The sequence below is a fragment of the Semicossyphus pulcher genome, unplaced genomic scaffold (assembly GCF_022749685.1).
Source record: "Semicossyphus pulcher isolate SPU_LCO1_2020_fin unplaced genomic scaffold, fSemPul1.0.p SCAF_19, whole genome shotgun sequence".
In the NCBI taxonomy this organism is placed as follows: Eukaryota; Metazoa; Chordata; class Actinopteri; order Labriformes; family Labridae; genus Semicossyphus; species Semicossyphus pulcher.
The window spans coordinates 10455299-10743123 of NW_027211692.1; the positions used below are offsets into that span (position 1 = coordinate 10455299).

The 287825-nt window shown below is 40.5% G+C and overlaps 14 protein-coding genes across 24 annotated transcripts; 8 read left to right on the plus strand and 6 right to left on the minus strand.

Annotated features, from left to right (window-relative positions):
• Positions 1-256: 256 nt before the first annotated feature.
• jam3a (junctional adhesion molecule 3a) lies at positions 257-11074 on the plus strand. Its single transcript, XM_069668672.1, has 9 exons — positions 257-342; positions 5349-5420; positions 5534-5647; positions 5850-6002; positions 6849-7051; positions 7508-7607; positions 9574-9703; positions 9817-9868; positions 9984-11074. The coding sequence occupies exons 1-9, from the start codon at positions 294-296 to the stop codon at positions 10017-10019; spliced, it is 909 nt and encodes a 302-aa protein (XP_069524773.1). The 5' UTR covers positions 257-293; the 3' UTR covers positions 10020-11074.
• A 1504-nt stretch (positions 11075-12578) lies between these two features.
• LOC138597276 (vacuolar protein sorting-associated protein 26B-like) lies at positions 12579-19153 on the plus strand. Its single transcript, XM_069668856.1, has 6 exons — positions 12579-13251; positions 14605-14761; positions 14888-15052; positions 16063-16238; positions 16399-16541; positions 18034-19153. Exons 1-6 carry the CDS (start codon positions 13029-13031, stop codon positions 18169-18171), a joined length of 1002 nt encoding a protein of 333 aa, XP_069524957.1. The 5' UTR covers positions 12579-13028; the 3' UTR covers positions 18172-19153.
• A 1070-nt stretch (positions 19154-20223) lies between these two features.
• thyn1 (thymocyte nuclear protein 1) lies at positions 20224-22651 on the minus strand. 2 transcript variants are annotated; one of them, XM_069668857.1, is made up of 9 exons: positions 22607-22651; positions 22326-22439; positions 21426-21475; positions 21183-21340; positions 21039-21107; positions 20854-20946; positions 20664-20759; positions 20433-20583; positions 20224-20291 (listed from the first exon to the last, which is right to left on the minus strand). In XM_069668857.1, exons 3-9 carry the CDS (start codon positions 21463-21465, stop codon positions 20245-20247), a joined length of 654 nt encoding a protein of 217 aa, XP_069524958.1. In that variant the 5' UTR covers positions 21466-21475; positions 22326-22439; positions 22607-22651; the 3' UTR covers positions 20224-20244. The 2 variants fall into 2 exon arrangements, with proteins under 2 accessions (XP_069524958.1, XP_069524959.1); XM_069668858.1 differs by lacking the exons at positions 22326-22439; positions 22607-22651 and adding an exon at positions 22135-22243.
• Positions 22652-22888: 237 nt separating this feature from the next.
• Positions 22889-27152, plus strand: acad8 (acyl-CoA dehydrogenase family, member 8). Its single transcript, XM_069668879.1, has 11 exons — positions 22889-23013; positions 23541-23641; positions 23878-24047; positions 24234-24343; positions 24454-24530; positions 24625-24762; positions 24907-25042; positions 25976-26073; positions 26178-26330; positions 26431-26533; positions 26661-27152. Exons 1-11 carry the CDS (start codon positions 22896-22898, stop codon positions 26714-26716), a joined length of 1260 nt encoding a protein of 419 aa, XP_069524980.1. The 5' UTR covers positions 22889-22895; the 3' UTR covers positions 26717-27152.
• Positions 27153-29118: 1966 nt separating this feature from the next.
• On the minus strand, positions 29119-75790 carry esamb (endothelial cell adhesion molecule b). Its single transcript, XM_069669058.1, has 7 exons — positions 75725-75790; positions 39005-39150; positions 37619-37820; positions 37059-37214; positions 30619-30741; positions 30398-30527; positions 29119-29590 (listed from the first exon to the last, which is right to left on the minus strand). Exons 1-7 carry the CDS (start codon positions 75777-75779, stop codon positions 29119-29121), a joined length of 1284 nt encoding a protein of 427 aa, XP_069525159.1. The 5' UTR covers positions 75780-75790.
• A 19159-nt stretch (positions 75791-94949) lies between these two features.
• LOC138596792 (roundabout homolog 2) lies at positions 94950-159296 on the plus strand. Its single transcript, XM_069668151.1, has 26 exons — positions 94950-95229; positions 106663-106989; positions 118912-119069; positions 121265-121385; positions 121471-121609; positions 123859-123986; positions 128892-129016; positions 131154-131325; positions 131728-131933; positions 134949-135030; positions 135258-135426; positions 141677-141843; positions 142141-142262; positions 142494-142710; positions 143979-144097; positions 147712-147889; positions 149638-149856; positions 150516-150558; positions 150645-150778; positions 150859-151140; positions 152607-152745; positions 154536-154855; positions 155073-155189; positions 155901-156080; positions 156409-156530; positions 158646-159296. The coding sequence occupies exons 1-26, from the start codon at positions 95175-95177 to the stop codon at positions 158655-158657; spliced, it is 4053 nt and encodes a 1350-aa protein (XP_069524252.1). The 5' UTR covers positions 94950-95174; the 3' UTR covers positions 158658-159296.
• A 5303-nt stretch (positions 159297-164599) lies between these two features.
• LOC138597186 (lens fiber membrane intrinsic protein-like) lies at positions 164600-166703 on the plus strand. Of its 2 annotated transcripts, none has more exons than XM_069668750.1 (5): positions 164600-164799; positions 165366-165557; positions 166036-166185; positions 166274-166408; positions 166482-166703. In XM_069668750.1, the coding sequence occupies exons 2-5, from the start codon at positions 165383-165385 to the stop codon at positions 166541-166543; spliced, it is 522 nt and encodes a 173-aa protein (XP_069524851.1). In that variant the 5' UTR covers positions 164600-164799; positions 165366-165382; the 3' UTR covers positions 166544-166703. The 2 variants fall into 2 exon arrangements, with proteins under 2 accessions (XP_069524851.1, XP_069524852.1); XM_069668751.1 differs by having other exon boundaries at positions 165370-165557.
• Positions 166704-167733: 1030 nt separating this feature from the next.
• Positions 167734-172967, minus strand: LOC138596826 (heat shock cognate 71 kDa protein-like). The gene is made up of 9 exons (XM_069668243.1): positions 172799-172967; positions 170779-170988; positions 170486-170691; positions 170092-170244; positions 169311-169866; positions 168993-169195; positions 168684-168882; positions 168363-168595; positions 167734-168267 (listed from the first exon to the last, which is right to left on the minus strand). The coding sequence occupies exons 2-9, from the start codon at positions 170981-170983 to the stop codon at positions 168067-168069; spliced, it is 1956 nt and encodes a 651-aa protein (XP_069524344.1). The 5' UTR covers positions 170984-170988; positions 172799-172967; the 3' UTR covers positions 167734-168066.
• Positions 172968-179744: 6777 nt separating this feature from the next.
• Positions 179745-183579, plus strand: LOC138597408 (zona pellucida-like domain-containing protein 1). Its single transcript, XM_069669006.1, has 11 exons — positions 179745-179758; positions 180282-180400; positions 180496-180722; positions 180937-181121; positions 181203-181275; positions 181364-181461; positions 181543-181623; positions 181743-181914; positions 182009-182111; positions 183221-183250; positions 183443-183579. Exons 1-11 carry the CDS (start codon positions 179745-179747, stop codon positions 183577-183579), a joined length of 1239 nt encoding a protein of 412 aa, XP_069525107.1.
• A 2217-nt stretch (positions 183580-185796) lies between these two features.
• On the minus strand, positions 185797-195683 carry LOC138597299 (uncharacterized). Its single transcript, XM_069668883.1, has 15 exons — positions 195625-195683; positions 195429-195528; positions 194628-195350; positions 190939-193464; positions 189936-190049; positions 189797-189847; positions 189607-189707; positions 189406-189513; positions 188626-188795; positions 188165-188267; positions 187871-188032; positions 187574-187658; positions 187380-187482; positions 186793-186998; positions 185797-186441 (listed from the first exon to the last, which is right to left on the minus strand). The coding sequence occupies exons 1-15, from the start codon at positions 195625-195627 to the stop codon at positions 186293-186295; spliced, it is 4704 nt and encodes a 1567-aa protein (XP_069524984.1). The 5' UTR covers positions 195628-195683; the 3' UTR covers positions 185797-186292.
• Positions 195684-197013: 1330 nt separating this feature from the next.
• Positions 197014-202304, minus strand: LOC138597409 (synaptotagmin-like protein 2). The gene is made up of 4 exons (XM_069669007.1): positions 202243-202304; positions 199220-199381; positions 197708-197868; positions 197014-197144 (listed from the first exon to the last, which is right to left on the minus strand). The coding sequence occupies exons 2-4, from the start codon at positions 199318-199320 to the stop codon at positions 197014-197016; spliced, it is 393 nt and encodes a 130-aa protein (XP_069525108.1). The 5' UTR covers positions 199321-199381; positions 202243-202304.
• Positions 202305-203872: 1568 nt separating this feature from the next.
• picalmb (phosphatidylinositol binding clathrin assembly protein b) lies at positions 203873-226021 on the minus strand. Of its 9 annotated transcripts, none has more exons than XM_069668255.1 (23): positions 225473-226021; positions 219282-219424; positions 219114-219189; positions 218918-219020; positions 217338-217431; positions 217064-217175; positions 216855-216961; positions 216737-216778; positions 215609-215694; positions 215276-215399; positions 214258-214385; positions 213853-213953; positions 213521-213673; positions 213049-213132; positions 211161-211253; positions 210849-210959; positions 209137-209253; positions 209006-209036; positions 208821-208920; positions 208654-208713; positions 207294-207398; positions 206798-206903; positions 203873-205361 (listed from the first exon to the last, which is right to left on the minus strand). In XM_069668255.1, the coding sequence occupies exons 1-22, from the start codon at positions 225600-225602 to the stop codon at positions 206811-206813; spliced, it is 2193 nt and encodes a 730-aa protein (XP_069524356.1). In that variant the 5' UTR covers positions 225603-226021; the 3' UTR covers positions 203873-205361; positions 206798-206810. The 9 variants fall into 9 exon arrangements, with proteins under 9 accessions (XP_069524356.1, XP_069524355.1, XP_069524359.1 ...); XM_069668254.1 differs by having other exon boundaries at positions 214258-214391; XM_069668258.1 differs by lacking the exon at positions 213049-213132 and having other exon boundaries at positions 214258-214391.
• A 10240-nt stretch (positions 226022-236261) lies between these two features.
• Positions 236262-243478, plus strand: LOC138597297 (zona pellucida-like domain-containing protein 1). Its single transcript, XM_069668881.1, has 10 exons — positions 236262-236403; positions 238526-238746; positions 238865-239046; positions 239429-239501; positions 240628-240725; positions 241049-241129; positions 241340-241511; positions 241591-241696; positions 243033-243062; positions 243306-243478. Exons 1-10 carry the CDS (start codon positions 236262-236264, stop codon positions 243476-243478), a joined length of 1278 nt encoding a protein of 425 aa, XP_069524982.1.
• A 3704-nt stretch (positions 243479-247182) lies between these two features.
• On the plus strand, positions 247183-252169 carry LOC138597497 (zona pellucida-like domain-containing protein 1). Its single transcript, XM_069669101.1, has 10 exons — positions 247183-247285; positions 247755-247975; positions 248333-248517; positions 248606-248678; positions 248811-248908; positions 250275-250355; positions 250641-250809; positions 250900-251002; positions 251838-251858; positions 252033-252169. The coding sequence occupies exons 1-10, from the start codon at positions 247183-247185 to the stop codon at positions 252167-252169; spliced, it is 1191 nt and encodes a 396-aa protein (XP_069525202.1).
• Positions 252170-287825: the final 35656 nt, after the last annotated feature.

A 287825-nucleotide genomic window follows, 5' to 3' on the forward strand; every position in this document is an offset into this window, starting at 1 on the left:
TATGTAGAAAGAGAGATTGACACAGATTTAATAATAGCTGGGGGGGGGGTTACAGTGGGGTTCTACTATTCTTCTATTTTAATTTGTAAGCTTCACTTTACTTGTTTTGGAGGAGGAGTACAATTTGACACCGCCTTTCGCCTGTCAGTCCACGATGAGGGCTCGTGCGGTCAGCCCTTGTAGCTATGGAAACTCGTCGATGGCAACATCCACCAGTCTGTTCTGCCCCCATCCTCATACCTCTCTGAGGTGCTGAGTGTGAGCTACTGTAACCCATAAATTACAGCTGCAAGATGGCGATTGCGCGACTCATAGCTTGTTTCGTTCTTTACACCAGCTTGGGTGAGTTAATCTTTGTTCTTTTTTCCCTTAAATTCTGTTTTGAGCAGACCGTTTCTGCGCTCAACGAGGCGCGGTGACCATTAGTTACATCCACAGCTGTAACGGAGCCGTTAATGCTAACGTTCCACAGACGTTAGCTTGACAGAAACAGATTGAGAATAGTAAAGAAACCGTTATATATTGCAGCATTTTAACGGGCCGTTTTATTTCCATTTTAATACGGTTAACAATAATGTTAACATTACGTTGCTGTTCTGCGAGTGAAACCTGGAAAATGACGTAGTTGTAAGGGCATCCTTTACGTTTTAACGTTTGAATTTATGTCATCGTTTGCTAACGTTCATAACACCGTAGGAGAGCGCTGTTAACGTTAAGTGTCTCTCTACTACCTTAGAAACATTAAACCAATCCCCGACATTAGCTCGTGTGTTTATTAGTCGCTTACGAATAATAATGTCGAATTTTTCAGAATGAAAACAAATCAGTAAACGTTACTGTAGGGCGACATTAAAGGGCAACCACATGGAAGGGGGACCTGTCGTGTCAGCCCTGAGATGAAGGGTACCAGAAATCACAGGCCCGCACGAGATTCTCAAATAACATGCATGTGCTGTTTGTATTGCATTGAAAATGTATTGTGAGTTCAGACTAGTTAATTCAGATCCAGCTGGAGTCGTATCCAAGTGGTGGATTTGAGTGTGTGCTGACCTTTAGTGATCACATGCTGATGGATGGTGGTGGAGGAGTGTTATTACTGTGACAGGTCGAGGGCTTGTGCTGAAAATTAATTGACAGACATAGTGGAAAAGACATGCCTCATCTTCATCCACTGAGCAACAACAGCTGGAGCTTTTGTGCGGATCAATGCAGCGGATGCTGGGTTGTACATTGTTGCATCCACCCTGGTGTGCGCTCGGTGTGAGGTCACCCTGCTGCTGGGTGAAAACTGGCAGTGAAGTGGGTGATTTCCAAATGGCTTTTTGCATCAGTGAGTGATGGACTTTTCAACCATGTCCTCCCTGCAAGTGTGAATCAAATGGCTGACAGGCAAAGCTTCATTTGTAATGTTCGGGACAGTGTGTTTTGGCTCTAAAGCACAAGACTGAGAAACTACCACAGCGGCAGGAGAAATGATCTAAATTCAAGTTTTTAGACTAATAATGACATTACAGTAGTCTTAATTTCTGCCCGCAAGGTTTCTACTGCCCTAAGTTTCAAAATATGAATATTAATCAGTTGTTAAATTCATGCTCAGTATAACTTGGTGAATACATTTGAATTATTTAGCTTAAATTAAGAGAAAATTAATGTTTTTGCTTTTCTTCTTCTGTTTCAGTAGTAAGGTAATGTTGTTCCCTTTATATCTACGTTCCTCAACTTCCCCCTTTTATAGCTTTAAGGTTGGAAAAATCATTATCTGTAGTTTGTTATGTTTCTGCTTGTATCTGTAGCTATATGATGTTCACACTCGGGTTGCAACTACCAATTACGTATTCACATTTGCTTGATTGATTAATTTTTGGCCAATGAAATGTCAGAAAACAGAGGAAAATGCCTGTTTTAGAAAGGTAGGCTAATGCTTCTTTTATTCGACCAAACGCAAAAGATAGTAAGACTATACATAGAAGTATACAAAGAAATGGAACCAGTGAATTAATTGTATTTTGGTTTTTAAAAAATACTGATGTTTTGTACACATTACCTGAAAATGTATCCTGACACATTTTGTATCTCACATCCTAAGTATGTGATGTGTGGTGCTTCAGCGGGACATTGGGACCGCAGAGGTTAAACCTGCTGAAGCTACATCATCATGTGTCAGTGTTTATTCACTCCTGCAGTGTCGGGCAAAAACACAGTTCATGTGTCCCTTTTCTTAAATTTCCCTCAAGTCCTTCTGACAACAAGACTGTCTCTTACTTATCTAGTGACGTGATTAGTTGTTATTACACAGTCACTCCAGTATTCTGCGAGTCCCCGTGGTCCTCGGTCTCTCCATGTCGCTCGCAGCTAACTCTGCCTTCAGCATATTTGCAGTGGCTGCACTGGAATGTCTGGGAAAGGGGCTTTTTATAGATTCACTGGTTCTGTTTGTCGCAGGGATGGGGTAGTTGTTTTCATTTTTAGCGCATAAGAGGATTTTCAGAACGTTGCTATTGAGGAGCACGTTACTCTCGGAGCAGACTATAGACCTACTTTGTCTTTGCATTACAATAACACAGGGATTAAAAACCAGCCTGTGTTCGCTTTCCAGCAAGCGCTGAGATTATTTTCATCATTCAAAAAATATCGTCATCTCTTCAGCCTACATGTGAACTGGGGAGGGGGGCAGCCATTGTTTTGTGAATGCTTTTGTCCTAAGCTGGTATTAGTTATGAGTTAGACATTGTCTTGTTAATTGACTGTGGTTATTCTTTCCCACGGCCTACTTTTGTATATTAAGATGAATATCAACACTCTGCCTGTTGGTACACTAGTTTTTGATTTTGGTCACTCTAGTGTGCACTATACTGCGCCTTTATTTACTGTGAAAAACATGAACAGAAAGCATATTCATAGGAGCCTTTTTAGTTTATGTTTTATGATTCTCTGGAACATTTAACCACATAGGGAGGAGGGGGAGGGTGGCGCGCACAAAAGGTCACCCGGGAGGGCCTTTTATTAGTGTTACACAGTGGACTTCAGCAAAACTTGATTAAATTAACCATTAGAATAACAAAATCCACACTGTTATGTTGTAATCCTTGAAATGATAAGAGTTTTGAGTGTGCCTGTTTGTTGTTTTTTGTAATGGGATTTTTGCGGTGTGCTTATAGGCGATTCTATCAATGTCTAGCTTTTTGAAGTATTCAACGAGTCTCCTTTTCTTCATGTGAACACGCAGTATGTGGAAAACTCTCAGCACACAGCTCTACAATCCTCCATGCATTTCAAAGAAAGTTTTAAGCCTGGACACTCTGTACGTGCATATGCCGAGGGAGCATTAGTTGGGCGAGCTCCCTTGTGTCTCTCAGGATGTCCAGTCACAGCTGGGCTATAAATAGCTCCTGATGTACAGGGTGGGAAAGTCAGCAACAGGGACGGAAGCTGAGACCTGGGAGTCAGATCTCATCACTGTCCGCAGCTGTGCTTGTATGACCGGATGCTCGAGCAGGAGCCATGTTTTCATCACTCTCAGGCCGAGCGGCATCTATATGCTCGGGAGTCACACTGTACATCTCAGGGTCACTCGTGTGTAGAGGCCGCCGTGAATAAATATACGTCTGTCAGAGTGCACCGTGCCTCGGGCAAACAGGAGGGGAGGTCTTGCAGTATTCAAGGCCTGCTCAGATAATTGTTATTATCTCATTTCAACTCTTCGTACTGCCCCCACTGGGAGTGTTAATGCCTTCATTACTCAGCATGGGGGCTGTTAGTCGCACGTGTAACCTGCAATTATTGCATTTGGAGGTGGCACAGACACAATAGGTTGAGTATAGGGCACCAGTTGAAAGTGAAGCTTATTTGTACTCAGCATCTTAAATCAAACACACAATGGAATAACGTGCAGAGACTGAAATTGGGATTTTCACGCTTTCTTAATTTGTTGCAGTACACCCCCCGCTCTGCGCTCACTTATTTTCCGCTCAAAGTGACATTCTGCCGGCCCAAATCTGACTGAATTTGTGAATTATGCCTGTTGCCATTAAAATCTGACATTTACAAAATAACACTGATTGCTTAAAGGAGTGCACTCAAGCAAGAAAAGCTAAAATAAGTATATTTCATGTGCTTGTTGTGCCTGTGGGGAAACTAAGATGATGATTAAATATGCTTCGCATTTAAGCACATTCCCACTGCTAAGTTATTTCTGTGCTCCTGATTTGTTTTGTTCAGAGTTTCTGATAATTTATTCATTCTGTAAACCTCCGTGCAAATTAGTGTCACATTGTAGCGAAGAAGCCCTTTCAAAAAAAATTAAATAAAGTGATATCATGTAATGTTTAAGGGCATGTTAAATTATTTGTTAGAGACAAGAAATGGGGGCTTTAATGGGTGACAACATCATTGACCAACTTCCAAAAAAACAATGTCACCCAAACCCTTGTGAGGTTTAGTAAACCACTGATACAGAGGTCAGATTTGTTCTTGTGTCTGAAAGCATTGTCTCTGTTTTAACTTCTGAATGAACACGCTCAAATGAAGCCATCATAAATAATTAGGAAATCTTGTTTGACTGTGCTGCGGTCCCATCTTGAGATTTGACTTGTTTCAGGAGCTTTTTTTCCTCCGCTTTTTGGTCGTAAGTAATTAAAAACAAAATCTCAGTTGGACTTACTTCAGCTGATTGACTTTGGCCTTAAAAAAACTCCTCTGTTTCCTTGTTTGTATGCTTGTGATTATTGTCCTGCTGCTGCATTGTCCTAAAACTGGTGGGACTATCTATCAAAGTCTTCCTACAGTTGCTCTCCAGGGTATAAAAACACCCTCGCACAAAAAGCTGAAAGTCAGCACTTTTACCTCACGCGGAATCTCACTTAAAATGCAATACGATGGAGTAGAGCCAAAACTATAAAAATGTCTGACTCCTTATATTTACGACACTCCTCTGTCAATATTTTTATTGCAGCAGCTTAACATTTCAAACCTTTCTTTCCATGTGTCATCCCCAGCCACATTATTATCTAATTAACCCCCATTTAGGACGCAAATCAAATACCAAAGTCAGAATATCTCCTGTGAGGAGTTGTTTCATACTGTGCACGAGAAACGTTCATTACAAACTGCGTGTTAAAACGTACACATTTAGGCTCCAGGTGCTAATCTTCTCTACTCAGAAACGGGAAGCAATTAATAAGTCTAAATCAGATCCCAAGGCCCTCACACTCTCCATATTTAATCACTCTAATCCACTGTTTATTAGGCAACATGCCCAGCTGATAATGTCTGCTAATGAAAAAGCTTGTGTGTGCCATCAGGGTTACTCAGCATTTAGCGTCTTCCTGTTTTTTTTCTTCCCCCTGCAGGTCACATTCCATCATCACTCGGGGTAATCCTCAGAACCACGGACAAGATTGTTTGGGCAAATGAGTTTGAGCGTAAGTTGCTGAGAAAATAAAACCACTTCAACCTGTTTAAGCCAAAGTAGCTTTCCTTTTCCCTGATTTGGGACGCCTGCCTCCTGCTCTCATGCATTCTGTTTCCTTCACAGCCATCGAACTGACCTGCTTAATAGAGTCCATCTCCACAAACAACCCGAGGATTGAGTGGAAGAAGATTAAGAACGGTGTCCCCAGCTATGTGTACTTTCAAAACAAGATATCAGGTAAACGGCTTGGAAACTCTCTTTCTAAAAACCCCGTCAAGCAGTTAGAGCAAAGAATTTCAAAGTGAGGACTCAAAGCAGAGCTGAATGAATGCTACCTTGAAGGAACTTGGCATTGAATGCTGTTCTGAACTGTGAAGTCACGCTGTGTATGTGAATGAGCAATTGTAAAGTGTTTTTTTTCCCTCTTCTCTCTCAAAAGGGGACTTGGAGCACAGAGCTCAGCTCAGAGAGCCAGCCAACATCCTGATCTTCAACACCACCCGGTCAGACACAGCAGAGTACCGCTGCGAGGTGGCCGCCATCGATGATCAAAGGGACTTTGATGAGATACTTATTAGCCTTGCAGTAAGAGGTAAGAGGTATTGTGAGAGGGGGCTTTCCTAAGATACCCAATCACTGACCATCTGTGATTGGCTGACAGACGTACAGCACATCTACATGCATATTTACATTTTTGTGTTTACTTGTTTTTTATATTATTACATAATAATTATTTTAGGAACAGTTTGACGTTTCACATTTTTTGCTGGCTCAGAAGGGGCCTCTGGGGGATGACTACGCATGACAGAGTCATGAGTCTCTGTCACCTTATTTGTCAGAAATCTAAGCATTTCTGGTTACAGCTGACCATCTGAGAAACATACTAATAATGCTGAGATTAAGCCACATTATTAGGCAGTGTACTCCTCCCAAAACACATGTAGGCCTATATGTCATTTTTGTTCCAATACACATACTGTTCTTAAATATATTATTTCTGCCCTAGGATATGTTCCCTTATATTTCCCTTGTTTTCAGTATTGTTTTTAATTCTTTAAAGGTCATACCGCCCACCCCTAGTAACCACACTATTTAAAGTTTGCCCCATGCAGAGAGGGAGAGAGAACAGTGCTGGTTGAGCGAGCTAAAGAGTGAAAAACAAGAGGGAGCGGAATATCAAGACAGATCAGAAAATTAAAGAAATAAAAAATTGTGCTACAGCCAAACCTCCCCACAACCCTGCCACTGATCGTCACGTCTTATTGGTGCTATTTGAAACCTCTATAAGGAGTGTCAAAAATTCCCCTGTTCAGGAACATCCCTGTATTTTGGGGAATGCTCTTTTTTACTTTCTTGCTTGGACTTAGATGACAAAATCAAAAGCAAAGGAAAAAAGATGGTTAGTAGTTGCAGCGTTTTGATGTGTGTCTGTGTGTAGTGAAACCTGTCGTGCCACGGTGCAGCGTGCCAGAGGCTGTCACAGTTGGAACATCAACAGAGCTGCGATGTCTGGAGAATGAGGGCTTCCCCGCTCCTCTGTACCGCTGGTTCCATAACAGCGAGGAGCTTCCTCAGGACCCTAAAAACAGCCCCAAGCTGGTCAACTCTTCCTACAGCATCAACCCAGACACCGGAGGCCTGGTAAGACAGAAAGAAAGAATCCCCTGTATTATGATCTGCCTCAGAAGATCTGTTTATGGATGAGAGTCTTTAGCGTCATGATACAACATGAGAGCTTATCTGATGTAAATGTGAACGGCTTAATCTGAATAAAACCGTAGCCAGCATATGATTTATAGCTGGATTAAGCCATGCGTGCAAAGATGGCCAGCAAAGATGCTAAAAATAAAACATGAAAAGGAGGATCATTATGCATTGAGAGCCAGGGGGATGTATTTATGGTTTACTTCAGAGTAATAAAAATGGGTTCAAACTCATGCCAGAGTGTCAAACATGTCAGCAAACACAATTTAACTTCAGACTGCAGTTTTTTATGTAAATGTCAGAAGAATGTATCCTCAGCTATACATCCTTCAGCATTTTGTTGACAATGCAAAGTGTCATCCTATTGAAACGTTTCTAAAAATATCTACTCAGAAATTTCGACGAGTGAGGAAGGAGGACGCAGGGGAGTACTACTGCCAGGCAAAGAACGAAGCAGGACATGCGCAGTGCCCCTCGCAAATGATGGAAGTCTGTGAGTGACAAAACATCTTAGTCAGTCTTTATGAGAATTTTTAGAGAATAAATGTCTTTTTTTTCCTTTCTGTAATGTTTGTGGACAGTGCTACTAAACGAGTTTCAAAAGAAAGAAGCCTCCATAAAAAAAGGGGAACTTTAGTTCAAAGTCTGGTACACCCGTCAAACACTAAGGAAGAGTCAGTTACTGTACTACTTCTTATTTGTAAGCATGACTTTGACATACAAATGACTTAAAACTATATTAACTAAGATCAAAGCAATATCCTTTTTTTTGTTTTTACAACTTTCGGTTTGTGTTGATTTTGGCGCCCCCTGTGGACAAAGCCGTACCTCTTATCTCTCTGCGTATTTTGTCCTGTACATGCTTACAAAAAATCTCATTCTGCTTTCTTTAACAGTCATATGTATCAATCACTTAAAATTTTTGCCCTGGAAAATGTAAATGTCTGACACCTACCCCTCGCCAGCAGTTTCAGACTGAAAAAACAACTATGTAGAAATCATCAGTCTTGTCGTTGATGGTCTGGTTTGCTTTTGTAGGTCATAAAGAGAAATCAGAATTAATCTGTTTCATAACCAGCGAAAATCTCCTCACAGGAGCTTTGAACAACTTTGACGTTAACCTTATTGCCTATAGACTATGGCAGATATACATCCTCACAACTTACGTTGGAGGCTGCACACAGACAAATAATTTGCTTTATCAGCACGTCCACACAGAAGAGTCCCAGCTGGCCGCGTCAGATTTGAACCCAGGACCTTTCTGCTGTGAAGTGACAGTTTTAACCACTAAGCAACCTAACAGTTGACAGCGAGTAGAAGAGGGTAATTCATGCAGAAGATAAGAAAGAGAAGAGTGGAGCAGCTGTCCCAACAAAGTTTTTTATTCCATTATAGATACAGTTATTGAATTGAAGAGTTGCTTTCTGTTGAAAACATTAAATTAATTTAATAATCAGAATTTATTAAACGTTATAAGCTGCATAATACTTTTAACTTTTATCTCAAATTCCTATATTAATTAAGATCATTTTGATTTTAACAGTTTTGTAAACGTAGGCCTGCAGAGATACACAGTTTTCACTACTGGGCCCAGTTGTTCAAAGGTAATCGGATCGGATTAAAGCTATCGGATAGGATCACATCTTGAAAACTGGTTGTTAAAAGAAAAAAAGGATTACGTAATCGGATAAGATCAGGTAATCCAATCTTGGCTTTTATCCGGATAAAACCTCCAGTTTGGGTTGTTCAAAACTTTGGAGTAGGATTGGGATAACTTTAATCCAAAAAATCAGGATTACCCTGATCCAAGCAGAGGGGAGGATTCAGGCTGGATTACAGGGACAAAATGTAATACAACTTTCAGATTGGTCAAACAAAACAACATTTTTACAATGATGTTGATACTTTAGACATTTTGCTCTCGGATTACTGATTTGCTACCATGATACAGCAGATGTGGGAGACTTTGGGGTTGTGGAAAAAATAACGGATTTTGTCCCCTTAAAATATTTTGCCAAATATCTGTTAATATGAAACATAAAATATTAAAATACAAGTAACTGTAAGGATCTTTTATTTTGTGTGGATTTTGGCGCCCCCTGTGTACAAAGTATGAAGTCCCATTTTGAGCACTGGCAATCCAGATTTGGTAATCCTTAAAAGTCAGTATCTAGATCAGGTTGATCCTATCCAGTTTTCTTTGAACAACCAGGATAAAAGTAAGATGGATTACCTGATCATGGATAGAAAAAGAAATTGATTTCCAAATCTGGATGATTGTTATCCGGATCAAACCTTTTGAACAACCGGGATAGTTCTGTGTTTAACTGTATTGTATTTAGAATTTCAAAATTAGTTACTACTTACCATAACTCTATGATGTGAGTCACAATTCTAAGTATTGATATCTCCCAGGCCGTGTAAATCTGTTAAGATACAATCTCTGTGTCCTGTTGCAGATGATGTCGACATCCTTGGGATTTTCCTGAAGGGGTTTGGTGCAGTGGTTGTGTTTTTCTGTTTGGCTGCCTCCATTTGTCACTCTCTTAAACGAGGATGTTTTGACAAAAAAGGTCACAATGAAAATAAGTGAGTATAAAACTACAGCTCTGAGGAAGTAAAGAGACAATATGGTATTGTGGTATTAAATCCACACCACATTAAAGGATTATGAATTTCATTATTTTTTATGTTTATTTCAGCTACAATTGGCCAGCACAGAATGATGGGGTTGACTATGGCGATGCAGATGAGGTAAAAAAAAACATGCAAAATATTCACAGGCTTCATTTCCTGTCTCACTGTGAACAGAGGAAACTATTGAATGGGTTGTTCTGTAGTCTAATATTGTTATTGCTGTGTTTCACAGGGCCATTTTCGCCACAAGTCTTCATTCATCATTTGACAGCTGAGACAGAGGACGAGATGAAAGCGAGGCAAAAACAAAAACTGCTGAGGTTAACTTGCTACAATGATGCTCCAGATGGGAAAGTTTGAGGTGTAAACAAGGCACATTATTCTCTGATGCACATTAAAATCAAATCAACCAACTTGCCAAAGTAATTTTAATATCATTTTGTGGCACTGTTTCATGTTTTTATAGAGCAATCACATGTTTAATGTACTTCTCTGTTAATGTTAATTTCCATCTAAGACATTTTGTTTTTTTACTCCTAATCTTGACTCAGTTTTCCACCATGTTTTTATTGTAGAACAAAACCATTTCAAAGCTGTGGAATTTGATATTTGGCTCATAGTGTCGTTACAAAAGATGCTTGAAGCTACATTCCTTCACAGTTTTTTGGACAAATCCTCTTTTATAACTTTTTACTGAGTACACTGAAATTATTTTACAAAACTCCTTTACATTATCTACGTTCTTGAGATAAACATGTTCGGATTTTGTTTCATGTGGGAAGAGTTGAAACTTGTTTTTGTATATACTGTAGTTATGCAGGCAATAAGCAGCAGACTGTAGAAGGCTGATGAGCTCAGATTCCTAAGGCACAATTTATCAGCCTTTCTTATATTTAAGATGATAACAAGTATGTACGAGTACAGAGTAACCTGTGAATTTGAATACCTTATATCCAACTATGCTGCAAAGTCAATATGTACCATAAAGGTGGTGAAGTATGATTTTTAGAGTGCTGTTTCTGTGTATAAGTGACCTTCTGTGCTTTACTAATTATTTTCTGAGTATTGGACATATTGTCCTGTTTTCACTCAGTATTTAATGTACATAAATACATACATTTTTTGATCTTTTAATTTTCAGACATTACGCACCATACCTTAGTGTAAATACGCAATGAAACAGTTTGTTGTTCAGTGTGTTTCTGCAGTGTTGAGACTGTCATTTCAAACATTAGTGTCAATGATTTGTGTAACAACTCAGGAACTGTTGTAAATGTCCACTGTTTATTTGATATTAATGCTCTCTGTTCATGTTATTTTGTTACTATTAAAAACATTTGAACTGTAGATGTGGTGGAGTTTGTTCTTGTGTTTTATTATGCGAGTTTATTGTCAGATTGCTTTTGTAATATGATTTTGAGAAAGGACATAAAACAACCACTTAGCAGCAAGTGATTGTGTGAAACCACGTATTGAATAAAGAAACTTAAAACCATCTGTGCAAACGGTAATTGCACCCAAAAGCTTTTTTATAACCATGTGTTGAACACAGTGGTTAAAGGATAGTATGAGTGCATGATTATTTTTAGCAAATGTACTTCCAAGTTTCAAAGGTAAAAGCACCAATTAATCAGAGTATAAATTCTGAATTGCTATCAATACATTATTATACATAATGAAGTTGTGGTGTGTAAGTACTAACTTGTCAACATCCTTGGGGTCTAAACAGACACTTTTCCCTGTCACCATCATACAGTTGACCTACTAGATGTGTCTGACACTTTGGCACCAGTTTCCAGCAGCCAATTAAAACATTGTTAGTCCATTACTGCAATCAGAAACTACTGTTGCCATGTATGATGGATGGCACATAAGGGCTAACCTAGGTTTAGGTGCTGTACATGTGGAAACGTACCCTACATTTTCAACATAGAGGTAAAAAGAAGCTAAAAAATCCTCTCGTTATTCATACAAGTACACCTGGCAGGTTGTTTTATAAGCTGCAAATGCTAACTGGCCTTGCTCACTGAAATGGAGGCTTTAGTCTGAATCAACCAAAGACAACACGTTTTAGCTTAGCAGAGTGTAGCTGTGATCTTTCTTGTAGTGTTTGATATAAGGGGAATGGTAACGCATGAGCATCAGCTCCTGTATCTAGCATGAGGGAAAGACATCAGGGACTGTTACTGTAAGGCTCAATATGGTGACAGGAGGCTGAAGATATTTCAGTGAACATTACTGTTGGTGTCTCTTGTACATGAATGACTTTCATACAGTGGCAACAAAACATTACAAAACACTAATGCTAGATGATGTTGTACAATAGTAGTGTTAAAAGGAATGACTTTTCACTTAGCTCTTGAAAAGATAAGCTATTTCACAAAAAACAAACCTGACAAGTTTTGGAAAATCTGAAATGTTTTTTATAACTTGAGGTAAAATGAGGTTTTGATTGATGAACAGACCTGAGTGTTAATAGGGCTGCAGCGTCTTTTGGTTTTTGTTTTGTTTGTTTTTTACATGTAGGTGTTTATTGCAATCTCATGTAATGTACCTGCTTCGACTATTTATGTTTGTTCTCTCTAATAAAAGGCATTAAAGAGACGTTAAAAAACTACTATGTAAGTTTTCATGGCAGTTATTAGCTCCATATTAAGAGAGAAAAATGCAGAGAACAGAAACACTTGATGTATTTATTTGGTAAAATACTATAAAATACAAATGTAAAAGCCGTTACATCCGGTTTGGAGCGCCATCCCTAAGTACTTACTGGATTTTATTTTGAAAAGTGCCACCCGGAAGTAGTCAATGCGATGCAGGTGGCGTACATCCTGATCATTTGACAACATTCACCGTCTTTTCTTACTGAAAACAAACATGTAATATACATTTACACAGTGAGGATTGTGTCCATTAGAAAGCAGGGTAATTTCAGGCCGATGTAGACTGTTTATTGGAGACATTAAGGTGAAGAGAGGAAAAAAGAAGCGGCTAATTTTGCTGATGGACTTATTATCGTGCGTTTTCGTTGTGCCATCGTATCGCTATTTTGCTTCGTCGTTGGAAATGATTATGGACATGTAGCTAATATAGAGTTTTCTGTAACATAGCTTCGACTTTCCACGTTTAATAGTGTGTTGTATGCTCAGAGAAGGAACTGAGGACGCCCACCCTGCAGGCCTTATTGTGTGTTTGTTTTCTACTTTGAAACATCAGCAGGGTTTTTGGTTTAATTTGCTAACAAGTCAGTGTAAAACGGCACACACTTGACGTTACAATGAGTTTCTTTAGTTTTGGACAGAGTGCAGATATTGATGTGGTCTTGAATGACGCTGAAACGAGGAAGAAGGCTGAACACAAGACTGAGGATGGAAAGAAAGACAAATACTTTCTTTTCTATGATGGGGAAACAGTCAGCGGAAAGGTGAATGTCACACTGAAGAACCCCGGGAAGAGGCTGGAGCACCAGGGCATCAAAATTGAGTTTGTTGGCCAAATAGGTGGGTAAAAACTATAATAACGTTCATATTTTTACACGTTGTATAGCTAGCTTATAATAATACCCCCTTTTTACATTATTAAAGGATGGACCTCCATCAAACGGCATTTATACTAGGGACTTACTGAATTTATTGTGTTGGGAGTGATGCTACACATTTTACCTTAAAGCAACAGGAGTACACATCCTTATTCCCCCCCACATATATTTAATGATGGTAAATGAACTATACTATTTTAATATTGTTATATTACGTGTACACATTATCTTTGCCCAAAACATATTGTTTAATACTTGATTGGGCCTTTCATGTGTTATAATTACATACATTAGGTGCAATGTAATGAGACACACCTAGTGTTGTTTGAAAAGCCAAGAAAGTAGGGATGCACGATATTATCTGCACGTTATCGGTATATGGCTTGAAAATGACATATCGGCATCGGCAGATATGTCATTTTTCTGCCGATATTTTCCACCAGTAAAACAGCGCTTTAATTCTGCCTAAATGCTCGATGATTCCCTAAAAAAGCTTGACGTAATGCTACGACATTAACTTGGCCTGCACTACGTCACTTCCCTCAAGCGTGAAGAAGGGTGCAAGATGTCTGCGGTATGGCAGTTTTTGGCCACTACAATAAGAGTAGGCATGATATCAATTCCACTGCAGGGGAGACTTGATGTTCTCTGCAATTAGGTGGAAAAAAACATGCGCCTTATATATCGGTATAAAATCGGCAAAAAGGGTTGGAAAATATCGGCACATCGGATATCGGCAAAAAAATCCAATATCGTGCATCTCTACAAGAAAGTCTTTAAAAGCAATTACCAATCTTCTCAAGTTGTTTTCTACTTTTTTTAAGACTATTCAAACCATGTTAGAAGAAATAGTTAATGTATGATATAACATATTTCAAAATAACATCTAAATGTCTAAATATATATAATACAACAAATTATGAATATTGTATTCACATTATTGTCTTAGATCATTTTCAGTCACTAAAGAAGCTCACCTTACAGTCCAAAATACTGAAGCGAAAGAGTCCGGTATTTCCCTGAGGAGTAGGTAGATACAGAGACAAAAAATAGCTTAATGAAGAGCACATGGAGTTATATTCATTATCTGGACAGAAACAAGACAAGTGACTTAAAACTGTTGCTCAGTATCTGCTGGATGTGTAAATACAACTGTTAATGTTTCTGTTGCTATTAAGTGACCAAAAACGTTCATTATTGAAGGTTTAAAAAGTTAATTATGCATTACAATTTGTTTATAATTATTCCCTACAACTGGACCAAATGCACAGTCAAACCAAAATGTTGATTAAATCTTCCTTTTTTTGTTTACTAGAGCTGTATTACGACAGAGGAAACCATCATGAGTTTGTGTCCCTGGTGAAAGATCTCGCAAGACCGGGTGAGATGACTCAGTCGCAGACCTTCGACTTTGAGTTCACTCATGTTGAAAAACCCTACGAGTCCTACACAGGCCAGAATGTCAAGCTAAGGTAAGTGTGATCATTCACTTCACTTTAGGTGGCGCAATAAATGACTGCAAGTGTCACTCTTTAACCTGCCTGTTATGTGGTTGGATGTCTATATTTAACTGGCCTATGCTTTTTTTGTCTCTGCAGATATTTCCTTCGCGCCACAGTGATCAGAAGACTTAATGACATCAGTAAAGAGATGGACATTGTGGTCCACACCCTGAGCACTTACCCTGAACTCAACTCCTCCATTAAAATGGAAGTAGGCATTGAGGATTGTCTCCACATTGAGTTTGAGTACAACAAATCCAAGTAAGCAATAAACTATTGTTTGTCATTATAAAATAGTTGACAGTTTTGTTAATGAACTGGATGTTATTAATGTCAAGAAAAAATGAGTCTAAGGTGATGTCTGCAGTTTCTATGTTTAGCCTGATCAGTCCAAATGGTCCAAAGCAATAATAATTGCATATGTATCATTAAAATGATATAAAACAGGAAATATACAAAACCTCAATTTTGAGGAGTTCAAGCCAGATCCTGTTTTTGTCATTTTTGCTTTATAAATTACTTAAAAACGTAATCAACCATCAAATTTGTTGTGAGCTAAAATTCCCCAGATAAACCAGCTAATTGTTCCAGAGCTAAAAACATGACAACACTAATATTAATTTAACCAGTTATTTTAACAAGATCACACAAGTTATTAAAATTATTTTATGGCACTTGAGTTTAGAAAGTCATTTTTAAAGGAGGGAAACAATAAACGAAATGGAACGGAAGGAAATGTTAACAAATCCAGTTGCAGATCGAAGAACAAGGTTCTGCAAAGATCCAAAATCCAAACAGATACAGGGTCCCTAAATGCCTTTTGAAAATACCACTATTAGCAAGCAAAATTTCTGCAGCACATTCTGGTACAATGAGTGATTTATAAATAAGCAACCACAGTAGTTACAGCCACTTAAACTATGTGTATATTGTAAAGATAAAACAGTGGACATGAGTAAGCACAATTAAATCAGACAGAAATAATACAAGTGGGTTGTGTGGGAAGAAAGTAGGGATAAAAAAATACAATTCAAATGGATTATTTGGTCTGTATAATTTTTGAAAACTGCAAGTTCTGAGGCCCAGAGGTGTTAAAATTTTTTGTTTTGTGCAACTTAAAGTCCAAAACCCAAAAATATTCTGTTTAAAACGGATCCATCATTTATTAAATATTTGAGAAGTTATCAAAGCAGTTCTCTCATTCACTAAACTACTAGCTACTACAAGCCTTCAATCTCTTCCTTTGCTTGTGTCTCTGTTTCCTGTGACAGGTACCATCTTAAAGATGTAATCGTGGGAAAAATCTATTTCCTGCTGGTGAGGATTAAGATTAAGCACATGGAGATTGACATCATCAAACGTGAGACAACAGGCACCGGCCCGAGTGTGTACCATGAAAATGACACCATCGCCAAGTACGAGATCATGGACGGAGCTCCGGTCAGAGGTAAACCACACGCTTTCATAATTCCTGTCAATCATTCGGTTGTCCTCAGATGAGCCCTCCAGCAACATTTCCACTGCTCTTATATTTTAATCTGCAAGTGTCTCTTCATTTAGTCAAGACTGACATGATCCAACCTGTCACAATGTATTTCATAATCCAGGAGAGTCTATTCCTATCCGGTTATTTCTGGCTGGTTATGATCTGACTCCCACCATGAGAGACATCAACAAGAAGTTCTCCGTGCGTTACTACCTGAACCTGGTGCTGATCGACGAGGAGGAGAGACGCTACTTCAAACAGCAGGTGGGCTACTTGTAACAAATGCTGATCAACACTTACCGTACTGAATTCTAGCAGTATGTTGATAACTTGGCCATGTATAATACTGCTGGCAGAGTTTAACCCAGGTTCTCCCATGTAGGAAGATGTACGTTGAATAGGAGCAAAAAGTAACGTTGTTCGATTGCTCGAGTTTTTGGCTGTAATGCATCTGAGCAAAAGAAATATCTTGGATGCAAAAAAACTCTTTCTGTAAGACTTTTAGCTTTCTCTTTGTGAAGTTTAGTTAAAAGTGGAGTTCAAAAGTTGCAATTTAGCATCAATTGATGCAGCTTCTGTAACATTTACTGTGTGCTAATTTCGTCATACGCAAAAATTGTATTCGTTTTTAAGCAATTAGTAAATTTAATCGTTTGGCAAAAATACATTTACAACAATTTTGATATAATTAATTAATTGTTGAAGTCATTTTTAAGCAAAACTACCAGCAGCTGCAGCTGCTGCCACTAAAATGCTGATTTGATGCTTTTCTCAGTTTCTTATCTTTGGTACATTTCATAAACTAAAAAATACTAACAATACAAACTAAACAATCAACCAAAACAATAACATTGCCATTTAAGGTTCGGACAGCTCAGCTGCCAGTTCCTATTTTAGCCAACTAATTTAAATGCTACTTCCAGCCCTAGTACTGTGCTTATTATTGTATAGAGCACACTGCATACAGTTAGCATGACATATATAACTTGTTTCCTTTAGGAGTTTTTTAGCTGCACACATATCCTGCATATTGCATGAAGATCACAGGTTTAATGCATAACATTTAGATGCAGAGCATTTTCTGTTTAGGTTAGTGCTGGCTCACTGAGATACTTGATGGAACTGAGTTATTGTTTAATGCTATTAGTAACAGCTGTGCTTTACTAAAGAATAATAATAAAAGATGCTATGAGAAATAAATAACTGTGGTTGAAAGGGTAGTGATTCAAAAGAGAAACATCTCAAGAGAAATTAAAGCTGACTTGTTTCTTTCATATCCAAATGTAGTCAGTGTCACTGTTTGGATGTGCAGTATTATGTTGCATTTTAATATTAGGGAAAGCTTTCTGTTTATTTGTACAGCAAATCAAATGTTTCACTAAATAAATTAGATTTTAATGTGAAACAGTTTGTGGACCGACTGGACAAAAGATTACACTAATCCACTGTAGAGCATAAAGCATATTTGTTTTTCTTTCGCTATCGGCGAAGGAGAGCATTTTGCAAACCAAGAAGATGTTAGTGATAAAAGCTGATTTAAATGTTAGTAATATAATTGTAAGAACAATGGAATGGTCTTTAGCTTTCATGCATAAAGAGTCCATAAACTAGCTGCGGTTGCATGAATACTTGTTCTAACTGAAGGTTTTGGTGCTCGATAACAACAAGTAGTTGTCCTTATGCAAATGTGTTAGGACAGATTTTAGACTGATGTATAATTGTAATGTAAGTGCAATAAGTTCTGAATCCTTCACAGGAAATCACACTATGGAGGAAAGGGGACGTGGTGAGGAAGAGCATGTCCCACCAGGCCGCCATCGCCTCTCAGAGGTTCGAGGGCTCGGCTGCTTCGGAGAGCGCGCTGGAGCAGGCGGCGAAGGAGGAGAGCGGGTAAAAAAAAAATAACCCCACCACCCTGCAGTCTCTCCTCCCACCAGACTCATCATCAGCGTCTGTGGTGGAGGAACCTGTCGACTGTACAGCATCTGGTGCAGCAGCTGTTTTTATTTGCAGCCGCGGCTTGTAAAGGGAGGAAGAAGGGAGGCCGACATACAGCACTGCAGTATGGGAACAATGAAACAGTTTGCATGAGGCGTTCAGCGTGGCTTCAGGCTGCTGGTCTTGTCCTTCCTCATTAATGCATTTCTTTTCCTCTTTTCTTTATGGGAATCAAACTAATCACGTGTCGCCATGTCCACTGTGTAAAATCTTTCATGTGATATTCTTGAATTTTTAAGCTTTCTGTTTGTTACAGTCGGATTAACGCTTCTTTTGTTTGGATAATTTCTAATCTCCTAAATAACGCAACTAAATTGTCTTTCAACAAATTGTATCTCCAACATTCCACCTTAAAAGAGATCATTCCTAACACTGTTATAAGGTCAAGAAATGAGATAACTTTGCACTGCTATTTGCTGAACAATTTCTCTCTTTGTGTTTGTCCGTGTTTGCACAAAAAAAGCAGAAACTGGAATCTTTCCTTCATAAAAGTATTATCCCACTTTTTTTTTTATCTGTAAATAAGACCAGCTAAAACCTTTAACGATGTTTCCCGGTCCAGCTCGTGTACATTGATTATTCATACGTAATCATGGTGCCACAAAAACGACCTTCATGTTCATATGCTTTACCTCAGCATTGCAGTGGTGTTAGGGAAAAAGGTCTGATAGTATGAAGTCTTCTGTATCCTCTTGTATTAGGGACTCGAGAGTCGTGCCTAAGTGTATCAAGCAAATGAAATCCTCCTGCCTCTAACATAATTTTAGTCTTTTAACCAGAGAAAAAGTTACAGTAGAACTATCTATCTTTTGCAAAATGCTAATCGATTCTTCCTTGTCCCTCAAAGTCAAATAAATTGATGCCAAATGGAAAAAAAAGCTCTGACTCAGTGTGTTGCAGTAATTAGTGAAAGTATACGAGTGGGTGGACAAAGTACTTAAAACACGTCATTTAGAACCTGCATATCAAAATTCATACAACACACTGACACTGTCTGCTACATGATTTACATACGTGGAAGAGTTTTGCTAATTGAGAGTCATTTAAAAGGATGCGACAGTTTTAAACACATAATGTAATTTTCAAATAAATATGGATCCTTAATACAAAGAGCAACACAGAGGCTTAGTAATTGGTTCCTATATTGCCTTTGCATCATTACAAACTGCAAATTAATGCTGAAGCAATACAGTCGGTATAAAGCTACATTTATTCAATCAAAAGAAAGTTAATAGCCAGCTATCTAGAGTACTAAACACATGCTTTTTCCAGCTTCTTAAATACAGGAACTGCTGGTTCGTTTTAATTTATGATAATTAATGAGGAGTGAAGATTTTGGACTGATAGCTGAACACCATAGCAATTTGAAGACGTTACTTTAAGCTCTGGGAAAGTGCGATGAGCTTTTTTTTGTGTCTTTTTTTGACTAATTAATGAGATTATTCAATCATGAAAACAATTTCAGCCCAAAGTCAGTCGACAGAAGATCTGCAGCTATTTATATAATTAATCGTTTAAGTAATTCTGTATGTTTAATGGACTAAACCAATGGTTACTGAAGAATATGACAGATCAGATTAATCAGTAATATAAAGTATTGATTTCTGCATCCTTACTGCAATGAGTGTGTGAAATGTGTGTCTTATACTACCTTTGCAAAAAGGAGCAGCATCACCAACTCCAAGTAAAGATCAAACAGAGCAGCTGTTCAACTGAATGAAAACTGCCGCAATTAAAGATTCAGTCTGCAAAATCTACATGAAACTAAATGGGATTTATGTCAATTTCAGGTATCAAGGTTTTGAACACACTGGCTAAAGTTGTCCAACAAGAACAAACTCGCTCTGTACCATTCAGAGGTTTAGGTGAAAAAATTAGACGTAAGCCAAAGTTTGTCAAAAAACATAATTAATAAGATTTATTATAAACTATTATTATAAAGCTCATAAACTCTTGCTTCTTCATTGTCTCACAGAGGCTCTTCATCCTCCAAACCCAGGACGAACTCAAACTCCTCTGCAGAGAAAAAGCAGAAGAACTAGCCCGTCACTATGTGCTGAAAAAACACTGAAACTACACAGTAGAATAAATTATCAGTTACATTTTCCTGTGTTTAAAAACACTCTGGACTACTGCAGTGTGGACATCTTTACATACCAGTAGTTAGGGGCTGCACAGAGAGCCTGGCCCTCGTAAAAAGCGCCATGTCCTTTAGGGGCCCGTCTTTGGAGCGATGCTGCAGGTGATACTTCTTCAGCTCGGACAGAGGAAGAAAACGCTTCAGCATCCTCTGATACTGGACGTCCACCTGAGAAAAAACATAACTTTAACTTTCATGCATGATGATGATTATTAGTAATTGTACATTTAATTCCTGAATGTGTTTACCATGCTCCACTTTGGGTTGTTGGGTTTACTAGATGCATCAAAATGCGCGTCTTTCTTGTCAAACTGAGTGTGGTCCACATAAGCTTCCTTCACGATCTAGAGAAGGAAATACAGCAGAATGTCAAGTCTGTTTGCAGCTTTGTATAAAATAATAAAAATATTATCAGCAGGGTAAGAGGGACAGCTTTACTTTCATGACTCCTGCTATTCCAGGTTCCTTGCAGTTGCTGTGGTAGAAGAAAGCCAACTGCCCTTCTTTCATCTGCCTCATAAAATTGCGTGCCTGCAGAAGATGGAGAATTTAAAAGGAACATTCCAACAGAGAAAATAAGATAATTTGCACAAGGCTGGTTAGAATAAATAGTCTGGCTCTACTTGGTAATTGCTGACGCCGTCCCAGCAGTCGGTCTGATCGGGCAGAGCCTTCAGATCCTCGATCCCGAACTACAGAATGAACCAGAAGCATTAGACAAGTGCAGGAGAACAGACTGTGCTGAAGAGGCTGTCGATGCTCCTTACCTTCATATCGATGCCGTTCTCAAAGCGGCTCTCCGGCTCAGACTTCATCAGCCAGTGACTGTACTCTGGAGAAACAGGTGATTTTGAGCGGCCCTTTGCTGGTACTGATGCTTTCCTTTTAGTAGCAACCGTTTCGTTTGCACCATCGTCATCTTTGCCTGTGTTGTTGAGGGAACAATAATTAATAAGTCCTAAAAAACACAACAGAGAAACAGTTTGTACTCCATGATTTACTGTGCTTACCTGTTCTTTGACTCACGCTGGCTCTTTTCTTTGGTGGCATCTTTTAAAGTCTATAAAGAGACATTTTTTTTAAACTAGCTCCAAACAGATGAAGTGAATTTTTTTGTATTATATTGTGCACAGATATTGCTATGCGCACATAGTAAGAAGGCAGCTTTCGTAAACCAAAAAAAATCACATTATAATAAAGAATATGTTACATTATAATACATTATCTACTTATTCTAGTGCTGACAACCTTCTTCTCAGCTGTGATGCTCTTCTACATGAGCTGCAGACAGAGCTGAGAGTATTGTGAACAATGGAGTCTAGGTAATGACACAATTTTTCTGAATCATCCCCAGTTTTGTTTTCTTTATTACGTGTCTGAAAGAGGTTTCAGAACAGCGCATATCACAAAAAAATATGCCGATATCATCTTTGTGGTTACCTTGAAGGAGAAAGTTTCAAAACTGTGTCAAAGTGTCCAATTAGGCGGAATATGTTCAGTCTATAACGTTAGGGGTACACGAAACCATAATAAGGTGTAATTAAATGTTACCTGGTAAAAGCACATGGTAAACTTGCACTAAACGCTTAAAATTAGCAGTTTAAATTAGGAGAAACATGTTTCTACGAGCATTCAGACATAGGACAGTGATGTTAAGAGGAAAGAGAAATTCAGACTCCAAATAACCTTAGCGACACATTTAATGCAGAAATGACTTACGATTCAAAGAAATGCGGATTGAAATGCACCTTTGGTTAGAAGGTAACGTCTCTGAACGCTGATAAGTCGTACCTTTAGGGCTCAGGTGGATAGGCAACAGACCATCGACACAGCAAAAACCGCGGGAAAGCGAGAAAAAAAACCACAACACGTGACATACAAAATCATATTAGTGTACTTGATTTACTTACCAGCGACTCCCGTTCGTTTTGTAACCGCTATTTCTCGGTCTCTGTCAAGCAGTACTGCGTGGGTGCACAGGAAGTCCCACTGGGACAGTCTGCTCCACTGCAGGGGAGACAGCCCTGCAAGGTCCCATAGAAAAGCATGATACATTTATTTTTAACGGCGATGGGCTGGTTAACCAGACGTACATATACAAAAACAACAAGCAAGTAATCATAACTGAAGTATTGCTCTTGTTCAGCTAGGATATACTGTTTGAAAACTTCTGATAAAGCATAAACCTCACCTTTTAGTCGTCATGCCCAAGTAATCCCCAACAACATCATCTTCTTCGCCTTGTTATGATGCGAGGATAAGCCGTAAAGAGCTCTTTACTCCTCCATGAGGCCAGTGAAAAGAAAACACCATATTGTGAATGGTTGGTTAACTGAATTTAAAGTATGTTTTCCCGCCCACGGCCACAAGGGGCAACAGTTAATTCATTTCACACTCGACAACACATAAGAGACACTACACCAACTACATTTCCCAGCAGCAGTAGCGGCAGCGGCTCTCTGACACTCAACAAGGTAAACATGGCGGCTGTCGGACCTCTAGGAAGAATGATCAGATTGGGCTCCAGCATCTGCAGGAACCATCGTTTAATTTTTAACAGAAGCCCACAGAGACGAGGGATAGCTTCATGTATCGACCGTAAGTCCCGGTAAACGAGAACTGTTAGGTAATATGACAGCGGTGTTTTATGAACGAAATGTAACTTTGTGAGCTACCAGACTTGTATTGCTATTCTGTTTCATAACGTTAGCTCTCCAGCAACTAAGCAAGATATATTTTGAACGAAAAATACAGTTTTTGCTAATAATTCAAAATACACTCTTCCTAGTCAGGGATTTAAAACTAAATTTACTCAGCTAAGCTGCTATTGGTTCTTTTCGTTCCTCCTGGTCCTCCAGTCAGAAGGCAGAAGGAGCCACACACCCTCCTTAACGTCCCTCTACTTTAGCAGGTTACATGGGATTTTACTAAAAAAATCAGTAATCCCATAATTTATTTTTCACAGTCTAGAGACTTTCATCACGCTTGTTGCAGCACTTGTTTAAGAAGAATCGTGTCTCAAAACGTCCAATCATTTTTGAAATTTATGTAACCTGTAAAACATCTGTGTTCTTGATTATTTCATCCATGTGTCCCCTATGTTCTCTTTTTGTTGTTGTTGACAGCTGCTCATGGACTCACAGATGAACAGAAGGAGTTTCAAAAGGTGGCCTTTGACTTTGCAGCTAATGAAATGGCTCCATACATGGCAGAGTGGGACCAGAAGGTATGTTGAAGCAAGTATGAGGATGTCAGGGCAGCAGACTCAGGATCAGACTTTTGCTTGTTAGACTGTACTTATGCATCAACACTATCTTTAATTGTGAAGTCCAAGAAAAATGTAAAGCCTGAAATCTTTTATGTCTTACATTTTGCCTAAATATACCCTATGTCTAATATGTCCTGTGTATAGTTTAACATCATCATCATTTTTAAAGTACATATGTTCTTTATATTCTCCAGGAAATGTTTCCAGTAGACACAATGCGAAAGGCAGCCCAATTGGGGTTCGGTGGCATCTACGTTCAACCTGATGTCGGAGGATCGGGTCTCTCTCGACTGGACACGTCAGTCATCTTTGAGGCCTTGTCCACAGGATGTGTCAGCACCACAGCTTACATCAGTATCCACAAGTAAGAACCCACTTACATGGCAGTTACGGCATGTGCCTGCAGTTAAATCCAGATGAAAGATAGAGTAGATTTTTTTAATGAAAATTAACTTGAGGCTGGTTGTATAGGTTGAGTAAAAGTGGCTTAATTAATTAACGAACAGTTTTATTTTCCCTGCTTATTTGCATAACGCTCCTCTCCTTGCAGCATGTGTGCCTGGATGATTGACACTTTTGGCAACACAGAGCAGAGAGAGAAGTTCTGTCCTGATCTTTGTGCGATGGAAAAGTTTGCTTCCTATTGTCTCACTGAACCAGGTCAGTTTTAATATGTTCCAGAAAAAAAGATGGAAAAGAAAAGAAAAGAAATTAAGATTTTTCTGTGCAATATATATACAACAAAATAAAGCAGTGATCTTTGATTTCAGGCAGTGGCAGTGACGCCGCTTCTCTTCTGACCACTGCACAGCTGAAAGGTGACCATTACATCTTGAATGGTTCAAAGGTAATTTGAAACCTGTTTTTGCTCGTTAAATATATGCAAATATTATTTTCTTGAGACACAGGATCTTGAGTCAGAAACATGTGTTATCTTTCAGGCTTTCATCAGTGGAGGAGGAGACACCGACGTCTATGTTGTGATGTGCAGAACTGGAGGTAAAGGACCAAAAGGCATCTCGTGTTTGGTGATAGAAAAAGGGACCCCGGGCCTCAGTTTTGGCAAAAAAGAAAAGAAGGTAGAGTTCAATGGTGTTCAGAAAACATTATATGGCTTCAATGTACACTTAAATGTTGGATTACATTATTTTACTATATAGACGTTAACCACTAGATGGCAGGATTAAGTCATAGTCGGCTGTGTTTTTTAATCTGTCCTCCAGGTTGGGTGGAACTCCCAGCCGACCAGAGCGGTGATATTTGAGGATTGTGCCGTTCCAGTGACCAACCGGCTCGGTGAGGAGGGACAAGGATTCAGCATCGCCATGAGAGGCCTGAACGGAGGCAGGATTAATATCGGTGAGGAGGAAAAACACTGACCTAGCAGTTGACCCTCTGTTGTGCAAGAGAAAGAGGTTTATATCCATCGCCAAACAAAATGATGGAAATAACTTTATCAACATTAAATCAACATTATATTTTATTTACATTTAAGTGACAGAACTATTCTTTTGTAAATGGTTGTGAGACAGTCTTCTAAGCATGTGGGAATTAGCATTTTGTGCTTAAGATATGTGCATATTGCAAGTTTTTAAGTGGTTAAACATAAACTATGTAACTTTTTTATAGTGAATTCTTGCTTTTTATGAATGGAAAGTGTAATTTATAAGCAGAAACTAAGCCTTGCTAAAACCAATACATAAAGGGGTTTTTCTGCTACAGCCTTTCTCTGTCTTGTATGAGCGTTAGGTTATTGAATTAGCTTAGGTCAGCAAACTAAAATAGATTCTAAACAAAAATGTATAAAGTGGTTGTAGCCTCCAGGTTTTTGTCTCAATCGCTAGTTTGAAGTCTTCTATACAGCACGATGTTCTTATAAATTATGGTCTCATAATAACATAGATGATAGGGTGGGATATGCTTTAGAGCAATGCTACTTTAGTGTTAACAAATCCCTATTACAGCAACCTCTCATGGGAAGAGGTGTAGTAAAGCATATCAATCCTCCCATCAAAATGTGGTCACTTTTAACTGCAAAAAACGTAGATGGCGACAGCAGAAATGCAGAACTTCAGCTTCAAAAGAAAAGTCCACACACCAGTGGCTGTCATTATGGTGGCAACATTCACTTCTTATCTATAGTCTATGTTAGTGCTGCTGTTCTTCTACTGTTTTAACATTGGCTGGTGTTTCCAAAAACGAATCTTGCTTAAAGAGCGGTTAAAACAACTAGTTTTTCACTATTTGCTTGACATGAGGTCTGCTGCGTTTAAAACAACTCTCTGCCAACAGCCTCCTGTTCTCTCGGGGCGGCTCATGCTTCTGTGCAGCTAGCGAAGGATCATCTGTTGGTACGCAAGCAGTTTGGAGAGACGCTCTCCAACAACCAGGTCAGGAGCTCGCATTTTTGCAGTCTATTCATTCAAGAATCACAAATATCTAACCACTGCTACTGAAAAATCATGAATGAATGTCTCTGTCTGTGTGTGTGTAGTTTCTTCAGTTCAAACTGGCAGAAATGGCCACAAAGTTGGTTGCGTCTCGCCTTCTGGTGCGCGAAGCTGCGACGGCACTGCAGGAGAACCGGCCTGATGCCGTCTCCCTCTGCTCCATGGCCAAGCTCTTTGCTACAGACGAGTGCTTTGATGTGAGTGACGATTAAGTACAGGAAGATAATTTATTTTATAAAAGCAAACGTCAAATTTTGTTGCCGTTCTATCATCTTCTCTTCTGGTATTACTCAACAGATCTGCAACCAGGCTCTTCAGATGCACGGCGGGTACGGTTACCTCAAAGACTACGCAGTGCAGCAGTTTGTCCGTGACATTAGAGTTCATCAGATCCTCGAGGGTGAGCTTCTGCAACAGTGAAACTGCTCTGTTTGTCTCGTGTTGCAGATTAAATATTTCCCCTACATTAATGAGGGCTGTCATGTGTTTTGTGACCTTTTTATAATCTTTTTTTGTTTCCCCTGAAGGCACAAACGAGGTGATGAGGATGATCATTTCTCGTAATCTGCTCACAGAGTCCTGATGAGTCTTCTTCTCTGGATCTTCTGTAGTGACCATGTTGTTCTGGTCTTCTTCTCTGGTTTGTTACTGTGTGACTGGTTTCCAGAAGTGCCTGCTGCATTGTAGGTCTTCCAAAGGTGACAAAGGTCATGGTGGGATTTAGAGTAAATCACTCAGTAAACTGTTTTTTCCTGGTATACAAATGGGTATTTTGTTGATATTTTAGCTACACTGCTGTGCAATAATGTGAAACCATCGGTCTGTTGTGTTACACTGGACCAGAATGACATATATCAATCATCTATTCATTAGCGTAATACACTAACATTAGCATTAGCTCAAAGCACAAGTACAGAATGAAACTGATGAAGGCTGACGATGTCTATCAAAGGCTGCTGTTGTTGACAGTGACTCATATCTGAGCCACTGTGCCTTTGAACAATACTGTGAGTATACAGCCATGCTAACAGCTGTGTTGGATTTGAGCAAAATGCTAACTAGGCATGCTAGCATGATCACGATTACGGTGCTAACATTGTTAACCTTGTTTTCAGTGCTAACATTGTAAGCATGCTAACATGCGCATCTCAGTACTATAAACAGAGAACTCTTGAGGCTGAGAAGTACAGGACAACGTTAAAATTTGAGTTGATCGTGCTACATTAACTTTTTTAACGATCAGCAGTTCATCATGAGAAAGACATTAACATCATTTAATGCCGTTCCATATTATCCAAACTTATGGTTCTATTACTTAGTCTTGATCAAAGTAGTGTACCAAGTGGCCTACCAACATTTCCGTGCTGCTAGCATAACTAAAAATCCTATGTGATTGTTGGAAGTACATTTCCTCTGACACAGCCTCCAGTGGTAATAATACAAAAGTAGTTTTCTTTTGACTTTTCATTCAAAAAATGTTTCACATGAAGCTGCTAGTGTGGATGTAGAGTTTTAGTCTTGTTTTCTGTGAAAAGCAAACAGTTTCACTCAATTTGTGCAAAGAGGATTGGATTATTTCTTCCATTTTGTAAAAAGCATTCAACACCGACCTCAGTGTTAACACAGAATAGTTTTTCTACCCTTCATCACGCATCTATATCAAATGCAGTTCCCCCAACTCTTAAGTGGCCTTTCAGATCCTATATCCCAGAGTTACTGTATTGTTACTGTATTGTGTTCTGTAGTGTGAAAAATGGCTTCATGTTCTACCACAGATATAAATAGATTAAATGTTTTTGGGTTATTTGTTGTATTGTGACATTAAAAATGACACTTGCTGATCACACTCCAAATAAAATGACCTCGGCTTTCATAAAAGGAATCAGCCTTTTTATTAGCACCCTTGCTGCGACTTATTATTTACATGTTATGCTTTGTATGCATGAGTTATAATGTGTTTATAAGTGATGCAAAAATCAAACACTCCAGAACACTTTATTGAAAAATTGTCAAACAATCGAAACTGCATAAAAGTGCTACATTTAGCTTAACATCATCAACATATCTTTTCCAAATCTTTCAGTAGAGTTCACTTATAAAAAACAAACAAGACCGTCAGTAATCTCCTGAACTGACGGCCATGTTTGTTTACAGTAATTAAATCAAGTTATACCAAGCACTTTGAACAAAATAGTCAGAAACCATCAACAATGTCATACTCACTATTTTGGTTACATTCCATCTACCATAACAGGCAAAATACTCATGAAGTATGTTCTCTCTGTATATATCTATCAAATGAAACCATACTGACATCAATACAGTATGTTGAATTAATACAAAAAAAGCCGACATGAACAGAAGTAAAAGTTGGTTTAAAGAAAGAAAACGTTTGAATATAAAGTTGTAAATACCTGAATAGTGACTTTGCTGGGTCTGCTCGCTCTGAATAGTGCAGTTAGCCTGAGAGAAGTGACTGAAAAGTGATCCTTTAACACAGCCAGGAACTGCACAATAGAAATAAAATTATAAAAAATGTGTTTATATTCAGTTCTTTTGTATATTTTACAAATATAGCCAAAACATTATATTTGGCAAGAACTGCAAAACTCTAATCAAAATTTTAATATGGTATATTCAGACACGTTGCATTGAATTACCATAACTTTGATAAAAAATAATTGGCGTTTTTTATTTATACTGCCTAGAACACAATTGGAAACCATTTTTAAGACCTCTTCACAGGCGTGTAAATAAAAATATATATTTCTCTTGAGTGAGCCCAAGCGCAGCATACAAAAAGAAAATACAAATAAAAGAAGGGAGAGTTTGTGCAAAAGAAGCACAAACCACATGTGAGACATTTTCATCTCTCACAGCCGCTCAGGTCTTCATCGAGAAAGTGCTTTTCCATTTCAAGGCGAGCTTTCTCTCCATCCGCAACCACGCTGTCCTTTTATTTTCCAAATGGGATTCTCCTGTCAGCTACACCAGCGAGCCGGCTTGGCTCTGAGCGGGCACCATGACAGCGACAGCTCCCATGCGTGTCAGGGTGGAGGAGCGGACCTGCGGGGACACAGTGAGTGGAGGTGGCACCTGAGGCTGAGCCCCCTCAGTTCTGTTGGGGATGGCGACCGCGGGGCCCCTCAGAAGCTGCGGAGGGGCCCCGTTTGTCGTGGGCAGCCGCTTCTGTTTCTGCAAAGGCGTGCCGCCCATGTTGTAACCAGGAAGTCCCTGCAGCGTGTTTGCTTCTCCAGGTCGCAGCTGGTAGGCGTTGATCACCGAGCTCGCGTCCGAAGCGGACATGGGGGAGTACGGGTAGTGGAAGTTGGGCTTGTGGGGGTCTCGGGGTCGAGGACTGGTGGCTATGGAGGACAGCGTGCCGTTCTTAGATACAATATCTGAGCCGGTGTTACTCTTCGCCCATGACACCCGCTTTGGTGCCTGAGCGTCCTCCCTGAGAGAAGAGGTGGAGAGAGATGCAAAGAGAACAAGAAATCATGACTCACGAAAATGAAGAAAAAAAAAAGTGACCTTTTGAGTGGTTATAAAGTGTATTTTTAAAATGATCTCATTTACCATATTGTTGCTGTTTTAATCTCGAATGTATTTGAGATGTATTTATTTGTGCCTTGATCTTTGTATTATAAATTTTGCACGTTGTTTCATTTTTCTTGTCAAATCAATATCATATACAATTTGAGATGGACAAAAATGCAAGAGGAAAATGTGGCTGTGCTCTTCCTACTTAGCTGTAAATTTTACAGATCTGCTGGTGCTACCCCGAAGAAATTAAGAGATTTAATGCAAAAGCTACGAGTAGAAATGCGTGTTAAGAAAAGAAGAAATGCAATACTCCAGTAGAAATACCTCAAAACATCTGCTTCCAATCACATTACCAGCCAGATTCAGCATATAAACATATAGGACTAGTTAGACCATTTTAGGGAATGATTAGGCTAGCTTAGCTTAGCATAAGGTTAGCTTAGCATAGAATAAGGTAAGGAATAAGTACAGCACTTGTTTTAGGTGCAGATTATCCCTCAAAAGAAAGTTAATGGAAAATGCAAACTATTTAAATACCTCTCAGTGTGGTGTAATACAGTACAACAACTTGTTTAAACATGACCTATGTCATCATGTGGTTGAATTAATGTCACTATAAAGTGAACATTATAATCCCTGAGTTCATAAAATGTTTTTTGTACTGGATTGCATTAGACGCTACAGGTGTGTCTAATAAAGTGGCTGCTGTTTGTCTTACTTGATCTCGTTGGCTATCTCCTCCTCAGTGTCCCGCCTCCTCCTCAGTATGAATATGAGGAAGAGCACCATGGCCACCAGTCCCACTATCGAGCCCAGTGTAGCCGCCGCAACCACACCTGTATTGGAAGCTGGGAAACAGACCACAGCTCAGTATTTACACTTGATGAGAGCCATAACTCTGTGTGTGTGTGTGTGTTGGTCATTGTACTGTGTACGTACAGGTGATAACCTCCAGGTTAATGGAGCAGCTGTCGGAGCCGGCCGTGTTGCTGGCTCTGCAGATGTACTTCCCTGACATGCTTTTAGTGAGGTTGCTGAGCCTGAGGGTGCCGTGTCTCTCGTCTGCAGAAACAAACACATAGTTACACACGCGTCACAATCATATATTTATGGGCATGTCGGCTTTATACAACCAGAAAACTACACAGGTCCACATTAAATTATTAAACTACTATGGAACATCAGGGGAGCACAATATTGTTACAGTAACAAACACAACGCTACTGTTATACTGCAAGAATCAATTGTATCGAAATCTCTGTGTAGATAAATAATACCAACGTTTGACATGTAAAAACCATAACAAGTTCCTTCTGAATATAAGAGTGTTAATTTATTGTATATTTTCTCTTCATTTACTTATATACCATTTTACCATTATGTGCAACGACTGCCGGAGGGAGGGGCTAGCAGGGTCTTGAGCTGTAATTTTGTGGTGGTATGTACAATTGCGTGAATTGGATAGCATCAACGGCCTAGTCTTACAGTTTCTAGTCGAGCAGCAACAACAAATGTTTAATCAATTTGGTGGAATACATTAAGTCTGTGCTACTCGACTGATTATGGACCGCTTTACTTTGGTGAGAGTGGATGATGTCAGGGCCGACAAAGCCCGGACTGCTAATTCCAACAATTTGCTCATTGCTTACAAGGTTGAGGACCATGTGAGGCCAAACATGTGACAATAACAAGTTGAAAGGGACAATAAAAAAGAGGAATGTCTGACCGTGTTGCCTTCAAACTCTAAGTTAGCGTTGTGAGCTGAAAGTTTGCTACTTCTAGAATGTTAGCTACAGCTAGCAGGCTGCTGCTAGTTAGCTTAAGTTGTGTGTTGCTGTTTTCAAATAAACGTAAGATGAATCTGCTTAACCACAAGCAGTGCCACAGTCGTTTGTGCTCACAGCTTAAGTACTTCATGAATCCACGGATGATTTTTACGGTGACTTTGATTAGGATTGTAATTGTTGGTTGTTTTTCTATACTTGTGTTAATTTGATTTGTTTATTCCTAATGTACGGAGTAAATTGTGCTCGCATTTAACATTTCGTAGCATGCATTTCAATTATATACCTGTAATAATTGAATCTTTTTTTTCAGGTGTTATTGTTTGTTGTGTTAAAAATCATTAGCAGCTGCCATAAACAACCCGGCACCCCCAGAGCTTCCATAATCACAATTCCAATTGTTTGCACCATTCATGGTGTTTCTGAATCACTCGTCACTGATTCCAAACTGTTATCCAGAATTTAATCCACTATTGGGATACATCCAATACCTGCAGAATAGAGTTTGGCTTTAGTGCAATCCAGCAGACGATGACTCAGCAGTCTTGCGACACATTACAGCATAAACTGATGTAATATGTTCTCACACAAATGTCATGTGTGTGGAAATCCCTATTTCCCTTCCAAAGAGTCTCCTCATCTTTGGCACATCTGGCTTAAAAATGCGCTGTTGTTGCGAACATAGGCCGCAGAAAAAATAAACAAGCTTTATGGGGACTTATCACAACAAATCCTCTGAAATCCAATCTGAGACGTCACATTGCTGCATGTCTTCAACTGATGCGTTTCTGCTTTCGTGGGGAGGTAAGGAAATGTGAGAGGGTGTGTGTGCGTCTGCGCTGTGGAAACACCCTCTCTTAAAAGCGCTGTTCGGGTGGCTGACTGTCTTGTAAGTGTTCATGCATGCCTGTCACACTCTGCAGAGCCAATCCCTACAAAGAGAAAAGTAGTGCAACCCTGGGACTCATCCAAATCATCCCAGATGAAGAGTCAGGGTTCACATTATGCCAGTAAGCAACATATTGCCGCAAGGGACAAGAAAATCCCTAACAATCATTGTCTCAAAACAGCTGTCTTCATCCCAAAGTTTGGGTGGCTGTAGAGTGTTAGTGTTAGAGCTGTGAGTTTTTGTTTTTTTTAAGCACCATCTGCTCCTAGATGTTGCCACTACATTTAGATTTTAGTGAAGTAAAACAGGTGTACCTGGATGAGGAAGTCAGAACTTGTCTGTTGTAATTTGCTGTTGACGAGCATTACCTGTCAGGGTTGGTCTGCTAATACTCTGACTAATGTGATCACACAAGTATGAGCATGCATTTACACTAAGATAATTACATTTTAAGGTAAAATTGCAAGTTCATTAACAGTTCAGTGTTGTGAACCTTTCAACCAGAGTATTAAACTCCAAACAAAGCTCGATGCCAAATAAAAAAAGTAGCAGATGAGTGTGATATGCACCTGCCCCCTCTCTGATTATTTAATCCCCGGGCTTGAAAAACAGCTGTGAAGAACCAAACCCAATTGTGACAGATTAGCAGAACGTCAGCTGACTCTGAGCTTGGAGCGAGTTCAAGCCGGCACAGTGATCAGATCCCAGCGAAGCAGAGCTGGAGGAGATCTGACGGTAGAGTCAGCGCTGCCTGCCTCATATCAAGACAGGAGCATTACTCATATTACGCTGCCGTCGAAGCAAGGTCAATGAGCAGCATTTGTCAGAGCTTTGACACATGACACGTGATTAATGTAAATCAGCAGCTTTTCTATACGAACCTCATGGCATAGTTTGCCTCCTCCCATGACATTGCCAAAGCTACAGTGGATTAGTTTTCACATATTTATGTAAAAGGAACCCACGCACAAGACATCATTTTAAACAGAAAGGATTCAGAATTTTCTTTTCGCCATTACTTTCATCTTGCAGGACTAATGGGTGAAGAAAAACTACATTTCTACGAAAAGCTGCATTCTAACAGACACAACATGGACTTAAGAAACACAACTAAACAAGAGTTCACAGGATACATGAGTCTATTCGTTCACTATTATATTCATGTATTCAATTATTGCCTCTGTTTAAATAAGAATTTGGTCTGACCTAAAGGTTACACCATAAAATATGCCTTCTATTACTTGTTTTGTCGGATAAGTCGTCCAAAAAACAACAATGAACTGAGAAAGCAGCCAATTCTCAGAGGCATACTTATTTGTGCCATTTATTCATGAAAAATATGCTTAGACACTTTCTTGCTGAAGAATTAGACGAGAACATTGATAACTAATTTCTGTCGAGTAAATGAAGCTACAGCTAGCAGCTATTTTAGCTGACTAGCTTGATTCAGACTGACTAGCTAGACTCAGAGAAACAGATAGCTAGCTTACAAATTGGCCTAGTAGCGAACCTAAAGCGAACTAATTAACGTGTTTTGTGTCATGTTTTATCCATACAAAAAGTAATGTGTAAAAATGAAATGTTATATGTTTTAATTTATTAAAAGCAAGTTGAAAAAGCTAGCTATTTCTGTCTAACAGAATCCCTACAAGGACTTCAAGAGCTTAAGCTAGCTAGCTAGCTAAAACCCAATAAAACATCTTCAATTTGTTTGTACTAATTACACTTTTAGAAAATATAAAGTGTGTATTTGTGAGCTTTAGAGGTGCAGGAAGTCCTTAGTTAAAGGCAGGCTAACAGGCTAAGCTAACTGGCTCTTTGGATATGGCTCCTCATATCAGTAGCTATAGTTTGGACATACATAACAGAGGTATCAATATGTTCTCAAAGTATCTCGTTAACACTTGCAAGAAATTAGCATATTTCCAAAATGTCACTTTATTCCTTCTAGTTCTTATTTTTAGTGAACTGACTAATAATCAGTGGTTACTCTTTTACCTTCAGTTAAAAAAGATGGTCATTTTAAACTCACTAACAAGCTTTGAAGACGGGTTAGAAGATAACTGTATTTCTTAATACAGAACAGAATTAGGAGACTTTATAATGAGATAGGATGACGGCGAAATCTAACACAACACACATACACACAAAGATTTGAAGAAAAATTCAACCCTTAAAAAAAAATTAACATGTGCAATTTATGGTATTTATGGGCCAATTTAAGAAAATATGAAAATGTAAAACAGTAGTTCATTATTCCATATGATTACAATGGAGATAAACTACCAAGTGCAAACATTACTAACTTATTTAAAAATTTAAAGGAGAATGTGAATTTTTATTGCCAGGTTTGACAAGTAAGCTTTTCTTCTTTTTTAATGTAATAATTTCTGAAACATAAATCTATAGACATTATAATAAATAGGATAATTTTTCTTCCTTGGAAGCTTTTCCATAGCAGGTGAGGGTGGTATGGAGCTATCAGGAGCTATGGGGAAATGAATGGGAAACGTATGAGCGAAAACCCTTACCCATGTACCCAAGGATAAGCATGGGCTGGGGGCAAGATCTCCATTCTGTTTAGTTTTTTTTTGTCAGAAGCAAAGATGGCAGAGAGATAGAGAGAGAGTAAGAATGAATTAGGGATGGAGAGGTGCAGGCAGATTGGGAGCGGGTTGGATGAGCATGCTGCACTGTCAGTCCCAAATCCAACTTATGCCTCTTAGAGGGGTTGATCAAGTAATGACATGGGGCTTGTTAGATTAGGCACCAAGGTCAACAGGAAATGAGGAGTGCCGAGAGAGGATCAGCAGCGAGAGAAAACACAGAGAGAGAGGGATTGCTGAAAGAGATAAGCAGTGATAGCAGAGTATAGATCAAGTGTCATAGAGAACGAGCAGATAAACAGATGAGCACAGGGTTTCAGTATGTATATGAGAGGGCGCAGACACGCGATGTAGGTGTGAGGCCCTGGGTCAATGCACAATCAGACGGAGTACATTTTATTTTAATAGTCAGGGGACTTTTCTGCTATAAAGAGATGAGGGCAAAAGATCAAAGCAGTTAAGCCAATACTCCATCAATCAGTCTGAGTCCTGTTGTTCAGAAACAGATGGTGTTTACTGTGCAACATCATCTGGATACAAACATTGACAAAATAATTTGCAGCAGTAGAATACATGAATCTTTTTTCTCTCTTGCATGTGCAGTGCTGTGATAGGATCACAAGGATCTCCCTATGAGGTGCATCAGGAGCATCTAGCAGCAAAGTAAAGCCTGCAGGTGCTATCTGATTATGTGTGTGACTTAACAGCAGGTAATCTACTTCATCTGCATGTAAGGTGGACGGTTCAGGGCATTTAGAGCTGAACATAAACAGGCTTAGGGATGATTTTTCCAACATTGTTGCTTTCATATATATCTCAGGTAAGAGCAAAACAAGGCCGACTGACAGCCTTGGGAAAGTTTGCCTTTTCAGGATAGTGTAATTAAAAACGGCAGAGAGAGCGAGTGAATAATCCAGAAAAGTGCCCAGGTTGGAATCACACCCAAGCCGCTGCAATAAGGACTCAGCCTTTAAAATATGTATGTAGTATGTATCTGTGAAATTAATGTGAATGCTGTCATCAGTAGGAAAAAAACACATTTTCTCACTCATACCTTATGTCATGTAAAATTGTGCCTCCACCTTAATAAACTATCCTGTTGTTATTTGCTATTGTCTCATAGTAAACTGCCTCACATGAGTTCTTCTTTGCTATAGTTACACTGGCCCTTTAAACTCTTTGAAACACGCCGGTTTTGCTCCTGTCTCTTTAAGAACCCCCTCCCTAAAAGCCCACTCTCTTCTGATTGGCCAGCTTTCAGGAAGCCTGTGAGCACGACTTATTTGAAAGCAAACTGTGCTTCTAAAGAGATACTTATTTACTTATTCTTGACTGGAAATGGCGAATTCTTAAATGAATGCCTACATGAGCCCGAACCCGCTCGGAGTATGAGAGAGGACAGCACAACAAAGATCACCTTGCTTATTACCGAGCTGGATGTCACTGTTTGGTAAATACTACACTCATTAAGTTCTAATTGTGTGACAAAACTAGTCTTTCATTCACAAACTGTTTATAATTTGGCCTTGTTAATTTATGTTTGGTTGGAAATGCACGTAATGCTGTCGGTGGATAATGTCTGCTATCAGGAAATAACAAAGCTAAATGTAGCTATTGAAACTACTTAATGGTACTCTTGTTCTGGGTACTGGCGCCAAACGACTATATAGTATCTGCCTGCACAGTAGGTCATTAGTACACTTGAGTGCCGTGAATACTACTACCCAAGTAGATGACTTGCAGGTAGGCTCTGTGCACATACATTTACCGTCACCATAACAAAAGAAATACTGGAAAGTAGTACAGTACAGTGAGTTTTTGGAGCGGTTTCCATAGTGATTTTAGCACACAGGGATTCATTGTACATGCGTATATGCACATCTTACATTGTATAATAATATATATGAAAATACAGAAAAAGCATTGTAGGACTCTAGTGAGAAAGGCTTTATAATAATGTTTTTTATCCTGCATCCCTTGGCTAATAAGAGCAAACCTATCTGCGTGTATATATACTCCAGGTTAAGTGAGAAAATATGTCTTTTTCTGTTATTTGGATGAGCTGACAGTTTTAGGGTAACATCCCCTTTAAATACTCACTCTGCATTGGGGAGAAGAAGACCTCGGACACTGGTGCAGCCTTGGTCCACTTGTACTGGGGAACTGGTTTTCCATAACTGGACTGACAGCTCAGAGTCACGTTGCCCTCCACCACTGGGTTTCCTGTCATGGTGCATACTGGTGGAGACGGAGGGACTGCAGACACAGGCAGACACAGGCAGACAGTGTTAGTCAACACAAGGATAAGAAGATAGGATCATTGACCCTTTGAACCTTTGATTCCTCGGGGCAATAATGCAAACAAGTAAGAAAATGTTTTGACGCCCCCCGCCACCCGCCCCTCCCCCTCTGTATCCATCTGCTGCTGCAGAGTGACATAATGACCTCAGAGCGCACCCAATCCCTAGACAGCAGATGAGTTTTTTTGTGCTTAGCGCTAGCTCACATATGATTTTTAGCAGACTGGTCCAAATCCTTCAAAGAATATGTAGCATTTACTTTGGCCAAATGTCCAAATCCAAGGGAATGTGTCAGCCGTGTCGAGGGCTGTTCTGATTTAACCTAACCTTTAAAATGCCTCTGATGCCGTGATGCATTACCTTTGACATTAAGGCTCATCTCTCCTGAAATGCTAAGACCTTTAGGGACGATGACGCTGCAGAAGTAGCGTCCGGTGTCGGACTCCTGGGTGTTGTTGATGTAGATGGAGATGTTGGCCGAGGGCATGGCCACGCTGAAGCCCACTCTTTTAGTGAAATCGTTCTGGCTGTACCCGACCTCACCTGAGCTAAAGTTGATCACCTGGAAGAGGGGAAACACAGCGACATAGCAACATGAAACTGTTACTCAATAATACATGTAATTTAATGAGTTATAAAATCAAACATATTATGAAATAAAGATACTTTGTATTTAATTTTCTGTGCTGCAGCCATACTAAGATGTGTAGATTAACCATATAGCAGAAATCAATGTCCTTCATACGGATAATCCTGATGTGTACAGATGGTGGACGTTAAATTTAGGCTTATTCTCTGTTTGAGATAAGCTCGCAGGCACAGGACAGTTTAGATTATATTAATCATGCACAGACCCTACACACACACACACACACACACACACACACTGTACATGTACAGCAGCAGAGCGTGCTACATACAGTATAAGAAGTGCAGTAAAAAGCAGAGATGAAATTTCATTAATGGCGTCCTTCCGCTGTGAATTAGACATCAGCGGTGGTGTTGGAAATAATCCTAATCTCTGTAGATCATTTTTACCTTATATGTCATGAGATGGGTTTCTAGGGATGTTGTGTCATGCGATTAAAAAAAGCTCACTTAATCATGCATAGATTCAGACGGGAGGCAGGCCTTGTGTGTAAAAAGACTTGCCGGTTTAAAAATATGAATTCCCAGAACTCATTTAAATTCATGCGGTTTTGGTGGTTTATTTTCTTGGAAATGCAACTTTAAAATGGCAGAACATGCTGCTGAGTATTTGCTGAATCCTTCGTGGTGCATTCAAATGTCGTGTTTTGTCTAAGCAGCAGTTAGAGCTCAAAGACATTTCAAAATAAACTGATTTCAATCAGAAAAAAAACAAAATAAAAAAATCTTCACACTAGAAAATCTTGATTTTCACTCACATGTCTAAGTCTAAGTTTGGCCTTTCCTTGTGTAATATTTTAAAATAAAATAATTTATGACAGAGAAAAGCAGAAAATCTGAACCCAGAGATTTTTTTATATTTTTTAGCAAGAAAAACAACAAACTATTCATTGTTTGTAAAAATAAATAAATAAAAAGCGGCCTATTAATCGTCTCTACTCCAATATTGACCACTTTCCCCACAGTAGTAGGAGGATCAGCATGCACAGAGTACTTGACTTTAATCCCTTTAGGCCCTCCATTGTGTATACACTAGAGGTCAGAGCAGGGTCAAGCATACAGACCATCATTGCAGATTTCATGTTTCGACCTTCTCACCTGCTTGGATTCATTTCCCGTGAAGTGCCAAACCACGGTGTTCTTAGAAATGTCTGAGTTGGGGCTGTACCAGGCGTGTAACACCACCATCTGGCCCTTCACCACCTCCATCTCTCCTCTGGGGATCTCCACCTTATGGGTGTCACCTGAAACAGCAGAACAGACCAGCAGGGACGTGGTTAATAACAGGGAAATGTAGTTTGTTGTGGTCGTGATTCTGGGCAGGTTTATACGATACTTAGAGTTTGATTGATGATGATTGTTTTCGCTATAAATTAATCTGTGCATTACATGCTTGATGAATATAATGGTGGTCCACAAACTGTTAGAAAATAGTAAAGAAAAAGTTTGCTAATATATCCTACAGACAAATTTGACGTCCTGAAACATCTTTTTTTAACAAACTGTCAAACAGTCCAAAATATAAAAATATCTTGTTTGCTAAGATATGAAACAGAGAAAAGCTGAAAAACTTCATGTTTGAGGAGCTAAAACCTTCAAATGTTCGGCCATTTCACCAAAAAAAAACTACTTGCATGATCATTTCACTTTAATCTGTCAGTTTAATTATCAAATAATCAACTAATAGCTCTAGATTTGCATTTATTTAGAGATTTATTGTGTTTCCTATTTGTTTTGTTGAACGACTGAATAAAATCAAATGTTACAAAACCTGATCAAATTAAATGACACAGAAGTCGACGGCGCGGACGATACAAGTCTCTCGACTTAAGGAAAAACAATAACGCAGCAAACATCTGTCATGATTTAGAGTTTCATAACTGTGATATCATCCGATCTGTTATGCTGAAATTGTAATCGCAACAACCTCAGGATCATTCAATCTCACACATGCTCTGATGTCTGCTCCACATCTTGACCTTTGTACATGTGTATGTGTGTCGTGGTTTTGGGCTTTCATGTGCTCAGCTACCTAAACTAACACAAGTCAAACATGCATAACTATAGGTGAGTGTAAAACTGGATAGAGTTTAAAAAGGGAATGACACTCTGCTCCTGCGTTGTTTTGTGTCCATGCATGTTAAACATATCAAGAGGGGTTTTGAATGGTTAGTTTTGCTGCAGAAGTAGGGAAGGGTTAAACATAAATGAAAACCTAATGCTTCAGTTTAAGTTTTCAAAGTAACAATACAGGGAAACACAGTGACGAGTGGCAATTCTCTTATGATGATTTTTTTTCTTTTTCCTAAAGATAATTTTTTTGCCTTTATTAAATAGGACAGCTGAAGAGAGACAGGAAATATGGGGAGAGGAGAGTAAGGAATGACATGCAGCAAAGGGCCGAGGCCGTGAGTCAAACCTGCGGCCGCTGTGTAGAAGACATGCTAAACCAGCGCCCCAGAGAATTGACTTTTGTATATTTTGTGGGCCTCTAGACACAGCAGGGACCTGTATTTACTTTTGCAATGCCTTGAAAAATTGGCATTTTACACATTATGTGACATAATGTGAATGAGTATTTTAAGTTTTATATTGTAAAGAGTACTATAGAGGTCTGTCTAACACTAAATTACCACACTAACTTAATTCTGCATAATTTTTAGTAAAGCTAAAACCAACAAAAGAAGCATGTTTCATTAAGTAAAAGCTTCTGAGAAAATGACAAAAGCAAATGTTAAGAATTAAAAGGCAAAGAAAGATTTAGGCAAATGTCAAAGAGATTAAGGTGCGTGGATTATGAGAAAAATAAGAACCTTAATCATGCCGGGTTTAAGGACTGTGCTGCTCCTGTAGAACGTAAAGACGGAGTAAAGCTAAAACAAATGTCAAGAAAGTAAAAAACATCTGTCTGGAAGAAGCTGAATATCACTTTCACACAGGTAACATAAGCAGAAAAAGAAAAGTTATTAAAGAAAGTAATCTAACTCACAGGGTGCCCAGTCACCCGAACCGGACAGCTGCAGCTTGATCAACCGATCCAAGCAGTCGGTGTCCACTTGGGTCTCCAGTTTGAATATTGGTTAAACAACACTCATGCAAAGAAAAAAGTATTCCTGCCACTAAATCCCAGGACTGTCACAGGGAGAAGTATTCCTCGTATGCTCACGCGGACGGACAGCGTAGACAGAGAGAGAGTGTTGTGATCCATAGACAGGCAGCTGCAATCTCCACATCTGTTCACCGCGGCACGCCTTCCTTCTTTTACAGAGCGTGTAGAAGCGATTGGTGGTGGTGGGGCTGAGCCGTGGGGGGTGTACACGAGGAAGAGGACATGTGTGTGAGTGATAACGCTGACAGCAGAAGAGTAACTTGTGTTTTGACATTTTGTACTTCTCTCAGTGACTCAGTGCTTTTCTTATTTCTCCCGGGACCACATGACTCTCGCCGCTGTAGCGCTCCCATCCCTTAATTTCTGAATCTCTGGATCTGGTAAGTCCGGCTGAGTAATCCCTAAACAATCCGGGACGCAATCCTCTCACCTCACGTGAGCCAAAAGGGCTCAGCTGGACATGGATACGATGTGACACACATGGTTACTTCACTGGGCAACGCTGCTGTCACTGCCATCATGATCATCACAAACAGCATGGACATTCGCTAAATGACGATTAGCAGATCGCTTTGCTTTACATTTAATCATTCATGTCATGCAATCTCTGCTGAGCCGCTGTGCAGATGGAAACTAGGCAGCCAACGTAAGCCAAAGATGCACTGTGGAATATTAGATGGCACTTTTTAAAATGGAAACATATTAAGGACATTAAGCATCTTGACTTTACCAGAAAGTTGTATTATTTGATAAGCCTGAGAGCTTCATTTAAAGTACAGTTAGATTCGTCTTCCCTCCAACAAAACTGCTCAGCGCTCAGACCCAAAATGTCTCGATGATGTGGTTTCACCACCACATGTCTAATGTCATTATGTGGGAAACATAGTTTCTAATGAGCTAATTAGCTAGCTAACTAATGATCTTTAAGCATGGACTGAACTTTGTTATAACTGTCCAAACATTGTCACTTCTGGGCACAAAAAAACAAGATGGCGATGTGCTCACAATGAAAGTTTTAACATTTTTAGAAGGTGTAATGTTTGCTTTGTTTACTATCATAGCATTTGATTTACTTGTCAGCACTAAACGGAGGCTGATGGGAATGATGTTAGTTTTACAGGACTTTGGAGATTTTTTTAGGGTTATCTTAACAGTTCATAAGAAGCAGATGCAGTTTGGAATAATTTCAGCCAATGTGGGAATATTAAAATGAAGAAAACTCCGATCTGACCCCAGATCTGATCTGAGTTTTTCAGATATTCAAGTTTAAATCAAAGTAGTGGACAGATCGCCAACAGACAGTTATTGTCGCTAACATGTCTAAAAAACTTGCGGGACGTACATGAACCAATAGCAAAATCCATTACTAATATTCATATAGTGGCCATTTTACTCTGATTTCACACTCAGTGTGGGAAGCTCAATTGTTTTAATGTCACACCGCTGTGTTTAAGTTTTGCAAGTTATGTGTCAAATCGTGAACGTTTCAGTGTTTTTCAATTGATCAGTAACTGAGGAAACAATCTGAGGGACATCGGGCTATACCACAAGTAAAACTCAATATATGATAAATCATTAACTACCGTTAGAAAACAGCTAATGTTAGCATTGAAACGCTTCCTAGCTAACATTACCGAATGATAGGGTGACAGTTTGGACCGACTGCACATGACCAATTCGCATCCACCCAGCCTCGCTGGTCACTTATTGGCGTGAACTGAGGAGTCTTTTCAATCAATCCAACACGCCACAAGGTTTATTTGCTGAAAGTATATAACCTTTTTTTTTTTTTAAAGCATGATTATGACATAATGAGGGAGAAAAGCTGTTAAGAAATGGCGCTGCTTCCCTGTGCACAATGCTAGGTATCCCACAATGAATAAAACAACACACAATGAATGGGGGTCAGTCAGTTCGCGTTCAGTAGGTACGCACCGTTACACATTACAATAGGAAAGGTGTGAATTTCTAGCAGACTGTAATGTCAGCTAGCTAGCAGTTTTTTAAGCTAACAGCAACGTTAGCTGGGAATCGGTTGAATGCTAACATTAGCTGTTTGTTGTTGGTAGCTAACAAGTGATCAAATATGTTGTTTTATCATGAAATAAGGCCCAATGTTTTCTTTGTCTTTTCAGTTTCTGATCAATTAAGAAATAATGAAATGCTAACGATTGGTCAGATACTCTGTGTTTAGGATTTAAAATCCTGAAATGTAGCAGTACAACATTATAAAGGCGTTTAAAGACGATTATGGTGAACGACAGGCCTTTTATCCCAACACATGAAAAGATGTCACAACCCGAGATGTGTTTTGTGAGACATAAATGCAAAAATCTTTCCCCATTTTTCCATAAAGCATGTCTTTATATCCAGCCTGTGCAGTATAACCATCTATTTGGACAGGCATGCTTGAGATTTATGTCTACATCATCATCATCACTCCCGCAGCCTTCATCATATCTGCATGTTTTTGATTTACAATGCACAGCAGCCAGAGGAAGGAGAATTCATGTATTTATGATCTGAGACATAAACTTCCCCTCTCAAATCCTGTTAGTGCTACAATTTCATTTGTCCCAGCTATTAGCTTTGCTGACGGGCCAACCAATGAAGTGAACGTGTAAGTGCTGTAACATTATGTTACAACATAGAGAAAAAGGCCCCGTGTTAGATTGTGTGTACATTGGGGACGCTTGAAATCTCTCTCCTTAGATAATGCTATAAAGTTCTATGCAGGCGTTGCATGTTGATTAATACACATTGTATACGTGAGACAATCAGAGGGGATCAGGTTCTCTGTAGGTTGATGAGACTACATCGCATTCACGTGAATGCAGCGTCCAGTGATTCTGAATGATGCGCAGATGATGAAGTAGGATAATGCCCTCGTAGTCTCTTCACTCCAGACTATTCATGCGCTTCTTTGAGCAGGTTTATCCTCAGAACTATGTCATTCAATTGTTCATTAAATGAAGGAAAATCTTCACTAATCCACGGCTGTCTCCATCTGGGACGTGTGTGACTTTGGCTGCAGACCGATAGATAAAAACAGTTCAAGATTTGGATATTGGTTAAAGACAACCTAAATCCTCTCACAACAGGGGAGGGGAAAAAATCAGAAAGAGCTGCCAATAGAAGGGATGCAGATATGATACCATGCAGCCTCAGTAGACTCTGTCCTAATTACATTCTGCCAAAGGCGATCCTTCATCCTAGCCACGCTTTATATCTGCTAATTGGATTCTTCTCTTTAGAGTAAACAATGTTTTTTGTTTTCCCGCAGGGCTTTGAGATATTGGCAGAGTCGCAGCTGCAGCAGCAATTAAGACGGCAGCGAACGCCGGACTCGCAAACCTGCAGAGTGATCAGAGGAAAAAGTCAACACTGCCATGCATATGTGAACCGGGGCACAATTAAGAGATCTGAAGTGAGTTTATTGTAGTACTAAGAGCTGTCCAAAGGGGGCAGCAAATTCATATGAAAAATCATCTGATCATAGATATCACAGTGGAGATCATCATATCACCAAAGCAGCTAAAGCTCTGAGTGTGCGACTCGACGAATGAATACATTAAGTGCAAACTGAAGCAAAGCAAGTCAGCTGTAATTTAAAACCATGTGCATCTAAAAATAAACAAACAGGTGTCTAGTTTCTAACTAAAAATACTTGTAATTTGCATGTCTAACAAGGCATCCCGGCCTAATTACGCTGCGTATGATCAAAGGGAGGATAAGAAGTCGTCCCTCTCTCGCAGCCCTCGGGGAGTCATGTAGGCCTGTGTGAAGATAAACTGATCCTCTTTAACCAGCCACTCTCTTATCTCTCAGAGTAATCTCCGCTTCCACCCCTGTCTCTCTCTCTCATGTGAGTCCGTCTCTGGAGCTGGAGATTTAGCTGAGGCTCTGATTTACTCTCAATTGACACCTCTCTATCCCCCCTCTCCCTTGTCCCCCATCGTTACACGGGGGCGGTGGGCCTGTCGCCTTGAAATTAACTGATAATCTGATGTAAGTTAAAGCGGCAACAACAGGGTCTAAAGGTCAAAGGGCTTTACAACAGGCTGGAATTAAGGGGGGGGCACTTGTCAGTTTCCATTGATGCTGTAGATCTCAAACTATCACAACAGAGCTGCAACAATTAAACGATTCATCTATTTGTTGCTAATCATTGTAGGTGTTTTTTTAAAATGTTCAACATTTGCTAGTTCAATCTTCTTACAGCTGGAGTAGGCGACTTTTGAAGTAACCAGCAAAGTGAGCTTTATTCTAAAAGTTTGCAAATGAAAGAAGATGCCAAAGCCCGCCCCTGAATACGTGAACGTGCACTGCCTGCTCAGCCCATGCCGTCACGGCAGATGGCTGTCTGAGCCACCAGTCTGCTTCTGTTCAGGGTTTCTGCCAGTGGAAAGGAAGGCTCCTTGCTTCTGTGTCGAGTGGTTGCTCAATGTTTGGTCCTTGTAAATAATATGATACAGAGTGAGTGTCATGAGATAGCTTTTGTTGTGATTTGGTACGATATGAATAAAAATTGATTGATTCATTACTGGTGCAGGTAAAGTCCACAAGAGGTGGCAAATATCATTCTGCATATAGATTATACCATTGATTATTTTTTTTACCAGAACTTCAAAGAGCCAAAGATCTCTTAGTCAATTCTGTTTTTTTCAGACCAAAATGTTTGTAATAAGTAAAGAAGAAACAGGCGTAATATGGGCCTGAGCAGGCACTGCATGTACACAGTCCTCGTCGCACTGATCACAGACTCAACTCCCAGTCTGTGATCATTTGGTGCATGTCGCCCCCCCACTCTCTACTCTCCCACATTTCCTGTCTCTCTTCAGCTGTCCTTTCTAACAAAGGATAAAGTGGAGTCAATGTAAAAGTGCCTTAAAACTGCTTTCTTTTATATCGCCAGCAGGGGGCGGCTCCATGAACGGCAAAAAGAAGCGAGACATTCTAGTGACGCTGCATTTTTTGTTAAAAACCACTTAAGCATGAACAGGACAAAATCAGCAAAGAGATAAGAGGTACGGCTTTGTCCACAGGGGGCGCCAAAATCAACACAAACCAAAAGTTCCTCACAGCAGCTTTAAAACGGACAAGCAGATAAACTCAGTTGTGAAATCGAGCTTTTTCCACTTTTATCCAGGGTCAAGTCCTTTTTATCTTTCAATGATTTTCAAGATCAAGATCAAGATAAGATTTTGAAAAGGTAATACATGCTTTTATCACCACCTTTCTCGATGTCTGTCTCGCCTGCAGCTGGTTCAGAACGTTAACAGTCAACGTAAACGTGAGCACATCTCTCCTATTCTGGCCTCCCTTCACTGGCTCCCTGTGCGTTTCAGGAGTGATTTTAAGATTTTATTATTAACTTATAAATCTTTAAATGGGCTCTTTCAGACCTTTTAAAACCTCATTTTTTATCAAGGACACTCAGACCAGTTGCTTCTGGCTGTCCCAAGGTCAAAGTTCAAGCTCAGGGGCGACCTGAGCCTTTTCAGTCGCAGCTCCATAGCTCTGGAACGCTCTTCCTCCACATGTTCAGGCTGTTCCCCACACTGCCTGTTTTGAAATCAAACCTCAAAACGCACTTTTATTCCTTGGCAAGATATAAAGGAATCGCTACCTGGATATAAACAGTGAGGAAAAATCTGTACCAGTTTAATAATCGAACTGAGTTTACTGTGATGTCTTCCAATTCTACGCTAATCACTAATGAGAGAGTCGATCAGTTTTCTGCTTAGTAACACAGTGTTCGTGCATGAAATTAAGAGCTGCTCTCGTCTCTCTGCAAGTTTTGTCTGCGCTGAGCTTGAATCTGTGTCAGAGCGGTGATAACGAAGTTTCAGAATGACCCCACAAACTCCCAGCCACGCAAGAACAGACACCATCATATACATAATTTAAGCATCAGATTCCTTTTCCTCGTTATAATCATTCATTAGTCTGGCTGGTTAAGACGTCGGAATGACCTTGAGTTTTTAAACTAGGTGAAGAGCTGATGGCAGATTGTTGCAGAGGACGGAGATGATGACCGAGGCGGTGTTATCCTTTGACTTTCTGACAGACAGGACGGGGAGGAATGTGGGACAACAAAAGAGCCGTGTTGGTGTGAAACTGCATATTGGACCGATCCCACAGGCTTCAAACAGATGGCCTGTTAATAATAAATATTAGGGGAAAGGCTCCTTTAAATTGGATTACATTAGTGTAATCTTCGCAGCTATTTTAAAACCATTTTGAGTGTTGCTATCTTTTCACAGTAGCTTTAATCCCTCTTAACTTTTGATTGTGTTCAAATTGATTCTCCTCACACAAATGGCTCCGAACCATCAAAACCATCCTCTGGATCTAACGGCAGACTCACTCCCACGTACACAAAAGGGCACATGAGAAGACAGGAAAATATACAGACACACACCTAATTATGAATCTTACAGTATCACCTTAAGGAGCGAATTGTACCAGCCCGGTCATGGCAGCAAAGTGGCAGCTTAAACCAGAACAGAAACTACTGTATTTCTGTTAACAGTTATTTATTTAGGATTACATTTAAGACTGCATACGATTTTAAAACATTTGAATCTAGGTTGGTAAGAACTTCCGCACATAAAATTTACAAAGTTTTGTTTTGTTGTCTCTGAGAGACCTGAGGATGAACTGACAGCAAACTCTACGGGCTAATAACAAAGAAGGGCACAAAGAAATCCATAAAAGCCGGATAATCAGCAATAAAATGATTGCTAGCCTACTTCAAACGGCCTCGGCGTAGGAGGTCAAAACAACAGTCACATGCCCACACATTGAAACGGACTTTGCTCTAATTATTCCTCCTGTTTATTCTGGCCACTAAGAGATCCTTTCCAACTGATTTTACAATGTAAAAGGTGGATATGAAGCTCACAGCACATATTAGCACATTAGCTTATTCAAACACCCTGAGGACGCTGTGCAACATTATCATTCACTTGTAGCCTTCCGTTCTGGCCATCTCAAGACTACTAGTCCCATACTCTTGCTCCTTTTAGCTCTGATTTGGTCCCGTTTGGTCACTTGAGGTAAATGTCAGAATTATAGGAATTTGTTAACATCTGAGAGCAGTAAATATTAACCATAACAGTTAGGTTGTTGCCATAAAACCTCAATAATTAGCAGCACTACACTACAAACAACCACCTTTCACATACAGGTGGTCCATGTGATCCATTGTTAAAGGTGGAGTATTATGCTAATTTCAAGCTTCATATTTCAGTCTATGATACCTGTGGAGTAGCTTAGCATCATTTACAGTTAAAACAACTCTCCATTTTTGGCTGACCGCTGGGGTCAGCCCTACTCGTGGGTCTGTATGTGACTGACTGAGTGACTAACTGAATGAGTGAGTGAGTGACGGTACTTTCACAGCCGTAGAGAGAGAGAGTTGCGACATCGCAATGGCGGATCATGGAGCATATTGGACCTCCACTGACGCGACTCTCTGTCTATACAGCTCTGGATACTTTGTTTGGAGAGTAGGCGGGGCTGCTCCTTCACTACTCCTCCGCTGTCCTCACGTATGTCCGCAGCACGCACCTGCTTTCAAACATGCTGTCATCGGCCTCATAAGGACAGTCCTTGTAACACACTGCCCACAAGAGCGCACATTGACCTGATGCGGTCAGCCACATACTAGGTTCTGACCTAGGCTTGTTCTCACACTGGTGCTCTGTGCAGGCCCTCATACAGCCTCTGCCTGAAACGACTCAGTCAGCTCTGTCCCTTTAAGAAACCCCGCCCCTACAAGCCCGCTTTCTTCTGATTGGCCAGCTCTCCGAAGCCTGCTGAGGCTGCACTTTGTGATGTCACAAAGTGCACCGCGTAGAAAAAAAACTGTGTGAAACCTGGCTTTCACAGCAGCCTGCAGACTGAGCTGAGAAGCCTGGGGATTACTCCAACATACTTTGACCTACAGATTTGAAACTTCACCCACGTTTAGTCTGGACATCCAACATTGTAACATTATAAAAATGTCTTAAAACATGAAACAGCATAATACCCCCTCTTTAATGTAAAACTACTGCTTGTGTTTAACTCGTCCTGCAAAAGGTAAACTAGTGCAGACTTCTGCACAAGAGAAAGTATAAATAGAAATAGAAACACAAAGCAGGAAAACAAAACAAAAGAAATCCCATTGACTATTAATTTTTTCCCTCCCTCTGAAAAAGCAGCAACATTTTTAACTCTTCATCGTCTCTGCCAACACCAGAGCAGAAAAGATGAGCCTCGGGGAACATTGCATGATATATTGTGAAGCTCCATCATGTCTTGGTAATTTTTCACACCAGATCCTATTTATAACTTTAATTTCCTGAACATTAAATCATCAGCCTCCGATAACACGTGTATTTATTGCACAGTGTCTTGTCTATGTCCATGTCTTCCGCGAGCCCACTACAGCTCAACGACCTTTTGACCCTTTCACACACTCCCCGTTTGTCCTCCCACTCTCATTGCAGTGTTTACTTACATGAATAATTGTGCAGTAAAAGCAGCAGAGGCATGCATGCTTGTGTTTACGCCGTATGCCTCACAAGTCTCCTTTCAGCTCTGACATTCAACACGTTTAACCACAATGCCCTCGGAGCTAAACAAAACACAAGACAGACGAGGGGGGAAACGGAGGAACAGGTTTCTATAGAGAGCGAGGGGGAAGGAGGGAGCGGTGGGCTGAGGCTTTGATCACATGCAAATACCTCACACACAGGGGATATAGGTGTTTATGTGGGTAAACAAAGGCTTTCATTGTAGCTAACTGTGAATTATGTAAGCAGGGGGAAAGGTTTACATCTGTACGTGTGGGTATTAATTCAATCTCTCTAGAAAAAGAGCTGCAGTTTGACTGGGAAGCGGCTTAACAACAAGTAGTCGATGTTTTCTTGTGGTTTTGTTGCGTCGGTTTGACTCTTGACTAGTGGAAAAAAGCGGCCTTATCAATCCAGCTGTCCATCACACTCCCTCAGTGCCCTCACAGCCAACATTTTGGTCCCAGTGGCGGGGAACTGCGAGCTAATATGGGTCTGCAATGTTGCGCCACAACAGAGAGCCATAACCACCCCGCCACCCCTCGCACCGTCTTCGCCTTTGAAGCAGATATTTATAAACCATTAGTGTGGCAGCAGGGCGAGGGTTGGCCGTTTCATCTCCCAGATCTGTCATGAGTTACCGTGCACGAGGCGAGCTGTGCCGACGGAGTGACAGAGTGAGGCCTGACATGGCCGCTGCCGCGCAACTCCAGGGTCGCACTCGTCTGCTGAGGCCCCACAACTTGCCTCCCCATGCCACTTCACCGCCTGTGGGTCCACAGGGGGAGGGCTTAATGCAGTGTGAACGTAATTAGGAGGTTGAGTGATCTGATTTCAGATTTCCACTGAGCTCCTCAGCTTAGAGAGGAATTACAGGATGAGGTTTATAATCTGTAAACAACATCAGATGCCTCCCAAGTTAATCATGGGAGAGGTGGAGGGGGGAACGAGGAATTTGGTGCCATGATTTAACATCTGGAGTGTGAAACTGCTTCATATGGGTTTATACCTTTCTGCTAATCGTCTGTTTAAAGGAATAGTTTGACATTTTGCGAAAGAAAGTTATCCACTTTTTTTTCTTAGAGTTCAATGAGAAGATCTGAACCACTCCGGTATCTGTCCAACAGATGTAAGGATAGGCCTTCGTCCAGCAATTAGCTAGCCTAGCTTAGCATTAAGACTGGAACAATACCAAAAACAATATTTGTAAGTTTGAATAGCGACAACAGTGTATTCCAAAAGTATTTTTTTTGTTTTATTTAGCAAGTTTGACCAAAATACACTCTCAAATGTTACTTTTTGAAAGTTAGTTTCTAAGTGCTCTTTGGTTGAGAATCTATGAAAAGGAGATAACGTGCAGCAATGTCTTAATTAATGGTTGACATACAGTATGCTTCAATACCAATATATCACTCTTAATTCTGAGGAATATATTGGTCTAATCCAAAGGTGTAAAACACCAGCAAACTATTTCTAGGTCAAGCACATTAACTTCGTGGATACTCTGCCTGTTGCCTAGCAGCTACTCGAAGTTAGTCTGCTTCATAAATTGTTGTCTTCAATTCAGTTAAGCCTAGAGCTTAAAAAAAACTAGACCCATAATGTTGATCAGCAAACTTTGGAGGGGCTGCTGGATTTTTTCTCTGAGACGAACCATTTCCAGTATTTATGCTAAGCTAAGATAGCGGGCTGTTAGCAGTAGCTTCATGTTGACTATGCAGACATGAGTGCTTATTTGACAGATTGTGAGATGAGAAGACTGATGCCAGTTTCATATCTTTGTGCTAAATTTGAAACGGCAGCCAATTAGCTTAGCTTAGCATAAAGACTGGAAAAAGAGTGAAACGGCTAGCCTGCAAAAACTGCTCGAGCTTACTGACTGTACTGATTAAACTTGTAAGACGTGGTTATAAACTTGTAAAAGGTAATTCTGTAATTTGACTGGCTAGTTGTTTCCCTCCTTTGTTCTAAGCTAAGATAATCAGCTGCTAGTTAAAGACAACATGGATAAACATAAACATAAACGTTTGCTCTTAGTCTCAGATGGCCCTGCCATTACCTGGAAAGAGAGGGTCTAAATTTAACGTTCTCCAGGTTCTCTAAGGTTAAGTCTTGTGCTCTGGTGTTAAATCAAAGCACAAAGAGTATCAACAGTTCCCACAGCCAGAGCGACTCCCAAAGCCCAGGTATAGATTTTACAAAGTGAAAACCAATCCATATAACTGACTTTGAGGTTTCTAATCAATATGATTGATCCTGGATTGAGCCATTTGTTTTATGGGAAAACACATTAAACCAAATCTGCTGCTTTACTGCTTCAAGAAAATGCATAAACAACCTCAAACCTGTCATGTTCTTTTACATGTTTATTGTTAACAGCATGAACCTGGGGGCAACTTTACAATATATTTGGCTCATGTTTTTGGTCACGGCAGGAATGTAAGTCCAATATTCACTCCCTTACGTAATCCACTCCAATACATGAGGTCTGGGTCTAATTTAAACTACATGTTCACATCACCTTACATCCAATCTATCTTTACCTTACGCCCAGGAATGAGGTGATTAATAATTGACATTACCTGGCACAGAAGCCATTACATAGGTGATATCAATATTTAAGAAATCCTAATTATAGCACGCCATTTTAACATGTATTTAGGACATGACAGAAATAATTCACTGGCTATATCCCAATAGGGCATCACGTCTACATTTCCTGGTCTACAATTTGGCGAAACGAAAACCCTGTTGGATATTTTCCATCTTTAGATAGAAGCTTTGCAGAACATGCGACCAATGAAAGAGACTCTGGTAAAACCTCTCATGCAGGAGAGTCGGGGCTCAGATGGTCAGCAGTGATGGTCAGTACCACCCTGCTGGCCTCTTATCTCCCCTCTACATTATATACAACATGTCTGACACATGAAGACGAACCTAACTGACCCCTTCATCCACCCACCAGCATGTCCACCTACAGCACAGCTACAGGGCCCTGGACAAAGGTGAGAGTGGCAGCTTAAAGCCTATAGAGACTAACTTAGTCTATACCTTAGCCTGGCGAGTCTCACACCTGAGCCCAGTTCAGTTACTGCACTTTCCTGCAAGGGCGAATTAAAGGGCCAGTACACCAAAAGCTAAGCACCAGTTCAAGTGAGAAATCTTATAGTTTTAATCATAGACTGTATAAAAAGATGGACGACATGACAGCTCCCTAAAAGTGAAGCCACAACATTTCGGGCGCCCCCTGCTGACTGGCTGCAGTATAGGTCATAAAGCCCGCCTCCTCCATGTTAACAGATGGGACATGAGTCAATCTATAAAATCAAAATACACGCCAAATACATTTTTATCAAACATGGTTTCTGTCATTATAGTTAGTTACTATCATGCTGATTTAGTTAGTTGATGCTGTCAAAAGGATGATTGACAGCTCTGCTGACAAATACGGCTCCTGCAGCCGATCAGTTCTGGATTAGCAGAGTAGACGACGAACGGCAAGAGGAGAAGCAACTAAAACAATCACTACAGTCATTGAAGTTTCATATCTGTGAACGTTAACCTCAGACCAACACAAAGAAGCTGTTCTTTTGTTAAACACGCCAACATGCAGGATCTTTGCTGTTGTTTTCGGTAAGTTAAGTGTGTGTTTATGTTAGCGGAAGTAATGTGCAACTCTGGCTCCAAATTACGTCACCATTGCAGGATGGCAGCACCTTTCACGGGGGCTATTTTGGCATCATTTTCGTACAATGAGAGCAGATGGAGACGCATCGTCCATCTTTATATATACATTGGTTTGAATGCCTTTCAGAGTTCACTGCACATTGGTGTCTAATCCTATGATGAATGATTTAAGACTGGAAGGTTATCAGTGTTAATCATTGTTTTTTTGTCAGTAAAAATACACTTTTCAAATTTGGCCAAAAACAAAGATTCCTTTTATGACGTGCTTTTGAGTGTCTGTCTGAATGTTCCTGACATCTGGTCATCTGAACAGTTTGGGTTTATATTGGTGGTGTTTTGAAATATTTGCTGTGAGACCCGACTCCCTGACACAAAGGATTTGTGGGGAATTTAAGTTTTTAGAGCTCAAACATTTAGAATATTACATCTAAAAACTCTCAACATCAACAACATTCCAGTTAAACTGTATAATGTGCGTGACTTTTGGCTGAACTGACCCTTGCAGTTTACTCTACTTTTGTCCCCATTTCACCCATCTGAACGTTGCAGCTCACCTGTTTCAGCTTAACAAATCGCACAGACAAAAAGACACACGCAACACTGCAGCTTAAACTGCAGCTGCACGATTAGACGACAAAACAGAGACATTACGTTTTTTAGATCACTGCAGATATATGTTTCTGTCTGACAAGCTTGGACTTTGATCTCGGAAACATCTAGTGTGGCAGCTCAGGATGTCGGATATAAAATGCATTTTCTATCCCATTATTATAATCCACAGGGTCTTCAGCTGTCAAGTCTGTGGATTTATACAACAGAAATGGTTGTTAAAAGTCACAAAAAATGTGTTCACTTTGTCCAAACACAACCCAGAAGAAGCTGCTTCACTGCACTTTAGTGGTTTAAAATCAGTGGAGTCCGCGAGCCGTGCAGATTCAGCTGCAGTTATTGCTGTTCAGTGCACCGCTCTGTGCCTCTGCAGCAGTTTCTCTGTAGCAGCCGGCAGTGTTCATGTGTGACATTTCACCGCTGACAGGAGTGAGTTGTAGTCGTCTGTTTGGCACGCTCGCAAATCACAGGCATGATTAATGTGGCGCGGTGATTTGTACAGGTAATTTCACTATTGCTTTACTTCCCTGCTATGCATTAACAGGCTAATGTGACACTTTATTGATCCCTGCAGGGCAAATTTTCTTTTTGCAGCGAGGTCTAAGTGCGGGGTCAGTAACAGGAGAGCAGCCCCCGCAGCCGGGGAAGATGCCGTGTCGCGTTGAAGGATGTTTCGCCGACATGGGGGCTTAAACTCATGGCTCGTGGTTGAAGGACGGTCACCAAACTCAATATGCCGACAATAGCTGCATGCTGTCAGAATAAGAGCACATAGTCATTTTGATGCTGGATTTATGCAGAGATTAGTCAAATTCTCAGAACCTTTATGCTCTTGGGTTGTCCTTCCCTGCAGCTTTTATTTAGTTTTTTTGACAATTTTTTTCTTAGATGGAAATCTACAGTGAAAAAAAGTAAAAGTTAAGCTGTTAAGTTAACATCCAAAAGGAACCACAAGCAGTCAAATAATCTGACAAACTGTTAAAATTAATAAAGATTATATAACTGCATAATCTGCCCCCTGTTAGTGTTGTAGATTCTGCTGACAGGTACCTGGACCCAGCAGGTAAATGTACTTACCTTATAACTGTTTCTTATGCAAGAAATAATTATAAATAATGTATGGAGTAATTATAATTAATGAGTAATTCAAGTGGACATTTCATGGTTACAATCTTTCACTTTCAAGTAAGTGCTTTAGACAAAGTCTTTAAAAGTGGATTTTGCCTCAGGGCCTGAAAAGTGAAGCCAATGTGGAAGTGCATTAAACCCGCATTATTTCCCATGGCCACCTTAGTTAAGATTTTCCTAATGAGTTTATGGTCTTAAACACAAGTTACAAGTCTTCTTTAATACAGATGTTTTGTTTTCATTCATGGTCCCTTTAAGAGAAACATAGACGTAAAAGTGGGGTGAAATTTAAGGCGTGGCTACCTTTTTGGCTAAATTCCAAATCTGTATATTACTTCACAAAAGGTAGGCCTCTACCCTCTTCTTAAGAAACTCTGAACTCCCTCTAAACTACACAAACAATGGAGGTGATTAACAATTAACCCTGCCGATCTTTATTACTAACTGATGCAGAAAGATGCAGTGATGTCTGAGTGCATGAGATTTCAAAGCCTTTAAAGATAGCATTATTGTTGACACATCACCGTAGTTCCACCTAAAAAAAAAAGCCTCTGATAATCTGCTGCTTCAGAATGTTTTGGGCTGTTTGTCAGACAAAACAAGCAACAAAATCAGCACGATTTCATCATGGCTTCAGGAGCTTGTGTTGGGCACTATTTTCTGACAAAACCAATCAGCACATTTATAAAACATCTAAATAATAATTAGCTGAAGCCCTACTTTAATGGTAGCAAATATTAGGCACATTAGATGATATAACAGCTGCACTCGGGGGGTTGTGTTCAACCTGTGCGACCCTTTCACAGCTCATGTTTCCTGCCCTGTTGAACGCCGTCACCTCGTCCACAGCTCTCAGAGATTACGTTTGCCGTTTCAAAATTGATTCTGAATTACGTCCCAAACTAGAAAAATACGACTAAAGATGTGAAAGAAATTGGACATTTTCTTTAAATGGACAGCAGACTGAAGAGCAGGTCGCTCTCTGACAATGATTTGCAGTGAGTGATCGACGGACAGATTGAGCGATTAAGTTAAAAGGCTTTTCTCTTTTTATTTTACAACCGCTGACAGATCCCCAATGAACAACAAATAGACTCATAAACACAGAATAAGGAGGCGTGATTGACCATATAATTTTGCAATAGAACCTTAAATCGTTCACACTTTCTATTTCCAGAAAGATTAAATACAATGGTGTGATGTAAACGCATGCACGCAGACAGTGAAAGAATCAGAGAGCTGGTGCACAACAGGGACTACTTTCTTTCTCCACAATTAGGAGCAGCAGTAATTTAAGCGAGGTGCGAGGAGTGTTATCAGCATGGATTATATCAAAGAGTAAAAGGATTCGATGGCTCCCACACCCTGACATGACAGATTAAGTGAGAGAGGCTTTTAAGGCCTCTCGAGGGTCTGCTCCTGAATGCATTATAAACTCCGCTTTTGTAAAAGTGCTCCTCCCGCGCGTGGATTAGACGGAGAACAGTTGCTCCCCTGAGACTGACCATGTGGTGTCCCTGTGTAGCCCGCTGGTCAAAGACAATATGAAAGAGATTTTTAGTGTTGTAATCCTCTTCAGCTACTTTACTTTCCTCCACAATAAGTTGATAAAACGCTGGAGTCTTAATGGCTTGTGAGAGACTTGGCAAATGGCTTTTCTTTAAGATGTCAGCCAGAAACAAATGCGTACAATAAGTGGATCAGGATCTGATTTGTTATATACAGTACATGTGAAATATCACTTGTTACAGGGCTTATTATCAAACCTGATATCATTTTATTACTGTGTGAAATGTCTCCAAGACAGAGTATAAAATGTGGCAACTATTATTCATCAATCAGCCTGCAACTCACCGCCCGTCAGTTTTCTAGAGCCCTCGGAAACGTTTTCAAAGTTGTGTTTTTGTCTGAGCAGAAGCTGCAGAAACATTACATTACAATTGTTTTGTTTTTTGTGATTTGGTGCCGCTGCAATTCACTTTAGTCAATCACCTAAAAGCCACTCAGAGATTTACTCCTGCCTGGCCTCCTGCTCTGTCCCTCTCTCTTTTCGCCTCTTAACTTGGTTTGTTATTGTCCTCTTTGGTCTTTTAGCCTCCGCCATGATTTCTGTAATGAGAGGACAGAGCGGTAACAGGAGGTGTTTGCCTTCAGGGTTTTCTGCTGTAAAGCTGTGCAATAAAGAGTTGTGTATTTGTTGCTGGATGATACCTCCCTGACACAGTTTACGTAATGCAACAGCAGCCGTTTGAAGCGCAGAGTGGGAATAAAAGAGGTGAAGTCAGAGTATCATCAAAAAGATGTAAAGCTTTGAATGACTTTTAATCTCTGAGATGCTGCGTTTAAATGTTATTAAAACAAGGTCATGGTGATGACTGAGCAAACCACGTTTATTTCTGTTGTGCATTTTATTTTGAAAGAACTTTGTGTGTATACGAATATAAACAATGAAACTAACTTTATTAGGACCTTGTTCTTTAATTATACTCGAGTGATCACAGAAGACTTGTATGTTTCTATATACTTCTTTTTGTTACCTGGCAGCTCTATACCTAATTAAAATGTTACTTTCTTGAAATTATGTTGTAGAATAAGAGTAGTAGGCATTAAGAGGGATTCGACTTAAACTGTCAAACCCCAATAATCTCACATTAAAAAGATGTGAAGTAGCCTCTTCCTCTCTTATCTGGTGTCATCGTCGTCATTACTTGAATTTCAAAGTAAACTTCATAATTAAATATTTTGTCTGTTTAATCTACGCTGATCACATAAATTAAGTGCCACAACATCTTGGAGCGATTCAGTGTGTTTACACTTGAAAGCTGTAATCTTGAAGATCTCAGTTTTGTTCTCTTTGGTGGCACCTGTGGCGATAAACGGTAATTAAGGGAGCACACTTCCCAGATATCCAGACAGTGCTGCATGTGTGACGTCCACGGTTGGCTCCGGTTGTGACTCTTGATTTTCAGCCGCTTTCCTTTTTAGACTGTTTGCCTTCATCTGAGCGTCGAGTTTGTTTCTTTTTCTTTGGATTTTCACTTATTTTTGAAGTGGTATCTGTAGTCATCTATCTTTTCTTTGTTTGTTCAGCCATAGTAGATTACTGTTTACTCGGAAGACCGGAAAAATAGCCGCTTTACACAGTGTGTTTGTTGCGTTAGCTCCGCCTACCCTCTCTGACAGACCAATCACTGCTGGGTGATGGTAAACACATCACTAACTGGGCGCCACTTGTGTTTTTTTCCGCGAATGTCGCCACAGACACCCAGTCTGTACTACTGCAAAGGCTTTCATCAGTGGGTCATAGGCTCAACCACCATTGTTTTAACTCATTCGGTGATAGATAGGGACTTAACAGACATTTATTGACATGAAAATCCTCAAGATTATAACTTCAATTTTACAACTTTATACGTGATAACATATTTAGTTGTATGTGTCTTACACTCTACAATATGTATCAGAGGAACCAGAGATTTACAGGAAGCACTCTAAGATCCGTGTGGACAATCGGCAACAAAGGGGTTAAGCCTTTAATCTGCCACCATTCAACAGAGCATTGATTAGTTTGGATGGACGAGGCCACTGATGGAGGTGAAAGTTGTGTTACGGATTGAGAGGTAATCAGAGTGTGTGTGTAAAACACTAAAACAAAACATAATTGTTTGCTGGGTTTCTAAGGATAATTGTTCGTACTCCTGAGTGGCGATTAACACCCGGCACTCTGCGATTCCACAGACACAAACGTGCAGGGACTGAACGGCGCCCGTTGCCCTTTGACCTCGGCAGCCACACACCCACTCTCTGCTCCTTTCCCCAATCATGTCTATCTGCAGCAGCCTGCCGGATAAACCATCGCTGTGTCTTAGGGCAGGTCGCTAAGCTGCCTCTGTGTGCTCTAATCTTATTATCAGCCCAAGCTGGCTTTAGCAGGGGGGGGACGGGATAGACAAAAGTCGTACACAAGAACAACATCATAATACTACTACTGTCCTTTGACTCCGGGGACAATCGTATTATAATACAAACCTGGGAGTTAGCATGGCCTGTCTGTGTCGATTTTCAGTAACTATTCAGGAAGAGTATGAGGTAGAACGATGTACACTTTGGGAAGTATAAGTAGTAAATATTCAACCTCAGTATCATCTACACATTTCAGGTGTTTTACTTTGAAAAAGGCAGCAAACACATCAATCCTTCACTTAATTCTTCGTTTCTGACCACCAAGACGGCATCGTCCGTTTGGATCTGAGGCGTAAAGCAGCCGTCAGTGTTTGGCTCTGTGCCATGAAACACTCAACTGGTGAAAACTGCCTGCTTAACCTTTATTCTGAAGCCATTTCAAAGGGTTTTCTAGGAAGAGAGGCGAGCTCCCGAGGGCACACAACCATTTTCCAGGCCTTCAGCTAAACCAATTAGGTCTACGTGTTTGTAAACTGCTGCCCCCTCACCCCACCCACTACACAGAAGAATAGGAATACACCTGTAGATGTACTCACGTTGACCCTGAACTTCAAAATAAAACCACTCTTCCGGTATTGCATTGAAGCTGCCGCTCTGTGAATTCTGTGACTGCAGCTGTTACACGACTTTCCCATCTGAAATCAGTGAGGTCGAACGAGTGCACTGATCAGAAGATGTAATTGCACAGCAGTCGCCTCCGCTCGAGGATTTTTTAGTGAAACTCCAGCAGACTATCTGTCCATACTTTGTTCTTCTTTCGGGTAATTAGTCCGCTTCAGCGTAGAGGAGAACAGATGAATAATTAATTACTTTCTTAAACGGTACAAAACCAGCAGATGTTTTAGTCTGAATCATTGATAAATCACAAACTGCAAAATGAAAATGGAGCACTGGTAATTATAAGGGCATAAGGAGCTATTTTTGCCTTAAACAGAATAATAATACATCTGTGTGATAAAGTTTTTGAAGCAACTGACAATTAAGTTTTACTCTTTTAAATTCTTAAAAGCAGCTGTTAACCTCTGATTTGTTGTCGGTCAATTTTGTGACTGAAAACTTTGAAAACTGTGACAATGAGACAGTGGTGAAAAATGTTTCACTTTCATCTTCTCTCATTTAAAGGCTTCTATAATAAATAAAAAATATGAAGTGACATCTATCATAATTAACGCAAACAAAACAGAGTTGGAAAGCCAAAGTCTTTCACCTCATTGTTTTGGTGCTCCACCCACAACATCACAGTTTTGGTTCACTGTCTTTTTCCAATGAGAAAGTTCTCACTAACTTTGTACGCTACCTGTCCTGCACAACACAGATGACAGTGACTAGCTTGTACACAGTGTTGCATTAAGCATCAAGTATTAAAAGATGGTGAATGTTTGGTTTGGTAATTGTTCGCAAATACATTTGACATACTTTAACTTAAAGATATAATAAGTAGCATGTTTCCTTGCATTTTGTCAACAACACATTCAAACTGGGCCCCTCCTCCTGGCTCTTCATCACCATAAGCTCACTCTCTCTCTCTCGCGCAAGAACACCCCGCTGAGCTAACACCGACAGCATCACGGTTACCTTTGCGCTAGCATGCTAACCGCCGGTTACCGTTGACAGAAAGAAGGCCAACTCTGCATCGCTCTTTCGCCATGTTCGCCGGTCTGAATGGGGCCCAGTTGCTAATTTGAACCGGTTCCACACTCACATATACGCTGTGATTGGCTCAGGGAACCACAACAGTGCCCCTCCTGAAAACGTCCCGTGCAAAGCAAAACAACAGAATAGATGCAGAGGGAAGGGTCACACAAGGGTCTGCACACAGACTCATCAACACAGGTATAGAGGCCCATAAGTGATGATTTATATTATATTATATCACAAGTAAATTGTGCTTTAATTGACAGCATTGTTGATTTATTGTTTCAGCACATTTTCATAAATCCTAAATAGTATTTTAGGGTGATTTTGAGAAGCCTCTTATCTTTGAAAGGTCATTATGTTAGCAGGTGCCTTTGCAGTCATTAACATTTCCTTTCCACCAGAATCTCACTTTAATTTGATAGAGATTTTATCTTTGACGGTAGAGGGCTTTAGCAAAGATCAAGAACATGTCCAGAATTCAACTAGGCAAACTAATCAGTACTCCCCTTCCTCATTTCACAGTACCTGTTGGATAATGTCAGAAACCAATGAAACCAGAGTAACTGACCTTCGTAACACAATGTTGTTTTAGAAGGGAGTTATTATTAACTGTCAGTAACCCACATATAGATGTGTTTATATCAGAGGAATTTGTCAAGGTAGACTTATTTTCCTGTGACTCAAAAGGGTGTTTAAAAAATCATTGAGCACAGTGATTGGTATCCTTCACAAATGCCTTTTGTTTTCTCCCATTTGCAACCTAACACATGCTGCATGCTTTAGCCCCGTCTTTGGGAAAATACCTACAAAATGATTGACTGTAGAGTATGGACAGGCTGAATTCAACAGTCGACAGCTACTGTACATGGCAAGGTGCAGTTTCCGGGCTGAATCTTTCCCCTGTCTTTCAAATTTCAGAATAAAATCTACATTTCAGTGGTAGTCTTCATACCAGGGAAAGTTTATGACTTCACGTTCCCGTCTGAAATGAAGCATACTTGATGTCTGAGCTGTGTCGGTACAGGTGCCATGGTTACTGTGCTTATCAGGTGTGAGCAGGTTTCTTAGAAGCTGCTGTGTTCGCATGATCAATTTAGAGAAGCAACTAACCTCTGGGCTGGAAATAGAAATGGGAAAATTGACTTCCTGAAAAAAGTATATAATGTTAGACCCACTAGATCTAATTTAGGTAACGTGATGCATGACTTCCTGCTGCCACTTTGCTGACAAAGATGCAAGTGAGGCTTCACAAAGCAGGTCATGTTTTTTGATACATGTCTCATGTCTCTCTACTTTTTTGCTTTCACATGACTGTTTTACTTTAAAACTGATGATTAAAACTGCTTTTACTACTAACTTGTTGTGTAAGCAAATTGTCTGTTATCACACTTTCAGATGATACCACAGGAAATGGCACCATGTGGAGATATAAACATGATGCATACTGATATATTTTTGTACCAAGGGACAGTAGATGTAAATGTGTTGTGCGTTGCCCCCATTAAATAAACTAATATACTAAGCAGTACTAAACAGAGCAGTGTTTGTCAAAGAATCACCTCCTGTACATGCAGATCCGTTGTTCACTCATTGACACTAAATAAGTCGTTATGAGTGGTATTTGGTTACTGAGTAGGGATGCACGATATTATCGGCACGTTATCGGTATCGGCCGATATTGGCTTAAAAATGAACTATCGGATATCATCAGCCGATATCCGCCGATATAATAATAACCAATACAAAAATGGGCTGCTGCACACTTGATTAAATGCCCGACCTCGGCGCAATGTCCCCGGCACGAAGAAGACCTGCGCGGCGCAGCGTGATGACGTCACATGTGTCTACCTGCAGCATGAGAGAGTTAGAAGCCAAAAGTTTTTCAAAGTGTCCGAAATAGATGCAAAACTGCTATTTGCAATGACTGCTCAGCTTCGGTGATGCGAGGACGAGCCAAGGCAAAGTCTTTCAGTACTACAAACTTGATTAACCATCTCAAGACCCGTCACCCCGACCATTGTAACAAATGTGATCACCATTATACTGTACGCTAATTCCAATACAGAAGAGAGTTGATGCTCTCTGCAATTAGGTGTGTGGGAAAAAAATATCGGTATCGGTAATCGGCTGAATGAGTTGTAAAATATCGGCATATCGGATATCGGCAAAAAATCCAATATCGGGCATCCCTATTACTGAGGTTGACATTTGGTTGATGTCAGAACCCGACGTTGGATAAACGTCAGAACCTGATGTGGGATTCATATCAAAAAACGGACGTTGGGTTGATGTCAGAACATGTCAGAACCTGACGTTGGATTCACGTCACTACCTGACGTTGGAATGACATCAAAAACTGATGTTGGGTTGACGTCAGAAAAAGACGTTGGAATGACGTCAAAAACATTGGGCTGATCAACAAAGCAATAACTGCTTTCTGGACGTATTCTTATTGTGGAGAGCAGGATCAATGCTCTACAAATATGTGTTAATGCACTGAAACCAAAACCAACGTCTGAAAAAAATGAGACAAATTAACAATTTGCAAATCCTTTAAATCTGCTTCATGTTTGAAGTCTTGCACAGCAGCCTTATTGTGATTTGTGTGTTTATATTATATTATATAAGTGAAAATGTGGGAAAGAAACCCCGACACAAGATAATTTTCTTAGTAAAGTAGAAAGAAAAAACTTAAATTGTCCTGTAAATGTGAATCTCACCTGGATACAGTCGATACAGTTGGTGCAGACATGCTTACAGTAGTGATGGTGCTGTGAAGGAATTTCTCTTATCAAAGCTCGCTGCTCATACTAATGACATGTGTGGAGGCTTACAGACAGGAGTGTCACTTCGTGTGATGGTAAGGTCATTACTCTACCCGGCTTCAATTCTCAGTTATCCCAAAGAGCCAATTACTCCCGGGTTTGACAGATCACTGAGATTATAAAATACAGTTTGGCCTCGTATTCTGCTCGGTAGGTTGTTTCTATTTTGAGGGTCAACACCCCTGAGGTATTAATTCTAATGGAAATTGCCTCACGACCAGAGGGACCGAACGGAGCGAAAATTTGATCCACAAACTAAATTGATGTTCCAGTTGAAATAAACACTTTGGGGCAGAAAAATGAAGCGAGGGAATTTATGGAGATGACAAAGACCAACGCTGGAGGATCTGGTGTAACATAATGTAGATGGTGAGCAGGTAATTTAAAGCACAGAAAATCGTTTTTAATATCAAACCTTGCTGCCCAAAATGTCTTTGCAATCTCATAGCTGTTCTGTATGGAAGCCCATGTATGCCAAAGTAATGAAAAAAAGATCCTCTAAGTCATTATGACAAACATCGTCAAAACTAGTTCGTAATTCATTACTAAAAAACATTATGAAATACATTAAAATAATGAGAAACGGAGATCTAATTTTGAGATTTTTAATCATCTATCATTGAAAGCTCATTCTGTGAAAATTTGGTCATTACTTTGAGATTTATTTTACTATTTTGAGAATGTACGTCATTTTTTTTAAGGATACTCTGTCTTTATTTTAAGAGTATCTCTTTCTTTTGAGACACCAAGTCATTATTGTGTGATACTAACCTGTTATTTTAAGATACTAACTCATTCTGTGAAAAAGTAGTCATCATTTTGAAAGTTGCTTCTGATTTTATAAAAGTTTCTCATCATTTTGAGATTTCATTAAAAGGACTTCTGGTATCACATTGGCAGGAATTTGTTTCCATATATCAGACCTTTGGTGTTGCTAGAGAAAGGTAACGGGATCACCGGTCATTAAAGTTTCACGAGGCTTTATATCTGTAGCGAGCTTCACAGCAGTCCATTCAATAGATACGCCGATTTTTTTTTTTACCCTGAACCACAAATGTCAACCTCATGGTGGCGCTAGAGGAAAGAATTGAATGAAAATTTCTATTGGGCGCTACAGAGCCATTTTGCCGATCTCATGCCAGAGGCACATAAATTATAACATTTTATAGACCTGACACGTGCACAGTTCCATGAGCAAGTTTTTAAGATTATATTTTTGGCTTTTTTTGGCTTTATTCATAGGACAGCTGAAGAGAGACAGGAAATGTGGGGAGCAGAGAGTGGGGGATGACATGCACCAAATGGATCGGCAGACCGGGAGTCGAACCTGCGATCAGTGCGACGAGGACTGTAGCCTCTATACATGGGGCACCTGCTCTACCAACCGAGCCAAACCAGCGCCCCCATGAGCAAGTTTAAACCTCCAAAAATGCGATTCTTATGGAAAAAGAAAGAAAGAAAGAAGAAGAATTCCTTGCATTACAAAAGGGTCGTCGCACCCGTCGGTGCTCGGGGCACTAATTAAGATTCATCCCCTGGGAACCATGAACGTCTCAATGTCTAATGTCAATGTACAAAATTGTATAGCAATCCCTCAAATAGTTGTTGAGATATTTTAGTCCGAACCAAACTAGTTCACCAACCATCTCGACCATCCAAAGAGCCTCCACCATAGATAAAATCTGTTTTTTATACACTCTGAGCACCTTTTAGATGCCTAATATTCTGACCGATAAAATATGACCATACAGTATATCAGTTTTGCTTTTTTATCTGAAACTATTGAGGAAAGACAGAAAAGGTTAAGCTTCCCCTGCAGAGTGCATTACATGCGAGTAACATGAGAGCGTAATGCAGTTTTAATCTGTCAGGAGGAATAACTGCAGCCTGTCAGTCCGAGTTGCTTCAAACGCAGGACTGACATGAAGGACCTTCTTTAGCCTCCCACAACCACGCCTGAATCCAGTAAGGCCAGGTTACACCTCAGATGACAGCATTAATCTGGCTGCAAAAACCCTCCCCTCCATCTGGCGAGACGGTCGAGCAACAGGAGAAAGGAGCAGGGATGCCTCTCGCTCCTCAATGAATACTAATCTCCTCTCGCTGCTCAGATGACTCCATCCTGCTTCCAAACAAACCAATACTACCCTTTACAGGCCCATCGCCCACCATTTTAAAACTAACCTATCACTAGTACAGAGCGGCAGGAAACCCATCCAACCCTACACACGGGGAAAAAAAATCCCATCTCCCATTTGAAGAGCCAGGCAGGACTATAATCTTCCAACGTCTTAGCGCAAAACTCATCTGCTGCCACAAGACAGCCCAGCTCCTACCTGCACTACAAAGTCGGGAGAATAAAGGCTTTTTTTTTACAGACCAGCAGTTTTCACGCATTTTACCCTTGAAAATCAATCTTCCTTTTGGGATAAAAGCAAACATTTTAAAATGCTGATGAAACAGCAGGAGCCAGGAGTAAAAAACCTCTTGCAGTTACACTTTTTGACGCTGCTTTTCAGGTAAAGGAGCGGCGTAATTGTGATGAATTGCAGAAGATGTCTTAAATTAATTTCCGCAGGTTGACACAGCTTTCTTTAAACACGAACACCAGCTTTAATAGGATTTCTTTGTCTCAAACCTCGGGATGAATGCCTCTCGCTAAATCAAATGTCACTGCAGACGATAGGTAGCGCGTCGCGTTGTGTTTGAATGCCTCGTCTCTGAAGTTCACACGCTGGTTTCAAACCCGGAGCAAAGGTCTCATTTAAAGAGGGATTGTTCCTCATTAGTGTGTGCCATTTTCCCAGGGTGCACCTGGTCCAAATGATCACGACCCTCGCCCACGCCTGGTGTGTAAATGACACACTCCTCCGAGATGCATCATTTATGGGCTACGATCAGCAGGCGAACCCACGGTTGGTAGGAATGCATGCAACACAGCTCATTTGGATGCTTTGCAGAGCGTCAGTGATTCAGAGGCTGTAGGTACGACTAAAGAGCGCAAGGACGAGCTAATTGGCAGAGTGGGAAGACTGAACTGTGTTCTGATGGTCTCATCTCCGTGGTGGACTGGTCACCAGTGGCCACATCATTAGATACAGAAGACGGAACATGGGATCAAGAGGTGACAACAGGTGCAACATGTCAGGCAGCAGTAACAGCAGCTTCACTGTGAGTCATTATGATTCACTGCACCGAATAGTTTAATTACTCTACAACATGAATTTGACTATATCACAACTTGCAGGTTTAAATCTGTCATTGACCAAAAAAGCAGAGTATACAACAGCAGATCTTATAGCCCCCACAGATATCAGTGCATTGTTTCCCTGCTGCTTTCGGTTTCCTCCCACCTGCAGGTTAACTGGTGGCTCTAAATTGCCCGTAGGTGTGAATGTGAGCGTAATTGGGCCGTCTGTCTTTATGTGTCAGCCCTGCGATTGGTAGGTGACACGTCCAGACTGTACAGAAGCTCTCGCCCAATTAAGCCCCCCAGTGACCCTTTAAAAGATTAGTGGGTGTAGCTAATGGACGGATAGGTGTGTGAGTCATGAGGACTGGAAAACGTAAACAAATACTGTAAATCGATTTGTTAGAATCCGACACGGTGGCAGCGTGCGACGGGTATTTAAAATAACTATATAGAAATATTCAGTTACCTCTCTGATGGTCTCGTTTGCTTTTGTAGCTCATATAGAGGCATGAGTATTACATTCAGTGTGTTTCATAACCAGTTAAAAACTCCTCACAGTACATTAAATATCAAAAAGTCAACATCATTACACGAGTGAGTCCATGTGGAAGGAAGTACTTCTGTCACAGGAAATATGTGCTTCAGCAATAAAGGCATAAAAAGGACACATTAAAGTCACATGTAAAAGTGTCCTTTGGTGTATGAATGTAGTTAGTCCTGATTGAGACCGGCACTTTGCACAGTAGCCTTTGCCATCAGGGTGTGTGTGTGAAGGGGTAATCTATGTTTACAGATTCTACATAGAAACGTATAACTTGTAGGGAGCGACGTGGATTTTAGGGACGGCAAGTGTTCTGGTTTCCGTTTGTACTACGCTTGTTAGTCCGAGTAATATTGACCTATCAGCAGGCTGCAGCGTATGCAAGAAAAACAGTCCGTATGGAGAGGAAAAGCAGCCGAAATAATGTGCCGTAATGACATCTCGTCTCCCTTCAGTGTGATCTGACAACGATTTAGTTTGTTAATAATCTCTATAAATGGAAGCATGCTAACAGCTAACAATCTGTTCTAGATCTAATATTCAACTAGAGATAAATTCCCTTGATGCCAATCAGTATTAAGATTTCCCGACTTTCCCAAATGCATCAGAAATGATCCGACCTCCGTTCAACAAACGAGCATCTTAAAAGTAGTTTTCTTCTCCTCTTGAGGACAGACCTGACAAAGCATCATTCTTACTTCTTACTAATCTGCATCATGATGTTAAAATGTCAGCAAAGGTAAGACCCGTTAATTAAAGTCAATAACAAGAAAAAGGGGTTCTTTTTCCGTAAACAATGCAGCACGTGGAAGAGGAAGTCTTGACTGGAAGTTGTTTATGCTAACCGCTGGCTATACGCCTGGCATGTTCACTGTTGTCCCCGGAGGCTGTATCGTCCTCAGACTGTTGCCGATGGGATCCGAGATTGGTGAAGGGCTGAATGTGACACGTAGGGTAAAAGTGCTTCGAGTTGTCAGAAGACTAAAAAAAGAGCTATATAAGTGCACTACCATTTTTAATGTCGTGAAATGTAACGAGTGATTTCTACTGACTACTTTGCAATTACATCATCTGTTTTCACAGACAATTAAACTCATTAGACTAGCTCTGTACGTATTGATTGGTTGGACTGGTTCAGTGATGGGATTGATAACTCATCTTCCCTAAGAAACCAAAGAGATGTAAGACTCATGATGTAGGCAGACGGTGCTTCTTTATACGTTTTACTTGTACTGTAGTGAGAGCTTCAAATGTTCAGAATTATTCCATCCTGAAAAAGCATGACGACTGCTGTTATTGGATTGTTAAAGTGTGCTGTGGATAGCAAACTGCTAAGTTCAAAACATCAAAGTGAGACGTTCAGCGGGAGGAACGCTGATTAGTTTTGGCGAACATAATGGTTCACAACGTGTGCTACATTTTTCTGTCTGAAGTCGGGGTGTTTCTTTTAATGGGCATCAGCTAAAACGTGCAATGCCTAAATGTAATTATGTTACCTTCGGAGCAGGGGAGAGAAAAAACAAGCTGCTGACGGTTTGAAAAGGTTGAAATGAATTAATTGTTGTTGTAGTAATGAGGGGAGAAGCAGGAGGCTGAGAAAGACAGTCCTCAGTACTGTGTCGGTGATAATGTAGTCGCCTTTCCTTTAAAGTTCAGTCAGCACATACACATTGTTTTGATCACCTGCGTCAAAGTAACATCAGCTTGATGAGATGGCATGCAAAGCTCCAATCGACACCTGTCACCCCCGCCGCTGTAACCGTCACTGACGCCGACTGAAGCTGGACATGCAGCAGCTGAGTACGAACATAAAAAAATCGGCGCACCGCTGTCCTCTTTATTGTGTGGCCAACGCGAGCCAATTAATTTGACCCAGTTTTACATGAGAGGATCTTTTAGGTAACACCGGCTCTGTCCGCCTCCGATCAGTGCGTGTCCCTCTACGGGGGTCTTCTGTGTGTTCGTGGCTCACACTGCAGACTGTGGTCAATTAGGCCCCGTTGTCAAACACCCACACGAAGGTATGCATCACACTAACAAATGTTCCGGGTCACGAAACTGGTGGCAAATCAGCAGTTTGAGTCACAGAAGATAAATTCAGTCTGATAGAGTGACTCAGAGGATGTTCAGCATCAGGTTGTTTTCTCTGCAGCAGATTGAGCTGGTGACAAGAAAGAGTGACGGCTTTTAGTGTTTTACAGCTAATTAGTCTGCAGGCGGAGAGAAACTGACCAGCTTTCTCTATGAGGAGATTCTGTCAACAACTAAAATTCCTAAACTTTACTTATTTAAAACACCAACAAAGTTAAATACATTTGTTTTGCACTATAACTGACTTATGACTCGAACAAATTAAGAGTGCCATTAAGTGTTTCATAACTGAAAACTATGAGAAAATATATATGTTGACCAACTGCTCAGGATAAAACCGAGACTGAAAAATGAACAATCAGGGCATTCAGAGAGCGCAGACCTCTGCCAAGGCGAGGAGTCAGGTCACCTATGTTATGCAAATCTGCAAATAAGACCACGTTATTTTAAATATTTAGAAATATTTTGCTTCACCCTTCCATCAAGTTTCATTTAAAGTTGAAAAGTGTTTTTTTTTCGTAATCCTTCTAAAAAAGAAACAGCACCGGGAACTAGGGATGCACGATATTATCAGCATGTTATCTGCCATCATTACAGAAAAATGACATATCTGCCCAATAGTTTTCCACAGATAACAGCTCTTTAATGACGCCTAAATGTTCGCTGATTCCCTAAAAGGCTTGATGTAATGCTACGACATTAACTGCGCACGAACTGCCTGCACTCCCTCTTCCATCAAGCGTGAGGAAGGGTGCAAGATGTCTGCAGTACGGCAGTTCTTCAAAGTCAGCATTTGTTCTGTGCAATAGGTGAAATCTGCCCTTGTTGTAGCTATCATCCAAGCCTGTCTACATTGTAGGAATATTACAGTTTTATTTGAAAGAAAATGTTACAAATAAATATGGCATTTTGTACATAACCTAAGTTTCAGTAGTTTTCTTATATTGCCCAGTGAATGTGTACATTTTAAAAATCAATTCCACAACAGGGGAGAAAAAACAAAACACGTCCCTAACATATCGGTATGGAAATCGGCAAAAAGGTTTGGAAAATATCCACATATCGGATATCGGCAAACAATCAAATACTGTGCTTCCCTACCAGAAACATAACCTCTTTGGCAGGGGTTGTGAAAAAATATAGGAGCGAAATATTAAAGAATAAATCTATTAAGTCCTATTGCCACATTTGACCTGTTGCGCTGCTGCTTTCAAGAAGTAAGGATGAACCGATCGCACCTTTTCAGTCCCAGTACCATGACCTTGACTTTGGGTGTCGGCCAAGTTCCAATCAGAGACCAGTCCTAAATTAATGAGCCTCACCGTGTGGAGGAAAAGAAGATATTCCTTTAATGAGCGAGTACCAAATAAGTTCTTCTCTTGTCTAGACTTGGGTACATGAAGAAATAGCTTTTCTTTTGTGCAGAAAAAGCCTAATGAATGAAAAATGCATGATACAAAGGGTTATTATGACCTTATTTGCAGATTAACAGACTTCTCTTTTAAATTTTTGATGATTGAACAGAACAGGGATGCACCGTTCACAAAACTCTGAGATTGGATTGTGCTGCCGTTTTGAACCACAGATCATTTTTGGGATCTGCAAAATATCTTTTACTGTCCATTTATAAATACTTAAAGCAAGGAACATTTGTCTATTGTTCTGGATTAAACAAAAGTCAAGTCCAATGTTTGAAGTGTCAAAATCAGCCTGTGTCTAAACCATATAGAAAGTAAAAAGGGAAAGAAATCAAAGCAGACCTGAGATTCTTTTTCAACCACATGAGGATGTCCACATTGTTTGGGGAGAGGGTAAGCCTCTTTGCAGTCACTCTCCCCTGCTGCACACAACTCTCTCTCGCTACAAACTCAAGTGCCAAGCGCAGCGAGGAAGCGTCCCACCGTTATGCCAGTGTGAGGAGTTTGTTCATTCATTGCTTTTTCACTATGCCAGTGGATCACCAGCCGCTGGCACGCAGCCGGCTGCCTTGTCGGCTTCAATGGTGTTGGCGAAAGTCTTGCCTGCGTCTTCGCTTGCAAAAGTTTTCCTGAAAAGCTCCTTCAAGGCCGACTTCTTTTGTAGAGGAGATGCCCCTGCTCCTTATTTGTGTTACTCAGTTTTTTTTTAACTCTTTGATGGCCACATTCTCAGTGGTTAGATTCAAGTTTTTCCTCTGGTGTACGGCTGGGTCTAGGTCGGACAGTGACCTGAACCTTGGATGAAGTTCAGTCGACCTATGGTTGTTCTGTAAGTTATGGGTGGCCAGTGTATTTAAGGCTCTCTAATGGCATGTGTGGTCGATGGATATGTCTCCCTCAGTTCGGGGCATGTACTGTATAACCCTTGTTTTTAGAGGTAAGATCATGGACACAGTAGTGCAGTTTCAGTGCTCCAACCATTTAGAGGATTTGGAGGACTTTCTCTGAAACGTCCACATCAACAACTGAAAAAGAGTATCATCTTGTTTTTTGCCGTTGTGTACTAAGTGTAAGTAGGTGTATAATTTCTTGCTTGGTCTTCAGCACGTGAGACAATCTTGCTTTTGTGAAAATGGGAAACCACCGTCCTTTCCCTGCCAAGGAGGTGGTCAATCTGGGTCATGAGATTCCACTTTGGGAGGCTTAATTGACCACATGAGTAAAGCAACCCATCTTTGGCAACAGTCCAGCCTTAACTCACTGCATGTACTTGGTTCTTGACTTTATCTTTGGTAGAGCTGTCACTTTTAATTTGAGATTCAGTCACTCGTTCAGTCATGTAGAAGAAAGTTCATATTTGAACTGTAATAACCCGTTCAGATTCAAGGGCACACAGACAGGCAGGCCTCCCATTTCATTCACATTTTTGGCATCATTTCTAATTTGTTCAAACTTGATTTTTGGGAAACACTGACTGCCCTAATCTGTGGTGACTCGGATAATGCTTCACAACTCTCTAGCTACCACTCAGCTACTTCTCCTCTAAGTAACTGTGCCAGATTTTTGCCTGTGTGACTCTCGCAGAGCGGGTGCGTCTGTTGCACGGGACTCTCCCACTCTGCTGTTCGGTAATGAGCTCTCAAAGTCACGTAACTTTCCGTTGCCTTGGAGGTCAACTCAGAAGATGCTTTGGATAATGCGTAGCCAATTCTGATCTCATCCTTTCATAAAAATCTTGCACTTCTAGACATGTCTGATTTAACCCTGTCTTATCAACGCCACAGTAAAAAGGTGTTGGTCAGCCTCACTCCTTACTGACACACCAGGTTGAAAATAGTTGGCAGTGCTTGATTTAATGCCTTTCTTAAATAGCTTTCTTGTGACAAACTACCAACACACTTCTTACATCAGCATCATATTTTACAGGGACGCCAAAGTGCTCCCATACTTGCAAATTAAATGATGCAGAAGGCTTCTCGAGCTCTTTAGCTCCTCTACGACCCCCGACTGTCAACTTTACAACACAAGCGCCCCTGACAGACCGGGATGAACACAACGGCTTGTTTTGTGCACAATCAACCCCTCATTTCGCTCCAGAATAAAACACAACCCTCATCCCTCTCGTCTGTCGTCTCACTAGATTAAGCGAGCTGTTGCTAAAAAAGTAACAGCCGCACTATTTCACACTACGACGGCTAAATTTTGCAATTAATCCACGGTTCACATGCGTATCAAATCGTGGGAGGGGATCTGTAAGGATCGGATCACAGAGCAGCTACGTCCCGCCACGCCACTGAACGAAAACACTTTTTAGTTCACATTAGATCACACTAGAATTAGCGTAAAAGTGACAGCCCTGTTGCATGCTGTTAGCAATGTTGCTTCAATGTTCAGCAGCAAAAAATGAACCATTTTAAGGACGACTGAGAAATCTGCTGACGGCCACCAGAAGGGGCTGAAAACTCAACAAGGCAGCAGACCTTGAGATGAGGTTGTTTCCCCAAGCAATAACATTTCCATTATGCTTTGAACTTATAAAACTCTCCACTGAATTTAACACACATCTTGTATCTAGAACCACAAACTAAAAGGCTCTTTGGTCCTCACTTGGACTTGTGATCTTCTGCGTATCTTCCGATCTCTCAATGAATGAGACTCTTTCTTGTCACACTCTTGAAGCTGCTGATGGCGGCCAAAGGAGGGCTTTGTACTCATATTTGATTTTTAGACCGTAGCCTGCTTTTATTTTTTTATTTTAAACTCTGACCGACTGATTTCTTGTTAAGTTAATCAGCGGTAAATGACCAGAATTACCCAAAGCTCTGAGTTGGCTCACAAACATCAGCTTACACCAGAGCCAAGAGGCCCCCCATCTCATTACAAACCAGCTGTCACTGAACACAATCATCTGAGGACAATATTTTAATAGCCCGGCCAAAAAGAGAGGCATTTTTACAAGAGGGGGGCATGTCAACCTAACAGTGCATTCAGTCTGCAGGGAGCAAAGTCACCTTTTCCCTGTCCTCAGGCCAGCTTGAGCTATCTGATGAACAGCAGTGATACGTCACAGCGCGGACACGCTGGATGGTGCAAATAGGAAATGATTTATCGCTGTCAGTGGTTGTAAAACTCCAGAAAATGTTCAGCATCTGTCCCAGATCATGAATAATGAAATGATCCTGAATGGAGCTAAGTATTCAGAGATGTATTAGCAGCAAATTAGCTACGGGTCTTCTCATGTAAAAGCCAATGAGCTGCTCTGTTTCATCAATACCAGCCGGATCTACTGTGCAGCAGCTGCAATAATTATAAAGTTTCTGACAGGCAGGATTGGGGTTCTTTCCTTTGAGAAGCTTAGCCGCTGTCAGAAATGTGAGAAGAAATCCATCATGCAAATTAAGAGATCCGTTCGATCAGAAGAACACAAAGCGACTGGAGTTGCTCGCCGGTGAGCCGCAAACTGAACTCATTCATTTGTTTCATTCCATTTAGCAGCCACACCAAATCAACGGCAGACATAAAGTCACGCCACAGTGCTTTCCACGCAGAAGCTCCCCCCCAAAAAAACACAGATTTTAAGCCAGATGTCCTCTGCATTGTTAAAGGACAGCATGCATACTTTCCAAGTCAGCATCCAAAAGTGAGCTCAAGATGGATCTAATGTCACATTTTTGTCTTTTCCAGCGCGGCTCCTCAGCCAACCCGAGTTTGAACCAAACATATCCTGACATAAAAGACACAAGCTGTAACAATCTCGGATTTCCACACTGGAGGAAAGCCAACATCTGGTAAGGAATGATGCTGCAGCTCAGTTGACAGGAACAAGAGTGGCCAAGTCAGAAGAGCCTAAAGGGCTTCTTTGAGTAGAGTCTGAATGATGGAGAGTACGCGCTGATATAAAGGGGCAAATTAACACGATTTAACGCGTCTTGTCAAGATTAATGTTTGTTTGTGATTCTGTGAAGTAATAGCATCATGCTGGAAAACTACTCTCAGTTTTGGCTGCAAATGAAACACTCATAGTCCAAAGTGATGATTGAAAGACAAACATGACAAAGACTCTTTATGTCTGATTATTGTTTAGTAAAAGCCGCGCAAAACATTTCATGAATGTGAAAGTTTGTGGGTTATTGATGTGTGATTCTGCCAAATTTGAAAGGTATATCCTCACATTTATACGTGCAAGCACCAGTAAAAAGCCAATTCTTGGTCGGGAACATTTTGCACATTGGATGTCACATCATAATAAGTAAAAAACATCCTGCTTTTTCAGGTAGCCTTTCTGTTTCTTTTAACCTCACAAGGGACAATAACCATAAAAAGAAATAATTTTAAAAAAGCAACATTTGACTTCCTTGAATTTCATTTCAAAGCATTCAACCATGCAGCAACATCATGCCCTCTTAAGACGAGGAGTACTCTGCTGTGTGCCTAAAAGGGGACCTCTGGTTTGAACACAGGACAAGCAGCAGCCACAGCAATAAAAATTAAATTTTTCATGATTCGTCAGCGTGCTGGATCCTGCATTTGAACTCAAATATTTACTGGAGATAAAAAAATAAGGTGGGGGGGCTTTTATTTTTGTATACTGACACATGAGCAGGCGATTAGCAGCTCATGAATGTGAATAGTTTGAATAGAAGTGATGCCTTTGAGTACGTTTGATATGAGCTAAGTTTTAACGCTTGTGTCAAAGGTCGCACAGTGCATAAAGTACTTTAATTATCGTATCTTTTTGCAACTTACTGCCTTAATCCATTGCATTAAAACATAAACCAGCTTTCCTACGTGGAATAAACAAGTAAAACGAAAAAGTGTTTGTTTTCTCGACTTAAATCAGTTAAAATTGGAGTTTGACGACAGGAAAAGCTTTTAAAATGAAGGTACTGTCTCTCTCAGGGGGAAACCACAGTTCTCCTGATAAATATCGTTTTAAATATGTATTGAGGCTATCACTTTCTCTAATGCTAACAAACTGCTACTGAACTCTGCTTTTGATCCACTTATGGCAGCACGCGACTTAATGCCCTGCTCGTGCATTAATTAGCTTACCTTGAGAGATCCATATTAACATCATTACGGCTCGAAGTCTTGTCTTTATCTCCATTGCGCAACATCCACCAGCTGCTCCGGCAGACAGGAGCTTCTTATAGGTTGACACCAAACACCGTCTTCGCTCCTCGACTGTTGCTTAATTGTCTTCAGGTAGCAATTAACAGGCACGAGCGAGGTAGCGTCTGTGAATATAGCCCCCTCTCCTCTTCCCATCCCGCCTACAAACAGAGGCTGACATCGCAGAGAGCAGCGCCGGCCCCGCGCGTCTTGACTTTATAAAGCACAGGAAGCAATAAAACAAAATAAAAGCATTCAGGTTTTTCTGTCTGTGTTGAATCCAACCCGCTTCACTTCTGCTGCCGGAGTGTGTGTCGCTGCCTCTCGTCCAGCTCACACAGAAGGAGTACAGTGAACTACAGGAGCTTATTCACCTGCCTGAGCTGCTCGGTGACGCCCCCTGGCAACAAAACCACAACTGCAGCTCGTCAATAAACATAGTCTGTCCCTTAGTAGGCAGATTGTCAGCAAACACAACGCATGTTTTTAGTCTTTTTTTCAGTTATCAGAGTCCTACTGTGATAGCAAGGGGTGGTTATAAGCATAAAGTTCTGACATTAGCACTTGGCTCTCTCTGGTAACTCTTCTTCTTTGACTATTTGGCTTGCTATTTCTTTCACACTGACAGCCATATTTTTATTGACTTTAAATGATGGATTTAAATGATTTCTTGTTTCTTATCTTGAATACAGGCTGACCCAGAGTTAAGCCCCTGCCTCACAGCAGTGAATATTGTAAGTACATAACAAGTACAGTCACATAAATCAGGATAAACCCATACTGTGTTCTTTGACACACACACGCTCTCTATTTTATATCCTTTAAAGTACAGCAACAAATAAAACAGATATCTTACATACTGTTGAATGAGTTCAACATTGCTTAGTTGCGTTGTACTTCTGAATATTGTGTATTTTATATGCTCCGTTTGCTCTTGCCATGGATAAAGTCGGTTTGTGCCAAACATTTAAGCTGGTTTGTTTAGGGTTTTTTTGTATTAATCCAATCATGCCTTGCCCAATCTGGTGTGATATCACTACAAGTAAACACAATGGTGGAAGAATAGTTAGGCCTAGCTGTATTAAAAAAAAATAAAAAAATAAAAAAACGCATAAAAAAGTCACACAGTGATGTTTCCTGTCTGAACAATTCGTTTACAGATGTAAAGTTAGCTTTACAGTATGAAAAAGCAATAACTTTACTTCAAGATTAGCTGGGACATTGCATGTCTTCCCTTGTCCGCACTGGTTTCTTCTGGTTTCCTCTGGTTTCCTCCCACTCATAAGTGTTTGTGAATAGCTGTTTGTCTCTGTGTTTGCCCTCTGATATGCTAGCTTTATTGCCTCTGGGGCAGCCCTTTTTAACTCAGAAGGGTGCTCTGCTCTGTCTTTAACCACACACAACTGTGATGTCCAAAGTGACTGCCACTGGAGTACATTTCTACACAAGAAAGTACTCAACTCATACAATATTCATTTGTTACTAACCTTTAATACAACAAACAGGAGCATTTCCTGAGTTAGCTGCTAATTTTAACGCCATGTCCACCAGCTAGTCGGTAACTTTGTGCACCAGAGAAATCAGTGAACAGCTGACAAACAGAGGAAAAAGTTCTGTTATTCAGTTGAATATTGTAAACACTAGATGACAGGTCAGACAGTGAGGAAGGATGTTGTGAGCTGTTTCTGTTAGCTAACGTTACAGCTATTTTCTAATACTGAAATTACATGACTAAACATGACATGAATCTAACATCATTGTTAACTCTCCAGACATTCTGCCTGGGGCATGCCAGTTAGACTAACAACCACCTTTGTGGATGAAAATCTATGACTGCAACTCCTAGGATCTCAAGCTATTTCATGACGTCATCATGCTGCGTCTTGTTATTGACCATATCAACATGGCGGCCAGTTTGCTCTGAAAAGCTCAAATTCTGTTATGTTGATTGCTTTGTTCAAGATGCAGATCATATACAGTAACTCTAGGGAATCTGACAAATAATTTTAGTGCTTAGCAATATTACAAAACCATTTGCTGGCTAACATTACCGTAAGCTAGCTAACAGTACCGTAAGCTAGCTAAATATTTCCGTTAGCTAGGAATTTACACCTTTCCTATCCTGTGAAACCTGCAACCTGTAATGTTAGCTAGGAGGCGATTGAATGCTAATGTTTGATAGCGTCAAGTGGCTGTTTGAAAGCATAAGCCTCAAACCAAGTAAAATATATTTCCTTCAATCTTTGTGCATCATGGTTTAATATGAGTATTTTTTGGGAAATACTACATCATATTTCCTCAATGATTAAAATGTATCTCAGGACAACTCTTAAATACACTTAGTGCTGAAAAAGTGAAACGTCAACTCGATCATCAGGCATTACCAGAAATATTACAAAGTCTAATCCAGAGCAGACTCCTGCGTCACAGGTAAGTCTCCCAGGAACACGGTCTGCAGCCACTTATACAAGAGAACAAGAGGTGCTGTGGGATTTTACATTGTAATGTAGGTCTGACTCACAATAAATGGGTCGTCAGGTGAAATATTAATGCAGGTGGGTCGCTGTGCTGTATTTTTAATGGAATATAATGGATTTATTAGATTGTATTAAGCTCAATGCGTTTTCGGAGAGCATTTCCTGCACCTCTGCGTGCACCGAGGTTCACAATTAAACACGCGTGAAGCTCTCATTCAGACACTTGAAAACAGACATGCAGGAGATGTGTTTTTGTGTCCTGTTTTCCCTCCTTCCATAGAGTTACAGTCTGACAGGCACTTACACTCCTGATTTATTTAGGTTGCTATTATGGAACCTGCAGGCCCCCATCTTTTTCTATTGATTTTTTTTTTACATTTTTTAATGATAAACCTCTTTAAGTTTATGTCTCACTCTAATGAGTCATTAAACCTCTTATGAAGTAAACAACACCTGAAATGTGCAGAAATATCAGTTTACGCAGGGGCAGACTGTGCATCATGTTATAGTCCGGAAATTACAGTGTATTAATTATTTAGCAGATGATACATATTGATAAAATACTAACTGTGTTCTCATCCATGTAAAGAAGACACGACCTTTGGGAATTAGGGAGTTACTACTTAGTGTTTACAGGACACTGATGGAAGTATTTTTCTTTTTAGATAACTACCTATTTAAGGGAGGAATAATCATTTAACATAAAGGGTGTAAAGTGTTATTATTGCTGCATCGTAAGGCACACAATTACAATGTAAAAGCTCAGTACACTTTGAGTAACTTAGTGTCCAGGTTATAAGGGACACCTATAGCTATATAACTAATTAACCCTACATTAATGGAGGTTAAAGTGTTCATGTTTTTGTTGACTCAACTGGTGTGTAGGCTGTGTAGTTTGTGGAGCTGTTGAGTTGTGTTGTTTTACACTGTTCAGTGCTTCTATTGTAATTATGGACTAACAGAAACACCTCTTGCAGTAGCGTTGCATGAGGCTGCATTACTTGTAGCATAATTTACCTCATTAACTGGCAACAAAGTGTAATCTTTAAAAACGTATGAATTCCATCATCATGCTCAACACCTGTTGTACATATTTTGTACTATATGTATTGCTTTTTATATTTTTATTCTTATTCCTATTTTTATCTTATTCTATTTAAATCTTTTATTTAATTTTATTCTAGTTCTGTGTTAATTGTTCTGCACCAAAATCACCAAAACAAATTCCTTGTATGTGTAAACCTACTTGGCAATAAACACCGATTCTGATTCTGATTCTGATTCTGATAGGAAAACAGGAGATTTGTAAGCATGGAAACCAATAAACCAACTTCATAATGGTCAACACAAGTCTAGTCCGAGCTCTGAGCAAATACCAAATGTAAAACAAAATGCACAAAAAGCATAAAAATGCTGATTACCATGGCCTGAATTAAGGAAGTTCATTCACTGAACTCTTAAAAAATGAAGACACTTGATTGTTCAAACTGTTGGGTTAATCGGGTTAAATTTTGGAGCTGTCTTTGTGTCTAGTTTTTCAACTAAAAGCTCTGTTACTGACATTACATAAAGCACTTAAAACGTACTCAACAAAACGCTACAAGTGGTCTATTGTAAATGTGGGCAAAAGGACATTCAATTCCCAACGTGGATGTATTCAGGCAGTCCGTCCTTGGCTGGAGGTCCCCTTTCTCCACTCTCACCTTTTTCAAATAATATGAGTTTTACATTAATGTAAGAGTGTGCTGTGAGAGGTGTGTAACTCTTGGAGACTTCTACATTAGAAATAAGATGTCACTGCTGTGTGTGAATAATTGATTCCTTAAGTGTGAAAGAAGCAGAGATATGAAACTGCACAGCGTGCATGTTCAGACCTTTTCCAGCCCTGAAATGAGCTGCATTTTCAGCAGGTCAGGTACGTTGCAGAAATTAAATCAGCAAAAATGTTACAGACGACTCCGCTAACACCTGTGCTTTCATGACAAAAATCTAATCTAGGCTGGAGAAATGTGTCTGTGTCTGATTTCTTCAGTATCTCTATGATTTGTGTCACTGTCAGTGGCTATCTTTATGCAGAAAGACACTCCCTGCTGTCCTTGTTCAATGCGTCCATTGTTAGAGTTGGCGAAGAAGCTGTTATCTCTCGGCCAACTGGTGGAAGATGGGCTTAGCCTTGACAGTCGTGCCTCCAGATAGCCTGACTGAACTTCGTTTGCACTTTGCTGCATTATAATTCACAAGGAAAAAAGACAGAAAATTATGGATTGCTGTTTTTCCTGCAAAAGTGCAGAGTTCAAATTAGTTGATTCTTTTGTGCCATCTAGTGGAGAACTCCTGAAGCGCCGGAGCAGTCCTCTGCCTCATCACCTCTACATGTTTCCTCCCTTTTTTGTACGCGTGTATGTGAGCAGTGTGTTTGTGCTGCAGGTTACAAACTGTAACAGGTCAGCAGTCCCTCGCAGGGCTAATTCAGATTGACAGACAATCATTCACGCTCATGCTTGTACCTGTTGGCAGCTTTAATCCTCACTCCTGACCTGGACAGAGGAGGGAAACACCCAGAGGAAACAACGTGAGAGCACAGTGGGAACATGCAGTGTCCTCTTAGGAAAGGCCACAGCGGAGCTAGCTCTAAGACACAGGTTCTTACTACTGGGGTACAATGTTTCCAAGAGGTACTTTTGTTTAAAATGAGAGTGTTCATAGTCTTACTCACAAAAGTATTTTGAATATTAACATAAGAAAATGAACAAAAGTATTGGGCTGAATGGCTGATTTCAAATATGCTGTATGCCTGTTACTGAATTGATGAATTGTTACTTAGATACTGAGGTGGTTCGATCTTTTATTTTCATTGAAAGTGATATATTAAAGCATTGATAGCTTAATTCCTGCTGCTTGTTGTATAATGCTGCTGTAACTCTATATTTTCCACATTGCCCACCGACCCCCAAGCCCATTTGTCCCTTACAGAGACCTAAACCAGAGGGTGTGTATGTTTAAAATCAGATGTAACGTTAAATACCCATTTTCTTACTTATAACAACAGGATCTAAATCACAACAATTAAGTCCAGAAACATTTGATCAACCTACACTTCAGTGCTATGGGCCAAAAGATAAAATTGCCAATATCAATTTAAACTGGGAAGGCTTATGTGATGCACTTAATGCAAATTGGTTGTACAAACTCAGGTGATTGGATCCCTTATCAATGGGAATAGTCTATTTTTAACTTGATACCAACAGATCTACCATCAGAAATTATAATGCAGTTCAAGTGTTTATAAAAATAAAAAAGGGGTCAAAATTTGGGCATGATGAAACAACATAGGTCACTATCTATGTGAATGAGGTAACATATTGGTGACTGAGCCTATGGCCCACTGATGAAAGCCTTTGCTTTTGCAGATCGACGGACTGGGTGTCTGTGGCGACATTCACGGAAAAAAATCACCAATTAGTGATGCGTTTTCCATCACCCAGCAGTGGTTGGTCTGCCAGAGAGGGTAGGCGGAGCTAAGCGGCTGCTTCTCCGTTCTCTGCAAGTGTTGCGTGTAAACAGTAATCTACTATGGCTGAACAAACAAAGAAAAGATCGATGACTACAGATACAACTTCAAGTGAAAATCCAAAGAAAAAGAAACACATTTGACGCACAGATGAAGGCAAATACCGTTTATCGCCATAAGTGCCACCAAATACAACAAAAAATTAAGATCTTCGAGATTATCACTTTAATTTAAACTGGAAAGGCTTCTTGTGACACACTAAATGCAAATTGGTAGTACAATTTTAGGTGATTGGATCCCTTATGTCTGCGAATAGTCCTTTTATTTGACATTAGGCTCTGTTTTGACTTGATACCGACCGACCTTTAAAGTACAATGCTGATAAAGTGTTTCTAAAACTAATGAAGAGGTCAAAATTCACCAAGGCGATCTACAATAAAAGTCATGCTGTACTTTTCGACAGTGGTGCTTTAAGCTAAATGTAAATGTCAGCATGCACCTCATTGTTATTTAGGTACCAAGTTCAACATCTTAATTAGCATTTTAGCATGCTAACGTTTGCTAATTGACACTTAACATTAAGTACAACTGATGCTGAGGCTGATTGCGATAGTACTTTGCCTTAAAGTATAATTAACATGTCCATCTGGATATGAATGTTTCTACAAAAATATGCAAAATACTGTCTTAACTCAAGATATTTCCCTTTGTGTATGTGAGGATTCAGTGACATAGGAAACGTAGTAGATAAGTATAGCAAATTGAAAGGGAAAGGTGTTTTTAAGATGCTCTATGTGAAATTCAAGGACAAATTTATGAGTCTAATATAGTCAAAGTCGTCAAATGAATAATCTGTAGAACATATTCAAAAGACATCACAGCAAATATGGTACCAGAAGTGCTCTCTGGATCCGTTCAAAATTAAATTTATGGCATAGTAAAGAGTCACTGATAAAAGATGTAATGTGGTTGACTTTTCTGGTATGCTGTGTCATATTATTTGTATATCACGCCTCAATTCTGCTGACGCCTAATGTAAGTTTGTTGGCAGAGAAGCCGGTTTCTATTGATAAGTGCTGACAAACTCCTCTCACCTTGCTGCCCTTTCATGGGAAAAGGCATGCAATTGTAACAATAATGTTTCTTTGATTAATGTGAAATACTGCGAAGGTTGACATTTAGATGACTGACATTAAAATCTACCTACACTGAATCCTAGCAATCTTAAACCACGATTACTTCAGTGACCTCTTCTGTAAATCTTGAAAGAAGCAGTAGTTAGGCCTGACACTTTTAATTTATCCTGCATGTGAAAACTTTGACGCCTACTCACATAAAAATTTCACAGGCAGGAAAGTAACAGCAAAGTTATGAGCCTACAGAAGACTTAATTAAAGAGATTTGCATTTTCGAAAGGCCAAACAAATAAAAGAACGGTTTCCATCCTCTTAAATTGAATGAAAACCAAATTTTACCTGCATATCTATCTACTGAATTATATTAAATTAAATCCTCTCTCTGCTACAAAGGCCGGAGTTTCTTAGCAAAAACGTGCTGGAAATTTTGATGCTTGTAGGTGACAGGAGCTTGAAGAATCCACTTTGTGAAATCGGAGCTATTACTTTGCTGTGGACATTGACTGCTTCCTCCCCACATTTCCATTAAAAATGTAGAAGTCACGCTGACACGCACATATTGTGCAGCCGGGGAAAACGCAGCAGAGCGCTGTGACAGCCGGGCCGGCGAATAATCTCTGAGGCTGTTTGTGTGTGAGGCTGGATGTCTGCCACATGTTTGGTGATATGAGCCCTCTGTGCAATGGGCCTTCTGTCATTTCTCACTCTTTACCGTCAATACAGTGGAGATCAGATTTGTGCCACTATAAGGAAAATGGAGATGACCTTGTCTGAGCTTGAGACATGTATCAAAGATTTTTTTGTCAGCTCAAGCTCAAAAGCTGTTATGATGTCGTACTGCTCTGTTTCAAGTTGCTAAACGCGCATAGTCTAAATAATTTCACTGCTTCCCAATTCATCAGCAATTTAAAAAACAATGTAAAGTAAAAATCAAGAGGGAAATTTGCCAATAATTTCAGTTAAAACAACATATTTGATACACATTAGCTACCGTAAGACACCAGCTAACGTTAGCATTCAACCACTTCCAAGCTAACATTAATGTTTGACCGTGTAACATGACAATGTGAAAAGCGTTCATAATAATATCGTTACCTACTGTATGGTCAGCCTACTTTAGGTGGCCTAGCTTAATATGCTAGATGATAGAAGGGGGTTAATTACAAGCTAACATTTCCATAAACTACTGCGAGGTTAGCGAGCCAGCCTGATCACTAGGTAGGTCATGCTAATTGAGATAATTAAGCTAGATGGTAGCAAAGGCATTAATTCCTAGCTAACTGCAGGGTTAGTGAGTCAGCCTGATAACTTGGTAGCTTATGCTAATAAGTAAGCACAATATGCTAGATGATGGCAAAGATGTTAATTTCTAGCTAACTGCAGGGTTAGTGGATCAGCCTGAGGTAGGTTTCACTAACAAGTAAGCTTAACATGCTAGATGATTGCATAGGCTTAAATTCCTAGCCAACATTACCATAATACTGCCAGGTTAGCGAGTCAGCCTGCTACCTAGTTAGGCTACGCTAACAAGCAACCTCAACCAGCTAGATGATTTCAAAGGCCAGCTGACATTGTCTTTCGCTACTGCAAGGTTAGTGAGTCAGCCGGCTACCTAGGTAAGCTACGCTAACAAGTGACCTCAAGCTAAGTGACACATCAAATGATAATGAAAGGTAGCAAATGGTTGACTGCTAACATACCGATAGCCTAGTTCACATTTGTGTTTACGTTCAAATAATAATGAAGTAGAAAAGGATTGGATGCTAACGTTAGCATGCAATATGGCCAGATGTCTCTGATTTTCACCATCCATTGTCTTCTTAGTTGCTAATCAAGCTGTTATAGATGGAATTATCGAAATTGTCCGATTTCCTACATTTATATGATTTGCAACCTGAAACACAGCAGAGCTTCCCACCCTGAGTGCGACGTCAGAGGAAAATGGCCGCCATGAGAATATAGTCATACTATAGCATAGTCTATTTTAGTCACAAGACAACATCTATCCTGGCTGCTGTAATGTGACTCATCAAGATGAGCGACACAGACTGAACACAGTATAATTCTCATTGAATCCTAATTGCCAATTTGCCTCATGCTAGCATTGCATCTGTTTTATGCTCTCCCCATGATACAGAATGTGACAGCTGTTCTGTAGCAGCACACAAGAGCCAGAAACAAAACAAAACGGTTTTCTGAGGATTTTTATTTTTGTAGATCTGAACCCAGGCTTCTCTTTGAGAACAAAACACATTCTCCTGCAGGATTAGGATTTACAGACAACAAAACGAGCATGAAAAGATGAAAGATGAAAATATGAGAAAGCGCAGCTGAGCCTCACCAGATGTCATTGTATATCTTAGATGAGACTGTGGCTGCATGTTTTTTTAATAACAGCAGCCTGGAGACGCTGCTCTGACTCGCCCTCTCATGATGAGATTCATTCAAAAGAAGCTGACGACAAGCTGAGAGAGATAATGAAGAAAATCTGATACATATACGATGAAAGATGTTTCCTGTTTGTGTTGATATAATCCTGAATAATATGATACAATGATGACAACACAGATGTAGCTCCAGTAACAGGACGGCTGACACAAGGCCGAGAAACACATTAAGGACTTATAACCGGAAGGATGCAGGGAATAGACAAAACTGTGTCCTTATCATCAAGTATGGGCAATATGTCAGTTAGGATGCAACAAACTATTATGTTCGCTTTTAAAGGACCAGTTTTAGGGGGATCTACTGGGAGTGCTTTATCACCTGAGAATAAGAATTGTCCTTTTGTTACCTTAAAAACAGCACTTTATACCCACAGAGGGATCAGTTCCTCTTCCATGGAGTCCACCATGTTGCACCCTCATGTGTCTATGGTAGCCCAAAATGGACAAACTAAACTCTTTGCATTTTCATGTTTTTGGCCACCATAGGTTCTCCTGCTTTAAAGGGGATGGTGAGGGTAGTCATACACACTGCTCCTTTAAGCTGCTGTGATTGATTAGACAACCACAGAAAACGTAAAATTATATTTATTTTTTAAAGTTTTTTTAATCTTTTTTATTGAGGATGAGACCTTAATATGAGAAATTTACAACCAGTATCCTGAACATTGTTAAAAACAAACAATTTATCTGTACATTTTTTTAAGTGCTAAAAAACAAAACATGTTCACACATAAGCTGCTTATACTGGAAATTTGTTGGCTAAAAAACATGCTAAAAACAATTAGCCCTTTTTTTTTGTTCTTCATGTTCCTATCCCAGCTGTCATTGGGCGAAAGGCAGGGTACACCCTGGACAGGGCTGACACATAGAGACAGACAACCTTCCGCACTCAGACCCACACCTATGAGTAATTTAGAGTCACCTATTAACTGTGGGAGGAAGCTGGAGACCCCGGAGGGAACCCACGCATACACGGGGAGAACATTCAAACTCCACACAGAAAGGCCAAACCGGGGTTTGAACCAACAACAGCGCTAACCACTGCACCACCATGCAGCCTTGTTCCTTATTATATACACAAATTCACATTTTTCAGAATTACACCTGACTAGGTAGAGTCCTTAGGCAAGACACTGAACCCCAAATTACTCCCGGTGGCTTTGCCAACGGGTATGTATGTGATATCTGATTGACAGTTTGGCACTTTACGTAGCAGCCTCTGCCATCAGTGTGTGAATAGGTGAATGTGACATGTAGTGTAAAAGCAGCTTTGAGTGGTCGCAAAGACTAGAAAAGCGCTATATAAGTACAGTCCATTTACCATTTACCATTAATGAAAAGAGTCGTTTGATCATCCCAGTTGCATTCGTTTTGTTCATGTTGCTCCTGACCTTGTGTATCAGATACTGTGTTTATTCCGACAGTTTTTTGGAGGAGACATTTAACATCTGGTGGCCGACCTACAAGCTTAAACTCAATTTAAAACCCCCAATCTGTGCCGGCACTTGTGCTGACTTGTGCAGCTCTGACATCTCCCAGGAAATATGTGCAGTTATGACTTCAGGCCAGCAGAGGACTCCCCTGAGCCTTCGCTGGAATCAGCCGCTGCCCTGACGGCTTTGTTCAATCTGAAATGATGCTGTTTTCTCTCTCCTTCATCGCCTCTTTTCAATACTCCTTTCTTTTAGCATTCTTGGATAAAGGTCACAGCAGATATCCATGTATTATTGTGCTGAGTACACCTTGTGCTGAACACATGTAACCAGAAACACAAGGACAGGATGTAACGGTGTAAGTACTTCATTAGATGACCTGTCAATGTGGAAGAATGTAGCAGATACAAAAGATGTCGAATATTTTAAGCGCTGAGACACAGAAGAGGCAAAGACTTGAGGCCGTGTGACGTAATGTTGCAGAAAAGATAAATGCGCTCTCAAGCACAAGTGGCAATTACACAAGAGATCTGTTTGTGCCGAGCAATCAGCGGCTGAAGATCTGGAAACTGAGAGGTCTTTTTTTTCTGTTCATTTCAGATGCACTGGTTTGTGGAGCTCATCTCATCCAATCTCAATGTTTCTAAGCCCACATAACAAGTTACACTTTAGTTATTTTTCCCATTTAATCTATTTTTTATCCCAAAAAAGCAGAAAACTCTCAAAGCAAAGTTCAGTAGGACTTACAACAACAAACAGGCAGAAAGTACACGTATCATCATTACATCAATTACAAAGACACGAGTCATAGCGTGATGTTGACAGATCAGCCTGATGTGACAGAGGCGAAATGTTCATAATTAATGAAGTTATAATTTACTCATGTATGCATGCATATTTACGAGTCACTGTGTTTGATTTCACAGCTTCTGCTCTCTGAATCATGAAAAGACACAATCAAAAGATATTCAACATTTCTCACTAAACTATGGAAGCCCGTTGTTGCCATAAAATGAGGAGGAAAAGAAAGTTCACTTACCACTGCTTTTTACTTTATCAGAACACATTTGTCAGAAAAACAAATGTCACAAATATGAGATAAAATATAAAAATTATGACTTGCTAAGTAATGTCTATTTACAGATTCTACATAGTGTACTATGTATATTGTACACAATAGTCTACATAGCAGAATCTATAGGCAGGGATGTGGATTTTTCCGGGAAGGCAAGTGTTCCATTTCCATTTGAACTACGCTTGTAGTCCGAGTAATATTAACCAATCACGTATCAGCAGGCAGAAAAACAGTCGTTGAGGAGAGCAAAAGCAGGCGGAACGTAATGCGCCGTAGTGACATCCCGGCTCCCATCAGCGTCATCTGACAATGATTTAGCTTCTTATTAATCTTTATAAACACACATCTGCATGCTAACAGCTAACAATCTGTTCTAGATTTGAAATTTAGCTTGAGAAACGAAAGCCGTTCAGCTTTCAGATTTCCCGACTTCCTCGAATGCATCAGATCGATCAGACCTCCGTTCAACAAACAAGCATTTTAAAAGTTTTCTTCTCCTCTTGAGGACAGACCTGACAAAGCTTGAATTTTTACTTCTTACTAATCTGCATCATGATGTTGAAATTTCGGCAAAGGTAAGACCTGTTAATTAAAGTAAATCACAAGAAAACGTTTTGTCTTTCTGCAACAATGCAGCACGCGGAAAAGGAAGTCCTGACGGGATGTCGTTTTATACCTCCCGGCACGTTCACCGCTGTCCCCAGAGGCTATCGTCTCAGACTGTGGACGATGGGATCCGAGATTGCTTGCTAAGTACAGTTTTTAGAATAAATATTCATAATTAAGAGCTAAAAAGTCAATTTGTTGTCATACTAATTTCAAATTAAAATATAAAGTAAAAAAAACTGTAACTTTGTTTTAAATTTTGAGATAATAAGTCAATTTTTACACCAAAAAAGTTTACAATTTTTTTTTTTTTTCATTTTTATCAAATAATTTTGACCATGGGTTTTTTTGTTCATGACTATCTTATCATTGTTTCTTTTCTGGCACCATTTGGCTTCCATACTACATGTAGCCTACAATTATCAGCACAGTGTTTCTTATTTTCTGAGAATTTAGATCCAAAAACTGTTCAAGAAAACATTTAGAATAAAAGCAGCACTTCTGAAACTCTTATAATAGAATCTGTCATGACAGAAACGCACTTTAAAAAAAAACCCTAAAGTGTTGAGGAGCTGTATCATTTATCACACAGTGAGCTGTACTGTAAGCAGCCTCTACATGCTCATTATATCTGTTCATCAGAAGCAGCAGGACTCCGGGCTCCTCCAGGGCTGCTCCAGTCCCACAAACAACTCTTAGACTATGTGACACGGCTGTTTAAGAGCATGACAGAAGAGGAGCCGTGTTGTCATGTACTGCTCCCTCTGCTGGCAACGATCCCAAAATATAAAAAAAAAAATAGCTGAGCCTTTAAGCCAAATGTTGCAGCGATAGTCTCGGCTGCTTACCTTGGCACTTTGGTGCATTGGATGTAAATGACTTGCTGCTGTTGGCCCTGCTCTGCTCTGACACCCGGCCTATAAATAAACTCTGGAGTCCTCCTGGCTATCTGAAGGTCCTTTGCACTTGCCAGCACACACATGCACATAAACACACACCCACGCACACACACACCACAGGGAAACAAAAGCCCTGTCTCTGTGTGACTAATGAAATCTGCTGACAAGGTATCTTAGCAGGTCAACAGCCAAGACCCTCGACCACCTAAAGAGCGATAACAAGAGCTTAATTAGTGACGAACGCAGGCCCTGAGAGGAGCTACCATCGCTGCTTTTTGAGACATTCAGGAGTTTTTTTTTGCTTGCTAATTGTTGCGGAGTGAAGCAATATGGAGTTTTTCATAATGAGATGGAGCCAGACGGTGATCAGAGACACATAAGGTCAGAGCCAGGGGGCGAGAGGCCGACAGCTGAATCTCACATTCTTCACCGCAGTCAGACAGACTGCCACATCCCACCATCTGTACCTCCCTGTACTGTCAACACACACACACTAACACACACCTACAGGGTGCAGAAAAAAAAACAGTGTCACCTTAAATCCTGTTGAATCCCAAAACTCAGGCACAAATTAAAAAGGGGGAAAGATCACAGAGAAGGGCAAAGAAATAATTGGATTGTTAAATAGTTGTTGGCATATAATGTTGGTTTAATGGCGAGAGACTCCAGGAAGTCACTGCTCCCGGCGACTAAATATTTCCACACATAACCTTCCTGCGAAGCTGCAAGTTGTTGTATCACTCTTTTACAATTTAAACAGATTTAACTTGTTGATTAAAGATGTTTAGAGATGTACTAAATTTTGGACAGAGTAAGGCTAGCTGTTTCCCCCCGTTTCCAGTCTTAAGCTGCTTTCCCACTGGTCAAAAAACCCACTTACACTTGACACAATAGGTCAAATGACTCTGCAGTAGACCCGGGTAATTATTGCCTCGGCTCCGATCGACATTGATGAGAACACAAAACCTGTGTCTCCGCCCCCTCTCCGGCGCGATGCTATGCTCCGTCGATAACTTCTGCAACTCCTCGTCATCTCAGCTACAAATTTTGCCTGTGTCCGTCCGGGCAGCGCTCGAACATTGTTCCAAATTTGTCGGAGCCGACTCTGATAACTAGACTGACCACCGTAACATCTTCACTGTTTACTAACCCTGTTTCGGGCGCGTTTGTGACGTCAGACGGTGACGCAGCAGAAAAGAGGAGAATACTCCACCGGCAATGGCAAAAGAGACAATCCGGATCTATAAGTGGGTCTTCCCGGGTCTGACAAACACGTGTCAACACGTTAAATTTAGGTGGGAAAGGGGTATTAATGCTAAGCTAGGCTAACTGTCTCTTGTCCTCAGTCTCATTATAAACCGACAGGTGCTCTTTCTTCTAGTCTAACTCTCTGTAGGAAAGGGAAAACAGGGGTTGTCTTTCCAAGAACATCATTTGTTTCATCAAGGCACCCAAACAACATCAGTTTAAATGTAAGTCACAATTAATAATGACAGGAGCAAAAGAGGAAGTCAGATGACGCTATTATAGAGCAACAACGTCGGTAGGAAGGAGGTCAGGGTGGAAGGATTGGTCAACGAAACAACTTTAACTCCGAAGGATGACGGATGGCCACTTCCTGTTTAATCAATAGACAATGTTTTGGTTCAAGCCACGACCACAAATGTTCCCGAACCTTCACCATTAGTTTATGAGTGTAACCACGACAACAAACCTTAACCATAGCAATTCCACACCATAGACCTGTTTTACTTTGTCTTTATTTGGAGGAAACATACAAATAAGGAGGCATCAGAAGAGAAAACATGTCCATGTGTCCTTCTAGAATACATGGCGTTTGTTGTGTTTGTTGATTTGATTTGATTTAATTTAATTTAATAAAAAGACTGGGCTCCTCATTGCATCATAGGCGGAATATAAGATTGTCGGACATCTGCTCCTTTAATCCAAATGCTGCAACCTGCTGGGTTTTCAAAAGAAGGGGGTTTCTATCCAAATGCTACCTACTCTTCTGCTTTTGAAGATTTTATTAATAATTTTTTCTCTTGGTGATATATAAAATAAAACAGGATAAAATGTTGCATGCTCTCTCACTTCAAAAATCTACTTTTTGAAAGAGAAACAAAACAGTTGAAACACGAAAGTTGAGCTATTATTTTGAAATATAAAAATGAATAGAGAACTGAAGCCCTCTAAAAAAAACAGTTGTGTTAAAATGCTTTAACAAATGGCATAAAAACACAAACAATGGGGGGGTGACACCCAAGCTTGACCTCTTCTACATCATAGTGGACTAGCGGAGCTACATGAAGAGATATCAGAGAATCTCCTGCTGATTTTTTTAAGGTGAAAATGAGACCACCACATTCATCTGACACCTCCAAGACTCCAACCACTCTCCTGTTGAGATTCCTCTATTTTATGCCCGTTTAGCCTTTGTAGCCCTTAATAGGCTACACACTTCCACTGAAGCCCAGATTGAAACCATTGTAGGCCCCTCTTTGTGTGACGCCTTGCAACAGACATCTGGACTCCTCTTCTGTTGCCCAATTTCCCAGTCCTATTCAGGAGGAACAAAGGAGAGCAGGCGTCTCACCGTCTAAAAGTCACTCTCCATCATGTCCTACTCTCACAGCACTGACACCGAGACAATGAGGTGGAGGGACGAGAGGCAACGGCACCGAGGAACTGGTCTGGTCTCTGCGGGAGGAGGGGGGAGAGAGTGAAACAGAGATCATACCCCCAAGGGAGCCGTGTGTGTCCACAAGTCCCCAAGAGGAAGAGCAGGCCAGCAGCGGGGCCAGATTGTGAAGGAGTGGGTGTGAAACAACAGCTGCTAAATAAATCAGTGAAGAGCAGGACTGCAACCACAGCCGTTAGCGTGCACAACACTCTGCATCATCCTCATCATCATTGGCAGCAGAAGCAGTGACCATGTCGACAAAACAGAGGAAGTGAGTGTTGCATTGAGGTGCCGATATTGCTTTGCAGTGTGATTGTTAATATACAAGCAACAGTCGTCTGCGAAGCGTGTTCACACAGCACACAGTCGCATATTTAAAAATCGTAACATATCGTCTTCCAATGTTTGATGCTTGATTCCAAGAAGGTAAAAAGCAACTCTGCAGACTAATCATCCCTTTTGTCCCGTAAGTTATTCCATGTTTAACAAATGTACCCACATAACCCAACAATCGTGCTGCAGACTGTGTGGAGAGAAGAGCTCACACTCATGTGCTCGGGCAGTGTTAGGAAGAGGGAGAATTTGGGGGATAATGTATGATGTATGAGCAGTGTTACTGGGTCATGAGGCACACGAGATACACTGTATAATATGATTTAAAACATGAGGAACAATATCTTGTTAGAGCAGCGACCAGGAAGGCGGTCACACCAGCTCCAAATAAAGATCACTACTACATGGTCTTACCTTTTACAATAAAGAGTTTAGTGTTTAAATGAAAGACAAAAACAAAATACTGCATACGAATTATAACTCACACTTACAATATATTTGGTCTGTCAGAATTGAAATTATGAAAAGCAAAAAGGATGATGGTAAAACAATGCTCCTAAAACTACAATTGTAGCTCCACAAATTAATCAATTATTAATAAATCCAGCTTCTTTAAGGAAAGCTAGCGGCCATTAGTTTGTGTGCCACACTTAAAGCTCCTGTGTTTTTCTCTGCTTATGAAACAGACTGTAATTTATTCTGATTACTCTATATGACCTACAAAAGCAAACCAGACCATCAGCGACAAGATTGATTATTTCTATGAAGTTATTTTTAATGCCTGAAGCTGCTGGTGGGAGGTAGATGTCAGACCAAGCGATTAACTGCACGCTGCCATTGTTTACATTTTCCAGGGCAGACATTTACAGTGAGTGATACATATGGCTGTTAAAGAAAGCAGGATGAGATTTTTTGTTAAAAACCACCACTTAAGCATGTACAGGACAGAATCAGAAGAGATAAGAGGTACGACTTTGTCCACAGGGGGCGCCTAAATCAACACAAACCAAAAGGGTAACACTTTCTTTGAAGGGGTGTGCATTAGACTGACATGACACCTTCATAACCATGACATGACTCTTTATGAACGTTCATGATGGTTGTCATTAAGTGTCATTCAGTCAATTATGTCATTTTTAATGCAAAGCTGACATTGTTTGAGATCAATTTGACATCAACTTTGCGTTTAAAATGACATAATTGACTGAATGACACTTAATAACAACCATCATGAACGTTCATGTCATGGTTATGAAGGTGTCATGTCAGTCTAATGCACACCCCTTCAAAGAAGTGTTACCACCGAAGGTTACTCACAGGAGCTTTAATAAAGCCTAATATAAGCACCTCTGTTTATGTAGTAGATAAGGCACGATGACGTGTTCAATAAAAAGGAGTTAATGAACAACATGGAGGTCAGTAATTCCTGATAATTGACACCTCAAAGGGCTTTACACACCGCTTATACAATGGTCACTTGCCAAAGGAAAATAATAACACTTTTAAATCTAAAGTTTTTTACTTGCCATAACGAGTTTCCCAGGTAACACCTGAGGATTTGACTAATACTTTTAATAATCATTACCATCCCGCAAGGTTCTTATGCGATGGCAACAAGTTGACTACTCCAGCTAAGACATAGTAACCAGAGTAATTTTTAGTCCACTCAACTCATATGAAGCTTTGGCCAAAAGCAAACGTCCACTGTCAGAAATTAACTGACACCGGCAGCCAATTAGAATCAACTATTCACCCAGGCCGTGGTATATAATGATATAATCAAGGGTAGGCGAAGACTCTGAATTCTGTCATTTGATTGGCTTTATTAGGTTGTGGTCTTTTTTTTTTTCTTTACACAAGATCCTTTTTTGATTTTGTCGATATAATCTTTGTCGACATTTTTTTGTCCTGCTCACACAAAGAATTGATTTTACCAGAAACGATACTGACTCGTATTTTTTCGTATTTTATTAAAACTGGATTTTTCTTTACTTAAAACAAGAACGCAAACCATAAAAACTATGTATTATTCATGACCTTAAATTCAACCTTTAACCCCGAACCCGAGGCTTATTTTAAGTCAGAAATAGAACTCAGAAATAGAAAAATGTGCTTTTGCGAGTTGTATGTCATGCTACTTTTGGGTCCTCATACAGCTAGAGAGATTACATACATGCACACACATAGGAGGAGGCAGATGTCGTGCCTGTCTCTTTAAAACACTGACTCCTGGAGGTTGGCGAGGATTCGGTGCGGATAGCAGGGAGTGCGGAGCTCTCAGCTCGGCATGTGCAGAGCCTCATCTTCGCTCAAACTGACGCTGCAACCTGCAACTACCCGGAGCAGAGCAGAGAGAGGGAGAGGAACAGGGAAGGGAATTATTTTATTTATGACCGGGCTAAATATAGTTAGACCTCTTTCTTTTTTGTTTTCAGTAGCAGCAGGAGATCTTAGAAAGAAGTCGCTGTGTGCGTGTGTGAGTGTGTGTGAGCATGCGGGGATGAAGAAGTGCTGCTGCTGAGTTTTGTTATTAGGTTTCTCCGGGGCGGTGCTGCTGCTGCTGCTGCTGATCCCCCTGCTGCTGTCATGGCTTTCTGGGAGTGACATCAAAGTTTTTTTGGGATGATTTTTACTCGCTTGAAATATTCCAGCTGAGGCTCAAGCTCCTACCCGATCCAGATTTACATGTTTTCAGTCAGATGTGCGCGTTTTAAGACTGGATGAGGTCTGATTTTAATTGATAATTTGAGCGGACTGTCAAGAGGCTGCAGACTCCAGGAGAGAGTGGAGATGAACTTTGGAAATTTACTCCTTGTGACTGTCTCATTCATCACCATCACATCAGGTAAAATATTTTTATAGCCTATCAAAGCAGAAATGTGTTTCTTTTACGCGCGCGTATGGCGTATTGGACTTGTATTCTCGTGTTTTCTGTCCCTTACAGATGGACGTAAATGTTTTCTAGCTGGATTTCTAACATGTTTCCCGGACAGCTGTGTTGACTAAACGCATCCATGTAGAAAGCTTAATTGTTAAGGGAAATATCACACACACGCGCTTTGATTTGTACTGTTTTAATATCACTGGTGAGTGCACATTTCCTCTTGAGTTTCCCCCTGAGCCCCGGGGTGCTCACGCAGGGGGCCATTACGCAGCAGGGGAGGTCAAAGGAGGCTCCACACAGTAGCCAAAGTGAAACCATTTAACTCTCACTTTTAGCACATGAACTCTCTGTGACAGTGGTATACTCTAACAGGCTCCCCCCACCCCCATCCACTACAAAAAACCCCGACATTTTATTAAAAATGCTTTTAAAGCTCATTTTGATTACCGTTCAGAAAGAGATTATTATTTAACCATTGCTCTTATAACAGCTTAATTTTATGGGCCTTAATCCAAAACCCCAAATTAAAGCAGGGCTCAGAATACAATTCGTGTGAGTGCAGATATTCTATCTTTTCTATTGTCAGACTAATAATTATGACAACAGACACACAAAAACGACAGCTGATCATGAATTAAATGTCTGAATGGTGTATTCCAGTTTTAATCTTCCAGCAAATCTAATTAAATTTTACTCTATGGACATGAAATTAAACCAAGAATTAAAGCTTTACTAATACTGCATTTTTGATATCACCGAAATTGCTATTTGAGAGTTTTCCCAATCTGAAAATATATTGGTTGATAATGATTTATTTGTGTGTACACATATTGTAAGTAAACATGTTTTAAAAGGTACCCTGTTGAGTTTTTGACCACTAGTAGCGCTATGGAGCAAAGGTCTTACAAGTAGGTTCCTGTTTTGTTTTGTTTTTTCATCGCGCAGGAGTACTTAACATATTTTGGCCACCTGGGGGCAGTGAAACAAGCTTCAAAACACAGCACATAGCCTGCCAGCTTTTAAGTTGATGTGGCTGACTTGTTAGCATAGTTGCCTGTCTACACATCCACCAGATACATGAGCTACATTAGCGTTCATTTGGAGTCGTGTCTCTGTGGTCTCCACCAACTCCTCTGTGCAATATTTGTCTCTGTAGTTGCTAAATGCTACACTTTTCACTAGCTTGTTGCTAACTTTGTTATGCTTTTTTTTGGTGATGGGAAGCTAGCGTACAGTGGATTTTTAAAGCCTTGTGTACACACCTGCTTAGTGGCTGCGGCTAGACTTCTCACCAGATCAAACAAACGGTCCCACATCACTCCCGTACTGAAACCTCTTCTCTGGCTCCCCGTTGCTTATAGGATCAAGTTTAAAATTCTCACCCTCGGCTATAGAGCCTTACACGACCAGGCCCCAGAATATTTGGCAGAACTCATCCACCCATACTCATCAGCCCGTTCCCTAAGGTCAAACACACTTCACTTGCTGTCCGTTACTAGGACACCCTTAAGACTCGTGGTGATCATGCTTTTGAGGCCTCCAAACCTCTGGAACGCCCTGCCTACATCGATACGTTGTGCTCACTCGGTCGAGTCTTTCAAAAACCAGTTAAAAACATATCTGTTTGTACAGGCATCCGGGCAACCATGTTTCACCCAGTTATCACACGGTGAACGCTCTGTACATTTATGTGCTGCCTATTGTACCTTGTTATTGCTATTGCTTGATATTGTCTGTCTGATATGATCTTTATCATGTGGCTGTGTGAGCCACCTTATTGTTAATGCTTTTCTTTCTGTCTTTTGTTGGTGTGAAGCACTTTGTGACTTCTGTCTGAGAAAAGTGCTATAGAAATAACATTGACTTACTTAGTGCTGCTGGTAAAAGGTACAGGGAAAAAAACAGTAGAAGCCAAAGTTTAACAAAGTTTTTCTCAACTACCTCCTAAGTAACATTTTTCTACCTTTAGCCGCTAAATGCTACACTGCTAGCTTGTTGCTAAATTTGTTTTGCTTTTGCTTGGTGCTGAAAAGGTAGCATACAGTGGATTTTTCAAGCTCTTCAGTTTAAACACCTTCCTACTGCCGCTGATAACAACAGATACGATGAACTTAAACAGCAGTTATAACCCATAACACCGAATCAATGCGCTAAAATGTCTGAAAATGCTTTGTCATGCTAAAGGGAATACAAGAGTCAGCTGATGTTGCCCTGTGAATTTGTCATTGTGAGCTCTGTCTTTCAAATTTAAGCTGTAATGTGATCCCTTGTTGATACATAAATATTGATTTCAGCAGCTTTAAACTGAGCTGGAAAATAAACTCAATCTAATTAGGCTACCTTGATATATCTGCTGTTTCTTGTCACTTTATTGGCTGTTATGAACGTTGAAACCATTACAGCTTCAATAAGTTAAAATGAGCTGATATATCAACATGACTGATTTGTGAGTTTAGCGCTTTATCACCTCTTTCTCAATGATATACTGTAACAAATTTACTATAAATCCTGAGCTCTATGGGCCCTTGTGACGCTTCCTTTCACTCGCTCCGTCTCAGCATTATAAACCGGTGCCACCTCTTGACATTAACGGCACTTTTCAACACCCACACCATCTGCCTACGTCTATTAATCTGGAGTAGGTATTTTCTCTTTTGTACTTCCTGGTCCTGAAGGGTGATGTGTATTTTAATAAAATATACTTGAGAGAAGAGGATTCAAAGTGGCTTCAGGAGCTCTGCGGGAGCTGTGTTGAGACAAATACCCTCCTTGTAGAATTATCTCTGTTTGTTTAGATAAAGGAAATAAGATATGTGAGAGTTACAGCGCTGTATGTTTTGTTTATGTTTGTGTAGTCCAGTCAATAACATCTTAATATGTGTGGTGGGGGTTTGCGTGTGCTTTGTCAATGCTCTGTGTGATTGTGAGCAATGAACGACAAGAGTCTCCTAAACAAATTGCTTTCGATTTCACACAGCAGCTCTTTCTCTCTCTCACACACACACACACGCACACACAAACAAAATCTCAATTAAGACGGCGTCAGTGTAGACCCTAATAGATCTCATTGAAATCTTAGTTATCCTGAGCTGCATTGAGACTCAGCTCAGCGTGGAACTAATCGATGCTAAACAACCGTTAGCTAGTGATTTGTGTCCACTCTGTCCTCCCGCTCATTACTTGGTGACAAACATGGCTGACGGCTGACTAAAGCCTCTCACAGTGCCTCTTGATGAAAGAACCGCGGATGATGAAGCCACTGCAGAAGCTGGTTAGCCTTGTTCTCATGTGCCACAGGCTTGAGTCATGTCGCCGGATGTTGATGATGTCCCACTTCTGGTACAGTCAGTGATGACATCATTCAGAGATGAGATTACGGGCGAGTTGCCAAACAAAGGCTCAAAAAGCCCAGACTGTTGCCAGAAGAAATTAAAACCTGACTCCTTCGCTTTGAAATGTAGTTTGTGAGGCACACTATCGCCCTCCCGCAGAGATTACTTGGCAATGTCACAACAACTCCTTGAATGTTTTTGGCCTTTTTAAGTATGTAAATGAATTGAAATTGAAAAAGACACGAGTAAATCTCAGCAGACAGCCACCAGCCCCTCAGACAAGCTGCCAGCCAGCTGCCTCTGTCTCACTTTGACTTGCACGCAAAGTTAGACTCCGAGCAGTCTGCCTAACAGGTAGATAGTTGTGTTTTTCAGCAGATATCAAGCTGGGAGCGGAGACAGGTCCAGCTTTTTTGTATGCTTTATTTCGCTCCGAGCCTGGCTGTCGCTAAAAGGCATCGGAATCTGAAGCCAAACAGAGACGTCCCCTCGGAGGCTTTGATGTTTTCACACATTAGTGTGACAGCAGTACACTTGTGCCCCCGGGGAGGATGCGAGGTTAATATTTAGATATACTAATTAATGGAAGCGCCCCTTGTTATGCAATGCAACAGCTAGGAGCCAAGACACGCCATATACAGCTTAGATCAACCGGGTTTTCAAGACGTGATCTTGATCACCCCGTCAGCTCTTAGCCTGCTAACTCTGTGTGCTCAATGAAGCAGAAATGTAGGAGACGCCACGAGCAAACATGTGGGCGTGTGTCTGAGTTTGCAATTAGCAACAATGCGATAGCTTGTCTATCAGAGCTGCGTGCGCCTCTAATAGGCTTTCATTTGACAGCGGCTGCCTGATTTCTCTGGATTTTTTCCTTTGCTTTGTGAATAAATAAATACATTAACGCAGATCAAATGCAATCTTGACAAATACCACAGCGAATCAGCCCGAAACACACGATCACATTACAATGAATTAAGTCAGAGCTCTAATTCCATTAATACCATTAAAAGGGCTACAGGAAATCACGCACACTGTTCATCACTTGTATTCACATTTTCAATGAGGTTTCTGTCCTCAGGCCTTCATAAGATCATCTAGATGACAACCCCGTGCATAACAGCCCATCAGCGCCACTTCCCAGTATGCGTATGCATAGGGCTGCTACAGTTGCTAGCTAGAGATGGTATAAATAAACTAGAAGATTATCACCACAATATCATCTTTCAAAGCTTTACACGCACTTTCAGCTCACTGTTAAGCTGTCCGTCCCACAATTTTGCTGTCTTAGTTTACTTTAGTTGATCTCATAGCATCATGTTTACAGCAAAGAATCTCTTTAGAACCCGCTGTACATCACCTACTCGGCTCCAAACAGCGGCCAGACACAGTTAGCATCTAGCTAGTGAACATAGCGGAGCATTTAGCTGCTAAAGTGTCAAATATTTCCTTCAGAAGTTGGTGGAGACCAAAAACAGAGCTAAAAGCGAGTTTATAATAAACTTATTTAGTTTAGTTATTTCAACACTATTGCATATTATTTTCATTTGAAACACGTTTAAAACACACACACAAATTACAGCCGACCATCTGTATTCACCATGTTGAGTTTGCAGTCCTGCTAGCTGCCGGTGCTGTAGCTAGCGGTAGCTGTCAGCCTACAGTAGCGTTGATTATTGTGAGGGTGGCGGCTGCAATGGCGATCATGGCGGTGCATGTCCGTGACGAAGCGTTTAAAACAGCAAGGAAAACACAAAACAACACTGCGGCATGTTGTAAATAAGAGACGTAGTGGCTCGGACGGGGAAACAGTTTAATGCGGAGATGTGACGTCACCACTTAAACGGATAGCGTCATCATCTGGGTAAAATACCGTAACACAATAACATATTTCTCTCTGCATTTTATACCGGTATATTGGTCGCACCGGTCTTTAGAAGGCAGCCCACTATTTCAATGAAAAAAAAAAGTATTAAAAGTGCATCTGATACACTGAATTTTATGGTACATCTGCCACAAACTTGACTCCTAATGAAATCTAATGTGTCTCCATGACTGCTGGGTGTGTAATTAGGAAGCTATTTGCTAACACATTCCCCATATGAATCTAAAATGACATGTCAGTGTTGTGTTCATGACTTTTTTTCTGCTGCATGCAGTTGAGGATATAAAGTCAATAAGCTCTTTAATTAGAAAAATAAATATGATAATGAGCTCATAATGTGGACAAACAGCTAATTTACTTTCATATTGGTAAAAGGGACATTAGATGTTTCCTTTAAGTCTATGTAGCCTAGTTGACACGAGGGAGGTGGAAGGACCAGAAGCAGACTTTGAGACACAGCAGGAGGAAAGGTGAAACTCTTTACTGAAGAATTCAAAAACTCAAGTACAACACAAAGTCACTCTTGATGCAAAGAAACTAAGAGGCGGAAAAATACTCTATGATCACTGGTCTAAGGTAAAGACAACAAACAGACTTCTGTCAAGGCAAAGAGCTCTGACGTGCAGCTCTCCACTTAAATAAACTCCTGATGAGAATCCTCCTCAGGTGTGCTCCCAGCAGTCCAATGGTCAGATTGCACTCAGGTGTGCTGCTCCCAAGGATGGCAGACAACTGGGAGAGAGCGAAACAAAGCAAAAGCACACCAGGCACACAACATTCACGCCAAATAAAGACTTCAAAATGAGGAGAACTCACACTCACACTGGACTCACGGGGGTGGGATTATGACAAAAGTCTTCGAAAGAATTCCCAAATCGATCAGATCAACAAGTAAAAAGTAGAGGAAAACATACGTACAAGAAAAATGACAGAAGATATTGAAATAGCAACATCAACAAGAGAAAAGTTAATGACCTGCAGTCCTAACAAAGGTCCCTCACTTATGAGACCATACTGGTAACAAACAAATCAAATTAAAAGCGCTGATGAAAGGACCGAAGTGTCTAATGAGGAAGATAAACAGAGAAAATATGTTTTTCTCAGTGAAAAGCACTCCCGCCTCTCGTCCCCACACATTCACTTGCACACAGTTGCAGCCTTGAGAGTGTACTACAGAGCGATAACCTTGCACGAGGCTGGCACGCTCTCATTCACAAAGCCCCCTCCATATTGGACGACAGCTCAAGGTTGACTGCCATTCACTCTTATGGATTATCTCGGCTCTCTCCTGCCCCTCGCGCTCAAGGTCTGCAAGGATCTGCGAAGTTAAGATGTGTTTAAAAGGCTTCTATTGATTTGTCAGCTCTGATGTGGCGTCGGCACAATGATGATGTGTGTTTTGTAACCGGCATGGGTAGTAACAATGCATTGTGACATTCAATTGAAGACTCTCGGATCAATACTCCTGGTGAATTGCCAATTTTTTGGTTGAGGAACTGCTCTGATCTCATGTTGTTTCACTTTTAAAGCTTTCTGTAATGCAATGATTTCGTGCTTCTGAGAAACCACTTTACGAAGGCAGATCTAACTCCGCTCTCCAATTTTAATGCCTCCAAAACGATGCTTTCATCAAGCTGAATGTGCAGCAAATTGAAATATACTTCCTATTGAAAATGTTGCAGCAACTTAATGATGAAAGCTGTGAATTTTAATGAGCTTAAATAACCTGAAGTAGAAGTTTAGAACATCTTTTTCGTGTGTTTTTCTTATTTGTTCTGAGACCCAACTACACGAAAAGCCGATGTCCTTCCCTTCATGTTCATCCCTTGTAAATTTAAAAGTGATTTCACACCAGAATGCCCCGGATTAATGCTTTTTCACACAAATCACGTCACACTCTAAATTCCCAACATGCACCCGGATATCTCTGAGAACCTACTGCCGGCTCTAATGGGCCGTGTTTATGATCCGATCCCCATTATCGCCCGTGACGTTTATTTTACCGTGTCACAGGTGTGGCTGACAAGAGTTTCTCTCTTCTGAAAGGTGCTTTCAACCTCGGCGCAACAATCTTCCTGTCATGGAGGAAACATTACTATGAAAATATCATTCTCCCCAGAAGAAAATGTGCTGCTGTCGAGCTCAAGGTGGCAAAGACTTTTCCCTGATTGCACAGGAGACGTTTTTTTTCTTGTCACTTTTGCCACATAAAAATGTTTGCAGTTCTTTTTTCCGAAGCCAATTTTGTCTGTGATACATCAGGATGGAGCCGCATTGATTCTTTTGTAGCAATAAAAGCACCCATTAAGCCTATCAATAATCTCATCACCTGATGTATCAGTGAAAATGTGAGTGTTTGGTTCTCAATTTGACAATGTCTGCATAGTTGCGGGTGTTAAAATCCCCTTTATATTTTTTCAAAGGCATCTCTTGTCTCATTCAAATAATTCACTCACCAAAATAAGAGAACAAAATAATTCGTCATGGTGACAAACCAACTGAAAGCAACGAGAAATTCACAATATGTGCGGACGCACCGAGTACAAGGACAGCTGTATCTCGTAAACACTGGAAAGGTTACATCACACGACAGAAAGCCTTGACTACAGCTGCAATAGGATAAAAATTACCCATTGTTAATGTTTAATGATGTTTAATGGCAGTTAACAATGGTAGTTTGTTTGTTGGAGCTGACAAAGAGCTTAGCCTGTATTTCTGTTGAAACTTGTGTTGGTATCACAGTTAAGCACCTTATTCCATTTTCCTTGGAAAGTTTGGAGACCATGAAAGGGAAGTGATGAAAAACTAGAAGAGCCACAGATCAGTTTAAAGCCATACTGATTGTATAAACACATTTGAAGTTAGTCGTCTCAAGAGAGGGACTTTGAGTGTACCAAGGATTACACGGTTATAATTAAAGAAAAATGAAATCTACAAATGATTGAACACTTTATTTATTCAGGAAATCTCTTTGAAATCAACAAACAAACACAGGCCCACTAATTAAAACAATCACATCTCTTATTAAAATCATGAGCTGGTAAAAGTTTAAAGCCCATTAGAGGACTGAGTGTAGCTCTTAAATTATATTAAAGCAAACATTAAAGCTGCACTTAAAATTTTCATGTTATCATTAGATGTGTAATGTGAAAGCAGTAGCTTGTCAATGTGTGTCCGCAGAGTGCTGCCACAGGTGTCTGCAGTTCTATACAGAGAGGTTAAGTGCCTTTTAGCTCATTGTTTTGGTCTTTTATGGCCCCCAATTTGTTCACTCGGTCAGCTAAAAAATCCCCCTAATGCCACTCTGTGCTTCCAGTGTAGCACCAAAATAGCAGACAGACAGAATCACAGACAAGCTGATGAACATAGAGTAGCTAAAGAAGTTGGTGGAGACCAAAAACAGAGTTAAAACGAGAGCAAATGTTGGATATAGATCTGTCAGGTGAACTTAAAGGGGTTGCATTATGTTAATTTCAAGCTTCATATTTTACTCTGTGATACTTGTGGAGTAGCTTAGCATAATTTACAGTAAAAACCTTTACTTTAAGAAACCCCGCCCCTACAAGCCTGCTTTCTTCTGATTGGCCAGCCTGCCGAGGGTGCACTTTGTGACTTCACAAAATGCAGCGTGTAGAAAAAAACTGTGTGAAACCTGGCGTTCACAGCGGCCTGCAGACTGAGCTGAGAAGCCTGGGGATTACTCCAACATACTTTGACCTACAGATCTGAAACTTCACCCAGGTTTAGTCTGGACATCAAACATTTTAACATTATATATATGTCTTAGGTGTGAAACAGCATAATACCACCTCTTTAATTAATTTGAATGTTGCTCTTTAACTGCTTGATGTATAGACAGCTATTTACAGCTTATTTTGTGGATCCCAAACAGCAAAAAATGTAATTTTATAGATTTAAATGGAAGATTTGTTCAAGATACATTTTGATGAACTTCAGGAGCGTCAAGTAAGACGTACAGCATGAAACTAAAAGCCAAAAACCCTGACCCAAAGGTAATTTTCCTTTTAACGGGTCCTTTTTTAAAAGTCAGAGTCAAACCATAAACACCAGAAGTTAAATTGAATTACCTTTTATGCTGAGATGTACCATCTTTGTAAAGTAAAGTCAGAGATTTAGATCTGGAGTTAAGGTTGCTGTTTTAGCAATATTTTTTAGCAGCCAGAAAATCCTAGGATGTCAAAAGACAGCATTATTATCCAGTCTGAAGGTTCTCAGTCATCCAGGTCATGGTAATAGTAAGATTAATCCAAAAGGCAACCGGACTTGAGCTGGACTTCAACCAAGGGCGGTTCAACATTGCTGTCTCCATTTTAACATGAGATATTTGGATCTTTTTTTCCAAGGATAAAAATGCCATTAAAATACAACATTAAACTGCCACAGTAATCTTGACAGGGGTCAACTCTCTCTCAGTATTTTTTGTTTTTGTGACGAAATCCAGTTATGCTGTTGATGTAAGAGTTCAGGGTTCAGAGTGATGTAACTGTATTACATGAGTTGGGATTTGAAACGGAAAGTGCGTGCTTTAAAAAACACAGTTCACCAGCAGGACATCATCGTAAAAATATGTCAGTTTATGCAACAGTTAGTGTCTACCAAATGATCTGATTGGACACGGGGCATTCCTTAAGCGCTGATATAGTGTATAACAGCACAAGGACTGTATGTATCAGCTATCAGTTGTTTTTATAATATACATCTTAGAACAACTGAGGCAGCATAAATAAACAAAAATAATAATGTGTTGTTGCTTATTACTGTTTAGTATTATATGCTGCTTGTTGAACTGTTTAATAAAAGCAACATCACGCTTGTATCAAAGCCGTGCTGATATCCGGGACAACAGCACTCCCTCTCGTGAGATATTGCTCAAATACACTCCTCACAGATGTCACACAGATTTGACTAAAAATAATCTAAAGAAAAGTGCATTTTAATACCTTCAAGGATTATCTCACAGGACCAGCATGAAATGATTCACGCTTGCTCTCCTATTGTAAACAAAGTGTGTTTTTGTGGGCGACTGACTGGAGGTGCTATGCCACATTTTAATGGCTCGATTAGTATTCATCCACATCCTGCATTAGTGTGTTGAGCTGTCCTGGTTTGTGACCCCGGGGTGTTAGCTGAGAGCGCTCAGATTGCTCTTTAGATGTTTACTTCAGGTTTGTGCCATGGTGGCGACTCCTGTCCCGCGCTGCATCAAATCAGTTCATGAAAAGACATAAATCTGCTTACGGCGGAAAAGTGCGCGTTTATCCCCGTGCCGCACATTTGAGTGTCATGTAACAGCAGCCGCAACATGTGTGTCATTGGGTTCCTCCTGACTGCTCCTCTCTAGTGATAATGGAGGATTTTCATGCTGTGTAGATTATTTGCTGAAAATAATGCCTCAGACAGGCAGCACAATAACCAGTGGCACACTGACCATTTCATTGTCTTTCTTCTTTTTATTTTTTTCAGAGTGAGGGAGAGACCATCTGTTCCCTAAGAACCAAACTAAAAGCAGCGGCAGTTTGAATTATTCATTTTTCTAACTGTAACACACTGTTAGAGACATTTGGTCGTGCTCTAAAAGCTTACCTCAGGACGCAAGGCAGTGTGCCTTCCCTCACAGCCAAGAGAAGATAGTAATGGATCCCGAGAGAGAAAAATATGGGCGTTATCTATATCTTGCTGCCTCACTCATTCCTTCCACCCGTGTCTTTCTCCCTTTAAATGCACGCTGTAGGTCTGCCTGTCTTACTCTCCGCTTTCCACCAGCTATCATCTCTACCTCTGCAACAATCCTGATTGACACAGAGATTGGCCATTACCATATCACATGGGTGATTGCATCCTCTGTACAGGTGGTCTTCCCTGAAAAGACACTATAGCCGAACAAATGGGTATCAAATTTAGTGATCTGAAAGGCACAGGTTGTTACAGGAAAACGTGATGTCTTACCCTGAATTCAGAGTCAACCTTCAAAGAGAGACGATTTGCTGCTTGGCTGAACGCACATTTATCCAACACACAAGCAGCAGCTCGAAAAGGAGACATCCCTGCCTTTCAAATGGCTTCTCTGCCGTCTGTCCTGTTACAAAGAGATTATACGTTTTCATGAATGGCAGGTGGTGAGATGAAACGCTAACATCTGTCCTCATCTGTGCTCCACAGGGTCCCGGACACGGTTTGAAGACAGCGCACCTCGGATTGTGGAAGACCCCTCGGATCTGATCGTCTCCAAGGGGGAGCCTGCCACCCTGAACTGCAAGGCAGAGGGCCGACCCTCTCCCAGTATAGAGTGGTACAAGGATGGCGAGCGAGTGGAGACCGACAAGGATGACCCCCGCTCTCATCGCATGCTCCTGCCCAGCGGCTCCCTCTTCTTTCTACGCATTGTACACGGACGACGCAGCAAACCAGACGAGGGCGTCTACACCTGTGTGGCCCGCAACTACCTGGGAGAGGCCATTAGTCGAAATGCTTCACTTGATGTTGCCAGTAAGGCTTTATGTCACTGATTATTGTTCTAAAAGTGTGTGTGCTTCTGCATTTCTTTGCCCTATATGTTCAGTGTGTGCGTGCACAGCATGCTGAGGCTTCACAGTTGTGTGCCAGATCTATTTGGAGCCGTCTGGCCGCTTTATGGAGCTCCACTGGAGAGTTGGCTGTGCTTAAGAATAATGATATGAAACGACCAGATTGCAGGAAGGAACCTCTAAAAACAGGTTGGTGTGGTGGGAGATAAGTGCAGTAATTAATGAAAGCCTGTGGACTTTTTCCCAGTTTAAGGCTTCTGTGACAATAATTTATTTTTTCTTAAGCCATTTGTTTATATATTTTATGTTGATTCATGACTACATAAAAGATGTGGCTGGAGCCTGCGGGTCTCAAAAGTGAAGCCAATGCCAAATGACTTTAATCTGCGTTCTTTCTAAAGGCAAGCAGGGGGCATCTCCTCTGGCGTCAAAAAGAGGTCTGATGGTGTACAAGTCTACAAGAAAATGACCCAACTTCTCACTTGTTATGAGTTTAACTTCAATTCGAAGGCTCCTTCAGATCGGGCCAACAGATGCGTCCTCCTTTTCCTGGGTCCAACGTATCCCAGATGCATTGCATGCCAATTCAAACAAGATGGCGGACTCTTATGTGGCCAAGTAATACACTTTGAAATGTAAAAGTTTTTGATTTTAACAATACATACATATTGTATACACATATTAAAATGACAAAAGAGGCCTTGAAAAAAAAAATATTTATAATAATAATCAACGTTAGTTATGCTAGCTAGTTAGCCCGCTAGATACCTGTTGCTACGCGACAGGAGCAGTGTTTGGTGATGCAAGGGTGCAGCCCCTGGATTGGGACACGGACAAAAAAAGATGTAAAGCAGGATGTTCTTTAGGGTGTGGCTACCCTGTAATTGACAAAAAGGCGAGTCAACATATACCCAAATATGGTCACCTCTGGGACCGAAAAAAAACCAAGATGGACACGGACAAAATGCCAAACTCATTGATGCAAAACAAAAGGGGGGTTTGTCGGAGTATGATACCTGTTTCCAAGTTACCAAATTGGGTGTCAACCATGTTGTGACAGATTCACATTAAACGGAAATTTTTCGTACTACAGTTTTTTAGACACCATGATATTCTCCATAAAGTTTCAATGACTTTGGACGTTTGGTAATAAATATCTTTATTGTTTTGGCCGACACCCTGATTTGACATTTAGGATTCAGTATCAGGAGAAAAAATATAAGATTGTTGCATCCCTAATGTAGAGCTTTGAAAAACATACGTCAAAAGGTAAATGTTTGCGAGCCTCCTACAGCTTTCAAAACACTTCGGTTTGATAGGAAAAACATTCCATCAAACACTTGTCTTTGTGTCAAAGATGATCAGTAATGCTATGCGGCTCATTACAGAAGCCGCAGGGGATTTCAAGGGGACGATTTTCCGTGTTTACTTTCGGTCAAACTCAATGACAAGTGTTTGAGATGATTTGTGTTCAACTGAAGTGTTTGGGAAATCTGTAGGAGGCTTGTGCTTCTTATCTCGAGTCTGAGCTTCTCAAATCATTTGATGCCAAATAGAGTTATATCTTGGCTAATGGACAGAAGTATGACACAAACAGGTTGAAATATCTAATAATTTTCTGTTTCTTGATTTCTGCATTTCTGGCTCTCATTTGAAGTAATATTCAGATTACCTGATACAGCTCAATGCTACACTCAACTTTTGAAGAGAGCTGCAACGAGTGGTTATCTTTTTTTTTATCAATTCAACTCTACAATTAGTCAGTAAGTAAGTTCTCATGATGATAGCTCACCAAGGATGCCTTCAGATTTCTTATTTCAATCTCCAAATATAGATATATATTTATATTGATAAACAAGTCAGGTCTACAGAGAACAAACCTTCACTGGTCCTTTGTATTGAGAAATGTAACACTGCAGCTGTTGCTGACCTGTGGAGACCTTTTCTATGGAAGCCACATTATTATTACATTACCTGTGCACCAACAACATCATGTTAGCAAGCACTCATAGCACTTTTCTTTTGGTAGACAATGTAACCTGACAGGAACAATGTCTTTTTACATTCAACACATTGATGTTTATGGCATAAATTTAGAGTAGCTTGCGTTTATGTTCTCAAATTTGTTGTATGAGAAGCTGAAACGTAGATTTTTTTTGCCGCCTGGTTCTGATCGACTCTACCGAAAATAAGCCGTTACTGGTAATTAATGTAGACGTAGCCATGTTAAATATTCGTAAATATAAGCTACATGCAGTTACTTAAACTGTTACTCACCTTAAGAAGACCACAAATTTAGGTTAGCTTGATTGTTGGTTGCAGCAACTTATGTCAAAAGTTTTCCCTAAACTCCATAGCATTTAAGCTAACGCTAAGCATTTAAGCTAACGCTACTAGTTTTGGGGACACTTATTTGTCCCTATTTTGTAGAAGGCAAGAAAAGGAAGACATTTGAGTTGGACCAAAAACTTATCACAGATACCTGTTAAGCGATTTTCACTCGTATTCATGAAGGGAATGCTAGCTGAGGGATTGTATGAATATAAATTTGTGTACACAGTTTATCAGAGCGTTGTGAGAAATTGTTATGAATTCCCTCCAAGCAGCGTTCTTCAAATGTTTTATTTAGTCCAAACCCCAAGGAGACCTATTTTACATTCATGTGTTGCGAACAACAGCAGCAAATCATCACATCTGAGATGCTGGAACCTGTGAAATGTTGGTATTTCTGCTCGATCAGGTCTCCAGAAAATAAACCTTCACTTGATTATTGTAACACAGCAGCTGTTGCTTGCCTGTGGAGACCTTCTCTATGGTATCCACATTATTATCACAACACCTGAGCGTCTTATCTGTGTGTACCAACAAGATCACGTTCGCAAGCTCGCCACTTGTAGCTGTGCTTCCTTTGTACAGACGTGATGTCTGCTGCTGCTGAAGAGTATACGGCAGGGGAGTGTGAGCTTTCTCCTATATCTTTGTGAAAGTGCAGTGAAGTAAAAAGCTCCCACTAGGAGCCGTGTCTATTATTTTCCCTCCTCGGTTCAGGACACGTGCCATTGTCTTCCCTCCCTCCTAATTGTGCCAGCGTGGCTCGGCCCTGGGCTGAACTGCGGCTCTCTTTGGCGTGGGGAAATGGATTAGTCTGTGGGTTGATTAGCGGAAGGAGCATAACAGATTAGCAAGGTCGAACTGTCCTTGTTAAAACACATAAAAACAGCAATTTGAGTACAGTCTTATCTCCCGCCATATTGAGGCTTCTTTACTGGCTGTGTAAGTGCAGCTCATGGCTGGATGAACTCATCTCCAGCTCGTGTCCAAAAATAGGGACGGACTCGTCAGATTATATATTGGGAACTATAGGCAGCTAACTAATGCAAACATGAGATATGAAGCGTGTACTATCATTCTGCGCTTTTTTAAATAGTTGATAATGGTGTTTGGCGTTGTGTGCAGCTGCAGATTACAGTACACTCATATTGGTAAAGGGATGAGTCACCTGCAGGCACTGAGTGACTAACTATATTAATAAGTGCCTGTTTTGCTCTAATCTCACTGCCTCCGGCCAGCGAGGGCATATGCTAAGACAGCATGGTGGTGGTCTTAGCCTCCCTCCTCCCCTCTGCGTGAGGTTGTGCTGACTGTGGGGTAAGTAGTGACCCAATTAGCTCTGGCAGGGACGGGAGAGGGGGCGTGGGGGGGTATGCAGTGTTAATGAGCGGCCAGTTTTAAGCTGGTGGTCTTGCAGAAATTTGCGCGTGTGTGTGTTAGTGGTGGCGGCTGTGTGTGAAGCAGGCGTCTGAGGGACAACAGGTGGAAGGAGGAAGAGCTTAAAACTCCCACAGAGCTGTAATTAATACGGATGCATCTGTTCAACTGTTAGTTTGGCTCAGAATAAGGAGTAGGAGTGCTGACACTAACCTGGCTTTAAACACATTAATTACACATTAATTGACAGTGAATTATGCAGAATGTATTGTGCTGCATGACTAAGGCATTTGCACTTAACTCACTTTAGCCGTGTATTTTTTAGAGCTTGAATAATTTGCGTAAATTATAGACAAAATTGCTTTTATTCTTTTCACCAATCTAGAATCTGAAAGAGCTAGCTGAATATGCTTCTGCTGGGATACATACTGTATAAGAGGCTGTTTTAGGTATCTGTAGACCGCAGTAAACATATCTTATTTCTTCTACATTTTCTCTACATCAGTGATTCCCAACCAGGGGTACGCGAGCACATTGCAGGGGGTACGTGGAAACATTTAATAATTTATTTCCAACTTTGAAGTACTGAGATAAGCCCGTCAATAAAATGGTACGTGTGCGCTACAACTAGTTTCCCCGGGTAGACAATAACCTGTGGCACAGCCGTGCCAAAATCAAAACAGCTGCTCACCTGCAGCCAGGCAAATATGGATAAATGGCTGAAACGTCCTGTTGCTCTGGATTCAGGAGAGAGTTCAGAGGAGCCCGCCGAGAAACGCAAGAAAGAGGCCAAACCTAAACCAAGGCTGTACAGTGAAAACTATATTTTATATGGATTCACTTCTACGTCTGCGGACCCACCGCAGCCTCCTGGCAAATAACTCAATGAAGCCAGCCCATTTAAAGCGACACCAGAGCACCAAACACTCGGGGAAGTGTTGGTAAAACTGAAGAATTTTACAAACGAAAGCTGTCGGAATTTAAGTCAGGTCAGACTGTAAAGATGAAAGCCACCGGTGTGTCAAGCAAAGCACTGGAGGCGTCTTACGCTGTATCTCTGCTTGTGGCTAAATCCAAAAAGCCTCACTCAATTGTTGAAGTGTTTTGTTCCTGATTTTTAAAGTTTAAATGTTTAATGTTTAAAGGGGACTTATTCAAAGGAGCTCCAGTTTTTTGTGGTAAATGTTACAAGAGTTATATATAACAAAGGCAGGTTGATTATTTTGATTTCGTGTTTATTTATTTATTTATTTTCAAGGCACATCTTGACACCTCTTGCTAGTGGACAGAAACGTTACACTTTGAATTAGTACATGTATATGCTACAGTAAAAGAGACACTCTTGTTTTGCACTTTCTCTGCCCAGCCGGACGTGACAGATGGCTGTCCACAAGTGAGCTTGTTTCTAGGTTTCCGACTGTCAAAAGGACATTTTCTTTGCCACTTTGTCAAGTGCCTGCTCATTGGTAGCTTAAGGGTATCAGTAATATAATAAAAAATTATTGATTGACTCGAGGACTGCACTGAAAGGTTCCGAGTTCAAATCCCAGGTTTGACAAAAGTGGGCCTTTTTGTGTGAAGTTTGCATGCGAGGGTTCCCTTCCACAGTCAAAAGACATGCTCGTTAGATTAATTGGTGACTCTACATTTGCCCGAAGGTTTGAATGTGAGTGTGAAAGATTGTTTGTCTTGGTGTGTCAGCACACTGTGATTGACTGGCGATCAGTCCAGGGTGTACTCTGTCTCTCACCCAATGACAGCTGGAATTGGCTCCACCCTGAACAGAAAAAGCGATAGATAGATAGATAATTGATGGATGATTGACTTGAATGACAAATACGAACGCCCGAACGACACCTAGGTATGTTTACATAAGCATAATTCCAGCTTTAGCCTTATGCTACGCGTCTCCCTTTTCTCAGAGCTTTTCCTTAATGAGGCGAGACACAACCGTGTGTATCGGTAAAAAGACATCTGTCCTTTTTATTTCGTCTTCTCTTGCTTGACGATGAAACCTGACAGAAACCATTTGGTTAACGCTCAAGACACTGACGTTTAAAGCATACTTTCAGTGTACTGTGTGTACTCAAATGTCTTGTAGCTTTGTTTAAGAACATTTATTTGGAGATATCACAGAGAAATGTTCATAAATGTAAGCTACATAAAGCTAATTAAACTGTTACTCACCTTTAGAAGAGCACACATTTAGTCTAGCTTGATTGTTGGCTGCCGCAGCAAACAGCAAAACCTGTCCCTAAACTACATAGCATTTAAGCTAACACCAAGCTAACAAAGTTTACCTGCCTGTTTAGGGTTGACTTACTCGTCCCTCTGTTGTAAAAGGCAGATTTATAATGACATTAACCAGTTGTTAGTGTGACAGGTCAAGTTCCCACTGCTTTTATTTCCCTTAAAGCTATAAGAAAAGGTAACACACCTGTAGCGTACTGAAAACTCTTAAATGAAAGGATTAACTGTCCATTGTTCTGCACGGTAGGCTATCAAAGAAGAGGAATTGTGTTTATCTGTATTCGTATGTCATTAAATAGAAGGCAATATAGCAGGAATGTATGCTGACTTCATCTCTGAGTCATTGTGGTGAAAAACATGAAGGAGTTTCAAGGACACACTTCTTTGTCCCGTACACTCAGTCCCTATTAGCCGCACAGCTGCAGTTGAGGAGATGTATTTTCTGCTCAAATGCATTTTGCGCCCTCAAAGTTCCACAAGTTGTGATGTTTTCTGAAGAGCCTCTGTCGCTCCCTTGTAGAGCACCTGACCGAAATACAAGCAGCAGTCATTTTTCAACTCCTTTTTTTTCTTCCCTTTAACAGTAAGCTGCGAGTCACCGGATGACTTGCCGGGCTGTTGGAAAAAAACGGAATAATGAGACAGAGGGAGGGGACTTAAATACAAACAGTGTTTTTTGGCGGCGTTAAAAGAAAGCAAGAAGGGGGAAACAGTAGTAGTCTCTATTTCAGAATCATGAATGTTAATGTCTGCCCGCCTCATTGAGGAGACGGTCACATGGTGCGGCTGGATTAGAATAAAGTAGGACAAATAAAAAATACAACTTGTATAAAAGGCTTTAGAGCCAGATGTTCCTCCTACTCCTGATGAGGGATTATGGAGGAATCAAACTTGTGGATGCAGCTTGTTCCTTGGCTTCCTCTGCTCTACGTTCTTATGTCACTATAGATATAGATCCTACGTGTTCAATACAATTATATGTGCAGTTAAGAAGTCAGTCCACGGGGGTTTCGCTCCCTTTTTGGGGATTATCTTGACGTAAGTACTGCAAAAATAGTTGCAACTGTGGTGAGTGTTCTTATAAACCGTACTAAAAGAGGCTCTGGATTACAAAACATGCCTAAATTTAAAAAAAGAAGTGCACCAGGAAGATATTCCTCAAAGCACCAAAATCCTCTTGAAGCTACAGATCAGTCAAAATAGTAAATATAACTGAATTATAAAGGTTTAGAGGACATTGATCAATGTCTGTAACAATGACATACCTTGGTATTGCAAGGCACTGTTGCAATCGTGACGTCACCACTTCCTGGAGGATTGATCTGACTGCTTCGGCTCATATGAGTGCCGTCAAACCTCGCTATGCTAAATGTGTTGCCTGTATGCCGTGTCTGTTTGTAATTGAAACATCAACACATTTCTCTAAAAGTGGAGGAATTCATATCCCCGGGCTTCTCATAAAGACTATTTGCCCCGGAGTCTCTCCTCATCCAGCATCAACAGAATCAGACAATGGGTGGATTAAAGCAATCTCTCTTCTCTGTAGGCAAAGCCTCCATTAGCCGTGACAGGGCAGTATCATGGCAATGGGATTAGACCTCCTCCCTAACGGGTTTACTGCTCTTTGAAATAAAAGAACAATAGGAGCCGGGCAGCGGGTTGTCCCTCGCTCTCCAAAAATGTGCACCTCTGCTGTCCTTTAACCTCTCTCTTTCCCTCCTCCGTGTCAGCCGTGAAAACACAAATCCTGGTAGCCATTAACACATCTGTCCGGCCCACGCTGTCTGCTCTGTCTGCTTCCTACACTCACTGTCACCTTGTGTTTCATACAAAAGCTTTTTTCCCCCCGCTGTCCTGCCTGTCAAACTAGCCCATCATGTTTCTTTCAACCTGCTGGGTATGCAAATGGTCTGTGAACTGTTCAGTAATTTGCCCCATGGCTGCTTTATTTTAGACGAAGTCACAATCAATTAACGCTAAAAAGCACTCAACAAACACTGCTCGCGCAACACAAAGAGCAAATGCTTTACATTTCAATTTTCTTGTGATTAATCCTCCTTCCTCCCTCTGTTCGTTTTTACAACAACACTAACAGATGGCCCTTCTGCAGTCCTACAGCTCCTCTCTGCTCAACACTCGGCTGTAATATAGAGATAAATGTCACTTAAAACTCGAGTGATGAATATTCTCCAGGGAGATTAAACTCCTAATCTGTATATCCCTGAAATATTAAAGTTATGAAAATGAATGGGTGCCTGCCCGGATAGCGCCCACAGATATAATGATGAAAGCGCTGAAAGTCATTTGGCCCTGCTTTGCCATTATTTAAGCTCACAGGAAGTGCCTTGGGAAATATTAGGATTTGTCTCTACAGAAGCAGGGTCAAGCCTCAGCTGGCCTGCAGTCACCAGGCTCCCTGTTTGAGCCGGCCATGGACGGACAGAGGCGAGAGTGCCGAGCCTGGTTTAGGAGATTATTTGGCCGACCAAGTTGTATTATGTCTGACGAGTTAGGGACAGTAGCCCCTCGGGAGTGGGGAGGGGGGGGAGGCATCTTTGTCTCTGTGTTTTCGAGGAGATTGCTCGATTCTGTGGTCGGATCATCATCATCGCCTACAAGCATCCGTGGGAAACTCTGTTTGGCGTGGCGGCACTTTAAAGTCAGAGCAAGGAAGGATCACATTAACTTGAACACTGCTTCAAAGAGAAATTTGAAGCTCGTGTTGCACAGTGTTTGGGGGTTGTAATGTCACGAATATATTCTGCTCTCTGGCGTGTGTTTCAACCCTGAAATGTCCCACTTTCTTTTCTGTATGTGCCCCAGGAACTCTGGGTTTCAGATGCTGTAGGTGCATGCGTGCATGTGTGGGTGTGTGTGTGTGTGCCGTTCAGGGATTAGCTTTTCGCCCATAACTTTTTCACTTCAGTCACCATGGCAGTGCAACAAAGGTCTCTGTGCACCCATCTAACCAGGCCTTACAGACGGAGGTCTAAAAATAATGCAGTGCTTTCAATTAGCCCTTCAGCTCTGCAAAGCGTTTGAAACAGGCAGCCAAGTGAACAGGGTTGAGGTTATTTGGTGAACAGACCTTTGGGAGGAGCTTGAGTGGCTATTGCCACCCTTGTCTTTGCTCTATAGCATCAAAGGCTCCTTAATAGTGCTCCTTTGTGAGGATACGAGGGTGTTTTACCTGACTGTGGCAGATGTCCGTGATATAACGACCTAAAAGCTTTCCCCAAACCTCTACTACGAGAACTTTCTCCTCCATTGAGACATAATCAACCGCTCTGAGATGTATTACAGTGTTTCACTATGAATAATAATTAAAGCATGACTCCACCCTAATGAGAATTTTAATAATGTCAATGAGGTTAGAAGTACTGATTAAGTCTTCTTTTTCGAAAGTCTTCTCACTTTCCGTAGTCAAAATGTCAGGGCATGAGAAAAAAAGGAAATGAGGAGCGAATGAAATGAAGCGAGAGAAAACTTTCACTTCATTTCAGTAAAGTAGAGATAAAGACGGCAGGTATGAGCGATCAATTCATTCATATCACTGAAGTAAAGTCAAACAGAAGGTCTTGTAATATTCGGATTGACCGATGTCAACTTCAGACCGGAGGGAAAACACTCTGCTGAATCAAGTTTGGGAATATTCATAACCGTTTACCAAAGACAATGATGTCCGGGGAAATACACTGAGGAATGATTTTCCATCTTTAAACAGCTGTGATAGACTCATTTAAGATCAGATTTTATTCAAGCCCACTGGCTCTGAATATTGATGCTGTATTAAAGGCCAGCGCTGCCATGTTGATACAGACCTGTCAGACGTACTGGTGGATAATTAATGTGGTATAGATTTAGTAATTGGCTTAGAATAAACCAAGCGCTTAGTGGAATTGATTAAAGGTGGATTACTATGTCACTAAATCCTAATCAGTAATGACTAACTGAGATTAAACCCATGGATTGTTTATTCAGTTTCTACGCCTGTTAAGCTTTCTGTTTTAGCACAAAAAATAAGCACTTCAATGACTGCAACGCTGGAAGATTTAACAATGTAGAGTCACTGCAATTTCTTAAACAAATGCTTTTAGGTGTTAAGTATTTAACAGAAATAAACAAAAGCACACTGATTTCAAAAGGCGGCAGGTTTTGCCGGCTAAAATGACAATTGCAAATCAACTGTAGCTAGCTAGCTTTAGCTAATGCTAACACTGCAACTTGGCGGGAAACTTCTCTTGTTTAGAGCTACTGTAAAGTCACTGCTATTTCTTAAATAATGGTCTTAGTTATTACATATTTAACAGAGATAAACAAAAGCACACAGATTTAAAAAGGCTGCGGATTTGGCCGGCTAAAAAGACAATTGCGTATCAACCGTTGCTAGCTTGGTTTAGCTAATGCTAACACTGCAAATTGGTGGGACACTTCGCTTGTCTACAGCTAGTACTATCATTAAAGCAATTTTAATGTAAATCTAAAGCACTTGGGTTGGCTATGCTTAAATTTTGCAGTAGTAATATAGTGGGAATGTCATACATACTTCTCCAAAGGCTAAACACCACTTCTGTGCTTTCCAGTGCCATAAGGTAACTTTGTGTAGTCATGGCTAACATTGGAAGTTACATATACACTTTTACAAGAGGAAGGATTTGTGTATAAAGTTTTGGCAACACAATATATCTAAAGCAAGTCTGACTGAAGTGTAATGTGAAACTAAATACAGTGCAAGACAGCGCCGCTAACGTGTAGCAACTTTCTACTTTCTTAACCCTTTCTTGCCCTTGCCTTTCGTAGGAATGCTACACTATTTGTTTAAAGGTTTTTGCTGGACATGCCAAGTGCTGAAGCCAAAGTTTAACCTTTGATTGACAGGCCTGCAGCGTTTAATTACAGCTACTAAGCTACAATAGCATAACAGCTTTTTCAGCGATGGGGTTTACTGATCACAAAATTGATGATTGTGTGGTTAAAGTTAGTCTGTTGCCATGGATTGACACAAAGGAGATGATCTCTACACTTTGTGAAATATTGCTAAAATATTAATGGAAGTGTAAGAGGAGCTTGTATTGATTGATTATGCTGAAATAATACACTTTAGGCTGTAGCTACAGGATGTGGTCCAACATGAAGAGAGAAGCCGTCTGAGAGTGTTTGAAAATGTGAGGCTGTCAGCATCAGAGTATGAGTTTCCATCGTACAGGACGTCTCATGAGAAGGCTCCAGTTCACAGTTCACGCTGTGGCTTTCATCTGTCAATCACAGCGGAAGATTAGAAGATATCAGAGGTGGCCGTGTCAAAGGCTCCTCAGCCGGTCGTCATCCACAGGGTGGCGGGAGTTCAGACTCCAGGGGTGACACGAGGAGAAGCTTTTCTGGTTTGAAGCTGATTTTATTCGATTCAGAGTGCTGCAGATTTGTCAGAAGTCGTTTGGAATCAGAGACACAATCCTTTTATTAATGCGGAGGCCATTTTCTCTCCCTCACACATGAGCTAAATTATGAATGCGCTGTTATTTGTTTACTTCATGTTGGACTGAGAGATGTGCATAATTCATCTGCTCTGACAGGAGAGACAGCAGAGTAGGACACAGGCCTAGAAAACATTAGAGTGCAGTCTAACAAGGACGTTGCCAGAGATTTGGGCAGTCATGCACATGCAAACACAATAATCGACTTTCTCCCAATAAGCTTGTTTTGAGGCAAACCTCAGCAGGAAGATGGTTTACTCAGGAAAGCAAGTCTGAATGATATCCAAGACAAATTGCTGTTTCTTTTGATGGTAGCCGTCATGTGTCTGTGCTGCTGCTGCTCGCCGATCTGTGGGTCTGATTTCCAGCCTGTGTTTTAAACACATCACACAGACAGACACACACACAGGGCTTCTGAAGCTAATTAGATTTCTTTGTGTTTTCTTCTTTAGTCCTGAGAGATGATTTCCGGCAGGCCCCGAGTGACGTGGTGGTAGCTGCGGGTGAGCCGGCAGTGTTGGAGTGTGTTCCTCCGCGTGGTCACCCTGAGCCCACTGTGTCCTGGAAACGCAACAACGTCCGAGTCAGCACGAAGGACGATCGCATCTCGGTGAGTTCATCAGAAACACCAAACAAGCACTTAACAAGCCAAGCATTTTAACCTCCTAAACTCTAATTGACCCTCCATGTGGTGCACCGAAGCAAATTTTGACAGAATTTCCACAAAATCAGTAAAAGAAAATGAGAACTGATGTAATTTATTCACACTAGAGCACCAAATGTTTATGCATCTGTGGTTGAAAAATCCCCTATTGCACAATGTACCAGCTGTTTTTCAATGAAAGTACTACTTATTACATATTACATTTACCTCTATGTCTTGATTAGGAACAAATGGCCTTGGGACTGAGAGTCATAAGCCCTTTTTGCATTGAGACAAAGCTCCACCGTTACGCCGCCTTTGCCATATTACATTGAACCAAGCATCGCTGGCGTAAGGCCATCCCAGTGTGTATCTCTCCACATAGCGTTCCAGGAGGAAGCACAAGGGGCACAACGTGTAAACAAACAGCGCCTGCTTCACATACACACACACGGTGCTGTTCCACCATGACGCTTTTCCGCCTCTGTTACTGCCTCCGATGCCGGCTCAGAAGCTGAAAGATTTCGCCCCACCATTCTGCCTCTGTGCGTTTAACATTAAACACGAGGCGTAACATATGACAAAGTGAGATGTTGACGATCTTTGGTAATAAAAGCTCTGACAACACGTATGTTTTGTTTTCGTTAACGAGATGAGACAGGACTAAAATGTTAGTGGTGGGCTGATATTTTTAAAGTTATAATCTCGAAGATCTCCTTTTCCTTTCCTTTTGGTGGCACCGATGGTGATAAACTGTAATTGCAGGAGAACACTTCACAGTTATCCAGACAATCTTACATGTGTGACGTCCACGGTCGGCTATGGTTTTAACTCTTGATTTTACTCGCTGACGGTCGCTTTCCTTTTCAGACTGGTTGCCTTCATATGAGCGTCAGTTTGTTTCTTATTCTTTGGATTTTCACTTATTTTTTAAGTTGTATCTGTAGTCATCGATCTTTTCTTTGTTTGTTCAGCCATAGTAGATTACTGTTTACTCGCAACACTTGCAGAGACCAGAAAAGCAGCCGCTTAGCTCCGCCTACCCTCTCTGGCAGACCAACCACTGCTGGCTGATGGAAAACGCGTCACTAACTGGGCGCCGCTTGTGATTCTTCCGTGAAAGTCGCCACAGACACCCAGTCCGTACTACTGCAAATGCAAAGGCTTTCATAAGTGGGCCATAGGCTCAAGCACCATTGTGTTACCTCATTCAGCGATAGATAGTGACTTAACAGACATTTATTTAAATGAAAATCTTCCAGATTATATCTTTAAAGTGGAGGCGTAACTAAGCATAACAATCCAGTGTTCATTTTGTTAATGAAAATTATGGCGATAAATGTTCGTCAACAACCATTTTTCCATGACAAAAACAAGACGTTGTCAAGCTTAAAATAGATCTTTGATAATAAAACCTCTGATGACATAAATGTTTTGTTTTCTCTAACGATATTATCCATGATATTTTTAAGCCTCAAGCACCAGTTAGAGATAACGGGTATCACAAAGGAGGTTATGAACGTTCTCTGTTAATCCAGGCTTTCTGCTTTAGGCTCTGTGTGCTTTCATTTTTGTTGATACATGGTCAGACGATAGCTAAAAGTACATATTAGTACACATTTTATCTAAAACATAAATTAAAAGTTTTTATAAACCTATAATTTATCACTGTTATTCAGCAGGAGAAAAGCAGAGGCACACGTTCACAACACTTTCAATAGTTCAATGCCGACATCTTCGGTTTTTCAAGGACTGGAAGATTTCTTGGATCTGATTTCTATTATGTTCTCTCTGCTTGTGTGTGAAATCAACAGCTGGACACAATCTCAAGTGGTTTCTGGCAGGCAGTTTTCCAAATGTAAAACATCTGAAGTTGAAGGACAGTATTTGTATAAGAATGGAGCCAGTGCTGCAGAAAGTATTGAGGTCCTTTACTTAAATAAAACACACCACAACATACTTACATTTACAATACTTGAGTAAATGTCCAGAGTGTTATTCCACAGTTAAACAGAAGAAAAATGTCTTTGAATGTGAAGGATTCATGTAACAAGAGTATCAACATGTGGATTATTTTTCCATTAAGGCTGTGATGATAAAAATCTAATGTCTTCACTCAGGGCTCCCTAATCTCTTGAGCCGTCACTTTGCTGTTTTTTCAGATGCGTGGGGGAAAACTGATGATCTCTCACACCAGGAAGAGCGATGCTGGCATGTACGTGTGCGTGGGCACAAATATGGTCGGAGAGAGGGACAGCGATCCTGCAGAGCTGGTGGTGTACGGTGGGTATTCGGGGTATTTCTGCCTTAAATGTTTGTGTGGTGTAATTAAATACTTTGAGAAATAAAGCCGCGCCTTTCCCTGCAGAACGTCCTGTGTTGGTCAGAAGGCCGGTGAACCAGGTGGTCATGGAGGAAGACACCGTCGACTTCCTGTGTGAGGTCCACGGAGATCCCGCCCCCACCGTCCGATGGCGCCGGGAGGAAGGAGAGCTTCCCCGCGGGAGGTGAGAGAGTTACGGCCGTGAGCACAGAGCAACAGAGAGTGACACCAGCGATGCATAAACATCATGCTGAATAAGAAATACAGAGCTACAAGAGACGAGTGGTGTATTGGATTAAAAACTCATGTGACCCAGAAAACATATGTGGAGTAATTGTTCATTAATTCATGCCTGTCTGTCAGTCTGCTAATATGAATTCATAAATGGAAAAGACCAAAGAGGATTCATTAGCGGGCAGAATCCTCCAGTGACCAGTTTCAACCTTTTTCCATCTTAACCCAGTATAATGTATATTTAGCTCAGCCTATTAAATAATTTTCTTCAATTCCCAACATGTTATTTTTCTCAAACTTAATGACATTATGTAGAAAGTACTTACATAAAACTAATCAATAATACAGCACAGCCAAGAACTATACAGTTGTATGTATGTAGGTTAAGAAACGCTGTATGTTGAACTGAAGTTATACATTATACTGTAGCTCTGCTATCATTTATTTAGTTATAGAATTAAAGCAGATGATATTCTTATATTCTCCTGCAGTGCTCTTTTATATAATGTCTTGGTTCTATTTTTTCAGTATGTAGCTAACATATACATCAGATTCAGTGTCAAAGAACTGCTGTAGTGATAATAAAAAAGTAAAGATGAAAAGTTACAGCATGTCTTTGCTTTCTCGGCCAGAGTTAGATGAGAAATAGTCTAATATATAACTACTAAATATGAAGCTGTACAACCAGCAGTTGGTTAGCTTAGCTTAGCATAATCACTGGAAACAAGGTCCTAAGAGGTAACACTTTATTGCTTTTAAAAGTGTTGGTTGGCTTGTTCCCTTTGCACGGAGCCAGGCTAGCTGCTTTCCCCCGGTTTGCTAGTCATTATGCTAGGCTAAGCTAACCTTCTGCTTGCAATAGCCCCACACTTAAAACAATTATTTGGTCTCTTGATGAGATTGACTGAAGAAAATGTATACCGCTCTCACTCAAGTGTGAGGCAGCAGCTTGTTAGCTTAGCATAAAGACTAGAGAGAGGAGGATTAGCTAGCTTGTCCAAAGGTTGAAATAAATGTGCCTACAAGCAAGGGTTCATATTTTATGCCATGATACCATGTATCTTGTTAGTATAATTTGTACAACAATTAAAGTGACAACTAAAAACAAGTTATGGATTTACTAGCTAGCTTGTACCCTGTTTCCAGTCTTAATGCTAACAATGCTAAGCTATTGTATTTTCTCTACGGATGTGAAAGTGGTATCAATCATCAGGCTCAGCAAAAAAGGCAGAAAGAGTTTTATCCAAAAGGATAGATATATTTGTGATCATTTTTCAAATGAATAAATGGATGATATAGATAGCAACAGCACTTAGCATCATATTATTGTGATAACACTGTGTAAGTGTGTATTGACCTTCAAATGATTGTATAATGTTCATTTGTAAGCAGTGCAAAGAGACTTTAGTCAAACCGAGATTCGATAAAGATTTTTATATTTGTATAATATTGAAGTGAAAGTCATTTTTTCCTGATAAAAGTGCCCAAATCAGGCAGTGATAAGAACAAGGTAGAAAGCTGTTTTCACAGTACTGTATCAACATAAACAGAAACACAGAGTCACGGTGACTCCAGTGTAAGAGTTTCTTTGTTCACTTTGAGAACAGGTAATTAATGGAATTGTTGCTTTTCATGTTTTTGTACGGCTATTATTTTCTATCTTTCATCTTTTTGTTATTTTGGATCTTTTATCTTTTTCTCTACGGTTAATAAGTCCGTGAAAAAAAGGAAATTACACTGGTTTAGTTCATAGAAACTCTTGCAACAAAGGCTTTGAGCACTGTGGTTGTAGTTAAAGTAATTTAAATAATTCTGCTCTGCAAAGTCCATTATAACTTTATATTTAATAGACTGTTAGGAGATAAAAATCAGTTTTACAAGTCTAGTGAAAAATCCTTCGATGGGTTGAAATAATCTCACTTGTTTCAAATTGATTTTCAACTGTTTCATGAATTTTTCCTGGAACCAGTAACAACATCTGAGGCTGATAAGGCACATTGTTCCACTCCTTTCAAGATGATGTAACCTGATTGGAGAGAAAAATAACCTTGCAACAGGCTGATTGACAAGGGAAAAAATGACATTATCTTGCACTACTGGCGGATTTTCTCCGCTTTATGTAGATTAGTATTGTCGTTTTCTTTTTGTGATGCTTCCCCGTTAGATCTTTTATTATCTCTCTTTTTTCTCATTGCAAAGGTTTGAAATCCGCAACGGCAATAGCTTGCGTTTGTTCCGCGTCAAAGAGCAGGATGAAGGGACGTATACCTGCACATCTGAGAACAGTGTGGGCAAGACAGAGGCCTCTGCCATGTTGCAGGTCCACGGTAAGAAACACATCATGCATATTGTATATGAGCGCGCACACACATACTTAGGCATGCATAAAAAAAGGCCCTCATATCTGGTGCCATGTTCATGCATAACATCCAGTCACATGGCAACAGTATCATGCAAAAGCCCGTTCCCATTTTCCGTCCAAAGCTCTGTGTTTTTAATATCAGTGTATCTTGTGTGAGCCCCCGTCCAGTGGTGCTGCCAGGAGCTTATGCTAAACCGTATGGATTACGCCATTTGACAGATGTTTGGTAGATGTGTGCTTTAACTCACTGCCAGAGAGCAGTCCCAGTATTAATAAGACATGACTCTCTCTCCCTCTCCCTTCCTGTCTCTTTATCTCCTTCTTCTCGCCTCCTCCCCACTCTATGTGCCCTTTTTTTCCTCTCTGTGTGTCTCGGTTTAAATAGTCTCAGACGACTTCATCCACTAATGCTTTTATCAGTGTAAATGAAATCCAAACCCAGCTTTCAGTCTGCTTCTTCTTCTGGTTTTTTTTGGCTCTTTTTCATGCTTTCACCCGTTTTGTTTTGTCGCTCAGCTTTTCATCCATCTCATTAATTTTCCATCTCTCTCCATCATGTTTCAAACCCTATCATCATTCCAGTCGGCCCGCTCCGTAAGTTCACTTTCCATCAAATTCTCCTCTAAATCGTGCATTTGTCTTATGCTCACTTATTTCATGCTCCATTCTGAATGACATTCTTAATGGCTTTTAACAATCAATGCCTAATGATGTAAATAAGTTCCTCCATTAGGCGCTGAGATGTTTACAACATGCCTGTTGCTGCAGTGGGGCATTAAGTAAGCCTCAGACATACTGACTTAATGTACAGAGATTAAGGGCTGCTATCAAACGCACATCTGCTGTGTAGAAGGGAGTGTGTCAGGATAGTGTGACTCTTAAATCCTTCCCTCATTTGCAGCTTCAGTTGTTCATAATGCATCTGCAAGATTTTATTTTGACACAGTGGGAGTCTGTGTCTTCATTTTTAAATTAGTACATGGTGCAGATTTATTATTAAAGTGGGACTCCAACCATTTAGAAATGTCTCTTATGAGTGCCTTAATGTTTTGGAAAAGCAGACTTGAAAGAAGAGAAGAGATAATGATCACAATAATTGCAATAAAAGCTAAAAGCTAAAAGATATCCTGACTTTGAATCTCTTTAATGGGTCAATATCCAAAAAACTGAATCCTACATTTTCTAAAAAAGCAACTCTACAGGATTGTTGTGTTGCCCCCTGCATTAACTATAAAATATGTCACATTTGTTCAAGCTCCTAGGTTGTAAAGTAAATTTCTATTTAATTTTTGTAGGTTCAAATAAAGGTCTAGTCAGTATGACCCTGATGACATATGATACTCTATGATACGATCCAATATGATACATTATGATGTGATACAATACGATGTGATACAATACAATGTGATACGATCGGTGTGATGCGATACAATGTGAAGTGATACAATACAATGTGAAGTGATACGATATGATGTGAAGTGATACGATATGATGTGATACGTTACGATGCGCTACGATACAATATGAAACAATGTGATACTATACAATGTGATGTGATACGATATGATACGATATGATACGATACGATACAATGTGATACGATACGATATGATACGATACAATGTGACACGATACGATATGATACGATACAATGTGATAGGATACGATATGATACGATACAATGTGATAGGATACGATATGATACGATGTGATGCGATACGATATATGATACGATGTGATGCGATACGATATATGATACGATGTGATACGATACAATGTGACACGATACGATATGATAAGATACAATGTGATAGGATACGATATGATACGATACAATGTGACACGATACGATATGATACGATGTGATACGATACGATATATGATACGATGTGATACGATACGATATGATATGATACGATATGATACGCTACGATATGATACGATACGATATGATACGATACGATGTGATACGATGTGATACGATGTGATACGATACGATATGATACGATACGATGTGATACGATGTGATACGATGTGATACGATACGATATGATACGATACGATATGATACGATACGATGTGATACGATGTGATACGATGTGATACGATACGATATGATACGATACGATATGATACGATACGATGTGATACGATACAATATAATACATTACGATACGATGTCATACGATGTCATACATATGATGCGATGTGATACAATACAATGTGATGCGATTCAATTTGATACGATGCAATTCGATTTGGTATGATACGATTTGATACATATCGATACGATACGTAATGATACGATGCAATATGATACAATGTGATACGATACGATACGATACGATACGATGTGATGTGATACGATACGATACGATACGATAATATGAGATATGATACGATAAACTTATTGTCCCCATAGGGAAATTTGTCTTGGACATGCATTGTGCATACATTTTGCTGCCTACACAGTACTTCTTATAAATAAAAATAAAACAAAAAAAATAAACAACAATCAACATGTAAACAAGTGGCATCACTATGACATCATAGTGATACTTTCTAACACTCAATAAAGCCTTCCAGAGACACAACCATTTCCAACAGGCTTATTACTCCTTATAGCTGTGCTAACTGAAATTAATGGAGTTTACTAGTAGTAGTATTAGGAGTAGTAGTGGGAGTAGTGGTAGTAGCATCTCTTGGGTTGAATTTACTCTATACTGTTAGATTTTCTCACATCCTTTGATGTAAATATATATTATTTTTATTTAAGCAGAAAGACCCCAGGCTAGAAAACTACAGGTGACTCATCTATGAAGGTGTCTTAAAAACATGCCAGAAAGTTTTATATTAAGATTGAACACAAGCCAAGCATGCAAATATGTTTAATCCGACGTGTAGGCGCGAAACAAACAAACCAAAATAAGTCTGTGAACAGACTCCCTAATGGAAAAAAGAGGAGAAAAATGTACACACTGCTGCTAGACTTACATGTTTTTATTAATGTTTTTGACCGATCAGTTTACGCTCTGTTTTTTTAAGCAAGCAATGACCCATATTGATTACACTTTAACACGACAAGCCTCTGTAACATTATATATATCCACGATAAACAAAATAACACAAGTTACATAACCAAAATCTACAATGAAGACAGCTGAGACAAAGAAATGCATTTCTTAATGCAATTAAGCCCCACTAATATGAGTCTAATGCTATAGGTCATAAGACTGGAGCTGTATGAGAATAACACATCAGACTTGTTTTAAGCCATTACAGCATCTCACAAACATAATTAAAACACTTAAATGTTAATGGCAGTGTGAGAGGTCTGCTGTGTTTGGGAACATGCTCTTAGTGGGAACATTACGACTCAACACAGATGACTCAGATCTCTTGTGTATTGAGCCAAAAATGTGTTTGCATGCTGTTGTGCGCGTGCGTGTATGTGTGTGTGTGAGATTTGTCGAGAGGATAAACCGATGCTGGAGAAGCCTCTCATCCTCCGGGAAGTGTGAGCCAATTATTCAGACGGGAGGTAGAGGGCGGTGGTCAGTGTAAATCTACAGAGGCCGGGATGATGTGGCTAACGCAATGATCTGACCCGAGCTGGAAATTGGCAGCTCATACCCAGACCTTTCCCAAAATAACTGAGTAAATGTCAGCAGAACAGCGCGGCCGTGCACTGTGATGATTTGTTATTTTCAGAGGACGGGGAGGTGATGCCTCTCATTAGACATAAGATGAGAGTGAAGTGATGGATCAAAACACTACAAAGGTTAAAGAGACAGCTCTTAAATCTCTCTTGTTAGGAGCTCATGAGTGTTTTATTGATACGGGTCAGGGCTAAAAGCAGCGATGCAAAGTAACCAAGTGCTTTATCTGGTTATGAAACAGACTGAAATTAATACTGATGCTTCTATATGACCTCCAAAAGCAAACGACACCATCAGCAAGAAGATTTTAATGTAGTTTTTTTTAATGCCTGCAGCGCTGCCACCGGGTCGGTGTCACAGGAGGAGATTAACAGCTCGCTGCGGAAACAGACTTTGTTTAGATTTTCCACCGCAAAGACTCACAGTGAGTGATGCATCCGGGAGCTAAAGAAAAGCAGGATGAGAAAAAATATTTAAGCGTGTCGAGGACAAGATCAGCAAAGAGATAAGACGTATAGCTTTGTCCATGGGTGTCGCCATGGTCAACACAAAATGAAAGTTCGACAAAGTAGCTTTAAATACGGTTTTAAGGTGTTTGTTCTGTACTCGATCAAGAATCAGTTCCTTTACACACATGTTTTACAGCTTAAAGTGCAAAAATTATACCTTTAGCAGAACTTTGTCTTGTTTTCTTTGTACTCATTAATCTGATTTCTTAAATCACCCTTTGGAGCTGATTTTTGGATAAAATACATAAAACTAGCTGCATCTCAACCAGCAGTTAAAAGCTGCTGACACTCTGAAGCATCAGTATTCATAAAGTGACATACAGTATATAATGATTTATCTGTCATTGGGGACATTTTGATGAAGAATAATACTTCTGCTGGGTGCCGGCTTGACGCAGCAGCCCCAGGCTCGACTATGGCCCTTGACCTTGTTGCATGTCAGCCCCACTCTCTCTTCCCCTATTAAAGGCAAAGGCCAAAAACACCACTAAAAGGAATAAAAATGATACTTATTTGCTTTTACAGGATGCTGATTGCAGGACTTTTGCTTGTAAGGAAATACTTTTACATTGCTGTATGATATTTTTACTAGGTAAAGGACATAAACACATCTTCCTCTGCCTAAAAGACTTGTAAAGTCAGTATTAAAGATAACATCCTTCAGGCTTTTAATGGGTATTCCCTCTTCTTTTTCTATGCCAGTTCCCCCTCAGATTGCCTCAAAGCCCCGTGATCAGATCGCCTCCCAGGGGAGGAGCGTCACCTTCCAATGCGGCACCACGGGAAACCCTCCACCTGCCATCTTCTGGCAGAAAGAGGGCAGCCAGGTAGGAAGCTGGAGCAGGGAAAAAGGGATCTTCTAATCCTTGGTATTGCAGCAACAGACACATCCGGTGCACTATAATCCTGTTTTTAAATCATTGTATGGGTACAATTGCTGTCCACCAGGCTCAGGTTTTCTCAACCGTACTCATACTGTTTTGTTTCACACCTTCTTTGTTCTGCAGGCGAGAAAAACTCAGTGCAACACGAACAGGTTTTGTCTGATTTAATCCTACTTTTTCTGACACCTTTTTTTTCCTTTTGGGTTGCCCACACTCTTCAAAACACATTTTTTCCAAGCGAATCGGGCGAGAGGCGAACAAGAGAGTGCAGCACATTTGCATTTGGCTCAAAGATATGAGAGGAGACAAAGAGTTGGAAGGCATTGCGGTACTGCGTTGGCGAGAAATGTTTCTCCTGCTTGCGACCGCAGAGTTACAGAGCAGTGATGGGGAGAAGGAGAAAGGAAGGAAGGTAGCGGCAGGCAGGAAGTAAACCAGGTGTGGAGCTGCCTCTTCAGGGCAAACCTCCAGACAAACTCTGTCCTCCTTCCTCACTGTAACCAACTATAAATACCCTGTTGCTCAACAGCAGCTGGGAGCACTGACTTGTAGAAGCAGCTTCAGATCTTTTTGGAAGCTAGTCTTGGAGCAAACAGGAAGTTCAGCCACAGATTCTGTGAATAAGCTTCAGTGTGCAGGATGGTTGAGGCATGGCTTGGCTGTTTGTCGAGCTTTTTGCTGTATTTGGGGGATTATCTGTAGCCTTATAACCTTGTCCCTACACTGAAGTCTAAGCCTCTTAGAGGAATGAAATGGATGGCTGAATGGATTGATGTGCATCCCTTCCCCCTTGTTCACATTCATCTCCGTTACAGAAAAACAGAATGGGCAAAGCTATAAAATCGTCTGTTAGCGCACATCATCAATAAACAAAACATCCTGACCATGCTAATATGTCTTTGTTCCAGTCTGAAATATCTTTTGGTTGAATTGGCATCAAATTTGGGGAAGACAATTTGTTCTAATGTGATTGTTCCCAATGACTTTCCACTAGAGCCACCAGAAGGCTGCCATTTGTTTTTGTTTATGCGTAAAATGTCTCCGCAACTGCTGGATGGACTGCCATGGAATTCGGTACCAATATCTATGTTTGTTTGCTTATCATTTAGCGCTATCATAAGGTCAAAACTTGTCCAAAACTTTTATGACTAAACAGCTACTAATTTTCCCATCAGCCTTGGCTGTACTTTTGGTCATAAATTAGCGATTGTTAGCAGGCTAAAAGGCTAAGAACTATGATGAGGAACTTGGTAAGTTGCTAAACATTAGCATAACGGATTGCATCAACACTGTAAGCATGTAAGCATGCTGAAGTTAGCATTTCATTTAGCTAGGACAAGGCTAGATTTAGCATTAGTATTGTCACTGTGTGCATGTTAGCAAACTGACGTTAGCATTTCATTTAGCTCAGTACAGCCTTGCAGAGCTGCTAAGCTGCTAAGCTGGCAGTGGTTGTGTAGCTGCGTTTAGAAGTGCACAGGGTGGTTTTTTAATCGTTTAAAGTTCAAGGAACTAAAACTTTTCATCAATTAATTGAAAACTTTTTGGCTCATTGTTCACATCTTAATTGCTTAAATACTTGTTGCTTTGCTCTGTTGTCTATGCTGGTAAATCGACCTTCAGACGTTGCAATTGGCGTTTTTATAATTTCTTTTTAACATTTTGTAGACAGAAAATAATGACTGCAAATATATTGACAGAGAAAACATCAGTGATTTAAATCAGTCTTAGTAGTAGCCAATATGTTTTGCCAATTTTTCTACCTACAAAACATAGCCAAAATGATTTTGACAATTGATTAATCGTCTTTTCAAGTCAAGTCGTTTCTCAAAAAATGCCAAAAATGTATTGGTTTGATCTTTCCAAATCTGAGGATTTTCTCTGTTTCATATCAGTGCAAAATTAATATTTGAGTTTCTGTTTGTTGTTCGTTCAAAACAAGGTTTTGAAGACACCACCTTGAAACAGTTTTTCAGTCTTTACATTCATAGACCAAATGATTTACTGGTCCATTTAAGAATTGACTCAATGTTTCCCCGGACTAACAAATATTTTCTGTTCTGGTTTGTTTTGTGTCTAGATGTTGTTGTTCCCCGGCCAGCCGCCATCACAGTCTGGCCGTTATTCTGTCTCCATGAGCGGAGAGCTGACCATCACAGACGTCCACCCCGAGGACTCCGGTTTCTACATCTGCCAGGCGATCAGCGTGGCAGGAAGTGTGCTGACCAAGGCGCTGTTGGAGGTAGAGGGCGGTGAGTCCACTCAGTCATGTTCGAACCTCGGGGAGGTTTATTCTTTATTCTGCACTAATGAGAAGAAAACATATTAATTACTAAGTAGGTGCAAAACAAAAAGCCTCATAAAGACCCAGAGAGAAGTCACTAAGAGACCCCATGCTGGATGAGCGATGAATTTCTGGCTTAATGTTCTTCCCCGGGCAGCTTGTAAGCTCCAGATTTAAGCTTTTTTCTCTTTGTGCAGCCTTTTGTTTTCTGCCTACTAAGCAGCTAAATTATTTCACCCTTTGCACTCTAGCTGGCAGCTTTATAATCGTATCTTCCATAGGCCTTTTGTAAGCAGTCCAAATATGTGTTTTTCTTCATTGTAAAGCTGATCAACATAATATTCTGCCTCCTCCGCCCTCAAACCGGCAGGTCCTTCAGGTCGCGTCCCGCCGATTATTCGCCAGGGCCCGGCCAATCAGACGGTGTCTCGGGGAGCAACGGTGCAGCTGCACTGCCGAGTGATCGGAGGGCCCGCAGTCATGATTTCATGGGAGAAGGAGGGAGAGAGACTTCAGGGAAATAAACCGCGGATGACCTTGATGGAGAACGGCACATTGCAAATCACAGACATAAAGGTGTGTGTGTGTTTACATTAAGTGAGGGTCATTTATCGGGAAGGGCAGGAACGGGAGGAGTTTTGACAGGTGTTTGTCCTTAAACTGAAGGAAAACCGACTCTGTGAGTGATGGAAATTACAAAAAGAAACTTCCCGTCTGATCTCCGTCACCTTCTTTGACTTTCTCTGCAGCCCATGTGCCGACATATCTCTTTCTGCTTTTCCATTATAAATTCCTTTTTTGTCTGTAAAATTAAGGTGAGGCCTGGTTTCAAAGCACAATCTCTCTAAGGCAGCCCATATCTCTCCAACGCAATTATGTGCTCATGCGGTGTGTAATTGTAATGTTAATGAAGGTGCTTGTTTATAAATGCTAATGTGCTCTGCTTTGATGGAAGAGCAGTCAGAAGCCCCTTTGTGCTATAACCCCACCTGGAGGTCGGCGAGTGCACGCAGGACGGAGCAAAAGCAGCATCATTTCCGTTAATTGACCGGCGATAGATGATTAATCATCTGACCGGCTTTTAATTAAATCTCCTGCCTGGGACTTTATGCTTATTCACTTCCTCCCTCGTCCTGTTTCTGCGGCTGTGGTGCTCAGCAAACTTGGAGAATTAAGGTTCGGTCCGCTGCACCGCTGAGGCGGGGGAAATCTGCCATGCCAATGTGCTCAATGGAACAGAAGAGATGCATTAGTGTGGCATCAAGGGGGATGACAAGGGAGGAAAAAGAAGAGGGGAAATGGAGATGACGAGTGAGCGACTAAAAATATTTACCCTGCCGATGCCCCTACCCTCCATCAATATTTCAGCGGTAGTTTGAGTCATCTAAAGAAGTTCACCTGCACCACACGCTGCGCTGTCTGTCTGTCAGCCAGAGGTCAACACTGCAGTGGATGATCTCATATGGGCTGATGATGGTTCCAGCAGACTGGCTCACAGCCGGGGCAGGGCAGAGCGTGAACACCGACCAGTGTCAGTGAAGCGTGCAGGCGTCTACTCTTTATAATGTAAACAGGAGGGCAGGTACAGTAGAGGGATGATGCTGCCTCATGCTTTGTGTCAGTGGAGCTTTTAGAGGCTAAGGTGGCAAACGCTAAGTGAATAGTTTATGTATGAATGCAATACTTATGGATTTAAGGATGATGGCGAACCAGCAGTGATGTATTCCTAAAAATAAACCTGCTATAACCCTTTTTTTTTTACTTATAATGAAGCAAATGTTTGAGTGTGATGTGAAATGGGAAAACTCTGAGAGAATAATCACCTGACTTAATTCTCCTCGCTCTGTGGAGCTTTTTGGTGTCTCTCAGCTCATTTTAATTTGTTTTATGTCCCACAATGTTCCTCATTTCTTCACTCTCATTAATCTTGACAGCTTTAGGGAGCTGTTTTCAGTCAAAAACACCAAACAGCAGACAAACAGAATTAGCAGCTAGCTGGAGGAGTTGGTGGAGACCAAAAACAGAGCTGAAATTGAGATGAGATTGTTATCCAGCTGTTTGGTGATTTTTGACTGAAAACTGTTGCCCTTTGCAAATACAAAAAAGCAACTAGCTGCTGAACATAAGTGAAGGATTAAGCAGCCAAAGAGCCAGATATTTCCATCAGGAGTGGGTTGAGACCAAAAACAGAGCTAAAAGGAAGTGACTAAAGACTTACAATCTCCTGTCTCTTAGAAACCCCACTCCTAATGAACATTTCACTTTAACGCTTTGATTTGTAAATAAGCAACAAATTCATCTGATCAACTTTATGAGGAGATAAGATATCAGCACTGTTAATAACTTTCATTTTCCTTCCAAGATGGCGGCGCACATGGATGCAGCGGTGTTGTTGTTTTTGTCAGTATAGTGACCATGAAGCTACGTATTTCTGCCTGCTCTAAGTTGCCACAAAAAATCAGTCAGTGCACTGTAAAGGATTTATTCTAATTCCAGGAAGTTTAATGAAAAGACTTATGTATGTAACTTGATACTTATTTTTATAAAAATAGAGATTGCCTTTCAGATTAGCATAAATAGTGTAACCCTAGTTAGATTTAATATCACACTGGGTTGCTCAGCGTTAAATATAAACTTGATAAACTTCATATGTTTAATTAAAGATGCCTAAGGGATGTGGGTAAAGCAAGAGCACTGTGTTTCACGGTGTGCCTTTAATGACCGTAGGAAAACTGAACACTCAGCACAACTGTGAACAAATATCACTCCGCCAATCTTAATTATCAGTAACCCTTATGGGCAGAGTGCGCCACGTCAAATAGTTACCTTTTAGGAATAAAATAACAGAATACCATGTAAGTATAAATGTTCACCCTTAAATTGAATTATCTTTATTACCTAAGAAGAGGAAATCTACAGCATAAACCTTGACAAAACAAATCTCATTTTACAATAGCATAGAGAATTTTTCAGTCAGTTCACAGCAGCACAGAAAGCATACCGAATATTGTATAGAAAATAAAGTTTCCAATTAAATTAATAAATAATAAAGTGGGTTTAAAAGCAACATGTCTCTCAGAGAAACTCATATTTTCTCTGTGATTGTTATAGTTCAGGAATTTGTACAATAAAGTTTATTGGCAAAATCTGAACTTTTAATGTTAGACATGTTATATTATGGTTGATGAACCAATGGGCTACATGTTCATTGTGTGGCTACATTATGATGTTTTATATACCTTTGTGTTATAAGGAGAAAAAGTTATGTAATCTGTAAAGTAACTACTTCATATACCTGTTAAATGTAGTGGAGTAAAAAATGCTGTATTTCTCACTGAATTGTAGAAGAGGAAATGTACAGAGAATGATATTATAGACGTAACTCAAACCATGGTACTTACAGTAAATTGAGCTAATGCTACGAATAAGTAAAGTCATGACTTTGCTGTCGACATTCTTGATGCAAACTTTCTCTAAGTCGTCCAAACAGATCAAACCTGTCGTTCAAAAATTAAAATCTTTCTCACAGCGTTTGTTCTCTTTGCGTTTCTTTTGGGCGCCATGTCTCAAACGTTGGCTTCTGCTTAACAGGACACCGACTCGGGGATGTACACGTGCGTGGCATCGAGCGCCACAGGGGAGTCGAGCTGGAGTGGGATGCTGACTGTCAGAGGTACTCACACCACTCACACTCACACTCTTGTCTCTCTGTTACACTTCACACTCCGTCACTCTCGCACTACACCTCCGTGCTCAAGAAACTACTTACTGTGCCAATGTTCTTCGCAAGAGTCTTCAGCCATAATGGGACAAAAATCCACCTCAGTTCGGCCCAAATGTTCATCAGAGTCCTCCTGCTCTTGTGATGTAATAGCGCTGTCGTCTCTGATTGTGTAACAGAGGACGGAGTCTCATCAGGATCAAGAGTGTCCGAGTTCATTCAGCTCCCGGGGCCTCCGCAGAAGCCTGTAGTGACAGAGGTGACCAAAAACACCGTCACCCTCACCTGGCAGTCCAACCCGCATGAGGGCGGGGCCGCTGTCACCTCCTACATCATCGAGGCCTTCAGGTACGCAATGACACTTCAGCAGTAAATTCAGATATGACCCTGGTGTTACAACAAAACATCAGCTGTTTCAGATTCAGAAAAACTTTATTGTCCGTCACAATGAAACAGAATCCTTGTTGTGGCTCCCTCGTAAAAACACTCAGAGATTAAAACATACATTGGTTTAAAAATAGAGTTGTGGATAAATGACTTTAAGTTGCAGAGTTCAAATACAGTATGTACTTATGTGGGAGTACAAGTCATTCACTGCTTGTTTTTCATCTTAATGACAGCTGGGATGCATAGAAATAGAAATAGTATACAGTCTTTATTTATATAGCACCCTTCTGTGCTGAGTGCTGTAGCAGTGAGAGCAATCACATTAAAACAAGCAGGAGTGAGTATAAGTTACGACATCAGATAACAGCAACAACGATCAAATCGCATCATAAGAGGAGAAAAAAGCACATTAAAGGTATAAAAGTAGCTTTTTTAAAATATATTTCCAAAACTTCACAAGGTCACTTTTTTATGATGAGAGCAAAAGACCATGAATGGTTTTTATAAGTTACATAACATTTTAGAATCAAGTAGCTAAATGGTTTGTACTTCCTGGATCGTGCTTCACTTTACTTCACGGCATGAAGGACAACGATGTCCTCTGGTCCTCACCGCGAACGCCACTTTGTCGTTTCCATGATATTGTATTTTCTTTAGTTTGTTGTCTCTTCTACAAACCGCTGACGCAAACAGCTGATCCGACACCGTACGCTGCAGGCGTAGTAACACGTATGTGTTGCGGTCCACACAAAGTAGTGCCAAATAAAGAGGCCTTCTTACTGAAAAGTGAACCACGGTGAATTATTCAAATAAAGCGTACAATCGATAGCACTATTGATTTTTAGGTGAGACTGTACGTGTGGGATTGACCCTCTCTGCAGCGGCATACAGCCTCGCTGCTACTATTAATAAGTATCTCACACAACCCCACTTCAAACAAACGGAACTATCCCTTTAATTCTACCTGTTGTTATTGGTGTAGGTTATTTTGGCTGACCTTAAATGTGGTGCAGGTAAACTTCTTTAGTTAAAAGACTTCTATTACCTCTTTAAAGTGAAGGGAAAGACTGTCCATTTGTTTAAAAGTGAAGGGGCGAGGGGCCTCATGTAAAGAGGCTACACACCTCGACGCACTGATTGCAGGCTCGACTCAAGGTTTGTCGATCATTTGGTGTCATTTTGATGTCACCTCCCTCTCTTTACTCCCCACATTTCCTGTCCCTCTACAGCTATCCAATTAAATAAAAGCAAAAAGCAAAAAAAATAAATAAAATGAACGGTTAAATTGATGTTGCCGAAGCCACAATATCCTGATTTTTTGTCCTAAAATTTTACAAGACACTATTGAATTTTGATTTGTTTATTAACATTATTATTTTGCTATGGAACATATGTATACTTATCAGTTATGATTTGAGTGATAATTAATGACTGCCGGCTGGTTGGAGTGGGAGGACGGTGCGTATTAACACCCCCGCCCCCGTGATAGACAGGTGACTGCAGCGCCTGCTGTGGCTCATTGGTCGCATCGAACACAAACACATGTCCTGTAGAACCACCCGGAAAGAGGAAAGAAATGCTCTTTTAGACACCTTATAAAATCTGTAATAAATAGACTGCACTTATACAGCACTTCTCTAGTCTTGCAACCACTTAAAGCGATTTTACACAACATGTCACATTCATCCTTTCACACACTGATGGCAGAGGCTTCTGTGCAAAGTGCCAATCTTCAATCATGTACATTCATACACAGATGGCTGTGCCTTTGGGAGCAACGTGGGGTTCAGTGTCTTGCTAATAGACACTTCAACATGTGGACTGTCAGACATCGAACCCCCACCCTTCCAACTGAGAAACGACCAACTCTCCCACACCCGCCCCTATGAGCTTAAATATCATGACTTCTTCTACTTCTATAATGTTGGGGACAAATTGTTCTTTTTTAAAGCTGCTGTGAGGAACCTTTGGTTCGTGTAGATTTTACATACTTTATTAATCCCTCAGGGGAAATCTCAGCTTTTACAAACATGCTACACACACATAAGCCCGAAATACACACATGCACAACAGGACTCTATGGACTATAATAACTGAGAGATGTCAGAGTGAGGGGGCTGCACATGGACGCCCCGAGCAGCTGGGGGATTCGGTGCCTTGCTCCGGTTCCTGAGCCAAGTCCCTGCAGACTGAGCTACCATCTACCCAAAAATGCTTCTATAACATCTGTCATTAGACCCTTTATGACTGATGAGGGCCCACATCTGTCTCTCTACTCCTCCTGAGCAACAGAACACACTCTATGTCCTTTAACTTAGTTTTCTTTACATGCTTTGGTAGATGTAGGAGAACCAACAGTGAAATATATATAAGTATTATTATAATTATGCAACCCCACTTTACTTCTGCCTCAGTTAAAGTTCAGCAAAGACAGTCTCCACTCGAGTATCATACTTTGGTGCACTTTCCGCCCCTAATTCAGGCCTCGCTATCTTAAAAAGCTCTCTCTGTTTGATAATATTCTGACTGTTCCCGGATAATGAAGTCCTCTTCATTTAGACTCATTAGAGTCTGAAATGTCTCATCTCTGCCTGAGGGAGAGACAGCCCTGTTAAGTGACGTCCTGAAGTGAAACCGTGACACTCCCTGCATCAGTATTTAGCCGAGGCGTCCCGAGGAGAGCCATAGCAGCTCCTAACAACCAACCAGAGGCTTCGGCGAGAGACAGTGAGTGAAGGAGGAGACAATTACTGCAGTGGTCAGCTCGGCAGCTCTGTCCTGTCCTGGGGCAACAAAAGAAGGGGGGGGATAGTTGCCCAGTTGGAGAGTTCACTCATTACAGGAGAAGTAGAGAGGGTACAGAACAAGTGTGCAGGCACAGGCACACACAAAACTCCTGTTAGTGGTGTGTGTATGTGGCTGCCTCGCACGCAGAGCTGGTGATAGAGAATCGCTCACTGTTGCACGCTCCAGAAACAACAAAATGCTCTGAAATGTTTGTTTTTAAGCATCAGCCGAACAAAGCAAGCATAAAAAATGATACTTTTGTGTTATATTATCCACACTTTTATACAGCACATTAAAATTCACACATTTCGGCTTTAAAAGAGACGAAATCTCGATGTATTTATGTAAAAGCAGCCGCTGTTGTTTCCACTCCAAACCCTTTAACAGCTTTCAAAAAGCGCTGGATGTCTTTATTTAAATGGCAAACAGTTTCTCTGGAGAACATTCGGTGAGAAAGGTGACACAGAAAAAACCACCGAGGATGGGAAAACGCTGTGGCATGCTTGTTGTAATTACATCGCCATTTTCTCCTCCACGGACTTGAGGAAAATGTTAAATCGTGCTCATGCTGTTTGATAGTCCCCGTCCCTGCAGCATCGGGCTGTTGTATCCTCGCTGGACCCATTCAGAGGCCGTCGTTATAACCTGCTGTAATAAAAAGAAGAAAGGAATAAAAGTTGTCATTGCTCCGTCCGCAAGCTGAGACCTGATATGTGCTTTTAGATGCTCACAATCTCATGGAACCAACAAGCAGCTGATACATTTATATATCTGCACACGTTCAATAATGGCTGATAAGAGTCATGGCAGTGTGAACAACTGGCTGTTTGGATTATTATATGTTTCTGACACCATCCTTATATCACCAGTCCAATATAAAGCTATAGCCAGGACATAGTTAGCCTAGTTTAGCATAAAGATACTAGAGGTAGTCATTTTTACACTTCAGTTTTGGTAGGGATTAAGCAATCATGCTAATTTGTGAGATCTTAAAGTGTTTAAAGATGGATTTTAACCCTGTTTTCCTATCTCTATGCTATGCTAAGCTAACTGCAGGTTGTAGCTCATATCTAACAGACATACATGAGTTTGGTATCAATCTTCTCATCTAACTCTCAGCAAGAATGTGAATATGTTAATTTCCCAAAATGTCAAACTTTAATTTAAGATCCCAAACAATGCTCAAAAGATAGTTGATTAATCAAATAGTGGGCTTATCGTAAAGTAGTTGCCAGCAACCTTAATGATTGATTAACTTTTTCAATTTGTAAAAGTCATAAAATGTTGCTGAATCCAATTTCGGGAGGTGATATGTTGTTTTGAGTGACAGTTCTCTTGCTTTAGGGCCTGTGTCCACTAATGCTGTTTTTTGCCCTGGCAGCACCCACAACCTCAAATTCAGAGCGCTTCTCACCGGCGCTTGCTGTTGCTAGGTTACAAAAGTTGACTCATGGCACTTCCACTTCCATTAGTGATCGTTTGTAGTGAAGTCTGTTTTAAATTGCTCTGTATGCTAAATATTTGTTTTTATTCAAATACATTTTACAAAGAAAACAAAAACAATGGAAAGGAATCGTGTCCTGGCTTTAGCAGCAGCTCTACACCTGGAAATTTTACCCTTAAAAAAAAAAAAAGAATTAACTTCTGCTCCGCCATTGTTGTTGACAAAGTTGAAATCAGAAGTCCCGCCCCTTCTTGATTTTGATTGGTCGGTGAGGGAGAAGTGACATTGACGACAAGCATGGTGGTGGAGCAAGAGTTGACCAAGTACACAGTTAGCGGACAGGACCAAGAAAATGTTTTTCTTCCACATTCTACTGTCACGTTATGACTTAAAAGTTTTGATTTGCACTGCAATAATTGCATTTTTCACCATTTTCTGACCAAAGTTTGTTATTAATTATACAAAATTATAACTGACAGATCAACTAATAGTTAAAACAGTCCTGAATTGAATCCCTAATCCTGCATATGATATTTAAATACCTTGAGATATCACACTAAAGGATTGCGCAGCTATTGCGTCCACAAAACCTCTGCAAATGACACCAAAAGACTCCGCCTCATTCTCGAAGCACATGCAGAGGGTTGAATGCACCCCCAAAGTGTGCTGCAGAGCAAACAGGGTCTCTGTGTTCCGGTGCCATTTGCGTGTATTTAAATGAGTCATGATGCAGACATTTGGGGAAAATTCTGCCCCTTTCTATGCAAATGAGCATCGTGGCAAAAAGCACCTATATCACTAACGCCAGTGCTAACAGCACCGCGCAGATAGAGTGACAATATTACTTTCTGCAGAGAAGTGGTGGTAGCTGTGGCGCAGTGTTATAGCGGCTGTCACGCTCTGAGTTTCCAGTTATCATGACACCAATTCCACCTCTTGTGTGATCAAAAATGTATTTGTCTGTTAATAATATTTTATCATTATTATTATAATCGGGAGATCAGTCTGGGGCTATGCAAGGCTCAACCCCGGCACATGGGCCCAGACACAAGCAGGCGGTCTGGAGCCGTTACGCATGACAAGGATTATTATATGGACGAGCTGCTATTGCGCGCTTGTTTACAAAAACGAAGCTGCGTTACAAAGAGTGAAACTAGTAAACACCCGTCGAGTCTGGGCTTCACAATAAACTGTTAAAGAGCTGCCCCCTCCTCTCCCTGCTCATCATCTATCTGTGCATGGAGTTGAGATCCGTCAGTGTGCGCTGAACTACTCCCTGAGAGCGCAGCACCGTGCAGCAGAGAGGTGCAGACAGCTCCTCTTCACAATCAGACAAAAAGCAAGAGCAAACAACTGCACGGATCTGCTAAACTTTATGTTTGGGCTTGAATATCATCTGCAATTTGCTTTGTGAATCTGACCTTGAGACGGAGCAGATAGCGGGTGCACATGATGGTGCTATCAGCGGTCGCAATTCATTCTTAGTGAAATCCTCCCTTAGTTTTCTCACAACCACAAGATGACATTTCCCATATCTCAAAAAAATAACCAACTACAGCTGCCATATTACACATGATTGACCAAATATGTCAGGTTTAGATTTCTCTCTTTGACATGGCCTGTTCCTCTTTTTTCCGTCCTTGCTATCAGGCCATCAGCAAAGGGTCAAGAGTTGTGATGAAGTCCAATGTTATCTCCAGATAACATGATAATGAAGCTGGGCTTTAAAGATAACAGGAGTGCAACAATGTGGACAGCACATTAGCACATTTGCCTATTTAAATTTTACTTATAGTCCCATAGAACGTCTTCCTGATTAAGATCTTCACCTTCATTATCATCTGACTTTCCCTTAAATCTATAAATCCTTGAATCACGAACAAATTCACTTGTTTTATCCAACAATATTGGTGTTCTTAAACCATGACCGCAAGAAGTAATTTCATGTTTGTAAGACTGAGTATCACCTTTTCCCTTCAGCCAATCAGTGGGCAGCACCTGGCAAACGGTGGCGGACCACGTGAGGCAGGAGCGGCACACGGTGGTCGGACTCTTCCCCAACACCGTTTATCTCTTTATTGTCCGAGCGGTGAACTCCTACGGCCTCAGCGATCCCAGCCCGATATCTGAGCCCGTCAGGACGCAGGGTGAGTTACATTAATGAAACCTTGTTCTTTTCATAATCAGAGTCCTCCTTTACAATCTTTACTTCTGTGTATATTTATAAAGCAGGAAATTAGAGCTACAGATTGTGCGGCTGGCACAAAGATAATGTGCTTCATGGTTTAGAAAAACTTTGCATATGAAGTCTAAAAACTAATTGCTTTCTCAGTGTGATGCTCTCCTGCCCTGAGCAATGTTTAATTATATCAAAAAGCTGCTCTTTTTTTAGCTGAATATCGGTTTTTTTGGCCTTTGCTGACTGTGTGTCTTTGTTGTTTCAGACGGGAGTCCTACAGAGCAGGGCGTGGACCACAGACAGGTGCAGAGAGAGCTCGGAGAGGTGTCTGTCTACCTGCAAAAGCCTGTCGTTCTGTCTCCCACCAGTGCCAGGATTTCTTGGACTGTGAGTTGGATTCTTGGCTGATGAAAACGTCTACTTTTCAAAGTCGGCTTTGGCTGTGCGGAGGACACGCTAATCTCTGAACATTAACTTCAAAACCTCCTCCAAAACATTACGTGACACAAACAGATTAACTTGAAGTTCAAACACAGCTGCGTCTGCTCCTGATTACTGATGTAAATATTGAACTCTGTGACTCTTTTTTTTTCTTTTTCTCTTTCTCATAATTTTCAGGTGGCTCTTCAGTCTCGCTACATTCAGGGTTACCGTGTGTTTTACCGAACCATCGGCAGCTCCTGGTTGGTGCAGGATGTGGAGGCCACGTCTGATCATAGCACCATCTTAGTGGATCTGCACAGCAATAAAGAGTACGAGATCAAGATACGGCCGTACTTCAATGAGTTACAGGGACACGACAGCCTCATGGTGCTGCTGCGGACGCCTGAGGAGGGTAAGAAATGCTTCTTAATGAATTTGTCAGCAGCATAAAACTTATTTTCATTATCAGTTAAGATGAGTAATTATTAGAGCCACAGTGATTATTATTGTCCTAACAGGTTATATAGTTCAGTATTCACAGACAATGACAGTTAGATAAGAAGACTGAATCAACTCTGATGCCTGTATGCTAAGTATGATACAGGGTTAGCTTAGCTTACCATAAAGACTGGAAATAATGGGAAAAAGCTAGCGTGATTCTGTCCAAATGTCCAAAAAGAAAAAACAGATCCCCTAAACTTTACAAATTAACACACGTTATTTGCGGGAACTATAAAAACACAGAAGTCTAACAACTTAAAGATGTTGTTTTTGGAGGTCACATGGAGGACTCTTTGTCAGCCTGGTCTAGTGACCTTCAAAGTCCTTCGAACTGCAAAATAATCAACTTCAGAAAACAACAGCTCAAATTTGTTTTCATTATGGCTTTGCCTTTATTACATAGGACAGCTGAAGAGAGACAAGACTGTGGGGAGTAGAGACTGCATGGGGCGCCTGCTCTACCAACTGAGCTACAGCCGCGCCCCGGAAAACAACTGTGATGAAATAGTCAAAAAACAAATTGACTTTGACATTTCAGTTTTTATGCTGATTAAAAACCTGAGATACAAAGGTGTTTTTGGTAAATGTTGTAACTTTTGGACAGAATGAAACTAGCTATTTCCTGTCCTGATGCTAAGCTAAGCTAACTGGCTGCTTGCTCCATTGTCATATTTACCACGTTCAGTCACATTTTGTTACACTGCCAAACCATGTTTGTGCGATAAACAATTCAAAAGAAAGTTAAATAAATTAAAGAAAGGGGATAAAATGATTAATACCCTAGTTTATAGTCCATCATTTCTTTAATTAATTAGAAAGTTGTTACCTGAAATTACGTAATTATGAAAGTAAAATAGAGACAGTGTTTAAGTGTTAAACTTAATTCTTAACATCTCAATCTGTGACACATATTGAGAATTACACTTAGTAATACATACATAAAGAATGAACTGTGATGCTAACTGAGCTTCTTTTAAGGACTTTAATATAAATAAATACATTTCTGTTAAAAAAGTACAAACTGACGTACTTCTTTCAAGGACTCTTCTCCGACATAATTAGGATATAATCTGGAATAATGGACCTCTAAAATAGAGTGTAACTCTTCTCTCAATAACATTGGTATCAGTTAATAATAATTCAAATAATTATAGTTTTCCTTCTTATCTCCGTGTGCAGTTCCGAGCGCGGCTCCACAGGCCGTGTCAGTGGTTCAGCTCACTAACAGCACCAGTATCAGCGTGTCCTGGGAGCCCCCGCCTCATAACACGCAGAGCGGGATCATCCGGGAGTACAAGGTGAGGCTGCAGCTATCAGAACCAGACTACAGCGACTCCTGAGATGAAACCTGATGACAAAACCTCGGCTGATGTTTGTTTCTAATTTTAAGCCTGTCAATCACAGACGCAGCTGTAGACCGCAGAAATAGAGTGGAACTAATTGTTCTTCTAATCCACCATGTTTGTATTTTTATGCCCCGAATTTGTTGTTTAGACACTCGTGAAAAACGCTGATTTTAATTAACCATTAGTAATTACCTCTTATCTGCTGCCAGAACAGAAAGAGACTCAATTTTGTCATCAGATTTTCAGTGGTACACTGACTGTCCTTGTCATCTGTTCTGCTCTGCGAAGAAACACTGAGTTCTGATTATCCGTCTCCAAGCATGAGCACAACGCTGATTACTAATCATCTGGCTGCTTTTCCAAGAAAAGAAAAAGAGGAGGAACGCACAGTTCTTTTGTTTAGATGTATTCTTTCCGTCAGCATGAAGAAAGTTATGAGAAGTCTGATCATGAAAAAGCAGATCCTTTGGTATGTAGAGGCTCAGCAGCCGCAGGCAAGGATCACACTTAATCCCCTTTAACATTCAATTTGCTGAAAACTTCACACTCGCAAAGCCGGCCGTGACTCAGATGTCAAACGTGTAATGTTGAAATGGTAGTTTGTAATATTTTCATCATAAAAACTTTATTAATAAAAAGTTTATTCATTGTAAATTATGCAGAGTCCACAAGGTGAGTATTTACATTTTAGTGCTTCACTGATTTACATTTATTTACAACAATAGTTGCTGCTGACCTCAAAGATGACTCGCTGCAGATTAAATATCCCATCAGTATGAATAGCAGCTGAAGTTTGCTCCATTATAATGCTAATTTTCTACATGAGTGCTTTTACTGTGGGAGCATATTGTGCTGTAAATTTTATGTTTAGAAAGAGGCTGTGCCGCGGTTGACAGAGGAAGGAACGCGCTCTTCGTCTCACAAATGCAAAGTTGAATTAATAAACAAGTCTTTTAGTATTGCTGCCGCAGCCTTACTCGGCTTGTGCCAAACTTTTAGAACAAACTAATGAGTAATCGACATTACCCCTGACAATTTCCCAGAAAATTTCAACACAGTCTGCCCCTGAAAGTTGCCCTCTCACACATGTCCCTCGCAGCAAGAGATTTTCCCTGTCAGACGGGGGAAGGAGCTCCCGAATCTCTTCATCGCTCCAATTTGCAGACATCTTTGCTACTGTCATCTTGTAAACGATCCCTCCTCTTCAACCTCGGATGTTTTTAATCATCCTGTTATGTGTCGCTCTTCTGGTTTCTCTGATAAAAACGTCATCAATCCGCCCACTCGCTCGCGGTAAATGTTGCTGACTATTACTTGCTTTTACACATCTGCTCACCCCGACTTCCTGCGGACATTTCACAAGGAGGCTGGCAGGAAAAAAGTCAGCACAAAGTATGAGTATGAACATTTTAATTCATTTTAATTTTAATTAATAAAACAAAACAAAACAAGACAATAACAAAAAAAATATTAACACTTAGGCAAACTTGTATGTAAATTCTATTCCAGTACATGGCATCATTTACATCCATAAAGATAAAGCATAAAGATGGGTCTTTTGATTACACCAAAGAACAGAGCGTCAAATTAGCTTTCAATTAAAATAAGGAAAAACAGGATGTATATCTGTCCACACACACACACACACACTTTCACACACACATTGTGAGGGGCACTCACACTTGCCATTCATTGAGTTTGGTGAGGAAATCATCATCAGGTGTGTGTGTCTGATCGCCCCTGATTCAGGTGTAGGAAGCCAATATATATATATGTACCCTTGGGTTCCAGTGCTCTGTGCTGACTCATTATCTCACCATCAGAGGTCGTGAGAGGTTCATTCAGTGTCTTTGGTTTGCTCACCATTTCTAGCTTCTTGGTGTGGGGGAGGTCTTTTCTGCCCCGGCCTTGTGTTTTGGTTCAGAAGTGTTTTCTTGGTCTCCCTGAAAGTTGAGTGTCTTGTCAGCTGCTCGGCAGCTGTGGTTTCCTTCCCCCCTATCGAAGTGTTATTTAGTGAAGGCAGTTTGTTTTTTAGCTTGTTATTATTGTGATTTTTTCCCCCTCTTCTGTTTAATCGCTTGCAATTTTTATGGTTATTCCTCTGAGATAACTTTAAGACACCCCCAGTCTGCAATTGTGTCCCACCCCCTCATCCTGACACGCCGTGTTTTGCCCGCACCTTCGCCATGTTTATTTTACCCGAGCAGCGTTTGCGAGAGGAAAAAAATGGCGCCCGCGAGGAAGTCTAAGGGGGCAGACCACACATTTATCTGGGGCGGGGTCACCAACCTAGAGGAAGAGTTATTGCCCTTCATGACGTCATGTAGGGAAAATCTTCAACTCGGCTGTTTCAGCACACATTTTATGAAAAGTGGAGCAAGCAAGAGAGGGAGAGGATAGATTTTTCTCATTTAGGGGAGGTTTGTAGACAGGCTGGGGGCGCATATTACTGTTAGAAAACCATTCTAAAGTGAATTTGCATAATATGGGACCTTTAAGTAATTTTTTTGACCACCTTCACACAGCAGTCCTTATCATCCTTTATCTTATCGGTAATAACATTGTACTTTTTGTTCCACTAAATGTATACACAACTATATTCACAAACTGCAGAAAAGATTCTAGATTGTCTGGATTACTCACAATACTTTTATAGTATAAGACATTGTTATACATTTAGTTTACATTTGCATTACATCAGCACTGCTGTGGTTATCTGTGGCTTAGTTAGCTCCATCTTGAGCAGTTGCAGTAACATGTTCATGTATCACTGACAATTACCGTACAAAATACTAAATAATGTAATATTGATATAATAATCTGCACAATGTGAAATGTTACTTTTCAGCCTGTGAGTACATCTTGCTGTTAAAGTGTTTGTACTCTCATGAGGGTGAAATTGATTTGATCGGCAGTAAATCGCACTGATGTTCAATCTGAGACACACTTTGCCATCGCAGCCTTTCTCCGTCTTGGCATGATGGATGCTGCTGTAAAAACATTACAGAGTCAGTGAAGCGATGATGCTGACTTGATAAGTCTTTTTTACTTATTCAGCTTTGATGATTCAGTGCTACATAGTTTTAGCACTTACCACTATCCATACTGCTCTTTGCACACAGAAGCTAAAATACCTTTAAAAATACAACAAAATGAGGTTTTATTGGCTTGATCCATCCAATCATCCGTCTCTAAACAATCTTATCTTTACCATAAAGCTTTTTAATTACAAAGGACTACTTAAACATTGTATTACAGCTACTTTTACCTCATAAATCTGTATATTTCTTTCACAGCAGGATTATTTATAACATTAATCCAACATCAAACACATAAAATGAAAGCACGTATCTATGTACAAAGTCAGGATTATAACTGTCATTGCATTCATATCCCTTCTCTTTTATCTCTGCTGTATCTTTGTTGTCATTCTCCTCCTGTGCACAATCAGATTAAGCTTCAACGATAAGAAATGACTCTCATTATCGGATACTTTTATCTCTTTCTAATCGTGTTTACATGCTTTAAGATCCAAACATTAACCCTCCACGTCTCGTATCGATCAGGTGTGGTGTCTGAGCGGCAGCGTGGAGCCGGAGCACAACATAAACCAAACAGTGGACGGAGCGGTTCTGTCCATCCTGCTGACAGGCCTGCTGCCTGACGTCCGCTACACCGTCGCCGTGGCTGCTGTCACCAGCTTGGGCGTGGGTGCTCAAAGCCCGCCTGTCAGCCTGCTTCTCTGTGAGTCACTCAAACTGTTTCAGCCGCTACATGTAGAGAAATATGGCGAGATACGCTCTCAGCGGACTCAGTTTACCACAGGTGAAATATGTATGTGCCATGTTGATTTCAGAGTGTGAATGATTTAACAACAGAGGCGTCGTCAACACTGATGTTAGGAGTGTAAAACAGTGTTACTCAGACATCCACGCAGGCACACACAGGTGGTTTCTTGTGTTGTAGCCCAGAGGCGATGTGTTTGTTTTGGTGCTTTCTGACACCTTTTTCCTCTTTTCCTTCAGCTGCAATTTTATTTGATAGAATAGTTTAATAAAAGAGTAGAAACAGTTTGAAACAGCTACACTGGCTCTGCACAAAAGTAGCAACATCTGTGTGCTGACACAGCTGAAGCTTGTTTTCACTTGTTTGTTAAACCGGTATAAAAACCAAGTTCAGGTGTTACAGGACTTTAATCCATTTACAACCAAAACATGCAATTTATTTTCTTCTAACGTCTAACATGGTGCTTTCTAAATGTAAGAGCTTTTGTAACCTTTGCACCATAGACTGTATATAGGAAGGCAACGTGCCTTAAACGTATATTCTTTCTAATGGCCAGCAGGGGGTGTTGCAAAAATGGGTCTTTAAAAAATACTCTACTTCTCATTTGATTTTTTTTTTATCCCAGTAAACATTTTTACAATTAGTTTTTGGTCTCAATCGCAAATGTAAAGTCTTCTTTAATGTAGCATGATGTTAGTTTGGTAAGTCACTGTCCCATAAAGAGTAAAAATATACATTAATACAGGGTATGGTTGACAGCACAGCTACCTGTGACTGAAAATTTACTACCACAGCGACCTGTCAATCAGGATATTGGTCCTCGTCCATAAATTATGTCTTATGATTAGGATAAAAATAAAGATGGCGTTGGCAGAAACGCAAACCTTAAGGCTTTAAAACGGATGTCCTTATATCAATGATAAAGTCATGGAGGGGGCGCTGGTTTGGCTCGGTTGGTAGAGCAGGCGTCCCATGTATAGAGGCTACAGTCCTCGTCGCACTGATCGCAGGTTCGACTCCCGGTCTGCCGATCCATTTGGTGCATGTCATCCCCCACTCTCTGCTCCCCACATTTCCTGTGTGTCTTCAGCTATCCTATGAATAAAGGCAAAAAAAGCCAAAAAAATAATCTTAAAAAAAAAAAAAAAAAAGAAAAAAAAAAAAGATAAAGTCATGAAGTCTATGTCCACTTCTTTGATACAGAATAGCCTTAGGTGGGAGTCTAAGCTAGCTGCTTCCCCCTGTTGCCTGTCTTAATGCTAAGCTAAGCTAGCCATCTGCTGGCTCTAACTTCTAACATTGAGCTAATAGACATGAGAGTGGTGTCAATCTTTTTATCTATATCTCTCCAAGAAAGTGATAATATCATATTTACCCCAATCGCAAATTATTTCTTTAAACTGAATGATAAAGGACAGCATGAATATATCCTTTTTTAATGCCGATCCGGAACAGATTGGCTGCAGGAGGCGTATTTGTCAACAGAGCTGTCAAATATCTAACTAAATCGAAACTTCTCAGAAAAATGAACACTGGGAAAAAAAATGTATTTGACGTGTATTTTGATTTTATAGTTTGACTCATGTCTCATCTGTTAACATGGAGGAGGCGGGCTTTATGGCCTATACTGCAGCCAGTCAGCAGGGGGCGCTCAAGACGTTTTGGTGAAGCTGACAGCTGTCTCCTTTTCCTCACACTTCCTTCAGCTCCCCCACTGGACAGGACTCTAACGCCTGTAAAGAAAAGCAGTAACCTCAGCATATCAGAGCAGATCACGTCTGTGGTCCGGCAGCCGGCCTTCATCGCGGGGCTGGGCGTGGCCGCGTGGTTGGGGCTGATGGGCTTCAGCGGCTGGCTGTACTGTCGACACCGCAGGAGGAAGCAGCTGGGACACTACACCACATCCTTCGCATACACACCTGCAGGTTAGTTCGAAAAGCGCGTTCTTATCTAGATCTTGACAGCTGCTGGATGTTCAAAGTATTAGCTGAAAAATATATATCACATCATAAAGCTGAAGTTCAGGAATGTGACATTCTTACAGATTTTCAGCACCTTCAGGTTTTTGATGTCAGGAGGATTTTTCCTTAAAGAACGAACTGTGAAAGGCAGAAAAAAGTTACAATGACATGATCCGGGGTGATTCTCAGACACCCTCAGATGCGCTCTGTCACATCTGATTCATTATATCCCTCTTGTTCACGAAAAGGAGAAGTTACAGAGGGAAGGAAAGCAAAGCGTCAAGTTTGGTTTTCAACAATCAACGGTGACAAAGTTCCTAATAGACCGCCGGGGATATCTCCCGCAGTGATGAATGTTTTCAGTTTTAGCTGTAATCTGAGGAGGTTCATGCACTCTCACTGCACATTCAGTTAATTAAAATGTATTTATCCCCACTGGGCTGTAATATCACTGAAGCATATATAACCACTACATGCAGTTTATTTTAGAATAAGCCCTTTAGCACATAAACACATGGGCTGTTTTCTGGCTCTGAGAGATGTTTGCTTCTGCTCTTTAGAGCTGAACTCTTATTGTATGGTTAGAATTGACAACTGAACTGTACTGATTTTTCCTCTTCCAGTCGGCTTTGCTCACAGCGAAGGATCTGGGATCATCAATGGAGGGTAAAGCGTAGATATCATTCTGACAACATTTCCCTCTGTGTATTTCATGTTACATTAAAGTATTAATAACTCCCCTTCTCTTCCAGGCCTGGCTTGTTAGGCTCAAACATGGGCACCTACCCCTGGCTAGCCGACTCATGGCCCACTCCAAACCTCTCTCACAACAAGGACTCGGTCAACTGCTGCGCTGGCAAGCTGGACTCAGACAGATACTACAACAGTAAGAGCTCTCTGACTTTAAGTGTTGGGTGGAATAACTCTTTTTAGAATACAGAAAACATCACTGTCCTTTGTGTCCAGGCATCATGAACTACCCCAACCAGACGGAGAAGCGCAGCACGGCGTCCACAGACAGTCCCATCTACAGCACCATCAACACGGCTGCTGAGGACGACCTGCTGGCGTACTACGACACATACTCCAGCACGTCGTACACCCAGGGGCCGGACCCGTACAGCAGCAACCCGGTGCTGTCTAACGGTGGGCTCGGGGGTCTTGAGCAGGAGCTGGACCAGTGGACCATCCAGTCGGGTCAGTCTGGGTCTGAATACGCCAAGCTGCAGTACACCAAGAAAAGTAACGGTAACGGAGTTTCTTTATGTCTCTACATATTCTGTTGTTGTCCTATGAATGGAAGAAATCTGATTTATTCTTGATACGATTTAAATGTGTGAAATAGGAAATTAAAATGCTGTGTTCCCTTTTTCAATCCATATTTTTAAGGTTAGTTGCCTTGTAATGTGACATGAAGCGTGAGTACTGTTGGCTTGACTCTAATATAAGCCATGTAAGCTGCCACCTTTCTCTTTTGAATAGTTTGAATAAAAGTATGAATACAATAAACACTTTTTTTACAGGTACAAATTACTTTTTTTTTTCCAATGGAGTCTGGTAGCAATTAAATGAGCAACATAACCGCTGATTATTATCTTAATTCAAGGTCTTACCTTGACAAAAAATAAGAGATCTTTAGAGTAATTTATCAGACACTTTATTAACACTCTGCCAGTCAGTGGCAAAACAAGCACTTTTAGCTGATGTACTTTGATTGGGTACATTTGCCTGCAGGGATTGTGACGTAACCATGGCAGCCTTTTTTGCAGCTGCTGGCTGAAACCGTCTACTTGGAAAAATTCAAGAACTTTTTAAAAGACAAATACAATAAAGAACATATAATTACTGCTAACACTATGACGTACTGACTACCGCAAAGACTACCGTCTTTCTCCCATAGTAGACAGCTGGGCTACAACGACAGGAAGTGCGCAACGTGGAACTTTTTTTCGAATGCTGTAGTCGTCTCTTCAACCGTCACTGCTTAAAGTTTAACTTACTACACAGCTAGGGACACCTACAACGCGTAGGGCGATAAAAGCTCAACACTTACCAGTAACATTTAGTGTCCGGCCGATCTGCTCCCATGCTGTTTGTTTGTCATATCGTACAGCTGTGGGTAGACAGAAACAGCCAAAACAAGTTGCTCCTCCATGTTTGGTGGTAACCATGGTGATCGGTGGTGGCGACACCAGCGCCTTTCTGAAAAGTTCAGAGATTTTCAACTCAAGCGCTCGGAGCAGCCGCACGAAAAAGGCGGAGCACTCTGAAAAGGACGTGGGGTGCAGCTCTTTTTCTCTAGGCGGCCGCATGCAGCCACTTACACTCTGTCCTCATTGGGAACAAATGAAAAAACATGCCGGCGCTATGTGGACACAGGACCTCAGTCATTTACTCAGTCATAAAATATGTAAAAAAATGAATATATAAAACCCAGATTTTAAAACAAAACAAAATTCTCCTTTTAGATTTGAATGGAAACAGTAAATAAGAACGTATATAGGAATACAGAGGAAGAAGGAAACCTAAAAGGAAGATATTTGGGGCCCTCACAGGCAGAGCTAGGAGAGTTCAGGTTGTAAAAGCCTGTTTTTTGTTGAGCATATTTATAGTTTAAGGCAGGCAGCCAGCAAGTTTAGCCTCAGGCGAAGGGTAGAAATAGTAAAACCACAGATTGCACCTTGAACACATACTGTCTTTTTATGCCTTTACAGACAAACTAGTAAAGCAGAAGTCCAACGGGTCCGTGTCCAAGTCGGCCCCTCTCACCTGGGTGGATGTTCTGTCACTGCCTCTTCCTGCCAACAAAGAAAAGGGTCGCACAAAGACAGACAAAGACGAGGAGCAACACAGGTGAGACTTACACCTCTGAAATATTATCTAAAGTCTTTAATCAACTTGCTTTCATGAAGTGCGGTCTACTATTTACACAGTCAGTCAGTTTATTATTAGCACCAGGACCTCTGACTCCACCTAAGTGACAGAGAGAGTTAAGGCAGATGGAAATCAAACCTGCCCTGTAACGCTGCCAAAGCTGTCAAACAAAACTTTACACTGTGGGAAGTTTTCAAATTAACAACACTTCTGTCTGCGGGCAGAGAGTATAGTGCGCCGTGGGGTTGTGTAGGGGGGCGTCTCCTCTAACTGGTTCTGACAGATTAGATTGCGGACATACCGGGGTGGGATCGGAGGGCTGCTCTGACTGTGCCGTGTCTTTTGTAATGACATTAGCCACCATCTGACAGTCTGGATTAGTACTTTCCATTTTAAATGACAAGTCCATCATTAAATTAGCCCCCGACGGCGCTGAAGTGACAACAAAACGCACGGAGGAGGTCTCGTTCTCCCTTACTCTGTCTTTATTCCCCTGTTCATAATAAACTAAATCGTCTTCTTAGAATTATCTTTGTGTTAATTTATACCCTTTCTTATATTTCATATTTTAAGCCTTGTTTGTGGTATCACTCTGCTGATAGCAGCGTTGTTTTATTTGGACACCATTTTGATCCAGACTGATATATTTAACAGATTACCATGATATCTGGAACAAATATTCATGGTTCTCAGAGGATGAACCCTTTACACCCCACCACGTGGTCAACATTTTGGGGGATATTTGTGAAGTATCTCAACAACTTTCCATAGATTTCCTTTAATTTTGGTGCAGACCTTCATGGTCCCCAGAGGATGAACCCCCAATTACTTGATCCCCTGACTCTTCGACATAAGGTTGACATTTGTAGGGATTTATTATTGAAGGGCTCAAAAACTTTTTGATGAATTTCCACACAATTTGGTACAAACATTCATGGTCCCCAGAAAATGAAACCTCAATTACCCGATCCCCTGACTCTTTGACAGAGGGCTGACATTTGTGGGTATTTTAAAACGAAAGGTCTCAACAACTTCAAGATTGATTCTCATAAAATTGGGAACAGACATTAATTATCCCCAGTGGATGGGCCCTGACTTACTTGGTCCCCTTCCTGTCCGTCATTGGGTTGATTTTTGTGGGGATTTTTAACGAAATGTCTCAAAACTTGAAAACGGATTGTCATAAAATGGCACGAGCATTCATGGTCCCCAGAGGATGAATTCTGACTCACATGATCCCCTGATTCTCCAGCATATGTGTGATATTTGTGGGTATTATTTTAAGAAATATCTCACTCTCAACTTTAGATGTATTGCTATAAAATACATACATCCATGGCCTCCAGAGGATGGATCATACTGGCTTTTCCTTTAGTGTCACATTTACTGGTTTTATTGTGAAATGCATCAACAATCGATGGAGATACATACCCCATAATACCTCCAGTAGTTTTAATAATTTTCGTGATCTGACTTTACATTTCATGGCATCATCAGATTGAACACTTCCTATGGTGTAATTATACATTGGTACTTTTATGTTTAGGGTTAATTAACCAGCATAAAGATGCAAATACATTCAGCTAAGATTTAAACATAGTAAACACTGACCTTAGCATTTAGCTCAAAGTGTATAGCCGCACAGAGCCCACAGCATGGCCGTCCCTCCTCTTCTTGTTTGCTTTCATTTATGATAAATAATTAGGTTGTTCAGTGTTTCCCTCTGAGATACACACTCATGCTGCTGTCACTCATTGTCCCTCCCCCAGCTCTGAGGAGGAAGATGACGACTGGTGTCCTCCGCTCCCTGCCAGAACCTACCTGATGGACACCTCCAGGGAGGAGCTCTCCAGCCTGCCCTCCAAACCCGATGATTTGTCCTACACACCAACACGGGTGTCTTCCCCACAACGAGACGCACACAAACCCAGCGACAGTCCACGACTGCAGCACTTTGACCTCCTGACCCGTCACCAGGTCTCCCAGTCCAACCCAGATCTGTTTACCAACACCAAGACCCGGGATGCCGCTGAGGTGTACCACACACGCCAATGGACAGAAGACTTGAAGGGGGAGAGCCTCGGCAAAGGTCAGTTTAGATTCATTTCAACATCTCACATCTTTGGAAGTGACTACCCATGAGGCAGCGCGCAACCACACAGTGTCATGATTAATTTAGATATGAAGTCACCTAACAGAAAGTATTTGTACATGAAAATCATGTCGCATTTGCTCAAAGTGCTGCTCGGTGTTCTTTAGTTTCCTCTAAGTTTCCTGGGGATGACATCAGTGTGCTTTCTTGTCAGGACAATCTTCGGCTCCCGCTGCCGAGTCGAGCCCCACAGCGCAGGCACACAGAGCCAGGAGTAAGAAGAGAACACCCAAGGATGGACAACTCAGGCGAGAGCTACACATCCAACCAGGTATGGCACGCTGTTTGCTACACGTCTAACTTCTGTTTAAAATAAGGACCAAAAAGAAAGAATTAAAATTTTAAGACCTGTATTACTTGTTAAGTTCAAATTTTAAAATGATAGCATGCTAACACGCTAAGCTAAAAAGGTGTACATCGTAAGCGTAAGGTAGACGAGGTGCGTCTGGATTTAAAATAGGAGCTGCTGAGGAGACATCGTAAGCATTATACCTTTTACACATCAGCATGTTAGCATTGTCGTTGTGAGGATGTTAGCATACTCGCGCTTAGCTCAAATGCAGCCTCACAGAGCTGCTAGCATGGCTGTAGACCCCCTGTATTTAAAGGAATTCAACTTTATTCCTGTTTCCTTGTTTGGCACATAACTCTTAAAATTTTTACATCAAATATTTTCAAAAGAGTTAATAAACAAGATATAAAATGTTAATTTAAGACCTCTAAAGTTGCTAATAGGGGGATATTGTTACCTTTGGACAGAGCCAGGCTAGCTGTTCCCCTTGTTGTCAGTGTTATGCTAAACTTTGCTAACCAACAGCTGGCTGAAGCTTCCTCTTTAAGCACAGACATTAAAGTGGTGTCTATCCTCTCGTCGAACCCCCAACAAGAAAGTAAATTCTCTTAAATGTCTGGACTATTTTTTTAAAGCAGAGTTCCTGTCTGGGGTCCAGTTTAATAATCACCATTTATCAATCATGTGCAGAACTCCCTCCTCCACCAGCCCCTCCCCCTGCTGACGACTCCCTGAAGCTCTTGGCTGATGTTTTGAGCCGCAGCCGAACAGACGGTGAGAGGAAAGAGGGGAGCGACTCGCCTACTCTCCAGAAGAGGGGAGAACATTTCTCACCCCAAAGGAGAGGACCTACAAAGTGGTTATCAGATGGTAAGAACAATATGTAATACTTCTCTCTGTCGCATCAATCTGTGAGTGTCAACAACAGACGATAAAAGAACAATTTCAGTCCCTACAGCACATGGCATCTTGCTTCAACAGCTGGAACCCAAACAGATATATTAATATTATTGTGATGCCTCTTATTAATCCCTTTGAGCTTAGAAAGAACCAACTGCCACCAGGGTATGCACACTTTTTATCCCGTAGTAGCTCTGCTTTTAGTAGCAGGGGGTCTATTTTCAGTCTGCTCCCTCACTTAGGGTTTAACCTACATAAACACAGCTGTACCTTACAGTGATTTGTTTGTCATCTGCAGATGAGAATGTAATCCCATATGGACAATCCAGCTTCCTGCCCAACGTCCAGATGTCAGGCTACGGGTCCCTTGGTGGAGGAGTCTTTTCACGGCCCTCCACCGCTGGCCGGAGGAGAGACGAGGTACGTCTGGACTTAAAATAGGAGCTGCTGAATAGACATTGTGTCGGCGTAGTGTGGGTCAAAGTCAGTTGTACAGTAAACTGAGGTCGGGTGTAGCTGTTTGGATGGCAGAAGACTCCTGTGTTTGTTTTTGCAAATGCTAAATAAGGTTATCTAACACTGTGACTCAACGAACAGCCAATTTTCCACTTGAATCTCCTGATACAATAAAGGGAATTGCAAGATTATGTGGGATGCTGTTAAAAACACCCCCCACTTGTTTCATTGTATACAGTATGTGTGCACATGAATTACATTGTTAAAAATACCTTCTATAATACATGAGGATGAAATAAATCATTAAAGTGAAACTGTACCCACCTAAAATCTGCCTGAAACTCTTCCTGAAGGCTTGAAGGAAGCTTGTAAAATCTTTGTAGTTCGCACAATGGTAGAAACTGTAACAAGCTCGGAGTGAAGGAGGAAAGTGATGTAATGTTTTCAGAACTGAGAGGAGTCAAAAGGTCGACAAAAACTTGCTCTCCATGCTCAGAGGGTTCTGTGTCACTCGGAAAGCTTGTTTTGAAATGATGGTGTAATGAAAAATTTGAAGTACTGAGTTTTGTCTCTTTGGTACTTTTTTTAGAAATAACTGTGTCCCTGTTTAGTCATACATAAATTATATTTGAAAGCACTTTGGAAAAGTTTTTATATATATATATATATACAAAAAAATAATAAGTACAAAGTTTATGTCAGACACTGCTTTACTGCTTTAAATCCTAACCTGTTATTTGAGCACTGCCCTTATTTTCACAAAGGTTTTGCTGTTCACCAAACTTAATGGTTTTCTATATGCTGTATATGTCAGCCAATATGTCACTAAACATAATCAGACAGAACAGTTAGATTATATATATATATTGTCACTTTCCCCTGAATGGGCTAGGGGATGAGGGGAGTAACAATAAATTAAAACCCAGGGAAAAGAAGGGATGAACAAAGTATAGGCAAAGTCGAAGGAATTTATTAACAAACTAAAGCAAAAAGGAAACACAAAGCGAGCTTCCTCTAAACAAAAGAGAAGCTGTTCTATAAGACAAAACACTATAAAACAAAAACTGCAAATAACAATAAACACTAAGGCCTCTAAGAAACGCCCTCCTTCCACTGGAGGAGTAAACCCGAACACGAAGACGTCTGTCACACACACACAGCCGAATGGCCCACTGGCTCTGGCCGTCTCCTCTCTGCTGCTCTTTATACTCCTGCCTGATTGCTGAATGTGAAACAGGTGAGCTTAATCACCTGCAGTGAAGGGAGAGCAGCACCTGAGGAGCAAACAGGAGAGAGACACATACAGAAAACACAACACAAAACTATGGCACGTAACAATATATATATATATATACACAGTATATCAGTAAATTTTCCATCCAAATGCAGCACACATTTTACAAATTGTACCAAAAAAAACTAAAAAACAACAAACCCACCCAAATTTGCCCACAAAAAAATGTATTGCTCACAAATGCAAAAGAGACAGTGCCTAATAGAATAACAATATTACAATAAGTACAAAAATAGGCAGAAAGTGATGGTGGCCATTAAATTGACAGTATTACTGACATTTACAGTCGCAGGAATTCTACACATTAATGAGCATACCTTTACATTCAACACCTTCAAACAAGTTGACACAATGCTGATTGATCCTAACACCGCCTGTTAAATGGATCTGTCTCGGGCAGTGTACTGACACTTTGAAATGAGGTTTCTTTGCCAATATTCTTGGGCTGGTGCAGCGAGGAGTATGACGGAGCCCGAGGCAGAAAAACGTATGAAGCGTCCCCAAAAAGTTTCTGATGCTTCTGATAAAAAAGAAATTCGGCTTTCAGAGGGCAAATAACAGTAAGAAAAATAAAGGGATTAACAACAAAGACGAACACTAAAGTTCTGCACTTCAGTTTAAAGAAACAAAAATAATGTAAAGGAAATATACGTATAAAAGATGAGTGAAAAAAAATTATCCCTCTTTATTGGTATAAGTCGGCCCAAACATGCGCTATACTGTCTCCATGTTTCTGTCTGTAACTTGCTCTCATTGCGCTCTGTGTTGTGCTTCTTTCCCTCCAGAACCTCATGTAGACCGACGCAGACTACGTCACATGACATCCTCCATTTTTCACCATTACTTCCTGTCTTTGCAAACCACCAATCTGTTGCCATGGTATCTTATGAAAAACTGAAGACGAAAGGGAAAGCGTCAAGGCGGCCATCTGCCTTTCACAAACTATTTTTACTTTATTTAAATGATTGAATCTTTATTTTTTGTGACTTTCTTCACCCTGTCTCCATGTAAATAGACATATTTGCAATTTTTTAAAGACGTGATCAGATATATTACTAAAACAATGGATCTGGGATTAAAATATTCAGTATTTTTAAGCGATGGGACTTAAATGTAACTATGACGTTATTGTACAGCAGATTAATGAATGTATCTTCTGTTTACTCCTGACCATGAAACCATGATGATGTGTGTGTTTACGAAAGACTGGAGAGGACATGAGGCAGAAAACATGTTAATAAACCATCACGTGTGTGTGTGTGTGTGTGTGTGTGTGTGTGACAGAGTGTGTGTCAGTGCATGTGTGCAGTGTTTGTGTGTTACTGTTTCGATCTCTCATCTCTGTGTGACTGTACTGTGGTATCCCTGTAGATCACCAGTGTGTTAGTTCTGTCGAGATTTTTAAACTGACCAATAAAACATTTATTATTAAAATGTTTCTGTTTACGTGTCAATAATATTTAATTTAATAAAGGGATAGCTAAAGCATTTCTAGCGATGGTAGCTGCATGTTGCTACGGATGGCAATGAGAGTCTGTTACGTTCCCCTGAATGGGCTAGGGGATGAGGGGAGTAACAATAAATTAGAACCCAGGAAAAGAAGGGATGAACAAAGTATAGGCAAAGTTGAAGGAGTTTATTTAACAAACTAAAGCAAAAAGGAAACACAAAGCGAGCTTCTTCTAAACAAAAGAGAAGCGGTTCTATAAGACAAAGTACATAGCATAAACCAAAAACTGCAAATAACAATAAACACTAAGGCCTCGAAGAAACGCCCTCTTTGCACTGAAAGAGTAAACCTGAACAGGAAGACGTCTGTCACACACACAGCCGAATGGCCCACTGGCTCCGGCTGTCTCCTCTCTGCTGCTCTTTATACTTTCTCCTGATTGCTGGAGTGGTAACAGGTGAGCTTAATCACCTGCTGCAGCAAGTGGAGATCAGCACCTGAGGAGCACAGGAGAGAGACACACACACAGAAAACACAACACAAAGCTACGGCACGAATTAAAGTATAATCATTGTTTTAAGCAAATTTTGCTTGTTATTGGTTAAAAGGAAGCAAAGATATCACGTTATCGTGTTGAAAAAAGAATACAATAAATATATAATAGTTAGTTCCAACTGAGTAATCTGATTGGACAAGAGGCATTCTATGAGTGCTGATATACAGTATAACCGCACAGGGACATTTAACTATGTGTATCACTCTGCTTCAGGTGTTCTGAGTACCGTTAATTAATGCTACATAATTAACCGTACAGCAAAGGTTGTTTGCCCGCAAACACGAACGTATTTTCTTATAACATTTGAGTTCATCTATGAATACAAACTTGTACGAAACAAAGTACCAATTGTGCATGACAAATGTTTGCGTTAGTTGACAACAGTCCAGTTCCAGACGAGTTATGAAACTAAATGCGTTGGTGGAGACAAATGACTAATAAAACCATGCTCATCACTGTTTCCGAATATATGCCTCCTTGTAGAACTGTTGTATAAAACCAGTATCACACTCGAGGTTGTGTTGTTGTACTGATTAAGCATATCCACACACATATCTCAGTCTGAGATCAAAAATAAACAACTTAAAATTCAAGTGATCCACAGAGTGACGGGTATTACACAGGACAAGACTATTCAAAGACCAAAGACTATCTGTCACTTTAACTTTGTTTTGTCACTTACTCTTACTTGTATAACAGCTGTATGTAACTCTTTTTTTATTCTTTTATTTAGTTATTTTTGATCTACACTTATTTTATACTGTATTTACTTACTTGCTATTTTGTTTTTGTGCTGCTGCAACACCCAAATTTCCCGTCTGGGGATCAATAAAGTATTATCTCATCTAATTGCACGAAAAATCAAGCAAACAATTAATTAGAAAGCACACGTTAACTGAATTGTGCAAACAATACAAATTCAGGCCTACTATTTTACTATTGTATGAAAAATCCCAGCCAACTTCCTGTAAATCCCTCCCATCAAACTCAGCTGTAACTCATGTTTGGAGCCAATTAGCATGCTAACACGCAAAATTACGATGTACAGACGCCACATTAAACCCGAATTACAGTACATTAGCATGTTAGCATTATCGTTGTGATCATGTTAGCATGGTGATGACAGCATTCAGCACAAAGCACGGACGTGTCTCAGTACCATGCTAAGGACAACCGCACAAAGCTGCTAGAAGTACTTTAATGCTAATATGTGTTTGTTTTGTAAAACACTGACACATATGTTGATATCGTTCAAGAAAGCTTGAAACAATGGTAGCACAAAGAGAGCAAAAGATCTCAGTTTGAGACATGAAACTAGCTGTGGGCTGTGTGTGTTGAATGATCGAAATGCCTTTTTAGGATATTGGAAAAAACAAAAACAGAGACTTGAAAAAAAGAAGACGGGGGGAGCTCAGATGTTTTCATCAGCGCCAAATGTCCCCGAGGTCTGAGTGAATTTTCTCATTTCATGTTCGCAGTAAAATCACTTCTCTGATACAGGATACGGTGTAGGCTAAGATTTGCTGCCTTCTTCCGCACTGTAAGGAGTTTGTGAATTCGGCTTAATGAGAGGAAGTGCGTTTATTCTCTCTGTACGACTTCTGAAATGTGTCAGCAATATAAAAAGGCGTATAAAAGGCTTTCTTCATGTCTGCACCTTGATCTGCTGTATGAGCCTCCTGTGTGCAGAGCTCTTTGGTTGAGGCACTTCAGTATTTTGGCAGGCAGAGAAACGGATGCTGCGGAAAGTGAGTTGGATTCAACTGAGTTTGGCATTTACCCACTGTGTCCCACCAGGCTGCGAGGATAATGGTAATCCGATGCAATTTGAAGGGGTTATGCAATTTAGAAGGGTTCGACAATTTTAGGCTTTTAGGCCCGTAGCGTGGATTAGGGTCTCTGTGGTTTACACAGCCACTCCTACACAGGCCAGCCACAGCCTGACTGAGACCACTTCACATGTGTCAACAAATGTACTTCACTGGATCAACAGTTTTGTCTTCTGCTATAGAAACTCTAAAAGTGTGGACTTTCACACTACTTCAAAAACACATTTTTAAGACCTACAAATAAACTCTGTGTTGAATAATTCATGGCTGATATTGTTTTCAATAAGCTATGTGTGTGCACAGGAGGCTTAACGGTTCCAGTTCGAGCTGTAAGTTGCATATTGGTCCACATTTGGCTTCAAAGTAGTCGGCAGCTCGTGTACAGAGGCTATAGTCCTCGGTTCGACGGCCCCGGTTTCAACTCCCACCCGGGACCCTTTGCCGCGTGTCATCCCCCGCTCTCTTCCCCAGTTTCCGTCACTGTCAACTGTCCTCTCCTTCAATAAAGGCATAAAAACAAGCTGAAACTGGTTGTGATGTTCGAGCAAAATCCGCCCGTAGGTAGGCGTCAGAAAGTAGCACTTCAGCTTCCGGGGATAATTGTAAAAAGGGCCTTCAATTATCAAACTCTGCACCACTAGGTCAAGTGAAGGAACAATAAGAAAGATGTATTCTTTAGTGAAGGACTTTGAAATTCAAAAATGATCTAGCACAAAGACTCCAGGAGTTTGTACACCAGGGGTAACTGCAATTTGTTCAAGGAAATATATAATTGTGATTTACTGAAAACACCTGAACATCACGTCTGTAAGAAAGATAATAAAAAGTAGTCATAAAAAGAGCGCAGAAGTGACAGCAGGAAGGTAGAACTACTGGATAAAAGATTAGTAGTAGCCCCCAGTGCCTGCAGGATTACCCTGGATGTTACCCTCCACTGGTCTGGCTCTACAGGCGTGCACCTGTACCTGAGCTTGTATGTGGAGTCAATAAACTCATCAGGAGCTGCTGGTGTCATCATCGGTATTTCCAATATAACCAAAGCAAGACCAGGTGTTTGAGAATCCCTTTTGAAACAACACAATCCAAAGTGGTTAAAATGAATGCATGCGAGATATAACAAACACTGGACAGTATAAACATATGCAACACTAGAATATCATAATAACATGAATTGATTGTAAGCGGGGCAAATATAAACGCCCTCATTTAAATGTGCTGATAGTGAAGAGAAGCAGCATTCTGCATCGATCATGTTTCACTGATAATAGGAAAGCATCCAGGCTCCATCTGGTGGTCAAAACGGAGACATGCAGGTTAACTCTGGAGCCCAGTGACTGCATGTTGTTGGTCATTAGTAAATACTCATTAGACAGGTAAACATGTAGGAAAAGCTCAGGTGTTACTGATGACATTAATGATGGCTCTGTACTGTTAGAGTCCCGGTAAATCATGAGACAGTGAGACAGCATGCACAGTACCAGGACGCAGTTAAACAGAATTTTCACTCATTCATTTCACTATTATTTCCAAAATATTACATAATATCCTTAATTATCATAAGACGTCTTAGCAGACTACACTCTATATCGATATACTGTTGGGTTTGTATTCATTTATTTAGCTCGATTTCTTTCGTCTGTATCTGTATACTTTGAGGATTCTTTAGAAACTGTCAGCATATTTTCTGATTTATTCAAACTTCTCTGAGAAACTTCTCACAATTGGCCGTACTGACGACTCTCAAGAGTGCAAACAAGTACAGATTTCTCACCCATAACTTTCTCCTTCGACTCCTACTCGCTCCACAAGACGTAACAACAAAGATAAATCACTTTTATTGCAGTTTCTTTGCTCAAACTATCCAAACACACAACTCTATTAGCCACCCACCTGCCAACTCATCATACCGTGTTCTGCCAAGTTAAAGCAACATTATGCAACTTTTTTTTTTTAACCTGAGAGTAACAGCTTGTAGTTCACTTTGATGGGTGTTCTTATGGGGAGACTGGTGCCTCTTATGTTCCCACTCTTCATCCTGAAAGCCTGTTCTTGCACTAACTTCAGTTAAGTGGGTACAATCTTCCAGGAGAAGTACAGTACACCTCTCTGGTAGAGATCCATGATGGTAGACTTCTTGCTACCAGTCTTAGCTGGTAATTCTCAGTACGGACAACATGGTCGAGGTAAAGAGGGCGTCAATAGGGTTAGCTTAGAAGAGATGGAAAGCAAGGGGCTGAGTAAGAAGCCCGACAAGAGTCAAGCTTCAACTGTCCGCATCTTGTCCTGTGATTTGATGATGTTGGCTACGTTCAGTTTCACCATTAGATGTGTTTCATTTTATATGTCTAAACAATTTTTTAATCTGTAATCTAAGAAATTCTTCTGGACCGGCTGTGTTAATAGAACTTTAATATATGAGACTAAAACTAAAGAATAAACCTTCAGTTTAGTGTTTTCATTGTTACTACAAGAGATGGAAACAGGCTACATTATAAGCCTAATGTAGTGAGTGCAGTTTTCATCATTAATCCACATGCCTTTAAAAAAAGTTATTTTATGTAAATGAGCAAATTGCAAATCTTGAATCTTGTACAAAGTGAAATAGAAATTATATTTGAAGGCAGAAATGTCCTGATACTAAGTGAAAATAATTCTGCTAACCCTAATTCTAACCCTAATTAAGAGCAGGATTTACCTAAAACACATTAACTGAAACGTAACTAAAATAACAGGACTCGTTTTTTTACCATTTAAACGCATCTTTTTTGAATGCACCTTTTCCAGCACTGACATTGGCTGCGCCCGTCGCAGGCCGTCAGTTTACCGTGTGTGGTTGTGCAGCGTTTTGAATGAAAAGCCCCGTGTCATCAGTATTACGCTTTAACAGTTTTGTATTTTCAGCAGATTCCCTAAAACACAAAACTCATCCTCTGTGATTGGTTGTGGCTCAGCATGCTCCATTGTTCCAGCGGGCCGTTTGTTCGCTTGGTTTCCTTCGCACAAACAAAACTTTCCTGCCACACAGGGCAATATCGGGCTCCTCTGTGCTTTGACGACCCGAAATATTGGAATCTCTGACTTTTTCTGAGGGAATAAAGATAAAGGTAGGTCATTAATACCCTGAGAGAATGCATGAATTAGAACATGTATACATGGGTAGAATTTGGGGTTTTTAAATAGATAAAATGTTTCCTTTTTCATTGGTAGAATTAGTAGTTATAATCTTGAATGAATAAAGCTGCAAGTTGCTTTAAAATGGGAGCAAATGCAAAGTCTTGAACCAAAATTTGTATGGATTCAACTTTCAATCAATTCAATAAATATTCTAGATGGGTTTAACATCAGTTTATACACTTTTTCCTGTAGTTGAGCAGCAGGCTTGGTGTCTTTGAAAACCTGGTGGTCTTAATTAGATTTTTAGATTAGATAGTTTTCAAAGATGGACTCTCTCAGATGGAGGGTGCCAGTGTGTTTGCCTAAAAAGTGATGCTTCTATAATCCAATATATACCACAATGTTAATGTCATCCTGCGGAAACCATTTACATTTTGTTTTATTTTTTCAAACCCAGTTGTTTCCCATGCTCTGTAACAGGAAGTGTAGCAGCTGCCAAATGTGGCCTGTCCCTCACCTGCTCTGTTCTCCCTCTCTCTCTCTCTCTCTCTGTCAGTCAGTGTTTTTGGCAGGATGTACAGCTTCATGGGAGGTGGGTTGTTCTGCGCCGGAGTCGGGAACATACTCCTCATTGTCTCCACAGCAACTGACTACTGGATGCAGTACCGTCACTCCAGCAATTACATGCACCAGGGCCTGTGGCGGTACTGTGTGCCCGGGAAATGCATGACACACACAGACAGCATCGGTAAGCAGGGGATGTCTTCCACTGCATGATTCTCTTTCTCAGTACCAACACTCATCAACACTAGGGTTACTTCTCATTTGGGATTTGTGGGGGTGGGAAAATGAAGCTGATATTCAAGTGCAAAAACATTGTAAATTATTTCCCTGTCATGTTAATGTTTCCCAATATCTTCCAACAAAACCATTTGTTTCTTTTTTATATCTGTGCTGTATTAAAAGATTTATACGCAGGACTATACAGGTTATTTTTGTGACTCTTAAAGAAGAGTTTGGACTTAATTTGCATACATACCATGCATACTTTAGGTAACAAAAAGTTAGGTTTAATCATCAAATCAGGTGCAAATCTATTGCACAACACTGGAGCATAAATAACTGTCAAAATTACGCTATAAATTACTAGCATTGGGTGTCTGAAATACCTTCCTAGTCCAGTCTGTCATGTCTCAGATTTTATCCTTGCCCCCTCTCGCCCTCAGCGTACTGGGATGCCACCCGGGCCTTCATGATTCTCTCCCTGCTGGCTTGTTTCATCGGCATCGTGATCGGGGTCATGGCCTTCATCCACTACTCCTCCTTTGACGGGTTTGACAAGACATTTGCAGCCGGCATCCTCTTCTTCATCTCCTGTAAGCTCCTCAGGCACAGAAGCAAACACTGCTGTTTTGTGTAGTAAAGACTTTCCTCAGTTTAACTTAACGATTTGATCTCGTGCAGGCTTCTTCGTCTTGCTGGCGATGGCCGTGTACACAGGAGTGACAGTGAACTACTACGGTAAACGCTATGGCAGCTGGCGGTTCTCCTGGTCCTACATAATGGGCTGGGTGGCAGTGGTGCTCACGTTCTTCTCAGGTGAGCATCCAAACACATCAACACATAAAAACATCATAATATGTTCTTAATAATCTGACTATTCTTGTTCCAGGTATCTTCTACATGTGTGCCTACCGGATGCACGAATGCCCAAGAAACTCCAACTCACGCTGACCTGTCAAAAAACTTCCAACACACACACATACACACATCAGTACTGGTCCGTGATATATGGACGAGAGGAACCAATCAAGACCCATATGAACTTTCCAACCACTTCCTGTTAATCTAAGTATTCATGAATAAGCAAAATAAATGAGAACAAAATAATAAATTTGTTGTCTTGTCTCTCTATAGTTAGTTGTGTGTAGTTGCAATGTTATAAATCAACAGCTATCTGACGCACAGATAAACTGATATCTTGCCGTACTTCCAACTACAGCACAAAAAACAACCTATCAACATAAAGTACTTGAAGTGTCGAGTCAATTAGGTCACTGATAAAAGCCCTTGTATTTTAATAATAAACAAACAAGGTGTTGTGGTAAGTAGGGCACACTTGGTGTCATGTCTTTTCATTGACCAACAGTGACTGGTCCCCCAGAGAGGACAGGAGGAGCTAACTCTCAACAGTCTTCCACGCTCATGTTTGACCTGTTTATTCTGTTCCCTGATAGTGTTGTGAGTTGGTTTCTACAGATGATGAAACTTCTAAAACAAGTGCAAACACCTGTGAAAAAAAAAGGTATTCAGATGAAGACAAGGCAAAAGGAAAGAAAGCAAAGTGGCCATCAGAGGTGCATGCAATTAGCACTTCTCCCTGTAGGTGTCGCTAAACAGAATGTATGAACTAGAACATGCATACCTGGGTATTATTTTCTATTTTTAAATGGATAAATGTTTCTTTTTTTGTTGCTAGAATTAGTAGTTAACCTCTTGAATAAATATAGCTGTAAGTTGCTCTATTTTTTTATGAATACAACTTTTAATCAAATCAAGAAATATTCTAGATGTGTTTAACATCATGTTATACACTTTTTCCTGCAGTTGAGCAGCATGTTTGGTGTCTTTGCAAACCTGGGGGTCTTAATTAGATTGTTTAAAGTCTTTAAATGTCAGATCAATGGTGTCGGTGTTTTTGTCTAAAAAGTGATGCTTCTACAATCCAATACATCCCAACATTTATAGCACAACATCTATGTCATCGTGCTGAATGACATTTGTTTCTCAACTAAGAAGTGTCTCGTATAGTGGATGTTTTATGTGTATGCTCTTGCACTTAAAATCAATACTACAATAATATTAATAATAATACAATCATGGTAGATGCCATTTAGGTGAAATGAAAACAAATGAGTTCCAAAAACCTTTTATTAAAGCTTTATTTGCAAAGTGTACGGTAACATTTACTATTACGGCCACAAACCAACTCTGAAAAAAAAAAAAAACATTAACAGGATTACCTGAAAGCAACACTGTCGCCTGAAAAGACCCCCTATTAGAAACCACAGTGCAAGTGCTGTCTGAAGCCGGGCGTACAAAAAATATCAAAACAATCCCAAACGAGGCTCGTTAATGTTTCTGTGAGTTTAACAATTTAGATAACTATGTTGATAAGTATGACTGTGATAATCCTGCACCCCAACCTTTGAGAGAGCAAAGAGAGCAAGCTCATGCAAGTCTAGTCTGCATCCAGTTCAGTCGACCTCCTCGATGGTGGGGCCGGAGGACGCTCCTCCACCTCCAGGGGCACCACCAGCTCCAGAGAAGCCGCCTGGCATCCCTCCAGGCATCCCCCCCGGCACGCCCCCTGCATTCTGGTACAGCTTGGTCATGATGGGGTTACACAGCTTCTCCACCTCCTTCTGCTGATGCTCGAACTCTTCTTTTTCTGCAGACTGAGAATAAAAGACAGAGGGGTTCAAGTAAGGTTTTAGTATCAATCTGATGCTATGAACGATGATTATGAGTTTACATTCCTTGTACTTCATACCTGGTTTTTGTCCAGCCAGCTGATGACCTCGTTACACTTGTCCACAATCTTCTGTCTGTCCTCGTCGCTGATCTTGTCCTTCAGCTTCTCGTCCTCCACAGTGGACTTCATGTTGAAGGCGTAAGACTCTAAACCATTCTTAGCCGCCACCTTCTCTCTCTGCACATCGTCCTCAGCCTTGTACTTATCCGCTTCCTGCACCATACGCTCGATGTCCTCCTTGCTCAGACGACCTGGTGGATTTCATTTCAAATGAACACAAAGCTGAGTACATCAAATATCACGATTAAAATACAGCGTTTAAGATATTCTTTTCCTTACCTTTGTCGTTGGTGATAGTGATCTTGTTCTCCTTGCCGGTGCTTTTGTCCACTGCGGACACATTCATGATGCCGTTAGCATCGATGTCAAAGGTCACCTCAATCTGAGGAACCCCTCGAGGTGCAGGAGGGATTCCAATCAGCTCAAATTTCCCCAAAAGGTTGTTGTCTTTGGTCATGGCTCTTTCACCCTCAAACACCTGCAGGAATATTATCAGATCAACCAATCAATAACATCTATTGGAAATTAAAGGGGCTTCTTTTCGGCTTTAGTTATTACACAGCTACAGGGGGAAAAAGATGGTTGTACCTGAATGAGCACGCCAGGCTGGTTGTCCGAGTATGTGGTAAAGGTCTGGGTCTGCTTGGTGGGGATGGTGGTGTTCCTCTTGATGAGAACAGTCATGACTCCTCCGGCTGTCTCGATGCCCAGAGACAAGGGGGTCACGTCCAGCAGCAGCAGGTCCTGCACGTTCTCTGACTTGTCGCCTGACAGGATGGCTGCCTGCACAGCTGCACAAAAAAGGGGTGGAATTTCAGTCTTACATTTGTAGGCAATTGATTGGTTCATCTTTGTTAGGATTTTTTGTTAGTACATTGCTATATTAAAGGAGACAATGGGTTATACCAGCTCCGTAGGCCACTGCTTCATCAGGGTTGATGCTCTTGTTGAGGTCCTTCCCATTGAAAAAGTCCTGCAGCAGCTTCTGGATCTTTGGGATACGAGTGGAACCTCCCACCAGGACGATGTCGTCGATCTGAGCCTTGTCCATCTTGGCATCACGGAGAGACTTCTCCACGGGCTCCAGGGTTCCCCTGAACAGGTCTGCGTTCAGCTCCTCAAAACGTGCCCTGGTGATGGAGGTGTAGAAATCGACTCCCTCGTACAGAGAATCGATCTCGATGCTGGCCTGAGTGCTGGAAGACAAGGTGCGCTTGGCCCTCTCGCACGCCGTGCGCAGACGACGCACCGCCCGCTTGTTGTCGCTGATGTCTTTCTTGAACTTGCGTTTGAACTCGGAGATGAAGTGGTTAACCATGCGGTTATCGAAGTCTTCTCCGCCCAAGTGTGTGTCGCCTGCTGTGGACTTGACCTCAAAGATGCCGTCTTCAATAGTCAGGATGGAGACGTCAAACGTGCCACCGCCAAGGTCAAAGATGAGGACGTTTCTTTCAGCTCCAACCTGTTGTTCAAGATATTTTAATTTGAATTTCCAGTTTATTGGATACATCCACTTACAGCAGGCATATTGGTGCCTTCCTTCAACACCTCATATTCAAGGTCTACATTACTTTAGTACAAAGGTCAGAAAGCAGTTCTAAGTGTCGCTGATAACAAGAAATTCATGACAAAGCAATCTAAACTCTGAAAAACTATGCCTTGTAAAGAAGCCTGAGAGTTATCTAACCTTTTTGTCCAGGCCGTAAGCAATAGCAGCAGCAGTTGGTTCATTAATGATACGAAGGACATGCAGCCCAGAAATGGTCCCTGCATCTTTGGTGGCCTGGCGCTGAGAGTCATTGAAGTAGGCGGGCACAGTCACTACAGCATTTGATACAGTCTGCAAGAAGGAAACAGTATGGTACAACAGTTAACAAACATAAATTACACTAGACATTAAATGTATTGTTGTTTTTAACAGCATAAGTTAAATTAGAGCTATGTTATCTATGTTAACAATTATAACTGTAGTAGGATTATTTGTATACATGTGTTTTTTAAACGTGTGTCTGCTCATATAAATCTCCCCGTTAAACAAACACATCAATAGTTCTAAAGTTTAAATTGTGACTTCTGAGTACCTTCCCGAGGTACGCCTCTGCGATCTCCTTCATTTTAATGAGCACCATGGAGGAGATCTCCTCGGGATAGAAGGACTTGTTCTCGCCCTTGTACTCCACTTGAACTTTGGGTCGTGAAGCATCATTAATGACAGTAAACGGCCAGTGTTTCATGTCAGACTGGACCACACTGTCATCAAAGCGACGTCCAATGAGACGCTTTGCATCTGAAGGACAGTAAAAGATGCAAAAAATAAGCAGACACATCAAAGTTAACTTGTCAAACTTGCCATGTCTACAAAAAAGTTTCATACCGAATACTGTGTTGCTTGGGTTCAGGGCCACCTGATTCTTGGCTGCATCCCCAATCAGCCGCTCAGTGTCAGTGAAGGCAACATAACTGGGCGTGGTCCTGTTTCCCTGGTCGTTGGCAATGATTTCGACTTTGCCATGCTGAAACACTCCTACACATGAGTAGGTGGTGCCCAGGTCAATGCCGACTGCTGGTCCCTTGGACATGGTTCCTGTGAATATGAAGATGATCAGCTGTTAAATCATATATTGGCACTAGAATGAAAATCTGCGTTTATGGAAGATAAGTAACCTAAGCCGGATGGGTGGGTGGCTACCGTGAAGCGCATTAAAAGTGTTGGGTAATGAGGCTATTATCAGACTCTGAACAGCTCCAACAGAAGTGGAAACAAACTCTCAGTGAAGTGAGGGTCCACAGCACCTGTTTTCAAGCCTCCCACGTCTGACAGCTTGACAACGACGGCCTTTGTTATGGCAACATTAGACAACAGGGAGGAGAGGGCCTTTTATACATGATAGGTTTAATAACTGCTTGATAACCAGACTGAAATGCCACTTTGTTGGATTTTAATTTTTTATCCTCTTTGAGCTGAAATGAAGTCGTTTAGCTGATATGTTGATCAACAGGAAACCTACCATTTAGACTAGCAAATCATCATCATTAAATAAAGACCTGTTTCTGTTACACAAAGCAAATCATTAATCAAGGTGACTCAGTAGGCTGTAACCTTTGGAACTTGTTCTATGTTGACTGTTGCTACAGTAGCAGAATCAATAAACTGTAATGTTAGCCAAATGGTAATCCACATGGGAGGTCATGACAACTAATACTATAAGCAATGGCTCTCATACTTGGGGGCTTTTTAGGGACTGGCTCCCCTGATGGACCTTAGGGCCACTGCAGGGGAGGGGTGTGAAATGTGGAGATGCTCTGATGATACACAAGGTTTCAAGATTCACGAAGAGCAAATTTGAGGTGAAATGGTGAGAAACTCAGACAAGATTGGAATAAAATAAATCAGCAACTACATTAGTTTTACGATTACGTAAAGCTACAGTGTTGAAGTGTTAGATGGTAGGATTCAGGGTTTGTCTGTTGCTTAAACTAACACAACATCACTAAAACAAACAAAAAGGACATCTAAAGGCATCAGTTTGGGACCTGAGAACTGCTTGTGAGTTAGCAATTTTTTGATAGAGAAGAAAAGAAAAAAAAGGGTCTTGCTTCTGTTCTTTTTCAGTAAAGTAACATAGCAACCTTCTGCTATAGATAACGGTAGTATTAATTCAATCTCTTCTTAGTAGAATCCCTAACGTTAAAAACGGTTTGACGGATTAGAGTTTGACAGCCACAGAGCAAAGGGTTAAGAGAACAGCATGTTGTGCTGCAGCATTAGCATAGCTGTCAACAGCAGCCCCAGTACACGAGGGCGTGCCATTGTAGGAGGTTGGGAACTTTCTGGACTGATCCTTTCACTTCCTTGTACCTTGCACGCAGTTTGCGAGACGTTATATAACCTGCCCTGCAGATGTGCATAACTTTATAACTGTAACTCATATTATCAACTTTGTTTCATAATCCTTAGCTAAGTGCAAGCCACAGTCAGATCTGGCAGAGAGGAACCAGCGTGTTAGCAGCATCCACAACAGACTACAGTCAATGGTTAGCAGCATCAGAACATACCTGTTGTTAGCCACGTTCTTTACCCAACTGTCATTTTCAATAATTGTCATATAGGTTTTCCTTAACATCCACAAAAAACGTTAGAAAAAGTTACGTGGAAGCATTTATTATCAAGAGAGGTTGTTTTATTAGGAAATTGATTCATTTCAGACAGGCAATAGCAAAAGCTGTTAGCTAACCGTTAGCTTAAAAAAACGGTTTATTTAGCAGCCGTTAATGCTGATTACATAATCGAATGAATACGGTAACGTCTTAAACGCTCAAAGGCTAATGTAACGTTACTTCAGTTTTTATCAACACAAAGTTACAATAAGACATTTTCACCTATCAATACTCACCTCTGTTAAATTCGGAGTATGTCGTTTAATCGTGTTCTCGTTTAAGTGGCCTTTGTTAATACTGCAAGCCGGCTTCACCCTGAGTGTCTGGGTCTGACAGGTCCCTCGTCGTAGCTGTCTGTCTGTCTGCCTGTCTGTCAGTTAGTGGGAGCGGCCGCGCCTCCTCGATAACATTGCCACTGAGAACTCTCTGGAACACAGGAGGAGCAATGCTGGCCAATCCTCTGCCATCATATCACTGCTTCTATAAATGGGCCAATAAAAAAATACTGCAGATTTCCACAGCGGTTGCTACCAAGATTATGGGTGAGGGAGATCGAAGTCTAAAGATCAGTTCGTATCCAGGGGCAGACTGAAGCTGTCTGAGGGGCAGGGGCACAAAGAAGAAAAGGGCACCATAAGCTGCATTGGAACTGCTGAAGCATTTGAGCTCCCAAAATGAAAACTATGCTGTGTTTCAACAAAAAACAAAGTAAATCATTTTTACTCAAGCTAGTTTGACAACTGGATCATTTATTCGCACAACATAAACTGAGAATACTGCCAGATATGTGGGTTAACCAAATAAAATTGTGTTTGTGTTCATAACTTCCCCCGTGGTGCACACACAAGTTAATTTCGCCTTCACCAGGGATTGTATCTGAATTAACATCAGCCTTCAACTATTTGAAGTTTACCAGTGTCCAGATTGTTGTATTGTTAGCTATGTCAGGCCTAGCTAGGCTCAGTAGGATTTCAGAATCATAATCAGTTTTATTGGCCTGTATGTGGGCACACACAAGGAATTTGATTGTATTAGGAATCGTAATATAATCTCAGGTTGAAACCAACTAATCTCCAGTCAGGGTAAATTTGAATGTAACTAGTAAGTTGCTAAGTAAGGCTACTTCTGATATAGCCTTGCTACATCACAGTTAGCTAGGAAATTGCACCTTCCTTATCATATCGAACACAACAATCAAAAAGTTACGTGAGCATTTAGCTACTTCCTTGCTAATGTTAGCTCGGAAGTGGCTAAATGTTAACTTTTCTTGCTAATGTTAGCTAGGAAGTGGTTTAATATTAACATTAGCTGTTGTCAGACGTTAGCTTAGGGGTTATCAAATATGTTTTATCTTGAAATATCGCACAATGTCCCTCAGAATTTTCATGAAAAAAACTCTCCTCAGTGGCTGATAAATCCAGAAACGGTGAAATGTTTATTCATATACGTAAGTTCATGAATCTTACAACCCAAGGCCAGAGCAATATGATATTATAACAGCACTTTTCATCCTTGGTGTTCATCCTTGGCCTCTTTTCTGCAATGCCAAATAGTGCCGCAAAGTAATGGCTCCCATTGTTTTATGTTTGAAAAGTGTATAGTGCTGGGCAGTGTGGATCTCTGCTGTATTTCTCATCCTGCTGTATCTTGCTAGCTACATTCCGGAGGACATTCCCGCAGTCTGCATGCCAATTGCATGCTCCCTCAAAACTTGCGACATCTGTGGCATTGTGCTGTTTGATAAAACTGCACATTTTAGAGTGGCTTTTTATTGTGGCCAGCACACCTGTGCAATAATCATGCTGTCTAATCAGCATCTTGATATGCCACACCTGTGAGGTGGATGGATTATCTCGGCAAAGAAGTGCTCACTTACACAGATTTAGACAAATCTGTGAACAATATTTGAGAGAAATAGGCCTTTTGTGTACATAGAAAAAGTCTTAGATCTTTGAGTTCAGCTCATGAAAAATGGGAGCAAAAAAAAAAAGTGTTGCGTTTATTTTTTTGTTCAGTGTAGTTTCCTCTGCCTATCACCAACACCCACGGCTCCATATATGGTGCAATGTATTTCTCAATCCAGCCATTATCTATACTGCTTATCCTGTTCAGGGTCACAGGGGGCTGAGTTAAACATTAATTTGTGAATATGCAACATATTAGCACAACATTTATGAAATGAAATTTGAAAAAAATGTATGCAAAAGACTGCAGCTACATCCTACTTATATTTTATTATATTTCAATGTGACATTTCTTCCCTTTTTTTAATCAGACAGCTATTGTTACTTTAAAGATTAGAAAACCTAATGTGCAACTTATATAAAAGGTGCAACATCATCTCACTGTACACAACAGTATCTTTCAAAAAACAACCATAAGTTTAAAATCCTGCTTACACATAAATCAGTTATAGTTGTACTATAATACTGAATGAACAAAGCACTCTGAGTGACCTCATTGTGCTTTATTAGGAGTACAACTTCTAAAAATTCCAATAATTTGAATGCATGGATTGTAATGTGATAATTTATCTTCAGCAAAGGAGGAGTCATTTCACAACTGAAATAAAGCAGAAGTGTTTGCTGCCCGTGCACGCAAAGGAAGAATCTTTGAGGGAGAATACATTTAACCACACCTATGAATGCTATAAAACCCAGTGAGGTAGTATAAAAGTATCAATGAAATGTCAGCTAATACCTTTTATAAAAACACAATCTGTAGTACTACACCATATATTCTTGTATGAAAAGATACTGATATCAGGGTGGATTCCTTTCAAGTAAAATACAAGTGGGTCACAGATCATCAGGTTTTATTCCAAACCTTGGGATTGGTTTACCATTAAGAGCACAAAACATGTAAGCGACGTGTCCTGATGTGCCCTTTGACAAAAAAAGGGCTCCGCCTATGTTACTGTCATAACATGTCGTGATACTGCTCAGGTGTTGCATTTGTTTGATGGTGTGACTCATTGTACAGCATCAATTTCAGCCAATAGCTGTTGTAGAAAAGAAATCTACTGTAATGTTAAAGTAAAAAAAAAAGATAGCTTCGGTTAATCTGACCTCATACAAGAGATATAAAAAAAAGTTAAGTTAATATCCAAGGTGATAAATCTAAAGAGTATTATGCGATGTATTGGAACAAAATACATGCACAAGAATAAAATATAGGTCAAAGTTAAGGAACAGTCAGTAACATAACAAGAGAGAAAGGTCATTGTAATTCATTTTAGCTTTTGGCCTGAGAAGGGTGAACATTATAATTTTTTGGCACCAAACTAACAGACTATGCTCGATTGACAACTCAGGTTATTTCAAGCCTGCACATGCTACAAGGCAAAGTGCTAATACATCTTTAATTGTGTAATTAAGACATGATTAAACATGTCAGCTCACATACATTTCCCGACTTCTCACGATATCTTTTGTTATGTAATTCAGGCTGCCAATGAACAGTATATTTCACTTGAACTCTCCCTAAAGACAGTGGAAACAGTGTGAACTGAATTGCCTTAACTGTCACAGGCCTACAGAGACCAGACACTTGTTGTGTCATCTGAGACTCACCTGATCGACTACCGTTCTTGCTTCAATGTAAACATCCATACATGCCTTTGTTCCCATTGAGAGTATACAAAGTCTGTTATTCCTCACATGTCTGTAAGTCACACTCATGAACACATGAGCGTGTTATGTAGCTGGTCTGGCATTGTTGTAAAGTGTGAAGAATGCATGTTAGCAACGTGCGAGTGAGTCAAATGGCACACGTGGAGTAAATGAAGCTGCTCTGTGCTGATGGAAAAGAAAGACTTAAAGTATTAAAAAATTACAAACCAAGATCCTAACTCTAACCCAAATTGCTGAGGCAAGTTAGACAGCAAGGAGGCTACAGCGTGTTTTAAAATACTTTTTGGGGAAAGAATGTGCCGTTACTGAAAATATTTGAGGATGACACGAAAACCAATATTTGATAGGAAAAACGTATTAAACATTACTTGATTAAAAGAAATAACTGATATTAATGTCTCCTTCTAGGAATAGTTCGACATTTTCAAAAAACATACTTATTAGATAAGAAGTTTGATACCTCATTGTTTTTTGTTTTATGAGCAAAAAAAAGTATCTAACTATTGTACATCCTTGAGTCTCAGCTAGTTACCCAGCAAATGCTAGAACCAAGAAAAAGGCTAATACAATATAATGCAGGGTAAACAAGTTTGTTCTGTTTGGGGGGCCAGGACTGAAAAAGATTGGAGAAAGTCAGAATTTTCAGAATTCCATCTATGAAGAGCAAACATTTGTTTGAAAAGGGAGGAGCTAGCTAGGCTAACGTTACTCTCCAGGAAGGCTAGCGTTCCAACGCTAATTTTAAATTAACATTAGCTTTAGTTAAAACAGAGGCAGTTTGTTATTATAACCAGTGTTTGTATGAAAGCAGCTCAGTGAGTTACGTTGATTGATGTTGCTAATACTTAGGGGCTAAAGGTAGCATTGACGTGAGGTGAGATGGTAGAGTTGGTTTATCAAAAATGCTAGCAAAGCAACATAGTACATATGTAGAATGTAAAATATGCACAGAAGAAACGTCAGATAGGTCATACCACCGTGTTAACTCTAATATTAGCTTAACAACTGAAATGGCAGCGGATATAAACAATGCTCATTGTATTTCCTCACCTGTAAGTCAGTGGTTATATCCGCCAGTTTTCCACCAAGAAGTGACTGTTGTGATGTCCAGGATGTTCGATCTGTATTCTGGCACATAGTCCTCTGTAAAACGACAAATTACCTTTATAACACTCTGGCCTTCCGACTGATTAAACAACGGAAAATATATAACATGTTAATTAGAGAGCTTAAGATGTGCAATTTAGTGTATTTTGTTAGCCTTAGACAGAGTCGTGCTAGCAGTTTGTTCCAATCTAAGCTAGAGCTGGATTCCCCATACTGGCAGGAGAGCGGTGTCGCTCTTGTCCTCTAACTCTAAACGAATAAGCACATTCCATGAAATTATGTCATGTGTCTTAACATTTGGCTACTCCAAATGTATACTGGGCTGAATATTTTGTAGTCAAAAAATGATCGTGTTTTCCTCTCTGAAGAAAAAGCTGTTATGTGGAACATACTCTTCCTAAATTACCTCAAACATATCGTTGGCATTTCTTTGCTACGATTCTTTGTTACGTAGTGACTAACATTTCACTTAAACTGATACATCTGTGATAAACAGGGCCCTAGAATCCATGCATCCCAGCAAATCTCACTATAAGTGCTTTAAGTTACATGGCAAAGGTCTCATTCCCAGACAACACAATATCAGGGAAACTGCGTCATCGTATCGTGCATTCTTTGTAACTGATCATCTAGAATAGACATAGGGCGTTGAATATCTTTATCAAATTGAGGTTGAGTTTGTCCTTAAACTTGATCATACTCAAAGTAATCTGTTTTCACCCTCAAGCTGAATCTTTATTATAATATTAAGAGCTACATTTAAGGTGAACTGCACATTTTGTATCCCCTCACTTTTATTACAAAACAATTTTGTTTTTCATCATAGGCCTTGACCTTAATCTGCCACCGACCTGTACCAAGTTAGTATTATTAATTACCGAGGGCAAGAACATTTTAGTGCTTTAGGGTCCAAGTCTTTGAGAAATATGGCCCTCAGTTACACTGACGGCATGGCTTGCAGACAAATGCTTATTTAAACAACAATAGGGAGATTAAAACTGGCATTTGACATCGGATACGCCTAAAGTAATCTACCAGGCACCTTTTTCAGGCTGTATCCTCATCCTGTATTGTAGTGTTGTTCTTCAGGGACCGGAGTTACTCGGGAGGCCCTTTCGTGTCATGATGCTTGACAAAAGAGTTTGAATTCTCTCAGATAGGTGTGTCTTTTATTCGCTGACTGTACAAAACAGCCCAGAAATGTTCTATTTACAGTTTTCAGCCGAAGGCCATAACAAAAACTGATCCATTACAAAACTTGGACTCGGAAGAACAATAATGCGACTCTTATCACATCAAAGGATCTCAGAGGAGATACTTGTGATCAGATCGCAGGTCCTGCTCTTGTATCAGCATCTGAAAAGTCTAACATTGTTTGTGTGTATACATTATGGTTTCCTGCACGACACTCCCCGTGCCCCACAGCAATCAAGTGATTTTCCATTTCACAACAACATTACCAGCCATTAAACTTGCATAACCTCACATATAAAATTATATGTATGGTTGCTAATGCATTACTGGAAGTTTCAGGCCTGCTGCTGTAAATAAGACTCAGAATCAGTCTGGTAAACATCTCGAATCCAGGGGAATACATGTTAGCAGTACAATATGGGTTACACATTTAAGTGTTCTTAAACAACAAATGTAACACAGGGGTTAATAAATCAGGGAGCTCATTCATGTCTCAAAAAAGGACCTAGTTTTTAGTAATTCCAGTCGTGGAGTTTTACATTTGACGTCATTGGGATTGGGACAAACCAAAAAAAGGATCTCTTCTGACATCAATACCAAGTTTTGGACATATGGCGTGATGATAAAATATTTTCGAATTAACAAAAAAGACCAAAAACAGGCTTTTTATCACTTAAAACAATTAGTAAATACTGTTTGTGACACATCGTAAACTTTATAAATATCAAATTATTTTTCAAATTACAAAATGTACATACATTTCTCAAGTGTGGTCTATAACTTTGGATTATGTTTTCATTTAAACAGAAGGTAATACAATATGATGAAGAAATCCTCATGCAGGATAATTGTCTCCTTCAAGCGCAGATTATTTTCTAAAGCCCCACTCTAATATTTTCTGAAGACATTCAACTTCTGAGTTCAAAGACACAAAGATTTGTTACTAACACAAGCCATTATCTGTCACCAGTATATTGCCATGTAACAGAGAGCCGGCTGTGATGTCAAACAAAACTTCTAACTTCTGAAGTTTACCTGAAGCTGATACTCTGAACGGTGTGAAAAAAACAGCTTATTTTAGAGGAATTGTTATTCAAATTCAAAATGTACGTAGGACATTCAGAAAAATGAAAGATGTTCGAGGCCCAGCTCATGTTGCACCATTGTCTGAAACTTTCCCTCACACGCCTCGTGTGGCGGCGACAGTATAAAAGAGAGAGACATCTGGCAACCCATAGCAAGACACAGAATGAAGACTTTCAGGTGAGTCCCTCAAATCAACGCTTAGTTCTTATATTTTGATAATATTTTGTTATACATTCTTGAAAACATGATGAAGAATGAGAAACAGTTGGTTCACAATATATTGGTTAAATTTGTGTTTTTTATTACCAATATGAAATATGGATTAATGGTGTTTTCTTCATTAGTCTAAAAAGACTATGATGATTTTTAAATCAAACTTAACATAAACTATTTGAGGGTCTTCCTGTGATCATAATGCCAGTTTATGTATAACTTTGTTTAAGTCTAATATGTTTTGGAGGAAGTAAGTCTTGAATTTCTTTTTTTTTCCTTAAAGCGATAACTCAGTATGAAGCATGGCTTTCCTTTTTCTGTCAACTGACTACCTCGTGTGCTCACTGTATGTTACATAAAGGGCGTTGCTCTTCCCTAATGTACAGGACAGTTGACCTTTCACCTTTTGAAGTAAAAAAAAAAAAAAAAAGTGGCCGCATTAGATGGGGCTTAATGCTTCCGTTCTCATTGTTTTGTTTTCTCACAGGTCCACACTCAGAACAATGAGCCTGCTCCTCCTCCTCCTGTGCCAGCTTGTCCTCATTCTGCAAACCGAGGCCCAGATACCAGACGCTTGCATTACGAGCACCACAAACAGACCTCCAGGTTTTTGGCATTTAACTGACACTTTCTGTACTTTCTGTCATTTTCACACTCCCTTTTTTTGATCTATATCCTCCTTTTTTTTTTTTCTCTCCCAGAGAACTCGGACATCAATGTGACGTGCGGCACACAGTATATGCACCTGAGCATCTACCTTTGTCCAATCTACCAAGCTCTTTACAACGAGTCTCTGATGGTCCTCAATCATCAGTTGAACACACCGGAGTGTTTTGGGACTGCTGACTGGGCTGTTGACCCGCCAGTCTTAAGATTCCGATTCCCTTTAAACACAAGTGCTGTCGCTGCCTGCAACAATGACTTTAAGGTATTCTTATGCTTGGAAGATGTTATACAATGACTGTTTAGATGTTATGCAATTTTTCTGTAACATGAATATGAGAATAGTGCACAATCTTTAGTGCTAAAAGTAAGCTTTTGTACATTACCATAGAATGGATTAGCAAGATTGTAAAGTTTCTGCATCAAAGAAATAATCAGAAAACAGAATTAATGGAAATATATTTTTGTTTTGCCAACAGATAATCTCTCAGGTTGGAAGTGGAGTGTTTAGTCAATTCTCAAATGTCCAGTACGTCAACATCTCGGGCAATATTAACTCTCTGGACCCCTCTCTAGGACTGATCACCTATCGCTCGCAGATCCTCTACAAGTTCTCCTGCTTGTACCCGATGCAGTATCTCCTGAACAATACTGAAGTGGCCGTGTATGTATGGCATCCCCGCACTGCAGGTGAAATAAGCAGACATCCAACGTTTTACTAATTTCGTTTTTTTTTTAAATACAGATCAGGCGTGAATCTTGCCATAAGAGACAACAATGGCAGCTTTGTCAGCACACTGAGTCTGGAGCTCTATGAAGTAAGACCTGCTCTAACTTTTACAAGTGCACAAGAAGTGCTTTATTCCTTTCACAACTTAATTATGTCCTTATTTCTCTGTGGAACAGGACCAGCAATACAAACAGATTCTCACCGTTCCAACAACAGGATTAAAGCTGAAGACCAAGATTTATGTTGCAGTTAAAGCTACCAATCTGACAGACAGGTATTTAAGTTTGCAGTTTGCGTAAAAGAAAAATACATTAAAATAAATGATATTTAAAATTAACCTGTTTTCCCTTTAAAGCTTTAATGTGCTGCTGGACAGATGCTATGCATCAACAAGCCCATATCCCACGTTAAACACCTTCTATGACCTTTTTGTCGGGTGAGTCTTATTTATGTAACCACAAAATATGACACCTTCCACTTAGTAGCTTTTATCCTTTCTGGCTCTTTGTATTCCAACATGTAGAGTTGAACAACCCATGTCTTTCTCCACCCCAGGTGTAACCGTGACGCACAAACTCAAGTGATGGTCAATGGGTTGTATCAGTACGCACACTTCTCCTTTGAGGCCTTCAGATTTGTGGAGCACAAAAATCTAACGATTTCCACGTTCTACCTGCACTGCATCACCAGACTCTGTGAGCGCTCCACGTGTAAAACATTACTGCCTGTGAGTCCATGTAACAGACATGACGTCATTTTAAGATATCACAAACATACTTCATTTGGTTAGTGTTTTTTATTGTCTTGATTTTTTTTAACAGGACTGTAGCTTTGATGGAAAAAGGAGAAAGAGAGAGATCGACCATGTGTCAGGCAATGCCACTGTCAGCTCGATGGCTATTTTTGTGAACAGGAACATCAACGGTGCGTCTTTAATCCACAGATATAACAAAGATATCCCTACATCCTATCACGATGATATTTTACAATGTGAACTAAGATACAAATGCTAAATTAAATAATATTTACAATGTGCAAATTTAGATGTGTTTGGTTAATTTAATATGGATTCTTTCAAACCTGATGAACAACATATGTGGCAATAAGGATTTGTCTTTTTTTCTCCAAATTTGCAACAAAATAAGGCCTTTTGTGAAAAGGTACCATATTAATAAATCATAAATTGTCACTTTTATGAATGTACAGATTTGGAAAACAACATATGGCTGACATACTGTACATTTTTACTTTAGAGGTGTGAATAGTTGGATTAGCTGTGTCTCAGTTCGGGACTGCCTTAGAAGGACACGGCCTACAGAGGATGAGTCATTCGGAGACTGCGTAGACCGCTAAGGCTGAACTGAAATGAGACAGTCTGGTCTACGGAGGATTTCCAACGGGAACAGCTGATAGCGCAATCAGCTGTTCCCGTTGTTACCCTTGCATCGCAAAGTGCCGCTCCTGTTGCCTTGCAGCTGGCCAACAAAGCTAAAGCCACGTCAATTAACCTTTTATTTCAAAGATAATTTAACGTATCAAGGCCCCTTTCGTTTATTTAACGTGTATCGCTAGCTATTCATTAAACTTGAAACCAATGACGTATTAAAGTGTATTCCTCGGTCGCTTGAGAGTCTGCCATCTCATTGAATTGGCATGCAATTCATCATGGGAAAGGAAGACGTATTTGTCCACCGCATCTGGAGCCTCCAAAATGGTACATCTTTCTGTGCACCGCCGTGATGCAATCGGCATTCAAATACGTCCTTCGAAGGATGCAGCCCTTGATTTGGGACACAGCTATTCTTTGGACAGAGCCAGGCTAGCTGTTTGCCACTATTTATGCTAAGCTAGGCTGACACATTGCTAGCGGTAGCTTGAGATTTAGCATACATACAAGAGTGGTATCAATCTTCTTGTAATTGAATTAATCAGTCAAGTTTCCTCTTTTTTGTGTGTATTGTTAAGATTTTATCAATTATAACCCAAAAAGTGACCAAACGTTTATTGACCAAACTTTTGGGTACATTTTTCAGGAGATGCTCAGACTTTCTCGGCTTCTTACGGTAAGAGTTTTGCTTTATCTGTGACATTGTGTCTGTTGTCTTATGGGTTGCGACAGTCAAGAGTGACTACTTTAATGCTCACTAATATCTCAGGCAGTAGTTAACGACTATTCATAATGTATAATAAAGTTAAATTCAGTTTATAGTATGATGTCTGATATCTTGGTGTTTTTTTCTTTCCTGATCAAACAGGTTCGTCACCTGAGAGCAACTACAGCAGCCCTGTGGTGGCTGTAATCGTCTGCATCGTCATCCTGGCTATTATCTTTGTGGCCATGGCTGCTTACTTTGTGTTTTACATCAGAAGGAGAAAACCAATCGTTCAGTAACAGCACCTGACTGAGAGTGGAGTCCCTTCACGCTGTCCTCAAGATCAATAATTCATCATCTCCAAAGCACAGCCATTACGAGTGCAGGAATAGTAAACCCGGACCTGAGAAACAATGCTAGAGTCGTCATACTGCAATATTACAGTTTCGCTTTTCCATTTCACATCAATATAACGAGGTGTCGTCAGTTATATATGCTTGCATTCATATAATCATTATAATTCACATAGTTTTAACATGGAGATGAGGGCACACAATCTGTACAATAAATGTGTATTAAGTGTTACTGTCAGCGATGTTGTCAGAGTTGTATTGAAGTGTTCAGTGAATCTTTTGTAATCAGTTAGCAGTGGTGTACTTTAAAAATATTATGTACTTTACATAGATTTATGGAAAATAGACACATGCTTTATTCTTTAATAAAAATATAATGAAACTTTTAAGATTGGCTGACTCATTTGCTTTAATAATCTGTATCAGAGAAAGATACATTGATGGAAATAATAAAACACTGGCAGATATAAGGTCAAGTCGGCAGAGATGTTTACTTGAGACTTGACTTGACTTGAGGCATGATGACTCGTGTGTGTTCATAAGTTTGAATGTTGTAAAATTCAATGTTGTCAAGTTTCTGTCTAAGTATCAAGTATGTACGCAGTGCAAACTGGGAATCATGATTGGACGACTCAAAAAGCTCCCTGGTATGTGATTGTCATGATTGGAGGACTGGCTGTCAGTCAAACTCCTCGCTATGGCAACACGCAACATCAAAGCCCCCCGCTACCTGATGTTTTCTCCCCAAAGAGAAGCCTCATCAGTCGTACTCGTTACAACTCAATACAGACCAGACCATCATCATGGCTGCGTCTGTGCCAAGATAATACAGATACAATACACTGTCATACTTATAACAGGTTATATAAATTGGCCAATAATATCATTATTAGACGGGCTGCTAACACCTTGTCTTTTCTCTTTACAAAGACCGGATACGACAGGTAAGAGTATTGTATCTTGAGTGGAAAAAAAGTGACTTAACTTGGGACTCGACTTGACTTGCCCAAGAAAAAATGACTCGAGACTTGCTTGAGACTTGGAACAAATGACTTGAGACTTACTTGGGACTTGAGCAAAGAAGACTTGGTCTCAACACAGCAAGTTGGATACAAAATTAGTAACTGTATTTGCTGTACCCTACGCCGGTTTAATAAATTACTTTAAATGGCATTAAAATGGACTTAATGTTGGCATTGAGTACTTTAAATACAGATTACTTCTCTTTCGTCTCAAAGCTCTGGGTTTTCTACATACTGTATTTCGTTTACTTTAAATCTCCTGATTTTGGCGCCCCCTGTGGACAAAGCCGTACCTCTGTATCTCTAAGCTAATTTTGTCCTGTTCAATCATAAGTGGTGTTTTTCAGCAAAAAACTCCTCATAGGAGCTTTAAATCCTTTCAAAATTCAGTTAACATTAGCTTACATTTTTTACATCTTTTAACCTATAATAACAGATTTTCTGGCCTCTTTGGGGAAGCACAAACAAATTACAAACACAACATTGACGTATCACCTTTTAAGTAAATATGCCAATGTTGCTTGCAACCAGTTGCTTCCAAACTTAACAGGAATAGATAATCAGGGAACCATGAAGTTCTGCTTTGGGCAAATCCTCCAAATAGATGTTAAGATATGAAAACTGAAATGTTCCTTTATTGTTTATTAATACTCGTATGATAGGATTTTTTATTTATATGAGTCATAAACATAAGTACTTTTTGTAGTTTAATAGAAAAGGCTATCATCAATAAAATTAGTAATCAATTTATTATATTCTCTTACATTGCCCAACAGCTGTGCTGGCAAGTCCTTGAGGCTGTACTATTGATGCTTTGAGCTAAATGGCTAACATGCGCCCCAACAATGCTAATGTGCAGACATATCGTTAATTTTGTATTTAGTGTGCTCATATGGCACTAAAGTTTAAGGATCAAAAAATGTGACCCTAAGAAGGAAATAATTGTGCTGACCAAACTTTATAGCAATCCATCTAAAATCCAAATCTCACAGTGGCACTAGAGGGAAAGTAAGGGGGTAATCAAAACAGTAGGATTCATCATGTGTATCATTAGTGGCTGGTCAGAATATGATGCCATCAAGCCTGTGTTGAAATATTTGCGAACTACTTAAAAAAAAACTGTCTGGAGGCTGTTGTTGAAAATGTCTTTAATCCCACTTTTGGTTAAAAATAACTAAGTGCAGTTCATCACTCATCAGATATCCAGTAAAATTCAAATGTATAACAATACTGTAAAGCTAAGTGTTAGTCTTAGCGATGTTCTCAGAGTCAATACCTGAATAAAATGTTTTAGATGAGATTAGAAAGGTTGATACAATATATAGTATGTGATCTCGTTAGGTTAAGAAGGTCCAGTGCGATGAAATATAAATCAAGTGTCTTAATATTGCTCAACAAAGGACAGGGCAAAGTTCCAGGTTCCAAAAAAATATAAATAAAAACTCTTTTTTTTTTCATTTCTGCTGATAATGTAATAATAATGCTGTTAACATTTAACATGTTTTACTTTGGTGTCTTTATTTTATTTTTTGAAATCCTTAGAAAGCTTTTTTTAAATGGATGCCCTGGACCTTTAAAACCACAGTTTTTACCTCTCAGTAATATACTGTCTTTATAGCAATTTGATATACGTTTACTTATTTGAAAGCAGATTTGGAAGAGTTTATCATTCTTATTGGGATTACGTCCTCGACCCATTCATTCGGGGTGGCCTTCATGCGCTCCCAAAGAGCAACCTCAAAGGGGGTCGAGTCCATCCAGTCCACCGGTGCTCCATAACTCCTTCCTAGAGAGACGCACAGAGAGATGCATGGTCAAAAACATACATTCACCGATAACCTGCAGACGTGTCAAGAAAGTATATATGTACCAATGTACTCAAATACTTACAGATTTGTGGTTCTTCTAAGTGACTTTATATTTTTGCTGTGTTCTGCTACTTTATACCTCTACCCCTCTTTCTTTCAGAGATGTACTGAACTTTTTACCCACGTTATATGAATTTGACTGTCACTAGTAAGTTGCTGTTTTAGAACTTAGATTAAAAAAAAATTTGATAAATGCATCACATTGTTTCACATCTAAACCAGTGGTTCCCAAACATTTTGCTTTGGGATACATAGCGTGTAGTAGTGACCTGTTCCAGGGCCGAGCCTCAGGCCCCCCAGCAGGTTGCTGGCGAGTCTGTCTCTGTCCCAGACGGTGAGCTCCACACAGGCCTCTGCTAGATCAGCCTCTCTGATACCATCGTATACCATCGTGTGATTAAACGCTGGGTCTACCGTCCTCCGCAGCACACGTGTCTTCTGGCGACTCTTCCTGCTCGTGTCTGGCAGCACAAAGCTTCAGATGAAGGGAGAAGGAAACATGTTGACTGATACAGAAAAAAAAATCCTCTAAGGTATAATTAGAAATCTTGGGAACTACACTTAATGGCTTATATGGGAAGATTGACACGCATGTCCTTCAATAATATCACAGCCAGGGTAAGCTTAGCTCTGTGTGGATGCTAAAATCAGGGGGTAGCAGCTTGCCTGGCTCTGCTAGCTGTTTCCAGTGTTTTTGCTAAGCTAAGCTAACCAGTTGCTGGCTCAAGTTTCTTTTTTAGCGTACAGTAATGTGATTGGTCGCAATATTCTTATCTATCTGCAAAAATAGCAGAGTATTTGTCAAAAAGCTGAACTGTTTCTTTCACAAATACCAAATGCAAATACTTTTACATACCACTTAACATATGGGTCAATGGTGGTCCTGATTAGAGGCAGATTCTTGCATTCTTTCACCCAAATGTGTACCTCTCCGGTGCTTGGAGCCTCCTTTCCTAATCCTATGAGGACATGAGTGATTTTAAAAGCATAAAAGACAAGACAAAAAAAATGGGCTTCTTATTAAATAATGCAATAAAGATGTGTGCAAACCTTCGCTGTGGATGATCTGTGGCAGGAAGCGTATAGCCAGTCTCATCTCTCCTCGACCAGTTGATGGTGGTAGCGTGTGTGTAGTCTGCAGCGTTTGACGCAAAATACATAACATGAACAGCAAATGAAAAATCCCCCATGAAGCTTTAAATCTTTGTCCATGGGTCGAACAATACCTGCAGGCCATGTGATATAATGCTCTCAAATAGACGGTAGGCTGACCACATTCTAAGATAACCATGTGGTTATTTGATAAGAAAGCAAACAATACAGCCGCCTGTGTGTTTTTCTTCTTACCCTAGCTTTCAGTGGTAAGTAGTTCATCTGGGTGTGGTCAAAGTCCCACTTGGAGAGGTCCATGTCTACCTCACCCAGGAAACTATTCCTGCCAAAGGTGTCGTTATGCCAAACGGAGAGAATGAGCGTCTGGGTTCTGAGGTACTCCATGCGAACACGATACTGTGAGGACACATAAGAGCAAGCTGCTTTTGTTAGCTTGTCGTCACGCTGCCAAGTATTAAACGTTACACTTTGGGAAAGTGTCAGTGATTGTCCAATACACCTAGCTTTGAAATATCTGCAGATTCTTACCCTGAGGATCTCGTTGAAAGTTGGATTTAGTGTCTTCTTTTTTACAGATGTTTTCCTCTTTCCCAGATTAGCTTTGTCCGGAGCCAGGTAGCTTTTGACATAGCTTAAAACAGGAAAAAAAGACACAAAAACTTTAAGGTCTATTATACTAAAAGGATGTAATTACATGCTAACCACTGGTAAACTAAAATAAATGACACGCTATGAATTAATATAGTTAAAGTATGTAGTTATAGTCACCCTTCTTATGCAGAAGAGATAAGAGTGGATAAGTTATATAATATTACTTGCCATAGTGGCAGATGTGGATTGATCCCAAACACACAGATTTCACTGATGATTTAACAGAATTACACGGACATGTTTCAAACTCATGGTTTGTCTTTTGCCTTCAATTCATCTTACTTAGCAGAGAAGGAATTTAGTTTAATTTACTCGACTATCTCAGGTAGAGTACTCACGGATCCGAGCGGCCCCTCTTCGGGTCGACTGCAGCCAGGTCTCGGCACTCGACCACAAAGATGTGAAACTCTCTGAGCTTCTGAACGTAGTTGATGGAGAACTGGATGTTTCCCTGAACCTCCACGTTGGCGAAGTCCCCGCTGTACATGGTCATCACACTTCCACTCAGCTAGAACGCGCACAAACAAGTTGGCAAATATCTTATATTGTCAATTTTAACTGGAATCATTACATATGTTTATATCGGACAGTTTGCAGTCGGTGTGTTCCAGAGATAGAGGTCAAAGTCAGAGCTAGGTAGTGCTAGCTTTAAGGGGAACTCTATAGGTTTTTTAGGGGTTCCACTGCAGTTTCGGAAAAAAATAACATTTTTGGCTACAGATAGAGATGGGCAGAATCTAATCAAATGTACTCAGATGATGTCACTTAAATCTGAAATGGTTGGGGCTAAAGACTAGAGTTGTTAATTGCAAGTTTATCGTACCCTGCTCCTGATCTCTAGTTAATGATCAAGGCTAGCATCTCAAGGCTACATTAGCTGCTAGAGACATAATCAAATTTATGACCAAACTGTTGCCAGTCAAGATGTATTGTGGGTAATGTAGGTGCAAGGTTTTGACAACAATAAAGAATGCATGCATTTTAAAATACTGCAAAAAAAATGTAGTCCCTGAGGGTGAAAGTTTAAGCTTTAAAGCCGACAAGCGATGCAGTTTAAGAGAGCAGTGTTCGAGTGTTAAGCGTGTGCAAGCGATGGCTGCTGCCGTGTGTGAACATACAGAAGACAAAGACGCCCTGCCAGAGGAGTCGGCGAAGGAGCTGTCCGTCATTAGTTTTCCTCTGCGGTAAGTATCCCCGTAGTTTGAGTCGGTGTCAGTGCCAACGTCCTGAAAGACAGACAGACTGCACAAAAAGCTCTGTGCACAAGGATGCAAAGCAGGTTTGACCTACAGGACTAAAACATACAGGGATGATTTTACCTCCTTCTGTAAGAACGAAGGAACAGATTTGCTCATCTTCTTCAGGTGCTCCGCGTCCGAATATATGGACGAGGAAGTGGACGGGATGGTTGAAACTGAAACTGATGGTTGAAAGGCGGGAGCAAAGGATAAAAAGTCTTCACTCACAATGCTTGCAAAAACATTATTAATCAAAAGAAGTTATTTTTACCTTCACTAATTCGTCTCGTGTCTGCAGTTGGGTCTTGCCTTCTTTCTTGTCCTGTAGGAGACAATGAAAAGAAATCACAATCATCCAAGAGGATCTGTGCGTACGGGCAATTTGACTTGGAAGTCAAAGATAGGCTCACGTGGTGATAAGGATCCTGTGATGTCCTCCAAACTTTTAGCCAGGTTTTTAGGCCGCGTTTCCGCTCGCCTCAAAGCTTTCCTGACAGGGTTTCGGTTTTCATCATCGTTCTCACCTACAGGATGAATGGGAAAGAAAATGTCTGATCAATCGGATCTCTTTGCTGGCATACATATATACTGCTGCTGCTCAATAATGTTTGCTAAATTTTGTGGAAATTTGTGTAAAACAAGGTCATTTTAGGAATATGCTAACTGTGTGAAGATCAGATAAGAGATACTAAATGGTACTTACAGTATATAGTGTATGTTTTCAGATATAGTCCTCTAAATGTCTATATTTATTAATATAAAATGCTGTGCTTTTTAAAACCAAACTATGGTGCATCAATTGTGCAATACTGTTAACTTTGGAAATGTTACATACTCTGTAAAACGAGGGATTTTAAGATGTAGGGAAGCTCCAATGAAACGTCTTAAGTTGTAGGTCGGTGAGACATTTTCTGTGAGGTGTCAGTAAAGTCAGAGCGACGTATAACCCATCCCACAAATTAAACATGGGCAACTTACTGCAGTTACTCACAGTGTTTACAGAGATTTGCTTCTGCCAACACAGATAGCCTAACACGGACATGATAACAAGGATACTGCTGGATACAGCCCACACTGATCATAATCGTCCGTGAGTCAGACACCAGCAGAGGTTGCACTACTTCTACAACTACACAGATGTCAAATGTTTTTTTAAATACATTAAAAGAAATGTCTCTGAAAAAGCTTTGAAGCTTTTCAAAAGCTGAAAGAGGTCTTTGCTTAGATGATTAGTTTCGTTCGTCTGAGATTACAGTGAGGGTATGTTTTGAAATGTTTGTTTCTTTTTGCATCCATCACCTTCTTGTTTTGTGGTAGTGTTAGAGACATGTTACATTGTTGGGTTGCAGGAATAGTAAGCTCACGTGACTTTTATCCGATCATTTATACGTGTTACAGTTTAAAAAGACTCACGGTTGGAACTGTTCCTGGAGACGGACCAGGTTTCTGACATGCTGCTCATAGAAGAATCCTGACCTGTGTCTGAGCTGCTGTAGGTGGCCCACAGGGGGCGATGACCCGTCTTGCTGCCCCTCCTGCTGTCACGATCTTCTGAGCTCATCGGAGTGCTGGCCTTCATCGGCCCACCCAGGTCAAACTCATACCCAAACTTGCCCTCCGACCCCTCGTCTTTAAGAGTCTGGTCGAGGGAGGTGTTGGCGCTTGTGTTATCTGTCATGCCCAGGTAGTGCCGGTAGTCTGTAGGAACGTACGCTCGTGCACGTGGAGTCGGAGTCTCGGTCTCCTCTGACGATCTTCTGGTACCTTCTTCTGCGTTCTGCCTCTGCTTCCTGCTCCGGGAGTGGACGGGGCTGACATCCATTTTAAGCTGCATGTGATCGTTTTTGTCAGGAGCACTCAGAGCGAACATGCTAGTGGAACGACGCAAAGAACTGTTACGACCGCCAAAAGCGTCTTTTCTACTCTTTGGAGAACGAGTCTCTTTTGTCGAACTGTGTTGTGGTTTCATGGATTTCTCCTCTTTATTAGAGTCTTTTGAGCTCCTAGAGAAGTTGCTTTTGCCATTATTTACTGCTCTTGACCCCATCTGTCTATCGTGAGGCGACTTTGATCGATTCTGAGGGGGTGAAGATACTTTAGTGACTCCAGGTCGTGTTTTCTCGAATGCAGCTGATGCCCGGCTAACCTCAGGATCAGCACACTTTAACTCCAGAGATGTCTGGGCAGTGATTGGCTCTTTCTTTTTTTGGCTTTTGGGTTTGTCAGAAGAAGACAATCCCTTGGCGTCTGCTGTGGCCTCGTCCCAGAACTCACGCAGAGTTTTAAACTGCATCCTGCTTGTGCCCAGGCTGGGGGATGACTTGTCTAATCTCTGATTCAATGGAAGAACTGTAAAATTTGTATTATTTCTATCATAGTCGTCCTCATCGCTGCTGGCATCACGTACAATTGACGTCAAATCAAACTCTGACTTCGTAAACCTTTTGTTCAGTTTTGCCTGGCTTGCACCACGTGCGACTTTGCCCTCCCCGGGAACTTTAGGTTTGCTTTTGTAGAACATGGGCTTGTTCCTCTCCTGCTCCCAGAAAGATTTGAGCTGCTTTATCTTCTCTGCAGTAACTTCTTGATGTTGTAAACCTTGTCTGTTTGACTGAAGACTGTTGACTCTGTCTTTAATAGGCGTATCCTGCTTACGTTTTGGTGATAACTGTATGCTGTCGTCCTCACTGTCCCTACTCGTTGTATCTTCGCTCAAACCTCTTCGCATTTGTGTTTTGGAGGCGATTTGTACATCATTCCCACCTTGCTGGTCGTCCATATGCGTGTTGTTTCGCAATAGAAATAGCTCCTCAAGGTTTGTACTCTCCCTAGTTTGGAAATCTGTATCTGTACCTAGCTGAGACACATGAACTGTCCTGGACATTTCGGCTTGCTGTGGAGGTTCTCTAGATTGGGAAATACTGTCAGGTTGTTGACTCGGTTTGGCCAAGGAGATTCTCTCGGACTCTGGACTCAGTCTGGAGTTGATGTTTTTCCTTTGCCTTGGACTAAGTCTGCTGACACTTAAAATCTCAGTGTCTGAGCTTCTTCTGTTAGATACTTGGGGCCTGGATGCTAACCTTAAATGATCTGAGTTCAACTTTAGGTCATTATTGTTCCTTTGGGTTGAAGTGTTCATCACCAGACTTTCTACGGCTTGGTTGAAGTTCAAGTGAACATCATGTCCGTTGTCTTTCTGTGGGCTCATCACCCCTTGTTTCTCTCTCTCATCCCTAGGATTTGATTGATACTCATCATAACTCCCCTTCCCATGATTTATTCCAGGCACAGAGGGCATATCAGACTCTCTGTTGGTTTTGTTCATTTTCTCTTTGTCTTTCTCTGCCGAGAGGTGAGCAGATTTTTGTCCTTTGTCACCAGGCTTGATTGAATTGCTGACTAGTATTTTCGGGCCTGCGTTGTTTTTCTCCCAGAATGACTTCAGGTCCGAGATTTGGGGCGATTCGCTCTCATCGTCTTTATCTTCTTTAACTTTCTTTGACCGCATCCTTTCTCCGCTCTCCTTCTTCACCTCTTCATGTGGTTTGGACAGTTCCTTATTCCCTATTTTTTCTACGGCTCTTAACTCTTTGGCCTCATGGCGCTGTCTTTGTTCAGGACTTCTCTTCATTTCAACACTTTCCTTCTTTCTATTACTCATACTATCCGCAACATCTTCACCTCTGACTTTGCTTTTTTCAACATGTTTGTCTGAGCTCTTTTTCACCTTTGGACCATCATCTGTATTTAGCCAATCGTTGCTGTCTGTGCTGCGGTTGAACCAGTCCAGTACCTTTGCAATTGAGTCCTCCTCTTCACCAGTGGGACTCGCGGTTTGGGTGGATAATTGAAAAGTGTCATTCGGATTTGATTTTGTCTGCGTTTGCAGATGTGACTTATCAATGAAGTTGAGATCATAAGATATCGGAGGTTCTGGATCTAAAAAGAAAGAAATGTAAAGAAGATTTAAATACTCTTCAGAATATAATCTGAAAGCGATAACTGTGTCTTCGCCTTTTCCAGAATGGGCCCTCTTTTTTCTTAACAATACTCTAGGTGGTCTATGGTAGTAGCACAGCTTAACTTCAAGCTAAATGCTAATGTCAACAAGTTAACAATGACGATCCTATATTGTTAGCATGCTAACATTTGCTTGTAAACACAAAGTATACAAGATGCTAATGGGGATGACAAATATTCTGGAGGTATTTGGTCAAAAAGCAAAGTAGTGAACAATCTTTTCATATAGCGCCATTGACTTGAGGGAGATTTATGTCAGACAATTACAGGTAGCACATTTCATGACACTCTATCCAACAGCTGAAGAGACATTTCACTCAAAACCATAAATGTCAACCTCTTCATGGTGCAAGAAATAAAGTCAAAGGTGTACCAGAATCATTAGGATTCATTGCCTGGGGACCAAGAATGTCTGTAGCAAAGTTTTTTGCCACGTCCACCAGATATCAAGTTAAGTGAAAAGTTTGACCCACCAGAGGAAAGGTCAGGGGATTACCAAAGTCAGAGGAATTCATCCCCTGGGGACCGTGACTAAAGTGGTGGACCTACTAAGAGACACTGCCAACTCGCCATCCCTAGAGTCGTGCCACTAACATGGCTAAACATTGTTGACAGACAAACTGCTAATATGTCATCAGTAACATCATAAATAGTGTATTTCAGTTTTTCCTAGCATGAGAAGAGATGAGTGGGAATCTGCCTGCTTACATGCAATGACCTTTAACCTTTAGTACTGAATCAATGTTTGTCGCTATTGCAGTGATTAAGAATCTTTTTCAAGGAGTCAGTGAGTATTTCCATTAACTACATTTATGCAAATATATTGAAGAGGTTGTAACACGATTACATAATTAACTGAGCACCAACAGATTTGATCCATCAAAGCAGTTCATTGCTGTTTCCCACTGAGGATGGCAATTGTGTCTTTTGTGAGGACTGAATTTGTTATTATCTGCTGCTCATAGAGCAGGATGTGAAGTACAACAAGGGCCCCAAATTGGACCCACACTGGGGATGTGGAAGTTATTTTATGGAGAGTTTTGCACAAATGAAACACAATTATTTCTTGTCACTGTACTTACCCACAGTGCTTTGGGGCAAACTCAGCTCTCCCTGCCGCGTTGATGTTCCCACACTGCTGCAGTTTTCTCGGTCTGTATCCTGAGTGCTGTCGGCGTGCATGATGAGCGTTTTTATTGCTGCATGTTCAATTTGTTTATGGTCATCTCGTTCATCGCTCTTCTGTGGGATTTCTCTGTCAGTGGCTGCATCGCTCCTTGTGGACGTGGCTGGTCTGAAATCGAGCAGGTTTTGAGTTGCGGTAGAAGGAAATGAGAGTTCAGTTAAAATCTTCGTGTCAGAGGAGACGTCCAGAGACTTGTCTGTTCTTAAGGACGGCGGATTTGTTTCCCTCTCCGGACTGGAGTTAGATAAAACCTGAGATATGTCACAGGGTGGCTGCTGGGGGATTTCATCCAGAGATTTGGATGACTGATCAGACTGAGATGCTTGATTAGAAGCCACACTTCTCGGCGGCATTTCATCCAGGCTCTTCTGATTTGACTGGTTGGAGCTCTCACTGGATCCTCCCTGGAGGCTCCGTCTTGGAGTAGGAACAATCCCAGCTGACCCGACCTGAGGGTCTGACCCCGGCTCGTTGCCCTCTGTCTTTGCTTGTCTTGAGAGAAATGTCCTCTTCTTTGGCACCGGCCTGAACCCGACAGGGGAGCTCTCTGATGTGACGGAGCCCGCTGAAGTCTGACTGGACTCTGCTGCTGGGGGGCTTATCAGTGGAGATATGGGATCTGAGGGAAACAGAAAAATTGTTCAGTCTAGATAATAGTGATGTTTATTTAGAAATATGTTTAAGTTAATTTTCAAACCTGTCTCAGATGACTCCTGCTGCTGAGGGAGTTCCAACTCATTCATTTCAGGAGGCTCAACAACAATAAGGGAAGCACGGTTGAAAGGGTTGTGCCGCGGCTTTAAGGAAAATGATTTGATTTCAATATCTGCATTTTAATTTGAACAAAACTGCACCCAAGAGGCCAATCTCTTTTGCTTCACATATATACCTACCATTCTTGGAGAGCGGACAGCTGAATTCAGATTCTCTTTTTCTGCATCACTGTGGGAAAAACAATTGAAATGTTTAGATAGGAAAGGTGAAGCAGCAGATAAGGTTACTTGATGAACACTTAATAATAATAATAAAAACTTTATTTATATAGCACCTTTGAAAACAGAATGTTTACAAAGTGCTTTGACAGACAAAGCAAAGGCAGGAACTCAGGAAGATTACAGAATACAAAACAGATTTAAGGAAGTTTCAACAATGAGGCCAAACCGAGAATATTCACAAGAAGAAAATTGACAAAACAGGAACAGGCATTTCGAGCAATAAGCAACGCAAATTAAGATAAAAATAAATAAAATAAATTAATAAAAATAAAAATAAAAGCAATGAAAGACTATAAAAGGTTATTTAAAAAATAAAAAGACGACATCACATCAGAGGAAGAGAGATTAAAAAAAACAATAAAATGACCGCTTCACCAGCAGAGTCTGTTGTTTTTCTCAAAAGCACGATGTAGTGTGCATGACTGGGGCTTGCTGGCGTGTGAATAACGATGTCTGCGCAGACTAATAAACTGAAATAAGGAAACAAGATAAACTCACATTATCTGTTATTTTGCGGAGGATTGATATTACAGGAAAGCTTGTTAACATATATACAGTTAGAGATTGCATTTAAAATGCATGTGACACGGTAAGAAAACTGGACTTCAAGCCAAAACATTATCAAAATGCAAATAGAGTTTAGGCAATAGCATTGCTTGGGCTGACCCAACTGGTGATAGAAGGTTGGCAAATGTGTGTCAGCTACCAAACTGTTTTTTAATGTACAAAGTTTTTTGCTAATAAAAAGTTTCCAGAATGTCGAAACAATCAAGTCAGAAAAATAAAAGAATAAAAACATCATCATAGGTAGAAACTTTTAGCTTCCTGGTTGTTAATCCATTAACAACCACCATTCTAACAACAGTCTCCTTACTGTAAACAGTCACATGGTTATTATTAATGAGAGCTCCATGGAGTTAAACACGTCGCTCATACGTCGTTCCGTTTTCTCTGATTACATCAGGCTACATCCTGCAGTGAAAGAAGCTACTGTTGGGCTGTAAAACTGACATGTTCCCATTCAGCACCACCTATGTTTACACAGGCTGAGTCACAAGACAGCACATAAGAATACACACTGACAGACTGAAGGAGAAAGAGAGGAGCTGCATCTGTATTTAAGAATGTGTTATGTAACCTTAATGGGCACTTTGGGGAAGAAAAGTATTTGTTTGAATTTGCTGACATTTTCTCAGACCACATTAGACGAAGCAAACAGTGCCACATTTTTATTAAGAACATAAGAAAATAAAGAGGTTATATGTGGACAGATTGGTAGATATCTGATTAAGAGAGGGTGGTGTACTTGTTCTCCTGTGGCTGCAGTGCTTCTAAACATCGGGCAGGTTTTGGTGGAGCGACGATGTCCGATCCTTGACTGCTAGGCGGCCTGGATCTTTCGATTTTGGGCGACCCGTCTGCGGCAGAGAGGGAACAAAAACACTGTTTGGGCAGATGTTTCGGTTGAATTCTTTCTTTTCTTTTGACCTTGGATTCAGTTACATAGCAATAATCCTTTATCAAACCCTAGAGGGAGAATCAAACTGTTTGATTTACCCCCATCATCCTGCAGTGGAGTTTTTTGTGAGCCAATAATTGTCACCACTCTGCCCTAAAGGATGAAGTGTTTGCCTGTATGGTAAAAAACTGTGCTGCTTTACTCGGATATTCTTCTCCACTTTAAAGTCCACTGTGCAGGCCTCAGCAGTGATTGGCTTAGTCTCTGAAAATGTTAGATTTAAACTTTGGATTTAGCCCCCAGAAACACGGTATGCTTCCGGAAAGACAGCAGAATCGTGAAAATACCTATGAATGTGTTTGTTACCTGCTGCTGGTTAACAGGTAGAAAGACAAAGTCGTAACAGAATCATGGAGTAAACGACAGGGTCCTGATGTCACAAATGGAGCTGGATTCTCTCCTTGATCACAAGATGTGAGCGTAAAACACAAACCCTATGTCAACAGTAACTAATGAACACACCTAAACCAGCTTTCCTGGGTTTCATGGAGGCCAGGATGATCTCCGAGCCGTGGATCGTGTCCATGTGTCTGCGAGACTTGGCCTCGTAAAACCACTCTCCGGTCAGGTACTTCTTCTTGGAGTCTATCTCCGCGCCAGCGTTCATTTCTTGTTCCAGTTTCCTGAAGAGAACACACACAAAGGAAACAAACGCTTAAGGCAAGAGGATTTAACTCATTGTCATTAATTGGTCTTTTTTATGCGATATGATAATCCTCGCTGAGCTGAATGAAAGTTATTAGAAACTAACAGGACATAAAGCATCTTCAGCCCCGGTGGCTACACAGACACAAAAAGACTCTCTTGTGAAGGAACAAATACAAGACAGCGCTTTCTCTAAGCTGCACTGAAAGGAGAATCTGACACCGTTTGACTTTGGTTTAAGCTGCACTAATCTCTCAATATGAGGTGAAATATGAATCCACAGGCAGACAAAGACGAGACAGAGATCAACAGATTGTCACAAATAATCTATGATTCTTTCCCTTGTTGTGTTTTTTTATTCTGTTCTTCCTAATGACCCCTTATATTTTTCTTCTACCTATCCGCTTCTATGTTTCACAGCGTCGTTCTCAGCCTTATATAACAGCCGCACATGATCTTTCTAAAGCAAAGGAATTCAGGGAAAACATTTCCATCAAGTTCAAAATTGAATCAAAGGCATTAAAATGAGCACTCATCTTTGGCGGCGGTCATGTGAATGAAGGGCAGCACATTATTACAGGCTGTTGGGTTAATCCTTTTACACTCGACCGGTCGAGACACAGCGAGCATTCAAAGGAGAAAAAGTCGGCCGGCCAATTCCATTAAAGTCAATGAACAGCACATTGTTTCGTGACTCTTCCCGACTCGTAAAAACAAAATAAAACACGTCTTCAAAGAGTTTTATTTAAGTTCACGGTTGAGCTCTTATTGTGAAAGAAGTTTCTCCTGTAGTTTCAGCTCGTGGGAGAGGTCAGAGGCCGTTTGTTTGACTTAACAAGCCTTGCACATACACTGAGAGGAATGTTTGACCCCTCCCAGAGGTCAAATACAGAGCGTAGGAATACGTTAGAGCTGGAACTTTTTATTAAGGAGGAAGCATCAGGATTTAAACTCTGTGGTCATCACGCTCTTCACAGGTGAGGTGTCGAGGCCTTTAAGGGTTTCTATTCCTGTCCGACAGAGCAGCGTGATCCTCTCCCATGTGTTGATCTAATCTAATATTCTGTCTCACATCGAGGCTTCTCAGCGGCCGAGGCAGCCGCTGCATCCGGCCAAGCTGTTATTGTGTTATTCCATTACGATCAGACGGGCATCACGTCCCACAAAGGCCTCTTCGCACAGAACAGGCGATGGACGAACTTATTGAATCAATAAAATCACGTTAGCTGAATAGCATGACATTAGCTTAAATGTCAGCCGGAGCATTTCTGCTCATGTAAAAACCCCCACATTGCACAAAGATGTCGGAGTCTGATTTAATAACCGTACCTGATTCTCTCCTCCTCGGCCTTCTTCAGCTCGGCGTCCCTCCTCAGCACCGTCATGATCATCCCCTGCTCCTCCTCCGTCAGGTGGCTCAGGTCGATCATGGTGCCTCCTGAAGTGTGGAAACGCTCTGCAGCAGGGAACAACCACCAGCTTGGTCTGTCACTGTCAGATAAAAACAAATTCACTTCAGGAAGTCATAAAAAACACAGGACTTCCATACCCAAGACCCTTGTGATTAAATAAGGTAAATGCAGTGTTTCTGTTAGCGCTGTTTGAATCAGAAACATCTGACATACTTGAAGCCGTTCAATCATTTCCAACAAATGTTCTGTACTTGAGTAAATCTCTTTAATGGACTCGACAGTTGCCGAGTTTTTATTCTTCACCAGTTTGAAAATTAAGCAACCAATTATTGGCCTTTTATTGCCTCCATCCACTTTTTAAAACATTAAATAAAACAGGACAACAAGCAGGTAAATGTGCACCCTGAAAGGATTCATTTTAAGACGTGTCGTTCTGATTTTAATGTGAAAATTGATAAACAAGCAACCAGTGACTTGCTGAAGGATCTATGAAGAACGTCAAGCTGCATTACTAGAGCTAGGGGTGGGGATCGCAGGGTAACTCATGATACGATACGATGCGCAATATGTTGGCCACAATAACGATAATATCACGATACAAAGATTCTGCGATAATTTATATATTTCAAGACAATCATATCATAATGATATCACGATATCTGATTAACTGAAGAATAGCCTACCTTACCTTTTTAGGGGCAAGGTAAGGTAAGGTTCAAGATTAAAGTAGTTATTCACTGAAATTTGGTGAAATTTGTAAATTAAAATATCAATATTTGGTGCCAGTATAATGATAATTGTATTGCACGAGTCTGGACGACGATATACTGCCATATAAATATTTTATCCCATCCCTCACTAGTACTCTGTATACAAAGAACTGAGTGTAAACAAGTAAACTGAAAACATTTAGGATTAAAAATCTACAAGGTATCAGACAAAAGACAAACTACAAAGACTTTTGTTTGGTTACTGTAAAAGAAAAGAAAAATGTTTAAGTCACATTTTTCTATTTAAGCTGCTGTATAACTGCACAGTATCTTAATTACTCAGAATATAATGTGAGTAAAAATAACAACATTATCAGTTTAAGCAAACAAAGCTGATACCTGGTTGCAGGCCTGGCAACATTTAGGAGTTAACATTGGGCCTTGTTTTATGTTAGGAGAACGTCTGATGTGAAGCCTAAAGTTGTAAAATTTATTTCACCAATAAGCAATGACTGGGAATGAAAACAGATGTATTTAGCAGACCTTTTCTTTACCTCTCAACTAATATTCACCTCAAGACCCCTTAGATTTACCCTGTGACCCTTTGGAGGGCCCTGACCCGCAGCTCGTAAACCACTGGAAACAACTACCAAACATTTATAAAGAACTCAAACTAGCTCCCCCTTCAGCAAGCAGCTACGACTTTAACATGCTTCTTATTCAATTACTGCATCAATATTCAAAAATCTAATAATGTCAGGAATAATAATAATGTAGAATGTACTGTGATACCTACATTTTCCTAATAATGCTTCTGTAAGGGGTTTTAAGCAACACTTTTTACTTTGTGTGTTTTTCATTGTTGTATTGTTTGTTTACTGACCTATGTCAGTATCTCAGTACTTCTAGTTCTAGGGCATCTTGTGTGTTTGAAAGTTTACTTAAGGAACTGGTTGTTGACGAAACATGTAAAATTGTGTCAGACAGCTCTATAAACAAACTGAGCGTATATTTATGTTACACAATACTTGACAGTAAAATGTTCGACCATCTAGTCATGTGAGTCTGATTGCTGCTTCAGATCTCAGATAAATAAAAGTGAACTGAACTGCTGAAAATGTTTCCATGTCAACAACTTGTTTTCCTCTGTACAGCAAATTAAATGTAATTTAATTCATTTAATTGTTTTCTCCAGTTAAATGTGGCTTTAGAGGATTTACTGCCTCAAATATTTCCCCTAATTATAAGATATCTGTCTGAATGAACAATTGACTGTCATTGTTAGGTTTAGTAGTTGTAAATCATGCAACTGATGGCACTTTCTGGTATATTTTTTAACCTAAACTTACACAGTTTTAGCCATTTATACAAGTTCTTATTATTGTATAATGCAGAAGCATTTAGACGCTTTACTGATGTAGTTGTAAGAATACCACACCCAAGACTTACATACAGAAACGTACCTCAGTTAAAGCACATATTAGTAGTGTTATTCAAGTTATATCAGCAAATTTACTTATCATATTAAAGATAAAAGTAGTCATTGTGCAATTAAACGGTTTCTATGAGAGTTTTTTATATGATGTTTGTGGAATAATATCGCTGCTGCATTAATGCGTGTGAGTTGAGCTTATTTTACAACTTTATATACTGACTGATTATTTAACGTATAGGAAATGCATCATATTCTATAGGATAATCATATGTCTGAGGTGTCCTGTGTGAGCTATTTATGTCTTAAAAAGTCAGAAAAACAGCAATGTTTACACCTTCGTGACATTTACCACGGGTTTTCCATAACTACATTTTATTATATTTAAGTTTACATTTTAAGAAAATGTCAAATTTAATCACATTTCGAGATACAGGGTTTTTACTTGACATGTATGGTATGAAAATGTGTACAATGAAGTTACTAAAGTTGTCGGACAAAAGCAGTAAAAGTAAAATACTTGCATTTGAGACGAGAGAATTAGTAGAAAGTAGAAAGCATACATTTATGCTACTTTCTACGTAATAATCTACGTGGCTATATGTATATAGCCACGTAGATTGTGTTAGTGAGAAGAATGTGAATTTAGCTACACTGTTTTAGTTAAACTCGTTGGTAAAAGTGGCTTCATTTTAATTTAAAATTCAGAGTTTACACTTTCCCAAATATCTTACTTTAAGTTAGAACGTAAATAATACTTTAAGACAAGTCAAAGTATCTATGTGACGTGTCGCCTACCTCACAGGACCCCTGCAGGCTGCTCACAACCCGCTCCTGTAACTCCCATCCTTATGTGTCGGTATCAAAAAGAGAGAAAAACACAAAGGAGTTGAAGCTTTTACCTCCTCCACAGGTCTTTTGCTGCTGCTCATGGATGAGCTGGACTCCTCCGACAGCAGCTGGGAGGAGGAGGAGGAGGAGGAGGAGTACGGACGGACTCACTGTGTTGTGGATGAGGAGGACATGGCACGTGCAGCAGCGAGAGAAAACAGCGACAAGCTAGCTAAGAGAATAAAAATGCTCTTTCAATTCATCCATCTTTTGAATTTAGGCAGGAAAAGATCATTTTTGTTCGAAATGTAAGCTGTAGGCTACTTTCTTTCTTTCTTTTTTATTAAACAGATGTAGGGTGTAGTAGCAGGCAGCGTCCACCAGGTGTCCTCAGTCCCCACAGGTTGATCTCATCGGTGTGTTTGACAAAAGGGTGTGAACATCCCCACAGGCGAACAGAGCCTGAAGCATGTCAAACAGCAATTACATGTTCATAAAACACGATACAAATAACAGTGTGAAGGCCAAATGAGTGTTCAGAGGACATAATATTCACACTGTGACCCTGATGTGACGACATGCGTTAAGGGGCACCTCAAGTGGTTTTTAACACCGGACCACCTCCTGGTTTGTTGTTGTTCAGACCAGAAAGAGAAGATATAATAGCAGCTGGAAACCAGACTGTGTCAGAATCTGGAAATCCATTCTGGTGACCTACTTTGTGATCTCCATGTGGAATACTTCCCTCCAAATTCTGGTATTAAAAGGTGTTTATCTACTTGAAGAATATGCTGCCAGCTCATTTTAACTGTTGTGCATGTGATTAAAAGACACAAGAACATTTAAGCCCCTAAACACATAAATAAAGCAAAATAAAGTGTTTGAGAAAGCCTGGAGAAAACAAACCTTATATTAAAGGATTAATACAAATACTTTGTTATAACCCCTCAGAAGGCTGGATTAGCCTACCAAGAGCAGGCCTCCTCAAAATAACAGATTTACTTCATAGCATTTGGTTTGTGTTGATTTGACTGACACTAATTTTGTCTTGCAATATGCACTAATAAAGACCAATATCAACTGACAGGACAAGAGCCCTAAAATCTGTCCTGCTGTGCACCTGATCGTGAGGCCTTTGTCTTTAAGGTGGGTCCTGGTTCAGAAGTTTAAAGGCATTTTCTTTATTTGACCTTAAAGGTGCACATTTCTTAAGTAATTTGCCGCTAAAAAATATCGACCACTTTGGTTTCTGGAAAGATTTACGTCATCAAAATTGAGAGGGAGAACCTGAGGTTCAACAGAGGGAATAAAGGGTAATTTTTGAAGCAGGGCCTACCTAAGCAGTGTAATCCAGCCATGCCTAGCAGGCTTCTTTTAGATCCCACTTGAGGTTTTGGAAACAACTTTATCAGACACATAAAGTGAGAAAAGGTGTTAATTAGCGTTTATTTTAATACTGCAAATATGTATTGCCTCAAGAGTAGCTTGCATGTTGTAAAAACTGTCCATGAAGTCTAAACCAAAAAGTATATTCTGTTCCTCCAAAAAAAGAATTCCAATTGTTTTCACGTTACCTGCAAGTAATCCATGACCAGTGTTTTGTGGAAGCTGCTCTTTATTTGTAAAAGAAAGAAAAGACTTCAGTCATTGTCTGCTACACGTTCTAATTACATAAAGAAAATATCTGCGGAGACAAACGCAGAGAATATCCTGAATCAAACTTAGGTAGAGTCAAATTTGATTGAATTGCTTTCATATTTCATACATCTTTCACTTTTTTCACCTCCTAAAGAACAGTCAGTTTTTATATACACGGAGCACCGATCAACAGTGCTCCTCCTCCCCGCTCCTGGTCCTCTGGATCTTTTATACAATTATTTTACATCAAATCTGAGACCCCCTTTTTCCCCCCACCATTAGCTTAGCGACGGCTAACCAGCAAAAAGCAGACACACTCCTTCCTCTCGTCTCCGCCCCGCACCTTGCCCCGCCCCCAAATCTCCCGCTGAGGAACTGTAGTGTGGAAAGATGTGTGCAACATGAAGACAACTCTTTCACATTCAGAGTAAAGGCAGCCTTGAATACGGTCAGTGAGTCAACGGCATGCCAAGCTTAAAGCAAATGGAGCCCACCACCCAGTGCGACGCTTCAGATTCGTGGATGACGTGTTTTTTTTTTTCTTCAACTAGACAGGAAACTGATCCATTGCAAAAAACCCTAGGCACAGAATCGACTATATACTGTTTACTGACTCATACTCTAACCCCTGCACTTTAAGTACAACGGAGATCGTGAAATCTTTCATCTAGTAAAAAATTTTCTTAACACAAAACTCGTAGAATATTTAGTGCTCTATCATTCCGCTTAATAGGTGTAATTTATATAATAGCTATTTTTTATCTCTACCTCTCAATGATAGTCTGAGATCCTTGTTTAATGCTGAAGCACTCCCACAGGTGTTCAATGTACTGTAGATTTTACATTATTATTATTTTTCCCCCAATCTTAAACCAATAATCATAAATAAATACAAACAACACACGAGGAATGTCTACTGTAAACACGGTAAAAAAGACAAAAACTAAACAGGTGTAAACGCCATTAGCATCACTACTTAGTGACAGTTAAATAACTGTAGGGAACGGATGACTGATGATCGGATCAAGAAAGGGGAGGGCCGCGCTCCGCTTTCCCTCCAGCCCCTCCCCCGCTGAACATCGAGCCTTTTACATCCAGCCACAGTTTGTCCAAATACATAACATCAAAGTTTCTCCGCACCCAGAACTATCTTTACAGATTACTGTAAAATGGATAAGGAATCCTCTTTAAGGGGGGTTTAGACAGCAGCATCACTCGACGTCTTGGACAAGTTACAGAATAATGGGTGTGAGCTATCGCCAAACGTCATTTGGACATGGTTACCATTGGTTCTGACAGTCGTTGCACCGTTGTGTTCTTCACATGTCTGTATTTGGGGGTGTGTGTGAATGTTTCTCTGAAGAGTTAGACCGCAACGAGGACAAAGCTTTGCTGCTAAGTGCTTCATCTTCCGAGAGACACTTTTCTTCAAATTACATGAACTGCATCTGCAAGAAAAAAGCAACAGACAACGTTAGTGAAAAGGCTAAAATAAGAACAGAAATAATTAATACGATAAGTGACTGTTCGCTTAACTCTTCCCCCAAAAGAACATTTTAGCCAAATCATAGTCTTAGCAATCATAAGTGGGCACGGCAGGTCTTTAAAGCTTTGAATTAGATTGAAGAAGTGTTCATGGGACCGTGGTAATAGCAATACCCAAAAGGTTGTGTTCTTTAAAAGCCTGTGAGAACAAAAAAAAAACAGTGCATAAGGAATGGATAAAAGAATGTGCTTATTTGCTTTAATGTTAGCTGCAATAGTTAGCATGTCCCAGGGCGTCGTCTGTATGTTTCCAGTGTCCTACGATAGCTAACATTTAAAATATTGGTGAGGGCATCTCTTCAGTTCAACGTGCAACAGAACAAAAGGAGAAGGACGTTTAAACACAGTCTGAAAGGTCCACTTAGCCACTGTGGAGATATTTAAAGTCTATGACCTCCAGCATACAGCATGTTACATGCTGTAGGTTGGTAATTTTAATATATTTATCCAGTGAAAACATACACTGAACAAAAAAAACCTGCTGCCAACTATTTGAAAGGTCTCCTTAATGCAAATATTAGGAGGATATTTAGCTGGGAAACATGGTAGCAGAGATACGCTCCCCATGCCTGGCTAGCTAGCTTACTACCTCGTAGCAACCTAGCATTACTTCAAAGGCCAAAAATAATAGGAATACAATCAATTGAATGGATTATTTTGTGGTAACAACTGTGTATTATTTTTACCTGTATTTCAGAAGGTTCTAGAGGCTAGCAGAATTTAAGCTAGCATTAGCTGCTCTCTGCTGCAGAGCTAACGTTAGCTAGCTTAGTTAGGTAGCTATAGCTAAAATTTGCCAGCACTTATTTCGATCAAGTCAACAGTAAGTGGTTAAATATTAGAAGACTCTTTGTATATCTATATCTGTAATTTAGCTGCTTTGTGCTGCAGAGCTAACGTTAGCTATATTAGCTAGGTAGCTATAGCTTATTAAATCTGCCAGCGCCCATTTAGATCAAAGTCAACAGTAAGTGGTTAAATATTGGAAGACTCTTTGTATATATCTGTAATTTAGGGGGGCAGAGTTTAGTGAACAGTCAGTTAAATTCAGCAGTGATTACAAGGGTGTGGAGAAAACAGGTTTAAGCAGTATGTGATGACGGTGGGAAAACAAAAGGTCACAATGAGTCTGGCTAATGAAGATGTGGTAAATCCATCAAACAGAGCAAGAAATCCAAGCAACACAAGAGCAAAATAAAACCAAATTATTGAGAGAAATACATGAAACATCTTATCACATGGAGAAGACATGCAAAGATAACAAAGAAACAATAGGGCTTTATAAGCACTGGGCATGCAACACATGCAGGTGCACCCCCAAGCAGAGAGCATGCTGTACCTAAAGAGATGCTCTACAAGAAATCCTTGAGAGAGAGGTGTGCAAACGGGTCCTGTCCAGGGGCTCGGAGAGGACTCTGGCTGGAAGGACTAGAGGCTGCGGAGGGCTATTTCAGGAAGAAATACAGGAGGTAGGAGGACCAGAGGAGAAGTCAGAGAGTCAGTACAGAGACTGAGGAGGGATGAGATTAGTCTGGAGAAGCTGTGATGTATGACAGAAGGGTTAATAAAAGGAGTTGTTGGGGAAAACAGGGAAAAACATGGAAGATGATTCACAGTTTTGTCCCTTCAGCTCAACAGAGTGAAGGGTTCATCGTTAAAACTGTCATCATCTTCGGCAGTATTCACACCGACAGCAAAGCTTACACAGTGACTAATTATGGTCCACGTCACAGCACAATGGATACACCTATTTACTCAACCTGATAACTGCGCAAATAGATACTGACTTCATTGTGCGGCAGCGCGGTGGAGCAGTCAGACTGCCGTGCACCCACCTGAGCACTCGACACGGAGCCGAAGGGGTTGGGTGGCCTCATCACAGGCTGCGAGTACATCATGGTGGGTGGATTCATCATCCCCATAGAGCCCATTTGTGGAGGCTGTGATGTGTTGCACAGAGAGGAGAGACGCTAAGTCAGTAACGTGTTTCAGTTATTTGCTTTACAAATTTACAGCCGATATTTGTAGAATGTGTGACGACGGCAGTGAGTGAAGATTGTTTGAATTGAGGGTGAATCTGCTGATTGTTTTTTTGATATATATATGTTAATCATTAGGTATGTAATATGTCAGAAAATAGTGATCATTTGTCACATACATTTTTAGTCAAAAATTGTATTAGAATGACGTATTTTAATTTATAACAATATCATTTATACAATTGCTCATATTTAATCAGCTTTCATCATTTCATCCGCTTTCATGAACATAAATTGGGCAGCTTAGGTGACTGTTAGAAGTTGCACTGTAAATCAACATTAAAGGGGGGGTATTATGCTAATGCAAAGCTTCATATTTCACTCTGTGATACCTGTGGAGTAGCTTAGCATCATTTACAGTTAACAAAAACTCATTTTTGTCACACTAGTGCTCTGTGCAGGCCATCATACAGCCTCTGTCCACTCAAGTCAGCTCTATCCCTTTAAGAAACCCCGCCCCTACAAGCCCACTTTCTTCTGATTGGCCAGCTCTCCGAAGCCCGCTGAGGCTGCACTTTGTGACGTCACAAAGTGCAGCGTGTAGAAAAAACTGTGTGAAACCTGGCGTTCACAGCAGCCTACAGACTGAGCTGAGAAGCCTGGGGATTACTCCAACATATTTGACCTACAGATTTGAAACTTCACCCACGTTTAGTCTGGACATCCAACATTGTAACATTATATATATATCTTAAATATCTTAAAATGTGAAACAGCATAATACCCACTCTATAAGATTAATCATAGCTACATAAATTTGTCTAAATAATGTGCATACCTCCCACTTTTTTGTGAAATTGGTTTTGTAACAAGGTTTTTATTCATATCAAAATTAAAAATATAAAAAAAGACAACCTTGTTCCTGTCAATAAAGTACAATAATTATAAGCTGAGTGTGTTTTAATTAAGACTATTGAGAATCCCCCTCCTTTCATTTTATATATAAAAAAACTTATGAGAATATTGATGACAGGAAAACAACTTCTTAGTGACCCAGTTTAAGTGCAATTAATTAATTCTCACAGTAATAAAGAGCAAAGGAATTCTCCACACATCAATATAATAACTGATTATTTCTTTTACTTCAAATGAACCGAACAGAAGCTACACAAATTCTACTAGACCTACACATGCTTTTATTAGGCATTATACTGACCATGCCATATCCCATCATGCCTGTGGGCGTGGTGGCAGGGAAGGCCATGATTGATGGAGGCTGAAGAGACACAAGCAGTCCAGTGAGAATTAATAACACAAATACAGACAGGAGTGAAGCAGAGGCAGAAATCGGGAGCACTACATTGAAAAGAAAAAGTGTGTCACCATGGAGACGGGGTTCCAGGTCGTGGTCGGCGCCGCTTTGGGCTGCCAGTTGGTGCCGCCGGTCATTCTCTTCTCCCCCGGCTGGCTCCAGTGGATGTCACTGCAGATTAACACAGTTGACGTTAGCACCGGCTTGTAGCTTCCCTGAGAGCGCGAAGCTGCTGCTGTTTCTGTACATCACTTACTTTTTCATCGTGCCATTCCCGATGCCCAGGTCTAGAGAGAGAATTTAAGGAGTAGATGTTAGGTGTCTATCATTTTGCTCTGTGACAAACAACTCAAATTAGAGCGGCTGAAAGCAAAGCATCACACTCACTGCCGACAAGGTTGGCCAGAGAGGAGTCAAGGTCATCTGACACCAGCTTCTCTGGCAGCTGGCCGGGCGGCTGGTTAGAGCCGGCAAGAGTCGGTTTCAAGATGCCCCCGGTAATATCTGACAACACATACAGAGATAATAAACTTGTTCATTTCCTTTATAGATAACAGACACTAAAGAAAAGTCAGAAAATGAGTGCAGACGGTCATGGCTTGCGCTCCTTCATATTAGTGCTCAGTCTTCAGCTGCGATAAGAGCCCTTAACTTGAATAACCTAAGCTACATTACAGAAAGCAACCTTTTTTTGAGAAGCAAAATGGTCTAATGTTCCATCTTTAAAAAATTAAATCTGATGCAAGCCAGTGTGAGAATTTGGAGGACTGCTACAATAGCCAAAAAAGCTAGCTTTATGCTACATTACACTTAAATCAACATACAATAAGTCCATTCCAACTCAACAGGAACAGGAGCGAGATGTTCCCAAAAATCACTCTACCACTCTCCCAGATACCAACAAAAACATATGTTTGTACAGCTACTGTGCAAGAAATTTGTGTACATTTATTAAAGACCTCCTCCAGTGAAAATCAAGATTTAACCTTGTTAACATCTCCATGTGGTGTTCTTCATGTGCTACAAGACGTATCAGGGACAACATAAGCAGTCATCTTCATGGCTGGGCCTGTCTGCTTTTAAAGTGCAGTGTACCAAGGACAGGCTGAACAACACGTTTTCAGATTGGCAGGTTCGAGACGTCACAAACCTAAGGAGCCAATCCCGTTAATGAACGGGGTGACGCTATGCATATCATTATGTGTAACCTATGGCAACCACTTCAGCGATGCACGAGTCAGCTGCAACCGTCATCGAAATTTTTGCGTTGACTTTACTACTCCTAATTACTACATTTCAAGCTAGTTAAGTTTCAACAAGTTGCCACTAAATGAAGGCAGAGACGTGTTTTGTTTTCACGGAGGAGGAGGTGGTTGGACATGTGCACAGTGGGCGGGGCCTATGCAGATTCTGGAATTTTTAATGAGGGAGAAGGAGGAGATGCCTTGTCAGGCTTTTTACAAGGTAATTAAACGTATTTTGCAGAAAAAACATATCAGACACAATTTATCATTTCCAAGCAGAACATTTTATATTCTTAAAACATGACTGGAGCTGGTCTAAGAAGTTAGACGCACACGCATGCTACAATGCCGTACTGAGGCTGAGTCAGAAAGCTGCTTTTCAGTCTTCTTTCTTAGATTTTTCTGCAATATCGAAATGGTCTGAGGTCCATTTTCTCTCATCGCTGGACAAAGAAAGAAACACACTGACATGCTGCACTTTTGGGCCACTTGCAGACACAGACAGAGGTGTGGTAAAAATAGCGCAGGGAAGACAACAGTCTATTCTAGCACAGTCGAGGTTGAGCTTTGCAGGTGTTTCAGCTGTACATGACGTCAGGACCAGTCTAATATCGTGACTTCCCTCTTATTTATTCAGGCGACTAATCCTCGAGCTGACTCATTGTGGTTTCCTTCGAGAAATATAATGGACTTAAAAATCTGTAGACCATATAAGTAAAGCCTTTCAGTTCCGCTTTCCTTTATTTAAACATGCTGAGTGACTTGTTTGTGCAAGACTGGCTTTTGACTCCTCGTCTGCAAACTACTAAGTTGAATAAATAAAAACTAAAATGTCAAAAAAAGCTAAATCCTCACCATCAGAGTTGAGGCTGTTGCTGCCTGTAGCTTTGGCTCCAAAAACAGACTCAAAGTCCACCTGGAGCCCCCCTGCTGACTGCTGAGGAGGGGCCTGTGGCGTTGAGTATCCTTCATAAGAGAGGAGACAGAAGAGAGCTGCAGTTACAGAAAGTACTTACTTAAAAACAGACCAATCTTTGTACTTTGCTCCCTGCTGTAGCCAGTGTAATTACAACGTTGATGTACTAATCTGTGGTTACTAGAAAAGAGGGCTGAATACCACAGCGTTTCCTCCCCAGAATACGCTACAGAGAGCCTCCAGTACTCTACCTCTGAATAGACCTGCTACAGTAGAGGGCTCAGTGGGGTATGGAGCCTGGTGTGGGAGGTGCTGGGCAATGGACACTGGACCACAGAAGGAGTCTGACACGCCACAGGAAGCAGGAAGCAGGAAGAGGAAGAAGAGAAAGAGGAAGAAAGAGAGCAAAAGGAAAAGAGCATTTCAAGGCCAGGCCAGAGAGACAGAAAAGACAGCAACACAGTCAGAAAGAAGAAAGCTAACAAGGCTAACAATTTAGTAGATGTTCAATTCTGTGAGATTTAAGTTTAATTTAAGGGCTTTAAAACAGTGCAGAACAGTATTGTAGCAACCAAAGAGGGAGGGGTTTAAGGAATAGTGAGATATATTGGAAGATACACTTCAATGCTTTCTTGACTGGAGTTAGAGGAGAAGATCGATACCACTCTGATGTCTGTACAGTAAGCAGGAGGCTAGAGCTTAGCTTAAAGAGTGTTAACAGAGGGAAATCTGATCTGTTCCTTAAGTTTGTATAAATCTTGTTTGTTTAACTGTAGAAAAAAGTGTAAAAAACATCATGCTGTGGTGTTACAGCAGGTTATGTGCTTGGCGGATGCGCCTGGTCCCTCCAGTTTAAACAGATTTCCAGCCAGCCATATTCAGGTCAGGCCAATCACAACTGTTTATCTATTGGGCGCGTTCTAGCACAGATGAGACTATTTCGAAAACCAAGATGGCTGCCGTCAATGTGGAAAGTTGTGAATCCGCTACAGCATTTGTGTTAAAATAAGTAAACAGTAGTTGTTCTATGTAGAACAGGGTGTTGGTAACTAAATAATTGGATTTCGCAGGCTTTTTATGTGATTGTTGTGGCAACAAATGCCGAATTTGTGGCAGGTTTTTAAAAAGTTGCAATGAAAGGTGCAATGTTTTTTGAGTTTGTTATACATCCACTGTGAGCAACTGGGAAAACCGCTCCAATAATGCTGTCTATATGCTGAGCGAGCTGTTTATATTCTGACATCTCTTCGCGTCAACTTCTGTGTCAAGATGTCAAATAAGATAAGTAAAAATTGAATGACAAAGTAAATGTCGAACTGCACATTCACATTCTATGCCTATGTGCAAGGGAGAATCTACACAATATTTAATACATTTATGCTGTTCTGCTGGTTATTTCGGCTGTTGCGGCAGTATCGTACAATTGATAAGAGACTGGGATTACTATCTCACTGTACAATGAAATCATCATCAAAACATCAGACACAAGTAAGTAATACGCTGAAAGATGCCCTCAGATTTTCATACACTGCAGACCTCAGGGGATCAATATTTGGAATATCAAAGAAGCGAGTTTGGTGACGTAAATGACTTCACACACGCGGGGGAAATAGGGTAATTGGTCAAGAAAAAGTTGCAGCAATTGGTTGAATTTGCACGAATTTGGGGTCAAAGATCTTTGCAACTTCCTGGAGGGACTGCTCAATCATGGCGGTTTTTACGCTGAACTAGAAAAAATATGAGTTATATGTTGTATGTTTGAGTTCGTAGGTGCATTTTTAAATTCCTATAATCAGAGGGGCAGGGCTTCTTAAAGGGACAGGGCTGACGGGGTTGTTTCAGGCAGAGGCTGTATGAGGACCTGCACAGAGCACCAGTGTGAGAAAAATTAGTTGGTTTTTTTTACTGTAAATTATGCTAAGCTACTCCAAAAGAAGAATTTGATCAATCCTGTCATCTAACTTTAGGAAAGAAAGCAAATAAGTAGTTTCCCAAAATGTCAAACTTTCCTTTAATTCTACTTAAAGTCCACATTTCTAGCATGAATATGACATTAAGAGCCCTGGGGGGTATTTCAAAGGGTCCTATGTTTGCCAGGGCTCAGGAAACATAGGCTGGGATGGAGAGCCATCGTAGTACCTGAGACGGAGTGTTCTATCCGCACTGTGCGTTTGTAATTGGTTGAAACGGATGAGTTTGTGTCAATAAAGGGATTGTAACGATCTGGAGAATCAAACATAGTGTTGGTAAAAGAAGAACAGGTTTCAACTTAAATCTCTACGGCATGTTTGTATTACAGTACAACATCATACTGTTCATCAAAAAGAGAGGATGGAGGGTAACTGTGAAGCAAAATGGGTATATGGGCTCTACGGTGGGACATGGAGGGTCCTAGTTGATATAAAGGAGTTCTCATTAAAAAACATGATAATTTAAGCTTGTAATGATCTGTGATGAGGTGTGTTATGCAGACAGACAAAGGAAGAAGAGAATTCAGACAGATAATCAACATTCAAACTACAGTAAACATGCGAGATAATCATGCTAATAAGAGACTACAGAGAAATGAACGAGCGACAAGACTTTGAGGAGAAACAAAATGAGTCGTTACCACCAAACATTTCATGACCAGATGTCCTAGAGGAAAAGCTAACACCGTCTGAAGACACGACAGGTAAGTGAGTGGCATCGACAACGAGTTTTGAGAGGAAAGGGTTAAGGTTTGGCATGGAATCATCTCCAGCTTCAGCAGAGGTGAAAGGATCTATGCAGGCAGAGGAAAGAGAGAGAGAGAGAGAGACAGAGAAGAGGGGAAAAAGACAGAACAGAGTGGAGAGGAAGAGGTGGGCATCAGAGTCAGACAAAAACAAGAAGAAGGAGAGAGCATGCAAACAGGTCACCAGAGTCCTGGAACACAGGTGTTGGTTGGAGGCAGAGCTTTACCTGCCCACGCTGTGGCCACTGGAAGCCCCGATGAGCCCGACTGCATGGAGGGCTGGAAAGTCGACTGCAGGTCAAAGAGGTCGCTCTCCATCTTCACCGCCCTGCAGACAGAAAGGCAAGAAAGTAGTTTGGTTTTTTTTTAAGAAAAACTCTTTGACATCAACTGTCAAATCAACTGTATTCATAAAACAATACTGAGCTGTGTTTATGGACCCAAACACGGTGAAAATGCAGGGTTTTTTGTTACATTTCCCCAAGGAGATGGTGGAGACCAAAAGCAGAGCTAAAAGAGAGTGACCGCTGGACATACAATTATATTCCAATGTTTTCCGTTCACTTGTTTCTGCTGCCCTTAAGTGGCCAAAAAAAATAAAGAGGGACACGCTGTGTAGATCCAAGTTTTACCCGTTAGAGCAGCTGGGTGTGGAGAAGAGGTCGATGGCTGGTGCTGTGCTGATGGTGCCCCCGGTGGTGGAGATCGGCGAGGTGTCAGTGGTAGCGAAGGAGGGCCTCTTAGAGAGCTCTTTGAGCCTCTGTTCCTGAGTGAGTGCGAAAATTTCATTCAAACATACAATAACAAAAGCAATGCTCAGAAACATGTTTGTTCAATGTTCGAGTAACGTAAAATCTGGAATATAAGAAGCAGTCAGCTTTAGGGGTCTCCCAGAGGGGAGAAAGGCTTTCTATAGCTATTTATTAAAGTAATAATCTCAAAGAATTTCATTTAAATAAATGTGTGTTAAGTCACCATCTATCGCAGAATGAGGTAACACAATGGTGATTGAGCCGATGGCCCACTGATGAAAGCTTTTGCATTTGCAGTATTACAGACTGGGTGTCTGTGGCGACATTCGCGGAAAACAAATCACAAGCGGCGCCCAGTTAGTGACGCGTTTTCCATCACCCAGCAGTGGTTGGTCTGCCAGAGAGGGTAGGCGGAGCTAAGCGGCTGCTTTTCCGGTCTCTTCAAGTGTTGCGAGTAAACAGTAATCTACTATGGCTGAACAAACAAAGAAAAGATGGATGACTACAGATACAACTTCAACAATAAGTGAAAATCCAAAGAAAAAGAAACAAATTGGACGCTCAGATGAAGGCAAACAGTCTAAAAAGGAAAGCGAGCGTCAGCGAGGAAAATCAAGAGTTACAACTAGAGCCAACCGTGGACGTGACACATGCAACACTGTCGTAATTACCGTTATCATCATAGGTAGAGAACGAAACTAAGCTCTTCGGATTAGCACCTTAGCAAAAAGGTGTATAAGGTGTAAGTTATTTCAACACTCTGCATTTTACTCTGGTATATTGGTTGCACCGCAATATAAGACACAGTCCACTTTTTAGATGAAAAACAAAATGAATTAAAAGTGTCTTATACACCAAATTTTCCAGTAAGAGTCAAGCTTGTGAACATCAAATCCACCTTCAGCGCTTTGAGTCGAGCCTGCTCCTCTTCGAGAGCCGCCTGCTTCTCCCGCTCGTCCACTTTAGTGAAGGACATCCCCGTGCTGGCCAGCGATGACACCGCGTTTGACAGAGTGCTGGCCCTGCAGGAACAAACGCAAATTAACACTACACTGATTACATTTTCTGCATTTTTATTTCCTGTGTGCATTCGTCTCATAATGTACTTCTGCATTTGTAATGCGTTCTTATTAGTCATCTGTAACCCACTTTGAAAAAGTGAAAAAGAGTGCCTAAGATTTAAGGAAAAGATGAGATTCACTCAGAGAAGGTGATGGGAGGATTAGCGTACCTGCTAGCTGCGGTGGAGTCTTTGACCTTCTTGCCCTCTAAAGAGGCCAAGTGCTGCTCCAGAGCTTCCAGGAGGCTACTGGGAGCCTGTTGTGACAGAAAACACACAGTCAGCAGGTTCCTGACACACACAATATGAAGTGTGAATGGACATCAAGACCAGTAAGGACAGTGGTGGGCAACCAAGATCAGCATTAAATACACTGTCAAATCAAAAGGCGCAGACGGCCAGTTTATGTCTCAGATTAGGAGGTTAAATTTCGCCCCACTATAGTTTGGGGTTGTGAGTTACCCACCACTGATCGATGACTGCATTCCAGCCAAAAAGCTACTTTGGATGAGAGTAACATCTGAGTGGGATGACGTACTGCACCACGGCACGTTCAACAACCCTGCCGTTGTTGAATAGTCCGTGTCTAAGCACAACGGGGCAGCCATGTCACGGGAGATGAGCTACACTGCTTGTACACGTCAACAACGTGACCAAAAGTGAACGGGATTTACCACAGCCAGTGTTTTTTCCTTCAACTGTTTTTCACCACGATGTAGGAGACAGAGTCAGAGCAGAGGCATGCAAAAAGACAACACTGAAGCAAGTCACGGACATAGAAGAAGAGTGAAATGATAGTACTTACACAAACTGTGAACTGAAGTGGAAAGATAAGGGGAAAATACAGAATATAAAGGTGGTGACAGTCAGAGGGGAACGCCTTTTAGCCGCAGCTCTCCCGGGGTAAAATATTCATGTAGAATTGGTCCCCACAGTCTGGCACAGGAGTGTTTATTTTTTAATTACCAAAGTCTAACTGTCACTAAGTGGGTTGCAAAGACAGTGATTACTTTGAAACACCTTTATTTACTGTAGAAAGAAGGAGAAGAAAAAGAGGAGCAGCAGAGACAGAAGAAGAAGAAACAGGACAAGAAAGAGGAGAAGAAGAGCGCCTCCTCTGGCAGACATGCGCTCGAGAAGGACGACATGCAGAGTGTCTTATTTCAAAGATCATTTGTGTCGGTAGCTTTCAACTCTAGGAGGACAAAGACAACGCTAATGCAAAAAGAGGAGCTGGAAATAAGAGAAAGAAAGCAAAAGAAGAAGTCCTGTTAAGAGTGGAAAACCTTTATTTCTTACCTGTGAGAGGTCTGGAATGTCTCCTCGGTCGATGCCCACTTGCTGTTACACGATAAAAGAAAGTTACAATCATGTCGCTGCAGCATTAAAATAACAAACAACTTTTAAAGTAACGTACCTCTGCTACTTTGAGGAACTCTGATATCCGAGTCATTCGGGTGAGAAACTTCTTATAAATGTCCAAACCTTCTTTACATTGAGTCTTCTTCATGTCAAAGTATTTCTCTGTTTAGTGATAAAAAGAAATGAGCAACCACAAAGTATTGGGATAAAATGAGCAGAGGACAAAGCGAAGGTGAGAAGTGAGAGTGGTTCTGGAGGGCTTACCGAGCAGGTTGATAATGCCTTCATTATAAGCAGCAAACAGCCTGATGGAGTCTTTGAAGAGGAGCATGAAGGCTGCATTGATGACTCCATTAGTCAGCTCGTTGGCATTGACCTGAGGGAAAGCAATCACATTTGTCTTAGAGGGACGTAGGAAAACAACGCCTGTATGGATGCGAACAAAGATAATGCATCCGACAGCCGCGGCACAATCTGTTTACTCCAGACGAGCGGCTTCTTACTACTTGAGCGGCAGGAGGCATCACCTCAAACTCACATTGAAATCGAGCAGGGCATCCATCTGGTTCTGAATGATGGGGATGGTCTTCAGCAGCTTCTCTGTATTCATGGTCCTCATTACGCCGTCCACTCTGCGCGGACACACGGAGGGAGGGAAGATGGAGGGGAGACAGAGAGAGGGGGAGATTGATGAGCAAAGCAGAGCAGCTAATAAGACATGAAAACAGACTGTTGACTCCTTTGAAAGCGTGAGTGATGGTCTGCAACACTTTAACATTTTTATAGTCAACTCTTTCCAAAGATCTTGTTATGTCGGATCAATGGTCAAAAACCCAAATATATTTAGATTACTATCAAATATGTTAAAGAAAAGCAACAAGGCCTCACACCTTTGACATCACAGCTTCCACTATCACAGAAATACCACTATTTCTTTTAAATATTGAAAATCACAGAAATTGCAATTGATATTTCAGATTCTAGTTTTGCATTTTCTGCTTTTTCTTTTTTTTCCTTTTCTTTTACAATGTGATTCTTTAAAATAGGTCTTAAAGAAATTTGAGTTAAAATTGGGCTTAAATAATTATTTAAGTTTCTTCACAAGGAAAAATTAAAAAAAAGGTGCTTTTTTTTCCTTGTCAAAAATGTGATTAAATTAGATTCAATGAAATAATGATTTAATGCTTTCTGTTTTTTTAATTACTGTATATTTAATATCTTTGGTTATTGTAAAAAATCACCTTGGCATCTGTGTATTTGTAACTTTTCTTTGCTTGTTTTCAGACCAAACAATTCGTTAATGAAATATTAAAATACTCAGGATATTAACACATTTGCACATTAAGGATGAACAATTACCGTAAAGTTTGGAGTATAAGACGCACTCTAAATTTTTTCATCTAAAAAGTGGGCTGCGTCCTTTATACCAGTGTGACCAATATACCAGTATAAAATGCAGAGAGAGGTATGTTATTGTGTGACGGTATTTTACCCAGACGATGGTGCTATAATCTAGCTAAAGCTTCGTCATGGACATGCGGCGTTGTGACCGCCAGTGTAGCCGCCATCCTCACAACAATCAACATTAACGTAGGATGCTAGCTAGCACACCGCTAGCAAAACTTAACATGGCGAAAACAGATGGTAGGCTATAACTAGTGTGTGTTTTGAATGTGTTTCAAATGAAAACAAGACGAGGTCAAAACCTAGTGTGTGTCATACTTGTGTTACAAGGACTATTCCGGAGTTTACGGTAATCAAAACATTATCAAAATCGCAAAATGGCCGAGTGCAATTTTCAAATCGCAGGATGCAATATTTGTTAAAGGTGAAATGTGTGTCAAAATACCATTTTATTTAAATGTTGTGCTGACGTATCAGATCTCTTTGTTTAGTACAGATTCAAGCAAAAATCACACCATAATCATTTTAATGTTTTTCAATGAAAATGAGAATAATGATGTAAAAATTAACTTTCCCTTTAATATTGCAAATCATATCGAAACTGCAATATTAGGTCAAAATAAGTGCAATTAGATATTTTTTCAAAATGGTTCAGCCCTATTTCATATACATGTAAACAGGGAAAGTTATGGAGCACAGAGGTTTAGTCCTTACCCTCGTTTCACTTTAGTGAAGTCAAAGGCAACCTGTCTGTATGACACAGCTTTCTCGTTCAGGTATCGACTGTACCTCCTGATAAATGTGGACATGTCGTAACCTGGAAGGTAAAACAGCAGAAGGAAAATTTACTTTAAGAATGAACACATTTACAGGTGCATTTTAAATGGTGCTAAAAGAAACAAAGAGTTACCTTGTAGCCCACTTTTGTCCAAAAAATTACTGAGGTTGAAAAGTGTATTCCTTGAAGCCAGGTACTGGACGAAACGCTGCGGGAGAGAAAAAAACGCGTTATGATGACGCACTTCATCCGGTTTACCGTGTTTTTAAAGCATAATGTGTGTGTGCTGCGTGGTCTCACCTCGTTGCCGTACACCATGAGGTGGTGTGTGGTGATAAGAGACTTGAACACGACCACCCAGCTGGTGTTGGTCGTCCGCTCGAACAGCGAGTCCGCCAGTTGGGGAATGTTGACGTTCATCTCGTTGGTGCAGTGGATCAAATCTGGAAGGAAAAGAGGAGAGGTTCGGGAGATGGTGAGGTTCAGCTGATCATCAAAAGGATATGTATTTGTCACACTTTGACTCCATACAAAGATGCACAGGATTGATATATTTGGCTGTCATATTAAATAATCCACCCAGTTTAGATCAAATATTACATGAAACACAAACATCTTTAAGTGTACCAATACCATAACATATATATTTATGCTGCCTTCAGGTCTAACCTGAAAGTTTCAGTATCAAACTGTATCCGTGCTTTCTTCTACGGTGAAACATTTTAACCTTTATTCGGCAGACAGTGTTCATCTGTGGACACATGTTGACTCACAGATGACCCCGTTTACTGAGCGTTGGTTGTCTAACAGGCCCCGAGTTGAGCTGGTGAGCAGACGAACACCTGCTGCCTTCTATGAAAAAGTGACCACAGATGCTCAAACTCATTTATAGAAGTCGGAGCCAAAAACAGGCTGTGACGTGACGCATGCTCGTGTCCTCCATTACAGGTCACATGTCTGAACCTGTGAGCAGCAGCAGCCAATCCTAAACTTAAAACACCGACTGTTTCTCATCCGTATAGACAAGTGGATGTTTTTCAAAGAGGTTTTTAGTCTATATAAACTAGAACGTGTTGAATGGAACACCAGCAAATGTGCAATATGGGTGTGTGCAATATTAAGGAGGGTGCAAATGTGCAATAATGTTTTTAAATTTATTTATAGATCTCTGCACCGGTAAGGACAGCCATCCAATTTCATTGTACTGTACTTATGCACTGCAAAGACAGTAAAGGTCGATCTATCTCTGCTGAAGAAATGCGTCTCTACATTATATAAACACCAACATTATTAAAATAAAAGCTGTAAAGCTTCAGTGCTGTCGGTCTGATCAAACACATCATGACTCAACCGGTTTAATGGAAAACTGCCTTCAACGAGGGCCGAGCCATACTGAAAATTTGGCTGATCATTTGTTGAATAATTGATTCTTTTTAAGTTATTTATGAGGCACATATGGCAATACAGATTATTTAATATGTGGACTTGCAGCTTCTGTTTATGACAATAGTAAAGTAACTAATTTAGCTTCTATATTTGGTAAAAAAAATCCTTCAATTTGTCTTTATTTTATTTGTTGATTTAACCGTTTTATATCTCTACATTTGGCCAGTTTTTTCCCCGTAAAAATATGACACTATGTTGTTTACATGTTAATTATGTATGTAATTCATTGTTAACTTATTATACAGCCCCCATATTTGCCAAACTATTACACTAGACATGACTTCAATGTCTCTAATGGTGGCTACAGTTCAGACTTTGGGAACCATTTTTCACGTCTAACATTTCATTGTATAAACAGCTGAAGGTGAAAAATTATCATTAGTGACAGACCTATATGTACCTTATAATAATTTAAATAACAAATATAACCTAATAAGTTTTTCTACACAAATACTCTGTCAGTAAAAATGAGGGAACAGTATCATAAACACGAATAATTTCTGCATAACATTAACATATAATCTGTTAATCATCTTACAATCAGGCATCGCTGCAGCTCAAGTGGAAACAGCACTTTGTTCATTTTAATTGCTAATGGCAACAAAACATCCTTTTAACAAACCGACACAAAGTGCAGAGCATTAAGATGTCCCACTTCCTCCGCTCATCATATGCTCCTCCTGCACCCATGTGTGGTTCAGTGATGTGAGTGAAAGCGACCTGCCATTCACAGCAGTGATCAGACTGACGGGGAACTGGGCCTCCCGTTCTGTCCTATATTTGACTTTTGTAAAGGCGGGGGACGAGAAGTAGGACAGGATAACCTTCCAGAGGAGCAGCAGTTAGCATGGGTGGATGAACGAAGACGGAGAGGAGAGGAGACGAGGAGGGAGGAGGTGGAGGAGGGGGAGGAATATGGTGGAGGAGGAAACACTGACAGCACTGTCATGTTACTATCAGCCCACTTAACATGCACAGTGCCTGACATTAATGATTTCAGATGTGATTAATTCATGGGACACAGATGGATTCATGTAACAGTCATGACGGTGCATGATGCTGCTTAACAGGGTGTCTAATTAAAGAAGAAGTTTAGGCTTTGTTCTGAGGAGGGAATCAATACAAATCACAATTAATCAATTCAGGATGTGATTAAAAATATGTTAAAATATGCTCTGATTAATGTGGTTTATATTTATAATTTCCAATATTAAATAAACGCCAAGAAAATGTCAATTTGATTGTCTTTACTTTGCTTGAAACTATTGATATAGACATTCTTCTGTGAAATACCATCACTAATTATGCTCATATTGTCCTATAATGCGCTGCTAAAAGAGAAATATTAAAGTATATGACACTATCAATAATATTAGTGTGATATTGCTTTTATACAACAATTATAAGAGCAGCAAATATTAGTAAAAAGTAATAATCAACAGATTACTTTATGCTCCACCAACTCAAATTCCACCACTGAAACTGGACTTTTGTTGCCAAGCAACCCAAACATGCTCCTGCACTCTGAAGCTGTGTCCCAATCCAGGGGCTGCAGCCTTCGAAGGAGGCGGTCCATGGAGGATTCGTCATTCGTAGCCTGTGTAGAGCACTAAGGCCGAGCTGACATGAGACAGTCTGGTCTATGGAGGATTTCCTGTTTGCGTCACCAGCTGTTCCCGCCCTTACCCTTGCGTCCCCAAACGCCGCTCCTGTCGCCTAGTAACAGGTAGCTATTGGGCTAACTAGCTAGCATAACTAACGTCACGTAACTACACTTAATATTTTAAAAAGGTAATTTTTGTAAAGGGCCCTTTTGTTTTTGTTTTTACATTCGTGTCGCTAGCTTTTCGATTGAGTTGAAACAAAAAAGTTTTACATTCAGAAGTGTATTCCTCGGCCCGCTTGATGGTTCACCATCTAGTTTGAATTGGCGCGCAATGAATGTGGGGATTTGTCGGGCCACGAAGGAGGCAACCAATGGATCCTTTGTGGCCCGGGAAAAGGAGGAAGCATTTGTCAGCCGCATCTGAAGGAGCCTTTGAATTGGGACAGCCTTCGACGCGCCGCTGTGACGCAATCAGCCTTCAAATACGTCCTTTGAAGGCTGCAGCTTGCAGATTGGGACACAGCTACAAGCTACAGATCAGCTGTTTGTTATCATGTACATTTATCTGTTTGTTTTAATTTATCATCAACCAGTGAAAGAAGAGTCTGCTGTGTGATTCAGAGGTTTCAGCTTGATTAATGTGGACTTGCATTAGTCTGCTGTAATGTTAATTAACAGTATTCAGAACATCTGTCTGAGGCGGAGTGATACACAGAGTGAAAAGTCCCAGTGATGTTATTTTCTATATCAGCACTCATGGAATGCCTCTTATCCAATCAGATTACCTGGTCGGGACAAACTGTTGTATAATATTGATTTATTGCACTCATTTTGTGTCAGACTGGACTGAAACCTTGAAACTGTTTGGTTTCAGTGTAAAGAAGGTCAGAAGTTTCTCAGCCGACTGACCCGGGTATCCTCAAAGTAGCAGAGGTAGGTAACAATAAATGTTTGTCAGTTTTTATGGGGTGTTTGTTGGCAGGTCAGATTTACAATGTTATTAACTTAAAAGGGCCCCTGTGGAGATTCTGACCCTATTCCTCTGATCAACAGGTAGTGATAACATATCAAGGTATGCAGCAATGAGCAGGCAAAGGCAAAGAAGAGAAAGATTACAAGACAGTGAACACGATGTCAACAAATCTAGATTTAAAAGACTTCAAAACAGAAGTGTTTCATCAGGAAGTAAATATGATCAACAGATTATTTGGAGCTGAGGGATCCACACAACTGTTGTTGACAAGAAAACTCCACAGAGGAACTTTAATCTTTCATCAGACGCTCCATTTAAATTAAGTATTGCTTATTTTTAGAGCACGTTTTATGTAGGACTGCTTGTATTTAACAAAATGTGTTTAAAATATCAAACTAAGGTAACTTACAGATATTGCTTTCGTCATGTTGTGAAATCAAAAAGTGGGTAATTAGATGAAGTTGTTCATCAAGCTTAGCTCTCGTGTTTCAGCTCAGAAGTTTAGGTTTGATGTTTTCCTCGTCTTATTTGACAGTAAACTGAAAATCTACAGGTTTTAAACTCTTAAAAAGACATTATAAAGACATCACCTTATATGTTAATGGTCCTTCGCCATATTCTAAGGCCAAATGATTCAGGAATTGATTGAGAGAAATGTTGGAAGTTTCAAAAATGACCCTAACACTACAATACTGCCCACTTTTGTCATGCAAGAGGCTGGGAATCAAACTGAAATAATGGTTTGCGCTACCAAAGACGCGTCCAGTGCAGCAAGTGTTGAAAACTGTAAAGTACTGCCTGATGAAAGCAGGATTATTGAGGCTGATATTGATACTTTTATCTCAAATTTTGGAAGTTATTGAAAAATCGAGCGTGTTCAGACAACATTTTGCATTTGAGAAGTTAAGCAACTTTTGTTAAATGGAAGAAGCATTCGGTGAAACAAAAAGTTGATATCTTTAACAGTGATGCAATAGAAAAATGTGTCATGCATGCATCATATTAGCCCTAATATTTGAAGCCATGTCCAGCCTTAATTGTGCATTCCTCCATTTTTAAAAACACCTTCTCTTTACTCCCTCAAAAGATAATTATGTTACGATATTATCTTCCCTCTACTGTCAACTCATTACCAAAGTCATAAAAGTTCCTCATAATGTTGTAACAAATTAGAAAGAGTAATAGCTTCAATTTTGTCAAGAGAGGACCTTAGGCCAACAAGAATCCATTAAACTTATAAAACTAACTTTCTGCTGTGTTAGCCTCCTCCTGTCGATCACCATAATTTATGTTTCAACATAAACCGAGAGGGCAACGTGTAATTATGTAAGGTAATAATATACTGTTCTGTGCGTATGGAGGCACGTCAGCGTCTGTGCTGAGCCAACAAGAGTGTCACTCTGCCAACTTTCACTCATCTTACCTCAGGGGAGTCTCATGAGCAGCACAACAGGTGAAGGACCGTTATAATGAGTCTTGAGTCTGAATATACAACTTCCTGGTCTGTTATTGAACTTTTACCATGATGCAGAGCCTTCATAAAACTGCTCTCATTACTGCCATCCTGCATTTGCAAAGCAGATCGATATGCAGAAAATCTTCCACTAAATCTCAGACAGACATGACTCCTCTGACTGTGAGTGCATCAGACTAATGATAACACCAGGATTTAAGCCGTTTTGCTAACGTCAGGTTTCATACAGGAGTCTGTCTGGTGTCCTTAATAAGGAAGTGAGGAGGGGAACTTCCTCTTTTGTTTCACCTCACAAACCTCAACCATAAACTGTGATTTTTGCCCTTAACAGTGTCGCCTCATTGTCTGTAAAGCACCACGACCCCCAATGAGACACAGCAGGTGTCACATTACTTCAGTATGAAGCCTGAGCTGACACAGACACACTTGTCCTGCTGCTGCAGGTGCAGCAAGATGGGAGATGTTGTTCATGGGGGTGATTTAAAAGCAGTCCTGTTAATGTTAGCTTTAACTCAGGGCCTGTGAGGGCAGGGGGCCCACCTGCTTACACTGATTTTATAGCATTTCCTGCTAGCAACAAATCAGAAAAGGCAGGTATTAGCCTTGTGTTCAAGTTGGCTAAACATTCAAGCTGTAAAAAAACGAGTAAATATGAGAAACATGACGACAAGGAAGCGGATTGAACAAAACCAGACAGCTAGACATGCTAATATGACAGCTATTCATGACCAGAAATAGTATTTACAAGCATGTAAAAGGCTGCTACAGCTTTAAAACCCTCTTAATTATGTTCAGCTCTCTGTCAACAAGGCCTGTCCTCGATGTTAAAACAATATAATCTCCCCTGACATATTCAAGCAGTAGCATTGAGCCTGTCCTGAGGCTTTGAGGCCTGGTAGCTCCTCCAGCGCCATAACTCAGCCAGTCAAAGCGGCGTTTAAAGCCTGCGGTGATTTAACTTGAACACTGCTGGTTTATAAAACGATACTCACAGTCCAAATGTTTCTTTTTCGGACCCATGACTTCGTGAGTGGTGGCCTTGCATACTGTTTTCGACACGGCGGATCCCGTTACACTGTGCTGGGCTGCGGTGATCCGGTCCGTAATGCTCTGGCCCGACATCTTCGCTTCAATGTAGCACACAAAAGGCGTAAAAATGTAGCGCTTCGTTTAGGTTTGTGTCGAGCTTTAAAAAATAAAATAAAACCTCCACCTCCTCCGCAACCTTTACCGGCTGGACCCCCCCTTTCTTTCCCCCGGCTTGGTGGGAATAAAATCAAAACCAGGCTATGGCAGACGCGGACCAGGGGAGGGCGGAATAAAGAGAAGCGGAATCAACAACAACAATCAAAAAAAAATGTTAGATTGTTTCTTTTTTGTCCCGGCTTTCTCATTCAGATCTCAGGGATTGCAGGGTCCGCTCGCTGACTCATCCGACCCGGGTCTCTGTCTTGCTCTCATCCCGATGTGGCACACCGGATCCCTGCCTGCCTGCTCGCCTGCCTCCTCCGCCGCCGCTCGCCGCTCCTCCTCCTCCTCCTCTTCCTCCTCCTGCCGCTGCCGCCGCTGCTCGGATTTAAAGCGCTATGAAAGAAAAAGACCACTGAGGAGGGGAAATGGCGGGCCTGCACTGCTCTGCTCTGCTCTGTTCAGTTCAGTCCTACACACACACCGCCCAGCAGACCCTGAATCAGATCTTACGCCGCTCAGTGCCCTCTAGGCCCGCTGTGGTGCAGGTGTACACCCACTGACCGCAGTCCAGCTGAGGGGGGAAACAATGCACAAATGCTCAGTCAGAGGGTGTCAGCGGCCTGGAGGAGCGGAGGAAGCCTGCAATGATTGAGGAGTGGACACAGTGAAGTGTGAGCAGGCTGCAACAGGCCGGAATGAGTGAAGAAATGAAACACAAGAGTTTATTATGCATATATAGTCTCAGTGAAGCAATCATAGTGACCTTATTTTACAATGTAGCATTTTAAGTTACTATTATAATGTTGTAAAGGGTGTTAGAAAATATACAATATGTCTCTTGTAGTTTAGCCTTAAAAAAATACATATTGTCGTTATAAATTATGACATTTAGCTGCTCCACATTCTCGACCTCTGTGTCGGTGCCACATGACACACATCCTGTGGACTCTGATCTGTCTACGTTGCAAACAATCCTTATCTCACATTCATTATCACATGTTTCTTATCAGTGAAGTTCAAATCTTTTGCACATACCTTGAACAATAGCTTACTTTGCTCGACACCAAAGCAAATTCCTTGTTTGTAAAAAATCGATCTGATTCTGACTTCTGATGTGTACGGCCTTATTGACTTTAAAGTAACCTGTTACATTAGTCATTGCACTATTTTACTCTTGTTTCAAGGTTTGACTTGTCTTGTATGTTGTCCTTGTTGTTTACGTGCTTTATTAAGCTGTGTTGACGTAGTTTTAACCTAAGCAAATATTTGTTTTTAGCTTCTTATAAAATGTTCTTGGATCTAAGTTATAGGGGAAAACAAATCAAATGCCTTATACGTTTTCAAACACTTGATATTTACAGCTGATTCTGCTCTGTCAATACTACATCCTAACAAAAAACACTAGCAGAATTGATTCAGTGGAAACCTAAAGTCCCTGTCAAAATCCTCCTGTTGATTCTGCTCAGACAGTGTCTGTACTAACTGGACAGTACATTTAGACTTCTTGTGCACATAAGTCTATAAGATATAGACCTTCATAAAGACTGAACTTTAAGCTAATACTGCACAATCCAAGCAGTATCAGCAGTTTGGTGTGTAACTACAGAAAGTGTAATTTCAAAAGTCTTTTTCTGGTTAAAACTAGAGATAGACCGATATGGTTTTTTCAGGGCCGATACCCATACCGATTATTAGTAGTCAAGGAGGCCGATAACCGATATTTCGAGCCGATATTCATTTGCAGTAAAAGTGAAAATATTGGCGTCAAAACTTTGAATAATACAAACTCCAACACTTAACTTTGTTTAAATGCCTTTAAGCATATGTTTATTAAACAAACAAACAAAAAGCGCAGGGAGTTCCCAGGGTCAGCAGCATCTCTTATAAAGTTAACTGAAAATTTAAATAAATAAGTAAATAACTTCCTTAAGTTTTATAAAGTAAATAAAACAAAGTTAAATAAAATTTGCAAAGAAATGAACTCTTAACGGCCGTCGGATTAAAAAAAAAAAAAAAAAAGAAAGGCCGATGCCGATATGCGTCAAAATGAGCGCTTTGAGTGGTCGCAAGACTAGAAAACACTATAGCCTATAAGTGTAGTCCATTTACTATATGGAAATAAAGGAAATTATAGAAAATGTCCAGAAACTGACTTTGTGATAGCGTCAACATTGAAACATCACAACAAAAACTCTTCTGAAGAGATTGCACGCAGAAATGTTTTTCTATGATGATAAAATTGTAAAGAATTAAATAAGCAGGTGTCACTTACTTATTAGTTTCTGTGCAGATGCTGTTCAATTATACAAAATCAAATTAATAAATGTATCATGGTTAAAGTAAGACTACATGAAGGGTAAAGTCACACAAATTGGTGGTATAGACAATGTAATAAGCTACACCTTTAGAGCTGCAACAGTGGTCTGTATTAATACTCAAATAGCTACAATTCCATAATACAATTCAGTTTTGAAATGAGGTGTTGTCCATCATTAGTAGGTCTACTTTGGTACTTAAATCATACTTCGATGTTAATATTTTTGTACTAAAGTTTGAATGCTGCGCCTTACTTGAAAGAGAGTTTCTCTGCCCTGTGGTTTGTTAATAAAAGATCTGAGTTCTTCCTCCATCACTGCATAACACTGAAATCAAAGGTGATGAAATCTGATGTTATTCAAAATGCTTTTTTTTTGCATTCAAGTAAATTCTCTGACGCTCACTGATATTTTAAAAACAGCTTGACTTTAGCTCAGACAGACATGAGACAAAATTATGTTATTTTTACTATCCATATTGATTTCCACATCAAGCGGTCCTTCTGTCTCCTGCATGTCTCTTTTAACTCTTTAACAGTTTGGGTCTTTGTATTTCTGTAGAGCTCTGAGTACTTCGAAAGCTTTAACAGTAGAGCTATACAAACTAATAACTGCCTCCACCTTAACCAGCTGTAAGATTAACGTGATGCCAATACATGCATGGATCCATATTGATTAACCAATGGTGAATGGTGAAACTGAGTACCTTCACAATGCAGTAACTTAAAGCTCCTGTGAGTAACTTTCTGTTTGTGTTGATTTTGGCGCCCCCTGTGGACAAAGCCGTACCTCTTCTCTCTTTGCTGATTTTGTCCTGTACATGCTTAAGTGGTGTTTTTAACAAAAAATCTCATCCTGCTTTCTTTAACAGTCATATGTATCACTCACTTTAAATTTTTGACCTGGAAAATGTAAACAAAGGCAGCGTGCGGTTAATCGCTTCGTCTGACACCTACCCCCCGTCAGTGGTTTCAGGCATTAAAAATAACCATGTAGAAATAATTAATCTTGTCTCTGATGGTCTGGTTTGCTTTTGTAGCTCATGTAGAGTAATCAGAATTACTTTCAGTCTGTTTTATAACCAGCAAAAAACTTTAACCTCTCTCATGATCTCATGTTTCTATTAGTTAGAGGGCCTAAAATATAATACTGATGCCTCTATATGACATCAAAAAGTAAATCAGACTATTAAATAGAATATTGAAAATTTCTATAAAGTTATTTTGAAGCCTGACAGCACTTTCGCTGGGTCACACTCTGACAAAGATTTACGTCACGCAGACAAAAGAGCCTTTGTTTACGTTTCCTGCAGGAGCGGCCAAAATAAACAACATGAAAGTTCCAAACAGCTGCTTTAAATTAAAATATATGTTTAACTACCTTATAAACTACAAAATAGCTTAATATATAATAGTACACCATAATGTATTAGTTGAGTTTATTTAGCATTAAGAATTTGAATCCGCAAAGTAAGTAGAGACTAACTGTAATGAAGTTTAAGGTAAGATTTTGCTCCTAAATCAGGAGGAGCAGAAGTTTAAAGTGCCATGAAATTGAATCAATAAAGTGAAGTACAAGTACCTCAAAATTGCACTTGAGTACGATACTCATGACAAAAAAATGTGAGTAATTGTACTTTCCACCTTGTGTTGATCACTGCAGCTGCTATGCTACACAGTGAACACCAGGGGGCAGTACAGTGACACGGTACTTTCCAAACACAAGGTCTACCTGCTGCTTGCTGATGGATTAATCACAGGCCCAAATTATATCACTTTATTTTTAGTTGATTATATTATTCCTATAGTTAATTGTAAGTATTCTACTGAAAGATAAATATTTTAAGCAACATTTTTAAAAATCTAAGCTTTATTTTTTCTTTGCTTACATATTGATTTAAATCAATTTCAGTTAAACATCTATCCATTATCTATACCACTTATCCTGCTCAGGGTCGTGGGGGGCTGGAACCTATCCCAGCGGCCATTGGTATAGAGGTGGGGTACACTCTGGTCGCCAGTCAATCACAGGGCTGACACATACATAGACAGACAACCAATCACGCTCACACCAATTAGAGTCACCAAATAACATAACAAGCATGTCTTAGGACTGTGGGAGGAAGCCAGAGGGACATGCAAACTCCCCACAGAAAGGACCCCTTTGTCCGAACCGGGATTCGAACCAGGAACCAGCGAGGCGACAAGTGCAAACCACTTTACCACCATGCCGACCTTCCAGTTAAGCAACCTATCAAGAAGTTATTCACTGTATATTTAAGATTAGATTTTAAGAGTTAAACATCAGAGAGCTTTTTTCTTCGGCCTCATAATTAGTAAAGAAAAATAATGTGATGTTGAGTTACGTTCAGGTGCGTACATGTGTATGAACGAACAGTTTTAAAGAGTTTCCCCTGAGTGACACCCTTGACAAGGTCATGTTAAAAGAGACGCAGTGCTCCTCACATGCTGTTCTCTAAATACAGGCTCCGGTTTCATACATACACAATAAGTCAGCCTGTTGTTTCCTCGGCTCACCTGGGAATTTTTCGCAGGTTTTTCAAGCCCGAACAAAAGAAGCAGACAGAGGCCTGTTGAAAAGAAATCTCACTCGAGAATGAAACTGCTTTATTTATTTTTATATTCAGAGGAAATGAGGTGCAAACTTTGTATTTTAAACAATCTGCATCATGAATTATGATTTAAATTCTCCTCTTTTTTCATACTTTTATGCACTATTTTAAATGCTCTATCACCTCTGGCAATGAAATAACAAGTATTTTACCCAGGAACATTGCAAAATTACAATTCCACTGGCGTAAAAACGAGGTGCCTGGCTTTTGGAGACATTACTCAGCGGGGATTAAATTGCAGCTCGGCCTTTGATGAGGGCTTCACTTTCCTGACCGTGTTAAAACGGCAGCGTCGGATTACAGCCACGCTCTCACGGGTTTTGTGCTTGCACCCAGATTGTGTGATTTAGATGCCTGTTTGTTGAGTCTGCATGCTTCAGGTTGATCAGATAGAGACGGCTCTATCAGGCAGATCTACGTGTGGCGGTCGGTCCTGAGCCATTAAAAGTCTCTGAGCAGCACGGCCTCCGGGAAGATTCACAAAGCTCAGGAGAGAAGCACAGACGCTGGTGGTTTGATAAAGAGAGTTTTCCTGCAGCATGAAGGTCCATAATAATGTGATATAAAGGTGCTTCTCATGCATTTTAAGGTCAAAGTCACAAAGTAAAATCAGCATGAAACACAAGCTTTAAGTATTGTTGTGTGTGTATGTTCACGTGTCTCAGAGCTCACCTATATGTCTTAAAGAAAGTCATGTGACCGAAACACAAGCCCAGAAGTAGAGCACATGCCTATACATTCTCTAAATAGGTCATATGCTGGGTGGGATTTGTAAAATAAGTCGAATGGTAACGGGTTCACCTCATGTATTCATGTCACGCATCTGTGGCCACCTGATCCTGTTTGCTCTGAATGCCACTTGTCTTCTCGTAAGCGTTTCATATTTGATTTCAGCTCTGCCTCATCGAAGGGGCAGGTGAGCAGCCGTGAATAGCAAACACCTGCAGTCAGATGTGTTTCTCAGGGCCAGGAGGGGGCCAGGAACGGGGCCAGAAGAGGCCTTTGTGAGGGCTTAAGGACCGGATCTGAGCGTGACACGTGAGGCCAGAGGCCAGGAAGAGTCAGGAGCGAGTGACTCACAGGAGAGGTGTTGGATGCAGGCGACTGCGTGATGGGTGGGACGTGAACAACACTTAAAGTACTGTATAATGTTCCTGTATTGTTTTTCTTATAGTTGATGTAAATTCAGCTTAATATTTCATACTTATTAAATGTGCACAGGTTTAAAAAAAGGTGAAGACAAGTTTTATTAAGATTTTTAAACATTAATATTTTGAAATATCTCCCCAACCTTTTTTGCCCAGAGCCCCAAATATAACTCGCATTTCTAATACTGAATGACAGCAGATTTTTTTCACTTGTTATAGTATGAAAGGTACAGGTGTTATTAGTAGCAGGTTCCATTCTTTTGTCCAACTAAGCCTTGACAGAGGAGCTGATATAATCCAGAAGAGATAAACAAATTGTCCTGAAACTCCACAAAGTAAAAATGAATCTGCATTTCCACCTTCTGCTGTTATGTAAATCTAAGGCGGAAATAAAGTGCATAACAAGATGATGTAATTCAAAGAAAGCCTATAAAACCTGAAAGAGAATATTAAAGAAATATGACATTTCTGTTTTTTCAAACTCGCCAGAGCACCAACCGATATTCATACATGACTAAAAATAGTCCCGACACACGGCCTTTCTACCCCTGTTTGAGTAATGTTTGCTAAAAACCACAGGGCCCGGGTTTTTAGGTTAGTGCTTGGCCTTTTTTAAAAGTGAAACTTTGTGTTTGTGTGCTGCTTTTAAAGAGTTGTGTATTCAAGTGGAAACCGATGGACGTCTAATGTGTCAGCAACAGGACAGTGAAGTTGGAGAGTAGAGAGTATTGGGACTGTTTGTTTTGGTCTTTTAAATTATATAATGATTAACCATAGCATAAAAACCATTAAGGAAAACGCGACTCTTTAAAGCTCAAACATGATATTTTCAGTTATCAATTTATACTGTCATTAATTTGTTAATCTTACTCAGTGAATAATGCACATCAGGATTATAAAATGAAGCAGCTAAATGGAATTCAGCCTCATAAAGTTTGTTATTAACCCCTGCGTTATTCCCAATGTGAAAAGGCCTGAACACTGGCTATGCTTCATAAAGCACAAACTTAGCACGATCCTGCCCTTCACCACTCTGTAACAACATGTTTGCCACTCATGACATTTCTCCAAACTCTCCTTTTATAAAAGTCTCCAGCCATACAAGCTCCTCTGTGAGCCTTTCATGTTCTTGGTTTGTAGAGTTACACAGATAAAAACTGGAGTACTGAACACATTTTGAAGATAAAAAGCTGAGGATCACTAAAGTTCCAAAAGATAAAATATTTCTGTGGCAAACTGCGTGAGAATCAATCAAACATCTGTTGCTTCGGCTCTGAATTTATCGGAGTATCTAAAGGTTTGTAACATTGTCCAATATGGACTTGTCTGTCTGGTGAAAGGGTTGTGTAGCCATAAAAATCACCTGAAATATTTAAGGCATCAATACCAGATTTGGACACAGAGGCCCTCTGTAAGACACGGTGTCAAAGTGAAGAACTCTTTATGTTAGCCACTATTGTGCTCTTATCATTGATTTGGGTAGATGTAGTAAAGAGAGCTTTGCGCATCTGTGGGGGAAGATGCCGACTTTGCACGATTGTTAATTCAGCGTCCGGCCTGCAGATGTGTCTAATGCAGTTCAGGGTATACAAGAGACATACATAAAGACCAAAGAGATAAGACAACAACTGGTCTGACTCCGTCTGCTGGGAACAATTTAGTAACTCCAGAAAGCTACTTCATGGACCCTGTGCTTTTAATGTTTTGTCAACTACACAAAGACAGATTGCACATGCAGGAATGCACCAAATAATAACAGGAAGTAAAACACTAGAAAGATAATATTGTGTATCAGTTGAAGAAAGTCGTCAAAGGAAAGAAACTGATAAGTACGGAAGCATCCATACATTTTATTTACTCCTTTTTCCCGTGATAACGAGTCATTTCTGTTTTTCTCTCGATATCTCGATGTGATCTAGAAAACAAAAGAACAGGCTGGTCACTGTGATATTACAGACCAGGACATGCTATGCTGCCACTGCCCACACTAATGAGGTAAGTTAAGCCTGTTTCTATGTTTGTTTTGTGATTTTGCAACTCGAGGGGGCACGAGTTATGATCATATGACAGGTGCAGCCTTTTTGAGATAACGAGATAAGTACGTCGAGATTACTTGTAATCATGGGAAAACGGAGTAAATAAAAGATATGGATGCATGTCCGCTTAGGGCTTCCGTAAATAAGAATGAAGTGGCATGAACTCATCCCATAAAAAGACCAAGACAGACGATGAATAAATCCTTCTATATAGAGTTGTCCGTAGTCAAAGCCTGATTTATGTGGCGTATTCCTCTGTGCCATTAAGCTCCCTTTTTGTCTAAAAACTAATGAACACACTAAACTAAAACACATAAATGAGTCACACTGTTGCACTGGATGACATGTTCCTATATTCAGATTAAAGTAAATACCCTTAAACTGCCCCGCTGCTGTTGTTAAAGACCAGCTCCACTCATGTTTTAAGACAGATACAATGCTCTGCTTGAATTTTTTTTTTTGTGTGTGTCTGATATGTTTTTTCAGCAAAATATTCTGCTTGAAATATAGCAATTAGTAGTATTAGTCAGTCTTATTAGACAGTCTAATTAGTCAGTAGTGAGTTTACAAAAATGTTGATGACGGTTACAGCTGGCTCACACATCGCAAAGTGGTTGCCATAGGTTGCACATAATGATATGCATAGCGTCACCCCGTCCATTAACGGGATTGGCTCCTTAGGTTTGTGACGTCTCAAACCTGCCAATCTGAAAACGTGTTGTTCAGCCTGTCCTTGGTACGCTGCAGTTTAAAAGCAGACAGGCCCAGCCACAGCTGCTAAAGCACTAAATATATATTCATACGCGGCAGAAAATAGTTCCCAACATATTGACAAAATACACCTGTTTGAGTGATGTTTGCTGAGACCCACAGTGCCCAGGTGGTTTAAGAAATACTCGTGGACACTATTAAGGGGACAGGGACAGACTCTCTCACAAGCGGTAGCCACTAATTCAGCTCACAAAGTTAATAGTAGTTAACTTCTTCTATTCAATAGTAATATTTATTTATTTCTCAAAGGGTCATATGTGCAATAAAAATCTGTCAATGTGCAATAATCTCTCACCACAGTGCAATAACCTAATACCACAGTGCAATAACCTAATTTAGTTTAATTGAACTATTACCCACTGTTTACTTGTACATTTTCTAAGAGTGTATATTTTATATATTTTGTTATCTAATTTTGTACTTTTTTTATATATATATATATATATCGATAGATATATATATTTTGATCTTTATTTTTTACCCTCTGTGTGCTGATTCTTTCCTATTGTATTGTACTGTATAAGCTGCTGGAGACTGAATTTCCCAGAGGGAGTCATCCCAAAGGGATCAATAAAGTTGAGTCTAAGTCTGAGTCTAAGTCTAAGAGACTTTTGGTGTATTTGACAGTCAGGAAATATCTTTTAAGGATTCAAAAACAGTCGTTACACCTCCTTAACTTACTTTAAAGGTTAAATAACCTCAAAGCCTTTCAGTAAAATTGAAGCTCTTTCTTTTGATACACATTAATAATACAACTCCTGTTTTGTTAGATCGACTGCAGTAAAATCAATGCTGAGTGGTTGATCTTGAGGCAGAGTTACAAAGTGTAAAACAGTCTCAAGATTCCTCTTTTCCCCTCTGCAGAGCCGAACACGGCGCCGAGCCGGAGCAGTACACACCACTGAATGCCTTTACTCTAACTGATGCCTTGTGCATCACAATTACCCACACACAGCCCTGCATCACACCGTGAGCTGACTTTTATGTTCATGTGAATGCGGGCCGCAGAGGCAGCCGATGACAGCTTAATTCCCGGGATGGGCCCCCCCTCCCTCCTGCTGAGGCCCCGGCGTTTGTGAGATCTGACAGACGGAGATCAGACTGAGGAGAGACGAGTGGGAACCCTCCGAGCGCGCTCAGGTTTCTGGGCGCTGTGAAAAGATTTGTCCAGGCCATTCAGATCTGACGGAGTTTCCCATGTTCTGCACTGAATCTATCTCTCTCATCTGTGCACACAAAGCAGATAAGGCTGATGTTGTGTTTAGTTTGGTTCCTTGATGCCACCGAAAACTAAACTTTTCTCAAACAAGACGAAAAGGTTTCAGCCAATTACTGTGGAAAAGGCAGGAAGCAGGTAAACACTGGAGAGAGGGCGCTGAGAGAGGGAGAGGGGGATGAAATGAGCTTGAAAGAGGGGTGACCTCAGTTTAAAAGGGGCTGGGTAATCGAGGTTTTGGGCCAACATGAGTGCCTGAGGTAAAAGGGGGCCAGAGGGAGCAGGATAAGAAGGATTAGGGGACCTGGGGAAAGGAGGTTGTAGCACTCTGATAGAGGTCAGAGCGAGCAGCAGCAGAGGAAACAGGCGAGGAAGGGGGGGTCTTGTTTTTGAACATCTAATTTTGCAGATAAGTGTTGTTTCTGAACGCGTACCCGAGGAATGTGATTAAGGCCATGTTGACCTTGTGAAGATGACAGTGGGTAAACCTCTCCCGAGCGCTGAAATGACACGAATGTTGTCGGTCGTCCTCATGCTGATGAGCAGCGCCGGGTCAGTCTCCGCACAGTTTAATGGATACAACTGTGACGCCAACTTCCACAGCAGGTTTCCTGGTGAGAATAATCCACGTTACATGTTGTCTCTTTACAGTCCAGTTAAACTATAAAGCAATATAGCATTCTGCATATATTAATAATCTATAACTGAGGTATAAACAGTTAATAGGTGCTTAGTACACACATGAACATAGCTAACGTTGTGTTATAAGGCATCTATTAACTGTTTTGCAAAAATCATTCTTAGGATCTGTTCAACTCTATAGATACATTTAATATTTATAATGACGATTTATTATATATGGTTACAGCTATATTATAACATGTTATAAGGCATTCGTCCAATGTTTCTTAGTTATGTAGGAGTAATATTTTGACATAAAGGCTACATCAAGAAAACGATGTCTTGTATTTATTGTAAATTCTTGTTTACGAATAACCTCTTGAAATGTGCCATCTCGTTTTTGAGGGGATCCTTAAATACAGAAATGAACATCACAAGTTGAGAAAAAAAACACACAAAATGAACAAGACTAAAGAATAAATATCAAGGCATAAGAGATCAGGAGATCCTACTTCGGGCAAAGCATAAACTTGAGTGGTTCATCCACTCTTAAATCATGATCAGTAAATACAACAGGTATTCTGGACAAGTGCTATTATGGACAGATGCAGTTGATTCTGTAATAAGAATCTGCATTTTTAAACAGTTAAAATGGACCGAATATTAACAGGTAGATTATTCCAATCGGAGGGGGCTTTAAACTTAAAAGCTTTCTTAGCTGTTGATTTGGAAACAGCAGGAACAGTAAAAAAAAAAAGAGCTAATAGTGTGAAGAGAATTGTAGCATGAATTGTTTTAGATAAAGAGGGCAATCATAGTGTATGGATTTATAGATAAACTGTAACCAATGCCACTGTCTTCTTATTGAGGGAGACGGTAAGTTGAGTTCTTCATACACGATACAGTGATGAGTTGTTAAAGGAATACATTTGCTTATAATTATATTATACAGTGCTTTAAACATGTATTAATTATGTACAAACTGATTATGAATAAGGACAGTTAACACAAAATGTTACAATTTCATTAGAATTTGCTTTATTAAGTTGTACTTTTTACTTTACTATGTCTATTCAATGTTTTTTTTTTTAAATCTAATTTTTTAGCTACACTTGAACTTATAACAGCTTTCTAATAATAGTATTCAAAACAATGCCACGAATACACAACTTTTGAACGTATGTAGCTGAGACGTAGCTAGCTACTCTTCAGGACTAACCCACAGCGGGAGTTTACATTAAAAAACGTACACATTTTTTAAGCTAACTCTATTTTTGCGCTCTTTTTGAATGAAGAAAAGAAGCTTGATAGTTAGAAATTAAGTGGTAACATTTATTTTGAACAAGCCTGTAACCTTTGTAAAAAGTATTTAACAGCTTCCCGAATAGATTTTAGGTGAAACACTTGAATAATTTTAGCTTTTTTGAGATGTGGTTTTGGTATCTCATATCTGAAAATTAGCTTTAAATAGAGGATAGCCAAAATAGCATTGATACAGACTAGCTTCATCACCTACATCAACCGCTATGATTAATAAAACAATCAATATTAATAGTTCCTTTTTGGATGCTTCTGTAAGTTTGGTTGATTCGGCCTCTGACCTTCATCCGTTGTCTCATTCTGATGTAAAGATTCAAACATGAGTGTCGCTTGTCACTCCTCTTTCATAGCGGGTGAATGCGAGTAACTGGACTTCAGCCTCATGTGTTTCACCTTTAAAGCGCAGAGCTTGTGATGAAGTCTTTTTTTCCTGAACCAGCTGTATCTCAATCACGGGGTTGTTTAGGAACCTGGATTTCATGGCACAAGAGTCCTGCAGGGTTTCAGTCCTGCCATCAAATCAGGAACTATTTCACTCCTGGGATGTCAGATAAATGCAAGCAGGAAAGGACTGCAGCAGTGATAGGGTGTAGGACACATGAGGCCTTTTCTGCAAAAATACAACATGCAAACTTTGACTTTGCAAATTGACAGGATTAGCTATTTAAAAGCAACATGGGCTACTTGTGGCACATGCATGAGCAACTGTTTCAGATTAGGGATCGCTGGGGTCATTGATTTGCTCTCTAAATTAAAAATGTGTTTTCACCACCTCCCTCTGCCTTCTTCCTCCAGGTGAGCGCGACATCAGCGTGTACTGCGGGGTTCAAACCATCACCTTAAAGATCAACTTCTGCCCCGTGCTCTTCTCCGGCTACACCGATGCAGATTTGGCGTTGAACGGGCGCCACGGTGACACCCAATGCCGAGGCTTCATCAACAACAACACCTTCCCCACAGCGGTCCTGTTCAGCATCAGCCTCAGCACTCTGGAGGCCTGCGGGAACAGCCTGGTGGTAAAGAATACACAAACCAGTGAACAGGGTTTTAAAATAATCGATGGGCAACCTCATCATGCTGTTTATTGACCGGGTTGAAAGCCAACTGACTCGGCTGACATGTTTGTCTCTGCAGGTCAGCACAGCCTACGGTGCCAACGCTTATGGCAACATGTCTCTGGTACAAATTGGGAATGTCTCCGGATATATCGACACACCTGACCCACCGACTATAATCAGCTACCTGCCCGGTTTGTTGTATAAATTCAGCTGCAGCTACCCACTCGAATACCTGGTCAATAACTCACAGCTGGCATCGTAAGTTTCTGCCAAAAAGTCCCTCTGAAATCTTACACAGTGCATTGATATGAAGACTTTTAATTTAATTAAGAATTGTTTATAGTTCTCCTAAACTACACTGACAATAAGGCGCCTGGTTTAAACCGTGATTGGGTTTGTGTCTTATGGTATTCACAGAGCCATTTGTTTTATAGTATGCAAATTATCTTAATGAGTTAGATGCTAATTGTCATGCAATCATTCCCCTCAACTACTGTCTTCTGGGACATTAATACAAATATAAATCTCCCGTAGCTTTCCCATTTCACAACATTCGCTTGTCAAAATAATGTTTATAAAGAAAACTAACGCAAAGGAGAAATAAATAGAGTGTTAATATATTTGTTGGATCTCTTCACAGCTCCTCTGCTGCTGTATCAGTCAAGGACAGTAACGGTACATTTGTGAGCACGTTGAGTATGATCCTGTACAACGTGAGTACACAGCTGAGTTCACCTTCTAATGTGCAATAATTTCTGTGGCAATGTATGAAACTGAGACGCTTTGAATAAGAAAGATACCATGAACTGAGTTCATTATCTTTGATTTAACACTGGACATTCTCTGAATAAATCTTTAAACTATAAGAAGCTCAACAGTTAGCAAGTTCGGAGATGAAAGGAAAAAATGTGGCCAGATTTATCTGTATACATTTGTATAAATATGTTTCATATATATCAACACATCTTATAAAACAACTTAAACAAATAGTGGATTCATAAATTACACTGAATGTGGGCACTGTAAGTTTGCTTAACTCAACCCAGCATACTGTGTTGCTAATGCTAACGAGAGCAACAAACTAGCTGTAGATATTTGCCACTAAAAATACAAATCCACTATTGAATCTGTTTGCCAAAAAATGACAGTAACTGGCTTTATCAGGGAATTATAAAGCCTTTAAAATTAATCAAAGTATTATATTTGTGACATGTTTTCCAAAAGACATGTCTTTGAAGGATAAAATGAACTTGGGGCCAAACATAAAAAAAATGGCTAGCAAGAGTTAAGAGTTAAGCGACAGACTAACACACCTTTGATTTTGGTCTCGTGACAGACTTGATTGACAAGAACAAAAAAAGGAATTAATATGCTTTATAAAAATTGTAAAACTATTTCAACACTTTAAGAAATGTGCTTTTTACTTTATAGCCAAGAGTTAGTTAAGAACACTGATATCACTCCCATGTCTGTGCGCTAGCTAACCATCTCGAATAGTTACGTTAGCTTGCATTAACACCTTAAACAGCATAGCTAATGTGCAGTTAGCTAAGCATAGATACGGCAATGTAAAGCTAGCTCATTGATTAGCAATCCTGTCAGCTAACTCAATATACAATAATTATAATAAGTATAATTTGAGCAAAACAATTTCAACCAAGGCCTTAATTACTCACTGTTTCCAATTGATACGTTTTACGTCATACGTCAAATGAAAGCCTGGGATATATGTGTACTGAGTAGCTGTATTAATGTCAACTTTCCAGCTTCATATTTTGAGTGGGAAACTAACTTTTTTCGTTTTTGTTTTTCTCTTTACTTTCACTTGTCTGTGTACAGGATTCAACCTACAATCAACCTCTCTCTATTCCGATGTCCGGCTTGGCTCTTAAAACCAGAATATTTGCTGCTGTTAAAGCTACAAACTTAGACAAACGGTACCAGACAATATCTGATTTTCAACGTTGTAAATATATTTGTGAATGTCTTCAGAGATATCGCTCACATAGCAGACATTTTGCCTTCGTAAATACAACAAAGGTAAAGCAGATACAGTATTTTGGTTAATCACAGCATCTTTCCCACAATCATTTTTACAAATTTACTCCTTTTCTAAGGTTTGCTTACATTCATTATGCCATTATGTTATTATTCTACGTGAAGGCGCCAGTCTGAGTCAGAGAAAGCCCTGAACTCTGCTTTCCCATGTGCAGTTAGATCTCTATCCTCCGTCCTATCTCACAGCGCTGTCCCTCCGCAGGTGGAACATCTTGATGGACTACTGTTACGCAACCCCCTCAGGGAATCCTAATGATGAACTCCGCTATGACCTTTTCTTTGGGTAATCTCACTTTTTTCCCCCCTCGAAATGATGAATTGATAAACCACAAAAGGGAGTAATTACCTATTCAGGCTCCCCTAACGGCTTATCCCTCATGAATGCTACTTTTTCTTCTCAATGAGTGCTTAAAGATACATCTAGACATCAAATCCGTCGTTTTCAGCCTGTGCACTTATGTGTGTATCTGTGTGTTTTACTCCTTTGACGCAGCTGCTACAAAGATCCACAGACGACAGTGTTCGAGAATGGGAAGAGTCAGATGGGAAGATTTTCCTTCGAGGTTTTCCGTTTTGTTAAACACAGACATCAGAAGATGTCGACCGTGTTTCTGCACTGTGTCACCAAGCTCTGCCGGGCAGACGACTGCATCATGCTCATACCAGTAAGTGAAAGGAAATCATGATCTAATCTTATTAAGCCCTATGTGTCTCATCTGAAAACCTGATCATGATGATTGGCAGATTTGTGGGCGAAGGCGTAAGAGGAGTGAAGAGGAGAGCTTTGATTCCCTACCAGCAGCTTCTGGGAACGCAGTCATCACCGCTGGACCGATCATCACCAGGAGTGGTAAAAAAATATATTGTTTATTGTATTAAAGTTGTATAAAATAAAGTGACTGTAAAATAAATAGTTAGACATTTTGGGAAATATGCTTATTCACTTATTTGCTGAGAGCGATGTCCTTACTGTAAATATGAAGTTACTGCCTGCAGCAATTTAGCTTCGATTAGCATAAAGACTGGAAACAGGAAACAACCCCCCAAAAAAAACTATAGCTTGTAATATTTACACTTTTTCGTATCAACGTCTTTCGTATTTCAAGTATCAACTGACAAGATATAAAGGATTACATTGGTGAGCTTAAGAGGTACTGCTAAGAGGATTTATTCTCACCTTAAGGCAAACACATGCTAGCTAGTTCCCCTTATACTTACATTTTTTATAAGCTAAGCTAACTAGCTAAGCTAGCTGTAGTTTTAGTGACACTTGGTGGGACGGCAAATGACTGCAAACAGGTGAAAATTAGTCCAAAACATAAAAAAATTCCCTTTCCACCACCAACTTCAGATGTATGACCAGTAAATGGTCCATTGGGAGTTGTTATATCTACCATTAAAATCCTTCAGATGAGTCAGTTGCACCTAACAGTAGCCCAGAAGCTGCATAATAATCTATCATCAACATGTTCGTAGTGCCATCCGCAGCTACAGGCAGATTATTAGTGGACCTTTGTGTTATGGTTTTAAAGATAAATCCGCGTAAACATTGTAAAATGGTCACCGTTTGTTCTGGTTTAGTCACCAGAACTACTTAGTTAGGTTAGAAGAAAACACGTTACACTATGGGGTAATTCAAGGGAACTTTAAAAAAAAAAAAAAAAAGGAACTGAAGTTGTGTTATGTATTGTGTTCTACAGAAAGTCCTCAGTTTGGTTCACACAAAATTAAATCCAACCTCCTCACATTAAGCTAACGGTTTAAATTTGCTTTCTTTGAGAGAGTGAAAGTTAGGACATGGTTAGCTAAAAGTTAACGGGTAAGTTAACAGAAAAACAGCTAAAATGTCTCCTGTTAAAACATAACTTTTAGTAATTTTTACTCTTTAGTATCATGTTAATTTGCCTGCTCAGAGGTGTTAGTGGGTGGGTTTAGTTTCAACAGTATCAGGCTACACTTTATGCTAACTACGGTAGTGGTCTCCTAGCTGTAGCTCCATATTTGACGGCTAAATATGATAGTGGCATCTACCTTCCTATCTAACTCTCAGCAAGGGTGTAGAGTAAAGCATAACCCAAAATATTCTCAACTATTAATTTAAATATGGAGAGCCAAACAGCCACAGAGACATTGAATGTTTAAGTAACTGTAAAAATGACTCTAATCAACATTTTCACATTTTTCAGATGAAACTCCAGTCAACAACTCCCAACTTGGTAAGCTCCCCTACGCAATGTTACAAAACATAAAAGGTTTTAAATATCACCCGTGACTAAGTCCTGGGGTTTGGGTGCAAAGACAGCAGATACTCATGGAAATTGATGATTTAAGGGAACAACAAAAAGGTTCCACTTCTCTTTCTGAAAGAAAAAAAGACAGAATCTCAGGTCACGTTAAGCCCACGTCAAAGAGCATTTCTGTTTCATGTTTCGGCTTTTCTTCACCTTTCCTTCCCTCAGCATCTGGTGACACCTCCCACCCGATGAACCCTGTGACCAGCGCTCTGATCTCAGGCGTGGTCATCCTGGGCGGGGTCAGCGTGGGCTTCCTCCTGCTGTCGGTCCGCCTCCTGCTGAAGCCTGGCCTCACAACATCCACAACCTCAGGTGTTTGGAACCCCAGCTTTAAATGAACAAGCACCTGTTTGTATAGTATAGTACTGACTATATGTGAAAAATATTCATACAAACTTATAATGTACTGTATATGTGCATGTGCGCTCTTCTTTGTACACTTTATTAAATGTGTATTGTTTTAAGTGTTGTGTATTTATTGCCTTTATTACCTCATAATTGTTGTTATTCAATGTTAATTCAGTTATATGGTAATTTAAAGTGTTTACAGGAGTCTTATATTCATAACTCTGATGCTAATGTAAACACGTTAACCTTTAGAGTTTGTAATAAAAGACTGCATCAGAAATATGAGTGTGTATATTTCCACTGTTCTTTTTCTTCATTGCAAAAAAAGCATCATAGTCGTCCTCAGTTATTTACGTTAGCTTAAGTTACGTTAGCTTAACTTACATTAGCTTAACTAACATTAGCTTAAGTTAGCTTCAAGTTCTGTGTGAACTGAAAATGACCATGTTTGATTAAATTTTACATTGTTGGAAACCTGCTTTTTTACTTTCTAGCCAAGAGATAAGAACATTGATATCACTCTCATGTCTGTGCACTAGCTAACCATCTCCAATAGTTTCGTTAGCTTGCAAACAAATACCTGAAACGGGGAAACAGCTTGCCAAGCTTTGTCCAAATATAACTAGAAATAAAAACATCTATCATAACATGTAAAGCCCAATAATTAGGTTGTAGCTTTAGAAAGATCCAGTTTAGCTTTTACCCTCTTGTTGCCAGTCTTTAAGCTTAGCTAAACATAAACATAGCTAATGTGCGGTAAGCTCAGCATATGAACTTTAAAGGGATAGTTCGGATTTTTGGACACTAAGTTGTATGAAATACTTGCTAGTAGTGTAGTGGATGTAAAGCTATTAGCTTACTCACAGAGTCCCGTGGTCGGACTGTTCCGAATGTAGAATAAGTAGTTCCAGTGAGATGCCAGAGATATCAAACCAAAAGGTTTTACCCTACAAAAACAACACGCAGGCAATGATTCATTTTCAACACAAAATCATCATCCTATGATTTCATATACTGCGCTGTTCTTTTGGCACTATTTTCTCAATTGACAAATCCAGTATCACTACGCCTGCAGCAGTCCGGTTACTCAGGTGACGTGATCCAGCAGCTGTTTCTAAAAGAACACGCTGGAATTGCTAACTTGTGAGATGACGTTTGTTGTCACAGAGGAAAATACACATCTAAATGGTGCAAATTTGTGATTTTTCTGGCTGTAGTAATAAAAAAATTCCACTGCACGCATTTCATCTGCCGACATGTTTACTTCAATGATGACACAAATCAGTCAAAATCAACGGCTACTAGGTTGGCTTACCTGAGAAACCGGCCTGCAGCAGGCATAGTGATACTGGACTGTTCAAGAGAGAAAATAGTGCCAAAAAAACGCGTTCAGAACCGGCCAGAACTCCGACCACGGCACTCAGTGAGCGAGCTAATAGCTGTACATCCACTACACTACTACCAAGTAATTCATATAACTTGAAGTCCAAAAATTCGAACTATCCCTTTAATGTTTAGCTAGCACATGATTAGCAATCTTGTCAGCTAACTCTTATGAAGAGAAAATCAAAATGTTGATCAATTCCTTAATAAAACTATTTTAAAAACAATAAATCTAATTTGAACTAAACAATTTCAACAAAGGCTCACTTACTAGCTGTTTCAAAGCACAGACATTTTGAAGACTGTCATACGAAAGCTTGGGAAAAAGATAAGACAGAGGTGAATTCAGACAATAGATCTGTTTAGTGAAAACCTTGTGTGTCACAATGTAATGATTTTTTAGATATTAGTTGTGTACTTTACCAAAATCAACCGTTTAAAAACTCTAAAAAAAAAGTCATAAAGAAAGTCTGATAGAAAGTTGACGTTTTGAATTTACATAGTTTCAATTGACAGTAAAAGATTTACTACTATATACAACTGTGCAATTTCATATTTACATTTGTATGAACAGGCTTAAGGAAGTCTTTTCAATATCAGTAAGCATAAATGCATTTCCTTATGGCTGTAGGGGATGCATATTTGCATTGTGGGTAATAATTAATAAAATAAGTTTCATGCCATTTCTTCCACTATTTATTTGCCTTCGCTCAGTAATGTTACTTATTCCTCTTGAATATTGGAACATATTGCATGTGTGAAAGTTTTCCAAATGTCATGGCCTCGTGGGTGTGCAATCTCCAGGAAAATTCACAGAATACCAACCACTGCCAGAGCTCATTTGACGACTGCAAGAATTAATCTTTACATTTTTTTGCGGTATTGATTTTTCTTCCCGATGACCTATATAAATGTCTTTCGGCGGCAGCGGCGTGTCACGTGTGTGACTCGGCCGCTGTTTTTGTGACCCACACGGCTCAGCTGCATTCACTGCTCTTTATCACGCTAATCCCTCATTTCAACAGCCATTTTGGGATGCATTCGGCGTCCACAATGACCACAGATAAGTGAAATGAGAGGAATAAATGCTATCATCTGCCCTCTCGGTTTACTATCAGCGATAATTGATCAAACCCTCCTCCCAAAATGGAAATGAGGCTTTGAATGTTGAGGCCAAGTTCAGGATGAGCCAAGACCAAAGAAAACGTATCTTTAAAAGACCTGGGGAATTTATACAAAGGTGGGTGAGAGGACAGAGGGACTCACACGTCATGACAATAATAAAGTGTCCTGTATTTGACGATGTGGTTTCATATGTTCGACAAAAGATCCACGGAGACGCCCATTCTCAAACTTGACCCTGATCAGGGCTTTCTCTTCCCATGTGGCTCACCTGACAAGATCAGGTGTCCGACTGTCCGTCAGACAGTTTATTTAAGCTCAAACTTAACATTAACCTAAATTTAAATCATGCTCCAAAATGTGGGAATACTGAGCTTGACTCTCAAGCACGGCCACACGAATTCTAGCATAAATTTTGTGCTGTTTGCACGTAAAGAATATGAATTTGCAGGGCTTAAACACGATAAATGTCTCAGTCTGATTGACGGGCTTCAAAATAAAAGCATGTCACAATATTATCATCATCAAAAGCCGTTATCTGTGCCAATTTGTTCAATAAATGTTCATCCAGGTCACATTAAAAGCACCAAACACCTCAGAAGACAACAGGCTCCCCTCTTCTATTATGTGAGAGGCCCCTGCTGTAAAGAAACCATACATACTCTTACTTTATTAAGTTTCATAGTAGTAGGTGAAGGGGGCTTCATTTCACACACAAAGTCACAAAGCCATATGGACATTGTTGAAGCATGTAACTGTGAAGGGGGCTGTGTTGGGTTTCATCATTTGCCTCCAGGAGACGACCACGGCTCCTCAGCCACAAAAACTGAATTGTTTACACGCACACTGAGGCAGCCCCACCAAAGTGGATTTGACCCTGTTTCCATCCAATCCTACATCAGTGTTGTGACCACACAACAGGTATGTCCACCGTATATAAAACAAGCCCACTCCTCTGTTATCCTAAACCAGAAGCGAGACTGAGGAGGTAAGACCCGGGCTAAGATGCAAAGATTCCTTGATTGACAGCTCTGGATTCAACAACAATTTGGACCTTTACTGTTAAACAATCGCCTCCTTGGACCTACAGATGTTCTCTTCTTCTGCTGTGTGCTGGATTTATTAGGATTTTCTGTGTTTGACATCCTTGTGTTTGCCTCAGCTCTTTCACAGAAGGCAGAGCAGTGAGATGGCTTATTTCAGCTTCAGCTTCCTCTTCCTGACCTCCCTGTGTATTGCGGGCCGAGAGGCCCTCAGCATATCTGACTGCGGAGCGTTCGCTAGACGACCTGGTGAGATGGCTTTGACCTTCAATCACGTATATTTATTTTGGACTTAAGAGGTTATATTGATTTCAGTTCAGGTGTAGACCTTTAGGTAGGCCATATTGATTCTATTGTACCTTAGATATTTGGTTAACCCGTTGAAAGAGTGTTAATTAAGCTGGTAAATATGTGTTTACAGACGTTCAAACAGGCATAATAAATTAAATATTGACCATATTTTCTTAACTGTGGCTCTTCTTGCGCAAATATTACATTTTATGTGTATATTTGTAATTTTAAAATGTCTTAGTGACATGAAATTGCAGGTTTTTCTTTATATATCTTCCCATACATGCACAGTTATTCAAATTTTTCGTGCTTATTTCCGCCTTCTGAATGTGCACCAGAGAGAGGAGTTGAGGTGGCATACATCTTCTAATATGAAGAAAAATTACATCAGTATCTTTCAATAACATTGCCACCATATCACCATCAGAATACACTGATATCTCTGTGGTGTGCGGCACGTCTGCCATCAACCTGGCCATCCAAATCTGCCCGGTCATCTACACCGGATACAACAAGAGCTTACTGATCCTCAACCGCATCCGGGACAATGTGGACTGTCAGGGGACGCTGGACGACTCGGTGATTCCTCCCGTGGTGAGATTCAGCTTCCCCATCAGACAGGGAAATGCCTGTGGGAGCAACTTCTTGGTGAGTATTGCATCAATGAAGTGTCCTTATTTAAAGTCATGAGGGAGGGGGATCTTGTTAACTGTGAGCCGAGGGGAGTTAGAGCAGATTTAGGAAACTGAACGTGTAGAAGAGTGGTGTGTTTTTGGGCCTTGAAAGAAGAAGGGGTGAAAAAGAGATCACTGAGAGGAGAAGTGAGAGAATTTCAGCCAAACGTGATCTTGTGTAACGCAGACACACGCAATTCCAACAGTGTCTCATTTCTGTGGAAAGTTGTTCCACTTTCTTGCTGTGATTTCATCATCGCTGCCTGCTGTGCCCAACATTTATTTTTAACCATTTCTTAAATAATCATGTGTCTGTTAAATAATTCCTCAGACCACGAGCGCACCGGGGACGGGAATATTCTCAGACTTCTCCAACATCCAGACGGTGAACGTCAGCGGGGTGATCCGATCCTTCGACCCCACCATCGGGACCATCACCTACAATGCAGAGCTCAAGTATTACTATTCCTGTGCTTACCCACTGGAGTACCTCATTAACAACACCCAGGTGGACGTGTAAGTTACCATATGTGGGATAAAAAATACATTAAGACTTCTTACATTTCATTTGCACAACAGATGTGATCTCATCCCTTCCTCGCAGGTCTTCCTCCTCCATTGCTTTAAAGGACAACAATGGGAGCTTCATCAGCACCCTCAGCATGGCCTTGTACCAGGTGCCACATGACACAAGCCTCACATATGATATGTACCCATATTTCCACCTGGCATTCACTGTAACTCTAGGACATTGAGGTAACGTAAAAGGTTGTATAATGTCTTTTTTGTATCTTCTCTTCCTCTGCCAGGATATAAATTACACCAAGCCCCTTGTTATTCCACCTCTGGGCGTCGAACTGAGAACAGACATCTTTGTGCAGGTGGTGGCATCCAACCTGACATCCCAGTAAGAACCATTAACATTACACAGTGCTATACCTCTTTCATTGTATAATTCATACCTGGATGTGGATCAAACTTCTAAGAATTACACTTAAGTACGCGTGGAAAGTCGAGATAATTGTAGTTTTTCAATTTCCATTTTATGCTACTTTCCACTTATACTTTGCTGCATTTCAGGAGGACTTTTTTACATTACAGAAATGACAGTTTATGTCAATCGTACATAAGAAAATCTTGACCATTTTATGAAATACTCCAACCACATGATCAAAAGTAGGGGTGGGACAAAATATCGATACAGCAATATATCGTTGCCTTGACTTGTGCAACACAATTATTGATAGGCTGGTGCCAAATATCTATTTAAAAATATTAGCCCTGAGATTTCCCTGCGATTTTGACTCACTGCGTCATAACTTCATGACTCCTCTATATCGTGATATCATCGTTATCGTGGGCCACGTATCGCGTATTGAGCTCCCCTGCGATTCCCACCGCTAATCAAAAGATATGAATTGGGTGGATGTTCAGGAGTTGTCAGTAGTTCTACCAAAGAGACATTTCTGCTCTAAACTTTTCGCTTCTGTAGTTTCACTTTGAATGCAGAACTTTTACTACCTTGTACAGTATCTTACATTGCCACACAGGTTCTTTTACTTAAATCAAGGATCTGTGTACTTTGCTGTTTAAGAGGCAACCCAAAACAGTTATACGCCCTGTAAAACATTTGTTAAGCACGATGAAAGAGCAACATATAGATTTGATATGCTTTATTTTTCTTTCATTCTTAATATCTCCAGCACCAAGGCATCAAATGAAACAACGATTGACGGATTTAAAAAGAAAAAATAGCTATAAAGAATATCAAATGGAGCAGGAAAAAACATCCTGTTGCTGGTAAATGAACACGTCATAGAGAGTTTAGTACAACAAAACAAAATCAATGGCAGCTTTTTTTCTCGTCTTTTGCAATGCTGAAAGAAAAACAAATCCAATACACATTATGGCTTAACACTAGCCTTTTGTAATTCCGCACATTGCTTCAGCTAACCTATTATCCATGATGACCAATGATATTTTGTTTATTGTGGTCTGTGCTGCAATCATCGATCTTAACTGCAAAAGTATTTTCCTTGTAGGACATTCGATAAACATCTTATCTTAACTTTGCGAGCTGAAGTGAAGGTGAAGTTTCTCTTATAATGACAGTATGGATGGCTACAAGGAAACGTTTATAAATGTCTAGATAAAAATCATCTCTCCTAGTCTCCGACCTGATGACTGTGTCTTGATAGATTGTAAATTTGAGGCTTCCACCTGTGACCTGGAGTCTCTGACTCGGTGCTGGGGACCTCATTCTCTCTCCACAGGTACTTTGTGCTTCTGGACCGGTGCTACGCCTCGGTGAACCCTCAGCCTTCAAACTCCACCTTCTTCAACCTGTTTGTCTCGTAAGTCACAAAAACACCTTTAAAAAACCCACTAATTACAACTAGTTTTTTTCCCCCAGTCCTTCTAGGATTGTTAAGGGGTTCAGCAGCTCCACCTTTAAACTTTAACATATATCTACAGGTTTTCCTCTCCTCCATGCAACACGTGAAACACAGCTACCTGTAAATCCAAAGGGAGCCTAGTCGTAGTTTCGTTTCCCTTCCCTTCTATCATTAATACACTGCCTGTATGTATCCGTGTGATGTGCAAATGGGGCACTTGTGAGGTTCGCCTTTTATTGAAAGGTGCTCCATAGAACAGCTCACCACCATGCTGGAAAACGGGGATAGCCAAAAGGCCCGCTTCTACTTCCCGGCGTTCCGCTTCATCGAGCAGCAGAATGAGACCATCTCCACCTACTATCTGCACTGCATCACCCGCCTGTGCGAGCAGAGCACCTGCAGCACCTTCAAGGTAGAAAAAGCACCTCATGCATTTAAAGCAGACATCTTTAATTCCAGACAGATCATCAACTCGTGTCTCTCTGTCTGGTTTGATCCACAGCAATGCAACAGGAAGAGGAGGAGTGTGGAGACCACGGTGGTCCAGGAGAGCATCACTGAGCCGTCTGTGCTCACAGTGGCAATCAGGACCAAGACAGAGAACCGTATGTACCCTATGTGTCCTTCTATTTGTTGTTTCTTTCTGTTTCTATTTGTGAAAATGAGTTCAGGAGTCAGACATAAGTATCAAAAAGAGATTTTCATCAAACCTCATCAAGTAAATAACACATAAAACATTGTGAGACGCTAACATCTCTCAGGTGGTTATAATATTTATGACTAAAGGCATAATTTGACTTTTTTTCATTAGTTATCTTGCTGAGATTTAGATGAGAAGATCGATACCATTCTCGTGGCTGTGCGCCAAAATATGACGCCACAGCTAGCAGCCAGTTAGCCTAGCTTAGCATTAGGACTGTAAATAGAAGTAGTCCACCAAGTAACCCCCTTTAAAAATGACAACGTGATTTTAACACTGATTTATTTATGGATTGAACATACATAATTTTAAGTACTAAACTTTACAGTGGTAAAGTGGTAGATTGACACTTGCTGTTTCCCGCCTATATTAAGTCCGTATGCTAAGCTAAGCTAAATGGCTACTTCTGTTTTGCTTATAGGTGACAAAGTATGCCTTCATAAGAATCAAAAAGAATATAGATTTTGCTTAAATGTTATACATATAATACATGTAACACATAAGGAACATCCAAGACGAAACACCTGGAAAAAGGCTGGCTCCTGCTTTCAGCACCTGGAAAAGTGTTCTTGGCACATGTCTAGTTTACCAGTTGGCAAAACCAATCATCACAATTTTCTGTCTTTTCCCTCCTGCTCTCACTCTTTTCCTCTCCATACTTATATTTATTTTTGGCAAACAATATTTTGTACATAATCTCCCTCAAAATGAAACACTGACTCTCCCTGTCCTTTTTGCAGCTGTTCTCGCCAAAGACGAGGGTAAGTATCATATATATTAACTTGACTGAAATGAGAGCAGCCATATGCAAACTTTTTACTAAGTAGATTTTTCCAGAAATGAAAAGCATTTCTTATCTACAGCAAGTCACAATGTCTTCTGTTGTCTGCTGTAATTAAGCATCCCATAATGCTGTTACTCTCATTTGTGCACAGCGCTGTCTGGTGGCCAGTCTGATGGCAAGCGGGCCTCTGTTGGCCTGGGAATTGCTGTGGCAGTCCTCATTGTGATAGGGGTGGCAGCCATTTTGATGGCCACGACTTTTTATAGAAAACTGAAGCGGCTAAGCTAGCAGCCGCCCAATAAATGTTGATGAAGAGAGGTCAGCACAGGCTAAATGATATAATGAGTTTGACAGGGTGACATTCACATACTGGTGGAGGTGCATTATGTATGTATGTAGGACTCTGATGTACTGAATCAAACTATTGATTGGAGCACTTAATGTTTCTTAGCCATCCCTCAGGGACTGTTAGACTTTATGGACGGTGAAGTCTGAATAAAGCACCTTTCATAATAGCATGCTCATAAGGAAAGAAAGAAAGTTACTCAGCTCTGATCTTAAAGGAATAGCTCGACATTTTGGGAACTACAAACACTTGCTGGTCCTGGCCATAAGTACAAATAACATAGTGACTTTTCAATATTGCACTTTAGTTTCTATGCAAATTAACCAGTCAAGATGTAATGTATTATTTCAAGAGCTTTAAAGGTGCTGGAAGGTGCACTCTGTTACCTTTGGATAGAGCAAGGCTAGCTGTTTACCCCAGTATCCAGTCATTTTGCTAAGCTAAGCTAAGCTAAGCTAAGCTATGCTTAGATAATATGCTCCTGGCTCCAGATTAATGTTTATCATACTGACTGTTTCCCACTGTATGCAGTCATTATGCTATGCTAAGCTAAACTAAGCTATGCTACCTTAAGATAACTGGCTACTGGCTCCAGACTAATGTTTAGCATACAGACTGTTTCCCACTGTATGCACTCATTATGCTCAGCTTTGCTAAGCTAACTGGCTACTCGCTTCAGGTTAATGTTTAGTATACGGACTGTTTCCCATTGTATGCAGTCATTATGCTAAGCTAAGATAACTGGCTACTGGCTCCAGATTAATATTTATCATACAGACAGTTTCCTACTGTATGCTGTCATTATGCTATGCTAAGCTAAACTAAGCTATGCTACGTTAAGATAACTGGCTACTGGCTCCAGACTAATGTTTAGCATACAGACTGTTTCCCACTGTATGCACTCATTATGCTCAGCTTTGCTAAGCTAACTGGCTACTCGCTTCAGATAAATGTTTAGTATACAGACTGTTATCCGCTGTATGCAGTCATTAAGCTAAGCTAACTGGCTACTGGCTCCAGATTAATATTTATCATACAGACAGTTTCCTACTTTATGCTGTCATTATGCTATCCTAAGCTAAGCTAAGCTAACTGGCTGCTGGCTCCAGCTACATCTTTAGCATACAGTTATGATATTAGCATCAAACTTCTCATCCTACTTTTGGCAAGATAGCAAGTAAATGTATTTTCCACGATGTCGAACTTTTCCTTTAACTCACAGACAGGGTCGAAGCAAATTGAACTCATTGAATCATTGAATTCAACTGCCTACTTTTTTGTCTCGCATTAAGTATTCTTTGATTCAAGTACTTAATTTGAAATCCAGAAATAAATACATGCTGTGTGTGACCCATTCACATGAACGACACAGACAGTTGACTGCACACCGTTAACTATTTGTAATCCACGTTTGATGGTCTTATAAGCAGCATAGATGAGTTTGTCCACACCGGGGCTGACATGTTGCATGTTATATGTAGAAAACGCATGTGTAATTAATTAATTTCTAGATGCACAACGAGTTTCCCATTACCCTGCATTCTGTTGGTGTTCACACAGACTACACTGACAATTCATTTCAAGAGAATGAGCGGGTAAATTTACGTATTTATTTGCAGAATTAGCTTGTAAATGATGTATTCAAGCCTGCGTTATACCAGGGGAACTCACTTAGTTTTAATACTTGTAATAATGTATAATCTACTGTGGCAACTGTTCTAAGAAAGTTTGTATATTTCAACGAAGTGAATGATTGCTGCTGTGTAAATTTGTGCCATTTTCATGTCACTCGTGCATTCTAACTGTAACTATTAAAGCTTGCAAGATGTGAAACAAGAGGTTGTGTCTTCCAACAGCAGACACTCACCTGCAAAGAATACTCTGCATGAAGTGAACTACAGCCGTGTGTTAGAATACATTTTAAAGTTCAGATGAAACAATTCCTGACATATAAAAAGGCTTTGGTTATCTTTAGCGCAGTTTGGGAATTTAAAGTAAATTAAAAGGATTAATTCATCAAGATTAAGATATCTGGCACACATGCTTATATGCTGTTTTATTACCGCAGGAATCAGATCGAGCTAAAAGTAGAGCTGTTCAATATGAATATTTGTATCTCACATTCACAGTTGTTTTGAAGCACAGGGGATAAAAGAAAGTTTATGTGGAGGTTGGAGGAGGGATGTTTTTGTAATGATCCTCCACTAGAGGGTGTCTAATCACCATTTTCTTTTAATGTCATTTTTTAGGGCAGGTTCTGCAGCTGAGATTTTAAGGTTGAGACGATCACAGTGCCATTAATCAATACATAATGGTTTAACACTCAGGAATATCCAACATTGAAGAGAATAAAAAAGTCTTCATTGTCAAAAAATCCTAGAGTCAATCAAGATTAGATTTGTTTCATTGTTCACAATCTACACCACAAGCGTATTTCTCTTCATGTCAGCAGTGCGCAGCGCAGAAAGTTCACAATCTGCTCATATTTACGACTTACATGGAGGTAAGATTGATTATGTGTCTGAGCGACCCAGCGGAAAGCGAGATGTCTTCTCCTGTACACCATAAAAAGAACAAGCAAGGCAATCAGCTGGCCTGACAAATGATCTAATTACAAGTTCCTGTATTGTTAAGTAGGCCATGACAAACTCGGTGAGAAGACGACCCACTTTGAATGGTGAGGGGGGGATAAATCAGCTGAGCTGGAAGGTGGTGCCCCATTAAGACTGCAGTAACTGTATGTTCGGGATAAATCCCCCCTTTTATGAGTTCCCTGTAATTTAATTAAACCAACAGGGATAAAACGCATGCTCTGTCGCTCTCTAATGGTGAGGACATTAACCTTTGGATCCAGCTGCTTTGCCCTCCATAATGTTAATAGCCGTGGGGGGAGCAGAATGAAGAGAAATTTGCAATGGGTTTGCTGCCTAATGCTGCTATTGACAATGCGTTTTCTCACCATATTTAAAGTCAACTCATGTTGTACGCATCTTGTAAGCAGCATTGCTATAGCTGCCACAATTTCTTTTTTTTATTGTGTGCAAAAGACATCAGGATGACATTGTGCTCTTTTTTGTACTTCAAATTTCGGGCTGTTTTGTCCTCAGCTGAAGGAATAATTGTCCTGTCATTTCAGTTCAAATTAATATGCATATGAGTCTGTCTGCAGGCCATACATTAAGTTTAGTAGACAGCACAATCATGAAAAATTGATGGACCTGTTCTAATTTGGGGCGGGCATACGGACATGAAGACTCTGTGAATATGATGACTTTGAATAAACAGTGTCAGAGTCGAGCTAATGGGCTGATGTGATGTGCTAATGCGCTGGGATGGGTTCAACACAGGTAAATGTGAGAAAACTTAACAAAGGTAGCAGACTGCTGGACTGCTGAGCAGGCGAAGGAAGCCGGAAGGTCCACCTGTTCCATTAACCTTTGGTAATGAGACAGTGAAGCTGGGATACTGTGGGCAAAGTGTAATGTCATGTTCACGTCATATCAGAGGAAGCAGGAGAGGAGCTAATAGGACACCTTTTCTTAGCTACATCCTGCACATGTTTGAGGATAGAGTTAAACGTTTTAGGAGATATAATAGAGGTTTTTGGCAGAGAGTTGTAAGAAGAGTAGCACTGCAGTAATATCTGTTTGTGGAGAAAATGCAGCCAATGTTAGCTTAGCGTAGAATAGAGACTGGAAACGATGGCTGTGTCTTTACAAAACTTCTAAATGTCACCTGTTATGTGATAGTCGGGCATATAACAGAATATGTTTGACTTTGTAGGTTTAAGAAGTTTTGGTTGTGTCACCTTTGTAAACAACCAGGCTCGTTGCTCTCAGTTTTCATTCTTCTTGCTTAGCTAAGCTAAGCTAACTCTCCTAACTCTAGCTCTAGAGAGTAAATACATTGCTTAGTGAGCTTCAGGAGTGCTGGTGGTGTTTCATTACCTTTGGACAGAGCCAGGCTAGCTGTTATCTCATTTCAAGTCTTTAGCTAAGCTAACCATTTTCCTGGCTCCAGCTTAGCAATTAGCTTCAGCTAATGGACAGGTATGACAGTGGTGTTTATTCACTCTGAGCAAGAAAGTAAATAAGTTAGTGAGTTTTAGGGGGGCTTAAAAGTGGATTTTGTTATCTCTGTTTGGCTAGTTGTGTCCTTTAATTTACATTTCTGTTATGCTAGCTTAACAAACCCTTTGCTGGCTTTAGTGTATGGACAGATATGAGAGGGCAGTCTAACTTCTTAAATAACTATCAAACTATTTAAGTTTAAATTATGGGAAAGTCACACTTTTCTTAAAGCGCAGATATTATTAATATTAGCGCCTGATAACGAGCAAACACTGATTAGCAAAAGTGTGTTGATTAAACCCCAGTTTAATGGATATAAGTTATATTGTTGTTGTACATATTTCTTAGTGTCACGTATCATTTGTCCAATGGGAATGTCTTGCTGGGAGGAGTGGCTGTTTCGCCACTTCCCCCGCCTTTATGCTAAGCTAACCAATAAAGAAACAATCACATATCCCAAACTGTCCCTACTTTGTCAATTTTTTAAAATCCATATTGGAGGAAGCTGCTGAAAATATCCCTAAAATCCTGGCTGTTAATTGAAGGCTTGACAAGCATTCCCCCGTCAGCAGCTGGTGTTTATGTGATACAATATGAATGCAGCATATGCCCAAGTGTAGGTACAGCATCAGTTCAGTCGGTGTATGTGGAGTGTGTGAGTAAGTGTTGGTCCAATTAGTGCCGAGAGTGGGAGTGGACAAGGGTGAATGTAGAACAGCAGAACATACTGTTAAGCCTCCGGGGGCTGTTGTGAGATAAATTTAATTGACTGTAAACGTCTGACAGATTATCTGCCATCATTGATGGCTGCAAAATGTAAGACAAAAAGAGAATCCAAAATAAAAGTCTTGAAGACAGCGTGATTGGCATGTAGCTTGAAGCACAGTGTGTTATGTGTGAATACGAGAGCTTGAACCTCCAATTAGCATCTTTTTTTTGTGAGTAAATCAGCTCCCATGGATATTCAGAGTCAGACTTATAACTCTAGAAACAAAAACTCGACTGGTATAATTTAAAGCATAGAGAGTAAACTTGGAGCCAATCAGATTCCTGTGAGTTCATGCTCAGTTAAATGCCAACAGTGAAATCAGTTGTGGGAACACATTCAGCTGAGAGCAGGGAAATAAGTAGCAAGTACTTTTTTTAAAAGATGTGTTTCGATTTGTGCGTTTGACAAGTTCCTTGGCTCCAAATGAAGTGAGATCAGTTACCCTGATTGCAAAAAATGAGTTGCCAAACGAACAGAAAAAGGAGGTTCTGACACAAAGTAGGAATGATTTGTAATCCAAGCAAAGGATTTAGAATATTTTCCGCTTACATTTAATGTTAGTTTTCCTTGATGCCACTGAAATACACTTTTACACCCTCTTTTTAATGTGGAACTTTATGTCTTATAGATCTCCTATAACCTCCTTTTCTGATTAGCCTGTTCCTGCTGTGATATGTTGGCTATTAAGGAACAATTTACTAAATTCTCACAAAACAAATCAGAATAAAATACTTCTTTCTTTTCTTTGTCCTTTTATGCCTTTTTTTGACAGGGAGGACAGTGGATAGTGTCGGAGAGAGGGGAGGAGAGTGGGGGCGACATGCGGCAAGGGCCAAGGGCGTGGGCTGCAGCTGCATCGAGGACTGAGCCTCTGTACATGGAAGGCACCATTTAACCGCTGAGCTAAACCAGCGGCCCAAATTTCTAGCCAACAGTTGCTTTTTTCTAAATTCAGCAGAAAAAGAGCAACATTACCTTTTATTTTTTTAGACACATTGTTGCCCCTTGACTAATGTAGGTCCAGTATTCCCTCTGCTTTTAGCTGTTTTTTGGCCCCTTCGCAGCTAAATGTTCTGCTATGTTGACCAGCTAGTTGCTAATTTGTCTGCTGCTTAGTGCTGGACAGGAAGGAGCCAGTGGATTCATTAGAATATGTATCTGTTGTCAGCAGATGAAAGTGGCTAAAAGTTGCTAAAATTCTGCAAAGAGTTCAGGGAAACTCCAGAGTTTGCTGATGATTCTACGGCTCCTTTGAAATAAAACGTAGCCATGTGAGCCATTAAGCTTCAACTACTGTTGTTTGTGTGAAGCACCTGATTACACCCCTCATCAGGTTAGCTTTACAAGTAGCTGCAGGTCTTAGGTATGCTGACTGAGGACAAACAGGTTTGAGGCTTTGGTCCTCCTGCAACCTTAGTCAGAATGAAGACAGCTAAAGTGTCAAATCCCCGCAAAAGGGGGAATAATCCTATTCCGGATGAACGGCTCCAATCTGTCTTCGTACCTGGAGTTAAAATCCTCTCAAGGATTTTTTTTCAGGACTTCTAGATTATCAGAGCATGCATCCCTTACACCTGGGTGAGTACGAAAAACCACAGGAATTTCTCTGAGAAGAGCCGGCCACCCATGAGAAAAGTATTAAGTGTCGTCTCGGCTCGAGCACTTCAGAATCCCTAAAAGCATCAGTAAATTCACTCGGAGAGTTCAGTTTAGGGGAGTTTAAAGCTCTCTGAATAAGAAGCCATTATCCATTATTTTTCCTCCTTTTAGAATTATGGCAATTTCTATTCAGGATCATTTCATCGCCTGCATTTAGATATTTCATTGTTGTGTCTTGAATAAATTGCCTGAAAAGTGAAAAAAGGCCAGCATCACCTTGTCCCACTTCATCTTAACTTATTTGTCAAGCTGTCCGTCATCCTTTCAACAGGGGGCTACTTGTTAATGATTGATGCGGCACCTCTTAATGTGATGGATGAATCGCCTGCTGCATGATGGGACAGGGTGAGTCACCCAACCCTGCTCCCCTCCCCCACCACTCACCGCCACTCTGCGCGTGAGGGAGACACACGCCTTGTGTCCATCGATGGAGGAACAAAGGCTCTTTCAATTTAGGCCCCATCAATAATGTACAGCTGAGGAGGCCTTTTGCTAAAGGAGCCCTGTAAAAGCCGGGGCATTGTTGTGGTGCAGCAATGGTTTTTGACTGGTTTATTATCTCCTCCTATCTCTGAACACTGAGTCATGTATGGTGTCATCGTTTTATTATTTTCCTATGGCAGCATCACTGTGATGTCTGAGAGCCCCCTTGAGCTGCTTTGTTTCTCTGGAGGCTGCAGCCCGGGCGCTGGAGAATATGTCAACAGCGAGATAAGAGGCCCGCCACAGTCTGTGATTTATCGCCCATGTCATACATTTGCACACACTGTCTATAAAAGAGAACATATAAAGAAATATATAAGTAGAAGCGAGACTGTGTATTAAATCTGATATTTTCAGAGTTTGTTTTTTTATAGAAAACACTCAGAGCCTGATCAGAGGGAGGGGAAGGAAGCAAGAAAAATACAAAATGAAGAAATCACTAATCAGAATAAGTAATAAATTAAAACCACAGAAACGTACGGCCATAAATAGAAGCCTGACTGAAATCCACTGAAGTCTTTCAGCAAGTCTTCAGGGAGGCTGAAAAACACCCTCGTGATGTTCACCAGCACAACATGGGAAGTTTAAAGGTCAGGGTCATCACTCAGGGATATACTCAGAGAAGTGCTTTAAAAGTACTCAATATATATATCCTAAACTTTAAAGACAAACAGGGCCTGTGCTACACAGGGTTGGACGTGATGTTAGAAGTTAAAATCAAGGCGTAAACATTTTGTACTGCTGGGATATAAGTGGGATGTGATGGAGGCAAAACTAACATGTTCTGAGAAAAGATTAAAAGATAAAAGTTCAAAATTGGGAAGAGGTGTCGATCTATAAATGTTTGCACGTGCAAAGAAAGCTGTCAAAGATTTTAACAACACTTAAAGTCCACTGCCGAGCTAGCAGCATTGTTAGGCTAGCATACTGTGCTTTGAGCTACATGCTAACATCAGCTAACATGCTCACAATGAATGAATATTTTCATCAACATGTTCACCATTTAAGTGTAATGTATTAGCATGCTAGCTAATGAGCTAATTAGCATACAAATACAATGTGCCTAACTTTTGCAGGTGGTTTTATTTGCTATAATTGTCTGACAAACTGTATCTTAGACCTGACAATGGTGTAGATTGATACTCCAAAATACTCACAATTCATCCTTTAAGCACCAGTGATGTTATAGCCAAATGTTATATAGTTTTTGAGGTAGGCTATTTAATTCAGATGATGTAAACATCATGGTGACTCAAAAGTAGAGCCAGAGTTTTAGCGTCTGTGTACCAAGAATGTCCAAAACATATTTCATGGAAATCTATCCAACAGTTGTTGAGATATTTCAGTCTGGGCGGAAAGAAACGACCTTCAAATTCCTTGACCCAATCGCTAGTGTGGCTAAAAATGGTAGACAACATTCGTGACATCTGTCAAAACTGTCTGGTATTTTAAAAAGAACATTGTTCAGTGCAGTTACAGTGAGGAGCTAATATTTGTCTGTAAGCTGCGATAATTAATTTTAAGAGTCAGGAAGAGACTAAAGAAAAAAATTTTTAAAAGTTACTTGGATAAGAAGAAACAGCAGCATCATCTGCGTAAGAGATGATAATTACAGGTAATACATCCTGTAATATGTCACCCTTGGGCCACTTGACTGAAAGACGTAACCTCTAATGTCTTTGAGTCAACAGGCCCAAGGGTAACATATGACAGGAAGACAGAGAGAGCAACTTAAAGGGGAACTCTGCAGAGCCTTTTTACCTGGAGAGGATCAACAGTTCCCAGTACAGACAGAGAAAGTCTTTAAAGGTGTTTTATGGCACTGCAGTGTTTGAGCCTGTCAGGGAGAATCCCATGATCTGTCATGTCAGAAGCCACAGGAAGGACTGGGAGGATCAAACTGATGCTTTTCTTTAGTCGGTTGCTCAAAGACATCAATTTGGAGGTTTTATAACAGTCGGTTTAAAAGCAGACGGAAACTTTTCAGATGGATTATTAAAATGTCTGAATGCAATCAGCTGATTTGCGATTAACATTTTAACAAGGAGCATAAGTGAGACACTCTCTTCAAAGAGCGGATAAAGAGCCTCACAGTGGTCGGAGATTTGAGTATTGACCTGGAATAAACCTCATAATAGGCACCGTGGTTGCCGAAAGCAGCAGGACATCTTTGTTGCATGACCATTTCTCTTTCTTCCTGTAAAAAAACATGGAATGATTTTTAAAACTTCTGATCTTTTTACTGTTTTTAGTTCGAGGCGAACATCAGTCACACCTGTTCACATGCAGGAATCTTTGACCCTTTTAGCCCCGTCTTTTAACCTGACACCAATGCGGTGCACAGAGGGCAAGGGCACATGCAGCACTTTACACAAACAACTGCATCCCCTCATACAATACAACTGCCCTTCGACACCACTCGCTGAGATGGGCGGCTTTGCCCCCAATCCATCTGTGGCCACTGGGGAGCCTGTGGGGATCATGGTTCATAATTCATAGACGGAGCCAGACGTTCAGAGAGACACAACCCCGGGCAGGAAGGAGGGGGCTTTCAAGAAATGAACCATCCCTTTTCATTATGCATTGGATCCCTGTCTCCAAGACTCAGCGAGCAAGCGCTGGATGCTTTGTGATTTTTCCGCGATCTGTGAATGCAGGTTATTAGCTTGGTCTGGTCTGCACACTCTCAGGACTGCAAGGATAAACAGAATATACAGTAATTGCATGAATTCCAATGTGAAGTGGACTCAATTGGGTGTTTGCATAGGTCAGTGATTAAGCTGGATGAGCTGGAGAACTCCTGGGATGGAAAGCAGTGACAAACAGGACTTCAATAAAGGTTTTTATAAATCCCCTTAGAGAAGTCAGACTCCCACTTCTGAGTGAAATCCTGCAGAGCTGCATTCTGGAGAGCTGAGAGGGATGAGAAATGCTAATAGGAGGCTGAAGCCAGAATTAAATAACTGTATTTTCACCACAGTCACGTTGTGATAGTGTAGGTGATGTTATTAGTGCTAATCATGTCTCTCGTGGCCCGTGTTTTAATATTAAACGTGGTATGATGTTTAGGTCTAGTCAATGATTTTGTATAATATAAAAGGTGTCATTCATCGTCAAAAAACATTGGAGAATTATCAACTCTCTAATTCCCCTAACAAAGCTTTATAAAGCTCTCCCCTGAGTACTAGTGTTTAGGTTAACTGTCAGTGCTCTCGTATGTTTCATTTTAAGATGCAGCAAGTGGCTGTTACAGGTAAAAAACATGTCGCAAAACCATCTTTACATGACCTGCCAATGCTAAATAGAGAGGAAAAGTTACCTAATGAATTTGTGTTTTTTGTTTCTATAGCTATTTTCCTATTCATGGCGATTGTTCGGGGGCAAATCTGATGTGTTACCAATTTAATTTCTATTAAGGCTTTAAGTTATGCATAATTAAGGCTGTATATCACTGTAATTCTGTGTTAACATAGCATTTGCAGAGCCTGGTGGGGTTAGCAGGGTGTAATTAAGTAATTTTGAGATGAAAACAAGTACTGAATAAAAACTGTAATTCCATGTAATTACATAGGGATACGCGGATTGCATTTATATATATTAAATACCAAATATAACTGACCTCACGCTGAGTCCCGCCCTCCTTAGTTACTGTTGCTACGCCTGTCAAACTTTCGCACCGGCATGTAAATATTATGGCGTTTTCAACTATAACAGTGAGAGATGTTCCAAGGGAAACAACAGCAAATTTCTGGAAAAATACTTCACGGAGAGGTAGACAGAAAGGACTACAACATGCATTTGAAACATCATAATATAATGTGTCAGCAGTTTGCCGGTCCCAATGCAAGCGTCAGGCACCCCATGTCCTGACAATTCATGTTAAGGACAATCAAACGGGAAGAACAATGTTCTTGCACAGCAGGGTAAGTCAATCTATTGTTTTATTTTAAACTGATGTTTAGTTATGACTCCCTATAACTTTCATGATCCAATATGTTTTAGCCCATTGCCAGCAAAACTAAATTATCCCACTTTTTAATTTTCTTTAAAGCGAGTCAGGATATTGCTCGCATATCGTGGGCTTGATCCATACACTGGATCTGGATTAACTTATAATTAATATTCAACCGTCTTTGTTTGCTAACCTAGCCCCTCTAAACTTCTATTTCTCCTTGTTCTTGACAGCTTGTCAAGAAAGCTTGACAGGCCTCCCGCGCCTAGTTACGGTTGCTAACGTAGGATTGGACAGTGGCCGTTCAAGGGAGGGGCTTAGCGAAGGCTATTTTAAATATACATACGACGTTATAGTGACGGAGTGTTCATGACCGTTGAACTTGCATTTGATTGATGGATTCATTGTGTTGTTCAAAGTCTGAGTGAAGGTGTGGGGCATAAACATACCAAGCTCTAAAGGTTAGTAATATATAAGTTAGTTAATAAAGAGCCGAATCGTTTTGCTGTTGCTGCTAGGGACGGCATTACTTTTGTTTTTAATACGAGACAAGGGAGAGTGGCTGTGTGCAAGGACAACAATCACAAACTGCTAATTCCAGCAATGAGGATGCTAACATGGTTGCCTCGTTTTAAGGATAACGGGGAGGATGAAGAGGACGATGAAGAAGAGAACAGTCTGACCGAACTGCATTAAAACTGTAAGCAAACTTCGTGAGCTGAAACTAAGCTCCTTTCGTGATGTGTTGTGTGCCGTGGGCTAACGTTAGCGACAGCCCGGTAGCTGCTAGCTAGCTTGAGTTGCGTGTTGTTGTTTCCATAGTAACATCTACGGTATCCAATTATCTGAACGAGCTGCATTATATAACTGCAAGTTAACATAGGGAGCGAAGTGAAATGCTTTTGTCATTTTCGGTTTGCCTTGGGCTAACGTTACCGAAAGCTTGCAGGCAGCTGCTAGCTAGCAGGAGTTTGTATTGTTTTGTTTTTATAGTAATATCAGATCAATATACGCATCCAACAATCTAATTGAACTGCATTTATACTGTAGATAGCGTCATGAGCTATCTGTGCTGCGTGCATTGGACAAACCTTGGCTGCAGTTGGCAGGCAGCTGCTAGCTAGCAGGAGTTGTATATTGCTGTTTACATTGTAACTTCTCCAGTCGTTTTTGCTATTATGGGCTCTCTTTTCACTTTGGCCTCAGTATCATCAAGTGAAACACAACTCTTCTAGTGGGGCCAGTAAAATATCACTTTATTTTTACACTGCTTTTAATAATTTAATGGGCTGTTTGCATCCGGTTGGCATTTCCTCCAGGCTCTCAATCCATTCATTGATTGATTAATATGTGATTCAGTTGGATACATTTTGAAGGAGACAAACAAAGCTGTCAATGTAAGGTGTCTATCCCTGAGTCGATGAAGTCATAACCAGCAGACATGATAGCTAATAAAATATTTCTATTATAGACTGACAAAGTAGTGAGCAGTAGCACACTCCGTAAGCCTCTCTCACATTAAAATATTTGATTCCACCTTAAGTGGAGCAGAATGATGAATTGCATTTTATGCTCTTCATTTGTCTCCTCTGTCTTCATCAGCATTTTTTAAAGCATTGTCTCATTTTTCTCTCTGATAGAGTGTGAAAGAGTGATTTCTCACTTTAAGGTGCAAACATTCAATGACTTCCTCTTTTGTCTTTTCCTCTCTCCACCTGCAGCATCTGTCTCCTTTTGTCTCGGTCTGATTGTCTGTTTCTCTGTATGATTTCTGTGCAGTTTGAAATATTGTATAAGGCTGTGGAACTATTTGCGCATACTAATGACGCAGCTTCTCTTTTGTCTTTCTCCTTCTATTGGAAACAATTGCTTGTTGTCTGGGGCATATGTGACTTCCACACCCTTTACACTGTAAGTCTGCATTGCCATTGTGCACACATCCATATGCATGTTTTTGTAATTAGAGAAATCCAACTGCCGTTGTTTGCGATTCTTTTTTTTCTCCTTTCTTTTCATCTATTTACATGTGCGTGTCTGCTCCTGTGGGTGAATGTGCATATGATTTTGTAAAAACCAAACATACAGAGTGAGTAGGGCCTCTTTGAAGTCTTGTGTTTGTGCGTATGAGTATATGGCAGATCATTTGCAAAGATCTTCTACGAGTAAGTTCAGTTCTTTTGAAAGGCACAAGCCGCTACATCAACTGGGAGAAAAAAAGAAACAGAGGAATTTCTGCCTTTCAGTGACTATACTTTATGATCTTTTTTGTGCTTTGGAGCTACATGAAACCTTCATAATTTGACTAAGTGCAGCTGAAATACTTTCCCAGGATGTATGAATGCATCGTCAGCGTATAATAACACTTTATATGAATACGGTAATACAAATAGCACTCACTGATGCTCTGATTACAGCAATACCACATGAAACCGCGTCTACAGTCTAATGCACTTCACGGTTATCTCTCTGAAATTTCCATCTCTTGCTGCCATTAATCGGTTTCATTCATAAATAATCACTTCCTCTTTTTACTACAGCCGTAATGCGTGGCTTGCAAACAGCACTTATCATAAAATCTATATACTGTCAAGACGCCTGTAATGTAAACTCCTGAGGAAGAGAAACACTCTTGTGGTTTGCACTCCAGGAAGTGATCAATGAGGAATGCAGATTTAGTAGAATAAGATATGTGAGAATGGCATTTTAAAATAGCAGATGTGTATTAAATAGGACACAGGTCGTGATTCATCATTTCTATCTGCAAAACAAAACTTGACTCAGTGTAGAAGATCTATATTTTATGAATCTTACATACATTTCTGCTGTCATTTTCTTATTCAGCTCATGCTCAGGCTGCTCTAAACTTAATAAACAACCTCACTTTTGCGTGTTTATATGAGGACTGTTTTAGATCCTTCACCGGAGGCAAAATGATTAAATATGTGCTTCCCTACCTCCTGTTCCTTACCCTTTTTAAAATGCCGAAATAGTGCCGGGTCCCAGTGGGAGTTTCTGAGGAGGGAACCCAAAACACAGCAGCTTCAGTGCACAGAGAGCGGCTCCCATGACACATTTGTACTGGAGAAGGGGATTTATCCTGTTTTTGGGGGAAGCAAGATCTGAGATCTCAGCATCTGCTCTCCAGCTTGGCACTGTGAGTGCTGGAGGCAAGGCACATCACCACCGTTTGATTAAAGATTTATACCCTTTCAGACATGTTTTCTCTCATTTTTAGCAAACCCCATCTCCTGCGTTTTGCTGAGAGCTGTTTAAGGTGCAGGAGTGGCTCCTGTCTCGATTGTTTTGCTGCTTTTTTTCAGCACCTAAATTCCCAAAGAAGACAGGTGTTGATTTTTAATAAATCTATGCAGTTAAATATGCAATAATAAAGGAAGTAATGGGGGGATGTTATCACATTTTGTCATACTGAAACAGCACAAACATCTCTCACATTTAAAACCATCTATTGATTTTCAGATTTGGATTATCTCCAGTTAACGCACAGCTGGACTGGAGTTGAACTCCATTCACTCTCTATTCTAAACAAATGTTTAAAAGCCTCCATTCAGCGGATTAGCATTTGAATCGAGGATGGCTCTGCTCTGTCTGTAAATCATGGTCAGCTATTGAAGCTGTTACCCATGTGGAATTCCCCTCCCTCGAATTCATCCCATAAATATATGCTTTTAATCACATACCGTTTTTATGTGAAAAGCATCCTGAAGCACAAGGTTGTGTTTTCTCCGAGACGGAGGTGCATTCAAATGCAACATTATGAATAAAATGACCTGTAACAAGCAAAACTACAAACATTAAAGTGCATTCGAGGATGCACCTAGCATTCCTGCTCCATTTCGTTGCCTCCGATTACCTCAGAAAACAGGCGAGCTTACGTTACATTCAGTTAATTTAGTGCAGCTGAGATACACTTAAATAGCACAACATGGTTAACGTTGTTTTATTGATAGTCCTTCAAGATTTCATAGAAAAGCCTCCTCATTATACAGTAAACAAGGTTATGTAAGCTGCGTATTACAGCCCGCGATATAAATGTTTTTATAATATGAATAAGGACTGAAATATTTACTGTGTACTAACCAGTAGGTAAAAGTACAGGCACTAGGGGGGTAACTCATTTCCATTTAGAATGAGGCTGGAAACAAATTACACCTTAAGTACTTTTTTAATTACCCAGCACATATTAAATAATTACAGTGTACACAAAGGACCGACGGGCTTAGCCATTCAAAATAAGCTTTTTTTTTTCTGAGCGGGCATATGGACTTGTTACAGGAAAGCACAGGTGTTACTAATAACATAACAATGACTCCTCTCTCTTTAAGTGTCCACTGAGTCATGACGGTGTGACAGTGAGCAAGCATGCACAACAACAAGACCCTGAAACTGAAGCAGCTAAATTCAATCAAGCCTTTGTTCATTTTACACCTCTTCTTTCATACTTGTACTTCTATGTACAATTGTTTTGCTGTAACCTCATCTATGACACAGTTTTGGTCATGAGATGGATCCTGCATTGGACCCCAAATTCGTGCCAACCCGGAATTTGCACTATTTTATCAAAATTATAGTAGCTATTTTGCAGCTTTGTTGTCCAGTAACAAAAATAATGCACTCAATTCACAAAAGGTGCCGCACATTTAAAAAGTTTTCAAAAAAAAATAAAAATAAAATGTAGGTAGAATTATGAAATTAAGTACACCATGACTGATTTCACACTTTAACATGCAAAGTTGGTCAATTAGTCCACAGTTTTTGTCCACACAGAAAAAAGGATGGCATGTGGTCAGCCTACAGATATTCATGGTCAGTGTTGGGAAACGTTACTTTTACTTTTAGTAGTAACTCTACCAAGAAAAGTAACCTGTTCGAGTACTTTTGCGTTAGTTAAAAACCCCCTTTGTGACTCGTTACGCATGTTATATGGTTATATTGTCAGGACAGCGTGTAGCCTACTGTACGTCTACCTTTGAATGTATTGACTCTACCATCATTGCAGCCTAGTTTACCCCCCATAATCTGCAGCCTAATAACAGCAATGACAGGGGCAGATTACCTTTACAGCTCTTTATTCTGCTAACACTCTGACAGTGAACTGGGCAGAGGCATACAGTATTAGGCACGGCTGTTTCAATGAATACAACATGGGCTCTTAGTCGCCTCCAGTGTTGCGGAGCTGAGTTTAGTTTTGCAGATGCTTCTTCACATTTGAAGTAGAGCTCTTCACAGCTGACGAGCACTTATAATCCAGGCACTCACAATTCACCGTCATGTTGTTCTTGTCCATTTGCCAAAAAATACATAATAATGGGAATATTTCCACAAAGTAAATGCTGTCCTCTCTACCATCTCGCTAGCAACGCATGTGCACTGACACAGCTGAAAGTTTACCTTCAGCTGACACAGCTACCTGCAAAGACGTAGAAGAGAAACAGAAACAGGGATTTTCTGTCATAGTGGTGACAATAGGAAAAGAGAAATACGGCAAAGACGGAGAACTCTAAGGGATTACTGTGTAACAGGTTACCCCCAACACTGTTCATGGTGCCCAGAGGATGAATCATACTGACTCTATGATCCTCTGACTCTTTGTCTAGCGCCACCATGAGGTCAAACTGTAATTTGCCCACCACTTTAACCAAATAGCTGTAAAACTGATTTCTCAGCCATACTCTGTGTTTGGTGCTAATTAGCGAATGTTAGCATGCTATGCTTAACTAAGATGGTGACGTTCAAAAGCCGCTGCCATTAGAAGCATGTATAGTTAGCATGTGGCTGTGAGCATTAAGCTCAAAGTCTTGTTGTGCCTCATACAGCCTCACAGAGCTGCTAGCATAGCCATGACTCTCCGGCTCGGTTGATAAACGACATAAACAACGAGTGCTTTCAGACAGCGAGCCCAGCTAACAGCTACCTTCAATCATGCCATCCTGTGCACCACAGGCTGCTACAACCTCCTATAATCTCATCACGTAGATAAAGAGAGCAGGATGTATCATAAAATAAGGAAATGGATCACCCAGCAAGTTCTGCAAACAAGTATTATTATTGTTTATTTTCACAGGCTGGATAATCAGACATCGGGGCTGGAGGAGGAGTAAATCATTCAGGGAAGTTAGAAACCTGTAGAACAAATCTCTATTGTTTTCCCCTCGCTGTAACTGTGAAACTAGTTACTTATTCCTGAAGTTTCTGTCTATCTGTCTCAAAACACATAGCCACTATGTACAAAAAACATTATGTACAAAATAATTGCACTGTGATTTGTGGGCTGTAATCCTATGTCACTGGATACACTGTTTACCATAATGTGGTTAACTTTCGGTTGTTCCCAACTGGAAAAACTAGTTCTCCTGCTTTATTTCACTGGAACGCTCCACCCCGGTTGTCCTCTCTCAGCATCAACATCGACAGGGATGACTGCAACAAGGCAGAGCAGATTCTGCAGGAATGTCGAAAAAAATAATGGTGGGAGGGCAAAACATTAGCAGAGGTTAAAGACGAGAGGCAGAGAGAAAACAGCAAATATAAATCACAGCATCATTAAACACCACAGACGGCTGATGTGTGAGAGGAGTCATTGAGCTTTAAAGGCTGCTGGTTCGCAGCCACCTGAGTGGGCTGTTTTCTACTGAAGGTGTCAGTCTGTCTGTGCCCTGCAGCTTGGACAACACCAGTGGTTTTAATTGGACTCTTCTGTCAGAGAATCAAAATGCAAAGCCTGCTCTCAGCCCTTTAATTCTCAGCTGATTTGCAGGAAAAGCTTAAAGAAGTTCCACTTTTTTTTTGATAAAGTCAAATGTAAATGAGCGAGTACAGGATGAATGGTTTTGCTGCATGTTTTAATAAGTGAGAAACTGAATTAAACAAATAATCTCTTTGATTGATTGTTTTTAAAAATTTTACGACACCAAAGCATCCTGAAAAACGTGTGAGGTTTAAAAAAATACAGTAGTTTGAGCAGGCTTGAGGGTTAACCTCAGGCTGAAGAGTGTTGTTTGTTTCTAAGCTGTGTTGTTTGCATTGGACTCATCCGGAGCGAGTGAGTGAGGGATGAGTGTGGAAGAGCTGGACGGTGATTCATTACTCTGGAAACTTGATGGACTTGCTCACAAGCGCATCATTGTTGCTGTAAAGCGTGTGGAAATAGAGGTCTCCTCACTGAATCGCAAAGGGTACCGGCTGTCAGGATTCAGGGGAGGCTGGGGAGCCGACCTTCGACCCCTGTAAGAGGAATGTGGCCCGTGTCGGCAGGGACGGCTTGTGTGGAGGGAAAAAAGAGAAGGCCGAGTGGAGGCCTCTGTAGTTAAACCGTCCCTGGGAACAGAAACACCACCCTGGGGAGCGTTTACTGCAGATAATATAACGTGACATTCAAGGAAATTGTGTTTTGTTACAACCTGTTTTATTTATCGCAGTTTTATTCAGGATTCCTACAAGGTCACGATAACATTTTACTCACTACTGTCATAGTGAGGAGATGTTAACACAAGACAGCAGTCAGTCAGTCTTTAGATTACAACTCAGGTTGTAAACAAATAGGTTTGTTAGAAAGAACAAACAACTTGTCGGTGAAAAAGAAGGTAAACACACTTTGAGTTTCAGTTAGAAATTCAGCCCCTGGTCTGAGCCTCTAGCTCCGCCCACTGCATGATTTTGAAAAATGCAACAACAACGAGTGGACAAGGGGCTGAGGAGCGTTTGTGATTTGTGAGTTCCTCAGTGACGTTGATTAAAGAGTGAACACATTCTTTAGATTTCATGGCTCCGTGTCAGCAGCGGCCTTGCAAGGGTCAAGGATGATTCAAAACTGGCGATGACGCGCTGAGCTATTTCCAACCCACAAAACTCAGATATTTAAGATTCTTTTAAAAAATGCCAATATGAACCCCAGCACTGTCGTATCATTTACTTTACAGATGAAAAAATACAGTGTGTCCGGACTTTATTTGTTTTGTTAACACACACTGGACAGGTTGACTGACTGACGGTACTTTCAGAGCCCTAGAGAGAGTGTTGCAGTTTTTTATTCCTACAATATCTTTATTGTTTTGGAGCAAAACACCAAGACAAATTCCTTAAAGCTACTTAGCAATAAATCAATCCGGGTATCATTCGTTCTTTTAATGTTCAATTGAGAATCCAAAATTGAGAAAACTAAAAAAACGGTCCTGGTTTACCCTCTAATCTCGCTCTGGGTACACCCCTCACTCTACGAAGTGGTACATGCCGCTGGCCCCAAAGTGGCCTACCATCAGCCACGGCACATGCCGCTGAACTACCGCCACATGCCGTAGCATACCATTGGCCACTTTTTGATCCAGGCGCGGCAGCATCAAGACAGTGCATCACAAAACACAAAGAAGTGAACTTCAGGGTCACATAAATACATAGAATATATTTAGAATATACAAAAACAAACCATTATTTGTGTTTTGGTATCAGAGTAATATACAAAATAAAAAATAGTTTTTCAATTTTCAAATTTTGGATTCTCAATTGAATATTAAAAGAACGAATGATACAAAGATTTAAACCTCGTCCTGATTTTGATTCTCATTCTGACGGTCTCAGGCTGCAGGTTCTCTTTAAACCTAACCGGAAAGTAGCTCTGCAGAAAATTCACCTTTCTTTTCACCTTCAGAAAACTTTTTTTAAAAACAGTATGGCCTAAAAAAAACCTCTCAATTTGTTTTGCCAAATGGGCTTTGAAAGAAAATCAATCACAACCAAGGTTATGTTCAGTGCTCTGCTCTGGTTAAAGAAGTGCTGCATCTTTATTTTTACCGTACAGACGCTGTAGAGAGGCAGCTGGGATGGCTCAAAGTTTAAAGTCTTTGCATCTTCACATTGATGATGTTTAGGCAAAGAAAGTGGGAAAGATAGTAGTTTCGGCTTAATATTAATAAAGAAAAGATGTCCTGACATTAAAGTATTGACATTGATCTTTCCCTTACTTTAACCAAGCACTTTAAGTTGCATAAACCTTAACATAAAACATGAATCATGGGCTACTTGTTACAAGCGAATATGCATTTAGCAGTTCCCTTTCAGTCGATTCACTCGGTACAACACACGTAGTCTGGGATAGTACCTCGTTTCTTTCCTTCAGGGAACAGAAGTTATAGTCATAACTTTTCGTTATATTCGTCTGAACATTTTGCAACTTGGAAAATACTTTGCGTCAAAAATATTCCCTCACGATGCTTATAATAAAATGTAAAGCAGGCAGGTTAATGTTTCTCCCAAAACATCTATGCTGCCGCTCCAAAAAACACTTCAGCGCTACCAAGAAAAACATTATTCAACTTTTTCCAAAAGCTGCATGCTCCTTTAGAAAAATCAATCTTGACGTGTAAAATTGGCGGAATGCCCCTTTAAAGATGATAAAAAGCCGGGGGATGGGTTTACAACTTGTCTGATCTTCTCCGGGGATGTTACGGGCCTTCAGATCAGTAATGAAGGCTGTGAGTGAAATGTTTTCTAACCGACATGAATGACGACCAAAAGTCAGAAGATATGACTCAGGTTGTGAAAAAAGAAGCAGCATTTTTAATGAAGCGGTGTAAGATGTTGAGTAAGAAAGCTCAAAGCAGATTTAAGATCAAAGGAGTCGCTCAGCGATGTTTAAACCTGCAGCAGGTGGAGCATACACAGGAACTGTAACACACACACACACATACCTGTTATTATATCAAACACTGTGTAAGCGTTAGGACAAATACGGACCAAGGATATCTCTTCATGTTGTGGTTATTATCACTCATTAGTAAATATTACCAGCGGAGACACTTGCAGGTGATTTCAGGAATGTGAATAGGCTGCTATGCTTTCAGTGTTAACGGTTTGTTGTCCTTGTGGCAGCTGTCAAGGCTGCAGGAACATGAAACGTGACTTGATCCTGCAGAAAAAGGAGACAAGGATAAAAGAGATTTAAGGAGGTTGTCTAATTACAGATAGATAAAGGCAGTTTTGCTCATTATCAATACAAACAGACCCGACGTGAAAACAGGGTGACATCAGAGTAATTGCATCACCCATCATCTCTATCTGCACCAGGCACTACAGCCACATGAAAGTGTGTGTGTGTGTGTGTGTGTGTGTCCACATGAGTAAATAAGACGGACCTCTTATGTGACGAGCTTAAAGGAAATAGAGGTGTTTTTGAGTGTTATAGGCCACTTATGTCCCGTATAGTTGAGATTACTGCAGTGTTTTGGATATTTGAATGTGTTGTTGTTTTCCTGGTTTCCTTTCATAATAAAATGCGGGCTGATAGTCTCAGTCTGAGCATTGATGTCTGATAGGCATCTAGGGGGGGAAAAAACTGCGATGATGAGCTGTGTTCTTTGAAAATCAAATCAGAGTATGACTAGAATATTTCTTGACTCTGTGACTTTGATTTTTTTTTGAATTATGTAAATGTTCAGCATGGAGCTGCAACAAATGATTATTTTCATCAACTCATTTACTGAAGTTGGAGTTGATGTCCTAACACGCCTTTTTATCCAAGTAAAGAGAAACACATACTTGGTTTATACGGAAGCCTTAAGCAGACATTCATCCATACATTTTATGTACTTAGTTTAACTCCATGACAACGAGTCATTGCTATTTTTTTTCTCGAGATCTTTTTTTATCATGTCTGCTTAGGGCATCAATAAGTTTATGCTGTTTGCAGCCATACTAGCAGCTCTGTGAGCTGTTAAATACAGTTAGCTTAATGCTAACTGCTCACAATGGCAATGCTAACATCTTATGTTTGGCAGATATTTAACAGTAACCAATGACTGTATATATATAGATGGTCGACACGTCTCAATCGACTCTCATTGTACGCAATTGCAGCCAAAATAGCCCCTGTGATAGGTGCTGCCATCTTGCGATGGTGACGTCATTTAGAGGGTAGAGCCACCGTAGCCACTTCCGCTAACCAAAACACACACTTAACTTACCGAAAAAAACAGCAAAGATCCCGCACACTAGCGTATTTAACAGCAGAGCAGCTTCTTTGTGTTGGTCTGAAGCAGACGTTCACAGATACGGAAACTTCAATGACTGTAGTGATTGTTGTAGTTACGTCTCCTCTCGCCGTTCCTCCTCTACTCTGCTAATCAGGAACAGATCGGCTGCAGGAGCCGGATTTGTCAACAGAGCTGTCAATCATCCTTTTTACAGCATCAAATAACTAATTAAAAATAAACTTCAGATAAATTAACACTTGGATGTAAATCAGCACGATAAGAACTAACTATAATGACAGAAACCATGTTTGAGAAACATTTATTTGGCGTGTATTTTGATTTTATAGTTTGACTCATGTCCCATCTGTTAACATGGAGGAGGCGGGCTTTATGGCCTATACTGCAGCCAGTCAGCAGGGGGCGCTCAAAATGTTTTGGCTTCACTTTTAGGGAGCTGTCATGTCGTCCATCTTTTTATACAGTCTATGAGTTTTCGAATCCCAGTTCGGACGTAGGCTGCCTTTCTGTATGGAGTTTGCAAGTTCTACCCGTGCATGTGTAGGTTCCTTCGAAAATGAACAGCATAAGCAGTATAGATAATGGATGGATGTTAGCATGCTAACATTTACTATTAGCACTGAAAATAAAGAAAAGTAATAATAATTGTTGTAGTTTTCATCTTCTGGGCTCTATGAATATCTGTAGTATTTAGATTTTAATAGTTGCACATAATTGTTTATAGTTAGGCTAATAGTTACCGTCCTGAAGCCAGGTAGTTCAGCTAAAAAGCATCAAATCCTCTCATTGTATCAGCTTGGACAGCGAATGTTTGTCTTTTCTGTTTGAAAAATAACCCCAGGGATCAATCAATTATTATTATATATATGATTGGTTTTCTGTCCATCTAATAGCAGACTAATTGACTTATTGTTTCAGCTCTAGTTCACCAACCAACAGTCAGTTGTCAGATATCAGAGCTTCCTTGAACGCACCAATTACCAGTTTTCATAACAGTCTTTAGTACGTTCTGATGTAAACGTATCATTGACTAAATCAGAGATGGCAAGTTGTTCACAGTGATTGATCGTCTGTCTCCAGCATATTCAAATCTCTGCGAGCAGATTTTAACAGTGCACTGAAATGAATGGAAAATAATGGCCGGCAGGAAGATTGGAAATCAATCTGCAGTCTTACGGCTTGCTCTGGAAAGTAGCCAGTAATGTGTGCTTTGTAGCTAATGGGATGGAAGATGCAAAACTGCCATTATGATCCTTTCAAGGCTGCTATGATGATACGGTGTGTGCAGGAGAAACTCATTGAGCACTACTATCAGGATCCCTGATGTTTAATATTTCGCAGTGTGCGTGCTCGGAGGCGTGGCAGGTTCACAGGAGGTGTAAGCAGCCCATTAACCATGAGAGCAGCCCGGCCTCGCTGGAGACGGCTAATCTTGTTTCACTTTGCAAATGCATTCGCTTGCACTTAATTGCAGCAGTAAGCCGCCTTTGAGTGGATCAAAATACAAATTTGAGCGATTGTTTGGCCTGCTTTTGACCTCTCGTAAATGTTGGGGTTAATCTGGTTAAATTACAGACTAATAAATTAAATTTTGAAAATGTGGTTATCACAGAAGAAGCAGTGATGTAATTCAGGGACACAGCTGAAGCAGGATAACATGCAGCAGTCGTAACGGGCAGTGCAAAGGCACGCACAGCCTGTCATGGATAGCTCAAAATACTATTCTCCACACCAAGGACTTTTAAAAATAGGACTGTTGAATCCTCTTTTTGGGAGCCGGGTGGTTTACCTGCGATGACTCTGATATTTGCATGGTTGACTCACACGCTGCAGAAAGTTTCTCTGCAGTGTGTGATAAACTGCATCTCCTGATTCAGGCTGACAGCAGCCGACAAGCTAATAATGGTTCACTGAGACACTTAAGATCCCCTTAATGTTTTCCATTTCACTAACATCGGGTTTGTTTTTGAACGGCGAGCACGTCACTTTGACTGAAATGTTTTTAAAGCTCTTTAAAAGTTTCTTATCGTGAGTGAACTTTACCCTTTTGATATGACAGCGCTTATATAAACATCTAGCTTTAATCATAACAACGCTACCCGCACACCCCGGAGGTTTACTCTTTATTACATCCTTCCAATTATTAATCTATTGTTCCAATGTTTCACGACTTTGTCAATCAATTCATACCTAATGACTTCATTTCATTCTTCTCTGTTTCACTTCTAATTACAGTTCTGCTTTTTAAAAATACCTGAGCACAGGGGTCCTCTGGGATCGAAGTCAAAAGGACCCAATTCTGCCTCTGCAGTTTAAATAGATTTCATATTTATTGAGGTCATGTTTGCCATGGGTGCTAATTTAAAGCATCGCACACCATCAGGTGGGTGCAGAGTCACTCTTTTGTCATATTGAAGACAGACACAGATTTACACCGTAGAGCTACGCTGTTTGATTTTTTAAATGAGGATGCTTACTTGGCTAAATTATAATTGTTACGATGGTTGTTCCTTCAAGCAGGTTTTGTCTGGATTCCCAGAGACTCATGTTAGTCCTTATGGGTGAGGTTTAAATACACTTAAAGTTATTTATATTAACAATTAAGGAATCCAATCAGTGCTTAGTGATTGATGGACACTTACTATAGGGTTTTATGGCAGTAGCTTGTTTTCTTCTTCGACGCTCCGACGAGAGTCCGGTGTGCTATATGGCTAATGTGTAGCTATTATAATAAAAACGTGTGTATAAAAAACTAGTGTTTAAACAGCTCATCCTTTTTTCCGAAAGTCGTACAAAAAGCAAGTTATACATTTATTGTAAAGCTGTGGAAGGTGGGAGTAGATAAAGAGTAACCGCACGTGAGGGACGCTCTAAGACGTAAAGCTAACACAAATGACAAATGGTCATTGGTCGACCCTATACCTGGTTTTCTATTGGTTGGGAAAGAAGCGTGCAGAAGTGGCCGGAGTGAGAAGAGAAGGTGCGCAGGGAATTTGTGCAAGCAACAATATTTTTTTGTGCAAGCATCATTTTGAGCAGAAACAGAGACAGGGGCTTTGTGAGTGCAAAGGCAGCTCTTGTATAAAGATCTGTCTGAAAAATAATAATAAATGCTGCTTTGACTAAAGACATTTTAGACTTTTCATGGGGTTTGATAAATAGAGAATAAGTCCAGTTTGAGGTTAACCTTTTGATTCTGAATTAAAATGAAAAGGAGCAGCGGGATTTCAATTAAAGACGAGGTGAAGAGGTCAGTTTAGGTTGGGGACAGAACATTCATTAAAAGTTCCCACTCTTTAAACTTGGCTTGTAACAGTGTGCGAGGCCGTGTCCTATGAATGGTTGCTCTTCGTATATATTAGTTTGTGTTTTGTATTTGAGCTACAGGCTGAAGCGACTGATTAGAAATCACAGGCCAACATCATAATCCTCCTAAAAAGCAACGACTGAATTCTCAGGTCTGTTTGCTTTGTTTTAAAAGGTTATTTAGAGTCAATCAGCCTCCACAATAAAAAGTCATGAAAGTCAGAGCTGTCCCGCAGGAGCAGGTTTGGGCTGAATGGCACAGCTAGCTAATCTCCATATGAAATGCTTACAACAAAGAGGAAAATTAGCTGCAGAGAGTAATTGTTTGGAGTGAAGCACGGAGAAAGTAAGCACAGGGGAGTAAAGGCCGCGGAGCAGGGACGCGTCGAGCAGCGAACGTGCCTGAAATGTCCCACGAGGTCACACACAGAGGCTGCTTTTAGCTTAAAGTAATGTAAAAAAAAAAAATGACAGTCAGTGCTTAGCAGGATTAATTCCATGTTGACTTTCTTAACAGGATCAGATAGAGGAGGTAGAAATGCCAGGAGCTTGGAGGATTTCAATGCAAGAGCTGATTTAAGCCCTTTGTGTCTGTGAAATACTTCAGTATTTAACGCCTTAAACAGTGCGTTGTCATTGGAATCATTTAATCTTAATACTTTATCACTTAAGAGAAAATTAATCCACAAAAAACGCACACAGAGACGAACCAAAACTGCAAAACAACCCAAAGCTAGCACTGGCCAAACCGGCCATGTCACCTGAGGCACTTCAGGTATTTAAATGTAAACATGAACCACAGAGCCAAACACACTAACACTAAACAGAGACGATGCATACAAGGCTACATCTGAGATATGTCCTGTTTTGTAATCCGTGACACGGCCTCGGGCAGGTTTCACACTCATTTGCATTCTTTCAAACAGTCCTGGGCTGAAACAAAGCCACACACTCGGTGCCCTCCTCTATACTGTGAAATATACGACGGCAGCTCTGCAGAGCCCAGCTGCCTCTCTGCAGCTCAAGTTGCATTGTCATGGACACGGCATGAGGCGAGGGGAAAACTGTTTCGTAACAGAGCCGATTGTTATGGTAACATCCGTTTGTTTGGAGGTGTGGTGTAAATGTAGGTGGGGCTAATTGCACTGTGTCCTCGGAGGTCACCGCCAAAATAAATGTCTTGTTATTCAGAGCCCGGGGGCGCTTTAGAGATAACGTCAGGAGCAACAAACAGCGCTTCTCCTGCCCCAGACTGGTTTTTGAACCTTCAGGGCAAAAAGATGCTCCAGTCCCTCCACATTCCAGAGTCAGGGGGCTTTAGTCGTCCCTCCGCCTGTGTTTAAACAGTCTTAATCAGATCTATGTGCCCGACCGTTGAGGGCAGGGCTGGATCCGCATTGTTGTCTCAGACAATGAGCAGGCTTTACAGCGGCGGTGTGAGGTGACACCTGTAAGGTGCTTCTTTCACACCTTGCAAACAAGGTATTAGGAGGTCAGTAAGTAAGCAAACTTTATTTATGTGGCGCTTTTCAAAACAGGAGGTACAAATTGGTCTCCTGACAGAGGCCAAAGAAAGGACATCAAGATAAACAGACAGGAGCATTAAAGGTGTTAAAACCAGGACGTATAAAGGTGTCACCTCATGAGGACAATGCAGCTTTTAATTTGAAATCAGTTAACTCAATTTAATCTTTCATTAAGTTTAATTTTGTTGCTTCAAATCCTCAGGTGATGCAAAACACCATAACTCAGCTGTGTGTGTGTAAAATGAGAGCGTGGTGGTTTGGTTTCTGTCCCCAGCGTTCCAGACTGATTTGATCACTGCAGGATGTGTAAGACGCTCCAGCTAAAATTGTTTTTGCAAGGGATTCACAAAAGACCCGACATTAGCAATCAGAAAGTCGGAGGAGAAATCAGCCAGTGTCTGATAGCAGAGAATCACAGGAAGCTCACGACGAGGACAAAGTCATGCAGAAATAGTTGCAGTTGAAGAACTTTGATGCAATTAATGAACTCGGCAATAAAAATGCAAGACTGTTGTCGACGCATGCAGCGTGTTTGTGTTTGTGAGCGACTGTCACCGACTGGGAGCCGCAGAGGGCTCGTGAGCAGTAGTGCATTCAGAAATCTGACACCCCTTCAGAATAAAAGACAAGCCCTACTCTCTGTTGGAGGCTAGCATAAATTCAGATAACTTCTGGGAACTACAGATGTTTTTTTTTTTCCTTCACTGCAAACTTCACTGGAGATGATTTCAGGCTATTTTGGACAGGGGCCCATATTTATTTCATGCCAAAGTGGAATAAATCAAGCGAGGGCTCGATCAACAGAGGCTTTGAAAAGAGAAAAGAATCCAACTCGAGTTTCTAGGTCGAGATTTCAAATAGTACAACTACCAGGAATGAGCTTTAAGACGTCAGCGGGTCTGTCAAGGAACAGTTCCGCAGGTCATTGGTCAGACTCATAAAATATTCTCCACAGATATTCCCTGATATTTAAAATTTTATAGCATTCATTGCTAGTTTTATTGTCATGTATTAAATATTTCGGTCTTATTCCCATCTTAACTTTGGGTAAAAGGGAAAAATGTTGAGCAAGGGTATGTATCCTAGGTTGTTAAGGTATGGAACTATTTCTTTCACATTTAAAGCAACAACATTTCAAACTTAAAGCTGCTTCATTTTCACTGTGATGGAGGATTAACTCAGCCTGTTGTTGCCCTCCGTAGCTGTAGTTGAGTGGGTACCATCTCCTGTGAGAAGTATGTAAGGCTTTACGGGACGTCTTTCTAGTAAAGAAAAAGCTCTGAAGGCAAACTCCTGTTGTTACCGGCTCGGTACTTTGTGCTCTGTATTCTCAGCACAGACTTCTTGGCAGAAGCTAAGAAACTAAAGAGGATGTACACAAAGAAGCAAAAAGGAGAGTGACAAAAAGAGACACATCTTGTAAGGCTTTTAATGTTGGTGAGTGAGTACTGAGTTGAAAAATGTAGGGATGCTAAGTCGCAAAAATATCAGTTCTAACATAATTTTGCTTTAAAGAGTTTTGAAGATTTTCATTTAAATAATGTCTGTTAAGTCACTATCTGTCGCCGAATGAGGTAACACGAAGGTGATTGAGCCTATGGCCCACTGTTGAAAGCCTTTGCATTTGCAGTATTACAGACTGGGCGTCTGGTGCGACTTGCATGGAAAAAAATCACAAGCTGTGCCCAGTTAGTGACGCGTTTTCCATCACCCAGCAGTGGTTGGTCTGCCAGAGAGGGTAGGCGGAGCTAAGCAGCTGCCTTTCCAAAGAAAAGATGGATGACTACAGATACAACTTCAACAATAAGTGAAAATCCAAAGAAAAAGAAACAAATTGGACGCTCAGATGAAGGCAAACAGTCTAAAAAGAAAAGCGACCGTCAGCGAGGAAAATCAGGAGTTACAACCGGAGCCAGCCGTGGACGTCACACATGCGACACTGACTGGATGTCTGGGAAGTGAGCTCTCGCAATTACCGTTTATCGCCATAGGTGCGGCCAAAGAGAACGAGAAGATTACCACTTTAAACATGCTATAATCAATGTTTCTTATCAGCACTGACTCATATGACTAATGAGTATAATGTAAAAGTGGTTGCTTGTTGTGACTTAACTCACCACTAATTCTCTTCCAACACTTCTTTCCTCACCTCTAAAGAGCTTTTAACATCTTTCAGTTCATTTTTTCAGTTTTAATGGCCCCCTCAATTTTTACTCACCTCTCCCACATCTTGTTTTCAGCTAAAAAAAAAAGCTTCATTAAGCCAACAGTATACCTGCAGCACCAAACAGCAGAAGTTAGCAGCCAACTGGTGAACATAGTTGAGTATTTTGGCGGTGAAGAGCCAGGTGTTTCACCTAGGAGTTGGTGGAGACCAAAACAGAGCTAAAACAAGTGTTACCAGAAACATAACCAATAAAGATAATCATTCCTGAATTATAATGTTGCTCCATGTCTGCTGGATGAGTAAATAAGCAACTGTTAGCTAACCTGTTTGACCCATTGACTTAAAAGGCCATAGATTATTTGTCAAGTTGTTGTTCTGCTACAAAGAAACTACAAAAACACCAGCTGATGCACGTTTAACTTGTTGTGCAATGCCTTCTAAACATGATGCACGGTAATTATAGTGCATTGACATGTCATGTGGAAACCTCTCCCGGTTTCTGTCGCCGTCACTCAGAGGCGTCTCTGTTTGTGGGATCAATATGAGGAAGAGTTCTTCAGCATCAGATGCTTTTACTTTACTTTTTCTTGTATCACTGTGGTGTTTCTTGTGGTATTCTTCCAAGCCAATGTAAATAAAGTAATGAATACATTGATATCACTGACAAAACTCGCACAACGCCACAATCCAACAAATAACTAATCTGCGAGCACATTTTCAGAAAGCCATCACAGATCAGGATTATTGTGATGTATGCAAAGCTCAGAAACAGAACTCAGCATTCTTCTTCTTCTACGCAGCACAAAGTCTTCTTACGAAATCCAAGCAGACTTTACTTCCAGACCATAATGTTACCACCTGATTCAGCTGTTGTGGAAAAATGTTTCGTCTTTTATATTTCAGTACTTTGTCGCCTGTTTGATATTCTTGACATGCCCTTTTCACTCCAATATATCTGGAGATTGTATCTGGCTTTGGCTGGTATCTCCCCTCTTCTGCTTTAAAGATTATCCTGCAAACAGAATGTCAACCTGCTTTCACCACTGTATTAAATAGAGGAGAAGAAAAAAAACTGCGGCAGAAAGTGCTCAGACAAATTATTCCAAAAGTTTGCCTTTGATATCCTTGCACGGCGAGGAGTTATTACTTTTTCTAATTCCAATAACAAAATTGCCATAACATGACTTATCTTTTGTTTAAAAGTTAATTTCATGGAACATTTGGGTGTTGCGCGTCATTATGAAAAAGTGGCGGAAGATGTATTCCCAGAATATTCACAGCCATATTAAAGCTGGATAACAAGGATCTGCCATTTGTGTTTATTCTGGGCTGCTGCTCAAAGCGTCAGCCTGCAGCGTGGTGCGTTTAAGTTCTCCCGATTGCACCGGCGTCGAGCCGCCATTAACTGACAAACCAACAAATAGTTTGAGGCTGAGGTGAGAAATAAACAATACTGACAGCTGACAGATGCCTGAGTTGTAGCACACCGCTCTACATCTTCATGAATAATTTCTCAGCCTTTCATGCTGCCAATGAATTACACTTATGCATTCACAACCAGGTAATTTGGGAAAACAGACACAACCTGCAGCCGAGCCCGCCAGACTGGGTCGCATATATATCACACACAAGCAGCTGCATCCGACACACAGTGCAGGCAGACACAGGCTGTGAACATTTCACCTGTAATACATCTCAATCCTGTTTCTCCCTCTCGACCTGCGCTGTAATTGATTTCTCCTCACAGATCTGATCCGAAATCAGCGGAGTGGGTTTCCTCAAACAGTCCTTGTTTCTTGATTTGAAGTTCTCGGGTTAATATTTGGTTGGAAAATGTTGAGACACAGAAATATTTTTAACAAAATTTTGTATATAAATCATTTTTTTCCTCACTGTGGATCAAGACTGCTCTCTTTGAAGTCTTGTTTGAAATATTAAAACTGCCCTGATCTCAAACTGAGGATAAAGCAAAGACGCTTCTTGTTTACTCCTCTGTATAAAGGAGATGTAAACGCCCCATAGAGCAGACCTATAGTCTACATAGTATGATCAGTAAAACCTCTATGTGAGTCAGCTAATTTCCAACCCTTTCCTGCTAAAACTTATGAAAACAGCGCTACTGCTTCCTCTTACATCTCTCCCAACAGGCCGAAGTCGTGCAGGAAACGTTTCATTCACTAAGCACAATGGCTTCACAAGGAATTTGTCTCGCTAAATTTGCACTGACATGCTGCAACACTGTTCCACAATACAGGATTAACTGACTGCATGCAGGATGAAAACCTCACACGTTAAAAAGACGCACAGTGCGACATTAAACCGGAGAAAGTACAACAGGAAACAGAAAGTACAGAGCGTAATTGGCTAAATATGCACCAGAAAAATAGAGCGAAGTGCTTACGCAACGAGATGTTCTTGACAGTTCGTGGTGGAACTATCACAAAGCAGGCGGTGAGAATAGTGTTTCTCATGTGGGGTTTGAAGCATCTTTATGTCTGCGCAGACCTGATTCCTTTTGTTCAAAATGGTGAAACTCTGGTGTTTAATGTTCACAACCACTTTAAGTCTTTTTTATGGTGAGATCAGTGAGGCAAAATTGTACTAATTATCATATTTTTTATGTAATATCATAGCACTCTATCACTGCCACCCACTCCTTCTTTATCCACTCAAACTGCTTCTGTTCTAATATTATTAGACTTGACAAAAGAACCACGATAGACAGAGAAAGAATAAATTATATAAATGCAAATACCAGCTGATTGGTATGAAAGCATCAGTCAGTGTTTTTATAACACAGCAAAGCCCGAAGTATCAACAGGCTCGCACTTGTGAAGATGCCAAAAATTAAAGCGGTCATAATCAATATTTTTATATTAACAATGGACCAAATGGTTACGTATCACTCATACTTACTGACCCACAGTGACTTATAACCTGATTCTGCAATTTATTTGAATTCTACAAAGTTTTTTAGAATCTTTCTGCTCATTGTTTTTCTTTAAATTCTCACAACTTTACTCATTTGGTTCCCTCTAATCACTGTTCTACAAGCACAGCAGGCAGCTCTCTGTGATATAGGCAAAAAGACCTCACTGCACATGGCTACCCAGGAACTAAAGGGATATGAACAAAAGTAGTGATTAGCTGGTGAACATGGTGGAACGTTTAGCTTATAAAGAATCAGATATTTCTCTCTGGAGTTGGTGGAGACCAAAAACAGAGCTAAAATGAAGATGTACATTAGACTTAGATTCCTGAGATTGCCAGAAGCATGGCTTTAAATTAAACCTATTGTTATATTCCTGCATATATTTCAAACGTTTTAATGTCATTAAACCTCAGATTTGTGTTTGGTATTGGTTCTTTTCTTCCCAATTGGCATGGAAATATCAGGTGTTGCAGCTTTAATGGTCCTGTCCTAGTTAGAATAAAACTCTTTTAAGATATGCATAAGTTTGGGTGGCCTGGCATTGCCAGATGGGAATATGTCTGGAACTTGTCAGTTTATTTTCTATTTCCATGAGGCATTTTCAACAGGGCAGACTAAAATGCCTCAGGACACCACAACCAATTGGAGCAATGATACCTTACATGAGTAAGTAGCCAACCTACCATTTTTTACATAACTGGAAATACCATCTATTTTGTTGAATACTGACTTAAAAACGCATTTCGGGTATTACACCAGGAACCATCTTATCCCACCAAAATTAGTGCTTTGACGCAGGTTTTTTAGACCCGGGAAGACCTGCTAATAAATGCTGATTGTCTCTTTTCCCATTACCAGTGGAGTATACTCCTTTCAGGTTTTTTTACTGCTGCATCACCGTCTCACCGCGTTGGAAACGGGCGCACAATAAACTTCCCCTTGGTTAGAAGACACTCTTTCACCTCACTGTCTTGCCAGTATTGCTGCATCTTGCACGAAACAAAGAACAAATTCACCGTTGTATGTTGTTCTTCTGTATTTACACGACAGTGGCCGGAACTTCAATGCGCGCCATAGTATCGTAGATTGGTTTTGTGTTCAATACCGATCGGAGCCGGGGCGATTATTACCCGGGTCTACTGCTGAGTCATTTGACAGGGGTCTGAATGCTGATTGTAACCTTCCCTAAACCTGCTAGCTAACAGCGATTGGCCCGACCAGAATCAGGTCAGGTGGAAATCTGTCTGAATGGGAGGGGGATCAGTCGCAGCTGACAATACAAATAAAACATGAGCTCGCAGATTTGTCTGGTTCCCAAGCTAAACTTTGGATTGATGCTAAACGTTGTTAGCACAGTTGCCCTTTAAGCCTCCAGGAACAGAACAACCTGGCAACACAACACATGCCATTTGGTCTTCTCATTTGTTATACGGTTGCTATCAAAAAGCAGTTACCATCGATCAGCTTTAATAGAAGTGAGGTATGGATGGCATGAGCGGCCCAAACAGAGAGATCCATTCTCCTTTTCTGTGTGTAAATGTGCGGATTAGTTGGGGGGAAAAGTTAGGCTCTTCAGAGAACAATGAAATCAATAAAACACAGACTCCTCACAGAAAGAGAGGTAACTCTGCATCGACTGCTGGCTGCTCACACACTCAATCAGATTAACTAATGAAGCAATTATCGATCCGAAGTGGGGATGCTAGCCGGCACAGGACTGGCCATTAAGTGGATCTTCCTTTCCCTTGGCCATGCTGAAAATGTCAGGGTCACTGTGTTCGCTGCTTGACACAGTTTACCGAAGTCCAATCTGTATGAGACTAATCACTCGCCTGCCTCCCACGAGAAGTTGTGAGGGGGAGGACACCTCCGCAGGACAGGGGAGGAATTTGATTTGCACAAAGCCGAATCAACCCCGCGTCATATTAGCTGCTTCAATGCAGGAATGCAAAAGAGAAGTGACCATTGCAGGGGCTGCAAATGAGCTGCTCTGCCAATTCTGCTTACTGGTGGTGTCACATTCATTCTGCTGAAGCTGGATTTCATTATTTTTATACTTGAAACACACCTTCGATAATTAGTATAGACCCGCAACGTGAGTCAGTGGGGGAATAAAAAAAGATTTCCCGTCTGCAGCTTCCCTGTATGTCAGAAATGTGTACTTTTATAGCCCGAGTCCATAGGATCGCGGGGTTGTTTGTTTCCATGCTCAGAGCGGGAGCCGTGTCACAAGATGTCTCACTAGATGTCAAAATAGGAGCTCTCATTCTTTCATCAAATAAAAGACAGCAGGAGCCGCTACAGCTCCTCCAATATGACATGATATATTGTAATTCATTAGTCTGTGTGTAATCTCTCTCTCCAGTCATGGGGACTGACTGAGAGTGTTCTCCCGTGAATACCAAATGAACCCGAGCTACAGCTGCATTTATTCCCCGGAAAAGAAGCAAGATATGAAGTTTTAGCACCCTGCTCACATTTTTTTGCGGTAACATCTGATCTTGTCGTCGTTCTGCTGTTGTTGTTTGTCGTTTGCGACATTGAGACCTTGACCATCCTCACCTGGAAACCCAATTATGACCGAGATGTTATTGTTTAGTAATTGAACACCTCGCTCCAGGCTTGGTCATCAGTCAGTCTCATTCACTTTCACCCACACGGAAAAAAAAAAGAAGCAAATAGTCCCTTTTTTCTCTCTCGGCGCACTGAGGCAAGAAAAATATTGCTCTGCGGTTAACTTCTAATCAAATTGCATTAGGTTTTCACAGCCTGTGCCCTCACTCCATTTGCACAAACCATCACAGACCTACATGAATTTCACACCCGGGGTGAGGAATACTTACTTCTTCACCCTGATACATTTCTCCCTCAGACCAACACACGCTGCGCGCACACGCAGACACACATTCTGTGATCAGACAAGCATGATCACGCGGTTACAGCACAGTGGTAAGTCATTTTATTTGCAGCAAGTGTGGTTTTAATGACATTTTACATGCTCTGATGTTATTTTTACCAACTTCTGAAATGGACTTTCTGAAACTGTCACTGCTATGTGAGTTTTTTAGACTGTGTAAAAACAGCCCTCATCTAAAGCCTCAACTTTTTTGTCATCTCACAGGAAACCTGACTTGAATCCACGACACGCCACGCAAGTAAATATAGACGCAAAAGCAAAAGCAAAAGCAAGGAATGAGTACAAGAGTAGAGACGGCAAAGCTCTCAGGGACAAAGGACTCCCATTAATTCTAATTATTAACATAGTCATTATATGGATATTAATTATTGTTTCCCTGCTCTTGAATGTGAAATAATTGAAAAGTAAGGAGATATGAACGAGGATTTAAATAATTAATTATGGTTAAATTATTTATATAGAATTTCTTCATTATAATTAACTTTGGACACTTATCCTATAGCGCGCTTTACCTTCTGTCCTCTGCCTGCGAGGCACAGTGTCACTTCCTGCATGAAAAAAATGACTTGATTGAAAGATAACCTCAGTATGTGTGCGTATGTGTGTGTGTGTGAGATGTACAATTCACTCCAGTACAGCAGTTAGGTACAAGTCTGAGCTTCTGGCACTCTCCATCATGGAAGACATCTACTTTTACAACATCTCAGATGTGCACGTCATACTTTTTTCTTCACTGCACCGGTGTGATGTCTGTAGTTACACGTTACTTTGCAGATTCGGATTTCACGCTGCGATACGCTCACCAAATGTCACCGCT

Coding starts and splice junctions, on each gene's coding strand:
- jam3a (XM_069668672.1), top strand. CDS start 294: ATGGCGATTGCGCGACTCATAGCTTGTTTCGTTCTTTACACCAGCTTG. Junction 5,421..5,533: donor TTGGGCAAATGAGTTTGAGC/GTAAGTTGCTGA, acceptor TTTCCTTCACAG/CCATCGAACTGACCTGCTTA. Junction 5,648..5,849: donor CTTTCAAAACAAGATATCAG/GTAAACGGCTTG, acceptor CTCTCTCAAAAG/GGGACTTGGAGCACAGAGCT.
- LOC138597276 (XM_069668856.1), top strand. CDS start 13,029: ATGAGTTTCTTTAGTTTTGGACAGAGTGCAGATATTGATGTGGTCTTG. Junction 14,762..14,887: donor GGCCAGAATGTCAAGCTAAG/GTAAGTGTGATC, acceptor TTGTCTCTGCAG/ATATTTCCTTCGCGCCACAG. Junction 15,053..16,062: donor TTTGAGTACAACAAATCCAA/GTAAGCAATAAA, acceptor TTCCTGTGACAG/GTACCATCTTAAAGATGTAA.
- thyn1 (XM_069668857.1), bottom strand. CDS start 21,465: ATGCCACCAAAGAAAAGAGCCAGCGTGAGTCAAAGAACAG. Junction 20,760..20,853: donor GAATAGCAGGAGTCATGAAA/GTAAAGCTGTCC, acceptor TTCCTTCTCTAG/ATCGTGAAGGAAGCTTATGT. Junction 20,292..20,432: donor TGTGCAGCCCCTAACTACTG/GTATGTAAAGAT, acceptor TTTTCTCTGCAG/AGGAGTTTGAGTTCGTCCTG.
- acad8 (XM_069668879.1), top strand. CDS start 22,896: ATGGCGGCTGTCGGACCTCTAGGAAGAATGATCAGATTGGGCTCCAGC. Junction 23,642..23,877: donor TGGCAGAGTGGGACCAGAAG/GTATGTTGAAGC, acceptor TATATTCTCCAG/GAAATGTTTCCAGTAGACAC. Junction 25,043..25,975: donor CGGAGGCAGGATTAATATCG/GTGAGGAGGAAA, acceptor CTCTGCCAACAG/CCTCCTGTTCTCTCGGGGCG.
- esamb (XM_069669058.1), bottom strand. CDS start 75,779: ATGGAGATAAAGACAAGACTTCGAGCCGTAATGATGTTAATATGGATC. Junction 30,742..37,058: donor CTTCTTCTCCCCAATGCAGA/GTGAGTATTTAA, acceptor TTGTTTCTGCAG/ACGAGAGACACGGCACCCTC. Junction 30,528..30,618: donor TAACCTGGAGGTTATCACCT/GTACGTACACAG, acceptor TCTGTTTCCCAG/CTTCCAATACAGGTGTGGTT.
- LOC138596792 (XM_069668151.1), top strand. CDS start 95,175: ATGAACTTTGGAAATTTACTCCTTGTGACTGTCTCATTCATCACCATC. Junction 119,070..121,264: donor CGAAGGACGATCGCATCTCG/GTGAGTTCATCA, acceptor CTGTTTTTTCAG/ATGCGTGGGGGAAAACTGAT. Junction 135,031..135,257: donor TGGGATGCTGACTGTCAGAG/GTACTCACACCA, acceptor ATTGTGTAACAG/AGGACGGAGTCTCATCAGGA.
- LOC138597186 (XM_069668750.1), top strand. CDS start 165,383: ATGTACAGCTTCATGGGAGGTGGGTTGTTCTGCGCCGGAGTCGGGAAC. Junction 165,558..166,035: donor GACACACACAGACAGCATCG/GTAAGCAGGGGA, acceptor TCTCGCCCTCAG/CGTACTGGGATGCCACCCGG. Junction 166,409..166,481: donor GGTGCTCACGTTCTTCTCAG/GTGAGCATCCAA, acceptor TTCTTGTTCCAG/GTATCTTCTACATGTGTGCC.
- LOC138596826 (XM_069668243.1), bottom strand. CDS start 170,983: ATGTCCAAGGGACCAGCAGTCGGCATTGACCTGGGCACCACCTACTCA. Junction 169,196..169,310: donor AGCAGTGGCCTACGGAGCTG/GTATAACCCATT, acceptor TTTTTTGTGCAG/CTGTGCAGGCAGCCATCCTG. Junction 168,596..168,683: donor CACTATCACCAACGACAAAG/GTAAGGAAAAGA, acceptor GAAATCCACCAG/GTCGTCTGAGCAAGGAGGAC.
- LOC138597408 (XM_069669006.1), top strand. Junction 180,401..180,495: donor CACCACAAACAGACCTCCAG/GTTTTTGGCATT, acceptor TTTCTCTCCCAG/AGAACTCGGACATCAATGTG. Junction 181,915..182,008: donor CGTGTAAAACATTACTGCCT/GTGAGTCCATGT, acceptor TTTTTTTAACAG/GACTGTAGCTTTGATGGAAA.
- LOC138597299 (XM_069668883.1), bottom strand. Junction 189,848..189,935: donor CACAGGATCCTTATCACCAC/GTGAGCCTATCT, acceptor TGTCTCCTACAG/GACAAGAAAGAAGGCAAGAC. Junction 186,442..186,792: donor GAGGCTCGGCCCTGGAACAG/GTCACTACTACA, acceptor GCGTCTCTCTAG/GAAGGAGTTATGGAGCACCG.
- LOC138597409 (XM_069669007.1), bottom strand. CDS start 199,320: ATGATCGACCTGAGCCACCTGACGGAGGAGGAGCAGGGGATGATCATG. Junction 197,869..199,219: donor GCCGAGGAGGAGAGAATCAG/GTACGGTTATTA, acceptor TGTTCTCTTCAG/GAAACTGGAACAAGAAATGA. Junction 197,145..197,707: donor ACCCAGGAAAGCTGGTTTAG/GTGTGTTCATTA, acceptor TCTCTGCCGCAG/ACGGGTCGCCCAAAATCGAA.
- picalmb (XM_069668254.1), bottom strand. CDS start 225,602: ATGTCGGGCCAGAGCATTACGGACCGGATCACCGCAGCCCAGCACAGT. Junction 216,779..216,854: donor AGTTCCTCAAAGTAGCAGAG/GTACGTTACTTT, acceptor ATCGTGTAACAG/CAAGTGGGCATCGACCGAGG. Junction 214,392..215,275: donor CTCGACTCAAAGCGCTGAAG/GTGGATTTGATG, acceptor GCACTCACTCAG/GAACAGAGGCTCAAAGAGCT.
- LOC138597297 (XM_069668881.1), top strand. CDS start 236,262: ATGACAGTGGGTAAACCTCTCCCGAGCGCTGAAATGACACGAATGTTG. Junction 240,726..241,048: donor GCTACAAACTTAGACAAACG/GTACCAGACAAT, acceptor GTCCCTCCGCAG/GTGGAACATCTTGATGGACT. Junction 241,512..241,590: donor ACTGCATCATGCTCATACCA/GTAAGTGAAAGG, acceptor GATGATTGGCAG/ATTTGTGGGCGAAGGCGTAA.
- LOC138597497 (XM_069669101.1), top strand. CDS start 247,183: ATGGCTTATTTCAGCTTCAGCTTCCTCTTCCTGACCTCCCTGTGTATT. Junction 248,518..248,605: donor AACAACACCCAGGTGGACGT/GTAAGTTACCAT, acceptor CCTTCCTCGCAG/GTCTTCCTCCTCCATTGCTT. Junction 250,356..250,640: donor TTCTTCAACCTGTTTGTCTC/GTAAGTCACAAA, acceptor TTTTATTGAAAG/GTGCTCCATAGAACAGCTCA.